The 288,358-nt window shown below is 42.0% G+C and overlaps 2 protein-coding genes and 2 long non-coding RNA genes across 11 annotated transcripts; 3 read left to right on the top strand and 1 right to left on the bottom strand.

The window, feature by feature from the left end:
• Positions 1-129,873: 129,873 nt before the first annotated feature.
• On the top strand, positions 129,874-191,715 carry LOC123626468. Of its 7 annotated transcripts, none has more exons than XR_006730863.1 (7): positions 129,874-130,191; positions 170,044-170,214; positions 173,023-173,840; positions 177,247-177,331; positions 181,829-182,042; positions 184,845-186,242; positions 191,569-191,715. It is a non-coding gene; the product is annotated as an uncharacterized LOC123626468 (long non-coding RNA). The 7 variants fall into 7 exon arrangements; XR_006730862.1 differs by lacking the exon at positions 191,569-191,715 and having other exon boundaries at positions 173,023-173,499; positions 173,658-173,840; positions 184,845-185,198; XR_006730864.1 differs by lacking the exon at positions 191,569-191,715 and having other exon boundaries at positions 173,023-173,499; positions 173,637-173,840; positions 184,845-185,198.
• On the top strand, positions 132,478-134,194 carry CLDN23 (claudin 23). The gene has a single exon (XM_045535416.1). The coding sequence runs from the start codon at positions 132,504-132,506 to the stop codon at positions 133,389-133,391; it is 888 nt and encodes a 295-aa protein (XP_045391372.1). The 5' UTR covers positions 132,478-132,503; the 3' UTR covers positions 133,392-134,194.
• Positions 166,714-247,600, bottom strand: MFHAS1 (multifunctional ROCO family signaling regulator 1). 2 transcript variants are annotated; one of them, XR_006730861.1, is made up of 4 exons: positions 244,522-247,600; positions 177,301-177,427; positions 172,399-172,509; positions 166,714-169,280 (listed from the first exon to the last, which is right to left on the bottom strand). XR_006730861.1 is itself a non-coding variant. In XM_045535415.1 (3 exons), exons 1-3 carry the CDS (start codon positions 247,517-247,519, stop codon positions 169,247-169,249), a joined length of 3,159 nt encoding a protein of 1,052 aa, XP_045391371.1. In that variant the 5' UTR covers positions 247,520-247,600; the 3' UTR covers positions 166,714-169,246. The 2 variants fall into 2 exon arrangements, 1 of the variants encoding a protein (XP_045391371.1); XM_045535415.1 differs by lacking the exon at positions 172,399-172,509.
• Positions 247,601-250,422: 2,822 nt separating this feature from the next.
• LOC123626469 lies at positions 250,423-253,080 on the top strand. Its single transcript, XR_006730869.1, has 2 exons — positions 250,423-250,511; positions 253,024-253,080. It is a non-coding gene; the product is annotated as an uncharacterized LOC123626469 (long non-coding RNA).
• The last annotated feature ends 35,278 nt before the right edge of the window (positions 253,081-288,358 follow it).

Raw genomic sequence — 288,358 nt, 5'->3', positions numbered from 1 at the left:
CTTAGGTCCTGAGGTCCCTAGCTTGTCTGCCTTGCTCTTTCCACATTTCATACAAGGCTCTGCCTCTGTGGAGTTTACATGATAGTGTGGGAGATGGACATTAAACCACTTAATCACACAAGCAATGATTCTGATGTGGTTTAGAAGACAAAGGTCAGCTCACCCCCATGAATTACCATCATTGCTACCATGAAAAGGCATCCACTAAGTGCCTCATTGAACATCAGACTATAGAACAAACCCCTACCAAATGTCTGACTCTACTAAACTTATTTAAGAAACAACTTTGGTCTTGGTCATTTTCAAAAAGGCTGTGGCAAAGGTGACTGTTTTATTTACACATCTAAATATAATAGAATGTCAATGAAAGAAGTTGCTACCCATGGTTCCCAATGAAACTGTGTGTAGCTACTTAGTATTAACCACTAAGAGCAAGCAGATGATTTACACTCCCACTCCCTCTACCCACACAAATGCCAAAAATGCCTGGTCTTCTTTCAGTCTTCCCCATTTCTGAAAATAGCATCTCCATCCACCCAGTCATTCAAGTTCCAAATCCAAAAGTTTTCCTCTCCTTTCCTCGCCACCCCCACTACCTCCATCCAGGTCAGCAGAAGGACTTGTCAACTCTACTCCCCAAATAGCCTGGATCTGATCCCTTCTCATCATCTCTCTGCTGCAGCCCTGGCCAGGACCACCCAAGAGCCCCCAGATGGTCTGTCTGTGCCCACTCCTGCCCCACGTCATTCTCCCATGGCAGCAGTGTGCTCTTTTCTGGTCTGAATCTAGGTCATGTCCCTTCCCTGTTGTATTCCTTCCTGGTGCTTTCCCAGCCCACTGAGGATGGAAGTCAAGCATCCTACCCTGGACTTCAAAGTCTGCCTTGAACTGACAGCTGCCTCTCTCTTGTTCCACCTCCATCTGGAGCCATGGTCCCTTTACCCAGCATCCTCCAGGCACAGCCACCATCTTCCTGGTTTTCAAACACCACCATGCTTGCTCCTCCTTGAGGCTTTTGTACTGCCTGGTCTGTCTGCCTAGAATGTTCTTCCTGCTCATCTTTGGTGGCTGGCTCCTTTTTGATTTTAGATCTTGGCTTAAATGTTACCTCCTCTGGGAGATTTTTTGACCATCTAATTTACGGTAACCTCTCAGTTACTGTATTAAGTCACCTTTACCAAAATTCTCAGTGTAACATATATCATTATCTGTTCTTTTTCTTGTTTATTTGTTTACACTTTATCTCTATTTTGCCTAGTAAAATATAAACTCCATGAAAGAGAAGAGAGGTGTTCTTTGTCTTGTTTACTGTCTGCAGCAGTTGCTTAATAAATGTTTATGGAATGAATGAATGGGGTGGGCATGGGCCCTTTTCTCATTACCCTTGAGAAATGAGTCCTAGATGAAGGATAGACTCAACTGGCCATGGAAATACATAAGAATAAGTAATAGGAAACATTTACCACAAGCAAATGTTCTGAGACAATACACTATCTTAGGAGAAAATGAAAGCTCTTTGTTTAGCCCTCTGAACAGGGTACATGCCTTTTAAAAAAACCTTTTTTATTATGGAAAATGCTAAGTACACACAAAAGTAGAGAGAATAATAAATAAAATCCCCTGTACCCATCATTTAATCTCAAGTCCTCAATCGATGGCCAATCTTGTTTTATATTTCTATTCTCTCCTGTCCTCAATATCTATTTTGAAGCTATCAATCCCAGACACCACGTCAGTTCATCCGTATATTAGAAACCTGCTTTTGCTGAAATTGTTTTTCTTATTCAATATTTATAAAGACTTTTTATTGAAGAGGTTAAAACATGAATTTGAACTAACCTGCTTAGATTAAAACCCTGACTTTGCCATTTACTAGTTATAAGGCCTTGGGCAAGTTACTTACACTTTGTGCCTCCATTTTCTCACCCATAAAATGGGCATAATTAATAGTGCCTGTCTTGTGGGGCAGCTGTGAGGATTAGGTAGGTTAATAGATGTTCAGTATCTGAGATAATCCTTAAGCCATAGTAAGTACTTACAAGTATTATTATTATTTTCAGAGGCAGTGGAATGGAAATTTGATCTTTCAAAGTCTCTTCCAATTCTACAAACTGAATAAAATTAGAATTTAAATTTTATTGAGGCTGAATTAAATTCAAAGTTGAATGAAAATGATGCCACCTTTTGTTCCTCTCCTTAGTATGTACAATGGAAAACAGAGTGACAGGATTTTGATTGTTGAACTTTGGGCCATGCTGTGACTACACTTTACAGGCTTGAGAATGCCACTTAATCCCTCTGCCCCCTGGCTGAGATGGGAAGAGGTCTGTTGTCCTTCTCCTTCCTGCAAGCTTCTGAGCAGGGCTGGGTCTAGGGGTCTGGCTGAGAAGGGTGGGTCCCGCAGAGCTGGCACCCCCTTCCCCAGGCTCTAACTGAATTCCTGGCTTCCTCCTTCTACCCCCATGTTCCTCGTGGAAATGTGCTCTCAGAAAAAGGCTAGAGAAACTCACTCACATGAAGGTGAGTTACTAGGGTTGCTTAACACACACAGTGACATCACTAGCATCATTTGTGTTTTAACCATTTTATGCCTTCCTGTTGTGAAGTCTCAGTCACTAACAGGCCAAATAAGTCTTCTGAGCATCTCCCAAATCCAATACTTGTGGAGCTGCCTGTGTAGACGCCCGCCCCCACTGTGAAAACTACTGTGGCAAATAACCCAAATGAGCACTGTGGAGGGAGCCCTCCTCTCCAATAGGGTCTGTGCTCCTTCTAGGAATATGAGACAGCACCTTGTACACCAACAGCCATGCATACAGGCACAAGGCGACCACTCTGAGAAAGAGGAAGGGACTCAGAGGGGTGCGACCTAAGGAACATTCTGCAGGCAGGTCCTTGGTCACATTTGCAAGTATTTGAAAATACCAGAGAGATTTTAGATAGAATTGTTCAAATCACGGGCACAGCCAGATTCCCCGTGGTTGGAATGGTCAAATAATGGTGGTACAGAGGCTACGCAGGACGTTTAAAAATAAATGGAAGCAAAAATTGAAGTGTGTGTTGTGGAAGTAGAAACTGCAGAAGGAAGTGTTTTCTCTTCCCCGGTTTTTACCTCCTGGCCACGAAGAGGCCCACAGCACAGAAGCTGAGCACAGACAATGGTCCAGATCAGGAGAGGGTGATTAACAGGAAACATTTCCTGAGGATCTGCCAGGGTTCCCTGAACAGAAAGGTAGCAGGCTGATTCCTCAAAATGGCCCGTCTGCCATCATGAAATCTAGTACCAAGCATCAAAATCAGCCAAACTGAAACGCTGAGCTTAGTCAGATCACGGTTCATGTCTTCAGCAGCGATGTTAACAAGCCCCTCTCTTAACAGGTCCACACTCTTCAGGCATTTTGAGGTTTAATAACAAGAACAATATTAATAATAATATCTAATGTTTAATGAGCACTTAATTGTGCCAGGTACTTTTTAAGGACTTCATTATTAATAATAATATAAATTAATATTTATGTTGTATTGCTAATAATCTAAGTTGATATTAGCAAATCAATATAAGTTAATATGTGCCAGGCAATGATTGGTTTCCTGTGTATTATTAATAATTCATTTAGTAATAACCTTAAAAGTTAGGTACTAATGGACAAGCTTTAATATGTCCATTTTATAGATGACAAGACCGAGGCAGAGGGGTTAAGTGACCTGCTCCAGGTCACAGAGCTACTAAGTCACAGAGCTAGTAGGCATTGAACCCAGACACATTGGAGTCTGCTTTGCTAATGACTAGAAGGCACAGTCTTCTAGAAAACACAAGGCCTCTGTAGCTGGCACCAAGCCCTACCCACACTGATGCTGTTGTGTGTACAGTACTGTTCTGCGTGCTAAAAGATGGGGCACTGAGCAGGGAAGGTAAGGATAAGACATCAGTCCTCCTCTCAAAACACGAACAATGTCATGGAATACCTGAGAGAACACTGAAGTCACACCCCTCGCCAGTGCATCAGTCAATGTCAAAAAACAAAGCTTGGACCAAAAGTTCCCATCTTTGGGGGTCCCAAGACTCCCAAAGAGCACTAAACGTTAATAAGGAGGCTTTGACTCTCTAGCCAAAGCAACCATCGTCCCTTGACTGAATAAATAATTTCTCATACATATATGTATTGTACTTTTCACATGTATGCCGAAGATGAGATTGTGAAAATAAATATTCCTTTGAAATGGTTACTGAATTCAGGTGAGGATGGCAATAATTTATTTTTTCAATTCACAGACATTGGAAGCATATCACGAAGTTATATGTACAATTTTTGTCACTGGAACAAAAGTTGGGAGCTATTGGCTTCATCATCGAGCACTTCATGGTGTACAGGAAAAGTGGGAAGTCACTGTGGGTTAAAGTGGTTAAGAAGGACTCATGGAAGAGGTGGAAATTGAGCTGTGGTTTGTTATCCTATCAGTTAGCTGTTACTGTTTCATGAACCCGCCCCCCTCAGAACTCAGGTGTGTGACATGATACACACATTTTTGCTCAATACTCTGGGTCTGTTGATCTGAGCTGGGCTCAGTGGGGCTCACATATGTGTCTGTGGCCAGTGGTGGCAGTCTAGGTGGTTTTGGGTGACATTTGTTGGGCTCCCTTTCAAACCCTGGGGCTTGGCTGGGTCCCGTGGGCTGACTTGGCTCTACATTGTTGTCCCAATCTCCAGCAGTCCGGTGGGGAATGTTCTCATGGTGTCATGGGGAGGATAGAGGAGTAAGAGACACAGTGCAAGAGCTTAAGGCCCATTGTCGATTCCTCTTCATTCAATTGGCCGAAACAACTCACCAGACCAGATCAAATGCAAGGTGCAGAATGGTCCCATCTCATGATGTGAGTAGCTGCAAAGTCATGTGGCAAAGAATATGGATATAGTGAGCAATCAGAGCTATTTTTGTAATCTGTCTGCTACAGGTAATTCACTCAATCACTCAGGATATATAGGCACCTACGGTCGCAGCGGAAGTAGAGTGTTTTCTCGGTTGTATTTCTCCAACAGCAATATGTTGGGCTATGTGGCATGGGTGAAAAAAAGAGACTAAACTCCTCCAACCAGAAGATCTTCTGGGCTACAGTGAGACCTCTTCAGGTGTCTTAGAACAGAAAGAAATGCCATGTGAGCATTCTCAGAACTTTGGGCTCAATCCTAAAGAGGCCTTGGCCACGGGAAGGAAAAGGGGGAATGGGACCCACAGTCGTGCCATGCATGTGCCACGTCTTTGCCAGCCATGCTTAGAACATCTTAACCATTCAAAATACTGTCTTCTGCTGACTCCTAAGGAAGGAGTAGCTATTGCCATGGGAAGCAAAATTCCATGGTGGCAAGAGCACGAGGTCCACTCTGGTTCTAAGATTAGAACAGGACCAACAGAACAAAGATTTTTGTGTGTGCATTGCGGTCATCATTTGAAACACTCCCGTACAGTGATCATATTGTTCAAAGCAAATTTCATTACCCACAGGCCCAGCCATGGCTTGCTTTTTTAGAACTCTCTTTGTTGCAGATTTGCTGAGTTATTCAGACTGTTAAAAAGCTGAGTGCATGTAAGAGCCCTAAATCAAGTCATCTGTCTAGAATATTTCCTTTGAGGAAAGTTCCTTTTTTCATTCTTTCTCTCCACCTCTCTTTCCCCCCACCCCCACCCTTCTTTAATGAAAAGACTTCAAAGGGTAAATTGCTTTACTTTTCCTCTAATGGTATCCTGGAAAGAAGAGGCAGCCTTTTGAAATACCCATCTTCCTGTGAATGCCAGGAAAAAAAAAATGTGCACAGTTGTTATCGGCTCCTGCCATCAAAATTCTTTAATTTAAAAAAGTATTCAGCTGTCTGAGTTAGGTTGCAGACTCTAGGGTTGTGTATCTTGTAGGTGGTATTTCTTGGTGATGTAAAAGAGCATTTAAGAAAGGATATGCCACTCGGGATGGAAAAAGTATAGACGATGGAGAGTAGCAGAGGCACTGGGTTTGGAGGAGAGGAGAGGGTGTTTGCACATATAGGTGGTGGGTAGGATGCCAGGCGGAAGGAGTTGCCCACAGAAGCAGCAATCCAGTGAATTCCATCTTTGGAAGGTCAAGAAGCCACTGCTGCTGCTTGCCATAGATTCTGCTACACGTGCCTAAGAGTAGACATGCCTTTAGGTTTTCCCAACCAAGAGACCGACCTCTAGAAAAATATTAATCCCTTCCACTCAAACCATCAACCCAACATTTCCCCCAACCTCGTGCTTTACAAAGAGATCATATTGCCCTACAAGACACGGTTTCTCTCTTTCCACACTATTGATATTTTGGATTGGATAACTTTTTGTTGAGGGGCGCTGTACTGTGTATCGTATGCTATTTATCAACCACCCCTGGCCTCTTCCAAACATCAGTTAGTACCACCTCTCTCCCTGCTGTGACAATCAAAAATGTCTCCAGACATTGTCACATGTCCTCCGGGGGGACAAAACCACCCCCAGTTGAGAACCCCTACTTTAACGCATTGCACCCCAAATTGCTGAGAAAAACACGAATGGCTGAAAAAACCAGATGGGCAGGTAGAAAACGTGGCTGTGATTTTTGTAACCACCCAAGGAATGAAAATCACCTCCAATTTTCTAACCTGAAACAGATAATTCGTTAAATTCAAATGCAAAAATGATAACAAGGACAAAATGGCTACAGAAATTCTAGCATTTTTATAGTTATTTTCAATAGTAAATTAATAATGCTACACAGCTGATGTCTAAAATATGTTAGAAATTATAAATACAGATGACTTCTTTTCCTCAGGATATGTTTTGTAAATATACGCCCAGCAAATAAAATGGCGTCCCAAATTTATCCATGTCCAGACCTAAAATAGTTATGTAAAATACATACATATTTGTGATATTTGTGCCTACGTATATACTGGGAATATATTTAATAACTAGTGAGGGCGATTTATATTTGAGCACTATTCATTTGTTTGCTCTAATCAATGAGTTTTGACATGATACATTTATGAATAATAAAAAGACAACACAATGAATAACTATCTTTTTATTCCAGAGAAGACATTTTTGAAGAATCAAATAAATGTTCTTTTGTAAAAATACGCATGTTTTTTCACTCACATCTTGCATTTCCTGACATCTCTGATAAACCCAGAGAAATAAAGTACTAGACTGTTGGGAAATCCCTGTCACTTTGTTAGAAATCTCAGAATAAAAAGCCTCTGGTAAACTGGAAATATGACAGGTAATTTCAACAGCCACTGTTAACTACGCATATTTCATTAACACAAGAAGCTGAACTGCGAATCCAAAAGACTGTGACTGAATTAATCAGCCTGGCTTCCTTTTATGATGAGAGCCCCTTTAGGGCATGCTAATAATGGACCTCCTTGTTCTACTTCAGATAGGAAATGTCAGAGCAACAGCTATGATAAGACCTAGGATGTAAAATGACCTTCGCCTTTGCAAGTTTGGCAGCGCCGCCTCTCTTCGCTCTGTGTTTGAATCTGATGACTCCACTTAAGTACTTAATGCAATACATGGTCAGCGTGAGCCTTGCATCTTGCCTTCATCCCCCCCTGGGGGGCGGGTCTCTGTTCCCCATCCTACCCCCACCACCCACCTCTCTACCCAAGAGACTGGGGACAAAGTGATAAATTCACTCCCCCAAAAGTAAACAATGCTTTAAAAATCTTTCTTTTGGAGAACAAATTTAGAATGCAATGCCAATGAAAGCTCAGTCAGGTATTTGAATGGCATCTTACTGTCTGCACTGAATCACGGGGAATTCTGTAGTTTAGGATTGGTAAATGCATACAGGGTGAGCCAATCGCAGAACACAAGACAGGACAATCCTCCTGCCCCGCGGTGTGAAATTGAAAGAAAAACACCTGCAGTTGCACAGGGACAGGAGCAGCCCTGACTCCAGGTGCAACATAGACAACAGGAGGGACCAGAAATGGCCTCACCCCAGAAGGACCCTAGAAATGTTGACCGAGTAAATGGATGAGTATATTGCAGGAAATACCCCTGGATCCTGTTTTAGAATAAAGTTATTACAAGAAAAATTGAGCTAACAAATTAAACATTCATATTACAAAAAATCCACCGTATGCTTCTTTTACAAATGTCCCCCTAGGACATTTAAAATGCGATGGATTAAACATGGAAGGTTATAACCAAAGCAGTGCAAGAAATTTAGGGTATGTTCTTGCTTTGCATCTCTTTCACATTTTTTTTTCTCTGAAACAAATACATGGGACTTGTTTAAAGGAAAAATAATAGAAGTTATTTTAAAAAGCAGTTGAATTTACAAAAGTGGCATTTCCGCAGACTTTTTCTGAATTAACTTTCTATTCACAGGGTCTTCCAGCTGATGCCAATTCTCCCGTGGCCACAGGCTGTGCGCTTGTCATGTCTGACTCTGCACCTTCACGTGGGGGAAGAAAGCCGAGGTCCAAAGAAGGTGAGTGACCCACGGGCACAGTCAGTGTGACTGGCATGGGTGGAGTTAGAACCTAGTGAAAGTGACAATGAGGCTAAATGCAAAGGGAAGCTGGGCAGTGTCTTAGCTTGGGCTGCTGTAATAATGCGCTATAGACTAGGTGGCTTGCAAACAATAGAAATTTATTTCTTACAGTTTTGGAGGCTAGAAGGTTCCGATCAGGGTGCCAGCATGCTCAGGCTCTGGTGCGGGCTGTTTTCTCCAGGCAGACTGCCCCACTTCTCGTCGTCGTATTCTCACATGGTGGAAAAGAACCTGAGAGAGCTCTCTGGGGTCCCTTTCAGAAGGTAATTTGATTATAAGGTAACGAGGGTTCACCCTCATGACCTAATTACCTCCCAAAGGCCCCAAGTCCTAACACGATCACACTGGGGGTTAGAATTTCAACATATGAATTTAAGGGAGACACAAACATTCAGTCCATTGCAGACAGTTTCTGCCAAACGAAGTTATTGGATTCTAGAAGGTCTCGATTGTTCTCTGATAAATGATGCCACTCCTTTGGTCTCTTTGGATGTCTGGATATAGGTATAACCACTGATCGCATGTGTGACACCAAATGGTAAATGACAGTACTATTGCCATTGCATTCATTAGCATGCGCTTGACTTGAATACCTGAAACCATTATAATTAAGTTTTTCCTTGGGAAAAATTCCAATAGTGTGTTCAGTTTTGTGTATAGTGCATGCCAAGGCCGAGTGTGCAGCCGCATTATGTAGTACAAATCAATTTACCAACACTTTCAGCAGCAGTTTTCATGGGGAAGAAAGCAATTAAGATTTAGAGCGGGTGCTGCTTTGAGTATTAATTGTAAACCCTGTGGAACGCGTTGAAATGTGCAGCATAATTCTGGGAAACATCTTACTTGGAATTGGAAAATGTTTCCTTGTTTTTTTTTAAAGAGACAGGCTGAAGCAAATTCGAAGTGTAAATATTTTAAGGTGTGCAATAAAAAAGTGAGGCTTTCTGAAACTTAGGTTATGAAAGGAATCGATGCTATTAAACGATTCTACCAGTGAATCAGGAGGTTGTGAGCTATTTTGATCCAGCAAATTAAAAAATTTGATATGCGTCATAAACTAAAATACAAGCAGCCCAAATATAGAGAGAAAAGTTCTGCTGGCCCCGGTAGGTGTGGCTCTGGGTGTTCCCAGTTCGAGGGGGTGCCTAGGAAGCAACAGAATGAGAGGTTGGGATGCCACAAAATGCTCATGGAACTACTTCTCCTTAGTCCAATCCAGGAGTGGATGTGGGCACTCCGGCCTCAGAGGCAGGTCGCGGCCAGGGTGAGTTGGAATGCCTGTGCCCACAATACCAGTTATTGACTGGCACACATCTGGATGGCACATCCTGCCTCTGCCCTACATCCTGGGACAAGCCATGTTAAAAAGGTATAGCATTTACAAATAGGCAAGAGTGAATCTCAAATGTGAGCCCACAATCAAAAGTATGTAACATTGTAGGTAAACAAACAACCTGTGAGAGACACCCAAACTTAGAAACAAAAGAACTGAAATAAAAGAAAACAGAGCTAACAAAGGAATGAAATGGAAGCATTAAAAGAAGTGTTATTCTGAATAATATCTTCAGAGGGAATAGAAGATCACACAACCTTGAAGCAAAAACAGGTTGTATGACTAATAGAAGACTTGAAAATAAAAATCACAATTATTGAAATAACAATTTCAACAGATGAACTATTAATAGCAGAACAGACAAAGCTTAAATGCAATGTGGGGGAGAATAGAGCTAAGAAATTCTCTGAGCAGACAGTTCAAAAAGATAAAAAGAAGGAAAATGGGAAAGGGAATGAAAGGTCTTCAAGATCATCTCCCAACATTGTAACTTCCATCTTAAGGAAGAGAACAGAAAGTAGAGAAGGAAGAAAATCTTAAAAACAGTAGAAGAATATTTCCCTGAGCAGAACTATGCCGCTAATTGGATAGATTTCATTTCTACTCTCAGAAATTAAATATATCAGCAGTTACAATAAAATAAATGGATTATACTCATTTGTTAAATACTCTCAGATTGGGTAAAAAAAAAACAAAAGCAATAAGATAAGTCAACTACATGCTGCTTACAAGAGATGCAATTATGACACAGGTGGAGAAAGATTTGCAAAACAGATGCTAATAAAAACCTCAAATGTGACATTAATATCAGATGAAATAGAATTCAAGGCAAAATGAAAAAGCATTAAAAGAAATAGAGTATGTTTCATATTGTGAAGAGGTGCAATTATCTAGGAAATTATAACATGAACCCTCATGTAACCAACAAATTGCCTGAGTTACATAAGGCAAGAACTGGCACAAATACAAAGAAAAATAAACAAATTTACAATCCTAAAGGGATTTTTAAGTATTTTTCACTAAAATGGATAGACATATACATTGGATCCAACTGATAAAATGAATAAACTTGATCTAATACACATATATTACAGGTTACAAAGTATTTATGCAAAAACAAAAGTATATGTGTGTAGATATAAAAATATACACATTTTTTAAACATACATGGAACATTTCTAAAACTGTCCCTGTATTAACAAGAAGAAAATTTTCATTTATGCAATTCCCCATCAAGGAAAATTCAGACTCAAATGGAAAAATCTGTAAGATTTACAGAAAGGCATATGATGACAACTGAATAAACGGAGATTCTGAGTTCCTGAACAAGAAGTTCCATCGTCTTCCCCACTTTTTTAACCTCTGTGCTTGTTGTCTTGCTAAACCAGCTGCCTGTGGATGAGGAAGCTGCCTCCTCACTGCAAGGGATGGTCCTTAGCCCAGATGACTGGGGACCAGGGGACCTTGTCTTTCCTGAGGGCCCTACTGAGGACTGGTGTGGTGGGTTCTTCCAAAAATGTTATATCTCTTCTGCATCAAGCTGCTTCATTCTCCCCCAGGATGCAAAAACCCTTATTTCCATTTTTATTTCTTTTTCCAAGGCAGCTCTTATGTGACAAAATCCCCATTCTTGAATTTTCTGCTTTTCAACAATTGCATGTGCATATTGGGGAAAGAGGATATTTCAGAAGCTGCTTCCAGGGACAAAATAATTCTCCATTCTGCTCCCAATCACTCTTCCTCCCCTTGGGCTATTTCTGATCACCCATGAATAGTAGAGCTGGGAAGGGGCTGAGAACCCTGAGTCACCATGGGGAGCTCTATTTGAAGCTGTCATTGCAACTTCGTGCCTCAAAGTCACTCTCTGTCAACAGCTGTGGGGGACAGTCAGTGGGAGGGACACCCAAACCTGATCTTAGCACCCAATGACCATTGGTAAGAAGGAGGTCACCTGGCATTGGAGTCCGTGATTAAAGTAGCCACAGTCTGTTTGCATTTATATAAGAATCCCTCAGAAACCCCTGTACAAGCTGCGATTATACTTTGCAGAGACTCTAATTCAAGAGGAAAAAAGTTTGTAATAGTTACCATGCGCCTGCCATTTTTCCCTCTTTTTTTGTCTCTACTAGTGGATCTTCTCTTTCTGCACAGTTTTCAGTTACTGTTCTTCCTTATCTGTCTGTCTACTTTCTTCCTGATGCCCTTAAACCTCCTGCCAGCCCCAGATCCACACTGCCCTTCCTGGTTTTGGTTTGCTTGTTTTAATTCCTTTTTGTATTTTACCACCCTCCTCTCTCTCTTTTTTCAATTTCCCTGCATCATGAGCAAGGCAATTCACAGTTTCTTCAGTCGGGCCATTAAAGATATTGTCTTTGGATCATTGCTCCTCCTTTCCTCCTAGCTCACCCCAGTCTCCAGCCCCCAGCTCAGCATTTTCCCGGACAAAAGAGCCAGTGCAGGGACAGGGCTGAGAGGAGGCTCAGATGCAGAAAACTCAAATACCCACAGGGTCCAGGCAGGTGATCTGCGTAAGTGAATGGACCAGATGGCAAATTGGCAAGCGTGTGCCCAGCTAAAGGGAGCAGCTGCTACTCAGCTCCCCCGATTGGTGCCAGGTGGGAGAGGAGCCGCGGAGCTGCCAGAGCTCTCAGTTTTTAAGTAGAAGTCAGAAATATCTTTGTTATCAGGAACGTCTCAGGCTGCCCAAACGCTGCACAGTTCTTCAGCTAGACTTGGAAACCTGCAGGAGGTAATTACTGGCTGTAGCTCAAACTCTTAGCTTGCAGAAGATTGCCGTCTCCCACCTGGGGAACAGGGCCCAAACAAAGGGGAGAGCAGATGGAAGCCCAGTGAGAGCCTCGCTCCCTCCCTTTTCTCCCTGAGGACAGACTCAATTGAACAGCTGATATTGATCATTCAGTTATGATATGTCAGGCCCTGTGTTAAGCGCTTTCCACCAGTTATTGCCCCAAATCCTCGAGATAATTGTGAAGGTAGGACTGCCGGCTTTGGCAAATCAAAACACAGGATGCTCAGTTAACATTTGGATTTTTGCTTGGGATGTACTTATGTGTTTTATCTGGTGACCCTGCATGAGACTGCTGGACTGTCACAACTTCATTTGCAAAAGAGGTTGGTCATTTGCAAGTTGCTCAGAGTCATCCAGCTAGAAAACAGTGGTCAGGATTCAGGATTCAAACCCAGATCGGATTTGATTCCTAAACCCACACTTAACTTCCACACTAATGGTTTGCAAACTTTGCTCCATTGATTTTGTGGGCCCAGGAATTAGAAAGTTATCCCAACATTACGGTTTTTTAAAAATATCGTGTTTTTATTCTGATGATAATCTCAAATGCTTGCTTGCTTACTATTTACACAGATTAAAAGTTGAATTCTGATTTAAAAAACCAATTATGTGAAAACATTTATGAGACATTTTGGGAAATTTGAACACAGACTAGATATTTAATCATGTTGAAAAATGTGATAATGGAATTGTGATTGATTTTTCTGTTAAAAATAGTCCTTATCTTTTAGAGATACGTGTTGAAATGTTTATGAACAAAATGATTGATGTCTGGGATTTGTGTCATAAAAAAAACAGTAGGTATATAAATGAAGGGTAAGAACAAGATTGACCGTGAGTTGATTATTGTCAAAGCTGGGTAATGGTGTGCATGTGAGCTGCTTTTATCACTTGTATCTCTTTGCTTTTGTATGTATTTGAAAGTTTCCATAATACAAAGTAAACCAATTACATCCCTTATACAATGACAATTTGCAACTAAGAGATATTTGCATTGTTTCTTAAGTCAGCATTTATCAAACCAAGGTCCTATATGCTTGGGATTCTTGAGAATTGTATTTTCTTTGGAAGAAGTATATATAATTTTCAAACTTGAGAAATGCCAAATACTATAATATTTTATTGTGAAATATATACAAATGTAAACAAAATACTCCTAGCATTTTCGGGATATTAAAGATCTATTTCTTTGAGTGATTTCAAAGAAATAGAGGATATAGGCTTTTTTTTTTTTTTTTTTAAGACATTTTGCTTCTATAGGTAGGTGGCATAACCCCAGAGGAGGTTATTTCTGCAGAACTTCCTAAGAACACGTCCTTCTCCTTGGCAGGAGCAGCAAGTGTTGTCACTGGCTGCCTTCCATGTGCATGTCTTTGTCTGCTCTTCAGCTCAAAAATCTTTCTTGGGAATGTTCTAGATTTTGGCATTTTGGTCAGAGCACTTTGTGTTCAGCAGCAGCATCGGGGAACTTGTTAGAAATGCAGCATCTCAGGCCTGCTCCAGGGCTACCAAATTGGGATTAGACATTTTTACAGGACCCCCGGGCGGATTCACGCACATATTACAATTTAAGAAGCACTGCTGTGGACAATAGCTAGTCCTGTTCTAGCAGAAAAGCCTCTCTCTAAATCTTGCAGGGAAGGCCACATTTGTCCTCCTAAACTTCCAGCTAAAAGACCAAACCGTCTGCCTCCATGACCCAGTAAACCTCACCTCTGCTAGAGTCAGGCTCACAGTAGCTGCTCCAATGGCTCCATCATCTTCTCACCCAGCTTGCTTCTCTCTGAGTGTCAACACACACCTGCTAACCCTGGACCCCCCAGACCCAGCAAAGAGCAGGGTGGAAGGTGGCTAACCTCTGCTCTCAGACCATGATGGTGGCAGTAGTGTAACAAGGATGTCCTTGTGTCATAGGGCCCCAGCTCTTGCCCGCTATTCCTTTTCACTTGATTTAAATTCCAAGAGGCTCATTTATTCCATGCCTCTCTGCTGTTTGGTTTGGAGCTTCTGAGCATGGCTGTTTGTGCTTCATTCCCTGTCCTTCCGCCTTCCTGAATTGCTGCAGAGCGAATGTCTGGGGCCTTGGCCTGCTTATAAATCCAACCATGGCAGAGAAGCTGGTGGTGGCAGAGTGGTCAGGCTGACCTGACTGTGCTGAGATCCCTTCTGGAAATTTGCTAATCTCATGACCTTGAAGCCTTTCCAGACAGTCCCCAGCCAGCGTCCTCCTCCAAGCTCCTACTCCTTGCCACCCAAAGCTGCTGTTGTACTTAGCATTTACAATCCCTTGTGTCAAAAAAAAAGAAAAGAAAAGGCAAATTAAAGCCATAGGATGACACATAGTATCTGGCAAATGCCCAACTTCCTTTCCCTAGTCACCTGAGATCACTTTTTCCTCTCCTATCTGGTATTTTATATCACTGTACTTGCAGAATCATTCTCTGCTTATACCATGAAATGCTTTTCTTCCTAACAATCCTACTAGGCTTCTAAATTCGTTCAAATATTTAAGGGACCATGCTTTTTCCCCCCCTAGATATTTTAAAGTACTTAAACAGGTACGAAATTATTTCCCCAGTCTCTCTGGTAGGATCCTGCACGTGTCGTGGATGTGGCAATGACAGTGAACTCAGCACAGGTTCAGTGAATCTACTGGGTAGAGCTCGGGGTTGTATCTTGCACATGACACATCTACGGTTGTCTCAACATGGCTGTGTACTTAGGTGGCATAACCTCAGCATGGTAACCAGTCCCTCACCCGTGAAACGCACGCAGGGCACAGCGCAAAATGAAAATGTGAGGTCCCTTGTTCAAAAATGATTAGGAACTTCAAGGCAACAACAGCAGAACAGTAAACCAAACGTGAGGCCCTTCTGAGCTCAGAGCCCCGTGTGACTGCCCAAGTCACATGTTCTTGAAGCTGGCGCTGCTCTGTGGGTCCCTAAGACGTGGGGGAGAGAGTGTGGGTACACAAGATTCTGGCAACCACACAACCTAAGATTTTACAGTGAGAATGATCCTCATGTGTCCAACCTCCTGTTTGAGAGAGGTCATTAATATATGCAGATTTTTAATTTTTAATTATTATGGATGTTTAATTGTACATTTTTAGGGGTACATGTGATATTTGTACCCCTAAAAACATACAAATGTGTATTAATCAAATCAGGCTAATCAGGGTATCTGCCACCTCAAACATTTATCATTTCTTTGTGTTAGGAACATTCCAATTCTACTTCATTTATCTATTTTTAAAATACAATAAATGATTGTTAACTGTAGTCACCCTAGTGTGTTACTGGATAATAGATGTTATTCCTTTTATCTAAACCACATTTTTGTACCCGTTAACCATCCCCACTTTATCCTCCACTCCCTGATACTCTTCCCAGCCTCTGGTGAATATCATTCTACTCTCTTATCTCCATGAGTTCATTTTTTTGTTTGTTTTTTAAGCTCCCACATATTAGTTGAGAACATGTGATATTTGTCTTTCTGTGTCTGGCTTCTTTCACTTAATGTTCTCCATGTTATCTTCTCACTTTAGCAAACTTCTCTGAGGCTCAGAGAGGTGCAATTCTCAGTGTCTCAAGAGAAGTCAGTGACATTAGGGCACTAGACCCATGCTTGCACCGGGGCAAAATGCTTCTTAAGGAAAGAACAGTCAGTATTCTTTCTCTCTGCTGCTTATGCATGCGAGAGAAGTTGGAGAAGAAAAGCAAAGTCAGTTCATCCTGAAGCTGCCAGAATATTCTCTGCTGGGGCTGTCTAGGTAAGTGAACAACACCTGGGCACTGCATACTGGTTTGCTGTCAGGAGGAATTCCCTAGGTGTCAGTCAAATTGTAAGAATTTGCTTCCAGTGAAATCGGTGGCAGCTTTTGCCCAGGCCCACTGCCCCTCCTTCCTCCATGGCATTGATCTTCTCTGACCCCCACCAAGAAATCAAAAGGAGACTGAGCCCTTTCCAGACTAATTTGAAAGCCCTTGAAAGATTCAAGAAAGTCCTTTGTAGTGGGCCTCAGGCATCTGCAGGTTGGTGGCAGACGCATCTGTGGTGCAAGAAGTCTTCCAGCACCCCCAATGCCACTATGGAGGCGGCCGCCCATTGCTCATGTTCTATGTATACCCTGGCTGCAGAAGGAAGCCCAGTCTGTCTCTGGAAGACTTGCCTGGGACTCATGGACATGCCCAGGGTCGGCTGAGTAAGACCAGCAGGTATGAACAAAACAAGTCAGTAAACATCACTAGGGAAGACTGGACTGGCTCTTGACTAGGGGCTGCTGAGCAAGGTAGGCCACTCCTTCCTCTTCAGGAACAACATAAAACTCCCAAAGGTAAGGCAGTGACCTGCACAGTTGCTGTGACTCTGCGCAGATGTGTGTTTTTGTCTGGGGACTGCAGGATTCTTACGGGTGTCAGGCAGGATGGGAGTGTGCTATGGCTTTGGTTTAATTTAATGGAGACACAAGAGCATTAAGCTTTGGGCGTGTGGGTATGTGTTTAAAGTTACTGTCACACCCAAAAGTGAGTGCCAGGAAGGAAACTTCACATTTTCCATGCCCTGCAGCTTCTTTGCCTTCAGATCATCCCCGACTCACTGCCTGTGCACTTGCCAAGGAAAGCCAGCACCTACGGGTTGTTGGTGCTCGGCAGAAGCCGGCCTGAAACAGATGTTAGGTGAATGGATGAACGAATGAATGAATGAACAAACGAACAAATTAATTAATGAATTCACTGCTGCTGGGCTTGGCCCACCACCAGATGGAAACAGATGAAGGTATAGTCTGTCAGGAGCAAGTTAAATTGCTCTAGTGCGATACCGTATTGACTACGAGGAAACTCAACTCTTCTACAAGTGCTAACTAGATTGTCCTACCATTTCTGCATGGTAATAAACTTATGTGGCCTATTGTTGAGGGTATACATTTAAAAAGAAGAATGCTTTAATTAAGGTATTTATTTTATTATTAATGATATGATGTATAAAATGCCTTGGGATTCACTAAGATGAAAGGGAGCAATATAAATGTGAGCTATTATTATGCTGCTTATAATTACAGCCTGTGTAAACAACAGTTCGTTATAAGCACCCACCGTACAAAGTGCCCCATCACGCCGCTCTAACAAAAGGCAATTGTTGGAAGGGTCAACAAAGCCATACGATGCCATTTTAATAGGATCTGGGTTAGCTCACCGTTTATAGGAACATTTTGGTGTAAGTCAAGTACCTCAAATTCCATTGGCCAAGCCTTGAACATACATTGTATTTTAACAAGTTCCCAGGAATACATTTATTATACCTCCTGAGGCAGGGAGTACCCACAGCATAAGAATGTTCTCCATCTTGCTTGCTGGTAGCCTGGAGTTATTTCAAAGCTGGGGACAGGATTGGAGGGGGGAAGGGTGATAGGCCCGTTTCATTTCTTCTGGGTCCATGGACCAAGTCCTGCATTGACTCAACATGCATTTTCTTCTTCTTTTTTTTTTTTTTGAGACAGAGTCTTGTCCCGGCTAGAGTGCAGTGACATCAGCCTAGCTCACAGCAACCTCAAACTCCTGAGCTCAAGTGATCCTCCTGCCTCAACCTTCCTAGGAGCTGGGACTATAGGCACACGCCACCATACCCGGCTCAATTTTTCTATTTTTAGTTGCCCAGCTAACTATTTTTTTCTATTTTTAGTAGAAACGGGGTCTCACTCTTGCTCAGGCTGGTCTCAAACTCCTGAGCTCAAGAGATCCTTCTGCCTCGGCCTCCCAGAGTGCTAGGATTACAGGCCTGAGCCACCGCGCCTGGCCTTCAACATGCATTTTCAATGAGGCTGATATGTCCCCCAAAGGGGCAAAAATTGGTGGGGGGGGAGGGGTGAGGCAGGAAAAAACCTCACCTTTTTTATATAAAAAGCATAAATACACATATAGTACATTAAGAATAGCACTTGATGTTTTTGAGGTATTTAAATTCTGTTGGGGAGGCCGATTAGGGGAAAAAAATGTCTAAAAAGGCTGGTTAGGTGATGATGATAAAAAAAGGTTGAGAAACTGCTCTTGCTCTCCAAGAAGCAGTTTAACCAACAGTCATTAATCGTGTCGTTTCTCCAGTCTGTGGGAGGCAAGATTCAGGGCAACTGTGGAACGCTGGCAAGAGATATATCCTCCTAAGTAAGCCATCGTCTCGCCATTTAATGGAAATCCCACATTCCACTGTGATGGATTTTCTCTTGTGGCCTAAATTTCTAATCCCTACCAAGATGCAAATATCTCTGGGTAAGGTAGTACTTTCAATTATATCTTGGTATCAGGATCTATCAGTTCCTCTTCTGACATCACATTTCATGGGGGCAGGAGAGAACATGAGGATATTAAATACCCCGAGGGAAGGAGGGCATGATTGAGGGAGGAATGGACAAAAAGGAAAGGTTGAAAATATGAATGGCCAGTTACAGAGCTCAGTCTACAAATTCAATGTTCAAAAAATATGTTTACTTTCTAGAACTCTAATATTTTTTACGATTTCATTCTGTTAAGGTGTCAGGAAAACACACACACACACCCACCCACCCACCCAATTCAGGATTCCTTCCCTTTCCTGGAATTGGGCGTGAGTTCCGTGGCCCTTGTGCTAAGGCAGGGGAGACAGTGGGACGTGCCATGGCAGGTCTTCAGTCTTAGGTACATGTAGGTCAATACTGAGTCATCCCACCATGTCCTTATTCCACCTCCATGCTGGAAACTCAGTGATACTCCCTACCCCCATCTCTCTAGGGATACCGCATTCTCGTGGTCTTGTCACCTCTCTAATTGTCTACCCAGGACAGGGCACAGATCTTCTCCTCTTCCCACGATTACCCCAACCCTATCTAGATTTCTAAATCCCCACTCTCACTCAACACCTGCTGGGTTTGATGGGGGCAGAGACAAGGGGTACCTGCATCCTCATCACTTCTGCGCCAACATCCCTCTTCCTTGGAGCCCAAGGAGTGGCTGGCGAGTTGCCAGGCTGAGAATTCTTCCCAATACATTGCTTATCCACAGCTGTCCTTTCTGTCTGCTTGGAGGCCTTGGCTATTGGGATTTGAAAGCCCTGAATCGATCCCCCTTCCTCTGCTTTCTGCTGGGTCACGGCTTCCTGAAGCCATGCTGTGTGAGGCAGTGCTCTGCGTGTGTGTGCAGAATGACCAAGCTGGACAGGACAGGCCACAGGAAAGAAGGGAATACTGAGAGGGCAAAAAGCCAGTTTATATTTCAAAATATCCTTCATTTTTTTTTAAAAAAAGGCACCATTTCACAATTTGAAGGTTGACCCGCTACCTGGCACTGGTTTTGTTAACTTGCATTCTAGACCATATTCAGAGGAATTGCCTTATATTTTCATCATACAAGTGTATTCTTCGTAATGCAAACCTAGAGAAAGCTGTCTCTCCTTTTTATTTAAATGCACTAGTACTAGAATGGACATAAGGGAGACTGTCATATATTTCAACAGGGATCTTAATAGAATTGTGAGTTCAGCTCTCGAGTGAGAGTTGGCATCAAAAAATAACACATGTAACTAACACACAACAATTTTAAGTGTCTAGGATTATTTGGATGCAAAATGAATGCTATTGAATTATTTTCAGGTGCAGTGTGGACAAGCATACTTAAGATGTTGCTTTAAAGTCAAAGTAGGTTGAAAAAATTACAAAATCTTCCTGGTGGTGTGAGAATGATCAACAAAGCATGTTGATCATTCTGCTACTAACGAAGCTACTAAGGGAATAGAAGCAGCAGAGGCTGTAAATACAGTAGACACAAAACCAAAGTTTGCAAGAACATAAGGAAAACTATCTGGCTTGGTGTTACTGTGCATGCAGGAGCATTTGCCATGGCTAAGTATGTTGTAATCGCGGAATAAATGTGATGTTCACAATTCACTTGGTAAAATTTCTTCCTCAAAGTCATACTGCAGGTATGACGGAAAAAATTAGCCTATTCTTGTGTTTCCTACAATCTGCATTTGCAATCCACACGTGTTCCTTACTTAGGAGGATCTCAAGGCATTTTCCAACATGCCACCTCATTCCTCCATCTAGAGACATTGATGAGGACCAGAGGGACCAAGAGATGGTGACAGTGAATGTTGTATCTCAAGAGATGTCAATATTCAGGTACAGTGAGGTTACATTTCTCTTCTGCGGTCACATGATGAATCAGAGCAAAACTTTTTTGGTAAATATGCCTTTTCTTCTCACTCCTGAATCCCACAATCCTTATAAAGTGTACAGGTTTTCTGATTCTTTATTGTCATCTTAGAGCTATCTGGTTACCAAACAAGGGAGGGAAAAAACCTATTTACCTGACAACCAAATGATTTTCACAGTTTAGTTTACAAAATATTTTGCCAAGCTCACTGCTCTTCATCACTAAGATGCAATGACAGTGCAGTGCTTGGAAATGTTGGCAAAAACAAGTGTGTCATCCCCACTTACAAAGAAAACAAAGACACCCGAGAATCCTCACCAAGTTTTAACATGTGGAAACAGCGATGTGCTGAACCAGATTCTTGGAGGCTGAATGGAGGGGAAGAAAGCAATGGCACAGTTCATTTCAATTTGACAAACCAGCGCTGGGAACTTAGATAAGGACTTAGCTTCATAAATGCTACAAATCCGTTTTCCTGAAAGTCCTGGCAGTGATTCAAAGCCAACTCATGAAACAGACAGGAGGCCTGTTTCTGACCAAAGTCTGTGACAGCAGAGGCGCTTTCTCTGAGCAATGTGAACAATCAGCATCTTCTTTCTGGGTGGTAACAGAGTTCTCCCACTGGACCCACTGTGATTAAAATAATTTCTAGTCGCTAGGAGCTAGCTACTAGTGGGTATAATAATAACAGCCAACATTATTGAGTGCTTATTATATGCTAAGTATTGTTCTAGGCATTTTATATGATGTGATCTCTGTTATTTGCAATAACCCTATTTGCAAATAATAGAGATTTTCTTCTTTCACTTTTCCTATTACCTTCTTCATGTCCAGTGGCTGATTCTTGTTACTGGCCCCATTTTACAGATGAGTTAAATGAGGCCCAGAGAGATTAAGTACATTTTGTCCAAGGTTCTATGGCTAATAAATAGCTGGATCTGACTCTAGACCCATGATCTTAATCACTACACCATATTGCAATGATCACAATAGCAAACGTTATTCTCCTATATGTATATTTGTAAGATAACATAACTACGTATGAAAAGTAAAGTTACTAGTGGACTATCTAGGGATTATTACTCTCCCCTAGATGCTAGACTGAATGTGACATGCTATTACCTAAGAAACAAAAAGTCAACTTGTGGCATGTTTTTAGAACATATTTAAGTATATCTTTGCATCATCATTGAAAAAAATCAGTGTTAAAATTGGACGTGGAGAAAAAATAACAAAACACTTGCAAAACTTTTGTTTGGAGGACATAATGCCATTGAAGTAAATTTTTCAAAAGGTTAAAAAAAATAACTCTTATACAATTATAAAATGAGCATCTGCCAAAGATTGTATTCAACTCATTTACTAGTGAGAAAACTGTAAGATGTTAAAACTGGCCCAAAGAGAATTTAGAAAGCTACATAAGCAATTTAATAAATTCCTGGGTTAAACATAAAGCTGGTTAATGTCCAATTTACTTTAAACTGTAAACTTTGGGGTTATCTGTTCTACCAGAGAGAAATTATTAATATTTGCATATCTACTGAACAAAAATTTACAAGTTGATCTCTCTCTCTCTCTCTACGAAGATGTAAAATGGGGCAATAAATAAAAAGTCAAGCCTAACAGTGCACTGAAAAAAAAAATCTGCCCACTATTTACTTTTGTCTATTTTTAAGTTCAGATAATTTTTCTGACAATCCTTGCTCAAGTAGGGAAATAGAGCCTGTGTCTAGCCAGGTCTAAATAGACAAAAAGCCAAAACAAAACAAAAACATCCTGAAAGCAGTCAGGAAGTATGTTTTGAAAATCTTTAATTAAATAAAAATTCTGTTTTCTAATGATAAAAAAAGGAATAAGCCATTGGACATGAAGAGGGTAGTAAGAAAAGTGAAGAGAAAGAAAATCTCAGTTTTCCATTTTGCTTTAGCATAAAACTATAAAGGATAGTGGGACTCATTTTATAGGCAAAATGATCAAATTAAAAAATGGGGGGGAGTCACATTCCAAGAAGTCAGTATGCTTCTAGCCCCCTTTGCTCTTCTGTTAAGTGTCTCGGCTACCCCTCAAATGTCATTCTATCCCCCGATCAAAATAAGTCTCTGTTTCTACTCAAAGAACATGAAATTAAATAGGTTAATTTCCCCAGAGTGGTGTAATCTGATAATATTCCAAATCTCTGTTTTCCTTGACCTAATTATCACTTTTGTTTGTATTACAGGTTAGGAAGAAACTTGAGCCTTTTCAGTAACTAATTAAATATTTTTTTTATTCTAAGGGCTTAACCAGACAGTCTCCTGAGGTTGATACTTTACTTGTGCTGAACTTTTCCGAACATTCCAGGAGAGTTTTGAGGTTGGACTCTTAAGATGCCAGCTGCTTATTCCTGCCCTCATAACTATAGATTTGCTACATTGTCCTGGGGGTTTTGTTGAAATTGATAGGCAAATACAGTAGTGTTCTCTTTTTTCTCCCAAGTGAATGAAATGCCAGCTCTTCCCTCCTAACAATATAAAATAAGAACATCCTACTGTGGAAAACCACAATTGTATTAAACTCTCATTTGAATAAGTTTAATTGTATACTTTTTTAGCCTATTCTGGAATAATTGGACATCATATCATCTTTGTTGTGTGTTATAAGCATCTCTCCCTCTCCCAATTCTGAGATCTGGAAGTTCAGCTTGGAAAAGAAGAATGATTTGTCAACTGAACTGCCTTTATATTTTTCTTTTTTCTTTTTTTTTTTAAATTTATTTTATTTATCTAGAGACAGGGTCTTGCTTTGTTGACCTGGCTGGAGTGCAGTGGCCTGATCATAGCTCACTGTAGCCTCGAACTCCTGAACTCAAGCGATCCTCCTGCCTCAGTCTTTGGAGTAGCTGGAATTACAGGCAAAAATGCAAGTGTTTGATTGCCCATGCTCTGTACTGTATCTCTCAGGAATTTAATCCTGATTGCAGATGGGCACATTAATTACAAACCCTACCATCTGGCACGTTTGATAAGATCTGGGACTGAAACTGGAGCGCAAGCTCATGGAGAGCCTCCAATGCTAAGGGCAAGAGTGGCTACATTTTTCCTGGACGTTGTACTGTATGGTGAGAGTAATACTGCGGCATTAGCAGAGGATCTTGATTTTTGGTGCGGATGTATTCTTAATGTGGGGGTGAGAGGAAACTCCCCTTTCCCCCAAAAGTTTGCTGAAAGATCAACTCACAATTAAGGCAGATTAATAAAACAAAGACGTTTATTCACTGTGCATACAGGGAGAATCACGGAGTGATAACTCAATATCCCAATAGGGTCCACATGTTTTTATACCTGTCTTTTAGAGGGAAGGGGAAGATGAGGAGTACAGGTAATTCCGTTTAGGGGTGATAAATGGTTGCTAGGGAGGATGAATAGATGGGGAAAATAGATTGACTTGTAAATTAACCTGAGAGACAGCTATTATATTTAAAATGATTTGGGCCAGGTCTGGTTGCATTCTTGATATTCTTTCCTGCAATATATTGAGATAACAGGGAGGGGAAGGGAAGTCAATTGTTCTTTTGATGGGTCAGTCCTGTTTATACAGATGAGGGAAAGCCCCTTCCAAGGCCCTGTTAATCTCTCAGGGCAAAATAGTCTTTATACCAAGGAGTCATATTTTGGGGTGAAATTTCCTGAGCTCCTTTACTAACCTAGGGCATGTTCGGAGTTGTTAACATTATGCAATGACATTAGCTACTTCAAGGTGTTGCTGATATTATTACTATGATTAATATTGATAATAATAAGCATGATTTACTGAGTAATTTACTATGTGCCACTTCGGTGAGGAAGATATCCTTAATCGCACTGTACATATGAAGAAACTGAGGCACAGAGAAATTAAGCACGTTTCCTAAACTTCACAGGGCGAGTAAGTATCAGAGCAGAACTTTAATTCAAATTATTTGGACTCACCACCCTGGTTTTCTTTTTCTATTCTTATGTTTCTCAACTGGTAGGGAGGGATAAACCTACTGTTACAGGGAGCTTCCTCCCTTTCCCTAGTTTAAGGACAAGCTGACGTGTTAGCTGGCATCTGACCCAACAAGGGAGAAGCAGCAACAATGAGTTTTGAGGATTCCTGTGGCTAATCCAGTGATTCTCAAAGGCACCTGACTGCTAGCTTTCCATATTGAATACCTGAGATAAGCCAATTTCTTATACTAGAGCAAAAGAATACGAATCCACTGGGTGAGATCCTACACAAAAGATTGATCCACTTTGGTCTCCACTGTTAGTGTTAGATGTTCAAAGGCTTCTTCTCCTTCCCCGGGCAACATTTCTCCTGGTCCAGGATTCTCAGTCAAACTTAAGTAAACCCTGATCAAAGGGGTGAATTTCAGAAAATTCAAACTAAGTATTTACCATAGAAGCCTTGAGGCATTTAATCAAGACAAAGGCATTTAAAATTGGGGGGGGGGGGGTGTGCCTCTCTTAAATGAGGAATTAAGTATTTTCTTAGGTGGAGTTTAAGGAACAATTAGCAAAATGCCAAGAGTTAATGAGGAATTAAAAATAATCTTTTCCACAGCGCCCCACGTTTCTGAGAATTAGGTTTGTTCAAAAGCAGGGGAATCTGTTTTCTGCGGACTGCACGAGAGCCCAAAGCCAGCACTCAGGAGATACTTGGCTTTGGAAAGGCAAGCAACATGCTCAGAGAAAACCAGGATTGGATACAAAAATACATTTTTATTTAGCAGTCAGAACAGAGGGTGTGGGAACATGGAAGAAAGTAAGGAGGAAGACAGCAAGGTCCTGTAACAAAAGTCTTAAGGGAGACAGAATTTAAGGTGTGTGTGGCAAGAGAGAGAGAAAGCATGTGTCGGGCACCATGTTAGGTGCTGGGGGATGAGAGAGTTATAGGAGTCAACAATGACGCCCAGGTTTCCGACATGGCAAAGGACTTGCATTAAGATGCCGTCCATTGAGGTTGGGCAGTCTTGAGAAACAGTTTCCAAAGGCAGCTCTAGTTAAGAAAAATGTGAGGGTGATTTTCAGCTCCTCTTTCAAAGAGGGGAAATTCTCAAAATTTGGGCAGCTACCAGCCTGAGCTACCAGCCGGTGCAGAAAGCAGAGAGAGGAGCTTGGGAGGCAGGAATGGGTCTTAGCACCTTGTCTGGGCCCTGACAGCTTCTTGTGTTGAAACCGAAAAATAAAATTTTCTAAACCAGAAGCTCTTAATGGCAAAATGGCGATCTTTGATGAATATTGCCTGTCAGTGCCCACAGCAGAGGGTAGGCTAAGCATGATTTCAGCTGCAAAAACGAGACAACCAAGGCACCAGAAGTCAAATGGTCATGGCAGTTGATGGCAGACTCCGGTAGGAGTTTGTGGCTAGAAAGTTTGCTTCTCATCTCACAGAAACATCCTTTCAGACAACTTTGTACTGGCAACTGTCCAACTTTGGCAGGATTCCAAAAGGCAGGCTACCAAGGTCAGGTGTACTTGCATTACTAAGAGCTTCTACATAGCAGTGAGATAGAAGATAGCCAAAAATTCATCAACAGATTGAAACTTTAAAAATCGGATGCAATTCTTGGCTGTATTCCTTACTCGTGATTAATAAACATCCCTCTGGCCTTCTCTCTCCCTCACTCTTCCATAACTTCTCACTCTTCTCCATCACTCCTTCTATCCCTGTGTTCATGCCTCTGCATTTTGCAGAACAAATGCTCATTTACTTCCACGGTGAATGAGCAGACATGTTAAAATATTCCCAAGGCAGCTATTTGCTTCATTCAATCAGATATAAAATGTCTGGAATCCAGATTAACATCGCAGCTATGGAAAAGAATTTCGGGGAATCCTGACCCAGGTTTTAAAATCGAACGCATCGAGCATTCTTTTGGACTATGAAGATGGAAATGATCCTATTCCCCAGGGATCAACGAGAATCCAGAATGTCCTCACAAAATCATTAAGCTTCCTCTAAGGCGCCCTCACAATTATGCACACGATGCCATCACGTTGGGATCTTGGTGGGTTTCCTGAATGGAGGCTGAAGAGCATGAATATCATGCATCAGCCTTTCCTGGAAGCCTTTTGCTTTTTTTTTCCTATGAATGCGCAGCTGCAAAGATACAGCACATGTCCCACTTCCTCAGCACTAAAGTATAATTTTGAAACAAAGGACAGGAAGATAGAAGGTTGAGCTCTCACCCCTGGGGGACTTTCAGGAAAAGGTCCTTGGCACCAACCTTGATTCCAGCAGGAACTGGAACGTTCCATTCTACATCACTGGCAAGTCTAGCTCAGTGTGCAAAGCTGTTGGAGGGCGGAGCAAGCAGGTCAAAGGTCATGTCCAGAAGGTGAGCTGGGGCAGGTAGGAGACCGGGTTAGGTTGGGACAGAGACCAGAGGACAGTAGGTTATCCCAATCAGACGGCAGGCTGAGACTGGTAGGACCAGGTGGGAGACAAGTTACCAAGCTGATCTCAGAGACCATCACTGAGGATTCCAGGGAGCAGGTGCTTCTATAGTTTGGGCTCCTCTGTGAGTGTTTTTGTTTTTGTTTTTTAATTTAATTGTCTTCGGCTCACTCTTAGTGGAGTCAACCTCTCTTAAAGATCCAGGGCTGCTGTAGTCTCCAGAAAGATCTCTCTGAGTGACCTTGATGCTGTGTATTTGGGTCTAAGGAAGAAAAAGAAGAAAGGAAATCAACTCTTGCAAATTGCCTGCTACATTTCAAGTTTGTCATAAATCCTTATCTCAGAAAAATGGAAAATAAGTATAATTATCACTTCAACACATGACGACACAGAATATTGGAGAGGTTACACAGCCAAAAAATCAACAGCAGCTAGTAAGAAAAAAATCCAGAATTGAAAAATAGCAATTTATTTGGAAAAAAATCACACTCTTTCTTCCCTACCATGTTCTACATACTCTGGAACAGCAATTTTCAAACATTTTGGTCTCAGGACCCCTTTACATTCTTAAAAATTATTGAGGACTCAAAAAAGCTTTCATTTATGTGGGGTTATATTTATCAATATTTGCCATATTAGAAATCAAAACAGAATTTAAAAAATTTTTTCTTTAGAAAATATATTTTATAAAATGTTTATGTTAACAATGAAAAATTAGTGAGGAGAGTGGCATTGTACACTTTTGCAAGTCTTTTTAATGTCTGGTGTAAGGGAAGACAATGAGATTTTCTTATCCACTTCTGCATACAATCTGTTGGGATGTTTAAGTATTCAAAGAAAATCTGGCCTCACATAAATATGTAATTAGAAAAAGAAGGAGTGCTTAAATAGCTTTTTCAGATGATTTGGGGTATTTCTCTTTGAAGAATGTCACCATGTGGAATCGAATCTCAAACCATATCAATGAAGATTCTATGCTTTGTTACATTAAAATTGCTTTAAAAAAATCTTTTAAATTCTTTTCAAAAGTGTCCCTTGTACTTTGAATGGATCTTTTTACCCACATACAATTCTGTAACATTACACATTGGTCATCTGAAAATATTATTCATTGACTTACGCCTATGGTAGCATTCCTGATGGTAGCACATTTGATTTTCTGCTACCTAAAAGTCACAATGTTAATAGCATCTCTGATCTCTTCAGAAAAATATTTTAAGAATTGGAAATATGCAGACATTGTTAAGCTTAAGATGGTAGATACGAGTTTTCCAAGATTCAACTTTCTGCTTAAAAGGTCAAATGTTATCACTGGCAACCAATATTGTCAGTTTTTCTTGTAGTGACAAGTTCATTTCTTTCATTTTTGAGAATGTGTCTGCCAGCTACCCAAATCTAATAAGCATAGGTTGCATGTCAGTCATTTTTTTCAAGTAAAAAGTGGAGTTCCACAAAAAAACTGCCAGTGCAGCTCACAACTCAATTGTACGAGTGCTTTCCCTTAAGACAACCATCACACAGGTACGCGGCAGACACGCTTTGTGCTTCCCATCGTGCCGCACGGAATATTAAAACTACATACACTACAAGGTCAAGATCTTTACAATTCATCATTTTTATGGCTTTACCAAAGACATGCTTAGGTAGAACTGGGATTTCATTTCATTTTTACTGAGAATCTGTGGCTGTAAAGAGAATAACTCCCAGAACACGTTGTTGTCACTGTTTTGATTCATACCAAGGCTTTTGCTCTATGAATACAAATATTAAAACAGTAAAAAGGCAAATAAGACCTTAGGAATATGATAAAAATAGCTTTGACTTCGTGGACCCACTGAAATGGTCTTGAAGACCCCTGGGTCTATGGGGGTGGGTTCTATGAACTACTCTTTGAGAACCACTATTCTGGAAGGACTGGGTGACCTCTCAGAGCATGTCGAAGTTATTTCCCTTTTTTCTGTGTCTAGAATCCGACATGCCCCGGTCATTCACATGTAGGCTAGAGGCTGCTGTTGTAACTGTTAGGACTCAGGGTGCAAGCTACAGAAGTCCCATCAGGCTTGGTGCTAAAACACTTCCTTTTTCCAAATTAGATCCTGTTCTCTTCTCATGAAACTTACATTTGCATACGAAGAGACAGACAATGAACAAAATAAATAAGTAAATTATCTGGTATATCAGAAAGTGATTAAGTACAGTGGAGAAAAAGAAAACTGGGAAAGAGACCAGGGTGGGGAAGTAGTTTCCTATGTCCAACAGAATGATCCCAGAAGCCTCCCTGAGGCCTCAATTTAACCTTGACCACTTGATGAGGCGAATATTATTCCCATTTTAGAGATGAGGCAGTTGAGGTGCAGCTGGGTGAAGGGCTTCGGTCGGTGTCTCACAGCTGCTAAATGGCAGATCCGGGATTCGGACTGGAAAGCCCAGCTCTCTGCACTGCACATTGTTCTCCCAGGACTGTATCAGGGCTCAGACGTGAATTTCTAATTAAGTGTCAGCAACATTTCTAATTTGTTGCCACAACTTTAAAGTTCTAAGTCTATTTAGGGAGAAACAGATGACAATTTTCCAAATCAAAAAATCAGAGCCAGGAAAAAGGCCCCAATAACCTAAGAAGACATCAAAATGCAGGGTTCAAGAAAAATCCTTTTTTTTTTCCTTTTGACTGCTTTGCTTTTGAGTGGATTTCCTTTTAGACACTGGATTTCTTCTCTTCATTCATTCTGTAAGTGTTTAATCAGCATTTTCTTTGTGTCATGCACTGTGGTAGGTGCTGTAGTGGCTCTCAGTTTAAGAGGGGAGGGAGAGAGGAAAGAGAGAACATTCCAAAGGCAGGGAGAACCTCACAAACCTTAACTAGCAGCATCAGAAGGTGAGTTTCATTTGGCTAGGGGTTATTCACAAATACACGCACACACACAGACACACACACACATAGAGCTGATTCCGATGTCTGTGACCTAGGAACTCCTGCACCTATGTGACATGAAAATTTTAAAAGGACAAAAATGGCTCCCAGCTCCGCATCACCCAAATTCCCCCACCCCGGACAGCTGTGACGATGGGAACCTTGTAAAATGGAAACACGGTAGACGATCAGCCTATTTCATTCTAACAGCCATGTGAGGGGGACATTATTTATATCTCACAGACGAGGGGATTGAGGCTTGCAGAGCCTATTTGCCCTATTTCTGTTCCACTGCTTCGGGCCCAAGCAACCACGCCAATGGAACCGTCTCCCGTAAGGAGGATGTGCCTTGTCCCAGTCCTGTTCCCAGGACATCCTGTGTGCCTGCATCCTCCCACGCCCTCTTCCCTTTCTGCCTTCCTTCTGATTCAGCATCGATCCTGTGCTTCCCGGCTGTGTCTCACGCTCCCCCAAACATTCGATCACCTCTTACAAGTGACCACAGATTTGGTTCCTCTGGTGGAACCCTCTGTACGCACTCTCAGCCTTGAATTTTTAGGGGTTCAATCTGCTTCTGGTTACCTGGGGCAAACCTTTCTTCACCCAGCCACCACCCTTGGGTCCCCCGAAGTCAGCCTCCTTTTTCAGGGCTCTGATTTCCTGTCATTCTGAGGGTTGCGCAAGTGCATGGTTGACTCTGAGAGTGAGTCCTCCTTAAAATGTGCAGACGACACCACACTGTCCCATATCATCCTAGTCCTGGCCCTGTAGAAATGGGATGCTTAACGTCAAGAATTCCCAGATCTTTTTTTTTTTCCCTTTGAGAACTAATTTTGTCTGCAATTACTCACCCACTAGAGTACTCATGAATATAACATTTCCAGAAAGTTTAAAATCACCACAACCTTCTCTGAATCATAAACCGGTTTCTCATGCATTCATAGCTCATCCTTGGATTCCTTTCTCCTAGTCCATTTTCCTTCTCCAGTAACCAAATTTTCGTGAGTTTCAATGAATCAAGGAGAAGAAGCCATTGATTTATTCATTAAGTTATTCAGTTATCAGCACCTCCTTCATGCCAGGGTTTTTGACTGCTTCTGTTTTCTGATGGTCCGTCAATAACGGAACAAGTAGGATTCATAAAGTGTGATGACAAAAACAGCTTTATTACGTTTCTTTTTCTCTGTTCTTAAAACGGACTCTTTACTTACCGCTGGGTCCTTGCCTTGACCCTGATGCACACTTGGGCTGTTCAAAGAATTTTCTGATCACTCTTAAATAAAAGAGTATCCTAGAATCAATTTGAATAAGATTCAAACGTTAGAGTGTTTAGTCCAATATATTATTTAATACTTAAATCTTTATTTCAAAGAAATAAAAGTCTCCCTCTGTCCCCTGGTTGCAGATTAGCTAGCTGCCAACTCACTCTTTCAGAGTTCGGAGCAAAAGGAGAAAGTTGATGGGGGAAGGAGTTCCCACTTGACAGTCAGTGTGAAGCTTCACACCATTGGCCTTGGACATTCTCGACATGGACTCTTCATGCATTGCTGGTGCTTTCTTCAGCAACTCTCTTGATCTGGAAAGGGCTTCTCTTTTGGGTGGCTACTCTGGGTCCCCCTCAGCTTCTACTCCAGCCAGCCCAGCTCATCCATCAGCCCCTTTCTGTTGCAGACTCTTCACCCTGAGGGGTTGGTCCCATGATACGTTATCCCTTCCCCTATTGTTGGAGGGTTGGGGTGGATGTTTTCAAGGTTTTGACAATCCAAAGAATGGTGACCTGTCTATGAGGAGAACTATTTTGTTATGTTGTAAAACAGCTCTTCAGACTTTAAGTGCAGTGTTCTCTTCTATACAATGGCATGGATTCTCACTTGAAGTGTTTTGTTTTGTTTTGGGAGATGGGATCTTGCTCTGTGCCCGGGCATGAGAGCAGTGGCATCATCATAGCTCACCGCAACCTCAAACTCCTGGGCTCAAGCGATCCTCTTGGCTCAGCTTCCTGAGTAGCTAAGACTACAGGCATGCGCCACCATGCCCGGCTAATTTTTCTATTTTTTATAGAGTCGGGGTCTCACTCTTGCTCAAGCTGGTCTCGAATTCCTGAGCTCAAGCAATCCTTCCACCTCAGCTTCCCAGACTTCTAGGATTACAGGTGTGAGCTACCATGCCCAGCAATTTTAAGCTATTTTACTATGAACATAAGTCTATGAATTTATTCCTCCAACTCACAGTTGCATTTTTAACTATATAATCAAGGGCTTTGGTCCCATTAAAGATATTTCAGGCATCAGTACGTTGGGATTGTTCCTCCTAAAGCTCTTAAAATCAGAGTCACAGAGACGTGGGAATCACCTGGTTCACAAATTATACTTTACAGGTGGTAGTTGTTTACAAGTCAACCTGGCAGGCTAATTCCTTTAGAATTAGATGTGGCTCAATTGTTGTGTTAGACAACAGAGAAAAACACCATGTTTAAATGTGTGAAACCTCTGCCCTAAGGAAGAAGTTGGTAAGTTAAGACAAAAACACTGGTGCAAGACTCTGTGTGGATGTACAAAAGATGAAGGGGTGGATGGGTTGGCTCAGCACGGGCTCAGGTCCTCAGAGGGTCCTCCAGCCAGTGAGTGCCCCTCATCTCGAGGCCCTCAGCCCTGCAGTTATTGTTCTCAGTTTTGCAATCGTAAGCATTTTCTGCTTCTTGCAGGTTTGCTTCGTGTTGGTGGTGGCGGTGGGGATTTAGCACGTATTCCTCTCACCAAACTTTTATTGAGCAAAGTATTTATGGAATAGATGATAAGTCAGTATGAATAGGAGGCTGCTTGCCAACAACAGCACTGATCTGGTTGAAGAGACAGATAAGGAAACCACCAACTCTAACACGAGGCAGACTTACACATGTATCCAATAAAAGTGGAAGTTATGGCTCAGAGGAGACAGTGATAAATTTGACCGGAGAATCAAGAAAGGATCCCAAAGGAGTTGACAAGAAAACTTTTCTTTGAAATATGAGTGATATTTCTAGAGGTAAAGAAGTGAAGGAAAGCATTTCCGTTTGAAGAAAATACCATGAGTGAAGGCAAAAAAATATAATAGTATATTTGAGGGAAAGTAGATTATGAGTTCAAGCAGGGATATAGTTTGGTGTAGAGCCATGTTGCCTAATGCAATGGCCCTGTATGGCCCTTGGGCAGCTGAAATGTGCTGTGAGTACAAAATATACACTGGAATTTGAAGACTTAGTATGAAAAAAGAAATGTCATATATTTCATTAGTAATGTTTATGTTGATTAAATGTTGAAATGATACTTTGGATATACTGAGTTAAATAAAACATACTATTAAAATTAATTTTACCTGTTCCTTTTTACTCTTCTAATGTGACTACTAGAAAATTTACTATTACCTATGTGACTCACATTATATTTCTATTAGTGTTTGTCTAGAAATTAGAATACTATGAATTTTAAGGCAAGTTATTTGAACATTCTCCTATAAGCAGTGGGAACCTTGAGTATTTTTGAGCAAGGTACATGTGATATGTCTCCAAATCAGTAAGATGGTGATTTCCATTTTTTCTATATTTTGATCCCCAATAAGCATTTAATGCTTGCTTAACAAATGTCTTTGCTGAATATATAAATGTTATCCAAGTGATTGCTGGCCAAAATTATCCTGCAAAATTCTTTATTACAAAGTTTAATGTATATTCATTTAAGAAAACTCAGATATGCAAAAAGAAGAAAATAAAACTCATCCAGCATCTACCAACCCAGATAGCTACTATAAATATTTTGTTATGAACTCTTTGGGTATAGGATCACTATGAAATATTGTTCTCAAACAATATTCCTCACAGAATTCATAGTGTTATGCACACTTTCTCATGGAAATAAATTTTGTCCCACACATGATTTTTAATGTATCCATTTTTATAGTATTTCATTATATGGAGGTAGCCATGTATTTAAGTAATCCCTACCGTTGGACATTTGTTGCTAATTTTCACTACATTAAGTTTCCTCAGTTCTTTATTTCCATTTGTTAAAGTCAAGAGAAAAATAACAAATGTAAGAGATGATTACATTTCTCTAAAGACAACTAACAAAACAGGTGCATAGAAATGACCAGTTCCCTTAAGATCCAAGGCTAAATATGGCAATTAAGCAGCTTTTAAGTGTTCTCAGTAGGCACAGCAACCAAAGTGATTCCCGTTAATGGAACACTGTGTGTGTGTGTGTGTGTGTGTGATATATTGCAGGTCGTACAAATAAGCATAAGACAACTTTCCCTGGTTGAGTTACTTCTCCACTCTTGTTGCTGTTTGAAAGACTCATAAACTTTTATAAAAGTTAGAATTACAGTACAAAGAACTTTTTTCCTCAATCATTTGAAAATTGCTGCTTAGTGCTAATCATTGCCAAATACTTTAGTGTCTATTCCTGCAAAGACATTCTCCTGGGTAACTAAAATAAAGCATAGTCATCAAATTCAGGAAATTAACCTTGATATATAACTACCGTCTAATCCTCTGCCTCTACCCATTTCTCCAATTGTTCTAATAATAGCCTTTATAGTAAAATAATCCAGTTTAGAATCACACAATGCATGCAGTTGTCATATTTCTTTAGTTTCCTTTAGTTCTTAACAGTTCCTCTGTCTTTCGTTGATTTTCATGACCTTGACGCTTTGAAGATTACAGGCCAGTTACTTTGTAGCATCTTCTCCAATTTTGGTTTGTCTGACATCTCTTCCTGATTGGATTCAAGTTAGATGTCTTTGGCAGGAACATCACAAAGGAGATGTAGTATCTTTCTTGTTTCATTCTATCAGTTGGCTCATGATTTCAAGTTGTCCCACTAATGATGACATTCACTCTGATCACTTGGCTAAGAAGGTATCCACCCGGCTTCTCTACTCTAGAGTTACTTCTTCTACTTTGTAATTAATAAGTAATTGGGGGAATCTCTTTGAAACTATGTAAATACTCTGTTCCTCCTCAAACTATCAATGTATTCATTCATTGATTGCTATCAGTATGAACTCACTGCTACTTTATTCAGTTTGTTACAACCTGTTATATCATTATTTATTTTGATGCTCAAATTGTCTCTGATGTGGCTGGTGGGCGTCTATTCAAGCTAGCTTCTGTGTTCTTTTAATGCCTCCATCATGGTTTGAGCATTGCCTTGCTTTATGGCACAATAAGATGCTTCAGACTCACTTTGTCCTTTCCCTGCCCTAGCCCTAGAATCGGCTGTGTTCACGGAAGGTGTTTAGTGGAAGGTATCTAGAAGTCAAGATCTGGGCACTAGGGGTGCTCACTGCTCTTGGGCTTCCACGATCCCAGCTCCTCTCAGTGAACAGAGCTAGAAAATATACACATATACATACAATCGCCCCATGTTGATTTCTATACCTATCTTATGTGTTGAAAACTGAGTTCCTCCTGATATTTCTAATTACAGTGTAACACCACAGGGTTCTTTTTCTTCTTCTTCTTTTCTGTTTTTGTCATGCCCTTCTTTGGCAGTTGAGAAAACTGGCTCCCCTTGTGCTTAATATCACATGCATGGTCAGTCTCTCTGTTTCCCATCACTGCTGCCAAATCCCCTCCCATGCAGACAGCTTCCTCACCCTGCTTGGGTTCTGACACCCTACATCAGGTTCCCTTTGCCCTTGGGGACACCCTTCCCATCCTGATTATTCTCTGACTTCTGACACTGGGTCAGACACCTCCTCACCTAATGTCCTTCCTCTCCCTACTTGGTTTCCACCACCACACCAGGTTTCCCCTCTCTCTGTTTGAGACTTGACACCCCACTCTGGGCTACTATGTCCCCCTTTTCTCTCCTCATATGGACACCTTCCCAATGACTTTAAGACTGAATCGTTCAAGAACAGAAGGAAAGGGGAAGGGAAAGAGGAAAATCTCCAATTATATTTAATATTTTTAAAAAACCCCTGTTCTTTCTGACCCCAATGGAAATTTACTATCCAACTCAAGGTATGAAGAAAAAAAATATCCCTTCTCAATTGACAGACATAACAATAATAGTCCTTAAAGCTGTCCCTTGAGACTCTGTACCTCTTATTTATCTCTGTTGTTCCTGATATACTGTATAATTTGTTAAATGAAGGGCAGGGAACATGTTTAATCCCCATGTGCCAATAACAGCAAAGGAGAGGAAAGGTTCAATCTAAACGGCCTGAAAGAAAGGATAACAAGGCAAATACACCCCAGCCTCGAGGACAGTAGGTCTTGATATTTTCATTTGACTATTGAGCAGTCACAAAGGAAAACTCACTGCTTAGAATCTTTGCAATTTGGTTAAATTGGAAAAAAAAAAGAAGCCTCTTTGCAGGCTTTCAATGATTCCCAGAGCTTTTCTAAAAGGCCTTTTCCATCTCAGATTGTGCGGGTCACAGACTTCGGCACTGCCTTCTCTGTTGGAAGGCTGCACCAGCCAGAATGTGCCTCCAGAATCTCTTTGATTAGAGTTGATAGCTGCAATATCTCACAGGCACTGGCTGGTCGGAGAAGACACTCTTGCATATGTCAGAGTAATTAGAGATCCCTCAAAGCACTACCAATGCGATGTGTCATCGGCATCAAGGGGTGCAAGCTCAACCACTTCCCCATGAGTGCCCAGCCCAGGCATTCGTCCTCACTGCTGAATTCGGAGGAGATATCCTGCAGCAGGCAGCCCCAGACCTCCCCACTCTGACCAGGTCAATGTCTTCAATACACGGCCTTTTAAAACTGAGCTTGGTCAAGTTCGGGCATCAATGGATACCATTATGGGAATCTAAAAATAACCAAGCAGAGGAAGCTTCAAAGATTTCCTGGAAGGTAGAAGGGACTAGAGGTTACAGAGGGCAGTGGGATGACTTCTAAGAGCCTCATGGAATACAGCAGGAATTCTGAAATTGCCAGGAATGTCATTGAGTCCTATACCATGCTGTCTTGAATGGACATAATGTAAATGAGCATAAAAGGTCTTCAGTGTTCAGAACAGAAGTGGGTGGGAGGAGGCTGCCCTGGTGGTATCTGCTCTCCCCTGAGGGTTTGAAGTAGGCACACTCCAGGTTCTAATTCCTCAGTGGCCAATTTCACCAAGAAACAGCCTGCCTGGTGCCTCACATGTAATAAATACAGGATGTCAGATTTGGCATGCAATTCCACCTGCCTATTGGGGTTTTCCTTTCATCCTGTTATGTCAGATTCAACATGTCTAAACCACACCCATAGATTTTCCTCACAAACACTGCATGAATTCTTGGTTTTTCTTCTGGCTATGCTAGTCATGCAGGCTTGAAACTGTGCAGCTCACATTATATTCTACCTCTTCCATTGTATCCTCTTTCCTGCCAACGCCTCTCAGTCACCAAGTCCAGAAGACTTCTTTACAGCATCTTTACCAACAATCCCTTAATTTTCTACTGCTTGGTTCTTCGTTCAGACACTAATTGTCTCACACTGGACTGATCTAATTTAGCCTCATTTTTTTTAGTGAAATATCCTTTAGTTGATGCATAAACACTTTATTAGAGAAATTCTATATATTGGTAATATAAGCCATCAGTCATTATGGGTTAATTCTTTAATAATTAGAACCAATCATTCATGTAAAACTCTTTTCTTCATTGTATTTTGAAGGGTTATGTGCAGTCATACTCTATTGATGGAATGACAATTCATACAAATTTTAAGAAAATCTTAAGACACACATGAATGTCAAGTTTTTCCACTTGGTGGCTTTCTTCATCATCTAGGCCAGTCTGCGTGGATGTATAAACCATAAAAAGAGAGATTTCCAGTGGTTACTGTGTTTTCACATGATCTTCACTCCTGCCCCTATATATGTGCCCACAGTCAAAAGGTTGCTGCTGTCCATTGTAGCCAAATGACCATAGTCTTGCTTGGGGTCTGCTAATATTTATCATAAATTATATAAAGTCCTGATTGTACAATAGCATCTTCCCCTGGAGAATCTGTTTTGGCTTTGCAAGCTTTGTAGCAGATTTGGAAGAATATGGAGAGAGTGGATTGTTGGAGGCAAAGCAGGCTACCCTAAAAACACAAGGAAAAAAATAGAAACTGCTTCTTCCTGGTTGTCACATAATGCTGAGCACTTATTACTGTTAAGAGATATTTAGGAATAGAATGATAAGATGTGGTGATGGAATTGATTGGATGACATACAGTAGAAATTATTTTTAAAAATGTTTTTAACATGAAAAATAATGGTGAATCATCATAATAATAGAAATGAATTTGTTTGGCAATCAGTCACCCATCCAGGCTGATGGAATGAAAAATCTCAGTCTCTCTAGCTCTGCCGCTCCAAGTACCTTTAGAAACATAATGGATTCACCTTCCCATTTGAAGATTAGGCATGAACATATGTGCCACCAGATATTTTTGCAAAATTCTTTGTGACTCCCCTTGCGAAAAGTTCTAGTAAGATAAAAGAAATTAAACATTCTAGAGTACACGAACAGAATATTTAAACTACTAAAAAATTAGTCATTGACACATCTTTAAAGTACTCCTCAGTGCATTTATAAACAAAAATTATAATAAGCATTGTGACAATAGTCAATTAAAGAAATTTACCCTTTTAAAAAATTTTTTATGGAAGGTTACAGATAGTGTGTAACATATATAATAAATTTTATATAACTACTTTTTTTAAAAGCTGTCTGTACATGTTAGCTAAATGTTTTTGAAGCTTAACTGGTTGTTATATTAAGCCCTAAAAAACAAAAATTGCTTTGACCTTTTAGTTTATTGTTTTGGATTTAGTTATCACAGTGAGCTTTAAGGGTATGATTTTCTATTATCAAATACCTCCTCATTCCAGCCTAATAATGAAAAGTCACAATCCTTAGTTCCAATAGCAAATAGTATAAATATGACTATAATTTCATAGAAAGAGTGAACAGCAAGGTCAGATTTTAAAAGCCACATGGAGATTAGATTGGCACAAATGAAAGTAATGGATGCATTATATTCAACTGAATAAAGTCAAATTATGTATATAGCGTATTCGTATCAATGGATACTTTAGGGAAGCTATTCTCTTAGGTAGGAATTAGCTGTGGATGACTGAGTTTGCAAAGTACCAGCAAGGTGACTAAATAAACAATAGAGTAAGACGTTCCACTTAACCCAGATCATAAGTGAAATCAGTTGCAGGCTGTTCATGTCTGCGATGTGGAAGGCACGAATTGCATTTCTCTGTCGGTAAATGCACTGATAAAGAGAAGAGGTGCATGATGGATACCACTAAGCCTTCACTTTAAAATTATCCTACAGAAAGAGACAGAGAAAGAGACAGAGACTGAAACTGACTAATGCTGTGCCCTTTGTAGCCTCAAGGCACCCAAATGACCAGGGCTGCCTCAGAGCTTCCCCCTACGGGTGACAAAAGAGACCAGTTACCTCCTGGGGCTCTAATTCCAGCAGGCAGCAGGGTACATGCAGAGAGAGAACCATTGCCTGGACCTGTGGGAGATAAAATGGAAGTCTTGTTAAAGAGACCCCTGAGTCAACCTTCCGGAAGCCCACGGTATGGAGGTGGGATGGGAGATGGAATTGACTGGGTGATGTGAACTTCTGGGTCATGGACGTGCACATCCGACTTTCTGACTTGTGGACCTCTCACCCCAGGGCGGGAGTCAATCAGCCTTCAGTGAAATAACAAATGCAGGGCAGACCTAGGTGTCAGGGAAAAGCAGGACCTGCCAAATCCTCATCCCAAAGGACACAAAGACACAAGGTGGAGGTTTATTCACGTCCAGGCTTGCTCAAGGCTGACTTCCATTCTGATTAGACAGTATCCTGGCGAAAGGCCATTCTGATTGGATGAGGCTCATGTAGCAACGGTAATTCTTTTCAATCTTACCTCTGCTCAAATTCTCCAGCAGTCCATGGACCCCAAGGAGCCTGGGAAGTTCACGAGAAACAGCTGTGATTATGAGAGAAGGTGAGAGGGAGAGAGAAAAGGAGGGAAGGAGAGAACTATACATTTTGGATCCAAAGATGCAAACAAAATAGCCATCTTTTTTCTGGGTAGAAAATTAGGTGTTTTCCTCAAGCTAGATCCAGAAGCCAGAAGGGAAAGATCTGCAAGAACACATTGTTCCTGGGCCTTCCAAAGCTCCAAGCCTGTGCGCCCCCCTCCCCCCTCACCTGTAAAGCACTTTCCTTAGTTCAAATCCTTTCCTCCACATCCTAATTTGCTTTCTGCTACTATTTACAGTTTTAAAATGTGTACAACTCTCGAAGGTAGGGAGGAACCATATTGAATTCTTTGTTGCCTCCATTATGCCTGGCATGTTGCATAAGATTTTGTTGGACTGATCAATTCATACCGATCAATTAATACAAATAGACATGATCTTGCTCAGTAGATTCAGTGCTCTCTACTCTAAACTAAGCAAGACTCCAGATTAACATGAGACCTTTATTGAGAGAAGAAACTATATCCTTCAATCCATTCTTTTATTCCCTACTTTTTCCTGAAAGGAGAAGACTCTGCCGGCTCCAGTTGTGTGTGGGTGTGTGGCGTGTGGTCCTGGGGGTTTGGCCGCAGCTCCCACTGTGGGCACAGCCAGGGGGGTGACAGTGTGGCTGCTTAGTCAGTTTCCTGCAGAATGACTCTTGTTTCCAGGCAGAGAAGTGGGTGGATGAACATTCTTTGCTTAAACATCTCCAGGGAAAGAAAAAGGGCTGATAATCTTCAGTGAGCTATTTCAGTTCTCTTTTACAGAGGAAGTTCTTTTCTATGTTCAGTCAAAATCCTTCTGCCACAAATTAAGCCAAATGTCCCTAGTTCTCTTCTCTCCAGAGATGAATCGGAAGCAGACACCATCGTGCCTTTTGTTACTGGTTATTGGTAAAAATATATGGGATGTCTCGATTGTTTATTTAATGATATTTTATTAAAATGAATACATTGCTAGGAATCCCATTGGACGTCTACAGGACTTACAGGAGAAGAGAGCTGACATCTCGCTGCGAAAATGTTTTGAATTCAAAGGAGGAAAAGGGAGATGTCAGGGGAGAACGTTCTTTGTACAAGGTCTTGGGTGTTCTGTTTTGTGTTGTTTGGGTAGGTCGTGTGGGAGATCGGACGGATTTGTTCAGCTGGTTTGGGTGTCAGAGGTGGGCGTGTGAGGGGGGTTAGGTGAGATTTCTTTGTGATGAAGGACAAGGAACCTCAAAACTTTCTCTTCCTTACCTGCCTGTATTGGAAAATGCACCCAGTCAAACTCTGTCATCAAGACAGACACTTCCACAGACAGGAACCATATGAAATATTTACCCAAGAGTGTCTGCTGTGTGGAATCTGTGGAAACCGGACCACCCTTCCTATGGGTCAGCTGCCAACGTCCTAAAATAGCTGTGTGGGCCAGAGGCTTTTCCTTATGATATTTTGCCTTTGCACGTGGCACAGAACTGCGAGAGGGAATGGGGGAATTGTTTTATTACCGTGATGCATGCCTGTGGCCTCTCCCACCCCTAATTTATCACTGTCATTTTACTTCCTCTCACACCCTCTCACCTGTTTCAAAACAAGGAAAGAGGACAGAGGAAGGGGCTTCCGGGACAGGCCTTGTGCTATCAGTAGCTCCAAGCTTCCTGGGGCCTCTCCAAACACCTCTTCCAAATGCTGACTGATATCGAAAATTCCATCTCCCTCCTCCCAGATTCAGATCTCCGCTCTGGATCTGTTTCATTCATTTTTCTCCATCTTTATGCAATGAATTTCATTTCCTCCATCCCTCCCTTCATACATGCACAAAAGTTTACCTGCATTTTAGAATTATAATAAAAATGTATACCACATCAGTAAGGATGCCTCAAGAATGTGAGAACTAGTTGAGAATTTAGAGATAACCAAATCCAACCCTCTTCTCGAGTGAGAGATCAGAGGGGTAAAATGACCTGCCCCAAATCAGATGAGTAATTCGAGAAGGAATCAAAACTAGAAATTAGTACAAATGTTCTATGTAGGACTTTCTATAGGACATGGCACTTTCGGTCCATGCCCAATAAAAATAACTATGATGTGACTTTGAAGCAAGGTATTCAAATTAAAACTCTCTAATAATTAAGAAGGATGAGGAAGACAAGAGTTGCTGGAGGCTCAGGTACACTCGGAAATGTTCAATCTGTTGAAATCCAAAGGAATATTAATTAAGGGAGCTTGATTCTGGGGCAAGAGCGCAGAGATAGCTGTTGGAATAGTCGAGACAAACTTCTGACCTTTCCGTCTGTCAGGTTTTACTGCCATGATTTAAACATTACGGAGCTTGTGTGAGACGTTCACTGCATCGCTCTTTGTTATAAATTACACTCAGAATGTTCTACAGTATTACAAAAAGAAAAAAGGAATGTGGCCAATAGGACATACAGAGTCTTTTGGGGGCCTGGGCTTTGTTAACAATTGATAAAAATCCACTTTCCCCCAAATTATATATATCCCTGCCAGTATGCCTCGTGGCCCCCTGCCCACTCCTGCACACTCTGTGTTCAGTGGAATATGGATCAGAGACAGAGAGTGGTCAGGTTCAAGTACAGCATGCGGAGGACCAGGTACAGAGGGCTCTTAGAGTTTTCATAAAACTACATATGATTTTGCAGACATGCCAGATGATAGAGGAGATTCCTGGTGGTAGATCCTTATATCTTTAGAATTTGAATGAGAGTGTTCATGGCTAACAACATGAAAATTAAATTATTCCAGTAATAGAAAAAGAGCACATCCAACAAGGAGAGTCAATGGATCCCTCTGACCCTGGTGCTATACCAGGAAATACAAGAAGGTGAATTATGCTGGGCTTCTTTCACTTTTGAAATGGTCCAGAAATCCTTGAACTTAAAAATCACTGTATAAAAATGTTCAGCCAATTTAATTTTATCAGTGATCATGCTAATTCACAGAATGCCTTGCTTTTTGGAGATGGTTCCAGCTTACTCAAGTATTGTTAATGTGAAGGAACCAATTTGAGTTAAATCACCCTACTCTGGTCTTCATGGATAATTGAAATTCACCTTTTTTTTTTCAACTTTCTTTTATGAGGTGCCCAGGAAGTACCATCAAGGAATTAATTTATCTTACGACCAATCCTATATTGTCCCATTGCTTCAAATCAGTAATTCTGACTGATGGTAATTTTCATCTTCTTAAACCGTATTACCCACCTTTTGGCAGGGACATAATGGCATAAGGAAGATATCATTTTAGGAGCTGAGGTATACGGGTTCAAATCTCAGCCCTGAAATTTACTAGGGACCTCTGTCAAATAACTTCACCTCTAAGTTTTGTTCTTTCATCTCTAAATGAAAACATTGAAGTAGACACGCTATAAAGTTTCTTCTAGTCCTAATGGTCATGGTCATTGTGTCTCAGATAGTTTAAAAAAAAAAAAAGGCAGGAGAAGGGAACAGGAGGGCTGAGATGGGCCACATTATAAATATTTAATTCCGGCATAGTTGGCAGTCAGTAGCACCAGCGAAATCAAACCGTGCCTTGCCTGCTGGAATCATTTTAAACTGGAGAGAGATCATTCATTTCCTTGCCAGGATGAGATCTTATTTCATATCAAATATTACCATTCCTTTAAAAGCCCAGTTTGAATGAGTCATAAGGCAAGAATCCCAAGGTGTAATCAGGATTGGATCACAAGTCAATTACAGAGCGAATCACTATATCTAACTTCTTCTAAGATCATCTTCTACCATTAACCAGGAATTCTTATCTCTTTTATTTTTCCTTTTTAGACCATCATTTTACTAGGTTTGAAAATAAAGATGAACAAACCTGCAATTGCACACTGTAGTAGGAGACACAATTTAGCTAGGGGCATTTTTTTCTAATCATGTAGTGCTCCAGTAAATTGTGCTCATGCATATGTATATATAAATGCTCAGTTATTTTACACTGAGAAATCTGTACCTAGCCATTTCCCTGGTGAATGTCTCATGAAATCAATTTTTCACATTAGCTGTATTTCTGGCAATCTAACCCAAAATAGAAGGCTCCTTTGCAGAATATGAAAGCAGAGCTTAGGGCCGATGGTATCTAATAGGATGTCAGAATCGCATCATTCTGGGGAAGCCCGAGAGAGAACTTGTCTTTGGCGTTCACGAAGAGAGAACACAGCACATTTCTGTCAATGGCCCTGAGGCCTTTGTATGATGGAGCCCATGAGGCTCCAATTGAGAGGTTGTAACAATTAAAACAAGAAGCAGAATGTGGCTCGCTTGATACTGCTGACTAAACTCCCTTGGATGGGCTCTGAGTCAGGCCTGGCAAAGTTAATTGTGCTTGACAGCAGGTTATGCACAGTGAGACTCCAGTGCATTTGCTGTGAAAGTTCTCAGCAAACCATTCCTCCACCGTTAGCAATCATTATGCTCTGTAGGGCAGCATGATGTAACAGTGCATATCTGTTGCACAAATCCAGCCAACATTATCGAGTACTTGTTTTGTATCAGGCAATGTGTAGGCCCTGAGAGTACTGAGTTAATCATACGTAATTCTCATCCCTCAAGGGCACTTTGTTCGATCTGGAGTCCAAGGAAACCTTCCTTGGCAACTGATGCCTTCAGTGAACTTCAAAGGAGAGAAAAGAGTTAGGCCTCTGGATCCACAGGGAAACCAAGGCAGGGGCAGAGCCCGGGAAAGAAAGCTTGATCTTTGCAGGAAAAGGCAAGCAGGTTGGTGTGAGCAAAGCATGGGTTGGCAGACTTTTCCCGAACAGGGCCAGAGAGGAGATATTCCAGGCTCTGTGGCCCTATCGTACTCGACTCTGCTGCTATAAGGTGAAAGCAGCCGTATATAATTGGGTGTGGCAGTGTTCCAAGAAAAGTTTATTTTCAAACCAGTCAGCTGGTGACATTGGGCCCATGGGCCATCGTTTACCGGCCCCTGGAGAAGAGCATCATTCGCACACAGAGCGGAACGAGCAAGGCCACTGGGAAAGGCGACAGCCTTTGGTGGCAGAACTCCTTTGCCAGCCCAAGCAGCCTGGCTTTGTGAGAAGTGACAGACAGCTAAGGCCTGAGCTGCCCCCATGAAGCGAAAGGCCAGATGGTCTTAATGCCTCGTGTTAAAACTTAGAAAGGAAAACCGGCCCCAACCAAAGGCAGTGGCACTTTCATCTCTTCTCACAGAATGCAGAGCTCCTCTGAGGCCTAAACAAGTGGCCATGCAGGAGGTTCCCTGCTGAGCCAGGCTCTTCCTGGCATGTGCCTGTGAAGTATCCACTTATCTCTTTCCAGTTCTTTCCACAGGCCTCTGGTGATAAGGCCGCTCTGGGACTTTTCATGGGGTTTGTTCAAGAGCAAAGGAGGGGAACCGACAGGGACTCTAGAAAGCACCAGGGATCTTCTCAACAGAGTGCATGTGTTTTCTTCACCCACGTGGAGATCTGGGAAATAGCACGCATTTATGCAAATGTGTTTGCCATTTCATTATCATTTCCTATATCCTTTATGTCCAGACTCTCCCTCTAATCAAATTTGTTATAAACCCATTCGAGAATAATTTGGCCTGTTCTTCTCATTGTGCGACAATTTGGCTGGCTCCCTGCCACACAGCCAAGACGTACCCTTAAGTGAAATAGTATCTGTGCTCCTTGAGCAATTCCAGGCGCAAGAGGGCACCTAGGATTCCTAAGAGGAGCAAAGCTGGGTGAGTCCAGACTGGGTGAGGAAAAAATGAATGAGTTCTTCTGGCAACTAGATTCTCTTTCTACAATAAAGGCTCTTGCAGCCAGTGAACCTGGGCTTTGGAAAGCTGATAGGGCTAAGGTAGGTTTCAAATCTAGTGGGGTACAGTGGCCTTTTCAGTGTATATGTCTGCTTTTATAAGTTAAAAGAGTTATTAAGTTTATCAGTAGTATCATAAAGATTGAGATGATACCTAAAAGGTTATTGGCATGCCATTTCTACAGTATTGCTAGAAGGCAGGGCTGAATCATATCCTCCCAGGGATGGAAGAAACCTCAAAGGTTATCTAGGCTAAGCGTTTGCCTGGCAGTGACTAGAGCTACGCCCAAGCTGGGGGGTGTGCGATGATTGGAAACGTTCAGCGGTGCTATGGAGTCAGTGCCAACTACTCTGGGGTTTGAAAACCAGAAACAAAGCTGAGTAAAGCCACCAAGTAAAACAGACCCTTGTGAGCACTGAAGAAGATAGTAGTTTTCAGCACATGGTGCTTGTAAGTATCTCTGACTATACCACAGCTTGAGTCAACTGGTCAGCCAGATAATCAGCTTGAACTCTCTATGCGGTTTCCCAGCTATCGCCTACGAAATATTAGCTATCACAGTGACATGATTCCAAGGTGAATTTTATCTTCAGGAAAATCCCAAGTCTTCAACTGGACCTAAACTACTGTAGATAGATAGTAAAGAAATAATCGGGAAAGAAGACCCCAAAATATGTGGGTATCTATAAAAAAAACAAGGGCTCTCCAAAAGACTGGAAAAGTGTTGCTTAGAATGAAGAACTGGCTTCACAGAATATGACCTTGAACCTGGAATTTATACTGTGGCCACTGAAAGGTGGACATTTCCCCAAATATACAAAGGGGACGCTCCCAGCTAGGTACCCAAAGTAAAAGCTTCCCCTGCTGTCAAGAAAATTCTGAACCTTGTAAATTATAAACAGATAAATGGTCTATGCATGAATATAATCATATTCAACAATTATGAAATAAAAATGATAGCTAGGATTGAATTATAAGTTTTAACAAAACCCCACGTATCAGCTGTAGGTTGAAAGTCTCTGTTCCTATTTATTAAATCTTTAAAGTATTAATCAGCTGTTGAATTCAGTGTGACTATTAGTTATGGAACTATTTAGTCACCCAAATAAAAACACTTAACAGCCAACTCCAAATGTGAAGTCACTTGTTAATGTACTTTTTAAAAGATCTTATCAGGTGTGGTTGGTCAAAGAGGATAGATGGATGTTAAAATTGTAAAAGAGCCACAGAAAAACTCAACACTGCTAAACTACAGGGGTGTTCTGTAGTTTTATCTGAAGGGTCTTGGAATACGGATCTGAAAAGGATTCTTAGCACATTCTTAGCATGATGTGCTTTGTCACGTTCTTGAGAGTGAGCGGCCACAGTCCAGGGAGATTTACAGCTTGACTCAGTGGCTATAGGGGGTATTGTGAACCCCAGCATGGTCCTTTCTGGAAACTCAAGATTTGGGTATTCTCACTTTGTCATGCTAATTTTAGAGGTAAATAAAAAATACTGGAAATTAATATACGTTATTTAAGATATGGGCAAACAAGGTTGTAGGAAAAAAGACTTCAAAATATAAATATAGCATGACTCCAATTGCCTAAGATATTTAGCTTAGTTCATGCTCAGTGGTAGGATTAAAGATGACTTTTATTTTCTTTTTCATGCTTTTCTACATTCAACAAATATTACTTTAATAGTTAGAAAAATATTTTCTGATATTCTATTCTCAAAGCATGTAAAAGAAAATAAAGGTGATAAGCAGAAAAAGTGTTTAAGCTTGCTAGTAATTAAAAAGTAAAAATTAAAACACTTTTATACCATTAGATGGGCTGAAATAAACTTACTAAATCCATTTATTGGCAAGGCTGCCTAGGAACTGACATCTCAGACATTGCTGTTAACATTTTAAATTGATAGTATACTTTTGGGGAAGAATGTACAATAAGTAAAAATGTTTTTCACATTTGACTAAGTAATTATAATGATAGTAATTTATCCTAAGAAAATAATTCAAAAAAAGAAAAACAAACCATAGGCACAAAATTTTTATTATTTTTAAGAGTAAAAAAAAAATTATGGAAAAAAACAAAATATAAAATAAATTGGTTGAGTAACTTGTGATATGTAACAACAGAATTTTCAGCAGCTGTTAAAATATGAATACCATATGAAAACAGGAAAATTATTTATAGTAATACTGTTTTCAAAAAAGGAAAATGTATGTATACTATGATTACAATGTATAATAATATGTATAATATGGCTAAAGACTAGAAGGAAATCATGGAGAAATTCAAATAATTGTGTTTGAGTCATGAGGTTATAAATGAAAATTTCAAAATAAAAAGTTTAAGATTTTATTTTTAATGGAAATTTCTTTTAATAAAGTATTTTAGCACGTAGTATTCTCTTCAGCAACATGAAATTATTCTATGTAGAGTAGATTGTATGTTTCTTGAGCTATAAACAGCATTGTCACCTCTTCATTTGTGTCTTCAATCAGATAGGTTAGCATTGTGTACCCTGTTAGCTTCTGCATTCTACAATAGAGAAAAAAAAAATCACAGTTTTATGCAATTCAGTCTCTCTAGAATAAAACGTTTCTTTTTAGTTTCTTCCTGAAGTACAAAAAAATCTTTTAGGGAACTATGGTAATCAAAACAGTGTGGTGCTGGCATAAGGACAGACTTATAGATCAATAGAATAGAATTGAGAGTCTAGAAATAAAACCATACATCTGTAGTCAATTGATTTTTGACAAAGGTGCCAAGACCATTCAATGGAGAAAGAATAGTCTTTTCAACAAATGGTGCTGAGACAACTAGATAGCCACAAGCAATGGTATGAAGTTGGACCCCTAACTCACACAGTATACAAAAATGAACCCAAAATGAATCAAACACCTAAGTGTAAGAGTCAAGACTATAAAACTCTTAGAAGAAAACACAGGAGTAAATCTTTATGACCTGATTAGGCAGTGGTTTCTTAGATATGACACCAAAACCATAAATGCAAAAGATACAATAGATAAATTGGACTTTATCAAAATTAAAAACTTTTGTACTTCAAAGGACATAAAGAACATAAAAAGATAACCCACCAAATAATAGAAAACATTTGTAAATTGTATATCTGATAAGGGACTTGTATCTAGAATGTATAGGTTGAGCATCCCTAATTCAAAAATCCAACATGCTCCAAAATCCAAAACATTTTGAGCACTGTCATGAGACAGTGACACCTTTGCTTTCTGGTGGTTCAATTTGTACACATTTTGTTTCATGCACAAAGTTATTAAAAACATTGTATAAAATTACCTTCAGGCTAAGTGTGTAAGGTATATATAAAACATAAATGAATTTTGTGTTTAGACTTGGATCCCATCTTCAAAATATCTCATTATGTAAATGCAAATATTCCAAAATCTGCAAAGAAAAAAGTACAAAATCTGAAACACTTTTTTCCAAGCATTTCAAATAAGGGATATGTCAACCCGTTTACAGAACTATTACGACTCAACAACAAAAAGACAAATAACCAAATTTTAAAATAAGTGAAGAATTTGAATAGTAACTTCTCCAAAGAGAATACACAACTGGCCCATAAACACAAGAAAAAAGTACTCAGCACCACTAGTCTAGGGAAATGCAAATAGAACTACAGTGAGACACCACTTCATTTCCACTAGGATGGCTACAAGAATAATAATAATAATGATAAAAAGGAAAATAACAAGTGTTGATGAGGATGTGTAGAAATTGAATCCCTCATCCATTGTTAATGGAAATGTAAAATGGTGCAGCCACTGTGGAAAAATCTGATAGTTCCTCAAAAAGTTAAACATGAAGTTACAGTTAAGACCCAGGACTTTCATTCCTGAGAATATACCCAAGAGAAACGATAACATATGTTCACATAAAAACTTGTACACAAATGTTCATAGCACCATCACTCAAAATAGCCAAAAAGTCAAAGCAACCCAAATGATCATCAGTGCATGAATGGTTAAACAAAATGTGGTATATCCATACAATGGAATAGTTTTCAGCCACAAAAAGGAACACATATCATGTACACGTATTATGTATCACTACGTGTATCATGATATAATACTGACACATAATACAATATGGATGAACCTTGAAAATGTTACACTCATTTGAAGAAACCACTCAGAAAATCCACATATATGAAATTTTCGGAATAGTCAAATCCACAAAGACAGAAAGCAGATTAATGATTGCCAGGAGACTGGAGAAGGGGAAATGAGGACTGACTGCTTTAGGGGTAAAAAATATCTTTTCAAGGTGATAAAAATGTTCTGGAATTAGATAGTGGTGATGGTCACACAATATTGTGAATATACTAAAAATCATAGAATTGTACACTTTAAAATGGTTAAAATGGTGAATTTTGTTATGTGATTTTAATCTCAATTTTTTTTAAAAAAAGCTTTGTAAGTACATGAACACTGCAAGATGTGCATTCTTTTTTAGTCATAAAGAATTGATAAGTCTCAAAACTACAGAATTTCCATCTTTGAGTACTGTATTTGAAGGTTATTTTATTTCATCTCACTGTTTTCCCTCCAGATACTTCTAAACCTGCTGTGCTCCTAACTAGGGAAGCAGGAAAGGAGATCTTCCTCCTGCCCTGGTGGCCACAGATGGCGCATGCTTAGGCTCAAATGATGTCATTCTCCCACCCAGAACTTGGAATCTTTGGAGCATGCGACAAAGACAGGGTCAGTTTGTAAATTATTGCCAGAAGTTGTAGCCACGTCAAGAGGCAGGCAGGGTCAGCAGGCTGTGCTGAGAAGGAAGTTATTTATATGTCAAGAGAGAGAACACAACCCGCTCACCAAGGAGCTTGAATAAAATGTATTTAGAGCTCACAACAAGCTGGGGAGTCCTAGGAGGGAAAGGCTTACACTGGAAGGCAACCAAGGCAGTGTAGGCTGGCTTTGGGCTTTTTCTGTGCTTAGGGGGTGGAGTTGGTTGCAGCCAGCACATGGGCTAGAGGCTGCATTATCTGAGATTCCCAGTCACCAACAGGGGCATAAAACACCCATGGTTGTCCAGATGTGGGGTGAGCAAGCAAGAGGGGTGGAAATCTAAAAGCTGGTAATGGTCAAACATCAAAAATGGAGTCAGTTGCTTTATTATACACCCTTGGGTCATCCTGGTTCTTATTCATGGAGCTGATTCTGTGAGATCTCCAAGAATCTGCCAATGGAGTCCTTTCGTATTGTTACCCAGACTTGATTTCTGTTGTTTGCAATCAAAATCTTGACCAGTGGATACCAGTAGAGGCAGGATTTTTTTTTTTTTATTTCAGGATATTATGGGGGTACAAACATTTTGGTTACATGTAGTGCCTTTGCCTTGCCCAAGCCAGGGCTACAAGCGTGCCCTTCCCCCATACAGTGCGCTCCTTGGAGGCAAGACTTTTTAAAAAAAACAGTTACATGCCATTAAGCACAGAAAAACTGTGAGCATGATTCCGAAACAATAAAATAGTTTGTGCAGATTTTTCACAAATGTATATTCTTTCTTTCTGCAGTAGGGATTATAGCAAGTCTCAGAGGTCACAAATGTTTGAAGAGATCTTAAGAGATCATTTACTTTGATCCTGGGCACAAAATTCATTCAGACACCTAGCAGTCTAGAGCCGGAAGAGACCCAAAAGATTATCAGAAACAAAACAAAACAAGAACACCTTCATTTGCTGATGAGGAAACTGCTGCCAGGAACAAAGCGCTTTTCCCAGTCATATTAGGAGTTACTGGAGGATGGGAGAGCAGGCATTCAAACTTGTAGTCAAGGGACCCTTTTATCTTAGCTGGCAGCTTCTTGGAATTCAGTTCAGAAGGCTTTCTTATGCGTTGGTGCTAGGAAGAATAGACTGTCTTCATAATACATGAAGGCTTTCTGCTGTATCAACGCCACAGGGCTCTGAGGCTGCCTGGCTCATTCATTGGAGACACTGGCTCACCAACGTATTGACGAAGCCAAGGTCACAGTCTTGAGTCAGGAATGAGCAGTCGGTTTGGCTCAGGATCCACAGTAGAGTGTGGAGATGTTGGCCAGCCACGCTGGAAAAATGGGACTCTGCTGAGGGCTGGAGGGGCCTGGGTCGGAGCATGTGAGCATCTCAGGGCGCTCAGAACACAGGGCAGAAGCTCCCCGTGGGGCTGCAGTGTGGACAGTGGCATCAGCTTTACATAGACGGTCTGTAACATTAGACTCCTTGCTTTGGAAAACCAAGTGCATTTGACACAAAACAGTGCAGAACTCCATGTGCCAAACAAAACAGGCTTGCCGCTTGGGAACCTCCTTTCTCTTAGGGTAAATACCAGGTATGTCTTCACTTGAGGACTTTCCTATTCCCCTCCGCTCTTTATGCCTGACCAAGCCTGGCCTTTAAAGGGAGCAGTGGGGACAGCCCGGGAGTAGTCCGCTGCCATGGCCCTCGAGTTGCAGCACCCACTCGCCAACCTCTTCTTGGTGGGTTACGGTTGCAGAACCCCAAGAGCAGCAAATGAATGCACACAACAGACAGCAAATTCAGAGCAGTGAGCGGTGCCCCTCTGGGCTGAAGGAATTAGGAATTAGTTGGAAAAAGAAGAACTGACCCTTGAAGAATGAGGGGGGTGGATTTTTACGGGAGGAGTGTGGAGCGGCAGAGATATCCCAGTGTTGGAGGAACCATTTGTAAACAGAGGCACAGGGAGATTAGATGTTCCGGTTCTCCAACACCTTTTCAGCCTCTCTGTTGCCAGGTGCTGCTCTCTTGGCCCTTTGCTGACAGAGAGTCAGACATGTCCCTTGCTACCTGTGGCTCCTCTCTCCTTCCTCTGCCTTCCTGTCCTCTCCCTTTCTTTCTCAATGTCACCCATGTAGGGACAAACAAATCTCTGCCTAGGCCCCTGGAGTTTCCCCATCCAACTTAAGCCATTTCCCAGGTATTTTTCCGAACAAAGATACAGTTGATTCTTGTTATTCATGGTACTTACGTTTTATAAAATCATGGCAAACCCTGAATGAGTGAGTCCCAGACCCTTGTTCCCAGGGGAAATAAAGGATTAGGTTCCTGCAAATCTTTTGGTCATGACATTTTTGTCGACTGGTGGATGCATAACCTGTTTCTGTGTGTTTCTGTTTAAAGACACCTTATTTAATATTAATACATATTGTTGACTCATTAGCATTTAACTCATGGCCAGTAACCTGTACCTGAATGAAGTTTCTCTAACACGTGTTTTCTCTGTACGGCCCATCACCGCCTTCTTGCACTTAGCAACGCTAGACAGCACTTTAGCAATATTCTGGAGGCCATATTAAGCAGCAAAATTACCAAAAAACAACATAAAAGTACAAAAAATAGGCACTAAGTAGATGACATAAAGCACACCTGTTTACCATATGAAAGCTGAAGCAAAAAGGTGGAGTGTTGCCTTGTTCAACCTCAGCTGGGAGCATGAGCATCAGGTGACTTAATTTTTTCATGGATGTCTGCAATGATCACAAAAGCACAAGTACTGATTTGAGGGTTGCAGATAAGTTTTAGCAAGTAGGGGAATTCACAAATATGGAATTAACAAATAATTAGGATCAACTGTATGTCCTTTTTATAAGAAGCATAATGGTGTCAAATGTGAACAGTTTTTCCATTTTGTCACATGTCTATTGGCTTTTGCATATGATTTTATGTCAAAAACTGGCTCTGCTGGTTGAAGGGGACTTGACAACCATGGCTTTAGGAAACCTGACCCATGGCTCATTGAAGTTTCGATTATCAGTCTTGTATAACAGGGAACCTGTGAAATGTGTCAACCAGCTAGAGTGTTTTATCTACAAGATGGAAGGTTTGCCCACATCAACAGAACAGAGAGAAGAGTCCAGAAGTGGGAATGGGGCATCTAATCGGCATCTTAAGCATGTAACTTTCCCCTTCGTTAAGCCTCAGACACATTCCTCAGACCTGTCAGAATTTCCAGGAATATCCTGCAGATTATCGCAAACCTTGGGAACGTCCTGTTGTTTCAATTAAAAGACAAAAACTACTATTAGTACAATGAACTCAGGGGCTCATGTTGAAAATCGGTGCCAGTTTCTCCCGCAAACTTTCCCCCGAGGCTCTGGGATCAGCGCTGGGTGAAATGCAGTAAACTTAGGCTGATGATAGGTTTACTGCAAGAGATTTTATGTTTTTGGAGATTCACCAAGATCCCCAGGTATGCCGCCACTAACTGTTTTCACAGCTCCTCTCGGTTTGCTTTCAGCCCTTAGGCATAATTGAAGGATTGATGGGTGGATGTGTGTGTGTGTGTGTGTGTGTGTGTGTGTGTGTGTGTGTTATTTTCATTGTTGTTATTTGAACAATGTTTACAAGCCTCAGCCTTTTGTAGCCAAGATCATGGTTCTTGGCTGTGGAAACCTGAGACTGGCAGGTCCTCCAGCAGCCGACCACGGGCATGCGCGGCAGTCCTAGTGACAGATGGCATTTCCATCACTTGGCTTGCACCCTCCTCCTCTGCCACTGCTGGTCTGACAGTAATGAGTTCCATTCGCTCTGTTTTACGTTAGGGTAAAAGGCAACAGTGACCCGCCAAGTTTGCAGAGTCAGTGAGAGCAGCCTCCAGGTCAAGGTCAGATAAAACAGATAATTGTGGCAGTTCATCAGAGTATAGTTTTGTTAATTTAAGAAGTATTTGATAATTTTTTTTAGTCCATTAAGAAAAGTTACCCAAAATTTACAAATCAAGTATAGGGGAGGCAAAATATTACCTCTGCCTTCTTTTTTTTTTTTTTTTTTTTGGTCTGAGCCTGAGAATTAAATTGACATTGATCAACAAGAGAAGAACAAATTTATCTAACACATTGACTGCCATGCTAGAAAAAAATTTTTTTTCCATGGGGCCATGGTGTTTTATTATGAAAATAGGATAAAAACTTCAAAAACTAAACAATCTTTTCTAATCTAATGAAAACTTTATTTTTTATTGTTTTCTGTGCATGAGTTATATGCACCTTGAAAAATAGTTTGCACGGCTCCCAAGGTGAAGAGTCATGTGAGTTATATATGCTTCACAAGGCCCCAGGGCTCAAAACGAGCTTGAGTTAAATATAACTCACATGGCAGTTAATGTGTTAGGACAAATTTTATGTGGCATGGGAGTCTACATAAGGAAATGAAGACCCAAAACATAGAAAGAGTTGAACACTTACACACCGAATTAGGCAAAGAGTAGTAAATTATAAAACTGTGACAAGGTCAAGAGGCTTGGGCTAGGAGAGTTAATTGGGTGGAGAAGAATCTAGGAAGATAAGGGTGAGTCTAACAAGGTTTGTTTGTACAGATTTCCCCTGGCCTCAACTTCCCATGCCTTTTCTTTTCTTTCTTTCTTTCTTTTTTTTTTTTTTTTTGTGACAGAGTCTTGCTCTGTCTCTCCAGGCTAGAGTGCAGTGGCATCATCGTAGCTCACAGCAATCTCAAACTCCTGGGCCCAAGCATTCCTCTTGCCTCAGCTTCCCAAGTAGGTGGGACTACAGGTGTGCACCACCACACCTGGCTAATTTTTCTGTTTGTAGTAGAGATGGGGTCTCGCTCTTGCTCAGGCTTGTCTCGAACTCCTGAGCCCACGTGATCCTCCCACCTCAGCCTCCCAGAGTGCTAGGATTACAGGTGTGAGCCACTGCGCCCGGCCAACTTCCCATCCTTGATGACAAGAATGATACTTTCCTTCTGGCATAGAGAGGGCATCTTTCACGTGGGAATTTCATCTCCTGATTTTAAGAAACAGAAGGTCAGAGTGATCTTCTTGCACCTGTTGTTTTTCGAGTGGCTTTAACTCAAAACAGTCAATATGCCAGAGCGGCACACTTTGGGGTGGCACATTAACTCCCTCAAAAGCAAAGTAAGTCAAGAACATATTCTCTTAATGTCATATTGAAACATTGTGTAACAGGGTCACTCAAAGACCATTTCTTTATTCGGGGCGGTGGTGTTTAAACTTTGCTTCACATTGGGAACACCTGGGGATGTTCAACAACAGCTTCCTGGCTCCCACCCCCAGGTATCCTGATTTAATGGTACAGGATGATGTGATAGGTTAAATAATGACCTCACAAAGATGTCTGTGGCCTAATCCTCAGAACCTGTGAATGTGTTACCTTACAGGGTAAGAGACTTGGCAGACATGATTAAGTTAAGGACCTGGAGTTGGGGAGATGAGCCTGTAAAATCCAGGTGTGCCCAATGTAATCACAGTGGTTCCTATAACAGGGAGGCAGGAGGCTCGGGGTCAGAGAAAGTTTAAGGATGGAAGCAGATGGCAGAGAGAAAAGAGAAGCTACTACACTTGCTGGCTTTGAGGGTGACGAGGGGGCCACAAATCAAGGAATGCAGGCAGCCTCTAGAAGGTGGAAAGGCGAGGATTCTCTCCGAAAGCCTCCAGAAGGAACACAACCCTTTGGACTCATTTTGACTTCTGACCTCCAGAACTGTACGAGAATAAGGCTGGATTTCTTTAAGTCATGACATTTGTGGTAGTTTGTTATGGCAGCAATAAGAAATTAATACAGGTAGAATCTAGGGAGTCAGGATTTTTTTAAATCTCTCCAAGTGGTTTTAATGTGCAGCACAGTTTGAGAACCCACTGATCTAAGGAAATGGGCTTGTGTTTGGTTTTATCTTAAAGTTTCATCAGAGCCAGACACTGCTGTGAGGTGATCTGGTGCTGTGTAGCTTTCGATTTGGTAGAGAGGATAACCTCAAGTTCAAGATTTTATTGCCTTGTAGGACATTAAAAGTTTTGCATCTAATCTAGGCATCTCATTCTGGCATTCTTTCCCCCCACCTACAAAAGACCTATAAATATCTAGTTCCTTGAAAATGCTTTTGGAACCAGTTTTACTATCGTACTAGTTCCCTCAATGATTTGAATAAATTTTTGACGTGTGTTCATTCTATATTTATGAGTCATGTTTTTAACTCTTTGAAAATTCTTTGACATGTTCAGTAAGTATTTGGAAGGAGGCAAAAAGATGACATTAGAATAGCAGTGTTTCCCCCTTGGAAGAGACTAGAGTAAGGCTGAGGAACTTCTGAAGTTAGGGAGATAAGGCCAGATTGGTCACTATCACTGAGGCCACATAGATTGCTGTGGGGGTAAACCTATCTTCTGCGGCCACCTTCCTAGCTCTCAGGCTCTGCTGTCAGGCAGGGCTGGCTTAAAATCCCCAGCATGCTGTTTAATAGCTGTATGATGCTGAGACTATCCTCTTAAAGCCTTAATTTCTTCACCTGGAAAACTCTGACATATGTCATAGCATCGGGAGACGTAGTCAGTGAGGGCTGCCACCTAAAGCATTTAGCCCAGTGCCTGGCATCTAGCTAGCCGTGCTCCATTTAAACATTACCCAGACAATTGAGCAGAATTGCTTTCTCACTTTTTTTTTTTTTTTTTTTACCGCTGGCAGTGACAACGATACTGCTGACAGTTGCAGGGACAGATAGATTGCATTAAATGGCTGCAAGAGTAAATCTGTTTCCCAGAAGATCTAACTTTGGGCTGGGTAGAAATTTCAAGCCAGGGGACAGCCTGACTCAGTTTCCTGTGCACCCAGGCAGGCTACAGGGCTTCGGAGCTCATGGGCTATATTTCCCTGCTGGGGATAAGATGCCATTGTTGACCTGCCTTCCCTTTGGCATTTCTGCCATTCTGGTATTTTCCTCTCCCTGATATGCTGCACCTGGCTTTGAGTTACATGCTGTGGCAGGGACTGCATGGGCTTTGCAACTCTTCCCGTGATTAGCTCTCAACAAGCCTGAAAAGGTGTGCACTTTTTGCAGACAACAAGACCGCAGCGAAACATGCAGTCAGCAGCAGAGACTACAAGTGACCTGTTTCTTGGCCTTGAGTGACTGTATGTCCAAACACATAAATAGACCCGAGTCTTCATCAAGGCTGAAGATAATACACGTTGTCTCTCAGCTGCCTCTAGAAAACTCTCCCCTAGGCTGCTGGGGTCGAGATAACCTTACATAGAACTGGAAGGAAATCAGACCCAGCGAAGTCAAATGGTTAAGAATCTGGAGAGATTGATTTCAGGGATTAAATACCTACTCTGTCAATCGATCCAGCCGTGGGTCGAGATAGGTAGGAACGATAACCATGCAAGGAATGTTGACAAGATAAAGTGCCAGATAGGTAAGGCCTCATTTAGGGTCACCCAGAGGTTATGCGGAAAATAAGTGAAGCAAGACTACATCCATCACTGGACTAGGAGGAAACAAAAGTGCAACACCACCGAACATGAAGGAAAGCACTAGCCCTTCATTTGGGCAAATTATGTAGATGGAGCAGGTATTTTCATTACAAATATGAAAAGTTCATTAATTCCGTTGATCAGTTGTTCAACAAACATTTACTGACGTTCCACAAATGCCAGGCATTGTGCTAAGTATAAACAATGTGTACACCCAGCCCCAAGGAATGCATATTCTCTGCAAGTAACATAATAAATGCTACCGTGGAGACACACGTAGCATGGTGATGCTGTAGGAATGAGTATGAGATGAGGGGTATTTTAAAGTTCTGATTATTTTATGTAATGTCACATCTACTTCTATGTGGTTAGGTAGTCCCACTTCAGACATCTAGAAATAAGCTCTTTTCTTTATTCCAATATAAGGGACTCCGACAAATGTACGGTAGTTCACCTGCTACCCAATTCATTGATGTGGAACTGAGTATTTATTTGCCACAGACAAAATGGCACCTAAGGAGAATTTTCTCTGCTTCTCCTGAAGGTCCCTCACGCCTGTCCAGGCCTTGACTAGGAAACTCAGGCCTTGGATGAATCTGGCCTGTCCCACAGCTGCCATGAGCTCTGGGAAGCTGAGATGTGATCAGACTCATCAGCTATAGCCTCGTCCTTATCACTGGAGAGAGGTATGTAGGCCCAGGCCCCGCCAAGGGAGCAACTCCTTGGCTATGACAGGTTTATAAGAAAAGACTGGAATATGGATTCAGAAATTAGAATCCATCTGTTGAAACTCAATTCATACCTAAGAGTATGAAATACATGCTTGATAATCTATATTTAATATAGCTATTTGATACATATGGTCACATGGTCTTTAAAAATTTAATTCTATACTTCAGATATAGTCTCAAATTATCCTTTTTAATGGAAAATCTTAATTAGAAAACCATGGAAAGGTATCATTGAACCAGAAACTCCTGAACCTAAGTATACCTGACTCCACCTGAGTATATCGGAGTACTCCTGAGTTTACTTTAGTATATCTGAGTCAACCTGTGCTCAGGCACAGACAGATAAACTGCCTCCCAGCTAAGGAGGAAGATGAGGTTGACAGACCTAGCATGTCAGATAGGTGGCTGCATCAGCACTAGCCTTTCCATCAACTGCAAAGGAAGGCTGAAGCAGGCTGGACTGTAAAATGGGTATCAGATGCAAACAGAATGCTGACACAAACTCAGGAATTTTTACTAAATTGCATCTCACCCCCATAATAGAGACGGAGGCAACCCTGAGCCCCAGACCTTCTCGGGGGTGGGAAGGTGATGTAGGTGTGCAGGAAGAGGAAGGGGGAGATACCAAAGCCTTTAACACGTGACTCTTCTGCATTACAAATACAGCTTCTGAATCCAGATTTCACTGCAAGGGAAGGGGTAGACAGTGGGAGGGGAGCTAGTTTGCATTTATTTCCTCCCACTTGCCCCCCAAGAATTGCTTCTGGAACGTGTTGTATGGTCTAATGAGCCATGTTAGGTTTTCCATGTGGCATCAAATATAATTTGTCTCTTTGCTACTGATGCACTGGCATGTTCTAAATTCAGCCCCCACCCTTTATATTTATATTTTTAGGACTTATAGTTTCAGCTGCTTTAGTGGTGATAAAATATGAACTGCATTTATAACTATGAGGCATCAATTGCATTCTCAAACTCTTAGGTCCCTGTGCTTGGGAACAGAACTCAACTTGGGGACACAGTCTTTTGGGTAAGGTCTAGGTTAGCCACCTTTCTCCCGTCCTGTATAAGTTGCACAATCTGTTAAAAAACCTCTTCCTCTAGTCTCTGCCTCAGTTCTCCAAATGTTAAAGTTGTTCACTTCACTTATTCTCAGCAGAACATCATAAAAATTAAGCAAAACAAAAATAGAACATCTTGAATGTGAAATCATTTAGTTGCCTAGTAAGAAATTTCCTGACTACAAAGATAGCAAAATGCTACTGCTTTTCCCTATAACTTCTCATGTCATGTCCATTTCCCTTTTTAAAAATTGTTTAAAAATAAATAGATATGATAGGTGTAGGGGCAAATCTAGCAGTGTAAAACATCAAACAGTGTATTTCACACAGTTACTGAGGGGCAATAATGTAGGAACGGTTTAGCTGTGTGGTCCTGGCTCAGGATGCGTCAGTAAGTTGTAGTTAAGCTGTGCTCTGGGGCTGCAGTCTTTGAAGACTTAACTGGGCCTTGGGGATCCACTTCCACACTCGCTCACATAGCTGCTGGCAGGAGGTTTCAGTTCCTTCCTCCGTGGGACGCTGAGGGACTGTGCAATATGGCTTCCTCCAGAGTGAGTATCTACGTGAGAAAGAGAACCGGCAAGATAGAGGTCAAAGTATTTATAACCTAATCTTGGACACTACATCCTATCACTCTTCTACATTCTACTGGTCACACAGACCAACCCTGTGACGGTGTTATATTTTTATAATACTCTACAGAATACTACCTATTTTTTTCCCCTAAGAATGTCATCCTCCCATTTTATAGCCCAATCTTTTCACACGCCAAAGATCCATTATCTGTCTTGGTGAGTACCATGAAGGCAGGAATACTTAACTCTTAAAAAATATAAAGGCTTCTGGGCTGGGTGCGGTGGCTCACACCTGTAATCCTAGCACTCTAGGAGGCCAACTTGGGAGGATTGCTTGAGCTCAGGAGTTCAAAACCAGCCTAAGCAACAGCAAGACCTCATCTCTACTAAAAATAGAAAAATTAGCTATGATGACACTACTGCACTCTACCCAGGAGGACAGAGCAAGACTCTGTCTCAAAATGTGTATGTATATATATATATATATATACACATATATATACACATATATATATATATATATGTTGGGGTTTTTTAGGACATTTTCTCTATATATTAATATTTATATACCCAAACATCTAGATCTTAATATATCTGAAATTAATTTGGGTATACAGTGGTAGATAACAATGCATTGAACCACCATTTCAAACAAATGGACAGCCAAATTTTTTAACACTACATATTGAATAGTTCATACTTGACCACTTATCAGAAAAGAAATCTCTAACATATACTAAATTTCCATGGCTCTGCTTCTATAGTCTATTCAGTTATGTATCCATGCAGGTATAAAGCTATTTTAATTACTGTAGTATTAAAGTAAATTTATATAATGCAATTCAGTGGCTGAAACCTAAGGCAACATTAGGTTGTATTAATAGGAGAATCATGTTCAGAGAGTGACAAATTATGATCACAGGATCTTTGATCAGAGCACATCTGGAGTGCCAGACTCAAGAATGGCTACCACCTTTGGGCGGGAGCATTCTCAAACCAGAATGTAGTCGGAAAACAGCTGGATTCTGAACTCCACGAGGGAAACAGGGAGGGACAGTTGGTCTTGAGAAGAGACAACCTGGGGATTGCTGGTGGTTGTCGTCAAGTTTAAAGAGGGGTTGGACAAAAGTCTGTTGTCTGGAAGGGAAAAAATGGCGGGGGGTGGGAGTTAAATGTATCCCTCAGCTCTATGTTGAGAATTTTCTAGAAAAAAAGAGAACATCCTCAAAATAAAAGGGGTTGATTTGTGAGGTAAGGGATACCTGTATCGAAAATATTTTAAAAGAAGTTGTAGGCTGTGAAAAGGTTTTATGTTTGGATAGGAAGTTGAAATTGGTGCTTCAGGGTCTTTTCCCTTTCCCTAAATGTGCTTTCCCTTCCTGGAAACCTTTCGGCTCACAGTGCTTCTACCCTCTTCCCTGTGATTATGGAACTTCTAGCCCATACCCAACATCTACTGTCTTGCCACATTTCTCCAGCTGTGTTTTTTTCTCTTAAGTTGTTACTTAAATTTCTGCTCTTATAACCACACCAGACCAATCTGGTTCAACTTTTAGGTAACAAAGTTGTGAATTGTTTTTCAGTTGCTATGAACCCCCAGGTTAAAGGTCACATAACCTGAGCATGCCCAAATGAGCCAAGCCTGCAACCAGGGGTGGAACCTAAGTGCTCCTAGGAGGAGTGAGGAGTAGGGAACTGAATTAAGGAGCGGACACAGCATGGCAGGATCCAGGATCCAATCAGATCAAGCCCTGGTATCGCCCCATGGCAGGATCCCATCAGAGTATGCTTCCTGGCATCACTCCATGGCAAGATCCTATCAGATCAAGCCTCATTATCCTCTGACTATAAATCCTGCCCCCAACCCAAGCTCTGGGAGACAGATTTGAGTCTGACTCCTGTCTCCTTGTTTTGGCTGCAACCCAGTGCTTCGGTGTGGCTTTCCGTTGCTTGCAGACAAATGAACCTGGTTATATCGTCTCCCTTGAGTGCAGTGACTATTCCTTAAAAGTCTTTTTTGTTTTTCTTTCACAGCACCTAGCCTAGTTCCTTGCATTTAAAGGTAGCTTAGTATTTACTTACTTTTTTGTTCAGCGATGTGCTGACTAATATGCTAATTATTCTAACTCCAGTCACCAAAAATTCACAATGCCCTTTTTCAGGGTTCTGTTTCAGAAATACCCACCCTCTTATGTAACTGCTTCTGCATCTTTCATCCTCATTCATTTCGCCCTCTCCTTTTCCTTCTTCATTATTTTTAAAAGGAAAGAATAATCTTTTGCTGAAATTAAACCCCTTTTCTTTGGTGTGGTCAGAATTATAGACAGGAGGGAAACAGATGGCTGAGTTTTCAGGAGACAATTCCAGGCTGCTGAGGCTTAACAAAGCTAATAAAAGGTAATTTACCAAAGACTTAGAAAGTCACGGGGCATTTGAGATTGTTTAAAGCCCCAGACCCACTAGTCTTGCCAATACCCCCCACTGGCTCCCTCGGCATCCCTCCAGCCTTCAGAAGAACGTGACGTTGCCAAGCTGCCAACGACCAACCACTCAGAGGCTGTGGCTCTCCCAAGCACATGTGCAAGGCTGCTCTGGCCCACAGGCCGGGGCGCCATTGTCTTTCAGCAAATGGGGTTGGCTCCGTTCAGCTGCCCAGGGCAGACTCTGTGCACCTGGCTGCAATCCCAGGACCCCTGTCGGGAGAGCTAAACAAACAGTGTAATGTAGCATCAGGGTCTTTATTTCACCATGGGGGAAATGCCTTGTTTGGGTTCTCATTTCATTTTTTTCCCTCCAGAAAGGCTCAGTTTGATGCTTCCTACAGCTGCTCTGTTCTGTTAGCATGTGTGTCCAAAAGCCCTTTTTGGACAAATATGCTGATCTTCTTTGAATCAAAAGCTTACAAAATGGCCCTATCTGCTTGTCTCAGACTTTGTCCACAAGGGTGACCTGGGCCTACATGGGCCACGATGACATGTCCCTTGGCTGCTCCTTTAGGCTATCTTCACCCCCATACTAACCCTACACAGGGCAGTCAGCAAGAGAAAATGCTGCTTGTGCTTTTGTTGTCTTAGGTTTAGGAGAGAAATAGTATAAAATGTACAGGATTCATCACAGACCAGCCAAGGAGGCAAGCGGGACCTCTGGAGCCCAGGTTGGCTGTGGCAATGCAGAGAGAACCTGAAATGAGACAGAGAGAAAGTCATTAGCCACATGAAGCACTGACTTCATCTGACCGCTCTTGGTCTTCAGTGATAAAAGGTAATGTTGTATCCTGAGATGCCACTGGAAGACCTGTGAACTGGGGAGGGATTTTGCTTAATTTAGATTAATACAGACCCAGCCTCTGAGCTTTCAAACTGGAGCAGCTAATATATATGGAATTTTTATTACAGTTGACCCTGGAATAATGCGGGGGTTAGAAGCACCAACTCCCCATGCAGTTGAAACTTTTGACTCTGCAAAACTTAACAACCAATAGCCTACTGTTGACCAGAAGCCTTAGTGATAACACGAAGAGTGGATTAACACATATTCTGTATGTTATATGTATTATATATTGTATTTTTACAATAAAGTAAGCTAGAGAAAAGAAAATGTTAAGAAGATCATAGGGAAGATCATAAGGAAACATATATTTACTGTACATTAAGTAGAAGTGGATCATCCTAAAGCTCTTCATGTGGAGTAGGCTGAGGAGGAGGAAGAGGAAGAGTTGGTCTTGCTGTCTTAGGGGCAGCAGAGACAGAAGGAAATCTATGTATAAGTGGACTCTCACAGTTTAAACCTTAGTTGTTCAAGGGTCAAGTATACTTTATGTGCCTGGTAATGTGCTAAGTACTTGCAGGGGAAGGGAGAAAGGAGCTTATGTTCAGTTACAAAAAATACAGACACATTTCCACGTGATGCAGTGATTGTTACATGGACCAGGAATGGTGGGCATGCACAGGCAGTACTCACTCCACCTTTCAGAAAAGACGATATGTGAGGTTGGACTAGAAATTGAGAGCCCAACAACTGGGCAAATCAGCAATGAAAGGGGTTTGTGCTTAAGCCACGTAGGAAAACATGAAACAACACTGTCTGAGACCCAAAATCATGATCCAGCATGGCGTGGGCAGGTCCCCGTATAGAGCTTGGAATTGTTACAAGGTAGAGAAGTAGGAAATGACAATGGAGAGGTAGACAGGGCCACATCACAAAAGCCTCCCTGTAGTAAAAGAAGGAGATGTAGGTCAAGAGGAGCTGCGGAACGTTTCAAGCAAGAAGGGACAGGTCCACCTGCAGAAGGATTACTCTGGCAGGACACTGGAGGATGGATTTAAAGGAGGTGGTACTGAGCAGGAAAAAACCGTGGGGATCAGGGGAAACTGCCCCTTTCTCCCTAAAAGATCAACTCACAATTAAGGCAGATTAATAAGAGAAAGAGGTTTATTTACTATACATATGGGGAAAACCACAGAGTGATTACCCAATATCCCAATGAAGTCCAGAAATTTTTATACCCTCCTTTTACAGGGCAGAGGGAGATGAGGAATATAGGTAATTCTGTGTAGGGGCAATAAATGGTTGCTGGGGAGGATGAATGGATGGGGGAAACAGACTGACTTGTAAGTGATTCTCTTTACAAATTAAATTAACCTGAGAGACTGGTATTCTATTTAAAATATTTTGGCCACATCTGGTTGCATTCTTGATCTCCTTCCTGAAATATAGTGAGATAACAGGGAGGGGAAGGGAAGGCGATTGTTCTTTTTGATGGGTCCATCTGGTTTACGCAGGTAGAGGGAAAGCCCCTTCAAGGCCTGTTGATTTCTAAGGGCCCTTAATTCAAAACACTGTTTATACCAAGGAGTCATATTTTAGGGTGAAATTCCCTAAGTTCCTTCAAAACCATAGCCAAGTAAAACCCTTGGGTCACTGATCCCCTATCCCTGACTCCTATACTTCCCTCACACTGCAACCCAGTCTTTCTAGAAATTCCATTGCCTTTACTTTCAAAATATTTCCAGAGTCTGCCTTTTCTGACCACTTCCACTGCTACCACCCTGTTCCAGGCACCAGCATCTCTCAGCTGCATTATGGCTACAGCTTCCTACCTTGTGTCCCTGTTTCTCTCCTGGTTTTCCTAAGTCTGTTCACAATGCGGAAGCCAAAGTGATCATCTTAAAGCACATATCATATACCATCATTCCTCTGCTCAAAACCCACAATTGACTCCTCTTGCTGTTTATGGACACACCAGCCATATTCTCATTTTAAGGTCTTTTCCCTCTGTCTGGGATGTTTCCCCCAGGTAAGCACATGGCTTTCCTCCTTCAAGTCTTTGATCAAATGTCATCTTCTCAAAGAGGCTTACTGCAATCATCCTATTTAAAATGGCAAACTACAGCCTCTCAACCCCAATCCCAGCATCAGTGCCTATTTCTTTTTTTCTATAGTTATTATTTTAAAATTTACTGTACAACTTATTCTGTCTTCTCCCTCCCTAACTAGAATGTAAGCTCTTTGAGGGCAAGGAATCTTTCCTATTTTGCTTGCTAATTATATCCCAGGTTCCTAGAACAATAGTGCCCAGCATATAATATATTCTTAACAAATATTTGTTGAATCAATAAGTAGCAATAATTCAAATGAGAGATGATAAGAGAGTGAACCAAGGTGGTGATGTGGGGAAGAGGAGGAGAAAGATTTTGGATATACTCATAGGACTTCCCGATTGATTGCAAGTGCTGGGTGAGAGAAAGGGAATGATCTGGAATGAATATAAGGCTTGGATGGTTAACTGAGACAGAGGAGGACTTGATAGGGAGGGAAGGGAAGATCATGATAAGCTCTATTCAGGACATACTCAGATGGAGTTGGTTGTGGAATACTCAAGTGAAGAGTTAGAATTCGATCTTAAAGCTCACTGGAGAGAGAAGAACAGATGCAATACAAATCATTCGCAAATTGACTTGCAAAGAATCTAATGGCAACTACCTTAAGGAACCAGAGATCAGTAGCCAAGAAGAAATGTACATTATGCTATATACATACTGAGGAGAGAGAAGTTCCAGGTATACTTCAGAGGGGCTGGCTAAAATTTTGTCTAGAATTTCAAATTTCATTCTTCAAGGGCAGTTTTTCCTATGAGATGTAAGTTATAACATCCTAAGATGAAACAAAGATTTTCAAAAGCTAAAGTTAAAACATTCTTGGGATAATTACATTTCGTTCAGCTGAAAAGGACTAAACATTCATATAAAAATAAACTCAATTGCATTGCTTATCTCAGATAATTATCTAAATGTTGGTGAAAGGGCAAAGTATGATTTTTTTTTCCCTCTAGATTAAACACAACTTTCCCCCTGGGAATTGCATAGAATTTTTAAAAGGCATCATGTGAAGGCAAGTAATATTATCTCCCTGTACAAAGGGGTCAGTTCACAAAAAGGTTAAGGTAATTCCCAAGGATTGCACATAGAGTCAAAGGGCAACTCCTGGAACAAATCTTCAAAATCTTGGATCCCAGGCCAGGGTCCCACAAATCGAGGTCATCCTTCTGGTCACCAAAGCTTAGGCAGATTTATGAGATAAGCAGAAGAAAAGCAGTAATGTTAGACTCTTGGTTTGAACACTAATAATTCGCCCTTTTCTATGATGTTTAAAAACTCATCTCCTTTAATTTCTGCCTTTTTTAAAAGCATGGATGCTTCAGAGCCTAAATCCACTCTTCCGTAGGCATCTTTTGGTCATGGATGTCACTGGCCCACAAAGATGGGGGCAGGGGGCAGAGGAACTTCCTTCTTTCTCTGTGATGGGGAAAAGGCTCCTGATTTGAAGCAATGGGATCAAGAACCTGGAATTCTGGGCAAGCCTCTGCCCTGAGGATCCCAATGAGGTGGGAATATTGTCCCTCTAGTCCCTGGTTTCTCACACTGCAGAACCAGGGAGCTGGACTCTATCCTTGGAGGCTGTTTCTTGCTCCACAGATCTAGAACTTAAGTGGGTAAGTACATTTGAATGCTAGCATCAAAATGTCACCAATTCCATTCAAATCAACCAAAATGAATAATATCTGAGCTATTTTGTTCACCAGAATTCTGGGGGCCCCGTTGGACAGACTGACCACATGCAGTTGCTCCTCAACTAGAGGAACAGTATAAGTTGGGGAGCAGGATGTTGGGGTCATGGCAGAGTCGGCATGCAGTGGGGAAGTTGTTGATCTGGAAAATGGGCTTTGGGAGGTGTTGGCAAAAGGTTTGTGAGAACATTGTGTGGGACATGATGGAGTTCTACTCTATGACACCTCAAATCTTCAGTTAAGCACAAAACACAGAGAAGGATTGTATTGCTTGCAGAAAATAGAGAAAGGGCAGGTATCTATGTTCAGCTTTATGTCCAAATGTGACTTAAGGTGGCACACTGAAGAATCTAAGGGATCAGAAATAGAAACAGAGGAAAACAAAAAGAAGATGTAGAATTTATGGGGAAGACTCTGAATGTTCCAACCTAGAATAAGAACTAGAGGTTAGCTTTACCTAAATTAATGAGTGGCAAAGTGGCCCTGAATAATATATTATCATATTTTGGTAACATTAAAAAAATATTTTAGGCCAAAAGCCAGAATTGTTTGCTCAAAATATTAATATGAATATTATACCCAAGAAACTCTGAGTCCTCATTGAAAAATAAAATTAAGCAAAATAATTAGTATCAGTGACTGCAACTTTGTTCAAATCCAGTACAGAAACAATGATACATACAACTTAATATAAAACATTTGTTGAAATCAAACTCATGAAGCCATCACAAATGTTTATGTATAGCTACATTTATTGACAGGGAAGTACTACACAAGGTAATGTTTTTTTACAAAAAAGAAAAACAAAACAAAAACCCAGATGGCAAAGCAATGAGGGTGAATCTATTTTTAAAATAGATGTGCATGTATATTTGCTTAGGGAAAGTATCTAGAAGGCTCTACATGATATGTGGATAATATGTGTCTATTTCTGGTAGGATTTCAAATTTTATTTTTAAAATGTTTACCAATATAGTTTAGCTTTTTTGCTATGTTTGTGTTCAGTTTAAAAAAGTTGGTTACAACCTGAAACCAGAGATGTAGAAACGCAGTTGAAGGTAATTCCTTCTTTGTTGGCTTATTCCCAAGGAGGCAGGGGAAACCTTATCTCAGAAACAAGTTGTCCCAGCACTACTGTCATTACAAACCAGACTTGATTCCTGAAGCCAAAAGACCACATCCTGCAGCATTTGTCTGGAAAGAGTGGGGAGAGGTGGCCTCTTGGGCTCCGAGTTTTCTCTTTCTGCTCTGTGTCCTAGGACTGCAGTTCCTGCCAAGGACTAAGTAAAGGTCCATGCTCCTCACAGTCTACAGTGAGCATCTTGGTTTAAGTGCCCCCTACCTCAGAATCCAGTCTTCACAAGGAAAGGAGAAGAAACGAGCAGAGAGGGAAAACTGGATGAAGACTATGAATAATAAGCACATGTCCTTCAAGGCCTCTGAAAACATAAAAAATAATCCGATGAGCCTTTCTCATCAAATTTAGGGTACCCTCATATCCAAACAAAATGTCTAGTATGCAGTCAAACAGGGCAGAGTTGGGCTTCAAAGATGTTGGAAGGCCATGGTTTATCAAAACAAAACAACCAAATGTGCTGTCAGGTCATCTCTGGACTGCAAGTGGGCCAGAAGTTGTCTTGGATGGAAGTTCCATATGGCTCTCACATCAAGCAGAGCTAATCCATTTGGAATAGTCAAGGGCATGTATCAGCAATCAATCAGTGAATATTTATTGAGCATATTGGACGAGGACTGGCTCTCTTGTTTAAAACAGTAATGAAACACTTCATGGTTTCATCAGAGAAGAGTTCCAGAAGGAAATCTCCCAGTAATAAGAGCAAGATGGAGAAGCAGCCTCAACTTTCCCCTACCCCTCTGGCCTATAGAAACTTACTTGTCCCTTAAGAATTTCAATTTCTGCTACTATCATCAAACCCAACTCTTCTCCCTTTAAATTCCCAGTTCCACCTTAGACAAAATGGTTCTTAGTGACATCTAGACAGTCTGACATTTGTAAGAACAATATTATCAAATATTAAGACACAGTAAAAATATTTTATAGAAAGTCTCCCAGAGATAAAATGGTGGTGACTCCAAAGTCGGTTTTTGAGGCCATGGTAACTTTGCTGTTAGCTGCCACCAGGCATCTAGCTCATTCTGCTTCCCAGACAATTTCCGAGACCTGCAGTTCTCTTCCAGTGTCTATATTTTATTTCCTAGGGAAATACAGCATCTGTCTAACTGAGGGCCATGACAAGTGTATGATAGTTTGGAGAGGATTAAAGAATATCAGTCCTGTCTCCTGGCCTTTCCTTTCATTTTAAATGTTTCATATAAACTGAAGACAGTACTCCATTATTTGGGGGGAAAAAAAGGAGTTGACACATTTAAAATTACTGGTCCTAGCCAAACTGTAATCACTAATCCTAACCTTATGTAGTATAAATACAGTTTTTAAATTGTGGGAATTACATTGAAGTCAATAAATACTCATTAAATGACTACTATATGCTAAATACTGTATAAAATGTAGAAAGGCTTATGGAGATAAGTAAAGCATGGCTTTGTCCTTCAAGGGGTTTATAATCCAATAATGGAAATAAGATGAGGATAGGCGTTATTAAAAGATGGAAAGTAAGTCCATAAGATTTTTTTTCCCTTGAAGTGCCAAGGCAGCTTAGAGGCGGAAGAGAACACAGCCAATTGGAACTGAAGGGAGGACTTCTTCAAGGAATTAGTGTTGGGATGAGCATTGAAGGACGAAGTGGACAGAGATGAAAGGCACTCCAAAAAGAAGGAATATTATTAGACAAGGTCTAGAGTGGAACAAGTGAGACAGGAGTCAGACTACTGAGCGGGAGGATCGCTTGAGGCCAGGAGTTCAAGACCAGCCTGGGTGAGAGAGCAAGACCCCCATCTCTAAAAAAAGAGGTGAAAAAAAAGAAAAACAGTCAAATGAGTGGAGCAAACTGAGGAAGATCTCTTAAAAGGAACAGTTCTGAGACAGCAGATCCCTGCGCTTTTCTCTTTGTCATCCCATGCGGTGTTCAAATACCAGTAGCTTCCTAGTTTATAGGGAGGGAAGCCAGAATGAGTACTTGCGTTTGGTAGCTTCCAAATTTTCTTTCCATCTGTGAACAAATTTTGAGGCTCTCAGGAGATTTAATTCTCTCTGTTCAGCTCCAAGGATCCTCTAATTAATGAAAAAGCTGAAATTCAGCCTAGAGATTAGGTAATCAAAGCACGTTAAAGAACTCATTGATTCAGAATCTCTTGCAAAAACAAATCCACTGGGCGGAAATCTAACTTTGCAAACAGAGTTCTTAAAGCAGGAGTCCAAGCAGAGAAAAGGGCGGTGTGCGGATGCTTCAGATTATACACAAGCTCTCTTTCTAAAGTCTCTGAATCAGAAAATTAGCCCCAGTGCCAATAGTACTGGAAAAAAAACTGTCTTAGCTTCTCTGGCTACCAGTGACAAGCAGAGACCAGTTGGTCAGGCATTCAGGGACCTCTTGTCTTTGCAATTACAACAGAGAAAATAGTTTCCAGGGCAGACCCAAGTCAGGGCAGGCCTATGTCATGAGTATCTTCTGCTTCAGGTCTGTTGTTTGATCACTATCCGCATTCTTTGGACTTGGGGATCTGCAAAGGAGGCTATTTTCTGCTCCATGACCAGCCAATCTTTTCATTACTTTGCCATAAGAAGTGCAGACTCCTTTGTCACCTTGCCAACCTGTGCTGAAAGCCTCCAGACTTAAGTCTCAGTTTCTCTGGGACTGCCTAGGTTTAGGTCTCAATCCTGCATTTTTTTTTTTTTTTTGAGGAAGTTAAAAGTTACAACCCAGGCACAGTGTTGCACACCTGTAGTCCCAGATACTTAGGAGGCTGGAGGATTGCTTGAGCCCAGGAGTTCAAGGCCAGCCTGGGCAATATAGCAAGACCCTATCTCTAAAAAAATGTTACATGTAGTAAAAATTATAGTTCTTAAGTGTACAATTCAATAGGTTTTGACAACTGTATCCATCCATATAAGCAACAACCCAATCAAAATATAGACCATTTCTAAGACCTCTGAAGGTTTCCTCCTACCGTTATCCAAACTCCCCCAGACTCAAAAACACACACGGGCAACCATATGTTGCTTTCGACCACCTTGGATTACTTCTTCCCGATCTTCAACTTCATATAAATGAAATCATATTTTGGGTTTGGCTTACTTTACCTAACATAATGATTTGAGAGTCTTCCATACTGTTGTATGTTTATTCCTTCTTATTGCTGAGCATATTTCATTGTGGATGGACACGTGGGTCATTTCCAATTTGGGGAAATTGTGTAAAAGCTGCTATAAACATTCCTGTACAATTTATTTGTAGGCATATCTTTCATTTCTCATGCATATATAACTAAGAGTAAAATCACTGGATCACAGGGTAGATGTAGATTCAACTTTAAAATAAAAAAGCTGCTAATGAGTTTTCCAAAGTGGGCATCTCATTTTATACACTTACCAGCAATATATGAGAGTTATAGTTGCTTCACATCCTGGCTAATATTTGCTGTTATCAGTCTTCTTAATTTCAGCCATTCTAGTCTTGGTAAAGTGGCATCTCACTGTAGTTTTAATTTGCATGTCTCTAGTGATTAATGATGTTAAGTATCTTTTTATGTGCTTATTGGTCATTCACACATCTTCTTTTGTAAAATATGTGTTCAATCTTTTGACTTTTTTATTGGATTTTTTGTCTTTATTGTGGATATAGAGAAGTCCATTATGTATTCTTGACACTAGTGCCTTATGAGATGTTAATGTATTAAAAATATTGTCTCCCAATCTGTGACTTGAGTTTTCATTTTCTTCCTATTGCCTTTCCAGAGACAGAAGATCTTTTTTGAATTTTTGTTTTGAAGTGTAGACTCACAGAAGTTGCAAAGATAGTACAGAAAGATCCCCTGTACCCTGCCCACAGTTCCTCCCGATGGTTGCATCTATAGTACAATATCAAAACCAGAAAATTGACTCTGCTACAGTGTTTGTACATAGTTCTATTTTATCCCAACTGTAGATTTCTGTAACCACCATCACAGTCCAGATACAGAACTAGGTCACCTCCACAAAGATCCCCTCACAATGTCCTTTAGGGTCACATCGGCCACGATCACCATCCCTAACCCTTGGCAGCCACTCATTGTTCTCCATCTTTATAAATCCTCATTTCGAAAATGCTATGCAAGTCAAATCAGACAGTCTATGACCTTTTGAAATTGAATTTTTTCATTCATCATAATGCTCTTGAAATCCATCCAAGTTGTTGCATGCATCAACAGTTCATCCAGAGTATACCATCTGTGGTACAGATACACTACAGTTTATTTAACCTACTGAAGGACCTTTTGGTTATTTCTGGTTTGGGGCCATACAAATAAAGCTGTGATCAACATCCATATATAGGTTTTTGTGTGGATGTAAGTTTTCATTTCTCCTGGATAAATGCCCAGAATGCAATTGCTAGGTTGTATTGTAAGCATGTGTTTAGTTTCTAAAGAGACAGCCAAGTCGATTTCCAAAGTGACTATGCCATTTTAAATTCCCATTGTAAACAATGTCTGAAAAATCCAGTTTCTTCATGTCTTCTCCAGCATTTAGAATTGTCACTATTTTTTCTTTCAGCTGTTCTAATAGAGGTACAGTGACCTGATACATCTAGTGGCTAGGGATCTTAAACATCTATTCCTGTGCTTGTCATTGGTATATAATCTTCACCTCTTCAGTGAAAAGACTCTTTATATCTTTTCTCTGTTTTCTAATTGGTTATGTTTTACTGTTGAGAGAGTTCCTTTTATATTCTAAATATCAGTCCTTTATGAAATAGTTTGTCCCAGTCTGTAGCTTGTATTTTCATCTTCTTAACAGGGTCTTTTACAGCGTCAATATTTTTAACCATGATAAATCTCAATTTATCAATTGTTTCTTTTATGGATCTTGCTTTTTGTGTCATATCTGAGAACTTGTCACCAGTCTTAAGTCCTAATGATTTTCTACTGTGTTTTCTTTTTAAAATTTTACAATTTATGTTCTACATTTAAATCTGTGACCCTATTTTGAGTTAATTTGTATATAAGATGTGACAGTTACATAATGGGAAATTAGTGTTTCATAGGTACACAGTTTCAGTGTGGGAACATGAAAAAGTTCTGGAGATGAATGGTGGTGATGATTGCACAAGAATGTGGATGTACTTAATGCCACAGAACTGTATGCTTAAAAATAGTTTAAATACTAAATATTATATTATATATATTTAACCACAATAAAAAAATCAGCTGACCCAAAAGTGTGGGTATATTTATGGATTTCTATTATGTTCCATTTTTCTATTTGTATTTATGCCAATAACACTCTTGATTACTACATAGAACAAGTATTTGTATAAAATAAATAACACCTGACTTATAGTATGTATTAAACTTAGGTAATATGAATCTTTTAATATGATTTTTTCATGATCTTTTATCTTTTTAGATCTTTTGAGTCTCCACATGCATTTAAAAATCAACTTGTCAATTTCTACCCAAAAAAGCTTAATGGGATTTTGACTAAACTTGCGGTGAATCTTTGATCAGCTTGGGAAGAATTGGCATCTTGACAATAGTGAGTCTTTCAAACCATAAATATCATATATTTCTGCATTTATTAGGCCTAGTTTAATTTTTCTCAGCAATGTTTTGGTTTTCAGTGTAGTGATATAGCTTTTGTTAAATTCTTAAATTTTTTTTGTTTTGATGCTATTATAAATGGAATTGTTTTTAAGTTATTTTCCAGTTGTTTGCTGTTATTTGTATTTAGAAATACAAATGATTTTTGTATATTCATCTTGTATCCCTCTACTTTTACTAAATTCACTAACTAGTTGTTTTGTTTATTTCTTGGGGTTTTATACATAAATAATTATATTTAATTATAATTGTATTATTTTTTCTTTCTAATTTTTATGACTTTTTCTTTTCTGGCTTCATTGCATTAGCTAAGATCTCTATCAACATTGACTAGAAGTGGTGATAGTAGACATCCTTGTCTTTTATCTTAGGGTGAGAGTATTCAATATGTCACCATTAAGTATGATGTTATCAGCATACTTTCTTTAATATATCCTTTATAAGACTGAGGGAAACCAAACATCAAAGCCAGGAAAAGAGAGCAGAGCACACAAAAATAATATAATGCATCAGGGTACAGGATGCTATAGCCAGGAGCCAAGTGGAGTGCGGGTGAAAGTCTGAGGTTTAAAGGAGAACCAAATTCAGGTCTTGCATTCAAGTCTTAGCTATTCCATATAAAATGGAATTGAGGGACAATGCCACGTGAAAACCCAGAACCAGAAGCATGGACAGAAGGATGAACTCAAGGCAACAGTTCTGACTGGGGAATGACCTTATATACTTTTTAATTGACTGTTTCCCTCAGCAGGTCACACACACACACACACACACACACACACACGCACGCACGCACACACAGAACCTGAAATCACTCAGTTTGCATTGAGATGGAGAATACTTGGGCTGAAACTTAAGCACGATTTTACCACAATATAAATTTTACAATCTTGTGACAATGTCTAGTTATGAATCTTTGGAGGTCCCTGAAAATGGTCTGTGAACACTCTTTGTACACTAAAGCTGGGAGTAGAATACTAGTCCCAAAGCAGCCAATATCATGCCTCCTACATATTCTTCTGGGATTCTTTTGACTCTGGTTCTTCAAGCAGCACGCCTGAGTCTCATGTGCGCAGGGAATTGTTCCTGCAGTGTTTGCAGACTCCTTGTAAACTGATAGCACTCAAACAGCATGACAAACCAGTCTCGTGACTTAGGCGTCTTCAGATCCAGAGCCCATGGACCTGTCTCTCTTCCTGGGGCCCGAAGAGGCTGACGGGGTGAATACCAGACCTGCCCCTGTCCTCTGGGCAGAAGCTGATGGTTTCCCAGACTCCTGGCCAGACACAGGGTCTTTAGAACAGAGCTAGGAATGTTTCCTGGAGTTTAATGCAGCCCAGAGGTCATGGGAGTGGGGTTGTGCAATGATTAATGACAGGGAATGCTCAGTCGGGATTATCTTTAATTTATACTTAGGTGTTGGCAAGTTCTTGTAGACAATTATTTCTCCAGGACATCTCGTATTCTCTCTGAACTACATGACTATGACTGTTAGATGTGTATTTGGGTTCCCAAACCTTCCTGAATAGTGAATGGAAGACACAGGACTGCCTGCACCTGTCTCCTATTGTTCCTCTGGTCACCTCTATGATATTTCCTAAAATGGTGACACTTTCCTCTATTTATAGAACTGCTTGGCTAGTTGCATACTGTCAAAAAAAAAAAAAAGGAAAAGAAAACAGAACAAAGGGGGAAAATGACTGTTCTCATGTTCTTCATGGTCTTGCCTTATTTGTGTTCCAAAGTCCACGAAATAAGATGTGTTCTGGTTCTCAGTTACTTTATCCTAAATCCTAATCCTATTCTTTGACAATTTCTGACTCAGCTCAAAATATATATAATAATGCCAATCCCTTATATTTAAATTTGAATATCAAATCTGAATCTTTGAGATTTGCTTTTTAGAGGAAATGAAGTTTCAAGTGATTTCCTAAAGAAACTGAAATTTTAACTACTTAAATAAATAAGCAGCAAACAAAGAAAAAGTGCGACATGATCGTGGGGGTGGAGGGGAATCACCGATGTATTCATATGGCCGTAGTGGGCTGAAATCCTGACATCTCTATGACAATATCTGACGAACATTTGTTTCCACTGTCTTAAATTGTTTCAGGTGAGAGTCCAAGTTTAGTGCTCACTCATGTGGTTTGGTCCTGATTTATCATGTTTTGGTAAGAACCAGACTCTTCCGCATTCGTGCAGGTCAGTTGGATATGTGATCTACAGCTTTCTTGCACACTGTGGCCGGACAATGTCTACAGCAAGAATGTGGTCACGGTACATCCTCTCTCTTAGCTGCACAAGCTCATGCCATCACTTTACTTTCTTAATATAATGAAGGTAATTTGGTGTTAAACTATAATTGATTTAACTGTTTCCTTCTCTTTTGTCAACTAGTCTATGAGTTGAGGAAAAAAATCCATCTCTAGAAATCTAAATCAAATGCATCTCACCAGCTTCTCAGAAGTTATATTTGATCCAAAGCCCCGCCACACACTACCATATCCTGGGGAAAATAAGACCAGCTGTGTAGCAATCAGTCTTTTAAAATGATTGTGGCTGTTTTATACTTGAGAAGCGTTCATTGTCAATAGTCTTAATAGACAGTGGTCTTAACTATGAAATATGACCCATTATTATTGAAACTGGGACGTCTAGATAAATTTTAATAACCATTTCTTTTAGAAGTCCTATTGCTATGAAAAAGTAGACATTACCCAGTTTAGAAAAGAGAAAGGAGTCGTTTGTCTTCAGAAACTGGCAATATTATGCAGGTAATCTGGGTACACAGAAAAACTGACACTTGGGAAACAAAGAACTGTTTTTGTTTATTTGTTTTTACCTGTGGCCTTATAAAACATATTTGGGTGATTTAATTAACCTCTCTGAGCCTCATTTATTCAGTTGTAAAATGAAAAAATAATTGAACCTAACTCACTGGTTTATTGCGAAGATTAAAGAAAAGGATGCATGTGCTAGGCACAGAGTAAGCACTCAATAAATATTAGCTGTTAGGTTTTTTAATGAGGACAGGACAGTTATAGCCTCTTACCTGTCACATTCAGTGTGACTCAAGTCATACCGTCTCACTTGAAGTTGTGGGTCACAGGCTTTTATTCCAGAACTGCACGAAAATCCCATAATTCTAAAGTCAAAGAGTGAATGAGTTCTCAAGAGACTTTGACCCTATTAGAATGATTCAGGGCGAGCTTTCTATTGAGTAAACAACACCTGGTAAAGAAAACCAGACATAAGTTAAACAGTGACACATCACAGTTAAACCTTGGTTGATACTCAACTCTAGGACATACATACATATATATATACACATATGTATTTTATAAATCAGTTTGCCTTAATCCATTTTGCCTTTAATCAATATCTACATATAATTTAGAGTTTTCTCTTCTGCCCTGCCCTCTTTGGAATTGATGGTGTGTCTTAGAATACATTATGAATTGATGACATAGTGTAAAGTAAAATGCAGTGTGGCCATATGTTATTTCTAAATTCCTTTGCAAGTTTTCTAACTTCTTTAAAAATAAAAATTTATTTTATAAGAATTCAGCCTGATCACAGCTCTGGGCTCTGCTCCTGCCAAACCCTTCATGCTGGGGTCCAAGAAGAGTGGGAATGTTTTCCTACGTGTAAGGACAAAGCAAGATTCTCCCAGTTTCAGATATTTACCACTCCCTTCCTTTGGCGTTAGCAACTTTCTGCTTCAGGTGATGTTAATACATGTGAGTAAGAAATATGTTACCAATATAAGCATATTGGCAAATATTAGATATATACATTTTATAAAGTATATCAACTCTATATATCAAACAGTAATATGACTTATATCACTAATATTATAGTACAGTTGGCCCTGCATATTTGTCCTTTCTGCATCCTTGGATTCAACCAACCACAGATTGAAAATATTCCCCCAAAAATGAATGGTTTGCATCTGTACTGAAGATGTACAAACTTTTTTTCTTGTCATTATTCCCTAAATAATATGGTATAACAACCATTTGCATAGTATTTACATTGTGCCAGGTATTATAAGTGATCTAGGGGTGATTTAAAGTACATAGGAGGGCAATATGCAATTACTACACCATTTTAGGGACTTGAGCATTCATGGATTTTGGTATGGGAGGGTCAAAACCAATCCCCCATGGATACAAGGGACAACAGTAATCTCATATATTAATTTTTTGTAATACCACCATTAGTAAGTTTTACATCAGAATCCAGACATTACAGGATAAATACATATCAGAATTAAAGAATGTTGAATGGGATCATATAAATTTATATAGATCCTCTCTCATTGATCAATTAAATGAGGTTTGGCTTAGATTTTTGCCTAATTTGAATTCATTTAATTTTGAAAGTATAAGAAGTTAAAATTATCGTTCAATGATAAAATAAGAAAGATTATGATATTTTAGAATATTGTTTTTATTCTCAACTATCTCCTCTATGGTGGCAGAATAAGTAGCTAATTTTACAAGTAATGCAAGACCCTGTTAGTACAGGAAGGAGACAGCCTTCCTATTCTACTTGGCTTAAAATTTTCACCTTTGGAAGCTGTGCTCTGGGTGAGGATGATAAAAGTACAGATGTATAAAAATGCTTAGCTAGAAAAATGAGATAAGGGTGAGAAATAACAAAAGAAAAAGTGCATGTGGTCAATTTACATATGAAAAATGTAACATTATTAATAATCAAAGCGATGCAATGCAAATTATAATTTAAAAGTAGCATTTTTGCCTTTCAAACACAGATGCAAAAAAAAAAATATTTTCCCCTTGATGTGAGCATGGTAAAATAAACATTCTCACACACTTCCAGCCCCTTTGCACTAAAAACTTTACAAATATATATTAATATTAAAAGCCTTAAAAATCTTTAAGGTCTCTGACCTGACAAATCCATTTCTAGAAATATACACTAAGAGAAAGAAAAGATACATGTTAATATTTAGGTTTAAAGATAATCACTACAGTATTATTTACAAGAATGAAAATTAGAGGCCTAACATGTGTTCCACAATAGAAGAATAAACCAATTACAGACTATGAAATATTTTACAGTAATTAAAAATCATGTTTTCAAATATGTAACAACATGGAAAAATGTTAATGATAAAGTGAAAAACTGACATGCTGTGTAAAAAAAGGAGAGATGCCAAACTGCATATCCACTCTATTTCCAATTTACTAAACAAATATATATAGAGAAGGCTGCCTGGGAGACCAACGTTGTGGCCATATTTTTTAGGGACATAGGACATTTTGGTCAGATCTAGGTTTAAAAGTCAAAGAAAGCCCCAGGGCACATTTCAGCAGGACATAATTGTCCTCCCCAAGGGATGTTTTCTCAAGAGTTTAGGTTTAATAACAATAGCAACAACAACTTCTTATTCATGTGAAGCACTTTACAGTTTACAAAATTTTTTAGGCATATTTTCTCTTTGGATCCTCAAAACAGTCCTTTAAGGTTGGCTGCATAGTATCATGTCCATTTTGCAGATGAGAAAATAAAGGCTCAGGGAGCTGCCCAGCTGGTGAGTGACAGAATCCTTAGCTTTGACCATGACCCTCCACATTTTTTCATAGTGGCCACTTTCTCTGGAGATGTGATTCATAAATACCTTCAGTCGATTTTGGACTACACTTCTAACTCTTATGTATACATAGATAAGAAAGACTGAGAAAATACATTGTTTGCTTTTAGTCTACCCTATGTGCTCTAAAATTGCCTCATGTCAGTATCAATGGGTATGTAATAGTTATTTAATTATATCGCATATAGTTAGATGTAAGGTAGGGTGTTAGCCTAAGCAGATCAAACACCACCAGCAGTGAATGCTTGCAGCGAACAGCAGTGAATGCCTTTCCACGGAAAGGTAAGATGGGGCATGAAAAGTACCATCTAAGGGGACTTTCTTGGGGTGCTGGGGAGAATTTCTAGGAGAGCATTGAGAATCGAGATTCATTATGATATTCCAGCTAAATACTAACAGGATATCCACAAAATCCAGACTCTGCCTTTGTAGGAAGCCCAGAGCATGTATTTCCCCACCCTTGGTTATTCTGTTGCACCCTGTGGCTGCCCAGGTCAGGCTTCTCAGATAAATCACTTGAGGATCTTGTTAAAATGCAGACTCTGATTCCTAGGTCTGGGGCTGAGATTATGCATTTCTAACAAACTCCCAGATGATGCCGACGCTACTGGTCTAGACCGAACTTTCAGTGGCAAGGATCTAAATAACCCGCACCCAGGGAGCTGGGCCAGCTCTTTCCACTTAATTCTGTCAGTTTGGTTTCTTTTCTATAAGTCAGCGACAACTCTCACCCCTTTGTTTCTCTATTAGCAGTTGTTGTATGTTATGTGACTTTCCTTTATAATAACTCTTGATCTTGGCTCTATATTATAATCACCTAGAATGCTTTGTAAAAATTTAATTCCCAGGTTATACGCCAGTAAAAGTAAATGAGAATCTCTAGCAGTAAAGATTAGAATCCCAGATATCCAGGTTATTCTAATACGGGGCCAAAGTGAAGAACCACTCATTAGGGGCATGTAGAAAGCAGAGACCCCCATAAGTCTCGCTCCAGTCTATGCTGCTAACATTGTTTTTAAATCTGAGCCCTTCTTTGGCTTTTAATGTGAACCTGGAAGTCGGCTGGAAATAACTCCCTCAGAAGCTAGTTTGCAAAGATAAGTCACCCCTTCTGAAGACCGAGAAAAGAAGTTCCCTACAAGAAGACACCACGGGACACAAAGACACACAAAGAAGACACAATTCCTCCTTGAATTTCTCCGATTTGGAATTACATCATAAATGCATATAAGATTTTACCTTTCATTTCTCTATCTTGGGAACCAATTCTTTGAATTATTTTTGAAGAAATGATTTTTTTTTTTCCTTCAAGAAGATGCAAACACTTTAAGACAAAAATCCAAGTAACCATCCGGGTAATCAAATAATCACAAGCCTTCTAGGTACCCAGGGAGCTGATAGGATCCTCTCTGAGACAGGAGTTCAAATAGATGAACCAATAACAAGAGAAAATCCTTTTTTTCTATGAAGTTGGCTCATTTAAGCAAACCAAAACATCTGAAACCATGTTATTTTAAAGCAGAATTGAGATGAGGAAGAGTTTAAAAATATATAAAACATGATATTCACCACAGTTTTCTATCCATCTATTCAAATATCTAATGATTCCCTGATTATTATGTGATATTCACAAGAAAGAAAACTCCTTTTCTATAATACAAGCCACCCCATGTATGGTTTAAATGCCAGTCATTTGTTTAAAACTTTTTATTCTTATGAGCCTTCCAAACTTTTCATAATAACCTCATGATATAGTTGGCTTGTATTTTGTCTCCACTCAACAGGAACAAAAAACAAGACCCTGGTAGGGAAACACCACCACACCCAGGTTGAAGAAAACAGCCTCGTCCCTCAGGAAATTGGAGGAGAGTTCAAAGTTCTGAGCTGAGTAATGAAATTCACTTGATACCTGAAAACTGAGTTTTCAGAAAGCCTCCAGAGTATGTTCATCCTTTTATCCACCCATTCATTCAACAAATACTTGTTGAGGGCCTATGACGTTCCAGGCACTGTTCCTAGGTACAAAATACAGAAGTCATGGCCCTTGGCCTCAAGAGTTTAGATGCCAATGTAAGGCCAAATGTGGTTCAGAGATGAGGAACTCAGGTGAGGATATCAGACATACGGATATTGAATCCCAGCTCTGCCAGTTTCTTTCACTGTGCAATCTTGGATTATTCGTAGCCTCAGTTTTCACATGTGTAAAGCCCAGATAATAGAGTACCTATGTCAGAAGGTTGCTGTGTGAGCGAAACGAAATCTTCCAGCCACCTAGCCCAGCACCGGTCAGATACTAAGCAAGCCAGGAATGTGAGGCCCGTGTGCGGTTCAGTGGTCGCACACGGGGAGAGGAGTGATTAATGTGGCTGGGGACAGAGGCACCACTGTTTCAGGGCTTTATGAATATAAATAATAGTGTGTTGAAATCAGCTAGCCAAGTACAGAGTGGGGAACGTTGCAAGTAGCTCTGTAGCCACAGAGCGTTCAACTTAGGAAAGACAGAGGTAGCCAATTATCACCAGGGCTCTAATCAAAGATCATCTCGATTAGTCTCAGAGTGCACAATAAGATTTGGTTCATTCTAACTCTCTTTTTGAATGTTTAAATCCTGATAGTTTGTATTTCCTTTCCATGCATGTCCTCGGTTAGAAAACAGACATCATAATAAGGGTCCCATCACAGTGTTGTTATTGTCAAATAAGATATGTGAAACTCTAAACACAAAAGCATTGTACAAAATATGCAGATGCATTAATTACACCAGGCAAGACGAAGTACTGTCTCCAAGAAGCATGCCAGGCAATCCTGGTGATGACAGCCATAAAAGCTTTTTTTCTAGAGTCATCCAGCTGACCTCTGCTCTTCCCTGGTCCCAACTACCCACCCCACTCCAATCAGAGTTTAAAAAATCATAGAATTCCCACTTGGGGAGCTTGGTCACAGCTGATGAAGGGCAGCCCTAAGAATAATAAGAAAATTGAGTAGGAAAGGATGAGTCAAAAAAAACTCCTAAGCCAGAAGTTAGGAAGGGCTTAGGAAGCAAGTCTCTTCCTCCTTTGGAGGGAAAGAGAAAGCCTGAAAGGAATGAGTGGCATCTCCACCTGCTTCCCAGAGGACAGGTCAAAGATTAGAATATAAAAAATACACTTGCCTGAAAATAGGAAGATGGTAAACACTGAGCCAGAATCACTGTGACCTGGGGCTGATGGGAACCCAATCGAAGAACAGACAACATTAAACCAATAGCTACAAAAGTTAGTGCCAGGATTGTTACTAGAGATAGCAATCTGGCTTCCTGCAAGTGTGACTTACAGCAGGCTGGCCTCGGGGCTGGTTATTGCAGATAAGGGGACTGGTTCCCTGGGCGGGTTGCTGCAGGCTGCGGGTCAGTGTTCTGGTTTTCTGTGTTGCCGGGCCACTGTCTATATATTCAGTCTCTCAATTTCAGCCCTAAAGGCCACAGACGGCCAGTTGCACCTTAGTGGCTGCAAGTTTGGATAAGAAACAAGCCACCCTCTTCCCAGCAGAGCCAGTGAGGACCCAATGGGTCTGTGTAGATCTGGGAACGCCCTTCCTCAGCCAGTACACTGACTATAACCTGGAAAGATGACCTTTCGGAAAGGTAGGCGTCGCAGGGTTGGCGACGTTGTTTACAGAAACTCTGCAGAGGACAAGCCTGCCTGTAGGTGTCCCTCCACTGCCACCAGCCATCCCCTTGAGCTGCCTGCTGGCCTCATTTAGCTAGAAGGAATGGCTCTGATGTTGGTCATTTCTGCTTTATTTCAAGTTGAGATACTATTCACTAATTATTATTATATAATTATTTTTAAAAATTACGGAACAGGTGGTTTTAGCCAGTTTTAAGGTTAAGGGTCCTTGGCAGAGTTCCTGAAGTCACAATGCCCAAGCTGCTATCAGACTTTTAGCTGGTGTGTTTGGTTGGTCCTTATGAAATTACCAATATTCAGTAGTTTTTGTCCTATAATATACAATAGTAGTTACATAGGGTTCAACCAAAAAAATGAAGTAGAATCATGAATTTTACTCCTAAGAACCAATTGGATAACTTAGAAAATGCTTTTTTAAAAATCATGAGGCCGATTTCAAATTTTCATTTTTATTTAGAATATGTGCACACACCCAAATATGCACACACATACAAATGGTGACAGGTCTCTGCTATTATTCTTTTAAAATATGGAGAGAGAAACTTTGAAAGCATGTCCCCCTGCTAATTCAGCAGAGGGGCTTAGCCATTCTAGGGGACTCAAAGTGATGCATTTGAATTCTCCTTGAAGATGGAGTGATAATGAGCAAAATTAAATTGAATCTCCTCTACAGAGAGTTGGCAGAGGGAAGGCAGAGGGAGGTGAGAAACCGTGTAAAGAAGTACATCCACCAATATTAGATAAACCACAAGTAGTTACACGTTTCTCCTTGGCTGTCAATTAAGGGATGGCCATCACAACTCCCTTGTGTTGAAAAGTATATCTGTCATTGATTTTCTAATGTACTGGTTGAAATCTTCTCAGCCCCCCATCAATTTAAAGCCCCTTGTAATTCCACTTCCTGCAGGAGAGATTCTGATTGTATTTTCTGTGCCAAAGTCTTGTCCTAAAATACTGTTTCATAGTAAATCAGAAGGGAGGCTGCAGAAATTGCTATCCCAAGGAATGTGTAAGGTTCCTGGAAGAATTTTTCTTTAATTAATGCGTTAGATACCGTATCCCTCTGATGGAGGCCATTTAGTCATTTTTCTTTCCTACTGGAATGAAAACCTTTCATCTGTGGGACAAGTTCAAGGCCAAGGAGTGTTGTCAATGAAGTTATTGAAACCCAAACTCTGAGCTATCTACCAGGTTGCACCTCATTTTTGAAGTTAAAGATAAAAGGCTCCATTAGCATAAGTGTGAAGTTTTGCTTCTTCTTGACTCAGATTATCTTAGATATCACACTCAGCATATGCTACTTCTTTACCCTCCTGGAACTTAATTAAAAACAGACTTAAGATCTATCTTACATTGCTAATTTTTCTTCTTTCCCTTATATTATAAATCCAGTAAGAGAAGAAAACATATGCTAGACCCCAAAGCCCCTATTTCGATGCTGGCCATAAATATATGTCTATTGAGTAGTAAGTGGTCCTTCATCTACACAACAAAGACCCCACACAATTCCAATAACCCAGTAGAGGCCACAATTAGCACCGTTGCTAAAAGTTATTAATCTGAATCCTGGACTCAAGAGCTCAGGCATTAAAGCGTGATATTTATTTCCTAACAATGGGGGATGTGAGGAGGCCGGTGGAAAGAAAGTTATGCTATGTAGGGGTCTTAACCAAGGTTCTATGATTTTCAAATGCAAGAGCGAAGTGACAGCAGATAAGTAACTCAGATAGTCCCCCGTGTTCTCCCTCGGAAAGGAACCCTGAAGTTCTGGCTCTTTGGCGTCTGTCCCACTCACTGCCTGCTGTGTGCTACAAAACAGACTGTGCTTGGGTCCCTTGGCGAGGTATCTTCTTGTGCCTTCTCTAATCATATGACTACAAGGTTTCTGTACACCAAAGAAATATAAAACCAAAGATATCACAGGAAACATCAGGAAAAAACCTCACCCTCAGCTTCACCCCAAGGGCCAAACATTCAATTTCAGAGTTTGGCAGTAAGAAAAAAGGACACATGAAGAACAACAAAACAAACCCCCAAAAGCCTACTGATTCTTTGTCCCCTTTTATTCTTTCTTTGTTTGAAATGAAAACTTTACCTCAGACATCAGAAACACATAAAATCCCCTGAAAACGTATAAAACGCTCCTCGTTTTGCTTCCAGCATTGCGTCTCCTTCCACTGTCCGTGGCTGTGTTTGCCAGATAACCCATTACGTGGGTAAAAAACTCCAAACCCTGACAAATAAATCATTCTGAAAGCTGGGGCTTCCCAAGGGTAACATCAGAGATTATCAGTCAGGCAGAAATGTTAACATCCATTTTCCCATCATTGTGAGGCCCTTTGTTAATGCATTTTTTTTTTCTTTGCAGAAAAGGCACAATGCCCTGCATTATGGGAACATTTTATGCAAATAGCAGTTAGGCTGTGTGAAACTGTTCTGTATCAGTCCCTGCAGCCCAAAGATTTCCATCCCAGTGCAAAGCCACCTCACATGGCCCTTGGGACATTAAAAGATCAACTCCTCATATCTCCACTCCCAAGTGAAAATGATCTGGCTTTGGGTAGACTGAGCTCTCAGTGGTGGCCTGGGTAAGAGGAGGCTCTATTCAACAGCAGGAGAGGGACTCTTTCTTGCCTCAGTTCCTGAGGCTGAAAAAGGGATCAGCTCCTGGGTCAATCTAACCCTAGGTATCATAGGATTTCAGAGCTGGAAGCACCATCTCATTTTATCTACTTGCTTTAATAGGGACACTGAAGCCTGGAAAGGTGATGGAACTTGCCTAAGGTCAGAGAGACCATTCAGAGTAAATCAGGACCAGAATATAAATTCACTGACCCACATACTACCTATATTCATTCATTCTTTTATTCATTTCCTTAATAAGTGGTAATATTAAGGTTGGAGCACTGTGCAGGGTTCTGGAGAAATAAAAATGAATAAGATACAATCTATGCCCTCAGGAGGCACTAACAATTCAGAAGGAGAGGCAGAATTAAAAAGAAAGATACAATGGCAAAAGATTCAACTACTTCAATGCCTATCATCACAGAACTTGTTAAATCAATTGTGATACATTTGTATTGTGGAATAGCAGGCAGTTGCTAAAACAATTCTAGGCTGATCTGCATGTACTGATTGATGGGGAAAGATCTGGAAGTTATAATGCCAAGTGAAAAAATGCAAAGTCTATATGGTAGATATTAATCCAACTATATCAATAATCACTTTGAACATCAGTGGTCCAAATGCACCAATTAAAAGACAGATTATCAGAGTGGATAAAAATCAATACTCAACTATATGTTGTCTATAAGAAACTCACTTCAAATATAAAAATACATATACGTATATTAAAAGTAAATGGCCGAGGCAGGAAGATTGCTTGGGCTCAGGAGTTCAAGGCCAGCCTGAGCAAGAGCAAGACCCCATAGCTACAAAAAATAGAAAAATTAGCCAGGCATGGTGGTGCATGCCTATAGTCCTAGCTACTTGGGAGGCTGAGGCAGGAGGATCACTGGAGCCCAGGAGTTTGAGGTTACAGTGAGCTGTGATGATGGGACTGAACTCTACCCAGGGCAACAAAGCAAGGCTCATTCTCAAAAAAAAAAAAAGAAGGAAATGGATGGAGAAAGATATATACTATGCTAATAGTTAACATTAACCAAAATAAGGCAGTAGTAGCTATATTAATTTCTGACAGAGCAGACTTCAAAGCAAAGGAAAGTTATCTGGGACAAAAGGGGCCTTACATGATGATAAAGGGGGCAATTCTCCAAGAAGATAGAACAATCCTTTATGTGGCTAACAACAAAGCATCAAAATACAGGGGACAAAAACTGATAGAACGTTAATTGACTAAGGGGCCCAAAGAAAAAACAATTAAAAAAATCTGATAGAACTTCAAGGAGAAATAGATGAATCTGCTATCATAGTTGGAGATTTCAACACTCCTTTATCAGAAATGGAAAGATCCAGCAGGCAGAAAATCAGTGAGGACACAGTTGAACTCAAAAACATCATCAATCAATTTGATGCAATTGACATCTATAGACTAGTTCATCCAACAACAGCAGAATACACGTTCTTCTCAAGCTCACATGGAACATTCACCAAGATAGAACACATTCTGGCCCATAAAACACCTCAACAAATTTAAAAGCATAAAAATAATACAATGTCCACTCTGGGAGCACGATGGAATTAAACTAGAAATCAGTAACAGAAAAATAATTGAAAAAATCACAAAATACTTGCAGTTTAAACACCACGTTTCTAAATAATGTGGCTCAAAGAAAAAAAAATCTCAAAAGAAATTTAAAAATATTTTGAACTAAGTGAAAAATCCAACTTATCCAAATTTGTGGGATGCACTAAAAGTAGTGGTTAGAGAGAAATTTACAGCACTGAATGCATAAGCAGAAAATAAGAAAGATCTAAAAATCAATTGTCTAACCCACTTTTCTTTTTACTCTGTTAATAATTTTAGTTGGCCTTATCTATTCCCAGGGAATCAATTACCTGGTACAGATTGCTAATATACCAGCGTAGTTGCTCCCTGAGCAAGAGACCCATATATTGACATATCCAAGTCATTCCTAGTTCTGATGATCTATCAGGGTTTCAGCTGATGCTATGGTCTGAAAGTTTGTGTCCCCCTAGAATTCATATTTTAAAACCTAATCCCCAAGGTAATGGCATCAGGAGATGGGCCTTTTGGAGGTGACTAGGTCATGAGGGCTCTGGAATTAGTGCCCTCATGAAAGAGGCCCAAAGGAGCTTGTTTGCCCCTTCCACCACACGGAGACGCAACAAGAAGACAGTCCTGGCTGAGCATGGTAGCTCACGCCTGTAATCCTAGCACTCTGGGAGGCCGAGGTGGGAGGATCGCTTGAGCTCAGGAGTTTGAGACCAGCCTGAGCAAGAACGAGAAGAATTATATATATTTATTATATATATATAATTATGTATCAAGAATTCATATATAATTATATATCAAGAATTATATATCATAATTTGAAATGAACTCTCTCTTTCATACACATAAATATGGTCCAACATTAATGCAGTTCTTTCCTCCCACACTGGTGATGAATTTATGATGAGGGCTCTATTATTACTCTCTTAGTGGGTCTTTCTTGTAAAATGAATGGCACATACTAGGAAGTCAATATGGAGAAGTTTCTACCTACATGTTTCTTCCTTCCCAGGGTCTACCTCATTGCTCTCTCCTTACACACACAAATTTAACAGAGGATGGAATAGTCTGGTTATGAAATAGAGCACAATTAACTGTGTTACATGGGGATTGAGATCATGATCTCATGTGTATAACACTTGTAACCAGTCAGTGAAGGCATGATAAATCTTTGCATTTATAAAACTTAGCTAAACACTTAGCCTTTATGAACGTGCATTGAGAAAGGGCTCCAAGAGCCAGACAGGTAAATATTCTAACTCTTTCATCACAGCCACAGTTCTGAGCTTGATACTCAGTTGCCAGTTTGTAAGGAAAATCTTCAAATATCACTGAAGTCACCTAAATTTCCTAAATGTGTACTGTATCCTATATCAGAGAGACGAGAGACAGAGAACAAATGTAATTGAATTGAAACATGCCTGCCATGTCTGCCTCTACTGCCTGGGAAGTTTGTGTCTCTTTTGGCCAAAATTACCTTCAGAAAGTATTAGTTCCCTGTAGTCAGCTTAAAGGGCTCCTGGAATGTCACGGCTTAAACGTGAATCAATTCCCTGGCTAATTCCCTTCAAAATAGGACAATACGAGATTATATTACACTGCTTGCTCCAGCCTGGAGTTCCTCCTGTCTAAAAATAAAAAAATTTTTAAAAAGTATATTTAACATGAAAGAAATCCTAAGCCTTTAAAGAAACCTTGCTTTTACTTGTCATATGAAACCCCTGTGTGTGTACAGTCTGCTATATTTGTCCTCACTTTGTCATGGTGTTAGGTGCCTTAGGCATACCAAAGAGACATCTTGCTTAAATTACCAAGGTTCTGTGCTTTTAGGAGACACTGGATTAGCAACAAGGCGCCTCCACCAGACGCTTCCTGCTCTCTCTAAGCGTGGTCAAAACCTCCAGACAAACTGGCAACTCCAAATGAATTTCAAGTATTTGACAGACTGAGTTGGATTGTACATCACCTGCTCGCTAGCTGTTTTGCCATTTAAACCTTAATATCGAGGTATACATTGTTTTTACTGTTTTTTCTACATTCTCTATATAGTAACATTCTCTACATGTTTCTACATTTTTTTCCGTGTTTCTATCTCTCTATTCAGTTAATTTGTACCTAATTTAGGAAAGCAAGTTGGTAAATGCATCAACAGTCTTAAAATGTTCATTGCTTTCCTCCCTGGAAATCTATATCTGGGAATCTTTCCTAAACAAAGCATTCTAACATCCAAAACATTATTGCAGCATTTTAGTATTTATGATCCACCAAAATGATCAACTACAGGATACTTAGTTTTAAAAAAGCATGATTATATTTACAAAGAGTTTTGAATGATATTGGCAAATGTTTGTTATTACATTAACTGAACAATTGGATACAAAATTATATTCTCTATTTAATCACAGTATACACAGCCCTGAATAAACGGATGTATCACAACTATGTTAAAAAGAAAAAGAATCTTGCACAGAAAACAAGATTTATATATTGATATGGTTATCGCCTGATGGTAAATCCAGGCACGGTTTTGTTTATTCTAAAATTATTATCATTAATATTAACATTTTCATAACAAGGAAAATAAAATTAGTTTATTGGGGAAAAGAAATACGTTCAGGAGCATATTCTAGAGAGTTTAACATACAAGAGAAATTCTGCTACATATTTAGACTTTCATTGTTTGATAACTTCTTAAAAATATGGTCTAGAAGGCTAAACTTCTTGACCTAAAGTTGTATTTCAGATACTAGTTGAGAAACTTCATGCATTGCAACAATATACTTCACAACTTAGTTATGAAATTGTGTGTCACCATAATCATAGCTACTCTTTGTTGAGTACCTAATTTATATCAGGTACCAAGATAAATGTTATACCATTTTATTTTATTTAAAATTTTATTCATTCATTTAATACGTGTTTTGAGGGGTTTTTGTTTGTTTGTTTTTAGAGACAGGGTCTTGCCCTGTCTCCCAGGCTGGAGTGCAGTAGCATCATCATAGCTCACTGCAACCTCAAACTCCTGGGCTCCAGCGATCCTCCTGCCTCAGCCTCCCAAGTAGCTGGGACTACAGGTGCATGCCACAATGCCCAGCTAATTTTTCTATTGTTTGTAGAGACGGGGTCTTGCTCTTGCTCCAGCTGGTCTTGAACTCCTGGCCTCAAGCAATCCTCCCACCTCCGCCTCCCCAAATGCTAGAATTATAGGCATGAACCACCACGTACCCAGCCTTGTTGAATACATTTTTTAAGTACCTGCTAAATACAAGATACTGCTTTAAAGCACAGGAATATAAAAATGAGTCACAAGGAGACTTTGCCATGAAGGAAACTATAAGGTAAGGAGAGTTGACCTTAATCAAAGGAGGACAGAGATGTTTTGTGTGCTGGCAGTCATATGAGAGCATAAAAGAAGGATGATCACATCCAGGTCAGGGGTGAAGGTCACGGGAAGGGCTAATGACTGAGCTGAAACCGTAGGATTAAAGCAAAGGCCAGCAGGCTGGCGGGAGGGAAGGCATGTGTGGGACCCAGGCCAAGGCTATGAGTAAGGCCTGGCTCTGGTTCCTCTTCCAGAAACCACTGGTCAGGAAATGGGTTTCCCCAGCTTCCCAAAGCCTCCTGATGCAGACACTCGAGACCTTTTCCATTTTTGGATATATATATATTTGAGTATTTTAATGTGCCTATTTTACCAACAGTATGCTTTTTTACAATCTTTGCTTCTGTTCTAGTAATCTTCTAAATGTCAATGTGTATTCTTCTTCTTATTATTTTTTTTTTTTTGAGACAGTCTCACTCTGTTGGCCAGGCTAGAGTGCCGTGGCATCAGCTTAGCTCACAGCAACCTCAAACTCCTGGGCTCAAGCAATCCTACTGCCTCAGCCTCCTGAGTAGCTGGGACTACAGGCATGTGCCACCATGCCCAGCTAATTTTTTCTATATATATTTTTAGCTGTCCATATAATGTCTTTCTATTTTTAGTAGAGACGAGGTCTCGCTCTTGCTCAGGCTGGTCTTGAACTCCTGAGCTCAAACAATCCTCCCGCCTCGGCCTCCCAGAGTGCTAGGATTACAGGTGTGAGCCACCACACCCAGCCCAATGTGTATTCTTAAATGGTTAAAAACATTTGATTTTTTTTAAGAATAAAAATATTCCAGAGATACCTGCTTCCATAATGATAGAAACCTTGACTTCTGGTCTTGCTGCCAGATCCCTATTAGATTTTAAACAAACCGGATTCCTTAAATTAAGGGGCTCAGTGAGAAAGCCAACAGCAGTTTGCAGATTCCATCAAAACCATAGAGGAAAATGGACAGCTGTAACTTCTAGAGACCTAAAGTTATACTGACTAGGAGATATCTCTAGCACTGATCATAGAGTCAAGCTTCTCTGTTAATGATGATAATAACACTTCCTAGCAGTTTTGGAGAACCATCTGTATGCCAGGCACTCTTCAAAGTTCTTCCCACAGCTCACTCCATTCACCATGATGCCGAAACTGCAAGGCAGAAAAATCTTCTCGTCCTCATTTTGCCAAAGCCTAATTGTGAAAACTCCATTGATGTTAACTATTTTCATTAGCCATTTGATACCTCCAGTAAACAAAATCAGACATCCCATAATGGGTGAAGTAATTCCTCAGAAGTGATTTAGTTGTGAGTCAGCTCAGATCTGTTTAAATATTTGAATTCCCTCCAAGTTATCAGAATCTACTAACTCTTACTTAAGCACCTTGACATAGCAAATATAATATATCTTAGGCTAGGGACAAACTGACTGCATCTTTATATATTTGTGAAATTAAACATTCTTCCTCTAAATTTCCTATAATAAAAATATTCTGACAATAATCCTTACAGGGACATGGTCTTAAGGAAGTCACATGAACATAAATAACTAAGTGACAGAGGAAAGGGTAGGGCATTTCAGAGAGGTTCCCATCACTGCTGTGATTTTACCTGGGGACAGCGAGTTACTAACTCCAGGCTGTTTTCAGGAATCTCCAAGTACACTGAGTTCAGGGATCTCCTTTTTCCTATTAACTTGACTATAATGGTTTCCAGGATTAATAAACAAACTGAGTGTTTGGCACAGGAAGCAGCTATCATATTATAAATTATAATACCAACAACTTCGTCATCCAAATATATAATGGTATCCAAGTCAAGTATTTCTATGGAATGGTTTTTAATAGTCCTAGCAGAATGGAAATTTTAAGGAATTAAAATCCCTTTGCCCTTGGGGGATTACAAACTGTTGAGACCTCCTCCAGTTTTTCCCACAGGCGGATGAAAAAATGACACAGCTCTAAGCGTGTTTAAGTCTCATCCAGGGACGTTCACATTCTTCAACAGACAGATGGGAAATTGAGACGCGGGGTTATAGAGATCAGAGTGCTATGAAATGAATAACCGACCAACTTTGCTTCCTTCTTAATTCTTTTCACAAAATATTATAGTAAATACTAAAGAAGAATCCAAATCAGTTGCTTCCAGTTGACCCTTACACTAATCTTATGAGGTGGGTACTATTGTCATTTCCATTGTGTAGATGAGACCACTGAGCCACAGACATATTAATTTACATGTCGAAAGTGGCATGATCTTCTTCAAAATCTGCGCTCTTGACCCTTCTGCCATTCTGAATATTAAAGAGTAACAAATATGTAATGTGATTAAAATAAATACCATCATAAACAGCTTATATAACCAAAAGACTTCTCAGCTTCTGCATACTTACTGCTTAATTAAGCAGTATTAACTAAAAGAATGTTCTAATAAAATCAAAAAGTCATACAATCTTCTGATGTTCCTAAAAAGGAACCTTAATTATGGTGAAACTACTTATAACGTGTTAAACTGCCCAGAGGAAGAAGCGAAGGGTAGAAGTGACTGACATTTTCCCTGGACAGCCAAGGTCATCTGACCAAACTAAACCATCCAAGCTACCAGTCAAGATGCCGGACAGGCTATTCCTGGCTCCTCTATTATAAAATGCAATTTTGGCAACAACTTTTGACAGAATATCAGTTGAAATATATAAATAGAAAGACATGGATTGTCACAAAGAGGACAGCCCTGAACTCAAATATTTCCTATTTATGTCGAAAGTAACTAAAAATGTGATTACTCCGGAAATGTTTGCATCATGGAGTTTTAATTTCTCTGCATAATTCCCTTTGTGAAGAAGTAAATAGCAAGGGACAAAACCTGGTGTAGGAATCAGGAAGCTGTCCCAGGGAGGTGCCATTTAAGTTTCCCACCTTAAAGGAGGACAAGGAGTGGGGGAGGGACAGATAGGGAAAGGTAACCCTGGAAGAGGGAACAGCATGCACAAAAGGCTGAAGGCAAGAGTGCACAGGAGGTTAAAACCTGCAAGAGTTTAGTGTAACTGGAGGTTAGTGCTTAAGAAAGGGCACAATGTGGAAAAATGTATCCCTAGGGTGACAGGAAGCTACTGAAGGGTTTCAGTAAATGTTAAATGTATCCGCTATTTCCCAGGCTTGGTTTAAGAATTCATGAAATCATGTTTGTTTTAAAGTATATTTGCAGCCCTTAAAAATGAGTACTAAGGAAATATACCAAAGTGTTTATATCTCTTCTCCCAGATGGCAAATGCCAAACACTATCCATAAGTCTTTACGAAAAAAACTTCAGGAATTCCTTTTAATTGTGAAGGGGCTCCCAGACCTTTCGTCATGGCTAATCCCATGAAGCCCAAGCCATAGATCAAAAAGCTACATGCTTGAAATGACACATAGCCACATATTTATAAACAACTTCGGTGGACTCATTTTTCCAAACATGCGTTTGCACACAATTCCCTATAAAGTGAAAAAAACCATCACCTACTTGTAAATTAATTCTTCTGACATAGTCCCAGTGTACCCAGGTTACTACTAGGAGCTCACAAAACATCTTCAGCTATTGACTTCAGAGACACACAACAAATAATGAACAACAGCCAGCATCCACGGGACCACTGTAACCAAGTAAAGCTATAGCAGTTACTAAGAGCTTGAGTGAAGTGTGGAAAAATACACTGTTGGAAAAAAATAATAAAACCTAATTTCCAGGCCCAATGGTTCATGATGTAACATGCCTAAATAATCACTACCTTGCCAAAAAGTGCACACAATGGATACCAATGACTCTTCATTTCTCCTTATCCTTTTCTAGCCTAAGGACAATGATGAATGATATGACCACCTTACCTCTCTCTGGAATGTATAATCTCTACACCTATCCATCCATTCAACAAATTTTATTGAGCTTCTGCTCTGTTCTGGGTACCTGAAAAAAAATTAATAAGACCTAGTTCCTGCCTTTGAATTGCTCATAGTGAGATGGGAGAGGGAGGCAGGTAGAAAAAAAAATGCAATTTAGAGTCAGGGCTAACAGAGACCTTGGAATATACAAGGCATTATTTGCAACTATGAGATATATGTTGTCCCCAGAACCAGGGTCACAATAAAAAATAAACAGGAATTCCCAGCTGCAAGTTCTTACTGAACAATCCCCTTTACCCAGGACAACAGTTAATCTTTAATAGGAAAAACAGGAAGCATCCTATTCAAAATCCTGGTTGAAGGATGCAGGCTGAATATTCATTAAGGTGGGGGTGGAGGGGGAAGGGAACAGGAGTGAGAAAATATCAGGAAGCCAGGAACACCCATGGCATGAGAATTTCTCAAATTGTTGAGATGTGTTTTCCTAGACAGCTTCCATGGAGGAGGGAGGTTGAAACTTTCCTATTGTTAGACTAAATATGACAATGATAACTTGTTTAGATAATAAAGCATTCTTTAGTTTCTGGTGATTGTCAGTTTATAGACTCTATATACATTGTAACACGAAGGCATAGGAAAGTAAAAGCATCATTTGCTTTCTGTACTGTCACCTGAAGTGAGACAAAGGGAACACAGGCTGCATGAAACTGTAATTATGATGTAGTACAGCAGCAGGGGAGCAAACAAAGAATATGCTTTGTTCTTGTTCTTTTTGTTGCTGTTGTTATTAAACCACTGCTTTCCACTGATAAATGCCATCGCTGGGCTTGGCTGAACGGTTGCTGGACAGGTAAGCCTGGAGGCAGACTGCCAAAGAGGGGATCATATATATACAGTAGTGCTATAAACACAGGACAACAGGATAGCTCTAGAGGAACGAAGGTCTGTCTTTTTCTCTCTGTTTTCCTGAAAGAGGAATTACACTGCGCATTGGCAGTATAATTAACAGTGAGATGTCTTGCTGCATTAAGACATTATCACTGAATGCAGCTCCTCAAAGGGACAGTTGGGACATTTTGAGGGTGACCTTAAAAGAGGGTTTTATTATAAGAACAGAAAACTACTTGCTGGCAATATTTAAATAGAAGTTAAATGCATTTGGCTGTGCTGCATAAAGGAAATCGATGTTCACTATTAGCTAAATTTGAGGTTTTCCCAGCCCTTGAGAATTTATGAGGTCCAACAACCCAATTCTTTCAGAGTGAGTCATGGCCCTCTCACTTTCCTTCCGTTCCTCCCCCCCCCACTCCACCTCCAGCCTGCATCCTCCTAGCTCTCAAATACGCACCCCATTGTGTTCGGGTTCTTTCTCTCACATCTTCCTGGGAGGATGGGATGTGGGGCAGTGGCCACAGCAGTGTGACTCTCAGGTTCCACTCTGACATCAGTCACTTCTTCAGAGTCTTTATGGTGTACAGAGAATGCCCAGCTCCAGTAAGGGGGCGTACCTATGAGGCAAAAGACACTGCATACTCTAGTGTCACCTGCCCCTCCTTCCCCCACCCAAAACTGGTGGAGACTTAGGGGGAAAAAGGAGTCCTGGAAAGGCTGCTTGCTGGAGGGAGAGGCATGGCGGGGTGTTCAGGAAGGTGTAGAAAATGGGAAGAGGGGATTGCTGATTTGATTTGATCTGATGAATGCAAGTCTCAAGGTTTATTGTTTGCAGCTATTTCAAGGTACCCCAGTGTAAGGTTTTTTGGATTGGCCGGCACCAGAGAAAGAAAGACGAGCAGAGTTGAAAGGGATAAGAGGCTTTATTGGGGCGCTCCTGGGTGAGGGTAACTGGTCCCAAGAGAAGGGGCCCTGGCGAGATTTTAGGGTCCCGGGAGAGAGAGAGAGAAAGAGACCTAAAAAGTCATATCGCCCAGAAATCTGAGTGGGTTTATATATGTTTTTAGGGCTGGGGGTAGGGGTTTCTTTGACAGGCAGATTTATGGTGGGCAGAGCAAGGAATTGTCCCTTGCAGTTTTAGGGCTGGTATTGAGAAATCGGAGGGACCAGTGGTGTGTGTGGACTCCAGGAACCGAGACTCTTATCAGAGTAACCATTCGGGTGTGGTCGTCCTTAACTTAGCTGGGCCTTGCAGGCATTGTCCTTGGCAGGTCTTGTGGGCTTCTTCTTTTCCCATTAGGGAGGGGAGGGGTGCCTGCCACCAGCCTTACACCCAGCTCCTTGCCCCTCTACCATTCTTGTGAGACCCCATCCACACACTTTCAAAGGAAGGGGGCCTTAACCTTTGGGAGGGAGAATGGATACAGGTCACAGACCCCTACAGCCACGGGTTCTCTCTCCAGAAAATGAGCATACATTCCACACTTTTACAAAAAAATATAGTTTTGGCCCCCGCTGAATCCTTTCATAATCCTCTCCTTCGAGGCAGAAATCCACAAACATGCCACACCCACCATCGCACCACCCCCATACCACATGCAACACACAGCACCCCACACACCATACACATGCTGCACCACACACCACAAATACCCCACATGCCATCCATACCAAATACATATACATCACACATGACACACACCTGCATTCATGTGAGCCAGGGAAGTACAAGAGTTACCCTGAATCCCAAAGCTGAGATTTTGGAGCCCTCTCTGTTTGACACTAAGACTGTTCTCCAAAACACTTCTGCCTGCTAGGATTTGGAAGAGAGTCAAGGATTAATAATTCTAGTTCTAAGAAAAGACATTCAGAAAATAGCTGTATATTCATAGGCACACACAGGGTGTGTACAAAGGTGTGCGTTGGTGTTTTTCTTGTACACTTTGAGGAAAACAAGTATGTAGCATTAGGGAATGCTTAAATAACATATTTTTTTACTCATACAACGAAATATGAAGCAGCTGATTTTTTTTAAAAACCATGATTCTGCAGATTTTGCAATATCTTTGGAAAACAGTTATGAGAAAAAGGATATAAAAGGATATAAAACTAATGATAAAATTCTCCAAAAGGTTATCCTTTAATTTTGGTACTATGAGTGTTTTAAATTCCTTCTTTAAATTCTTCCGTATTTTCTAAGTTTTCTGTAATGAATACACACTACATTTATAATCAGAAAAAGTAACAATAACAGAAGCATAAGGAAGAACCCATGTCTCTTTCTTTCCTTCCTACCCTCCCATCCCTACCCTAGTCCTCCCGTGCTGGGATTTCCTGACTGCTTTTTCCTGTGCCCACTTAAAAGTAAGCAGTGCTGGATCTGATGCTCAGCCCAGGTCAAACGTGCTTTTCTTCAATAAGAGAGGATGCTCTGGCTAAATTTCCACCCTCTTTTGTCTTCTATTGCCCTGCCCACTCCTAACTCCAACACAGAGAACCTTGACAAATGCTGCAAGCAGCAAACTGGTCTTTGATGGCACCATGATCCTCTAAGGTTCAGGTTGTCTTACCCAGAGTTAAATTCCAACAGAGAGAGAAAGACAGAGACAGAAACAGAGAGACAGCGAAAGATGGGTTGAGCTGGCATTCAGCCTTCCCGCATGGAATCCATCCAAGTCAGGCAGCCATGAACGAGGAATACAGACCCCTTCCCACATGTTTGGAGCCCTGGCCCTGAGCCCTGGGTTGCGCACTGCATTTATCCTCTTTGTGGGCTGAACAGATGAAATTGCTTTAGCTGAAGGAAGTGGCACGAATTTACTTATTAGATTCGCAGGATGCATCCATCACGCCGACCTCTGGATCAACTCGAATCATGAGACAAGCACACACTTGAGCAGACAGCATGGCACAGATGTGTTCGTGCACCCAGACCCGCAGGGTGGCAGCGTGGCCCCATGCAAGTGCACACGGAGGTGCTAGGCAGCTCCCCCTTCCTAGATGCATGGTTGGTGGTTTGGCAACTTACAGGAGAGCACACAGTTAGAGAGAGGAAAAGCTGGTTATTAGGACTCTAATGTCCTTCTTCCCATTTCTTCCCACCCCTGTAAGACTGAGATCTTAGCAGCCCTCCGGCTCTGGCCAAGTGCACAGTCGAGACTTATTTATTCAAATACACCGTTCCTATGGCAATTCTTTTTATTCTTCTTTCCCTTAGCCTCCTCGCCAAACCTGGCACCCCTCCCTGCCCCTCCTCCCACAGACAATAAACCATTTAACAAAGAACATGGCTTTGTTCCATCTCGCACCTCTTCTAATATGTCTTCGGTTGAAATGCCACAGGGCCTGTCTCCAATGAATATTAATATCAATCTCCCCTTTCAGACCTCAGAAGTCAGCCTCCCCTCCCGCCCCACGCTTTCCTCTTCCCCTTTCTCACACCCCCACAATGGTTTCTTTCCTCCCTGTCTACCTCCTTTCCCAGACGGAGGCAACGTGTTAACGTGTCCCCACCTGAGACAAAGAAAGGAGCCTTTGTTATACCTGCGAGAGCCCAAATATTATCATCATTTAATTACTGCCATCCTCCCAAGCCAACTTCTTGGCAGCAGGCTCCTCTCGTTAAATGGGCTTTTAAGTTTTCTCAGGGAGGCTGCATCAGAGATAATCTGTGAATGGAGGCTAATTTGGGGTGTTGCCACTGGTGTAAAGAGGTGACTTCAAGGTAATTGAACCTCAAAAGACAAACTAGGGGAAAGGTTATGTGTTTCCTTCAGGCACAGATCATCTTTTGGAAATAGCTACTACTCTCAGGTTCAGGGTCTTGGGTACAAACCAGTGGACCACATCATTATTAACTGGTCTTTTTCTGTTTTGTTTTGTTTTTTGAACACAAGTAGAGCTGGCTCACATGTGTGATGCCTTTGGTTGCCAGGAATTGTTCTCTTGGTTGTGTGCTCAGGTGAAAACATAACTTGCCTTCAGTCTACTAGAATGTGCCTCAGCCAGGAGTGCCTGTTTGGCCCTGAAAGCTGTCAGAACCTTTTTAAGTTTTGAAGTGTTGCTCGATCTATAGAAAAGAGCGAACAAAGTACCCCAAACCTGAAGTGACAGTATTCCTGGCCAAAGTGGCCGGTCCCCAACTCTGCAGAAATCCTGATTTGCTACACTTGTGAGTGCATCTTACACTAGCTGGATACTTCTAACTTTACCTGGTCCTATCATAGCCTTCCCATTTCCTTATGATGTTCTCACGGGAAGTGTCTGATTGTGGATTTCTGTAGTACTCCCAGTTCATTTTTGAGTTCTGCAGTTGTGCTCATTTTTGGCCACTGAGATTGGGAAAAAAAAAAACTTACCGATTTACCATTCCTGATATTGCAGGACAGGAGAGAGTTAACAACTGCATGTTCAGCTCTTCTCCCTCCATTCTAATCTTGACCTAAAAAGTTAAGGGTAATTGTATCTTCTAAGTTCCAACGTCAGAAATCACTTGTAGAGCATCAGTTGGTTCCAAACTCTAGAATAGCTAATGAAACCACAGCAACAGCCAAGAAATCTTAAGGCAGGGCCAGAGGAAAGTGGTCTAATTTGAACTTGGGGTGAACTCTGCAGACAGAAGTTAATGACAATGTGGCCAAAAAAGCAGGGGGAAGAGGAAGAAAGGGAGCACACATCACCACAATGACAAAACTTTATCTTTTAAAAAGATAAATCATCTATTATCCCACTATTTTTATCTCTTTAAAAGACATGCACTGAAATCATTTGTCCCATGCATTTTTCCATTATCGGCTCCAAAGTGACCATTATTTGTGAGTATCTGTGTTAAATGTGCTAAAGGTGCTGGCTTTGTAGGCAGTGTTCCTTTGGAATCTGTGTTTAGTTGGGAGTGTGGAGGGTCTAGAGTAGAAAGGGAGAGAAAAATATGAAGAATCAAGAAAGAATATTTAGGGGTGTTTGGGACATTACCAGAAATAGACTCCAATGAGACCCTGCTGAGAAAGATGAAATGGGAGCTTGAGGCTGTCTTCTTAGAGAATTGTCCCACTCAAGTGTCCTTAATGTTTAATTCATTTTACTTGTGGGTAATATTTCTATCTTGACATTATCCTCTTTGCTCTGGAATTGAAAACACCATATGGAGCCTTCAGCCCTGGTGGTGGGACTGTTCACGTCATGCCTCGTGAGCAAGCATGTACATACACGTGCCACTTCTTCTTTGAATATTAGAGGCTTATTCAGTCTAGAAAAACCAGAGTCAAGGTGCTAGACAGTCAAGTTCAAAAGCTTGTTGAACAAGACTTCTGAGTAAAATCTGAGAACCGAACATACCTACTTACTGTTATTCCTTCGTAAAACTCCGCAGAACAGCAATGACATTTTTAAAGACATAAATGCGAAGGACAAAGTGAGAGAGAGGGGAGACAATAGTGACAAACTTTGGGAAGCTGGAAAGCAAATAAACATAACGACGTCAGGAGAATCCTAACTTCCTTTGCAGAACCCTCCAGAAGCTCAGGATGCGGTCACACCAGGTACTTCTAAAAGTGGAGGCAAAGATGAAGCAAAAGACAGAAAATAGGTTGTTAGCTTATTGAAAAACTCCTCCCATGGTCTCCCCAAATCCAAGAACAAAGGAAATTCTCCTGCCACGCTGGGAAAAGACTAGAGGTTTATTCTTTAGAGAGAGGGTAAAACCGAAGGTCTCTGGAAGGGAGACTCCAGGTCCACTGAATGTCGGAAAAGGGGGCGTGTACAAATACACAGCTTCTCTAGGCTTCTTCTCCCAAACAGCTCTCAAAATACTGGGAGTCAAGACAACACCTTGGCTTAAAAGTTTATTCTCTGTGTAACATGATCGGCTCAAGAGAGGGAGAGAAAAAGTAAAGATACCAACACTAAGGATCTGTCCCAAGAAAATGGTGCAGCGAGATCACCCTACACACCACAGGTAGAGACCCACTCCTGGCACAGAGCTCTAACAACCAGCTTTTTAGCACCTCATACGTAAATAAGAACAGAAAGCCAAAGATACCAGACGTTTGAGGAAAGCACACAAAATAAAATACAAAAACTTAGACCAGTCTTTAGAAGTAACTTGGAGGAAATAAAGACTATAACAGCAGGGTAAGAAAAACAGCGTTTAATTAATATAAATATTCTCAGAGAGACAATATATTGAATTCATAAAACAAAAATAGGATAACATACACAATGGAAATTTGGGATACATAAATTGTACTTTATTCATATGACAGAATTTCAGAAAGCAACGAGAGGGAATAATTATTGCTGTGTGTTGTGTTGAATCTTACGAACATGAGTAAAAGACACAAAAGAGGATATATCCTATGATTCCACCTATATAATGTTCCCAAAAAGGCTAAAGTGTAAGAAGTCAGCACGGTGTTTACTCTCTGTAAGGAAAGTGTAGAGAAACTGTGACAGGTTTCCAATAAGAAAATAGAAATAAAACAGGTTTTATGCAAAGAATGAAGAATCAGAATGGCTCAACAACAACTAGAACTAGAAGATAATGGAGTGAAGCCTTCAAATTTCTAAGGAAAGTGATTTCTGTATCCAGCCAAATTATCAACTGTGAAGGTGCCCTTTTCTCAGGAAACACATTATAAAACATGAAATAAACATAAGAAAAGGATGAAGTAAAAATAAATATAAATGAGAGCTGTATGGTTTTCTTCCCTCACCCCAGTAGATTTTTTATGCACTTCCCATGTGCACCCCACCGGGCACCTACAATATAAGCCGTAACTTCCTTGTATCAGTTGATCAGATAAGCCAAGAGTCATCAGGCCTTAAGGACATGAGCCACAGTAAAGGTCAATGTTGACAACTGGAAATGAAGGTCACACATGGGTATAAGCCAACCTCCACTGCGGTGGGTCTTGCTGGGCACCCCAAGGAGGGTCCTGGGGTGTTCAGGCCAGCGTGAGGTCCCGGAGCCTTGGAAGGCCTGGAGCTGGGGACCAGAGGATTATATACTGCTGGAAAAAGCAAGTGCCTTCAAGATCATCTTGGTTATATCTCTCATTTTACCAATAAGAATAATTTACACTTCAGAATCTATCCTATGTCTACTTCTATATCCGTTTAACATATCTGCATTTATGGAAGCCAAATAAATGCATGAGACATAAATATAAGATCTTGTATGTGTTTAATTTCCTGTCCTAATTGTCTTCCTCTGCCCACGCACACTGCCAACTCTCTTATTTGCTGCCATTCAGGATATATGGTTTCTCCTCCTCGATGCCTCTACGTGACCTATGAGAGCTCTGAGCCAGAACTGGGAAATTTCTTCGGAAAACATTCTCTGCAATATTTTTAAAGAGCTTCACAGAGTCCTTGTTATCTAATAGATGGGCCAAAACATGTTATCTCATAGATGGGCCAGGCATGTTTTCCTTTCCATTTTAGTCAAAGGAAAATACAGATGAAAAGCCTTTTTATAAGTACTTACGCCTTATTAGGAAAGTTTTTAAGTAAATAGCTTTAGTCACAAATGTTAGGGGCGATCTGCCTAAAACAGAGGTATATTTAAGTGACTAACTTTAATCATTTCTAACTGACAAATTGAGTTCATTGGCCATAATTGCTTGCAACAGTAGGCACTAAACACAGAGATTAGCATAATTGTGATTATAACTCCTATTAGCATTTATAATGTAATTACAGCCAAGTAATTGTGCTGTGTTGGAAAGATTCTACTAAAATTTCTCTCATGAAGACACAGAAAGTACATGCCCTTCCGACAGCAGGTAGCGTTGGGAGAGTAGAGTGTGGGTTGACTCTGCGGTGAGGCCTTTAACCTCTCCTCATTTCTCTTTCACATCAGCGTGATACTTTGTGATTTTTCAGCATACATGGCAAAGATACCCTGCTGAAAGAATTTTGCTTCCGTTTAAGATGGAGTCAGGTTTTCACTAAAGACAGGGACAGATTCTGCCTCCTGCCTGAAACAAACATGCACACCCCCAAAATAGCAAGAAATATGAAACAGCAGTTTGCAAGCCATTGGGTATCAGGCAATGGAAGTCGGCGATCTCTGAGAGATGGGAAACAAGTGAGCTGAGCCCTACTCTTGCTCCAGCTTTCTGCCTTGAGAGAGTTTGCAGACTGTGGCACAGAAAGGGGGAACCCAGGCAGAGGCTGGGGGACGCCCCGGGGTGAGAAGATGGAGATGAGAGTCCAGGGATACCAGGGGAGCTGGAGTTTACAGAACAGAATACCAGAGAAGAGAGAGCTGCACAGAGACAGAATCCTGGAGATTTGGAGGAGGTTCTTCCAAATATTCAGCAAAGTATTGGTCATTAAACACACGTGAAGATACTACTCAATGCTGGAGAGAAAAAAAAAAGTCTGGAAGGATCAGATGAAAGCACCCGGTATTCACAAAGAGCCAAGAATATAGCCTGTTCCCTCCCTGCAGCCAGCTTGGGAAAAAAACCCAAAATTTTTTGGACACCAGTCAGCCTGGAAAAAAATCAAAAATTTTGGATACTGGGCAGGATACTCATGGAGGTCGTGTCTCAGTGGTGGGAAATAATTAGCCCCAGACCAAATATTGCTCCAGATCCACCCCACAAATCATAAAATGTAGACATGAAGGGTTCAAACTATGTCTAAGTATCTTAATTGCATTCCAGGGAAAACTCAAGAATGGCTATAGGAAAATGAAATATGTAGCATCAGAAGAGGGCAGTAACTACTATGGCTGGCATCCGGGAAGGATTACCAGACACTCAAAGTATAAGCAAAATATAACCCATCATGGGGAGAATAATCAGTTAATCAAAACTGACTCAGAACTGACACAGATGTTAGAATTAGTAGGCAAGGACTGAGTGTATTAATAGTTATTATAACTGTATTACAGATATTCAAAAAATTAAATAAAAATGATTTGAGAAACACACTCAAATTGAACTATGGATGAAAAACTACAATATCTGAAATAAAAAATAAACCAATGGCATTAATAGTAGATTAGACATTGCATAAAAATAGATTTGTAAACTTGAAGACATGGAGTAGAAACTAGCCAAAATAAAACACAAAGGGAAAAAAAATCAAATATTTAAAGAGTATCATTGTGAGATAACTTTAAGTGGCCTAATATATGTGCCGTGGAGTTGCCAACGGAGAGGAGAGGTAACAGAATAAATATTTGAAGAAATAATGGTTGAAAATATTTCAATATTATTAATAATTGAAACTATAAACCTACAGATCCTAGAACCTCAACAAACCCCCCAGCAAAAGAAGCATGAAGAAAACTGCAGCAAGGCATATCATAATCAAATTGCTAAAGAAACCAATAATACACACAAAATGTTACAAAAACCAGAGGAAAAAGATAAAATGCTAAATAAAGAGAAACAAGGATAAAGATGAGAGCAGATTTTTAACAGGAAACAATGTAAGCAAGAATACATCTTTAAAATACCCAAAGACAAAAACTATAAAGCTAAAATTTTACAACAAGCAAGAATATCTCTCAAAAACAAAGGTGAAATAAAGATACTTTCAAACATACAAAAACAGAATTCACCAGCAAACTCACACTGTAAGAAATTTTAGAGTCTTTTGGAAGAGGAAACTAATACCAGGAGGAAATATGGGTCTACACAAATGAATAAAGAACACCCCAGATTGTAAATACATGTGATTTTTTTCTTATTAAATCTGTTTACAGGATAATTGACTATTTAAGCAAAAATAATAACATATTTGGGGTTTATATAATATATATAAGTAAAATATATGACAATGATAGCATAACTGGGAGGAAGGAAGGAAAATGGAATATTATATTGCAAGGTTCTTATACTATGCATAAAGTGGTAGATTATTACTTAAAAGAAGATAGTGATATATATATAATATAGTGTATTTATATATACAATATAGTGTATTTATATATAAATATATATAATATAGTGTATGCTATATACTATACACTATATATACTATATTCTACCACTAACATAACACAAAGATTTATAGCTAATATACCAATAATAAAGAATAATTAAAATCATTTTAAAAGCCAGTTAATTCAAAAGATGGTCAAAAACATTTGGGAAAAGTGAATTAAAAAACAGAAGGGACATCTAGAAAACACAGAGCAAGGTGACAGACTTAAAACTATATCAATAATCACATTAAATATAAATGATCTAAGCACTTGATTAATATGCAGAGATTATCAGATTGGATAAAAAAATCAAGACCCATATGAATACTATCTATAAGAAATGCTCTTTAAATATTAAAACACAGGTCAAAAGTAAAAGAAGAAAAATAATACATCATGCTAATACTAATCAAAAGGAAATCAGCGTGGCAATACTAATAACTGAGTGGCAAATAATAACAGAGCTTCAAATCACGTGAAGCAAAAACTGACAGAGCTATGAAAAGAACTAAATAAATATAAAATTATAGTCAGCAATTTCAATAATTATCTCTCAGTGAGTAATAGAAGTAAAAAAAATCAGCAAGCTTACCAAAGACTTGAAAGTCACTATTAATTAACCTAACATAATTGACATTTATAAAGTACTCCACCTAACAACAGCACAATACACATTCTTTTCAAGTGCACATAGAGCATTTACCAAGATAGATAATATTCTGGGATAGAAAACAAGTTACAACAAATTTAAAAGTATGTTCTCTGGCAAGAGTGGAATTAAATTAAAAATCAATTATGAAAATATCTCTAAAAAATCCCAAATGTTTGGACAATGGAACCTAAATAATACACTTGTAAATACTGAATAAGGAAGAAATCGAAAGAGAAATTAAATAGTATTTTCAGCTGATTGCAAATGAACACATCAAAATTTGAAGGATGCTGTTAAAGCAGTACTTAGGGAAAATTTATAGTACTAAATGCCTAGACAAGAAAGAAAGAAGAAAATTCTTAAATCAATTCCCTCATTATCCACCTGAAGAAACTAGAAAAAGGAAGTCCAAATTAAATCCAAAGTTCCAAGAGTGTTGGAGCTTGCTCATTTATAATAGCTGCTTTAAAGTCCTTACAGAAAATTCTAATATCTATGTTGTCTAATCACCAGTGTTTGTTGATTGCCTTGTCCCATGTGAGTAGAGGTTTTTGTAATTTTTTATATGACAAGGAATTTTGGTTTGTATCCTGAATATTTTGAGTATTATGCTATAGACTGGGTCTTCTTTATATGCACTGGTTTTATGGTACCTATAATTCTGTTGCTCTTCCCTGATCTCCTGCTGATGTTTATTTTGCAGAGTTCACAAATAGCTGTCCTTGTATTCTGCCCAGGCTTTATAGTTGAGTTTAGTGGGAGGTAAACAGAGGAATGTATCAATTTGATATGGCAGGCAGAATTCTAAAATGGGTCACAAGATTCTCAGTCTTTAAATGCACTTTATAATCCCCTCCCCTTGAATGTGGGCAGGATTTGTGAATATGATGGAATGTCATTCCTATAATTATGTTACTTTATATGGCAGAAGAGATCTTATAGATGTAATTAAGGTCCCTAATCAGTTTACTTTGAAGTAATCAAAAAAAGTTCATCCTAGATGGACCGGATCTAATCAGATGAGCCCTTAAAAGAAGTCAGAAAAATTCTTTTATCTATCTATCTATCTATCTTTAGCCCTATACTTTGAGGACAATAGAAGTCAGAAAAATTCAAAGCCAGATAGACTTTCTGGTCAGCCTTGAAGATGCAGCTTTTGTGAAGTTCTACAGCTCCAAGGAAATGGATTCTGCCAATGGCCACATGAGCTTGGAAGAAGCCCCTGAGCCTCAAATGAGACTCCACCCACCCTGCACGCCCTCATTGCAGTGTTGTAAGAACCAGAGCGGAAGAGCCAGCTGAGCCCTGCTGGGACTTCTGACTTACAGACACTATGGCTCAATGAACGGTGTTGCATTAAGCTTCTACCTTTGTAGCAATTTGCTACACTGCAAAAGCTGCTATATCCTATCTGGAATCATGTTTAGAAAAAGGAAATCTAGGTATTCTAGATTTGACTTCATGACTGAGCAATATGACTTCACGTCTGAGCAAACATTATCCTGAAAATGCTGATTATTACTCAATATCTTTTCTAACAAAGCCCTTTGTTGGTTTTCCTTTCTCTGAATTCCCAATGTAGTATTAAGGAAATATCTCAAAGTTTCAAATCTGCTCAGCATCAATTTTCCAGCAATATTGACTCTGGCAACTTATCTCTGTGCGGTTATAAGCTGCTTCATTAGTTCTATTTCCTTTGCCCCTCTTGGTTCATCAAGCTCTGAATTTTATGGAAGAAAAATTAATCTTGCTATATTATTGCATTAATTATTGACACATGAACCACTCAACAAGGACAAATAGCACACCTGGTATAACCAGTATACTAGAATTAGTAACCATCTGCAGCTACCCATCAGATAGGCCAGGTGAAAGTCACCATGAACTGACAGATTGTTTTTCCAAAAATACGACTTCTTATGAGATATGTAAGGTGTCATAACCAGCTAATCCACATGTAGGGACATAGGACACATTGAGATAAAGCAGCATATCTCTTAAGATGCTCCTTAAGGGAAAAAAATCTGTAATCAAATTGTTTGGGAAATACTAAATACAAATGAGCCCTCCTTAGGATTCACGGCACTTAATAAAGATAACACAGGCTTGTGAAGTAAAGTGTTTAAGTTGGTTTATCCCAGAATTTCCCAAACTTGTTTGCTATGTATTCTGTCCAGGTTTTGTAGTTGAGTGCAACTGGGAGATAAAGGAAGGTGTGTATTTACTTCATCCGGTAGCCAGAGTTATTTTGGGGGCACACCTATGAAAATCTTTGGAAACACAAATGTTTCTTTGTGGAAAATATTTGGGGCACTGGGGAGCTAGTGATTTAAATTCTTTGCTTGTTTATTTAGCCTGTCCCCTGTTTCTGATGATATTTCACTCTAGGTCAAAGGTTGATAATGTCAAGGGCTGAGGAAAATTCCTAGCATAACGAATGGATATTGCCACCCCAACCTCACCCCCAGCTGACACGAAACACTAATGCAGTTCACAGCCCCTTCAGATAAAATGCACCCTCAGTAACTGAAGAATTTCAGGTATTGCTGATCGGTTGTGGCTTATCTCAAAGCATTCACTACATTTTCTATGCACCTCTCTTGTGCTAGGCTTAGTGCATTACTAACAAGCGTTGCTGCAGGGCACTCACTTTGCAAGCTCTGGGAAGGTGTGGCCATGCCAAGGAAGTATCCAGGAGGCATTAGAACTCATGGGCTCCTGAGGAAGAAGACAGGTAGCTAGCCAGGCTGTAGGGCGACAGGCAGCCCCAGTACAGACAGCCTCGAACAAGGTCATGGGGTAGGAGCTGCCACCTCACCTCTTAGGCAGGGCTCTAGATGGGGTAGAGCACTGGTCCCCAACCTTGGGGACTGGTACCGGTCTGTGGCCTGGGGATTGGGGACCACAGGTGTAGAGAACTCACCCCTCAAAACGCAAAGCCAATGTGCAGCAGACATTAGGTTTAATCAGCCCCGAAAAAAAATTTCTTTAAGTTGAGAGCAAGTCAAGAAGTAGGAAAGGGGGAAATACATGAAACTGAAAAAATAAATTACTTTCCATTTTGCATTGATTCTAAGACGCGCATTTTTTTTTTCACCTTTTAACAGCTCTGAACTATCTGGAACTGGAAGAGATCAAAAGCATCTTTCAATCGCTGTCCTCCAGGCACCCACGTGACCCAGTTGTCATTGCCGCATGTGCAAACGTGTTCACAGCTGTGGCTGTTGTCGTCACTTCAACGGGATTATGTGCATTGTTGGCGCTCCATGTGCCGGGTTTAACTGCCGTGTAAAATGTCTTCAGAAAGATTACAGTATGATTCAGCATTGAAAGGAAAACGTACAGTGCATTCAGACAGGCACGGAGACAGGGCAGCGGAGCGTACATTTGTTATTTGTGACTTCATTACAGGAGGAGTAATTGGAACTCCATATTTTCCTGCAAAACAAACCAAGTGCTTTACAGCTCTGCTACTCAAAGTGTGGTCCACGGACCAGCAGCAGCACCTAGGAGACTGGTAGAAATGCAGAATCCCAGGCTCTCCCCCAAACCCACTGAATCAGGATCTGCATTTTAGCAAAATCCCTGTTTGATGTGTGGGCACACGAAGCTTTGCAAGCACTGCTTTAAATAACATAAAGTGAGGCTACATGATGCCGAATTAGGGAGATATCTGAAGAGGACGCTCATCAGAAGCCAAGCAGTGCAGCTGGAGACGGGGGACCATCAAGTCCTTCCAGATCCATGAATGAAATTCCAATGCAATGAGAGGCCCGTGTGACCGATTCACTCATCAGGTAGGTCTGTCATTAACACACTGTGTCAGTCTCACTGACAGCGTTTTTTCCTCTCTTTGTGGTACGTAAATGAAGGATGGGACTTAAAATAAGGGGCATTTGAGATTCTATTAAATGTGGCAAGTGATATTTCTCCGGGGCACTGTAAGAGATTAAAATAAAGTCATCTCTGTCGGTGAGGAGGAGCTGGGAGGCAGCAGAACAGGGACAATGTCGCTGCAGTCTAAGTGGGAGAGCCAAGGACACTAAGAACATTTATGAGCCACTCAAGGCCTGGCTTGGGGGTGGGGGGGGACTCGCAGGGCCTGAGTTCCAGTGCTGTAGCCAGCTGTGAGCCACGCTGCCTGCACACTGCCGTAGCTCCGACTGATGATGATGATGATGATGATACTCAATGCCTTATTCATTTCACATAATTTTTATGTCCATCATTTTGAATTTCCTTCTTTAATAACTCATCCTGTGTTTTAGCCCTTTATCTGAAATCTGCAAAAAAAACCTAGAAAGAAGCAGCAGAAATTGAAATCTGCAGTTTGGAGGATGCTGTCATTTCCCCTGTAGCGTTGAGGAAAATGTGCCCCGAATTATCCTGTTGGTAAATAGTGGAATTGAGATTAAACTCCCAGGATCCTCACTAGACTTTGAAGGTTCTAAGTAGAAAAGCAGGTATCGTTGGCATCTTATGTCAGAAAAAAACGAGCTCAAGAGACTCAGAAAAAAAGCTCAAGAGACTTTCAGAGTTGTGACGATCGGCCAGTTATCCCGGCGTCTAATCCACTGTTCTCACTTCTACTCCCAACTCCTTGGGGAAAACCTGCACAGCCATCCATGCTTTGAAGGGCTTTCTGGTATGGCTTTCAAATAAACGGTTCCATGATGATGTTAACTTCCCTTTATTAAAGAGCATACATATTATTTGAAATACTGAGGGTAGTGCGCCGGGAGATGGAACTCTCACCTGTCCCTTCAAGAAGACCTAATGCAAGGAGTGTAGTTGGTGGACAGTCTCCACCTAGTGCACCTTTGGTCCACTGCAGCCTTCACACCAAAGCCACCTCACCCCTGGTCTGATCCCAGCGGACAACTGAGCAGGGCAGCGGTACTAGAGCCAGGCTCTTCCAGCCCAGTGAGGGAGTCCTCTGATGGTCAGTCTTTGCTCTGACGCTCTGCAAAGCCTGGCCTAGACTTTCTCAGACACGCAGACTGAGGGGCCTGCTCCCCACCCTCCTTCCTCCTCTCCTTTCACAGGACTCACACCTGCATTACCGTCTGAAGGTCTTCTCCACCTATTCCTGCCTCCTCCCTCCCCCTGTATCCTTCATGCATTTTTCCTCCAGAAAATCTCTTGCACCTATAATTCCATCTTGCATCTGCTTCTGAAAGGACTTGTATTAACATACTGCATCCCTAAGGGGAAACTTCATAAATGAATCTGACCTTCCTATCTGTGTCCACACTTCACTTTTTCATTCTTGTCATTTTTTTTCGCTTATTTATTTAGAAATATATTTTCTCTCTACGTACTTTCTTTGAAACTGCTGGTAGGCAGTGTTAAACTGGATTAAGTTTGGCCTACAGGTTTTTCCGTACATAGTGAACTGCAACCTAATTTGATGTGTACACAAACTGCAACCCATTCTTGTAACAATTAGCTGAGTCTCAGCCAATCACAGGCTGCCAGCTGTTCCAGCTGTGTTCAAATAAGGCAAATGCCTGGCTGTAACCAATCCAGCTGTTTCTGTACCTCACTTCTGTTTTCTGTACTATTAATACTTCACTTTCCTTCTTCTGTCCATAAATGTTATCCGACCATGTGGCAACTTTAGTGTCACTCTGAACCTGTTCTGCCTCTGGGGGCAGCCTGATTCATGACTCACTCTTTACTCAGTTAAACTCTGCTCAATATAATTTGTCTAAAGTTTTTTTCGTTTAACAGCAGTCATATAAAATCCTATGGAAAATAAACGTTGAGAAGGATAATTTTTTAAAAAGATATAAAGTGGGGAAAAAAGGCTGCAATTCCAGAATCCAATGTTCTTCTAGCATTCTTTAAAAAATTAAGTATTTAATTTTGAGACAATTATAGATTCACATGTAGGTGTAAGAAATAACACGGAGAGATCTTGCCCAACTCTTGCCCAGTTTCCCCCGGTGGTACCATCTTGCAAGCCCGTGGCACAATATCACACACAGGATGTTGACACCGATGCAGTCAAGACACAGACCAGATCCATCCCCACAAGGACCCCTCAGCTGCCCCCTTACAGCCACGCCTACTGCCCACCTGGCCCCGTCCCCTGCTTAATCCCTGGCAACCACTGATCTGTTCCCAGTGCTATAAGTTTTGTCATTTCAAGAATGTTGTATAAATAGAATCATAAAGTATGTAACTTTGGGGGGTTGGTTTTTTTTTTCACTCAGCACAATTCCATGGAGATTCGCTCATGTAGCTGTGGGTATCAATATTTCTATTCCTTTCTATACCATGGAATACTATTGGGAAGTAGTATTCCATGGTATAAATGTATTGCCATTTGTTTAATCATTCACACATTGAAGACATCGGGAGCGGCTTCATTGCCCCTGGGTAATGGCAAAAGTCCTGACTTTTCACTGGGCCTCCTCTGATAGCCCATCCTAGTGGGAAAGTAGAGGGACATCTTGTTTCTTCCAGTGGGGGGTAGAAGTCCAGGTCCCCCGTGTGGCCGCTACTGGCACTGCAGGGGGGTTCCTTGCCTGCTGGAAAGATGGTCCCAGTTTCCTACTTGGACTGGTGGAAAGTTAAGATGCTTTATTCCAGCTTCGTGGGGATGGAAGTCCAGATTCCCCACTCAGCCCTTGCTGGCATGGGTGGAGAGTGTGCCACAGCGTTTTGTGTGGTGTTTGCCTGGAATTGTTATTTTCTACAAGTTTTCTGTCTTCCTAGGCTGTCCCTCTCCTCATCCTTTGGCTAGAAAGAGCAGGGTGTTGTTTCCCAGACCCGGGGTTTCTGGCTGGTCTGCCTTCTTCTCTTCACCTTCCAGAGTTTTACTACGTTTGTCTCACATGCAATGCCCAGGGTGTCCTGTTCTTGAGACACGGAGATTATCCTAGATTATCTGGGTGTGTCCTAAATGCCATCGCTTGTGTCCTTACAAGAAAGACAGAGGGAGATTCAACACACAGAAGAGGAGGAGGCAATGTGACCAAGACGCAGGGACTGGAGTGATGCAGACACAAGCCAAAGAATGCCAGCGGGCACCAGTGGCTGGAAGAAGCAATGAACAGATTCTCCCCTGCAGCCTCGAGAAAGAACAGCCCTGCCGGATGTCAGACTTCCAGCCTCCAGAACTGGGAGAGAATACATTTCTGTTGTTTTAAGTCACTGAGTTTGTGGCAAACTACAGGAAACTAATAAACCCTCCTTTCAACTCCGGTGGAGCCAGACACCTTCATTAAACTCCCTGACCCCAGGCAAGATGCAAATCCGAGGGAACAAATTTCTACTCAATTCTCCTGCTTCCAAGAGACATGACAGAGTGTCTGAGGGATGAGCTGGATCTCATGTCACTGCAACAAAGTGAATGTCCCAAGATGCCACAAAAAAACAAAAACAAAAACCCTTCCTCTCAGATGCACCAGGAAACTTCCTGCAAACCAAGACGTGTTCCTTTTATGTACCTTGTTCTACTCCAAAATGACCAATTCTATGTGTGCAGAGGCTACCAATCAGGTTTTTAATATAGGTTGGACTGGTGTCAGCTCAGCAATGAGGGGAGACATTCAAGGTTATCTCTTACCAAAAAATTATTTCTTAATACTTGCACTTCTCGAGCGCCGTCGTTAACTGTAAAAACAAAGTTAACACGCTTTATCACCCTTCACCCTGGGAGGTAGGGACAGTAAGTATTGTTCTCGGTTTTGCAGATCAGTAAGCTGTGGCTCAGCAGCAGAAGTGGCAGAGCCTCTTGAAGATGTGCTCTGGTATTTGGGCAGCAGTCTCAAGGGATTTCTCCAAAATGACGCTGCCTCTCTGAAGGAAGCCCAAGAAGACTCTGATGTAGGCGTTTCTTGCAAACCGCTATCAATTTGCTTTATCCTCCTCTCCCACGCTCCTGCCCAACTTAGTGACAAAAGACCGCATCTTGTACAGTGCATTTTACTGCCTGAGCTTTGCTGACACCTGCAGACCAGTGGGAGGATAGCACCGAGCGAACACGTTTGCGTTAAAAAGGCCTTGAAGCTGCAGGCGGAAGTTCAACATCCCCCTCCCTGAAGAAGGCAGTGAAGACAAAGGCACGGGCGCTTGCAAGGGCTCAGGGGGACCCGAGCAGTCCCGCAGGCCCAAGCCAGGACGCCCCATTGCACTAAACCCCCTATTGCACGAGGTGGGGTCCCACGTGAGGCCAGAGACGTTCTGTGTTCTGGGCAGCGTGTAATCGGTGATTAATTTCTAACAATGCACGTGCAAAACTACCTTCGCCATTCACTAGGTAACCCTGAGCAACTCCTTGCTGCGTTGGTTAGGAGTCATCCTAACTAAATTCTTATTGGTGCAAGTTATGTTTAGATTAATAATAATAATAAACATAAACACACACACAAAAAAACAAAATCTCTTTTACTGATGATAACAATGGGGGCTAAAGTCGACCACGAGGTCCGGGCTCTTAAAAGAAGGAAGTACCACCTCTGTCCGTTAGGTGGCGCCAAAAGCTCAGGGGTGAAGCACGGCGCGGGTCGGCCGCCCTAGGCGGGGGCTGCCAGCATTTTCCAAGCTTTCCGTCTGTTGGAATCGGTGGGGCGCTCAATCCATCCACCCCGTTCATATGTCCCCCACATTAGCCATCCTTTTATTCATACCTTACTCTGCCACCAGGACCACCGCACTGTGTGTAGATGAGACCTGGCCGCCGTGGTATGTTCCAGCTCTCTCCAATCTCAGTCCTAAAAGGGGCAAAGCTCGGTATCCAAATGCCAAACTGTCCACCCCACAGATGCTAACTCTCCCTCTACCCTGCTGACAAAAAGGAGAGAAACTAATGTCCACTGAGGATCTACTTGAAGTCCTAACTCCCAGTACCTTAGAGTGTGACCTAAGGGAACAGTGTCCTTGCCGAGGTAACTAGCCAAGTTGAGGTGAAGCCATAATGGAGAACGGTGGCCCCTAATCCAATATGACTGGTGTCTTGAGGGAAATTTGGAGACAGACACACAGGGAAAAGCCCGTGTCACATGAGGGCTGAGATGGCAATGATGTTGCTGCAAACCAAGGAATTCCTGAAGCTACTTTGGTTTGGGGCAAGGAAGAATCCTGCCCTAGAGACTTCAGAGGAAGCGTGGCCCTGCTGACACCTTGATCTCAGACTTCTGGCCCCTAGAACTGGGACGGATAAATTTCTGTTGTTCTAAGCTGCCTGGTTTATGTTACTCTGTGACAGCAGCCCTAGGAAACTGTGATAAGTGTTAACTGAAAAATAAACTCCGAATGCTACGTTACACGACAGCAATGCAAGGATTAAAAGGCAAACAAAAGTCCTAAGCTTCACCATATCCTTGTTATTTCTTACTCTAGACTGATGTTGATGATATATTTATTTCCCGCTTTCTTAACTGATCTTCTGAATCCATTCAGATGGGAAAATGGACTTTGGACATCATGGGGTATCCTGTTTGTTCCAAACTCCGGAAACCAAAAGGACTCAACCAACAGTCCACATAGCCTTGGTTCTAACAGGAAATAAAACTTCAGCTCAACTCTGAGCCATACAACGGATCTGATGTGCCTGTAAAGTTGGCTTTTAGAAAATCGGTTTCCATTATAGCAATAAAAGTGCTGAATGAGAAACACAAGTCATGATCCCAGCGATTTGGACTCACTGACGGCTGAGAAATAACAAGACAGTATTAGGCAGAATTCCATTCCATTCTTGGTCATACGAACTTGGGCAACTATTTAACCTGAGTCTTAGTTTCACCATTTGTGAAAAGTTGACAACCCCAAATCCACAGATTAATTTAAGTGTAAGGAGAGTTTGGACCAAGGACCCAAAGCTGAGAAAAAGAAGTGCCAAGTACCCCAGATTCTGTCGGGCTGTTGGATGTTTCTGCGATTTGCAGAGTTATCCCCAAACCCGTTTCCCACCATTACCCTCTGAGCCCATTTCTCACCTTAGGATCTAAAAGAGAAGAGTAAAGGTTTGCTGGAGAGGCTGGTGAGGGTGTCCTCGGAGAGGGTTGCTGGGGTGCTCTGCAGTCCCCCAAGGAGTAGGAAAGCAGGGAGAGAGATGCGTCCACCCAACGCCCCTGCTTCAGACCAACTGAGAGAGAGAAAGAGACCGGGAAATATTGGAAGCCCTGCGGGGCAGAGAGGATGCACGGCCATGGTCTCACTCCTGCCTCTTTCATAAAAGGCTAAAAGCCAGGGGCTGTGGCTGAGCTTCCCTGAGGACAGAGGGAGGGGACGAGAAGGCCACAGCAGCAGCCAGAGGCACCGAATCAAAGGCATCACAGCAGAGAGGATTCCCGGGGGCCAGAGGATCACCCCAGGAAGGGAACCAACCTTGATCTGTGCCAAGGAAAGAAAGAGACTCCACCTGGGAAGGCGGCCTGGGGTGGAGGGGGAGGTGGCAGCGGCAGTCAGACCTATAGGGGTCAGGGTGGGTAGAGGTCAGAAGCGGCCAAGCTCTGGAATTGTAACCGGTTGTGCCCAGCGGTGGTTTCGGACACCCCGACAAGAGGGCCCAGGAGACTGAGTGAGTGTTCAGCATCTGCCACACTTGAGAGGGCAGATCAGAGCTGTCCCCGTCAGAGACAGCCCTTCCAGCCCCTCACCTTGTCTCCCCTCTTCCCATGAATGCCCCAGGAGCACGGGAAGTTGGGGGAAAGGACCCGTGAAGCCAGATGAGGGGACAGAAAGGAAGTTAACCAGGGCCTGGCCACACCGCAGGCTTCCTGGCCCGAGACAGGCTGCACCTACCAGAGGAAACGCTGTGAATTAAATGCACGTTGACATTTTACTATTGGACTTCAGTGGACGTTTTAACATCTGGAAGCGGCAAGCAGAGCTATGGACTCAGTCTGAAACTCATCCAAGGGCAGAGAGAAACAATTCCATAGACAAGTACAGGAAGAATCAGGTTGGTTTCTACTCTCTTCCTTCAGAGCCCAGCTCATATGCCGGGCCTGGGAGGAGGCAGGAGAGGGGGCTGCCCTCTCTAGAGGGAATTTTAGCATTTTCTGCCCAACTCTCCTTAGGGGATCTTTGTTCTTTCTCATATGTCGCCTGGGGGTGAGTGATGGGTCATGGTGGCCAAACTCGTTCTGCAGAGATGATCTGGCACCTTCTGTACTCAAGCTTCTGCCAAATACAAGGAGAGCACAGGAAAAGTCACATTTCACATCCTGTTACCAAAGAATAGAACGCATGGATGGGCGTTAAGTATTTCATACAATGCCTGGCACCCAGTAGGCACCTGGGAAATGGTATATGAAAGGTATAGAATCTCAGTCTTAGCGAAGGCAGGATGGTAGCTAAAATTCACTCAAATCTTTAACAGTACCTATAATCTGAAATTCCACTCTCTGAATAATAAAGTTGTCTTTAAGAAGGTGGTTTTTCATTATGGGAATAAAAATGCTGAATAGTAAACTCCAGGCCCAGCACAGTCCCGGGAGGGCCCGTGGGACACAGGGGCACTGCCTTTTGCAACATTCAACGCACAAAAGGCTCCTACCGTGGGTTCCTGTCCAAATGGCTCATTTGTGTGACAGGATCTTAACTCACGTAGAAACAGTTGTCAGGTCCCTGTGGCAGCCCAGCAGGAGTTTGGAAAGTTCAACAGTGTAGACAAAGCTTTGAACCTGCCCAAGTACGAAGTGTACCAAGTGGTGATTAGGTACCTAACCAGGGACGGGTAACTTGACTCAGCTGAATTTCATTAAAATGATGCTGAAAAACATGACTGCAACATTCTAAGAAATAGCTGCAGATCCATGTCATTATGTAGAAGCTCAAACCTTCATAATCTACTTCTTTAGTATGAACTCATTAGACAAAGGATGTTTTCTGGCCATAAAACATCCATTGATCGTAGATTCCATTATTATTATCCATTTCAATGAGCATGTGTTTTCTGGGATGAAATATTCTATGTGAGGCCTTTTTTTGTTTGTTTTAAATCTGATAGAGGGTTCTTTCTCTTTGTAAGTAGCAATTTGGTTGCTGAGAAGAGTCAAACTGCCTGTGAGTCACCATGAACTTTCGGAGTAACACAGAACTAGTTTGGAAATCAAAACTGACATAATTATCTTGTGACAACGTCAGAGCTGGGTAATGACGAGGAGGAGTCCCCCGTTGAGCTGAGAAATCTTTTGTAACAATTTAGATTATAATTCACCCAGCAAGTATTCATCGAGGCCTAGAATGTGCACGCAGATCAGTGTTGTAATCAACTCTGAGTCTTGGCTTTCACCATTCACCCACTCACTAGGCTTAAGAACGACACTCCCAATTTCTCACATTACTTCTGCTCTTCTCTTCTGCAATACCAATGTATCTAATGCCCAAGTCTAACATCTGTCACCTGAAACATTCTAATTAGCCTCCTAACCAGTGCCTTGTTCTCCATGTCTTTCCACTCTGCTACAGAATGATGGCTCAAAACCAAACCACAGTGTGGCATGACCTTGCTTCAAAACCACTCACGCTTCTCCTGCTGCAGAATGAAGACCACACCCGCCAGCCTAACATGTGAGTTCTTTCCAAACCTGCCTTAGCAATGTCACAATGACGATGATGATGAGATCACACACATGCACATTTATACAAACACACACTTGATAACCCTCAAAAATACTGCTTGTTTTTGCTGCCACTGTTTCCTCTGCGGGGATCCCTTTCCTCCTGTATCTGCCTGGTGAAGTCCCATCTTCCAAGCCCCAGCTCCTCAGCTCCTTCCTATGCAGGGACAGGGCTCACCTCACTGTGCTAGAGTTGGCTGTGGCTCGTCCTCAGGACCCCGTGCAACACCTGGCAGAATTAATGTGTCTGTCTAGGATGGGGGGGTGGGAGGGAGTGTTATGCTACTCAAGAAAATCAAAGAAACAAAAGGACATATTTTTAAAATAACAAAAATGGAAGCAAACTTAATCAATTAAAAAAATTGCCAAAATGACAAGAATGAAGCATGTTACAAAATAAGGAGACAAGACGATTTCTGGTCCTTTTTTCTTTTCTTTTCTTCTTCTTCTTTTTTTTTTTTTTTTGCTTCCTTTTTTTTTTTTTGAGACATGGTCTCATTTGTTCTTTTGCCCAGGCTAACGTGCAGTGCAGTGGTGTCATCACAGTTCACTGCAAGCTCAAACTCCTGGGCTCAAGCGATCCTCCTGCCTCAGCCTCCCGAGTAGCTGAGACTACAGGCACGTACCACCACGCCTGGCTAATTTTAAACTTTTTTGTAGAGACAAGGTCTTGCTATGTTGCCCAGGCTAGTCATGAACTCCTGGCCTCAAGCAATCCTCCTGCCTCAGCCTCCCAAAGTGCTAGGATTACAGGTGTGAGCCACCACACCTGGCTCCTTTTTTATTTTCAAGTGGCTTGGCATGACATTGAATTTCACTTTAAGCACTGGAACAGCACAGTTAAGCCTTAAAAAAAGAGAGAGAGAGAGAGAGACAGTTAAGCCTTAAAAAAAGAGAGGGAGAGAGCTGTTTATTTCCAAATTCACTAGGAACAAGTAATGTGTCAGGTGTTTAGAAAAGAACCTGACTTCCTTAATGTTGTCAGCAGCACAACCCCTGAATGAGGACTTGGCTACTAAAATAAAAACAATGTTTGATACATTTTTTTTTCTATTTATCTACAGGGATAAAAAGATTAGCTAGATGATGGATTGGAATTTTAAAACTCCCAGAAAACACATTCCCTAGCTATACGTGTAGACAAGGAAGCACACATGACTCCGGGCCAAACTCTAATACGTGACATTCAGAGATACCACAAGGAAGCTAAAGAGCTTATTTCAATGACAAAGGGGACCTGGTTGAATCTTGTAGTGTTTTCCTTTTCCATCTTCTGCCGGGAAGGAAATACACCCGTTCATTTCAGAAGTGCAGATCATGGGCAAACGTCATGTGGGAAATTATGGATATCACGTGTGAACACATAATTTAGTTTATGATCACTAAAATTAATCAGCAGTGAAACTTATTTTACATTAAGGAGAGAACAGCAAAATGGACACAAGGTATAAATTCTGAACACTAAATATTGCAGGAGGTTGTAACCTTTTCACTTTATAGATCCTAGCTGGAACCTCTTACAAAAAGGATGGTGAAGGGGTTAGCTAAAATTAAGATTTTGGAGGAAAAGCAATCCCCAGTAGATTTGAAGAAGAAGGTCCACCAAGGGCAGAGGTCAAATCAAATAAAATCCATCTATCACGTGGCCCGAGAGTTCACCAGGCCCCACCCCTTTTCCCAGGCTCCCTTTACACTTAGATATTTCTGGGCCTTTGCTCCCTCCATCTCTGTCTGAAATGTCCTCTCCCAACCTCCTCTGACTCACAAAACCTTACTAATCCTTTATGACGCTGAGCAAATGTCACTTCAGTTGACCCTCTCACCTTAACCGTGGGTTCCCAGAAACAGCACTCTGCACATACCTTTATTTATTTATTTTATTTTGTTTTGTTTTTTTGAATTCGTGTATCCTGGCAACACATACCTTTATTACAGTGTTTGTCTCTCGGTCTCGTGACTGTTTACTTATGTGACTGTCTCTCCCGCGGAACGGAGCCAGTTTCATCTTTCTGAGCACCCAGCTCAGTGAGCATGCTTGGTGAAAGAAGGAATAAATTAATGCGTAACAGAGACAGAATTTCTGGCATCAAGTCTGCCCGTGTCACCCCTAGTCCCAGTTTCCAATATGCCTTTGTTACAAGGAAATGCCATTGATTGCTAAAATTACAACTCTAGGAATCTAACGCAGTTTTCTTCTGTATCGGTCAATTATCGCTGCATAACAAGCCACCCACAAAATGAATGATTGACTATTTTATTATTTCTATATAGTTGGATAGGGGTTCCTCTGCTGTTCTTGTCTGGGCTCATTCACGTGACTGTATTCAGCTGGCTGGGATGGAAGGATGAAGATGGACTCATCACAGCAGGGGCCTCGGTGCTCGCTGGCAGCGGGGTGCCTGGTCCTCTTCCAAGCATCCATTCGTCCTCCATACACTGGACGAGCTTCCTCACTTGGACAAGCTCCAATGCACAAGCCTCCGCTACATCATATATGTTGCTGTCCTACTGACTAAGGCAAGTCACATAGCCAAGCCTGGTCGACAAGGGGGAAATTAGACTCCCCCTCTTGCTGAGCAAAGCAGCAAAGAATTTACAGTCATGTTTAATCTACCACAACTTCATGGACATCCTATTAAGTTAATTTTCTTGTTGCCGCTATTGTAAATAGGATCTTTTTCTATTTTACCTCTTCCTGCCAATATTTTTATCCTGAAATTTAGATTCTTAACTAATTTCATTGGTTAGCCTTTCTAGGTCAATGCTTAAGAAATAGTTCTGAACTTGCTGGGAATGCTTCTGCTATTTCATCACTTATAACATTGGCCATTGGTTTAAGTAGACATTCTTTTCCACGGAGGGCAAGATCTCTCTATTTTATTTCACTAGAGTTGTTGTTGCTGTTTTTGTTTATTTGTTTTAATTAGTAATTCATGTTGCATGTCAACAAGAAAGAATCTTTTGGTGTGATTATTTGTTTTCCTTTGATTTATTAATATGATGGGTTATAGGAATAGATTTTCTAATATTGAGCATTCACTGTGTTTCTCATACAAAGCCTCCCTCCCCCACCTCCTACCTGTAGCTGCCGGGAGGTGACTATTCCTCAGACTGTCAATGAATCCCGGTTGTCCACTCCCACTTCTGCCTGTTCCCCAGCTGTTAGCACCTAGATCTGTGCTGTCCAACACAATGGCAACGAGCCACAGGACGATACTTAGCACTCGCAATGCTGTGAGTCTGAAATGAGGCATGCCATAAATATAAAATACATATAGACTTTGAAGGCTTAGTACTAGAAAAGAATGTAGAACCTCTCATTCGTAATGTTTATATCGTGTATGTGTTGAAATAATACTATTTAAGAAATATTGAGTTAAAATATAGTATTAAAATTAAGCTTGCATGTTTCTTTTTACCTTTTTTTTAATGTTGCTACTAGGAAACTTTAAATTATATTACATGATTACATATATCTCTATGGGACATCACTGATCTAGATGAATTCTACTCTTTGGTGGTAGATATTTCTGGGATAGTTTGATATTCCGATTCAAAGACAATTGAACATACTTGTGATATATACAGTCATTGTAATGGTCTCTTTTGTTCTCAACTTTCTCTATCTATGTCCTGGATAATCTACCTCCTCTAGATTTGGCCATGTGACTTAGCAAATGCAAGCGGAGGATGGAACAGTACTTGTGCATTAGGAATGCCCTCTCTTGCTGCTGGAACCCTGAACCACCAAGCAAAGCGGTCAGGCTTGTCTCTCAGAGCGTGAGAGACCGTCAGGAAAGACGCCATACTGTCTCCTTACAGATTCCTTCCAGCCACGCCCAGCTCCCAGCGACGCGGCCAGCTGACCTCAGCCCCCTGACAAAGCCCAGGTAAGACCAGCAGAAGCATCACGCAGCCAAGCCACAGAATCAAAAGAAATAATAAACAGTTGTTTTGTCACACAATTTTGATTTAACTTTTATACAGCAAAGGCCAACAGATTTAGTACTCCATGACTTTAAGATAGAAATCATCCTATGTCTATAAAGAGGATTACTCATACTCAATTTAATTAGTAAAACCCATTGCCAAATTCTCTCGTCTCTTGTGATTGGATTTTAAACTAGCCAAACCTGTCACCTGTGTGTCATTTCTTACCAATGTCCTCTCCCTTACTTTCAGCTGCCTTAATTATGCTGTTCAAACTTCACATACCATGTAGGTTTCTCTCAAGAAACTTCCTCCTCTCCTAACCAGTTATAGATAAGCATTCTTTCCTCCATGAGGTCGGTTTTATTGCCTGTACAATAAGTAACTTTTCACAGGTAATGTTGCAAATGAGTGGCACAGCAGGACTCTGAATCTTAGGTCATTTCTCCTCCCAAGAGTCTTCCAGCTGAATAATCCCCTAAATCCAGCCAGCCTCCTCCACATCTTCCAATTAATTAAATCTAGTGTTTAGAACAGAGTTAGCAGCCAAGCAACATCATTACTAGAATTCATTGTTCATGAATTACACTCTGATAAAATCAATTGTCCAAGAGATTTTAAACATATTGAAATCAAAACACAAATGACATGTGGCTGGGGTCTGATAATATTAATAGCATAGGGTATCAACTGGCCATCCTTCTAAATTCCTTAAAGAGAGACTCCAATTCGTAAGTGTTCACTTTCTTTTATTTTCTGTTTTCCCCATTCTACTCACTGTACTTTGTATATTCCTTTAACAGCTTCATTTTATTAGTCCAGTGTGGAATTTTACATTCCAATTGTCCAATCATATGTAAATATTTTGCCAGTCATGGTGGTGTGCACCTGGAGTCCCAGCTGCTAAAGAAGCTGAGGCAGGAGGATTCCTTGAGCACAGGAGATCAAGGCCAGCCTGGGCAATATAGCAAGACCCTGTCTCAAAAAAAAAAAGCAGTAAGTAAATAAAATAAATAAAAAATTCTACTTTGAGAAATGTTCAATTACATTTTCAGCGACTGAGAAAAAATATTTTAAAGTAACTGTAGACTTCTGTATCAAAATTGGCCAGAATCAACTTCTAAGATTTTTATATAACCTCTTCTGCAAAACTAACTCAATTTTAAAAGTATCTGGGTTTTCAGCACTTGAATTTGACTTAGAGAATAAATAACTCAGTCTAAATACAAACAGAGCAAGAGCTAAGGATTCAGGTTATCGTTCATGCTCCATGCTCTCTATTGGTTTGTAGACTGGATGTACTTGTTTTCATGCTGCATTGAATGTTGGTCTTTTATCCTATATCTATCCCATAGCTACAGAAAGCTAGATACACCTAAATATTGCCTTTTCAAGTCACTAACCACATCATCAATATGAACACACTACTCTCAACTACACTCTTGGACTTGTAGGTTCCCACTTTTGTTATAAATTTTAGAAATACTAGATGGAAAGTATAAGGATGTTTAAACTCAGTATCATTCAAATATAGATTAATCCAGGTTTGTTAATATTAATAAAAATACCATTTTATATATTACATATTTTATAAAGATTATCTCATTCATTTTTATCGCACTACTATCGAGTAGAAACTGCTCCATTTTACACTTGAAGAAAAAAGATTCTGAGAGTTGGTGCTAATTTTTACCTTCATTTCATCAGTCTGAATGTGATTTTTTTTCCTCTCTGCACTTTGATATTCACATCAGGAAAATAAGATGGTTAGAGCTTATGTTATCTAACATCCTTCCAGCTCCAGCGTTGCTTTATTTGGACATACCATGGTAGGCTTACCTATTTTCCTATTGTTGGGCATTTGGGTTTTTCCAGATTTTTCTATCACATAAGAAGGTCAGGAACCAAAGTCTACCTGTCCAGTTGTTAACATTATGTGTTGTTATTGATCCAAAGGAACCCAAAACCTGATAAAATGCCTAAGTGATGGCATCAAGCTTCACAAACAACTGACAAGTTTTGCAAGTTTAACAGGTTCCACTTTTAATTGTATCTACAATACGGAGGTGGAGAAGAAGGCTGAACTGATGAGAAAATGATCTTTCTCAAAAACTTATGCCTAGAAATATCTCTATTTTAGGACACTCATTTTATATCTACTAGACTTTAAACAATTCCTACACTGATTATAAAGTGAGCAACATACACTTCTGTCTACATCTATATGATGTACTTTTGAAAGCAGTATGACAACGTCAATGACGTGTAACTCCTCTACTTCTCATATTGCAGTTGTTTCAGTGAAATTTACCCCATTTTTGTCTCGGTGAAACAGCTGAGAAGAGCAGCAAGACAGGATAAAGAACTTTCCAGCACAGTTAGTTCTACACTGTTTTCAACACTTGGCAATGAGTGGCAGGGAATGAATACCCCCAGCCACTCACAGATATGACCCCTTATTACTACTGAGAGAGGGGAGATTATCATGTCCTGAAAATAAGGAGGGAGAAACTTATTTTTATATTTCCTTTTCATTCCCAAGTCTGAAGGATCCATTAGTCAAAACTGCTTGTGAAATTTATTAGCTTTTACTTCTTCCGAAATAATTAAATCCTCTGGGATGGAGCAGTAGTTCTCCTTAAAGCCATCATAACTTTATTTGATATCTTTAGGCTAAAATTTTCCCTTTAATCTCATTGAAGCTTCCTAATTAAAGTTTATGAACCAGCAACATACAGTTTAGCCTGTGTTCCAGGGTTCAATGCATTTCTCGCTCGTATTCAGAATTCTCAGAGCTAACACTGTAAACATAACATTAAGTCATTCATAGAATTGTCTTATCTGCTTAGCAACCACAGGAAAGGGTGCTCGGAGTTCCAGGAAGAAAGAGAGAAAATATGTTTCTTAATATTTTTCAGTATGCTGTGCTCACCAGGACTGTGACCATGGAAAAGACCTTCTGAGAAAAGAAATAGTGTAAAGAAAAGAAATCAGGGTGTTCGATTATTCTGCTTACCAGTCTATATACCATGTGCCAAATATATTCTTGAAGTTCAAGATCAATGCTAACTCTGAATTTTGATCATCATGACTACGTATTCCATTTACTTCCTCGGAGCAAATACCTAGAAGGTTAGTTGAAAAATCAAAGGAAAGGCACCTATTTAAGGCTTTTCAAAACAAATGGCAACATCACCTCTGAAATAAATGTACTGTTTACTTTACCTCTGGTAGTAGATATTTCCCTCCAACTCTGGCCAGAATTGAGTCACATTTTTTCCCCCTACACTCTTCCAATTTAAGAAAAATGGTTTTTCTTTGTTCTTTCTTGCATTTATGTAAATAAAAGGATCCTTTAATGTGTCACCTTTGAACATACTTATTAGATGTTTGTTTTTTCTACGATTGTGCATATTCTTTGTCCATTTTTCATTAATACTAAGTTTCTTATTGATTTGACAAAGATATGAAACATTAACCTCTTTTCTACCATTTAAACTAAAAAAGATTTGTCTTCATTTTTTCAAGGCATTTTGAAATGAAAATGTTTTAAGCTTTTATGTAGTTAAATCTTAAGCTTTCATGTAGTTAAATCTGTCAAATTTTCTCTATAAATTGCTGTCTTTGATGTGTTACTTAGAAAACTTTCCCACATCCGATAGATTTATCTCCACCTCTGCTTCCTTCTAATTCTTTTAGTATTTGTTTTTATATGTAACTATGTAGCCTTGACTTTGTTTTTACATATTTTGGATGTACAGACTTATGTTTTTTCCTTCTCCCAAAGCTAACCAATTGCCTCAACACTATTGAATTGTCATGCCTTTTGATTAGAAATCCCACGTTTATCATATTATAAATTTGTACATCCAGGACCTACTTTTTGGCTTCAGCTGACTCTGTTGATCAACTTTTTGTTGATCTACCTTTGTATTCTAGAGCCAATATCACACTGTTTAAATTATTATAGCTTTATATTACATTTAACAGCTAGAGAGTACAGGCCCTTTTACAATTGCTCTATTCAAAAGTTTCTTGACTTATTTCATTCATTTTTCCTGATGAACTTTGAAATCACCTATGCAATCCCAGTCTGACTTTTTGTTGGAATCGAACTGAATCTATATGTTAATTTGGAAAGCATTGGTATCATTATAGTACTTAGTTTTTCCATTCAGGACTTTGTCCAATGGTTGACCATACAGGTTTTTTGTTTTTTTTTCTTTTAGACAGTCTCATTCTGTCACCCCAGCTAGAGTGTAGTGATGTCAGCCTAGCTCACAGCAACCTCAAACTCCTGGGCTCAAATGATCCTCCTGCCTCAGCCTTTGGAGTAGCTGGGACTACAGGCATGTGCCACCATGCCCCACTAATTTTTCTATTTTTTGTAGAGACGGGGTCTCACTCTTGCTCAGGCTGGTCTCTCGTGTGGCCCGCCCATTATTTTATTTACCACTTCTGTCTGTGCCTCTTTCTCGTACTGTGCACTTGCCTCAGTCACAGTTTTGACAGGCCCATGAGCTAACCCTAGCAAAAATGAGTAAAAAAAATATGTTGCTGGAGAGCGTCTTTGGAAAGGAGGAAAGACCCAATGATCAGACAGCAGAAGACTCTAAGACTGCCCCCACAATGAAAGCTGCATTTAAAAGAAAATACCAAGAGTCCTACTTAAATTACAGTTTCATTGCAACAGGTGATTCACATTCTCCAAGCCTGCTTGTGATGACCGGCTCTCCGAGGAAGCCATGAAACCTTCAAAGCAGCTTTGCCACATGGAGACCAACCTCCCCACATTAAAAGACAAGCTTTTGGAGTTTTTCAAAAGGAAAAAACGTGAACACGAAGAACAGAAGCAATTATTGAAGGCCACCACTTCATCAAATGTGTCTGCACTGTCAACATCATTCTTAGTGGCCAACAGCATTGCTGAAGCTAAGAAGCCCTTTACTGCTGGTGAAGACTTGATCCTGCCTGCTGCTAAGGACATTTGCTGTGAACTTTTTGGAGAGGCTGCAGTTCAAAAGGTGGCGCGTGATCCTCTTTCAGCTATCACCGTAACTAGATAAATTGATGAAATAGCAGAGGACATTGAGGCACAATTGTTAGAGAGGATTAATGAGTCACTGTGGTACAAAATCCAGGTTGACAAGTCTACCAATGTTAACAAGGCAACAATGCTTGTTTTTGTGCAATATGTTTTTCAGGAGGATGTGCATAAGGATAAGTTATGTGCACTTCTGTTGCCAAATAACACCGCAGCTGCAGAACTATTCGAGTCTTTGAATGATCACATATCAGGAAAACTGAATTGGTCATTTTGTGTCGGTTTATGCACGAACGCAATGGCTGCCGTGACTGGACGGCTTTCTGGTACCACTATTCGGGTCGAGGAGGTCGCTTCTCAATGTGAGTCTATGTACTGGGTCATCCATAGAGAAATGCTGGCTAGCTGAAAAATGTCACCTGAACTAAACAACATTTTGCAGGATGTAAATAAAATTATCAACCACACTAAAGTACATGCCTTAACTCATGTCTGTTCGGGCAGCTCTGTAAGGAGATAGACACGTCTTCTCCTACACACGGAAGTGAGATGGCTTTCTAAAGGTAGATCACTGGCCAGAGTTTCTGAGTTACAAAAGCTGCTCCAGAGATTTCTTTTAGAAAAAGTCACCACTGGCAGCACATTTCAGTGACACAGAATGGGTCACAAAACTTGCTTACTTGTGTGACATATTCAACCTGCTCAACAAACTCAATGTGTCACTTCAGGGGGGAATGACAACTGTGTTCAAGTTGGCAGATAAAGTGGCTGCATTCAAGGCCAAACCGGAATTATGGGGGGCAGCGAGTGAACATTGGGATTTTTGACATGTTTCAAACATTAGCAGAGATTTTGAAAGAGACTGAGCCAGGGCCTTCTTTTTCCCAGCTGGTGCATGATCACCTATCTTAGCTTTCAAAAGAGTTTGAGCATTACTCCCCACCCACAAATGACCCCCGAACTGGGAAGGAATGGGTCCGTGAGCCATTTGTGAATAACCCAGGTGAATCTACTTTGTCCACGCTAGAAGAGGATCAGCTGCTTGAGATTGCAAATGATGGTGGCCTTAAAAGTATATTTGAAACAACTTCAAATCTCCATGTGTTCTGGATTAAAGTCAAGGCAGCAGAATATCCTAAGATTTCCACAAAAGCACTGAAAAGCCTGCTTCCATTTCCAACATCCTATCTTTGTGAAGCAGTGTTTTCTGCAGTGACAACAACCAAAATGAGATTATAAGTAGACTGGACGTAAGCAACACACTTCAGGTGTCACTGTCTCCCATTACCCCCAGATGGGACTGTTAGGTAGTTAGGACCTCTTGTTCTTCTCGGGACAAGGGTTCCCTGTTTTGGTGCTGTTTTGAGCAATTGCTCCACCTGGGAAGAAGGGTAAGGGCAAGTACTCCATTTTGGAGTTGCCCCACGCTTAATCTTATCCTGAGCAACCTGGGAAGGGAGGGAATGCTTTATCCATCTAGGAATTCCCCAGCCCAGGTAGAATAAGACTTAGAAAGTGATCTAAGTAACCTAAGGGTAATTAATATGCCATTAGCTTGAATCTGCATTGCGGTTCACCACCCCCCACCAGGTGGGCTTCATTAGAGGGAGCTCGTGTAGGCAGATGAAAGTTGAGGACACCTGTTGATCATTGGCTAACTCCCTACACTCCCGAGAGCCCGCCTCCAGACTGGGCTAATAAAACGAAACAATCTAAGAAGTCAGAAGAAGTGAGTGGGTCGGTCTCTCTCCACTCGTGGAGACAGACCCGTTTTATTCTACACTAAAGCGCTGCTCTTGTGAAACTGCTCCCTGCCTGAGGTCACTCCATCGTATTGGCCTGGCTGGTGACTTTTTTCCCCAAGAAAGGAGTCAGAGGACCAGGATAATAGTCTGGACCTGACACTTTGGTGTGTCTGGTCATTCTTTGGCCAAGAGCACACCAAGAACTGAGGGCAGACTCCCACCCTGGCGTCTTTTTGGTGCCAAAACCCAGGATTCGAACAGGACCGTCTAGTTGCAGGAAGATAAGCTCAGGGCTCCCACTGATTCTGCATAATGGTGAGTTATATAATTATTTCATTATATGTTACAATGTATTAATAATAGAAATAAACTGCACAATAAATGTAATGCTCTCGAATCATCCTGAAACCATAAAAGGAGATTCTGGAGATTGGATTGCACAACAAGAGGAATGAACCTAACACCACTGAGCTGTGGTGTTAAGTTCACTTAACGACAGTTAAGACTAATTTTTATGTGTATTTTACTACAATTTGAAAAAAATGTGTGCTATATTCTCCTTTCATGTTACCACGTAGGAATTTTACAAAACTACTTTCATTTACATAACAAATACTTACTGAGTGCCTACTATGTGCTAGGCACTATTTCAGGAGCTGAGATAGAGCCACAAACAAGACCAGCAACATCCCTCAGCTTTGCAACTTGCAACGCAGTGGGGGAAACAATATATTAATAAATATTATATAGTGATAAATTCTATAAAGAAAACAAATTACAATAATGTGATGCTGAGCTAACTGGGCTACTTTAAATTGGATGTCAGAAGTTATTCATTTAGTGTCTATAATTAGGCACACATGGCTAGAAAAATAGCTGTTTAATTGTTGGCTACCTGACACACTCTACATTGAAGGGGCTTTGTTCAATTTGGGCTGTTTCAATGGCATTTAAAAACAGATAACAGTTTAACTTCTTTCATAGTTTAATTTTTCTTCTATAACCCACTGAATTGGATTCACCTGAAAGAATGTCAATAGCCTTCGGGGCTTTATTCTTTGGAGAGAGTAAAATACAAAGACCTGGTAGAAGGACCATGAGACACTTTGTCACATTGAACTGACCTAGCAGACCCTCTTGACCTGCCAAAATTTGTCATGTGATTTCCCAAGATGAAGTTACTGCAGAAGGTTGCAACTTTGTGCTACGCAGGCTAACCGGGTTATTAGAATTGTCCTTTTAGAATTGGTTGCTGGGCACCTGCTATTTCAAAACCTGTAGCATAGTCAACTGGCATGACTGCAGGGCCACTCTTCAGAAAAGGAAGCTATTTTAAAGGACCTGGGGGATCAGTTTACACAGGCAGGTACTAAGCCCAGCAATAATTCTTTCCTGCCACGCTGTGATTCATGCTTTCTCACTGAGCCATAGGATGAACTCGGAAGCCCATGGCACGCAGAGATCAGCTCTGTAATCAGATGCTATACTTAGCACAATCACCTTTCTCTTATTGCCATAGAGAGTTGACCCCCACAGGCCTACATGTCTTTGTCGTAAATATGTGGAGTAATGCTGAGGAAAAACAAGCATTCGAACAAACAGGCTTGCTTACTGAGGTGCATGCAACGATCTGTTTTGGCCAGTCATCTGCTGTGGTTCCCAATCCCTAGGCTGCCAGTCTGGACCCGTGTGTGGCCTGTTAGGGACAGGGCTGCACAGCTCCGTCGCCCCCATCCCCCCGCCCGTCTGTGGACAAATTGTTTTCCATGAAAATTAGAAAGTGTGCGTGTGGGGGCGGGCGGGGGGGGGGGGGGTACGTGCACAGGCGGTGAGCAGTGGGCCAGTGGGGGAAGCTTCATCTGTATTCACAGCCGCACCCACGTCGCCTGAGCTCCGTCTCCCCTCCCCTGTCCCTGGAAAAATTGTCTTCCATGAAACCGGTCCCTGGTGCCAAAAAGGTTGGGGACCGCTGATCTACAGGATGATCCTGTGGGTACTCTGTGGAAGAACACAGGGCAGAAAGACGTGACATGGATCTGGTGAGTGGCCGTGGAGGGCCAGGCCATCCCGCGCGTCCCCAGTAGGGAGGGCTCGGGGCCGCCCACTCCGCTGCAAGTGGCTGCAAGTTACAGAGCAAAACTGGTGGCCATCGGGGACCTGCTGGGAGTGGAGGGAGAAGCTATATCCGCAGGGTCGACCGGCAGAGTCGGGAGAGGAACTTCGGGGAGATCCGCGGGGAAGCGAGGAAGCCGCGCAGCCACCCGCACGGGCGCGGCGTTCCGCGTGGCGCCGCCTCTTCCCTGCCCGGGGCGGGGCGACCTTTGCCCGGGCCGGGGCCGGGCTGCGGAGTGCGGTGTCCCTGCCGCTTCCTGAGCGCACTTCGCGTCGTCCCTCCCGTCCCTCCCGCCCGGCCGGGTTTGGCCGCCTCTGCGCGCCCGCGCCTGGGCCCGCGGTTTCGGTCAGACCCGCCCGCGGGCTGGTTTCGATTGGGGCCGGCGGGAGGGCGGAGCGGCGGGACGCCGGAGTAGGGACTGGGACCGGCGGGCGCGGGGGACAAAGAGCGCCGGGGGGACAGAGCGGGGCGCACTTCGGGGCCGGGGCGACAGCGGCGGCGGAGAGGGGCGGGGATGCGGACGCCGGTGGCGATAACGCTGGGCATGGTGCTGGCCCCGTGCGGGCTGCTGCTCAACCTGACGAGCACGCTGGCGCCCGGCTGGCGGCTGCTGAAGGGCTTCCTGGACCAGCCGGTGGACGTGGTGCTGTACCAGGGCCTGTGGGACGTGTGTCGCGAGCAGAGCAGCAGCGAGCGCCAGTGCGGCCAGACGGACGAGTGGGGCTACTTCGGGGCCCAGCCCGTGCTCGCGGCGCGGGGCCTCATGCCCACGTCGCTGGCCACCACGGCCCTGGGGCTGCTGCTGGCGACGCTGGGCGTGCGCTGCTGGCGGGACGAGCCCCACTTCGCGCTGGCCGGCTCCTCGGGCGTCGTGCTCTTCGCCGCCGGCCTCCTCAGCCTCATCCCGGTGTCCTGGTACAACCACTTCTTGCAGGACCGCACCGTCCTGCCCGCCCCGGCCAGCCCGGTCACGCTGCAGGTCAGCTACAGCCTGGTGCTGGGCTACCTGGGCAGCTGCCTGCTGCTGCTGGGCGGCTTCTCGCTGGCGCTCAGCTTCGCGCCCTGGTGCGAGGGGCGCTGTCGCCGTCGCCGCAAGGCGCCCCCGGCCGGCCCGCGCCGCGGCAGCATCAGCACCGTCTGCGTGGACTGGCCCGAGCCCGCGCTCACGCCCGCCATCAAGTACTACAGCGGGGGCCAGCACCGGCCGCCGCCCGCGCAGCAAGGAGCCGCCGGGGTCAAGGCCAAGGTGGGCTTCCCCATGCCGCGGCCGCCGCCCAAGGCCTACGCCAACCCCGCGGACGTGCTGGACGGGGAGCGGGAGCAGCCGGCCGACTCCCACGGCGCCTCCTCGCGCAGCACCCGGCCCTGCCGGAGCCCGCTGCCCTGCGACTCCGACCTGTAGACGGCGCCCCCGGGGCCCCGCGTCGGAGCGATGCGTGACAGAGGACTCGCCCCGCACAGACCCGCCTGGCTCGGAGCCGGGACCCCTGTGAGTAGTCTGGAGGGCGATCTTCCTCTCCTGTGGCGGGACTGGACTCCTTGGACAATTCGTTCAGGTTGGACTCGGTTTTCTTAGTAGAGTTTAGTTTTCCTCTCCAGGGGGATCGGGGTCCTCTTATGGAGCGACAAGCTTGTCATATTTCTTGCTGAAGAAGATAAAGGGTGGCATTTGCATCGTGTGGACCAGCGACAGTAACAACACAAAGTTGAAATCGCCAAGTAGAGGCTCAAAAACAACTGAACACCTTGAAATAACAGTATTCTAAGATACTGAGGAATCTGACATCGATATAATGATTGTATTTTTTTCAGCTGTTTTAACTCCTTCTCATGCAAACTCCAAGAGGCCAATATATTTCTTGCTATGTTTGAGGCTCTTAAAAGAAAGTTAAGAGCTATGCAAATACCAGCAGCTTTAGTGGCTTTTACGGAATGAAATAACCTGATTAACTCATATCTGCATTTCTTCATGCATAAATAGGATTTAGCTTTTTTCTCATTTTTGGTGTGAAAATTGAGGTCACTCAAGAGTTTCTCTTGCAGAAGCCAAAAGGGACATAGAGGGCCTAACGCTATACTATTCCATTCCTTGGATACCTCATCATGGACACAGAGGACTATAGACTTAATATTTTGTAGAAAATATGTATATATCTTTTATTTATAAATAAAATTTTGAAGCAACAGTTTGAATACACCCACAAAAGCTGTTTTGTCTTCAGTGCAACCTTTGGGAGTTTAAGCTTTCATTACTAACAGTTTCCTGGCTGCCAGACAGTGTCTGAAATCTAGCACCCCTATCTTGGCACCTCTTAGCATAAGATTACTAAAAGAAGCCAACGGGCTCCACTTAAATCTCTGATTGCATTGTTTTCAGGTTCATGCTGTTTTCTGGGCAAAGCCAAGTCTATTGTTGAAAAAACTAGAAGCACCAGTTTCCACTTGAGGTGAGACTAGAAGTCTTTTCCTTTTGTATAAATAGCAGTGGTGGCTTAAAATCACAGGAAGACAGCTATGTGTTCCATGGGGGAGACTGAACTCCCCAGCAGGGCTGGTTTAATTCCAAGTGGTTGATTTAAGGGTGCCTTTAAAATAAATGGAATCTCATCTTTAAAATCTGCTGTTCAAAGGTGGGAACATTCAGTTCAGTAAGCACTGGTCATAGTACGATGGAACTAACTAAACTGCACGTGCCGCTGCTTAGGGGTAGAGGGATGATACCAATTCACTTCTCTTGCTATTTTGTACTGGAATCACCTGTTTCTTTTTGAAGCCAGACTTTAATGTGCAGCCTCTTTACCACTGGAGTCTTTTTCAAATGCAGATTGTGGTTCAGTAGGTCTGGAGTGAGGCCCTGAAAACGATTTCCTAACTAGCTCCCAGAGATGCCAATTCTGAAGGTTCATGGACCACATTTGGAGTTGCAAAGCTTTAGCTGGACCTATGCCTCACTCAAATTTCAATTCCCACCTGGTGGCTCATATTCAGACTGTTGAGTGCTCATATTCAGAATAGATGAGTTTGGGAACTTGCTCTAGGGAACGGAGCCAGAATGGAGGAAAGGCTACAGGGCTCTTTTTAGCTAACACCTCGGAAAGCAGCAATTAGGAGGCTGAGGGGTGAGCACCCAGCAGACAACATGGCAGATGCTGGATTTCTGGCAGCCACTGAATCTCTGAATCTCCGCTGCATCATAATTCCAACTATTTCTTGGGAAGCACCAAGTTCTGTGTGTTTTCCTTTTTTTCCCCAATGATTCTCCACTGCCTTCTATGCAAAACCCTTCCTCTCTGAGGATTAAGATTTGGTTGCTGAGAGTTAAAACTCTATTTTTGCCCAATCAAGAGAAATAAAGCCAAAATTCCTCTTCAAAAATAAAAACTTCTCATTGCTACACAAACATTCGGGACAGCATGGAAAGAGACTTTGCATCAGGCTGGGATCCGTTTGGGCCTGAGGGTCATTCCCTGCCACAGCAGTGCAGGTTGATGGCTCATACCTCAGATGCCATCAAAACTTTTTTTTTTCTTGAAGACAGAGTCTCACTCTAGCATCCAGGCTGGAGCTCAGTGGTGTCATCATAGCTCACTGCAGCCTCAAACTCTAGGCTCAAGTGATCCTCCCACTTCAGCCTGCATAGTAGCTGGGGGCTACAGGGACATGCCACCATGCCCGGCTAATTTTTTTATTTTTTGTAGAAATGGGGTCTTGCTATGTTGCCCAGGCTGGTCTTGAACTCTTGGCCTCAAGCGGTCCTGCCACCTCAGCCTCCCAAAAGCACTGAGATTACAGGTATAAGCCACAACACCTGGTAAAAAACTCATTTTCAATCCTCCCGTCCACCAAACGAAGTATGTGTCCCCATTAAATGGATGAAATCTTTTCAGGATTACTCAAGGGATGCCAGGAGGACCCAGGGATGCGTGAAAGTAGAGCAGAAACTGCTTTCACGTGCTCCTGCCCCACCCATTCGCCATCTGGCCCCCATCCAGATGCACACCCTTGCTAAGGAGGGGTGGGGTCTGAGCACACACTTGGTTATGTCCTGCGTGGCCTCCCCTTCCGTGCGTAGATCATTCGTCCAGTAAGTTTTGGGGCACCTGACACTTTGCCGGTACGTTTGTGGGCAGCATGGAAAACAACACCATTGCAGGCCGTGCCTTTGTGGAACTTAAATACTCTCACCTGATAGTGTTCAAATAAAATAAAAAATAATAAGCCAGAATCAAGGGGAAAAGGTGATATTTTAGGAAAGGTGGTCAAGAAGGAGGTGGTACTTGAGCAGAGAACTGAAAGAAGGGAGAGGGAAGTATTTTAGGCAGAGGGAACAGCAAACTCCAAGTCCTTGCTACCGGCATGTTTTGCTTCTACTTCATTCTAGAACAGGGTGGTACAATTGAGAAAGGCTGAGTACATCTTGCTCCCCATGCTTTGTCAGGCTAACAGCTTCTTTAGGAGGGAATACAGTCTGGAACAAATCCGATCTGTTTTATAGACTGTTTCCAGAATCTAAAATGAGCGATTTGATGAGTGAATAGTGGATGGAGAACATTCCATTCTGCCCATGTATAGACAACCCCACAATATAGGAGGCAGGTGAGAAATTGGAAGCTCAGTGCCTCATCACAGCCCCAGGAGTGATGGAAAAGTTTCCCAACCAGGATCTCTCCCCCACTGACACCCACCCCACACCTCCAATCTTGCTAAAATGAGGGTCTTTCGTTCATCTCTTTAATGCCCCCGGTCTCTTCCTTACTTATTTAGCCATTCTTAAATTTCGTTCATGGTCTGTCCAAGGCCTGTGTTTTTACCCTCATTACTTTCTTCTGCACATGCACATTCTAACGTAATCCCATCCCCATCAGCTTAGAGGTGTCATATTTGAACACGTCATTTACATCTGGCTTAGTTCTTGAGGTCTTTGCTATTTTACTTCTAAATCGAAGGTAAAGGCCTAGATAGTTTCTATTTATCTTGCAGTCCTGGGACAGACACTAACACTTCCTCAGTGCCTATTAGGAATTTAGTAAAGTTACTTCTTACAGTCTTTTCTGTACCCAAGGGGTTCCTCTGTGTATACACCACCTTTCGTGCATATAGTGATGTGTAGCCGGAGGCCCCTGGCCCCAAAACCCAAGGGCGGAGTCACTACCAAGGGGAGGCAAATGAAGATGCAATCATTGCTTCGGATAAAACCTTGTCTGGAGTTCTCGCCCAATCTCCCCAACAACCTCCACCCACATTCCTCTGTCTCCTCCCTGCACACAATGCAATTACCCCTCCAGTGGTTCTCCACTAAGCAGGACCGAACAAATGAAAACAAGGCTTAATTTGTTCAAACAAAGGAAAATATAGACAAACTTAGCAGGCGGACAGTGGTGACTATGGGACTTGATTCTTCAGTGGGGACTTGTGGAGAAGTGTGACTCCGACTGTCGTCCAGCTGGCCCGCCCAGGCTATGCGGAGACTCCGACCGGGGAGCCCGGGAGGGCAGGTGCGTGCATTTCGCGGGTACCAGCACCTTTGCCATAACTTCATTACTATGACACGCGACGTGTGTGGGAGCATGACAACTGCCTACGCCCCCACATGGGATATAACACATCTTTTTCTTTCTCTGCTACCCCATAAAAACCCCACACTGCTTTCCCTCGGGGAGACGCTGCTTTGGAGAACATTCCAGGTGTTTTCACTTTCTGCTGCAAATGATCAGGATCTTGATCCTGCAGTTGGCAACCTTCCCAGGAAGAGGAAATGGCAGGTGTTTCTGGAACCCGAACAGGAAACGGGCCCTGCAGAGTAGAAGGGTGGGGCTGAGGGTGACATTTCAGCACAGAGCTGGTCTGAACACAAGCCCTGAAAGGCTGATGGGAAGTTTAAGGTTTAAAGGAGACGAAGGCAGCAACTTAAGCCTGTCCGGCAAAAGTGGTCATACTGTTGTACGTCACTCATACGTGGTTTTTGAGCCTGATTGTTTCATGTCTTTTTAATGTATTTTGTGGACAGGCAGAGACAGAGACTTGCCAAGAGCTAAATTGTCAGGGAGGCTGGCTCTTGGGACAGGAGAAACCTCAGATCCACTGTGTGCATTGGAGTTGAGGGTACTCTGAGGTTGACACGGTTTCTCGGGGACACAGCTGAGCCTCTGAGGCACCTTGATGATGTTTGCTCTGTCTCCCAGCCACAGAGACACAGCCCAGCCCCCAAAGGATATGTGGAGTCCCCAGTGGTCTCCAGGTCAAATTGATCTTGGGAATTTGTATACGTGATTGCAAAGCACAGTTTATTTTATGTACTGTACCCGCAGTAATAAGCCTAGGACTTCTCATGATGCTTGCCAACCTACACAAATTGATTCCTCAAGGAGCTAAGCATGAACAGTCTAGAAAAGATCCAGCAAGAAAATTCTTACAAGAAAAGATAGATTTATTATTATTTGGACTCGTGTTTTCAGACTCAGGTATTATGCTAAACAGTGCACAAGCATTGTCATGTTTTCATTCGTTGCTCAGTTGGCCTGACGTGGGTTCTGTTAATCCCATTTTTATTACTGGGGAAACAGGTTCCGATTAAGTGATTTGCCCAAGGTTGCTATTACTGCATTTTAGACCACGTCTTCCATCAGAGGGTCAGAACCCTTGATTCCCTGTGTGGGTGTGAATAAAGTAGCAATCTGAGAAGATAAGCAGAGAGGTTCACAGTCCGAGCATCTGCATGTTCCCCCAGCAGGCGAGAGCCAGCTGAGATTAATCCTGGCCCATACCCGTACTTGAGGGATATTGAAGAATTAGATGTTACTGAAAATAAGTCATGCATGGTGAGGAGTGATTACTCCAGCCCATGTTACCAGATCCATCCAGAAAGCCAGTGTAACCATCACAAACGGGCACCATGGAAATGCATTTCTGACCATCCTTACTGGGATGACACAGAGCATCTGACAGCTTTAATTTGTGTGTTTGTGTCGGCCACGTGATACTCACTGGGACACCAGCAAGTCTGTCCTTCTGGGTTTGGGAAGCAAACATAGCCACATCCCTCATTGTCTTTTGAGCAGCTGTTACTACTTGCAGATGCCTCCGACCCCCCAAAACATATTTAGATTAGGTTCCAGAAGGGTCTTCTGCAAACTTTTTTGCAAATACATTACCAGACTTACAGGACCCAGATGTTTTCCCCAAATTAGATAGCTCCTCAATGCAATTCCTTTTAGTCAACTAGGTCTGAGTGATTGGTGGTTCTTCCTCATGGGTAAGGATGGCTTGAGAAGCCTAGGAAATCCCGATGAGGGACCAGCTTAAGAAAAATTGAGGCTGGGTGTGGTGGCTCAAGCCTGTAATCCCAGCACTTTGGGAGGCTGAGGTGGGAGAATTGCTTGAGGCCAGGAGTTCAAGACCAGCCTGAGTAACATAGTGAGACCTAGTCTCTACAAAAAATTTAAAAATTAGCCAGGTGTGGTGACATACACTTGTAGTCCCAGCTACTTGGGAGGCTGAGGCAGGAGGATCTCTTGAATCCAGGAGTTTGAGGTTGCTGTGAGCTATGATTGGGCCACTGCACTCTAGACTAGGTGACAGAGCAAGACCCTGTCTCCAAAAAAAAAAAAAAAAAAAGGAAAGAAAAATTGAAGGGAGCTCTGACTCATTCAAAATCCCATTGTGAGCTCTCTTCTCCCCTCAAATTATACCCGGATAAACACTTGATTTGAATGTGATAAAATGGACACTCATAGATTCAATATTCGGACATGCTGTGTCTCTCATCTGTGTTAAGGTGTCTCTGGAGAGTCACTATGATTAGAGTAAATATACTCACAATTCACACCATGCACTTCACGGATGAGTCAGTGTACCTTGCACAGAAGACTGAGAAGAGGGGACAGGGACAGCCCTGGGCTCAGAACTGGGAGCAGCTCAATTCATCTGAGAGGCACTCCTGAGAAATGCATTCCTGCTCCTTCCCACAGGGCACAGAAGATGAATGTGATGTAGAGATGGTGGTAGAGAGGAAGAGGAGGGGTAGTTGAGGCTGCCCCTTCAACCTCTGGATCTAGAGCAAACAGTTGCTTCAGCAAGTCAGTCCAGTAGGTTCCAGCCATGGGGACGTGCCCCTGCTATCTCGCTCCTCCAGAAAACCATGTCATGGCTGAGTTATCTACGCTTTCCTACCTCGTAGGAAGAAACTGTGAAAGTGACCCAAAGCCTAGCTCCTTAGATTAGTGTATTTCATTAGCCCATTGTTACTGTTACTGAATTTGAGCAAGTTGTTTCCTCTTTTCCAGCCTACTAACTTTAACCTTAATTTTTTCACTATCTGATGCTTTATTCCAGTCTGGGAAATGAAAATAAAGCAAGTTTCTGAAGGCAGGAACTTGTTCTATCTGACTCCTGGCTATTGCATCCTATGGTTTAGGACAGGGGCCGGCAGAAGGTGGGCACTCATTTCTTGAGATGTATGAATGACACTGCTGAAAGTTATCAGATTAGTACTCTTCAGCAGCTAGGGCAGCAACCTAATGAATTTGTTAGTACAATAGTCAAAATTGGATTTGTTACCAAAAAATTAACTATTTATTGCCACACTTTATCACCTAAAAAATACGTCCGTATGCCTAATGCTTCTTAACCCTTAAAGTCAGGTTAAACCAAACAGTGAGTTAAAAAGTAACACAGTATAGACGAGGGAGATGGGAACACAGTATGGGATTAGGTACGTGGAAGAAATGATTCTGTCCCTATTTGTTTCTACTCGTCCTTGGAGAGCATTCCATTTTTAAAATGTCAGAGAGGACTGTACTCTTAAAAAAATATTTATGTCGTAAAAGACTAAGAAAGGCTGTGGAGAGTTCCAGATTAAAAGAAGCTAAAGGGAAGTAACAGTTCAATGTGATGCTCAACCCTGGACTGCAGCCTCCACGGGAGAGGAGTGGGAAATGCCATAAGAGGCCTCATGAGGTCACCGGACAAAACATGAATATGGACCATAGATTAGAGGACAGTATTTACATTAATATAAATTTATGAAACTGATTACTGTGGCTATGTAAGAGAATATCATCCTTCTTAGGAAGTCCACATAGAAGTAATTAGGGATGAGGGCCATGATCTATATGTAGCTTCCCCTCAAATGGTTCCAAAAACAATCACACATGTGTGTGTGCATGTGCACACATACGTGTTCATGGTGTGGAAAGCGAGAAAGCAAATGTATACAGCAAATGGGGTAACATGTTAATAATTTGTTAATCTGAGTAAAGAACATTGCTGATATTTTTGTGCTGTTTTTATTTTTCTACTTATAGAATGGTTTTCGAAAAATATATAAAAATTATCCATATAGGCCGGGCGCGGTGGCTCACGCCTGTAATCCTAGCTCTGGGAGGCCGAGGCGGGTGGATCGCTCGAGGTCAGGAGTTCGAGACCAGCCTGAGCAAGAGTGAGACCCCATCTCTACTAAAAATAGAAAGAAATGATCTGGCCAACTAAATATATATATACAAAAAAATTAGCCGGGCATGGTGGCGCATGCCTGTAGTCCCAGCTACTCGGGAGGCTGAGGCAGTAGGATCGCTTAAGCCCAGGAGTTTGAGGTTGCTGTGAGCTAGGCTGATGCCACGGCACTCACTCTAGCTGGGCAACAAAGTGAGACTCTGTCTCAAAAAAAAAAAAAAAAAAAATTATCCATACCTATTCTTGATTTTAGTAACAAAACATAGAGGTTAGGAATGAGAGATTGAGGGACAAATCAAAAGCCTTTCATTGTCGTCCTTGGTGCAAATGCAGTAGGGGTGAAGGTGACTCCATGGCGAATCAGAGTGACTATTTGATTTCAGTATATTCACAAAGGCTTCTACCTTTAAATATGAGTTAAAATATAGATGAATAGGGTAAAATTTGCATTGCTTGCAAGGAAGGAGGGCAGAGAGAAGAATTTTTAAAATTCATGTTCTGATTAACCTGGAAGAAATCTGAAAAAGAGGAAAATGTGAACAACAGTAGATACAATAAATAGCCAAGTATAAAGTAAAAAGGAAGATGTGAAATCAGTCCTACCAGGCACTGGAAGCAATATGCATGGGTTGAACTCCAGTATCGGATGACAAGGACTCTTGCATTGGAGGAACACGATCAAACTACATGCTCTCTGCAAGAGCCACACTTAAAAATTTTCACAGGAAATTTGAAACTTGAGGGATAGGTAGAGAATAAATCAGGCATGTGCCAATCAACTAATATTAAGTAAAATGAAATTCAAAACCAGTAACTTTGATATCAGCTACGGAAGAGCCATATGGGTTTACGAGTGGTGAGGAATCATTTGCTACCTTTCTATTTTCTTTGTACCCCTAGGAGGGAAGGCACTGTTTGCTTAGCAACCCAGTCAAATCCCCTTGTTCCAGCATAAATAACATTAATGACGGCTGTCCCAGACCACTGTCTGGAGGCTGTCTTTCATTGACTTAGCCTAATAATGTCCTTTTGTTGAGAAGGACATTCTGATTTATATATATATATATATATATATATATATAAACATGAATACATGATTTTTTGAAGTTTGTACTAATGATCTCACGTTATCTGCAATCACTCTGAAGAACAGATAGAATGACTTCAAATAGTGCGTTGAATCCACTAAAATTGTGGCTGCTTAAGGCTTCCAGGTCTTTTTTGTAAAGCTACTAAAAGCAAGTAAAGAGGACCCTCTATGGGACACCTGCAAGGAGGCTTTGGGGACTGGCTTCTCCATGCCTGAGTTTTTGCTGCCACCTACAGACTGAGTCTGGGCACAGCATGTTCCCTTAATGCCACTTTTCACACATGCCAAAAGGTCTCTTAAATATCGTCTATGTTGCATGTTGCACAATGAACCACAGTGAGTATCCAGCCTCCACGAACACGGTGTCCCCAGACAGGAGCTATAGGGACATATCTTCTACATGTCATGGAGTGTGGTGAAATGATGAAGTCACCAAAACTGCAAAGAATACACTCTATGATGATGTAAACCTTTCTTTTTGTTGCTATTTGTATTCCTTTCAAAGTTTAAGTTTTCCATTGCATTTAAATGATACAACTTTAAATGCATTAACTTGGTCGTATCTTATGTCACTGAGGGAATTTTCGGTGCAGTTTTTTTTTCTTTGCTTGGCTTCACCCTCTCTTGTCATCCACCCACATTCTTCCTTCCCACTTGTCAAGGTAACACATGTTGCAAGTACTGTATTTGGTGTATATGTGCATGCGCAGGCATATAAATGCATACACATTTGGGGAGGAAAGTCACCAAAAAAAATCTTCTTTATGTGTGTATGTATGCACTTTTTAAGGCTATTATTTATTCTCTCTTGCCACTTGGAATCCGTAGACTAAAAGCCAGGTACCATGGCATGTACCTGTGGTTACAGCTACTTGGGAAGCAGAGGTAGGTAGATCGCTTGAGCCTGGGAATTCGAGGCTGTAGTGCGCTCTGATCACACCTGTGAATAGCCACCGCACTCCAGCCTGGGCGACAGAGCGAGACCCTGTAGACTCAGTCACTAGGTGTCCAGAGCCCACTTGCCTTAAACCCTGCCTCATCACACCTGCTTGACAGAGCCTCTGGGTCAGATTATTCGCCTCTTAAAAATCTTCCAGATCAAAGATTTAATGCTGACCCGGACAGGTGAAAAAATATTTCTGTGCTTTGTCTTTGAGGGCAGGTCCAAGGATGTTTTCTTACGTCTAACTAATATATCCCCAGCTTCTAGTTAAACCGATTTTATGGAATAAATAAATGTTTATTGGATCCTCTGCTCCTAAAATCTTTAAAATTTAATTGAGGAAACAAAACCTACCCTAAAAGAGAAAGTGAAAATGATGATTCCAGGGGGATTTCAGTAGCGGCTAAGGGTACAAGCTCTGAAGTCTGATCAAGGACATTTAAACCCCAGCTGTACGCCGGAAGGCTGTGTGGCACTGGGTAAGCCAGTTAACCTCTCTGCGCCTTTTGTCTACATTATAGACTTCTTGTTGTAAGATTCGAGATAATATATGCAGAGCACTTAGCAAAAGCCAAGGCTCTGGTATAAATAATAGATTTTTTAAAAAATACTGCTGACCCAGTTTCCCATCTAAGAAGAGATGAGTTTCTTGGCTTGACAGAGAGAAGCAGAAGGAACGTGAACATTAAAATGTGGCTGAGTGAACCAGAGATGGGGCTCTGTGTGCACACCCCCGTCCTGGTGGAATGTGGTCAGTGGGATGACAGGACACTGGGATTAGCCTGAGGGTCTGCAAACAGGTGGCCTGTGCCTTATTTCCTGGGTGCCCCCCTGGGACTGCAGCAGGATCCAGTGTCCCCCTCCCCTAAATGGAGGAGATGACCCTATGGTGAAGTATAAACCGCAGCGTGGAGTCACCAAGCGGGCACCTGGGTCAGCTCCAGATCCACAGTGGCACAGGTGGGCATCAAGACAGGCACAGATACAGTTGGATGCCCACAGCCCAGGAGACCCCGAAGTGTGGAAAGAAGGAAGTAGGATTATCTTTAGGCTTCTCGGTAGAAAAGCAGGTGAACTTTGGACACCTTCCAGGCGCTGGTGGGCACAGAAACTCGGAGGCCAGTGGCAATGAGGATTCAGCAAGAGATGGCAGGGTGGACACGCGAGATCCAGACACTCCACCCCATGCCTTGACTGTGACCCCCCTTGGAACTTAGATGCAACCCGAGGAGAAAGGAGGGAGGTGTGAGAACTCCTGAATGAACTGGAGAAAACCTGAATTGGCTGAAATTACATTTCTCTCTTCCCTGGAATGTGAACCCCAAATAAAAGTTCAGGAATAAAAAATAATATATAAAGCTTATGTTTGAGACCTGAGAAATTAGTATGTCACACTAATAAAGCACTTAGCACGGTGCCCAGCACGTCGTAAATGCTTTGTAAACATTAGCAATTATTATTCATAAGCAGACAGGCTTCAACAACCAGTCAGTGAGGCAAGATAGAAAGTAGCAAATGGCAAAAGGTTTCGGAGCTTGGCAGCCATGGGAGCCGCACAACCCAGGCCTCCTGCTAGGGAGCAAGTTCATGGACAGCCCAGCTGCTCCTCCCCCTGGACCACCCCCACCAAACGGCCACGTTCTGCAGGATTGGGGCTCCCCTCCAGCCTGGCCAAATGCCTGCAGAGCTGCATGGCGAACCCCTCCTTCCGCCACTGTCCCGGGGGAGTGAGCTGCCTCTTGGTCTGAAGGCTCCTAGCCGGCTCCTGCCTCCTCTCCATCCTTCCCTGGCTTCCCCCAGGGAATCTCTTGCACCTCTAATCCCATCTTGGTGTCATCTTCTCAGAGAACCCAACTTCTCTAAGAGGCTTTACCCTACTAGTCACTGTGGGCGCGGAGGACACAGATGGGAGGATCAAAGGGACTTAGATGTGGCTGAGATCCAGGGTGTTCGTGGCCTCCAGAGCAGGTGTGGGCACGAGCTCTGGACTGTCTGCCTGAGGTGGAGTCAGATTTCAGACCCACTCAGAGAGGCCGGGCTCTATGTGGCAGGTGGTGGGAGAGCTGGTTGCTGGGCTTTTGTCAGAGCGATGCCAGGGAGGGAAGGAGATGACAGCAGTTCAGGAATTTGCTCTTGAAGCTTTATCTCTGTTGTGGAATGGAAAACCTTGTCTTCTGTCAAATGAATCCCAAGCTTTAGCAAGTATGTGAGGAAAAGTATCTCATGCCTAATATCATACCATAAAATTTAACCCTGATCCAAGAAACACAAAAGACCTAGTGCAATTGCTGCAGAGAAGCCCCTCTTAAAAAAATCATCTATGTTGTAAAAGAATACGTAAGATTTAACTGTGAGGAACAGTCCATTTATTTTACCACTCTGAACCTCAGTCTCCTTCTCTGTAAAATGAGGAAATGAGTCCAGAATATCCATTACAGCTTTAACTATATTGTTTTTTTTAATTTCAACATATTATGGGGGTACAAATGTTTAGGTTACGTATATTGCCCTTGCCCCCCTCCCCTAACTGTGGTTTTTAAGAGTTTGGGGAACTGGAAATTAAAATGAAATGTGGCATCATTTCAAACTTTAATTTCAGTAGCCACAAGATGCCAGGCTACTTTTATTTGCAGATGCTTGACATGATGTCACCGAAAAAGATTTCTAAACACATTTGTCTTTCTCATGACATGAGACTTTTAATATCATCAGTTATAAATAATCACTTGCTGACAGTTTACGCTGACAAGCGTTTGAGCAGTTGTCAGTCATATGTTCATTTTATCGATTTTTTTTCTTATATATCAGGACTGAAATAAAACTAACTGTTCTGAATAAAACTAACAGTTCTGAATAAAACTAACTTTAACTCTTTAAAAGCTTAATTTTTTTCTTTAGTCAACAGTGATGAGATGCTTCATTCACATAAACAAATAAGTGAAATGGAAGGTATATTGTTACTGCAATGTTATTTAACTCTTTGACTTTCTTTTGAATGAAATGCCAATGTGATCCATCATCAAAAGTGATTCCAATCATGTATCAGCCGACAAATCAGTTAGCTCTTCTTGCATTTTGCACCTGACTTGTGAAAACATTTGCTGACCCAGACACGAGAGTCCCTCTGAACACAATATTTAATAATGTTTTCTGGATCGTCAGCCTAGAGGTTTGAACACTCCAGGGCAATGAATAGACACCAGGTAGGAGTTGAGGGACGAAAATGCAGGGGCGGGGAGGGAAGACCCCTCCCTGGTGGCTCTATGCCTCCACTGCAGATGGATTTTGGAAAACAGTGCAAAAGGAAGTTAAGGTCCATAAATGAATGTCTTGAGAACCATCTGGCAAGAAACCTTTGTGAAGTTTCTGTGGAACCTCAGGGTTATACATGGCCTGGTTTGAAAGCTACTCATTCGGAACTCCAGGACTGCAGGTTCTGGCTAACAGTGCAGACTGCTGAAAGTAGCACGATTCGGGCAAGATGCCAAAGGGACTTGGAAACAAGCCACCTCTCTAGGTCGATGTTAAATGGGTTTCCCGGACTACCTGCATCAAATATTATCTGGGTGTTTGTTTAATATGAAGATTCCGAGGCCAGACCAACTAAACTGGAATCTTTAGGGAGAAAGGACCTAGGAAACTGTTTAACCAACCTACGTGTCTCTTAAGCACACTAAAGTTTAAGAAATACTCTCTCAGTGATCTAGGCTCTATTTTGTGGATGTAGCTGAACCCACAGAAGGGTACATACTTAGCTACATCTTTTGGTCGTAGCACTTTTATGAAGTTTTCATCTTATGTCCTAAAAATTTGTAAAAATCATAAACAGATCAATGCATGGCACTATTGTATCAGTTTATTAAAATGAAATAGCACATAGTGATATTTGTATCACTCAGTCTCCTACCACAAACCTGGCTAAGGAATTTATTTAGAAGGCAGTGCTTAAATAGTATTTTCCCTGCAGGTCTGGCACGAGACTCAGTTATACATTGTAATTAAAATTATGCCAACCCTGATTTTCCTTTTTGCCCTAATTGCCAGAAGCTCATAAGCTAATTTAATCACAGCAGGTATGTTGAACCTTATAATTTAAAAAGGTATATTCTCATTTTTATTGATACTTTTAATTTCATTTTTAAAATTTTATTATGTTTTTGTAATAAACTGTATTCAAATCTAAGTCTTTGACAAGTCTTTCTGCAAGTAACTTAGGTCAGAAGGTGCAGTCATTTACTTTTTATTACATTTATTATTTTTTCTTTTTGTTATGTCAAACTAACAAACAGCAAGAGTCTCTCTAAAAGAAAAGGGTATTTATTTGGGAGTAAGGCATTGCAATGGGAATATATGTACCATGGTAAACCGTGTGTGTATTCAGAGAAGTAAAGAGAACAAACGTTTTTAAAGGAAAAATGAGGATTATCTAACTGCTTTGAAATAATTGTCCTTGGCTACAAAGAGTGACACCAGTCTGAGGCTGGACAGGCAGTTGCTGGGCAGATGTCCACACAAAAGTATCTTTTGTGCAAGGTGTGGTTTTTCTAGTCTTTTGTAATAGTTTTTGTCATCAAGCATGCACGTGGGAGACCCTCTCTTCATAGCCTTCCCTGGCTCTGTATGTCCAGGTTTTTTTGTTTGTTTAACACTAGTGACTCCATTTTGATTCTGGCAACTTTCACAATTAGAATAAAATAGATTAATTATTAAAATTTTAGAGTGCTTGATAAAGTATAAAAAAGTCAATTCATAATCTTGCCAGAGATAGTCATGGTTAATATTTTATTGTGTTTCTTTTCTTCTTTTTATATGCATATAGTTTCTTTACAAAATTGGAACCATGCTATATGCTATGAATCCTGGTGTGTTTGCTTTTGAACTTAACATGATTATATCTATCAAAAGAAGTTTATTATGTCATTATTTATCTCATCTTTTGGAGGTACTAAAATTTATGTATCTTCACTGGTTGTTTCTAGTTATTTTCTGCTATACTGATACTGTGATAAGCATATTATATACACATTTTACACTCATCTGGGATTGTTTTTTGGATAAACTCCTAGGAGTAAAATTATAAGATCAGTAGGTAGGAAAATGTAAGGCTTCTATAAGGTTCTACCAAATCACATTTTAGAAACACTGTCTGAATCATTTTTAATTTCCAGTTCCCCAAACTCTACATCAATAAACCGCACCAATTCTTCTTCCCCAAATTCCTTCTTTTCATCCCTGATGTTCTAGTTCAAGTCCTGTTCTCTCTCACCTGGGCTATCCTTAGAATTTCTCTGCCCACAGGTCTGAGTCTCCAGACCAGCTCTTTTCTTCCTCTTCCTCCTTTTTAGTTGAGCTGATGTTTTAAAAAAAATTTTAAGAGACAGGGTCTTGCTATGTTGTCCAGGCGGATCTCAAACTCTTAGGCTCAAGCAGTCCTCCCACCTTGGCCTCCCAGAGTGCTGGGATTATAGGTGTGAGCCACCATGCCCAGCCAACTTTTTAATATTCACGTTTTCCCTTTGCTCATGCTACCTTTTCCTCCTTTTTAAAATAAGCAAACAGTTGTTCACTCGAATGGTTTTTCATTTCATGGGGCAGGGCTTTCCAGAACTGGCTAGTGTTGCCACCAGGATTCTTTATCTCTTGTTAAAAATGTCCATGTTCTTATCATATTATGTGAGAAGCTTAAATTGTCCTGTGTCCCTGGGCAGAAAACAAGCCCACATTGAGCACATGTGCCCAGCAAAGCTTGGACAGATAACTTCCTTCATCAAGAATCTGACCCTCTCACTCCTTTGCTTAAAAGCATTACAAGGCTTAACCTTTAATTACTAACTGGATGAAGTCCACATTTCTCGCCATGGTAATAAAGGCCATGTGTAATATCTGTCCCCAGCCTAGTTTCTAGTGCCATCTCTCATTACATCTGCCTCATGAACATTCTACGCTCCAGCCAAAATGCACAGTTGCTTCTGCTAAAAACTGTCTCTGATTTCATTATTTCTTCAATTTTCCTTATATTCTCATTGTGCCCAAATTCTGCATACACTTCAAGATCAGCTTAAATGCTCCTCCAAAGCCTGCCCCAGTCCTTCTGCTCAGAATCGATTGCTCTCATCATTGGCACCTACAGAATCCTGCTTTGTCTAAAGCTTCCAAATGTGTTCCTGAGCCTCTCCCACACCATGCCCAGCCCTTCAAGCGCAGGGACTGGATCTGTGTCTCATCCATCTTTGTACCGACTAGCACATAGTTGTGCTCCATAGATATTTGTTACAGTAATAATACTAAGTGGAAGATACAAAAATAAAGAAGGAGGGAAGAATGGTTGAGGAAACTCCTCCCCCAATATCGGGTCAGTGCTCGGTGGTATACACACATTAAAGAGGATATCAGTGATGTGGATTAGCACAACCAAAAGGTAACCTTCAAATCATTTCTGTCTCTTTCTCTCTTCCCCCCACTTCTGTATCACACAGATACATGTAATCTTAAAATTATGTTGTTAGGGAGGTTCTGTGGTAGAAAGGGAAACATTACAGGATAGAGGACAGGGATGTATCTTCAGATTTTGTAACTATGGGATATCAACATGGAATGCTTAAAGACCTATTTGCTGAGGATCCTGTAAGCCTCTTAGAAAACAGTGACAAGAACTTGGGGACATTTGTTAGGACACTGGATACTCTGGCATTTATCAACCAAGCCTGGAGCTGCTCTCCACTACGGGGGTGATCTCCGTGGAGGACAGAAAGTCTACTGATTTGTTACTCAAGTGCCCTTTGGCCCAATGCCCGGGAGTTTATCTTTAAAGACCTTAGTAGAGGGGATTGTAAACTAAAGAGTCCAAGTACCTACCGGAAGCTTAATTAGCAGCTGAATGTGCCAGTGGGTAAAGAATGTTCCCCCTGTCACCAAGAAGAACCCTGAAGCACGAATGCAAGACAGCAGCCGAGAATATAGCAATGGTCAGTTGCAACCACCGGGTGGCGCAGCGGGATGCAAGACTGGGCACTACGAGGCAAACGCATACTCCGGCTGTTCTCCCCAGAGGAAGTCTGGTAACCCCAGAAATGGGTCTGGAGGAGGACGCAGAGTCAGACACCATTGAGACACCTGCAACCCAAGACCTTACTTTCACCCTTGCCCCAATTTTACATGTAAAAGTACTTCTGGAAAATGAATGATCTTCTAGGATCAGCTTTTGAAAACAAATTGCTAAATATTCAAGAGCTAAAATAATAGAATTCTAAACTTATAAATTTGTACATTACTAAATTATATTTAAAATAAAAGCAATAAATGCTCCAAACTCATCATGTTCTAATTCTTTTACTGCATTTTACTATTGTCTGTGTTGAGGTTAGGTACATCTATTGTATCTGTATGATGCTATATATAATAGTGTGCTGCTACTGTACATCTCTTCCCAACTCCATGGTCAGTGACATCATGTTGGCAACTTGAAATTGGCTGTGGGGGAATATTGACACCATGGACATTGGCAAATGCTACAAATGAGCTCTTTGCAAGGTTGGTGGTTATTAAACATTTACCAAGCATTACTGGATGAGAAAGAGAGATCACTCATAAATTATGCTGGAAGAAAAGAGGGGAAAGTCTGGCATTACAATTTTCCTCTAATAATAATTCAGACACACCAAAAAGCAGTAGCTAAAAAGTTGGACTCTGTAGTCAGGATTTAGGATTTGAATCTGTGCTCTGACGTTTATTTGCTGTGTACCTTGGGCAATTGACTCTGTGGGTGTCTGTGCCTTCATCTATAAAAAAGATATAGTACCCCACTTAGTAAGGTTATTGTAAGGATTACATGAATTAATATGTATCAGTCACCTTAAATAGCTATATGTATTAGCTGTTATTTCCAAAAGGCAATAGAATTATTAATGCCACTAATGCAGAAGTCATGATGATACACACAGCAGGGACACACTTGAAAATTCTGAGAACCTAAAGCTATTTACCAATCTTGTTATATTTTTTACATTTAATTTCACATCATGATTCCCAAAAAGCATATCTTTTGACACAAGAGTATATCTTAAATTGAGTCAAACAGAGAGCTTGCTCAGAAATTGAGTTAATAGAAACTCCAAGTCTCATTCCTCTAAGAGGAGTTAAGATCTTTTCTCTTTGAATGGTGGGTAGCCTTTGAGAACAAATTGAGGGAATGCTCTCACGTAGTGATGAAAGGAACATAGAAGGATCTAGAACAATTAGACATGTTGTGACTCTCTGTCGTGCACTCTTTCTCTCTCTCTGAAACCGAGTAAATAATAGACTCGGCTTTGTGATGTGAAGAGCTTAATTAGGTCTGGATTTTGATTGATATGAAATTCAAGATGTCTGCTGACATAAAGCTGTGAATGCCTTTTCTGGAAGTTTTGGAGAAAACTGTAGTACGTCCTACCCTCTGAGATCCTGACCTGAAGCACTATCCTACCTGAGGCCTGAGGGATGCTCCGTTGACCCATCGTCACTTCCAACTGGCAGGAATTGGAACACTATGAAATCAACTGGCCAAAGAGACTGTAGAGAACCCATTCCATAATCCGCACTTTAAAGCCGACTGCAGCATTTTCTACTCAACGTCAGTCACTTACCTTTTTGACACATTTATTTTAATGGGCTAATCAAACTAGTATTTGTTGACTCTGTTATTTCTGCCCAACACTGTTAGAAGTGCTATTTAAAAATTTATTTTAAAAACAATAATCTAGGCCAGGTATGGTGGCTCATGTCTATAATCCCAGTACTTTGGCAGGCCAAGGCAGGAGGATCATTTGAGGCCAAAAGTTTGAGACCAGCCTGGGCAACACAGTGAGACCTCTTCTCTAAAAAAAATAAGAAAAACTGAGGTGGTGGTGCACGCCTATAGTCCTAGCTACTCTGGAGGCTGAGGCAAGAGGCTTGCTTAAGCTCAGGAGTTCAAGGCTATGGTGAGCTATGATGGAGCCACTGCACTCCAGCCTGGGTGACAGTTGAGATCTCATCTCTTAAAAACATAAAATAAATAAAAAATAAAAACAATAGCCTAAAAGGAGAAGAATACCTTTCCAAGGACTAAGAGGGCATATTTTATAAGTCCCTAATAAATAACTTTCTTTAAAAAAAAATCAAACAACACTTTTAACAATGCAGACACACTCCAAGTTTATCATTCTGGAACTCCTGGACCACCAGACAGTGACGGAGGTGCTTCCCCACCGAAGAGTATGCACATTGCCATTTTTAGAATTCCTTCTGGTACACGGTCTACTCAGCGCCTCAGGGGAAAAGCATGTGACATTCTCAGTCATTTTAGACTACAGCTGTCTTAGTGTCATGGTGCTACTCAGAACTATTTTGGCAGCACCATAGCTGCTGGAGAAGCCCAGATGGGTGTGTCCATGCATAGCTGAGTAGCGACAAGGACGAGACAACTGTCACCAATAAGGTGCCTGCCTCATAGTCAGACCAGGGCCATAGACCTTGCTAGTTGGTGCATTTTAAAACTTCAGTAAATGGATATTATACAAATAAATAATCATGGTTGAGCATGTGTAAAATATAAAATCATAAAGATTAATTTCAAATGTAATATTTTAATTGCTATACAATCGCACTGTGTAGATATAAACACTATTAACACTTTTGCTAAATTTCCTTGAGTCACATTTCTCTGTATAGCGGGGAGAAAGAGAGAGAGACCTTTTCTTTATTCTCATTGTCTCTACCATTTATTTTGAAATAATTTTAGGCTTACAGAAAAGTTGCAAAAATAGTGTAAGGAATTCCAATACATTTTTCACCCAGCTTCCTCAAATACTAACATTACACCATATTTGCTTCATTCTCTCTCTCTCTCTCTCTTGTTTTTTTTCTGAACCATTTGATGGTAAATTGCAAACCTGATGCCTCCTTTCCTGTCAATATCTCTGCGTGTCTTCCACATACCCAGATTATGTTTATCAAAATCAGAAAATTAACATTGATACTATAGTAGTATTTCATCTACAGAATTTGTTTAATTTCACCAATTTTCTCTCTGCTATTCTTTTAGCAAGAGAAAAACAAAAATCTGGCCCAGGATCCAATCCAAAATCACTTATGGCATTTATGCCCTTGGGATCTTTGAATCTGGGTGGTTCTTCAGCCTTTCTTGTCTGGCTTTGACATTTGTTGAAGAGTATAGGACAATTATTTTTATAAAGGAAGTTTGAGGTTCTTTGAGATTTCCTGATTAGACGCATGTTATGCATCTTGGGCAGGACTATGACAGAAGTGACAGTGACTTTTCTTAGTGCCTTCTACCAGGAGGTACATGCTGTGGTTCTGACACTCTGCTGATGACATCAAGCTTTGATAATTTGATGAAAGTGAGCCCCTACCAACATGTTCTACTGTAAAAGTTGCCATTTCATCCTCTAAAATGAAAAGCTACCTAGCAGGGAGTTACTAGATATTATCTTAAGTATCCTATTAATCTTTAAATTTTTACCTACTGTTTTTACCATCCCCTGATTCTTGCTAAAGCAATTATTCGGATGGTTACCAAAAGTTGATTTTCTAATTCCATCATTCATTTATTTGCATCCTACTATAAGGAAGCACTTTCCATTCCCTCCATTTATTTATTTATTCATTTACTTATATAAATATTGATACTCATGGATTCTAATTTTATTCTATGAGTGATAATCTGTTGTTCTCTTTGTTTATTTTGATGTTCAGATTGTCCCAGAGTCGGTCAGTGGGAACCACTGCAATCTGGCTCCTTTATCTTTTTGACATGTCCTTGTCATTCTTTTTTTTTTTTTTCTTTTTCTGTCTTTTTTTTTTTTTAATAGCAAATTTTTGTTTGTGTAAATTTATGGGGTACAAGCATAATTTTGTTACATGCTTAGATTGCATAGTGGTGAAGTCAGGGCTTTTAGTGTATGTATCACCCGAGTAATGTCCATTATACCCATGACATAATTTCTTATCATGCACGCCCCTCCCATCCCCTCAGCCTTCCAAGTCTCTATTGTCGATCATTCCACACTTTACATCCACGTGTACACATTATTTAGCTCCCATTTGTAAGTGAGAACGTGCAATTCTTTCTGTGTCTGACTTGTTTCACTTAAGATATTGGCCTCCAGTTCTATCCATGTTGCTGCCAAGACATGATTTCATTCTTTTTCATGGTTGAATAGTATTCCATTGTGTATATATACACCACATTTTCTTTATCCAATCTTCCACCGATGGACACTTATGTTGATTCCATTTCTTTGCTATTGTTAATAGTGCTGCAATAAACATACAAGTCCAGGTATCTTCTTGATATAATGATTTCTTTTCTTTTGGGTAAATACCCATAGTGGGATTGCTAGATTGAATGGTAGTTCTATTTTCAGTTCTTTGAGAAATCTCCACACTGTTTTCCATAGAGGATGTACTAATTTACATTCCCCCCAATAATGTATAAGTGCTCTCTTTTCCCTGCATCCCAGTCAACATTTGTTATTTTTTGTCTTTTTAGTAATAGCCCTTCTGACTGGTATAAGATGATATATCTCAGTGTGGTTTTAGTTTGCATTTCTCTGATGATTAGTGATGTTGAGCGATTTCTCATATCCTGTTGGCCATTTGTATGTCCTCATAATCCTTTGAGCAGTTCTTCACTTACTTGCACAGGGAAGTAAAGAATAGCATAGCATAGAATCGGCCAGTTCTCTAAGGAGCTCTTGTTCCTTTTAGTGGAGGGTGTATTTATAAATCAAATCTGGGGACTAAATGTGCTCATTGCTACTGGGACGGCATTGCTTTTAGACACTGTCAGCAAACAGAGCCAGGAATATGTCTGTCCTGAGGTGTACATGTTGATTTCTATATCTATATACTTAAAACTATGCATTTATACTGGTGCCTCCAATTCCAGTCCAACCCCATAAGGTGTATCCTAGTCTTTTTCCTTTGTATATTTATAATGGCATTCTCTGATACTAAAAAACCTGGATTCCATTATTTGTGCAATCCTAGGGAATATATAAGGCAGCTTCAGAATTGCTAACATAGACCACTGTGAAAAACAATCCTACTGACTACAATAATTGCTTAGTTTTTGTCGTTAGCCTAAGGATATGAAGTCAAATTCCTGTGTTCAAAAATAGTTAGTTCCCCACGCCCCCTTTATGATGGTTATTATTTATTTTAAATACCATTAGGATTGTTTGTTTCTGTTCATATTCTATTTGCAGTTTTTTCTCCATGTGCTCATTGATTCTATTAATTCTTTTATTTATTCTTTGAGTATGTAATATATTATTCTTTGAGTATATAACATATAAGGATGGTTCTAAAAGTCTCAACCATACAAAAAGCCTACTCATTACTCTATTTAAGTTAAAATTACAGAATGAGTATGCCTCTGGAAAGTTATCTGCTTTATGGGGCTTTTTAAAGAGTTATTTAAACTCACCCAGTTGACAAAATAGTGTTCACAGGTGCAGAAAATAAAGCTCTTGACAGTTCTGTTTGACTTTTCACTCTACGTACAGCTGAACTTCCACTCGGGAAATACTGTAAGCATCTATTTCATCTTCATCGAGAAAGTGTTTTACAAGTGGCCATACTATTGTAATAATATAGGAACACTTTGTACCATTTTATGATTACGCAGACTTGGGGTAAGTCATCGGTTACATTATGTACTCACAGAGTCACTAAATGGGGTCACTACATCCACAGCAAAGGGTCTAAACAACATGGTCAACTTTATGAGCATTTTCAGCCCTGTGGCTGCTGGTCCCTTTCTTCTCTCTCATCCTTGTACACACAAGCATTTGGAAGCGTCTCTGATGGTGCTAATTATGCTCAGATTACTAGTGAGGGCTCCTTCTTGAAGGGGTTGTAGTTTGATGACCTGTGTCTCAGTAGTGACGAGGTCATGTTCCCTGAGTGTCTAATGGCATTAGAACTGCTCTAATGCTTTGGGAGCCTTTTTATTGTGAGGCCAATTCTTAGCCACCTACAGCGTGGGGCTTATGTTTTTCAGAGGGTGTAGAACTCCTTCTGATTTCTTCAGAGCCTGGAGACAGTTTGGGGAGGAGGCAGGAGAAAAATGGCATTGGAATCGTGCTCCAGGGAGCAGCAGGGAAAGAGGTAATGGATGTCGCCAAGTCCTGAAAGAAGAGAGCTGCCTACTCACTAAGGCTCCTAGGATTCTAATGTGCTGGTTGCAAATTCCGCCTTGTGGGCACATCTTCCCTACCCGTGTCCCCACTGCATGGCTTTCCACACTCATACACCACCTGAGGCAGCACCAACATGCTGCACTTGTCCAGGGCACTTCCCACAAATGGGAAGGACTGGAAGTTGCTCTGGGAGAGCCAGCGAGTGAGTGGTGAGTGAATGGGAAGGACTAGGACATCACTGTGCACTACTATAGACTTTATAAACACCGTACACTAGGTTACACTAAATTTATTTTTTAAAAAGTAATAGTACTATGACATTATGACCGCCATGACATCACTGGGCAATGGGAACTGCTCAGGTCCTGTTATAATCTTGAGACCCTCATGGTATATGCAGTCCTTGTTCACTGACACATTCTTTGGAGACTGTGCCTGTGTTTTTAAGAGACCTATATATGATCTTTAACCTCCTAATCTGTGATTAGAGCCCCCAGCCCAGCCATTACGTATGTGATTTCTTCTCGTGTTGCATAACTTACGAGGCACACTCAGTGTTACCCCACAAGAGAAACTTCTAGTAAAAGCTCATATGCTGGACATGGCCCACAGGTCCAAGGCTGAAGTGTGCTCTCTGATCTTCCCTGGCACTACTTTGACTTCTTTAGAATGGGTTAAATTAGGGGAAAAACACTGGAACCTTCCTAGAAGTTGCTGCTTCCACATAAAGCCTCTTCCAAGAAAAAGTATGAAGTCATCCTGGCTTCCCCTAGGATAGAGCTGTGCCGGCATCTGTCTGTTCTCTCTCGCTCTTGATGTTGCTCACAGTTTCAGAGCCAAAGCGACATCCATGAATGTCCAATTTGCTGTGTTTCTTTCTGTTATCCTCACAATAATCACTGGAAAATAAATAGGCTATCGTCCCCACCCACGCCGTCTTGGGATTTTCTATTAAACCTGTGTATTTGGGCTGTGGCATTTGTAATTGTCACCAGCAGTGATTTCTGTGGCTTTGGTGTTTTTACTTTGAGTGTGTCTGTAGGGAGAGAGAAGGGGGGGCGGTGAGCCAGGAGACGAGGCAATCTCAAATAAGGAAGGGACAGGTGATTATCTAGGGCAGTGGTCCCCAACGTTTTTGGCACCAGGGACCAGCTTCATGGAAGACAATCCTTCCATGGACTGTGGAGGGGAGTAGTGGTCCAAGGGTGACCCAAGCACACTACACTCGTGCAGTCAAGCCTCTCTGCCAATGATAAGCTGCACTTGCAGCCACTCCCCTGTGCCAGCTCCACCGCCCCAGCTGCAACTCAGATCTTCGGGCATTAGATTCCCATAAGGAGGCGCAACCTAGATCCTTCCTATGTGCAGCTTACAGTAGGGTTCATGCTCGTATGAAAATCTAATGCGCGGATGATCTGACAGGAGGTGGAGCTTATGTGGTGATGCGAGCGATGGGGAGCAGCTATAAACACAGACGAAGCTTTGCTTGCTCGCCCACTGCTCACCTCCTGCCCTGCACCCTGGTCCCTAACAGGCCATCACCCAGTATCAATCTGCAGCCTGGGGTTGGGGGCCACAGATCTAGGGGGACACCCATTGGTTGGTCTTTTTTAAATGATTTTTATAATTTTAAGGTAAAGCTTATTGTGGGTAATTTGTGAAGCAGGGAAAAGCGTAAAGGAGGAGGAGGAAATCACCCATCCTCTGAAATCTAAAGCGATCCCTGTTAGCATTTTGTCTCGCATCTTTTTGACTGTGCACTTGTCTTCATGTGTTGAAAAAATATTGTATAGAAAACTTGCAACCTCTTTTTTTTACTTAAAATTACATAAAAATATTTGCATATTATTATAAAACATTCTTTAGAAGCATCATTTTAGTGACATTTTCCATCATATAGTTTACTGAATCATTTTCCTGTTGCTGCTTTAAATTTTTGTGGAAACGTGTTTATACATATGTCTTTGACTGTCTATTTATGATGTCAGCATAGATTTCTGAGAGGGGAGTTACTTGATGGAAGGATTTGGACACATTGATAACTTCTGATAGATTTTCCTAATTGCTTTCCAGAGTGGTCCAACTTGCACCACTGTGACCTCAGCATGTGAGAGCAAAAGAGGCAAACTTTATAAGGGACAGTGTTTGAAAATGTCCGTAGTGCTAGATGACACAAGATGTCAAAAATAACGTGGGGTTACTGACAATGGTCCCTGTTAGCATTTGCATTTTACAGTCTTTTTATTTTTTTTTTTTTAAGGAGATGGGGTCTCACTATGTTGTCCAGACTGGTCTCAAACTCCTGGGCTCAAGTGGGTCCTCCCACCTCAGCTTCCCAAGTAGCTGGTACTATAAGTGAGCACCACAGATCCTAATAATGCAAGGCACGTCTGTTTTGGGTTCTATCTGGGGAATTTGGCCTCAGAAATGCCTCACATTTTAGTCTTGTCAATCCGTGTTTCAAAAACATGGGTTCCAGGAACAGCATTACAGAGATGCCCCGGGGGGTAAACATTTCTGGTGAGGGCAGATTTACTGTTTTCCTTTAGCTGTGTTGAAGGTCCTTCTTACTTTTATGAAAGATCACCCCCACACAGACGATGTATCACTCATCCCACCTCTCAACTTATGAACTTGAACATTTAGTTCTTATCACTTGAGTTTAAAAGTAATACTGTGATAAAATGCTTGAAGGTCAGTGATTGCATGAATTAGCTTAGTAACTACCTAAGAGAGTGCGCTGCTGGGGAGATAGCAATCCTAGAAGCCATTCCCCTAATACCGTATAAGGGTAAAAGGAAACAGTGTCACATTCTCTGCCAAATTGCATTCCCCTGGGCCACTGTGAAAGATGCAGGGTTAGTCACAAGGAGAGCCAGGTCAGAACATGGGTATGAATCGGTGCAATTAGAAGAATGACCCTCATGTAGGTGGGTCGACTCAGTAATTTTGTAGCTGTGGGACAACAGTCTAATGAACTGGCACAGATTCAACTCACACTGTGGCAGGGATCTAAAGCAATCGTTGAGTATATACAGATGAGCAAGCTAAGGCCTAAAGATGTCCGGTGACGGACCCAAGATCCCATGGCTACTTACTGGCTATCTGGGTCCTTTGCCAGGTCTTCTGATCACAAGTTCACTGCTCTTTTCAATACACAGTAGCTGCACCTCTAGCCCACGTCTGTGGGGTCTTGGCAAAGTCCACGGGGCATGGCAGAAGAACTGGCTGAAAAAGAAGCCTAGACACGTGAGAAGACATTATTCTTTATGTTGCTACCACCTGTGTACAGTTAGTGGAATTTTCTGGTGGATCACAGATGACACCGAATTCACTTCTCTTCATATTCACCTCTCAGGAGGAAAGAAAACTCACTTATGAATTCACTTCCATAGCCCCTTACGTATAGCAAGCCCCCATGCATGAAGGGATAACTCCACAGCAAGATTCTTTTCCAAAGAGATGCAAACCAGTCTGCAGTGAAACATGTAACCAGGGAACTTTAATTTCCTGACCCAGCATTATTAAATGTCAGCCATGCCATCACATTAGCTTCTTTTCATGTCATTGTGTCAACACAATTGTGCCAGTTCAAAGCACTTAGAAGTATTTTATTATGCTTTCTTCCTACCTGTGCAATCCTGACCACACGCCAGGACTGAAAAATAACTGGCGTGTCCACGAGCTAGTGGTCATTTGGATTTGTAGGAAGGCAGCTAGACTGAAGCCTTTAATGATGTGTCACCATTTTATTTTACTTTAGGAGATTGGGTGATAAAGAAGGACTCATGATCATATTCTTGGACGTGGGGGCTGGGAATAAGTAATGAAGGTCAATGTCCTCCTCACTTTCTCCCTCCTTGGCTCCTCATGGGTTAAATTTAATTTTAACCGGTATGCATTGAATGAATCCTATGTGGGAGCTTCCATGATAGGAAGAGGAGAAATCAGACCCATTTTTGGTTCCCTAGGAGTTTACGTTCCTGAAGATGAGCGAGGGATATCAACAACTGTAACTCTGGGGCAGGAGGGCCTAGTGCCATTAGGGCCACAGAAGTGCTAGGTAGCACAGGAAAGAGGGGAATGAATTTTGTCTGAGAGTTACAAGTTACAAGCTACAAGGGGGAGGTAGCCTTTGAGCTGGGTCTGGAAATTAGGTAGTATTTTAACCGGTGTAAGGAATTCTATGAAGAGGAAATACTCTGAACAGTGTGAGTCAAAAGCACGTGGCCAGGCATGGGTAGGGGAGGGAGTAATTCAAGGTGAGGATCAAATGTCACAATCTCTGACCACAAGGAAATCAGCTCTACACAGGGGTCTTAGCTCGGGCTAAATCTTCATTGCCCCAAGCAGCACTCCGTATACAATGAGTGCCTGTCTTAGTCTGTTCAGGCTGCTTATATCAAAATACTTTAGACTCCTTGGTAATTTACAAACAACAGAAATTTATTTCTTACAGTTCTATATCTTGGGAGGGTCTAGGATCAAGGTGCCAGCGGATCTCAGTGTCTAATGAGGGCTCACAATCTGCTTCATACATGGTACTTTCTTGCCGTATTCTCACATGGAGGGAGGGGCACACAGGCTCCCTCAGGCCTCTTTTATAAGGGCACTAATCTCACTCAAGAGGGCTCCACCCTCATGACCTAATCACCTCCTAAAGGCCTCCCCACTTAATACTATTGCATTGAAGATTAGGTTTCAACATACGAATTTGCTGCTGTGCACTGCTTTAGCTATACCCCATAAGTTGTGCTATGTTGTGTTTTCCTTTGTATTTATCTCAAAAGTATTTTTGAATTTCCCTTGCAATTTCTTCTTTGACTCGGTTACTTAGGAGTGTGTGGTTTAATCTTTACCATCTTGTATTTTTCCTTACTCCAATGTAGCTTTGTTCTACTGGCCTCCTTTGTGCTCTTGTCAAATATATTACATTTCTATATGTCATGAGACTAACAATACAGTGAGATACATATTGTTTTGTGCAATTACTTTTTAAAGAATCAGTCAAGAAGAAAAATGAAGATGTATATAATTATGCAGTTTGTATCATTAGTGACATAATTTCCTTTACTGGGACTCTTTGATGTGCCTGCTCAGACGTTTTTTCCCCTTGTTCTTGACTTTTGACCCAGCTACCTAGGGGTTGCCCCTGGTTCTTCATAAGTCACTTATTAGTCAAAGGTTGTGCTTAAGCCCCTTAGATAAATTTTTACACTTTACTGTTGGATATGTGTGTAGCTCAGAGGTTGAGGAATTTACTTTTTTTGGTGGGGGGAAGGGGGGTTCTGCATTCAGCCAGGGACTAGAAGCTTGGAATTCCCTCTCTGGTCACTCTTGAGGGGGCTCAGCCTCGAACATGCACAGTCTTCCAGACTGCCAGGAATGAGTATGATTTTACTTTTAAGCCTGGCTTCCTGAGGTTCCCCGGGGTTGGAGCAGCTTGCTTTCCAGTGGTGTTTGCTCAGGGGTTGTGGTTAATCCCTCTGTGCCGCAGAGGTTTCTGCCTCGTGTGTGGCTGGGGGAAAGCTTTCAGGTCTGCCCCCCATCATGCCCCGACTGGCCTCGAGTGGGCGCAGCTTAGCCCACGTGCGTGGCCTTCCCAACCCCCGGAATTGACTGGGATCCCAGAAGCGTTCTTGGCTCTTGCCCTGGTTCTATTGAACATCTGGCTGCTCTGCTGTTTCACTTGTTGGAGCTACCAACCTCCTCCCTTGTGCTCCACTGAGATTTCCATCGCTTTGGAGAGCTCCTTAGTCATGCAGTTCTTCAGGCTCTGTTGCAAATGAAGTCAGTCCCCTTAGGCAGAGCTGCGGGGCGCTTTACCCTGATGGCATGCCTTTTCCCTGGACAAAGCCCTGTGCCCCTGCACTGGAACGGGGAGGGCAGGAACTCTCTTCTGGGAATGACATCCCTGCTCTAGCAGTGGACACTGAGGGGGGGAGGACAAGGTGGCAACCCCTGGTCTTCTTGGCTCGTCTCTCCTGGCCTGGAATCTCTGCCCTGTGAGAGAGCTGGCCAGCGGCAATTGGGCCTCGTGCTCTTGGCCTGCTGTAGAGCTTCGGTTCTTCATGTGGAAGGGGAGGCCCCAGTCCTGTTAGCCACTCTTGTCTGGATGGAGATTCGGCAACAAGGAGTGGGGGAGGTTGAGAAAAGTCAGCAGCTTGTCCCCTCCAAACTGTGGCCTCAGACAGGGCATCTCCCTCCTCTTGGCCACATCTGCCTAGAGTACAGGGCCAGGATAGAGCACGTGGAACCCACAGAGGAGCGGGGAAGGGAGGCGTGGGCTCAGATGCCCCACACTGTGGCTGTTCTTACCAACACTTAGTACGTTGTCTCGAATGAATGCTCTTCCATCTGCTGTATGCCCTTAGGACAATTTCTAGAGACTTTAAATGATTGTTTGTATTTTGTTTTTTAAATAATTTTCCCTAGTCCAATTGCAATGTTGCTGGGGAGAATTTCCACTGAGTTCCTTCCTCTGTTTTCCTGGAAGTCCTGCTCATCTGTCACCCTGGCATGCTTTCTGGAGTAGGAAAGAGTGAACGTGTCTCTAGTCTGCAGAGCATTACATAAACCCCGACACACACCGGGCATGTGGCCTGTGCCCTGTGCCCAGCCTAATTTCATGCCATGATTTCTCGAGTACTGAGTAGAAAATAAACCCAGGCAATTTGTTCTGTTCTTTGTGTACCAAAATCGGTTAGTAAGATTTTGTTTTTCTTTCTAATGAGGGAAACATGTGAGTTCACTTTTTCAGTCTGGCTTCAGTTAAACATTCAGACAAAAAGTATTATACCTACAAAGATCTCCTAAAAGAAATTGAAGTTTTCACAAATCAATGTTTGCCAAATTTCAAATAAATTTATATGAAAAGGCTGGAGTGAAACAACATTGAAGAAACCATAACTTGCTTTCAATTTCAAATTTAAGGAATATTTTATGGTATAATAATAAAACTGGTGGAATGTCTATAAAAGCTTTAAGGGTCCAGCTGGACACAATGGAGCATGTCTGCAGTCCCAGCTACTTGCGAGGCTTAAGGCAGGAGGATCACTTGAGGCCAGGAGTTCGAGGCCCGCCTGGGTAACATAGTGAGACTGTATCTTAAAATAAATAAGTAAATAAATGAAAGCTTTTGGGGCCCTTCAGACTTAGGCAAATCATCTGGTCTCTCCCATGTGTTGCATTAAACCAGTGGATCACTTTAGACCAGTGGTCCCAGACTATTCTATTACCCAGATATTCATATATCATTTTCATAAATTTTACCATATCATCACAATTTTTTCTGTATCTGTGCTTATTCACTTAATGTTTCTAATACTTTTAAGTATTTCTTTCTAAATCTTTTAAGTATTTATTTCTAAATGCCTTCATTTATAAAGCAAATGTTTTATCACTCTTGGAAATAGCCAAATTAGTACATATAATGAAAGCAAAAATTGTTAAAAATTCTAGCTAGATACTGCTAAAGGCTCTGAACTTGAGTCCTACGTTCCCTGTAAAAAAAGAACAAACAAAATATGCAAGAGAACAGTTGCATTTGATTAAGCACTTTAGTGGTATCTCATTTCGCATTCGTAACAGCTGTATGGGCGAGATTGTTCCCCCTGTTTTACACACAAGGAAACTGAGGCACAAGTAGAGTAGATGGCAGAGCCAGGATTCAAATGGAGGCGGTGTGCGGTCAGCACTCTGAGTCATGCTGCCCTCCTGCCTCCTACATCATGTAAAAGAGAGTGATCTTTGTGATTTAGTGCCACCTCTCCCTCCCCTACCACTGCCTCGGGTGCCCTGGCAGTACACGGCCATGCTCTGGAATCACTGGGGAGGATGTCCCCAGAGACAACTCTTGGGCAAGGCTCCCTTCCGCGCTCAGATACACAGGGAAATCCTGCACATTCCACTCCTCTTTTGGAGGCCCACACTTTGTATTGGCAGAGTCCTGTAGCAAAATTCTATTTTTTTTAGAGACGGGGTCTGACTCTGCCACCCAGGCTAGAGTGCAGTGGCATCATTGTAGCTCACTGCAGTCTCAAACTCCTGGGCTCAAGTGACCCTCCTGCTTCAACCTCCTGAGTAGCTGGGACTACAGGTGCACGCCAGCATGCCTGGCTAATTTTTATTATTTTTTGTAGAGACTGGGAGGTTTTGTTATGTTGTCCAGGCTGGTCTCAAACTCTTGGCTTCAAGTGATCCCCCCGCCTCGGCCTCCTAGAGTGCTGGGCTTACAGCCGTGAGCCACTGCGCCCAGCTGGCTCTTTTAAGCCTTATTTAATGCAGCATTTCTTACTGGATCTTAGAATCCTTTTAAAGAGGAGCAAGTCTTAGTATCTCAAGAGGCAGGAATGTCCCACAGCGCAGTTTGAAAAACACTAAATGCATCTCAGTGTTTAAAATAAAACTAATTTCATTGAAAAATATAAAGATGAAGAAGGCATTTCTTCATTCAAAGAGGTTACAAATATTCAAGTTAGGGTTTCTGTTACCAGGGTAAATTTTCTCATGTTGTCAAGCCCAGAAAACGTCACGAGGTCATCTGCTTTCTAAAACCCCTTCCATTCCCTCCACACCCACGTCCTGCTCGAGCAATAGCAGCAAGCGTCACCAGGTGCTGGCCTTCCTCACTGCCGGGTCTACCGGGGGACAGAGGTGTAGTCACAGGCACAGGAAACCCTGGGCATTTGCATTCGGCACAGAAGCTGCCACCATGTGTCGGGCACCCTGTGTCCCAAGTTCAGTAAACCTGGGACCTATTTCAGGAAGCTTCCAACTAGGCAGGGGAAGTCGCCTTGGGAAGGAAGGGTGCATGTGATAATGACAGCACTTCTACTTGTCCCCACTGACACCTGCTTCTCTGTGCGACCTGCTCAGCAAGTTGAAAGAACTCAGAGCTCTTGATAATGAAAAATGAGGCCCAAATTGGTGCCATGTGCTCACTGTGCCCCCTTCACCAGGAGGGGAAGGTAGTGGCACCGAGGGGGGGGGTGCTTGGGGGTGGCCTGGACGCAGCTGCAGAGCGAGCCACTCCCCGTGGCCTGCACCCCTTGTTCCACTACTCTTGGAAATTCTGACCTCCTCATGGTTTCTGCTTTTCTTTTGCCAGAAGCATGTTTAAAGGAGTTCAGGGCAGCCCCGCCGGTGGCTCCACCTGCCTCAGTGGGAGCCGTGCAGTGAGGCCCTCCCGGTGTGAGGCAGTCCCTTCCCTGTGTCCCTCGGTCCTCAGGGCAGGGCTCTGTGCTCCTGATCCTTCCCCCAGAGGCTGCTGCTGCTGCCACACTCTTTTCCTCTCCTTATCTTCTCATGTGCCTTTAAAAAAAAAAAAAGCAGGATGAATAGAGCTGCTTTTCTGTTTGTTTTGGGGACAGAGTCTCACTCTGTCGCCCAGGCTAGAGTACAGTGGCGTTGTCATAGCTCACAGCAACCTCAAACTCCTGGGCTCAAGCGATCCTCCTGCCTCAGCCTCCTGAGTAGCTGGGACTATAAGTGCACACCATCACACCCGGATAATTTTTCTGTTTTTTTGTAGAGATGGGGGTCTTGCTCTTGCTCTTGCTCAGGCCAGTCTCAAACTCCTGGCCTCAAGTGATCCTTCCACCTTGGTCTCCCAAAGTGCTGGAATTACAGGTGTGAGGAACAGAGCTGCCGACAGGTACCTCAGGGGTCTGCTTTATGAGCCTGCAAATAGGGCGTTCTGGGGCAATATTTACAAGGTGGTGGTGAGGACTTCTGCTAAGAGCCCCTGAAAGATCAGGGGACAGGGACTTCCACCCATCCTAAATTCATAAGCTTTGATTTAGATCAGGTCATTTCTTCAGTGATCCACTATATTCCTAAGAGACAGAGCTGGTATTCAGAGTTGCACCCCCAGCCTGAAACCAGAGGCAGAGTTTGACAACAGGGACGCTTCAATCACCACACAAAAGACAATGACATCACCTCCCACCCATAGCTTGCACAACATCCACTTAGGAACTAAAAAATATAAGTTAGTCTTCAACTGATAAAATGGGAACAAACCCAGAAATAATTAAACTCTGGGGATTAGAACTGTGTTACCACTTCTTTGTATTTTTACTGAATTTTATTTTATTCTTTTAAATTTCTGCCCGGTTACGACAATGAAATGAGAAACCACAATTACAATTCACAACCCATGGCCTGAAAAACAACACACACCCCGTCAAGAATTACACCAAACCCTTTCCTTTTTATTCATTCAAAAGTGAGTCGAATGCACAAGTGTCAAATATGAGCACTGTCTTTTTTTTTTTTTTCTTAGAAGGGGAAAAACATTTATTCTGGCAACACTTTTACAATTCCAGGAAGTGGTTTTGATACCACAAAGTTGCAGGAATAGAAACCATAACAAACTTTGGAGAGGGCATTTGGTTGAGAGGCAAGGGACTTCTTGGGTGGAAAAAAATTTCTCTTGTGCTTAAGTGAATTTGCCTGTCAGTCTTCGCTGGCCACTGAGTCTTCCCAGGTGTTGAAAGAGAAAACGGAATTTCCTGCATAGATGGCTGAAAATTCCTGTAGAGCACAATGTTTTCTGTATCTCCAACCCTCCTCCCACCCTGAAGTAAGTTCTCGAAGCTTCTCTGGAGCTGCGTTTGGTCACATGATTCTCTGTTATGTGGACCCTTTTGCTAAAACACCTGTGACAGCAAAGTTTCTTCTGCTTCTCTAGGGTTCAGATGGACTGCACAAAACATCACTTGTCAAATCATATTAGATATTAAGAATGTGGGCATTTATGCTCATGGTAACAGCAAACACTGTGCACGGTGTGTCACCCAAAAGAACATTTTTTTTTTTCATTTAATATGGTCCCTTGGGGAGTTCACCCAAAGTCACACACTGAAGAGTCCTTTTCTCAAGACTGGTTAAAGTTGGTTAAAATTTGACAGTTTAGAAATTGCCTGGAGCCAATTTAGAAACTCTTAGTGCCCAACAATTCAGTGGTCCAAAAAGCAATGAAATGTTACCATTTGGTTTTGCATACACATGACACATGCATGTACACACTCTCGCACACGCGCACAGCCGAGAACTGTGACAAAGGGATTAACCAGATGAATCTTGTGACTGTTTCTAAAGAAAATGAAAGCTCAGACTTGAGGTGTCCTATTCAAGCACTCAAAAATGCAAACACAGTCTGATCCCACTCGATTTCATGATCCTAAGAAAGCCTACCTGTGTAACTGGGGGTTCGGGGTCAGTGAAGTTAACTCTGGGGGCTCGAAATACTCCGCAGAAATTGATTTGTTATTTATTTAAAAAAAATGTTGAGGCTTTGTATACTGTGTCCTTCCAAGAGTCAACACGTAAGAGTAACACCAGCTGACTCACTTTTCTTGTCTGACACTGGAGAGAATCAGTTGGTTTTACACATTTTCAATCAACACTCGGAGGAGGCAGATGTAACTGGAGTCCTTTACATTCTTCAGGGAATGTGTTACTATTGCAGCATACGCTGTTTGGCCCCAGTGAGGAGTAGAAAAGAAAGCCATTTGTTTAGGTTGCTGTAAGTTTTACCTCTTGGAGATTTTAAAACAAGGGTTTATACTAGTTCTGGGCAGTAGACTGTCCAATCAGAGGCTCAGGACTTATAAATTAACCGATGTGGGATTATTCTCTCTAATTAGGAAGCCCGCCAGAGGTGGAGGGCTTGCAACGTGCTCTGCTGAATTTCACAGACTGTTCTAGAAAAGGAAGGTACTTATTAGAGTTGTTTGCTTGATTCAGAACTGACTCCTGATTATCTTGAGCTATTAAAAGACAGGTTTTTTATGGACTCTCTGTCCCCGATGGCCCCCAAGAGCGTCTCCCCCTCTGGCTGACACTAATGATATATGGGGAAGGAAAGGGACTATCCCCCCACTATGCCCGATTTATAAGCAGGGACCTTTACTGAAAAGGAAGGGGACACTGTCTGAAATGTACACTTTTACTGGCAATTTCTTTGAACCAACACTTAATCCATAGTTTTGTTTTTTTAATCTGAGGAGGATTAAAGAAAAAAAAAAGGCTTATGCTAAAATAAGAAATCAGCCCCATCTTGGCACAGTTCTCATGCAGAATATTGCACCCAGTGTTAACTAACGCTAAAAGCTTCAAACTGTATAAATTTAAATGTATTTTGCATATTATAAAAATAAAGATAAACATATACATATTTTACACGAGTTACGGAACAGCAATGAACGTCAGTCGATCCCTCTTTCACATTGAACAGAACTGAAATGGGTGCTGTACATACTACCACCTGCCCTGCAACTATGGCTTATATGTGCACGGAAAACAAAATCCCTGAGAAGCCATTCGACTTTTTTGTTTGTTTCTTTTCTTCAAGTAGCGCTCTCCTTGGAGGATCACAGTTCTGAGGTTCAGGTTGTAAAACATTTGCTCCATGGCTCTCGCCCATCCTCCCCGCCGCCCGCTCCCCACCTCTGAAAGCGCCCTGAGTGCTTTGTCACTCAAGGTCACGGAACACCCTGGCGAGGGTGAAGGGGTCGCCGGGTACAAAGGATAATCCAGGGCAGTTCGGATGCTCTCTTTTCTCCACGGGAATTCCACAGCCATCAAAGTCACTGGTTTCTGTGCTTTTCACCAACATTCTTCCTATACAGGGGGACGAGAAGAAAGCACAGAAATGACAAAAAGTGCTAGACGACAATATCCTCAAAACGATGCTACAAAGCACTTTCTGCACAGATTTTCATTTCTACTTCTAGAACTCCTTGTAAATGGCAGGCAACTCACGTCCCCACAAAGGAAAGAGTGTTTTTAGTAGTAAATTTGCCAAACATTTGTGTTAATGTTAGTGCTGTCCAGCTCACTTTAGCCCTAAACTAGGAACTGCACTAATTGGCTCTCACCACTTACTCCACTGTAATCTTCCAGTTTACCAGATCTCTAATTAACAACCCACAACTCTAAACACAGAGTTGCTTCCTTCCAATAAACACAGTCACACATAGACACACACTAAATGACTCCCCCAGGAGTAGGAACATAGACTAAAACATGAGATGTCTGTCTGTCTGGACCATGAAACATGATCTGTCTTAAAATGTTCTAAGTGAGGTTGCCAACACAAATCTGGAGTTTGAGGAAGATAAAATGAAAAAAACTGTTGCATTCTCAGTGAATTAAACCAAGTGGCATGCAATTCAGACAAAATGGTTAGTGGGAAAAAATGACAAATATTGCGATCTCTTATTTTAGCTTTCTTACAATGACATGTGACGGAATGTTTTTAAAAGTGTTTTTGGCAACATTTGATGAAACACTCAAAGACAATGAAAGGGTAGGGGAAACGGGTTATTATTATGATCTGTTACAATTCCTCAACCCCATCTCTCCTAATGCTGCTTGTTTTCAGGGACACTGATAAGTCAATATCCACCTAAGACATCTCTCCAGCCTCATACAGGAACCAGCTGGGGGCTTGATTCAAGCATGAGGATAAACGATATCACCAAAAATAAGCCCCTCCCAGTGACCAACCACAGGCATTATTTCATTAATCTTCAACTCCTAAAAATCCCGCCAGGTAAGCTCCACACTTACTCTGTATTTTACTAAGAAGGAAACTAAGGTTCTAAGAGTTGGAAGAACTTCCCTGAGGGTATATGCTGGTGAGTGGCAGAGCCCGGCCTTTAACCAGGGTTGTCTGACTCCAAACTTGCTCAACAGCTAAAAGAGAAGTTGGCTATTCAAGGCCCTAGGGATAGTTCCACATTTCTATGGAACTCGGCAATGAGCACTTTTTGGAGGCCTATTAACATAGTAAACTCTCGGAAGAGAAGGTTTTGCAAACTGCCTCAAATTGAAGTCATAACATAGTAAATCTAAGTGAGGAGAAGATGGCAGTGTAAAAACACACATCTCAACAAAGCAGTTAACTTGGGTGGTGCGAGTTTCGGATTCACGTGGGAGATGTGCTATGTAAACATTTTTCATTGCCTCTAAAGAACCTTTGGAAATGCAGAGTGTCTGGCTGGCTGCTCCCCTGGGCCAAACTTTAGACCGAGAAACACAAGAATACCTAATCAAAGGCACAGGGAAGGGGAATATTCCACAGTCCCACACAGATAACCTACATCTGGTCTCTCAGGGAAAAGAGCCCTCAAACTGTCACCTTCGCTGTCTCACTTCTCCATCTCAATAAACTCATCCTTCAAAGATCCTTCCTGGGACTTTTCCTGAGTCTTCCTGGTAGAGTTCTTTCTTTTCTGTGCTTCCAGGACTTTGTTCATACACCTCTCCATGGCAGGTACCATATTTTAATTACCAGTAGACACAAGGTCATCTGGTTATTTCTTGGATTCTCATTCTCCCTAAGCAGGCTCTTAGATTACTGAGGGCAAATGCTCAACAAAGATCTGCTGAATGAATGAGGAATAAGATGTCATGAAAAGACCACAGGTAGAAAGCAGCCAAGGTACCGTGAGACCACTGCCCTCATGGAGGTGTGCACAAAGTAGGAGGGAGAGGTGACGGAGTGACTCACTGGAGTTAGAGGCGACTTCCCAGAGGAGCTGGCAGGTAGCCCTGGCCTCAGGGTCCAACGGGCCATCACTGGGTAGGAGGGAAGGGTGGCAGCCAGCAGAGCACTGAGTGCCAGCCACGGGAACACCATGGGGGGACCTCCCACAGTAGGGGAGTCTGGAGTGTGGGTCAGTGGGGGCCTAGAGGGAATCTTGGGGCTGAAGAGAAAGTTACAAAGTCAAACTCACTCATGTCAGGGCACACTGATAAGATGGGCTAACAGGTGTTGGTGAATGAATGTACTGGGGGAAGAAAGCAGAGGAAGGCATTGAGGGCTGGTCACCACCCAAGACAGGAAGACAATAAACCCACATGTACACCCGAGAAACCTATAGGCCATCCAGCGGTGCTGCCAGGTAGGACGGTGGAAAGAGGTCTGGACCTGAAGGGCAGGGCCAGCCTGTGGGGCTCAGACCCAGAATCATCGCAGGGTAGAGAACCTGCCCGAAGACCATCAAAGAAATCAGGACTCAAGGTACGTACTAGAACTTAGGCTGATATTGAAGCCATAACACTTTGGGGCTTTGGTGATCCCAGAGGGACTGTCCCTCCCTGAGTTAAGGAATTCCTAGAGACAGTAAAGAAAGAATAAACAACTCCTCTGAGGATGCACTTTTCAAATACAGTCCAACTAGTCCTCAACCCATGCCCCAACCACCCCCTCCATCCGGCTTTCTTACCCCAGGCCACTATCCACCTGCCCTGATGGGGCTAGGTACCGGACAACCCCTCGGTGCTCTAGTGCCACTGCAATGGTCCAAGCTAGCCAGTCCTAGGCCTGCATATCCTGCCTTTCCGTTCTTTCCCAGGGAAACCCCAATAAGCCCCTCCCTCTGCTTGTGAGGATGCCCCAGTGCTGACTACATTGTCCCAGATGGTGTGGATCCAGCTGATATGATATTCCTGCATAACAGTACATTTTTAGAAAAATGATTTCCTTTTTCCAACAAGGATCTAAGATTGCTGGTATATGTACACGATCATAGTAAATTAAGCAAAAGAGTCAAGCAGTTTTCTTATTCCCAACTGCAACTTGATTCTAGGTAAGTAAAAGATTGGCCATCTTAAGATGTCCTGCTCTGTAGCATCCCTTCGTCCCCACACCCGCTTCTTACCCCTAAACTCTCCAAGGGCTCAGGGGGGCCTTACCTAGTTAAGAAATTCTCTCTGCTTCACAGAGACTTACCCTTAAAAATTGGTGCTCCTAAAGTCACAGTTTGGGTACAGTAAAAATGATGGCATAGGGAAAAGATGCACTATCTTTTCCACTTAATTTTCCAAGAAAGTATGAAGATACCTAAGCAGAGAGGGGAAAAATTCCAGTATCAATGTGGCTGATGGGAGACTACAGAAAGAAACACAATGTCTTCCAGGCTACAGCAGTAGCAGGGCGATGTGCTGCCTCATTCTGCATAGAAGAAAACAAATCGATGCAAATCAATGTGATACACCCCACAGGCGGCCTCCCTTAGCCTCTTCTTAGAAAACACCAGCCCCTCCCCACCCTCCACATTCTAGAATTCTGTGGACAGTGAAACAGTCTCCATTGTGATGAAGCCAAATTCATCCTACTCCATTGCTTTTTAAAGAAATCATTAGCAAGTCCATACTAATTAATCTGTGTGAAGTTAGATGTCGGGATCCTGCTTGAATAGGAACTTTATGGAGGCAATAATCTACGATTCAAAAGGGAATTTTGAAATGTGGTATCTCAGCCTTGCCTTCCATTATTAAGAGTACTTACTGGAAAAGGAGAAAGCTTAGCCCAACAATTTTCAAACCAGCCCATTTTTTGCTAATCCTGTAACAGGTGACCTGCCAAGATCAGAATTAACATCTTCAGTCTCTGAGAACACCCACTGCTCCCCAGAAGATGGGGCACACACAGACACGGGACCACCACCAGAGAACCTGTCCAGTGTCAAGAAATAAAAATGATACATCCCCATTTCCTGTAAGTTCAAGGGTTAGTCCATTAAGAAACCACGTGGAAGAATGGGGGTTGCATTCCAGATCCTCAAGGTAAGTTAACCTGTGGAATTCTACCTTTTACATAAAAATCGGTAGGTAAATTGGGTTATCCGGCAGTTTATCACAGAGTCGTGCAGTTTCACTGGTGGTGGAGGAGGTTTTTCTAAACCTGTTTTCAAAGGGAAGGAAAAAGGGAAACATTCGACTGGGCACCTAAAAATGAAATGTAACTGCCAAGCTGCCCTATGTCCAAAGGAGCTCACAGCCCCTGGGAGTTGGAATATTGTGTCTCAACGTGAAGAACAAATGGACAAAGGTAGGAAGTCACAAATACAATTTATAAAAGATTATCTCTTCTATTTGCTCCCTATTTTTGCCCCCTTTAAGACTCAACTATCTTGGGGTGAATTAGGCTGCCATGAAAGTTCTGAAGGGGACCCTCCCCCAAAACAGCCCCACCTCTTCACCACCCAGGAAACGGGGCCTGGCAGTTGGGGTAAAGTCCACTCGTGGCCTTTAGACTGAACTGTGCCTGGGATAACACCTGTTTGGAACACCTTCTTTAAAACTCCGAAATCTGCTTCATACCAACACACCAGCCAGCAAAACCATTCCTCAAAGTCGTGCTGAAAAGACTTCCTGACTGCATGGAACCAGGTATTGTGTTAGACCCAAGTGACTGCCAATAGGCCCAGGGTTTCTTTGGGGGTGAAGAAAATGTTCTAAAATTAGATTGTGGTGATGGTTGTACAACTCTATAATTAATCACTGAATGGGTGAGTTTTATGGTATGGAAATTATATATCAAAGCTTTAAAAAAACATATCTCACACAATCCATATCCTCAAGGAAGGTCACAGAGCAACCCCAGGCAAAATAGCTAAAGTGATTAGTAACCACATCACACGAAGATGTCCTTGAAAATCCAAAGTATGGCAATTATCCACATTTCTATCTGATAATCGGCAAAGAGGAAGCCATTTAGCTCCTGTTTCTCCCTGGAAGACGAGGTGCAGGAGCAGAGGAATTTCATTCAGTTCCTGTAGCCTCTTCCCCATGGAAGGACCTCAACCACTGAGACAAGTTATAAAAGAGTAAACTGCATGGATTTTTTTGGTCTGGTTTTTTTGGGGGTAGGGACGGGTTTCACTATGGTGTTCAGGCTAGTCTCAAACTCCTGGGCTCAAGAGATCCTCCTACCTCAGTCTCCTAAAGTTCTTTTTTTAAAATTACTACCTATTCCTGTCCTCCCCATGCAGGAATAAAACACCTAGAAATTCTTTAACATGAGAAATAGAAAAGCTTAGATTAAAACCAACTAACAATCATCCACGTTTTTTTCTTTATAAACCGCATTGCAGCACTGTTATTTGTATACACAAAGGCAGGCAGCTAAATGACAAGTCTCTGATTTGACTTATCAATGAAGGGCTCCGGATGTCTTTTTAAAAACCACCATGAGCGCTAGATCAGTGCGTTAAGAGTAGGGTGATTATTCTGGCATGCTGGGACTGTTCAGGCAAAATGATAATAAATAGCCTTCTTGCCACTCCTGATCCTGTCCTGATCTGAACAGGGGAACGGACTTCTCTGCAGCTAACAGCAAGGCAGCGCGCACAGTTCCGCCCTGGTGCTGCTGACGGATTATCGACTGGACAGCGGTCCTAAGGCCTTGCTGGCCAGGGAGCCCACCCCTAGGGGCATGGAAGGCAGCTGAGCGACCAGAAAGCCCAGCAGACACACATTAGAATCATCTGGGGGGCTTTTTTAAAACACTCATGCCTGGTCCCTCCCCCAAGCAAGGAATTCTGCCATACATGCCTGTACAGTGACCTACTTAGGTTAACTTGCCTCAAGTTGCAGAGCCAGTGCAATAGCCTCAGTCTCCCAACTTCTAGTGCCTGCGGGGACCCCAAGTCTCAGGCTCAGCTCTATTGACTTAACGATTACCTCTTTTGACAGCTCTCCTCACCAATCCACCCAAACCTCCTGCATCCAATACATTGTCAGTCAGACCCTCCACTAGGCTAGGCTATGTTTGTTTTGTGTTCGAGGATACAAGCTGTGGATGCTTCAGGGGGCTGGGAGGTGGGCATGAAATCAGCCAGCACAAGCACAGGCTTCGAATCTAGGAGTACCTTTTTTACACAAGGGGTCGCACAAGAGATCATTTTCTCCTTGCTTCCATGCTAAACAATGGTAATTTCCAAGAAAAGTCTTGCCAGGAAGCTGAAACTTTCCTATCTAGAGAATATTCCTTCATTTAGAGTTGAAAATTATATTGTAAAGTTGTCTATCATCCATTTGATGAGAACTTTTTTGACAAATTTCAAAATAAAACGATCCAGATAGCTGAATCAAAAGTGGATCGATCCTTAAGAGTGCTCCCTGCCTCCAGCATCTGGAAGTCCATGGCTGTGTGCCTCTGGTTACCCCAGACTTTATTTGGGGTCAGTAAGCAGTCAGAGAGGCTCATACCATTTTTTTCGGGTTGGCATAAATGTGGTCTTTCTGCAGCAGTGCACAAGAAGCCTGTTAGATGACGTTGATGAAGCTGGCTTGGTCCCACTGGAGTTTCTGGCACAAATGGATATTATAACCCCCCCCCCCCATGGCACGTGGCTACAGCAAAACGATAGATGAACGTCTCTCTTGGCTCTGGAAAATCTACACCGACGCAAAATGTATTCAATGATTGGTTCCCTCTGTCCCATACCCTGCCCATTTTATAATATCCCCTTATCCACCCTTAGCCTAGGTGGATCTGAAAGAAAGGGACCAACGGGCACGATTTCAAAGAAATTCAAAAAATGGTAAACTGTCTGTTATTTGATATGTTCGAGACAGAGGATATGCTGGTTAATACAGAGTTACTATGCAATCCTCCTTTAATATTTAAGACTTCCCAGTGTCTCTGGGTCACATTAGTGATAAGTTAGACTATGTGCATGTCAGATAAAACAGCACTCTGAATATGAGCGCCTCAGATAAGAGTTTCCCTCGGGTGCTCAGTGCTACCTTCCAGCAAAGATGGCTTAGGGACGTTCTGTCTTAATGGGTCTCCCTCCCGGGTTGGAGAAAAGGGGGATTCGCACTTCTGCAGCTGCTAAGGAACCAAAATGGCACTGGAGGCCCTCGCTCGGCGGAGAACCCCCCCAAAGGCAGGGAAGCTGCTGCTTCAGGGATGAGCCAGTTCTCTGGAATGTAGCCAGACAGCAAGTGTCCCGGGATGACAAGGACATGTCACAATTTTCACATGCAAACTTTCCGACCTCCCTATTAAAAGCTTAGATTCATACATAATTTTCTCATTACAAAAAATTCTATGTGGACAGCTAGGAAGAAACATTAGAGTTTTCTGCCTGCATAGGAATACTTGGCTGCCTAAGTCAGGTTGCTGACATCACCCAGATAGTGAGATCTGACCCAAGAAGGTCTGTGGCTGCTACTTTTCAAGATTTGAGGAATACAGGCATTTCGTCTCAGTTTAAAAGTGACCTCTCTGGTTCTTAATAGAGAAGAAAAGGAAAGAACCATGCACACAAAACCCAAACAAACAGGATGAGTTTTATCTAGAATGCTAAGCTAACATTCTATCCAAAAGTTAGTTTAACATTCTCTGTCTTTAAGTCCATTTGGGGAGAAGGTGGTAGAAACTACACAGTCCTTGATTTTCAGGGACTGACTGAAGAATCAGAGCCCTGCATTAAAAAATAATCTATTACCAATTTTTTGCAGGCTTTTCTTATTCAGTGAGCCCTCAACTGTTCTTGGAAGTGAGGGCCCACTTAATTTTGCAATGACAGTTAACTGTACCCACAAATATACTAAAAACCAATGAACTGTACACACTTTAAATGAGTGAACTGTGGGGTATAGGAATGATACCTCAATAAAGCTGTTAAGAAATGTCCTGACTTTATCACAAAAAAAGAGGAACTAAAAGTTCCCATGTTGCAGCATAAGCCACGGTGTTGCCATCACCCAGAAAAATTATGTCTGCTCTGGGGGACTGTACAAGGTTTGTGCAGATGCAGTTTAACTTGGCTGTTTGTCATCACAGCTATGGAGCCAGGAGTGACAGCGAGGCACAGGCCATGGAAATTGCAGAACTCACTTGGAACAGGGGCTGATCACAGTTGGCGTAGGTGGGTAAACCAAGGCAACATTCACTCGCTCGCTGCCGTTCTTGGGGCAAATGATCTCTGCCACTCCTTCTGGTCTGGGCTGACTCAGCAACTCCCCTGCAGGAGAGAGAGAGAGACTGCATTAAGGCAACGTGCCCTAAAAATGGGATCACTTTGCAGAGAAACGCTGGGCTTAGGGATAGGGAGGGAGACGGGCAGGAGCAAGGAAGCGACAGTGTAGACACTGGAGTCAGAGAACAAATCAAGGTGCAAACCTCTGCTCCACCGCCTGCCCACATTCTCATCTGCATCAGAGAACGAGAACATTCTAATGGTCATGGCAGGACGGCCTGCGCCAGACAAAGGCAGCAGCTGCCGGCTGTTCTGCTCACCTTCCCGTTCACAGACGGACTCAAGGTCTTTATCTGTGCAGCACCAAGTGAGTCAGGGTTCCCCAGAGCCCCAGGAAGCAAGGGCTGCCAAGGAGGTGTCCATAATTAGGATTCAGGGCAGATGGGATTCAGGCAGCCCACGGCAGCCTTTCAACAAAGCCCTGCATAAATGAGCTGGAAACGCAGCAGACTGAAGGTGTTAACGTAGTAGACAGCCTGAGACCTGCCCAGCCGCCTCCTGGCAGCAGGATTGCCCAGATAGGTAAGTGTGCAGAGTTGGAGTCACCAACACAATGCTATCTTGTGAGTAATGGGGTCTAGTAAAAACAGATAATTAACTTAATGGATTACCCTAACACCTAGAGGAAATCTGTTACTCTGCACCCTGGATATAATCTCTCTCTGACTGGATCGTTAAGTCCCTAAGAGCAGTAATGACTTCCCTTCCTTAATTTCCTCCGCCCGCCTCCCCTCACCCAGGACACCCTGCCCTTCCCTCTGAGAGTCCCCAGTGAACAGCTTCTGGCTGAGGAGGGCACACGTCATGGCTTAAACCGCCCTACTTAAACCTAGAAAGTAAATAAACCAAACCCAGGACACAAGACGTTTGCCACTTGAAGACACTACTGAAATGAAAACTTCAGCTGTACGGTAGCCATCCCGTCTAGGGCTGACTTGCAATTCTAGAGACATCAAAGTACAGCCGTCCCTCTTAATCCCCAGGGGACACGTTCCAAGACCCCAGAGGCTGCCTTGAAACGGCAGATGGTACCAAACTCTGCATTGACTATGTTTTTTCCTATACATAGATACCTATGGAAAAGTTTATTATTAGGCACAATAAGAGACGATGATAACTAATAAAATAGAACAATGACATCAAAATGCTGTAATACAAGTTACATGAATGTGATCTTTCTCTTGCTCTCTCAAAATATCGTATGTACTGTACTCACCTATTTTCGGACCACAGTCGACTGCGGGTAATTGAAACCCTGGGAAGCAAAACCTCCTTTGCCTCAAAATACCGTATGGCCAAGCCCACACTGATGGAGCCCACTATGCCCCTGTGCTAGCAGGGAACCAAGCTTTAAATGTACATCCCATTTGATCTTCACGATGTCCCTAGGAGGGTTTATCTTTATTTTGCAATCGAGGAAGCTAATGCTGAGGGAAGTTATGCAATAAATCCAGCAGGTTCAGTACATCTTTCCTAGAGGACCAATCTAAAAACAAATTTTTTCATAATGAGCTAAGCACGGACATATTTATACTTTCACGAAAGACACTCATTTCCTGATTTGGACATTTTTTATGTAGCATTGCACAGTATGACCTGAATATAATTTGAGTTCTGTAACCGAACTGTTGTGAACACCAAGCTACTGCAAAAGTTAAATTGGCATCATTAGCTTGCACCATGGATACACAAGTGTCAGAATTATACTCTGACACCAGCTAGGAAAAGATAAAAATGTAAAATATGAAAATGTAAGTTAAAAACGTAAACGTGAAATGCTATCAACGAAACAGAATGAACCCAAGTGACAGCATGTTAAACCTAGACTGAAATCCGGAAGTCATCGAGTCAAAACATCAATTTATAGCTCGGAAGCTCTCTGGGTTCAACATTTGCTCCAAGTCCAATAGAGAATTTCAGTCTGGAACCCAGCCAAGCCCCCACGTAGGACTGGAATGAGCAAGTGCTCTGAACACGCCCAGTCATCCTGGACCGCCCTCACCTGGCTCCTCACCTAATATTTTCAATTTCTACTTTCTGTCCTAAAATCATCCCCAAGGCTTGAACATAGACTGAGCTTCTCTAGTTTTTCCTGAAAACGCTCTCCTAGTTAGAATCTCACACTGGCCTCAGCTCCATCTGCTTTTCAGCTGCCTGGAGACCCAGGGTAATGACTGCAGATGCCAAGCCCCATCCCCAGCACCCATCCCTGGCATCAGCCTGGCCCAGCTGGCTTCTTGGCTGAATATGGTGTAGCTTTTGGTGATCAGAAGATCAGGTTGCCTGATCCGAATGTGAAGTACTTGCAGCAGACGGTTAAGCCTTGGTCACACCCAATTTCTATTACACTAGCAGCTTTACTGCCCACCCCCACCCCCGACTCAGTGTCATACTAAGGTGGGTGACTGGTTGTTTGGGTCCTGTCCTAGCAGCACTCCCAGTTATGGAAAGAGAGCACGAAGGTGGGGAGGCATCGAGAAGTTTCACACACGAAAAATACATCTGATGCTAATGAATGAGTGACAAGTAGAACACTTCACAATTTCCAACACATCCGCGTACGCCAACAACCAACTGCAAGATGCCAGTATTCTTAGGACGTAAGAAATGTGCCTAGATTAAGCATGTAAGAAAAGCAGCCTTTTCCTCCCAAACCTATCTTAACACAAATATGAAGATATTTATTACGTGCGTTAGCTGGCAAAATAGCAAAAGCTAACCATCCTCGAGTTTAACAAACTTGACCTTCAAAATAAACCGCATTCTCCCACGGAGAACTAACTATGGAGGTGTGAGTGAGGACAGAAGAAGATGCGGGGGCCCGAGAGTTTAGCACATGGCCTCTGTTACGGGGGATTCTCAGTGTCTACAGAGGAACACAGATGTGCAAAGAAACATAATTCTGCATCTTCCCCGAGGAAATTTCTAAGAGATGCGGAGGGAGTCACGAGAAAGAGAGGTTAATACTGAATCACAGGATTGGGAAGGACTGCAAAGAGTGGGGAACACTGAGCCCAAAGATCCAGTAACATTCATTATCAGAATGGAGAATAGTATGTGCACTGTACCACCATGCTGTAATAGTGAAAAACATGTCACGCTGAAAACCAAACCGAAGTTGCCACAGCAAGAAAAAAAGATGATCACCGTAGCAACTAACACTTAGTAAGCACTTACTGTGTGCTTCATGCTGTATAGTTGTCTTACTTAGTCATCACGACAACACTGTGTTGGAGGACAATTATTATCCTCATTACATGGAAAGGGAAACTGAGGCACAGAGGGGATAAGTAACTTGCCAGTGGTCACAGGGAGAAGCAGCAAGGATGGGATTTGAACCCAAGACCATCTGACTCAACGGTGAGAAGGATACCATGATGATTAATTTAGATAATACTAAACACTATCTGGCAACTAGTAAGTTCTTGACACAATTATTACACTCATGGGAAGATTTCATAAAAGCTTACTCCTTCCCCATGTATAAAGAATTCATATAAGCACATGATCAGTACCCAGATTCCCTGCAGTACAGCAATACACCAAGATTAGACCACGAACGATCACATGCAAAACACCATCCCACCAAACATTTGAAAAATTCAAAATGAAAATTGTTGATCTTATTACACATTTGTCTACTAGCAAAAGTAAATTAAGAAGATAAATCCCAAAGTTGGTGGAAAATGGAAAAAAAAAGAGTTAAACAGAGCATGTTAGCAACATACTAAGAAAACAATGTACATTTGACCTGGTATATTTCTATTTTCAGAAAATTGCTTAAAGGAAGCAGGCCTTTCTTGCTGTCGAAATTATACAGTGATTGCTCACAGCAGCACTATTTATAATGCCATGAAAACCTGGTAGCTACTTCAAATGTCCAACAAGGGGGAAATGGCTAAAATCTATCACACGGTACCAAGGTGGAATGTTCTTTGGTCATTAAATATTACGAAACTGACATTTTTATGTGGAAATATACATTTTAAAGTACATTCTAATTAGAAACACAAACTAACCAGGAGCATAGATGAATTTAGAGTGAGTCATTCAAGATTAATTGGTCCTGAGGTTATTTATTTATTTATTTTTAAAGAGATGGGTTCTCACTCTGTCACCCAGGCTGGAGTGCAGTGGCGCCATCATAGCTCACTGCAGCCTTGAACTCCTAGGCTCAAGTGATCCTCCTGCCTCAGCCTCCTGAGTAGCTGGGACTACAGGTGTGCGCCATCACACTTATTTTTATGTTGAGTCAATAATAAAAGAGACTAAAGTATGCTTCTATGGAAGGGGGACGGCAACTTTAAACGCCGATGCGGTCTCCTGTATTTGGAGATTTTCTATTCATGTGCAGTTTGGTTTATAATACAATTGGTCTTTTTGAAGGTGCAGAAGTTTGGCCCATTGAATAGAACACTGCATTTCCTACGACTGTCTTAGACCACTACCCAGTCTCCTTGTACCCACTAAAGTCATGAAAAAACCACGTTTAATAAGATCTCTGCCATTAGAACGCTAGCAAACTCTTACCAACTGTTTTTCCCCCTGCGGAAGAACAGAACACCAAGTTTCATCAGGATTTTTTTCTAATCAACAAAAGGTAAGTGAAATGAGCTCATCTTTTTCTGCTAATCATCAGAATTCTCAAATATTGGGCACATTATGCAAAATGCTAAAAATTCATACTGATGACTCCAACTACAATATTTGAATCCTAAAAATTTTTTTTCCAATGCAAACAAAAGCCACTTCATCCAGGATAAAGACCCAAGTTATAAACATCCCTCAAGACAGCAAAGGTGATCTAGAAATTAAAACTTTAAAATAAACAATCTATATAGGTTCTATTAAATTACAAATTATCTAGATGCCTTCAAGGTCTCTTTTCGCTCTAATACGCTAGAATTCATAGCCCTCCAGCCCCCAAAGTCTACTGCTGGCTTTTAATTAGGTGTGAATCTGGATGTAGCCGCATGGAGATACACAATTTCACAAGCCTCCGCAGGGCAAAGGCAGCATCATCCGAAATCAATGCACAGGAAGGTTCCCCTGTTTGCAGGTCCACTGAGTTATCAGAGACAGTAAGGACTGGAGAATTACATGGTCACTTTTATGTGGAAGAGGAAAGCCAGACAGAGATAAAAGGGCACCTTGCCTCAAAGCAAGATCAAGCCCAGGAGGCATATACACAGGAGAAGCAAACACTGAACATTAAAATGCTCAATTTAAAAATGTGCTACTGCGCATATTTAAAACCATTAGAAAAGAGGCAGGGTGTGGTAGCTCCAGCTACTTGGGAGGCTGAGGCAGGAGGATCACTTGAGCCCAAGAGATGGAGGCTGCAGTGAGCTATGATCACACCACTGTACTCTAGCCTGGGCGACAGAGTGAGACCCTGTCTCAAAAAAAGAAAAAAAAAACCCCAGGCATTAGAAAAGTGGCATGCCTGCTAGTTCCAACATAGCCAACTGTTTGCAAACTTCCAGATGCCTTTTCCCTTTTGGGGGAGGGTCCCCCAACCTGCACCTCTCAACAGCACAGGACCAGGCTGGGCAGCTCCTGGAGCACCCGCCGCTCAGAGTCACTACATAAACCAGGTCAGACTTTCTGACAGGCTCGATTAATATGAGAAAATCTATTTTATGAAGTGACTTTGGTCTCAGCTCTTTGATTATAAATTATAGCTTTTTTAGAAGAGGAAGTGGCGTGCAGGAAAGAACATACAAGTCTGCAAAGAACAGGAACAGATCAAGGCCTTCTCTCCAAGCCAAGGAGGAGGTGCCACCGGACACAAATAAAAAATTATGCATAATTATGAAAATACACCCTTCCTAAGTGGTAATAAGTTGTCTTCAAATGTCATTTTACAAACAGCCAAGAGGAATAAATGCAAGTCATTAAATGTCACTTAAAGGTACTTTCTATCATTTAAACTCAAAGGTGCAACTGCAAAGTAAATTTAAAATGAAAATCAATAAAAAATTATGTAGTTTTAGAATTGTTTTTGGAAGTTTACTAGAACTTTTGAGAAAACAGGAGCTGACGGTAACCTGGAGCCAGGCGTTCGTTTATTGGTTAAAAAATCTGGGTATAAATTAGATGAGACACTCTCTGGGGAGCTGCCCGTGGGAGTTGCTGCGGAGCTCGTCAGGGCATTTGTAGATTCAGCAGGAATCTTCCCTGCGGAGCCACCGGTCCATCAGCTGGGGTGCCACAGATATTTCCCTGGCACTTGGCCGCATATACTCTTGGGGAGTTTTGGGATTCAAAGAATGGTCCCCAAAACCACAGGGATGCCACATTCTTCTTGTGAACAGGGTTTGCATCTGGCTCAGTTACAGTCAGACCTCTGTATCGGCGGGTTCTGTATCTGTGGAGTCAACCAACTGCAGATTGAAAATATTTTTTTTAAAAAATCACGTCTGAGTAAGTACAAACTTTTTTCCTTGTCATTATTCCCCAAACAATACAGTATAACAAGTATTTACATAGCATTTACATTGTATTAGTTATACATAATCTAAAGATAATTTAAAGTATACAGGAGGGTAGGTGTAGGTTACATGCAAATACTATCCCATTTTATATCAGGGATTTGAGCATCCATGGATTTTGTTGTCTTGGAACCAATCCCTCGAGGATACCAAGGGATAACTGACGATAGATCCTCATGAAAATTAGTCAAACTGATAGAACCACTTGTTAATTGGATATATTCTAATGTATGAATTCCAACAGTGGCTACAAAACCGTATACCATCAAAAATTGTGAACCTCTTCTAGAACTGTGTTTTCATTTTCACCATATATCCCTGCATGTCTTCAAAATGTAGGAATCCACTGAGTTCTAGGCCATTTCACAATGTAGAGAAATTTCTATCTCCAGCCATTGGTGAATGTGTCAAGTCCAGCTTCAATTCTGAATGCTGAGACTGCTTTAAAACAACAACAACAAACAAACAAACAAAAAACCAAAAAAACAACACTCAGGAATGCCCTTGTATGCTGTGAAGATTTGGAGACAACTTGGAAAGTCTTATCAGTAAGACAGTACAGTCTACAGGGCAAAGAAAATCAGGCTGATTTGGGTTCTCAGAGATTGCCTTAAATGAAGGTGCAACTCAGTACCCATCTTTAGTGACTGCTGCAAGGCTAGTCGTCAGATAGCACCTAACAAACTAAACTTCAACACTTCACTTCTACTTCTTCCTAACATCCTCCAAACTGGTGACAGTGATGACAGTTATAGGCAGAAGGAAAATCACAATCTTGATTACTCCTGTGATGGACACAATGATCTTAACCTGTGAAGTTCTCAGATGCTCCCGATGAATACTACAAGCGAGGCCACCCCAGGCCCAAATGCTAAACCTGACACCTTCCGTTCTCCCCTTCCTGGCAGGTGCTCCAGCTGCAGCCAACAAGCTCCGCCTGCCCTTTGTTAGCCCAGCTCCTGACAGAAGATGATCATCCTAACGGTAGCATTTGCTTGCTAATTACATTAAGCCTTTGCTTTCTGGATTGAGGGACGTATGCTAAACTGAGAAGAGCTGCATTTGGTCCACGGGCCCCTGATGGATGGAGCGTGGCTCAGGTCTCTGCTAGATCAGAGTTGTGGCCTCAGATCACCGTGCCTCCTCCTAAGTGTTTGGCAAAACTTCAACCAAGGAAAAAACTGCTAATGAAGTTTCTTTTCAAATCTCTGCCTGAGTTTAGTGTTTTTCCCCATATTACAAGCTGATATGTCCCCTTTTAATGCTCTTTTTGTTTTTTTTTGGTGTTCTTTTTATTCCACACACATCGATCCTCTTTGGCATTCTTCTTGCACCTTCCTGAGGCTATTTGAGTCCTTTTCCTCCTGCATTCCCTGCAGTAGGACAGCCCATCTCCCTCTTCCGCAGTCTGCCCTTCCTCCTTCCTGCATGTTCACCTGCTGAAGCTCGGGGGTCTCAGATTTTCCAGAGGCCCCGAGGGAGGTTCCTTCCCCAAGCATCCAGTATATGCTGGGATGAGAGGCCAGGTAGAAACGTTGGGAGGATTCCACCTGGCAGTGTGAGGCTCTCCCAGGCACAAAATAAACATCCCAGGCTAGCAAGTGAACCTGGCTCACGTGGCATTTATTAACATGTAGGAGAAACTGCTCCAGGGAGGATGCAGGAAGCTGAGTTACCGACTAGGAAGGGCTTTGCTCTTGGTTCTAAAAGAGCAAACAGCAGCGAAGTAAAAGACTGTTTTATATCAGTGTTCTTTAAAACTTGCTGTTCTCATTATCTTCGTCAGCCCTGAGTTAGCCCTGATGCTACACACAAACTGCAATAACACGTGAACGACAGATCTTGTCTTTAGATTCTATAAGAAATTTCTCTGCAGAGTCTAAAAATGGGGCCACCTCATATCTTAGAAAAGTAGAACCACAGGGCACCACTTGTGGCTTAAATGAGGTGACATACAATGTTGGGGGGCAGAAGACGATCCCCCAGTATAAAGCACGTGGGCATGCTGGGTGCTTTTCAAAAGTGAAAGACCTCGATTTGGCTGACCTAAATCCAAATCCACCCAAGAAAGGAAATAAGGCTTAGAATCAAGGTCCCTCTATAACCTTATCTTGTTTCTTCCCCACCCCTGAGCGCAGGAAGGGACTATTCTCTGGAATTTCCTTATCTGACCAACTAAGCTTCTTAACCAAAAGTAACACAACTGCAAAAAAAGATGACTGAGGAACGCAACCACACCTGGACAGACTTTTCCACAAGATAATGCCTGCCTCTCGCGCTCATTCTGATTCCAAAGAGAATCATTTGTAAGTTAATTTCTGTCTCCCTGGTCTATTCATTCTCCCTAATAATCATTTACTGCCCCTCAAAAGCACTGTCTACATTCCCCATCTCCTCCCTCCCCTGTGACAAAGGGTAACATGAGCATGCATGTTAATAATTTTGTATGCCTTGTCTCTTATTAATCTGCCTTTTGTCAGTTGGTTTTCAGTGACCCTTCCGAGGGCAAAGGGGAGATTTTCCCTTCTCCCCTACAACAAAAAGTATTCGCCTCTATGGCATGTGAACTTAAAAAGCTCACTATCCACAAGAAGTGGTAAGGGCTGATGTAAAAAATGTTGAGACAAATGCATGCAAGTGAATTAATAGCGGGGAACACTGTGAGAAGCTAAAGCTCCCTAAGCTGATGCTCCAGAGGACAGCTGAGGCCTTCTGCAACACTATTCCTCTCAGTGACAATTAAAGATAGTAAAGGGAACGAATTATCCAGCTACCTACCTATCTACCTATCCATATGTCTAGTAGTCTTCCCTTATCCTTGGGCTTTGCTTTCTGAGGCTTCAGTTAGTTACCCACAGTCAACCTGGGTCCAAAAATATTAAATGGAACATTCCAGAAATAAACAATTCATCAGTTTTAAATGGTGCGCCATTCTGTGCAGTGTGATGAACTCTTGCACCACCCGACTCCATCCAGTGTCTCCATACTGTAGTCACCACCTGCCCCTTTGTCACTCAGTAGCCATCTTGGTTATCAGATGGACCGGACTGTCGTGGTCTCCTGGTGCTTGTATTCAAGTCACTCTTGCTTTACTTCATAATGGCCCCACCACACAAGAGTGGTGATGTGGGCAATTAGGATGTGCCAAAGAGAAGCCATACAGTGCTTCCTTTAAGTGAAAAGGTGAAAGTGCTTGACTTAATAAAGAAAATAAAAAAAAAATTTGTACGCAGAGCTTGCTAAGATCTATGGTAAGAACAAATCTTCTATCCCTGAAATTACGAAAAAAGAAATTCATGTTAGTTTTGCTGTCACGCCTCAAACTGCAAAAGGTATGGTCCCGGTATGTGTAAGTGCTTGGTTAAGATGAAAAAGGCATTCAGTTTGTGGTTGAAAGATGAGAACAGAAACAGAAAAATGTTCTGATTGATGGCAACCAGGTGCAATAGCATCCGTGGTTTCAGGCATCCACGGGGGGTCCTGGAACGTAACCCCCAAGGGTAAGGGGCACACTGTACAGTGATACAGGTACACAGTGAGACACACACACCCTGGAGGGGTGTTCTGGAGGTAACTGATCGGCTGCTGGCTAAGGCCCCTGCTTCTCCATCATGGCGCCACATCTAAGTATGTCCTCAGGAAAATGTGCATGAGGACTGACCACCACATCACTGACCCTTAAAAAGGTCTGATGTCGTCTGAACTAAGTCTAAGCTGACTCAGAGCAGAGAGACGGCCTGGGTGAGCCCCCTCCCTCCACCACGCCTCCCCTTGGACACGTGCGCCTGCCACTTGGCTCCGTTCGCATTGCTAAGGGTTTTATATAAATACAAATCCACCCAAGAAAGGAAAACTATTTCCCCTTTTCCTGCTCTGGATAAAGTTCCAGCAGACTTGGCTGAGGATTAGACAAGCTTCACAGATCAAAGCGTGTTGGGGAGAGGTGCGGGGCGGGAAGGAACAGAGCCCAAACCCAACTTGGCTCTCCCCTCTCTGGAAACGCAAGGCAGGATTACAAAAAGCCCACGCTGCTGGACTGAAGTGCTTTCAAAAGGTTACTCTTTATTTTGATAGCCTGTCACCTACTTCTTACTGGAAAACGGTTCCAGGCCCAGAGAACTTACTGCAGACACCATAAAAGCGTTCAGACTACCACATTCTCCCTCCGACACGAGTTTTCCTTTTGACAGGAAATAAGAGGAGCTTTTATGACCTGAAGTCTGAAACACTGGCCCAAGGGCCGTATCAAAATCTACCCGATTCTGAAATACTAAGTCTTTAAGAATGATCAGAAACCATATACAGGCCATCCTTGAACAACCCGGGTTGAACTGTGTGGGTCTGCTTACATGAGGGTTTTCTTCCGCCTCTGCCACCCCTGGACATCAAGGCCAACCCCTCCTCTTCCTCAGCCTACTCCACGCGAAGACCACAGGCTGGAGGTGACCCCACCACTGCAATGATCCGCTTCCACTTACTGAACAGGAAATATATTTTCTCTTCCTATTTTCTTTTTTTAATTTGTTAATTTTTTTTTGAGACAGAGTTTTGCTCTGTTGCCCGGGCTAGAGTGCCGTGGCGTCAGTCTAGCTCACAGCAACCTCAAACTCCCGGGCTCAAGCGATCCTCCTGCCTCAGCCTCCCGAGTAGCTGGGACTACAGGCATGCGCCACCATGCCTGGCTAATTTTTCCTATATATTTTTAGCTGTCCAGATCATTTCTTTCTATTTTTAGTAGAGACGGGGTCTCGCTCTTGCTCAGGCTGGTCTTGAACTCCTGACCTCGAGCGATCCTCCCGCCTCGGCCTCCCAGAGTGCTAGGATTACAGGCGTGAGCCACCGCGCCCGGCCTTTCCTTACTATTTTCTTAATAGCATTTATTTTCTCTAGCTTACTTTATGGCAAGAATACAGTATATAAAATAACACATATAACATACAGAATATGTGCTAATTGGCTGTTTGTGCTGTTGCTAAGGCTTCTGGTCCACAGTAGCTATTAGTAAAGTTTTGAGGAGTCAAAAGTTATATGCAGATACTGCAACTACAAGGGAGTCAGTACCTCTAACCCTGAGTTGTTCAACTATATTTGCTTCTTGTCTCCTAATAAGGAAGACGACAAGAATTCCTGCAAATTCCTTTTTCTCTGAGGAAGGAGGGGGAGTGAAAGTTTGGGATTTGGGAGACAAGAGAAAACCCACAGACTTGGAGTGGGACCCGCAGAGCCTCAAGGCCAGAAGGAACCTTGAGATGGGTTGACTTCCTTCTTCTTCACATGAGCAATATCTCCCACGAGCATAAACCAGCACTGCGGGGAGGGGTTCCAACAGGGAGGTTCTCCCAGCGTGAGCTGTTCTTCATCTACTCCCCCTACCCAAGTGTCATGCACACAAGATCCAGCCTGGACCTTAAGCCATTTTCAACCAACAGCATCTACGATGACCAGAAAAGCATTAAATTGTACGAACTATCAAAACCCAGCACTCCTTAGCTGCTTGCACCCCTTAGAAGTTGTAATTGTAAACTAGAATGAATTCTTTATATTTCAAGTGTAGCGCCACCGCGAGCAGGTGCAGCAGACATCCAGACTGAAGCCTGGGCACAAAGACGAGAACATAGTCATAAAAGCGTTCAAGCAAGAAGGCAGGCAGGCATCGCCAAGTGGGAGCAGCTTCGTCAGCGGGAAGGGCTGTGCCATGGGGAGCCACTCCTCGCAGGCAGCTCAGTCCACGCGGAAGCCACCACTAACTCCCTGGGAACCCTAACCGGGTCACTTGCCTGGCTGTGGCCTCCGGTTACCTCCAGTCCTGAGCTCTTCCCTGAACTTCAGCCTGGGACACGACAGCCTGGTAACACGGCCACTGGGATACTGATATGGCCCAAATCACACTCCTGAGTCCCACCCGGTCCCAGATTCCCTGGGTCACTCCCTCCCCCGGCTTCCCTGTATCGGTGACCATGGTCTCCATTCTTCCAGTTACTTGGGACCACAACATGGAGTCCTTTTCCACTCCTTTTCTTCTCTCACCACCCACGGTGGAGACACCAGCCCCTCCCCTTCTCACCTTCATACACATCCAGCCTCTGCCCTGTGCACTCGGGCCAGGCCTGCACCATCACCTCTGCACACCACGGGGGGCTTCTCCCTGTGCCCCCTGCGTGCACACCCAGGCCAGGGTTCTCTCATGACACAGGAGTCTCCAGCGCTTGGTCACTCAGAACAAAAGGCCACGTCCTCCCCAGCGTCTTCAGGCCCTGTGGGATCTGCTCCCGGCCACGGCTCAGAAGGCAACACCTGCCCTCTCTCCTCCTCCGTCTCCCCCGTTCTGCTCTAGCCTCACGGCCCCCACGCCAAGCACCCCCAGCTCAAGACCTGTCCTTACCACCTGGCTCCCCGCCCCACCCCACCTCATTGAGGTCCCTGCTCAAATGTCACCACCTCAAAACCCCCTTCCCTGCCACCCTGTATAGAGAAGAGCACCCCTGCTTCCTGGTCACTCTGTAAGCCATGGCCAGCGATATTTTTCTTCAGAGGACTAAAGTCCACTTGAAACAGATCAGCTGACTGTGCGTCTCCTCCATGGGGCTGGAAGCTCCACAGGAGGGGATCTCCCTTGCTCGCTGTTGGATTCCAAGATCGGAACAGTGCCAGGCACACAGCAGGTGCTCGATGTATGCTCAATAGCCCAATTAATCCAGGGCTGAATCTCCAAGTCAAGGGCATAACAGGGCAGTCTCTCGGGTGCCTATTTCCAAATCCAACACTGGGGTGTGGCACAGAGTCAGGCTGTGAGGACCAAAGTCTACATCTTATTCTTCCAACCGGTACACAAGTGCCCAGCCAGGGGAAGTTTCCAGACTTCCCTAGGCAGTCAGCCTCCTCAGCAGGGAGAAGGGGAAAAAAAAAAAAAAAAAAGGAAGTGCTCCAAGAAGTCACCCTGCCTGGCTGTTTTACTGCATTCCTGCATCTTTTTAAACTAAAGAGAAAACCACAACAAACTCAGGATACATTTGGGGAGATTCTAATGCCAACCGCTTAAAATATTTTCTAAATTTTGAGGATTACGTGGCTCAGGGACTGTTTATGGGAAGCCTGTAAGTGTAGCACAAAACGTACTCTTCTGAATTACAGTTGAAAATGGGTTACTTTGAGACAGGGTGGGCAGAGATACAACAAATTATTTAGTGCTCTGGGTGTGGGGCAGGAGGAGACTGCAGCTGAACAAAACCTTAGCATCTCCCCTTCTTTTCCCAGTCTCAGAGTTCCCTTGCTCCTGAGCTGAGCACGGTGGTGCCGGGTCCTGGGGCAGGAGCACCCACATCCCTGGAGGCCTCTCCCCCTGCAGCTCTCTCCTCTCAGACCTCTGTCTCTGTCTACCCGCCCTGCGCCCTGCACCCTGGAAACTCTCCAGGCAGTAAGCTGGTGCAATTTCAGGACTCACCTCATTCACTTCCCATAGCTCAAGGTCGCTGTTCTTTGTTACCTGATGCTCAGGGTGTTGGAAATTATTTTGCTATTTTTCCCCCTAGGTAAGAGAGTAAGTACGTCCCATCCCGTTATGTTACTCTTGGCTGGCAGTGGAAGTGTGGCTATAGGTGTGTTTTGGGTTTTGCTTTGATTTTTTCCCTATAGGTTTTGAAGTGCTGTTGATCCTGTGAATGAAATACAGTCCTATACCCCATAATGACGTTTTGGTCAATGACGGACCACATCGACAATGGGGGTCTCATAAGATAATAGAGCTGAACAATTTCTGCCACGTAGTGATGTCATAGCCATCGGAATGTCACAGCACGGTACGTTATTCACATGTTTGTGGCGATGCTGTAGACAAACCTACTGCACTGCCAGTTGCACAAAAGTCTAGCACATACAATTATGCAGTGTGTAATACTTGGTGATAATAAATGTTACGGGTTTGTGTGTTTACTGTACTTTTTATCATTAGAGTGTGCTCTACCTATAAAGAAAAAAAGTTTACTGGAAAACAGCCTCAGGCAGTTCCTTCAGGAAGTATTCCAGAAGAAGACATTGTTATCACAGGAGACGACAGCTCCATGCCTGTTACTGTCCCCTTCCAGTGGGACAAGATGTGGGGGTGGAAGACAGTGATATTGATGATCCTGACCCTGTGTTGGCCTGAACTGTGGGTGTTTGTGTCTTAGTGTGGAACAGAAAAATTGACAAAGAATTTAAATAGAATAAAGCTCATAGAATAAGGATATAACGAAAGTAAATATTTTTGTACAGCTGTACGACATGTTTGTTTTAAGCTAAGTGTTACTATAAAGGTCAAAAAGTCTAAAAACTTAAAAAGTTTATACAGTAAAAAAAGTTATAGTAAGCTACGGTTGATTTATTATTGAAGGAAAATATTTTTTATGAATTCGGTGTAGCCTAAATGTACAGTGTTTATAAAGTCTTCAGTAGTGCACAATAATGTCCTAGGCCTTCCCATTCGGTCACCACTCACTGACTCACCTAGAACAATTTCCAGACCTGCAAGCTCCATTCATCATATGTGCCCTATACAGGTGTACCTTTTATCTTTTATATTGTATTTTTACTGTGCCTTTTCTATGTTTAGATACATGTAGACACACAAATACAACTGTAGCTATGTTACAGTTGCCTACAGTATTCAGTACAGTAACATGCTGTACAAGTTTGCAGAACAGGAGCAATAGCTACACCACACAGCCTAGGTGGGTAGTAGGCTCTGCTATCGTGTAAGTACAACACACTTTCTGATGATCATCAACGACGAAATTGCCTAAGGACTCACTTCTCAGAACACATCCCTGTCACTAAGTGATGCGTGACTGTGGTTTCTTTTGAAATAGTAAGCCTGTCACCAAAGTCAAAAACAAGCTCTTCCAAAGACACCGAATGAAAAGACAAGTCATGGACTGGGAAAAAATATTTGCAAAGCATATATTTGATAAAAGACTCTTATCCTGCATATATAAACAGCTCTCAAAACTTAAGAAAATAAACAATTAAAAAAACTGACACCAAAGAAGGTATATCCAATGATAAATAAGCTCATGAAAAGATGCTCAACATAATTCATCATTAGGGAAACACAAATTAAAACCATAATGAGCTACTACTTGATACGTATTAGAACTTCTAAAATGAAAAAGGCTGAGCATGTCAAGTGTTAGTGACGACGTGGAACTCTCGCATGCTGCTTGTGGCATTTCTTGAAAATTTGAAACATACACCTTATTATGTTATCCAGCTATTCCACTCCTAGATATTTACCCAAGAGAAAAGATGTACACATGAATGTTTGTAGCAGCTTCATTTAAAGTAGCCAAAAACTACAAATTGCCTCATTTGATGCCATCCAAATGTCTATTAAAAGGTTGGTGGATAAACAAACTGTGGCATAGTCATACAACAGAATACCACTCAGCCATAAAAAGGAATGAACCATGGGTCTATATGACAACGCTGATGAACCTGAAAATACCTATGCTGAGTAAAGGAAGACATACCAAAAGACAGTGCATACTGTATAATTCCATTACATAAAACTCTAGAAAACTCAAACTGATCTACAGTGACAGAAAGATCAGTGGTTGCCTGGGGTGGGGGTGGAAGCCAGAAAGGGACAGGAGTGAGCAAGGAGCCACCTCTGAGGGCAATGGATATGTTCATCATCCTGACTGTGGGGAAGATTTTAGGGGTGTATGTTAAAAACAAACAAAACCTAAAGCAAAAACCTAAATGATCACTAGGAAAGGCATGACCACCGCCCCCAAAGAAAATAAAAATGCTTGACAGATTCTGGGAAGGTCAAATTTCATTGACCATATTCCACGAGTTTTATGCTAAAGAATCAAAATCATGCTGAAGATCTTGTAAACCCACAGAAAGGCAGAAATTCCTTATAAGTATGTATCTTTTTGTTGAGATTCTTTTCTCAGCTTATATTTATGATAATTTCACTTGTGCCTCACTGTAATGTTGGTGAAAGAAAAAAGTATATTCTTTTACAACATGAAATTTCAAGCTGAAGCTATACTCAATCATGTAGAAAGTTCTAACAGTAATAATAGTAATACTAAATATTATCTAGTATCTAATAATTGGCAGTTGATCCTACCTACCAATGGCTATTAAATTAGGAGGTCAGGGTATTTAAAGAAAATTGATGGTTATAATTAAAGGTAATAATATGGAAACATACCTAATGACTACAGTTGAAGCATAAACACGTAAGAGCTGACATTCAAGGAAGGTAAGTCAAGATAAACATACCCCTACCCACCTCTAATCAACTAGAGACATATAAGCTTAGCTTTCTCCTCCTCATTTTCATCCTCAGGAAATGACTCCTGACTGTTACAAGGTTAAGAGAACTACAACTTAGAAATGAGATGTTCACCTTTCCTTTGCTTTTTTTTTTTTTTTTAAGTGACACATAAGCATTAGTTCATCCAACATTATGCCACCAAACTTCAAGGAAAGACAAGGCTGAGGGTAATTAGAGATCAGGACACCAGCTCCTTTCAGGATTAAAGCACATAGTCATCTAGTGGCAGATTTGGAAAATTAGCTCAAAAGAGCACCATCTTCTCTCCACCTAGACTGGAAATTATACCACTTTCGATAAAAGGAACAGAAAAATGAATAACTACCATAATAATCGCTATCATCTAAGAGAAAATTTACCCTGGCTTTTAGGAAAGGAAAAAGAGCACTTTATTTCTGGAGCTGAGAAATTACATCACATTACATCCAAGCTCTTTGTAAAGTGAAGCCCATCTGCACCAGAGATGATTAGTTTAATAAAAGCCATCTCAAGTAAAAAAGTATACAGGCAGTCACCAACCTACAGACACTTGACTTTCAAAAATAAAAAATGGCCTCATTCCTGTAGCAGTGCTCTCTCTGACGCTGGTTAACAAGTCCCCCTAAGCAGGCCACCTGTTGCCCTGCATCCTCGGCCACCTGCCAGGCTCCAGTGCAGCTGCCGCGTCCCTGCACTCTCGTTCCACTCCACAGACGTGGGAGCACGTCCACACTCCAGCCATGTGGTCCTTCCACCGCCCTCCCGCCTGGGGCAGGTTCCAACTCTGAGGGCTTCCAAGACTCAGGGAGGGGACAAACTCCAGGGCAAACTCCAGCCAGCTGCCCAGTCAGTGAAAGGTGGGCTCTGGCCAAGTGCCGACTGTGATTCCAGGCCAAAGCCACCGAGTGCTTTGAACAAACTCAAATCACATTTGACGAAGAAAAAAATAGCATGAATGACAGAGAGAAGCTCTCAAGCAAGTCCTGGCAGGGCCTCTGGTTTCTCTGTCTGTTTCTACCCCTCCTCCTTTAAAAGCCAACAGAAATGGGAGAGCACCTGAGTCCACCGGGGAAGGGGAAGGCATCTGGGCCCCCCAGGGTCCGCAGGCCCACAGGCCACTCCAGGCACGTCCTGGCGTGCGAGAGGAGCTGCTGCCAGAGGGAAAGGGAATGAGCCGCCTGCCGGGATTAGCGGCTTCTGTGCAAAGCTTAGGGGATGCCGCCAAGGCCCCCGTGGCAGGAGGTCAAAGAATCTTAATAAGGAGGAGGGGAGTGGAAACAGGTCACTTACTGCTAAGCCCATTTCCACCCTGCATTTCATGGTTCTTAGATTTCATCGTGGCAGATTTTACAGAGGGCAAGTAAGTACTTACAACCTCGGCTGGGCAAGGAGGAGAGTGCAGAAATGGTCACCTCCCTCCCAAATATGCTCACAATTCTTACGTCTATACAGAGTCTTCACTGATGTCCAAGGTTACGCAAATCCAAGTCAATCATCACTGATTAATCCAAATTTGATTTATGCCAGAGCTTCACATTTTCTTAAAATGGGAGGGGAGGGCATGTCAAATCTCACAAACCAGCCAGCAACGTTTAAAGCTTCCTTTGCTCTTTCTATAAAGACTTGACCTGTGTCAAAGAAATCCTCCACCCTGAGGCATGTACGTATGTTAGCAGATCCTACGCAGGTTCTCCACTGCGGTTTTAATAAAATCCGATCGATATCAAACCTAGACAGACAGATGCCTAAATGGTAACTTTCAAACCATGTGCAAAAGACAGTTGGGTTTACTCAGCATCAGGGCATCCTGCCTTCTCCATCCAGCATTGGGTCCCTGGGCAATGGCTTTGCTGGCCCCAGGCTGGAGTGCCCAGGTCTCTATGTGCAATGTGACTGCATGCCCAATAGGGCTGTGGGGAGGACTGTGCAAGATCGTGTATGCAAGCGTGTGGCACGAGGCCCCATGAGCCTGGCTGCTCACCTGGCCATGGGCGGCCTGGTGAGAAGAGCTGAAGAAGGCGGATCAGAGGGCTCCCTGGGGGATCTGGAATTGGTGTGACAGACAGAATTAGCCTGAAGCAGAGAGAGGCAGGAGCAGCCTTGGGACCATGTGCCAGCGGCAGAGGAAGCAGGTCTGAGAGGAGAGGAAAATGGAGCAAGTCCCCAGGGAGAGACAGGGACGGCACCGCGACGTGACCACACCTGAGCAGAGGGACAGGTGGAGGGACAGACGGTGGGACAGGGCTGAGATGGGGACAGTGGATGAAGTCAAGGGATGGAGATGGGAAAGGAGGACTGACAAGGAGAATGACAGGACAGGAGACCGTGGGGGTGACAGCAGAGACACAGACCCGTCTTGGAGTCCAGTCCACACAAAGACGGTCCGGACTTTGTCTCCCGTCCTTGGATTCTGGGTGTCACTCTCTTCTTGCCATAATTCTGCGTTTCCCCTTAAATTAGCTCCGTGCTCTGACTAGAACACAGTAATTCCTAAATGGCTTTTAGTTAGCGTATCCGATTTCTTTCATTAGCTGTAAGTTATTATTTGCAAGTTATTATATGCCTCTAATGAATTATTATAACAACTTCTGAAACCTTGGCTTTATGACGAGCAGCGTTTTTCTCTGTCTCCAGAGAAACTTGTCACAAGGGCCTGGCGGGCAATGCTGCCAGGCCAGAAGGGACGAGGACGCGGGCATTGAGCCCTGGGTTCCGACTCTGTCCCCGCGCCAGCTCCCTGCAAGCACCCGACACACTGGGAGTCCCGTGGGCCTCAACCCGTCCGAGGTAGAAGGAAGAGACTGAACTGGTGCATCTGCAGGGTCTGTGCTAGCTTTAAATAGTCTGTTCCAGTTTAAATACTGTGAAAATGTATTTTCCATTTAATTTTCTAGGCTTCTCAAGTTAAACTCCTCACAAATTTAGCATGAAGTAGAACAGTCCCCTAAATAGGGCACATAAACATGTCCTTGGCTCTCCCCAGCCACCCTCCTACCACTTCCCTAACTCTCCACCCTCGTTGCTTCGACACAAGGAAAAATCCACAGGACACCAAGAACAGCATCATCTGCGAGATTTCAACAGCCCCACGGTGGCTGTGCCCAGTCTCAGCCGTAGCACAGGGGACGGACAGGGCTGGAAACAGACACGATCTCTCCACTCAGAGATGCGCCGTCTCCGTGGACTTCAAAGAACTCAGCCAGGTCGTGCATAATGTATGAGCTGAGTGCTCGCACGCAAGGCCTGTTACTCTGTTCTCTATCACGGCGAACTTCCCTACAGGGAAGAAAACGAGGTAAAAATCACATAAAAAGAGCTGAGATTTAATTTTGCACATAAATAAAAGTGCTTTTCATTCCTCACTTAGCAAAACAGTACCCTCTAGGAGGCCCAGACAGACCTAAATATCTGCCTCTGGGCACAGCTATCTGCTCTGACACCTGACCAGGGAGGCCCTCTCGGCTCCCATGAGAGGAAACCAGTAAACAGAGGGCAAACCCAGACATAAGGCCCCCCTCTGAGAGCTCAGTGGGGAGCAGGATGCCGGGGGGCAACCTCTCCGGGCCTTCAGTCATCTGAGCATCTCTGGTTCCCCCTGCGTGCACAGGGTGTCCTGGAGTCACTACCCGCCCTCCAGCACAGGACAATTGGCCCTCATTTATCCCCAGGAAAGATCTGGTCTCCCTCAAACTAGAACACTGTAGGCCACCTTAGAGTCCCCAGGCTCAGACGCAGGCCCGGGGTGAGGGGTTCAAGGGCACAGGCACTTTCTGACATAGACACACGTCTTTCTGCTCATCACAAGTAGGATATGGTTCTTGCCCATATTTATTACAAGGTGACTCTCGTAACACGGGATCCTGCTCTCTAATCTCACCAGCTGACAAGGTAAAGATCATCTCTAAAAGCTAACACTGTTTGTGGTCCAGACGGAGTCAGCAGTCAGAAGCCAGGCGAGGAGTTGAGAGGGAGGGAGGTATTCATCCATTCTGAAGTTCAAGGAGAGAAAACGGGCCGGAGAACAGGTGAGCAAGCTGGAAGCAAGGCCCCGGGGAACCCGAGGAGGAGATGTGCACAGCATCGCAGCCCTGGACAAAGGCCTCGCTGGCCTCACGGTAACAGAGGTTTGCTTCTCCAGCCAGATGTGCTTTTCCAGCCAGATGTGCTTCTCCACCTCCCACCCACGCTCAGTATTTTCAGGTCCCCAGGCTAGACTCTGGGGACCCGCTTTCACAGGAGAAGGGGACAGACAGTAGCCAAGTCAAGTGCGATCTCGCGCCATCCCAGAGATTCTGCAGGATGCACAGCTACCCTCACAACAGTTTAAAGGGCTAGAAGACCGTACGTCAGCTTGCTTGCTGGGGCTGTCGTTATAAAGTACCACGGACTGGGTGGGGCTTAAAGAACAGAAATTTATCTTCTCACAATTCTGGAGAATGGAAGTTCAAGATCGAGGTGCCAATAGGGTTGTTTTCTTCCGAGGCCAGAGATGACCACCTTCCCCCTGCACTTGTCTGGGTACAAATTTCTCTTCTTATAAGTACACCAGTCTTGGTGAACCTAATGACCTGATGAACCTTAATTACCTCTTTAAAGACCCTATCTCCAAACACAGTCACATTCTGGGGCACTGGGGATGAAGACTTCAACATATGCACTTCGAGGGGACACCATTCAGCCCCTAACAAAGACTAAATAAGAACCTGTTCAAAGTGTTAGGTTTCTTTTCTTGCTAGAGGAGCCCAAGATATTATCTAATCTAACCTCTCATTTGACCCTTGAGGCTACGGCCCACAGGGCTCAAGTGACCCGGTTCTGAGTAACTGGCTGGACAGCTGGACCTAAGGGGTTCTCAGAATGGATCGATGTCAACTTCCTTCCTTTAAAGTTAACATATTCATTGTTTCAAAAAAAAATTTCAGCGGATAACCAGTTATCCATTTCTTAGGCACCTTCCAGAAATACTGCTGCAAACACAAATGTGTGAGAGTGTTTGTGGCAGACACTTGTCGCTGCCTACCCGATATCCCTCCTCCTTTTCTGGATTTACAGAACCCTGGATTGGGTGTCAGGGAAGAACATGTGCCTAATCACATTTTTTGCCAGTTAGGAGTGGGGAACCTGCAGCCTTGGGGCCTTCTAGATCCTTGAGTACGGCCTTTTGACTGAATCCAAATTTTACAGAACAAATCCTCTTAGTAAAGGGATTTGTTCTGTGAAGTTTAGACTCAGTCAAGGGGACACAGTAGGGGATCTGAAGGGCCACATGTAGCCTTGAGGCGACAGGTTCCCCACCCCTAATTGGTTGGGGATTTCTGGATATGTTTTGCCTTTTGTGATAACAAGAGCCACTTTGTCTTCCTACTTTTTTCTTTACATCTTTTTCCTGCCTTGAAATGTAGATGTGACGCCTGGTAGAGCGCAGCCATCTTGCTGCCACGAGGACAGAAGCCCACAAAATCAGGGCTGCAGAGCACAAAGACAGCAACTAAGGCAGGGATGAGACCCTGTCCCAACCCTGCACTGCTGATATATGCACACTTTGCATTGCACAAGGTAAATACACTTGCTTTTTTTTTATTTATAACTAATATCTACCTTACTACTGATGTACATCTTTAAAATTTAACACATATGATATCATACTATATATTCTAATTTGCTTTTTCATTTAATATCTTGAATATTTCCTAATCAGGACATAGAGAATTGTACATTTTTAACACTACATAGTATTTTTCTGTATGCCTACAGATGGCCATATAGGCTGTCATTTTTTGCTATTAATATTATGAATACTGTTATAACCAATATCTGGGTAGCTAATTTTGTGTACTCGCTGAAAAACATTCACAGGTCACTAGTGGAATTACTGAGTCTAAGGATACGGACCTTAAAAATTCCAACAGATACTACAGAAATGCTCTTTAACAACACTCATCAATTATATTTGTGTAAATGTTTCCTCATCCTCTCACCAACAAGTGGATATTATCCAACTTTATCACAGTCAATCTCATAGGTGAAAAAATGAGATCTCATTGTTTTCATCTGAATTTTTAAACAAAGCATTCTTATATGCTTACTTCTAGTAATAAACATTGGTTCGACTATTCCATTTTTCATCTTTTTCTTATTGATTTCTAAGACTTCTTTCCATACGAAAAGCATTAGCCCTTGGACATACAGGCAGTAAATATTTTTCCCAACATATTATTTGTCATTTATGGGATTCTGGCCAAACAGAATTTTTAAGTTTTCACATGAAATGTCTCTTTTTGGAAAGTTAAGTCTTTTTCCTTGATAGCTTCCAGTGTTTCGTGACACACTTAGGGGGAAAAAAGTAAGTCTTCTGTCTCCACTCCAAGATATATTTAAAATTTACTTGGTTGCTTCTAATAATCTTTATGATTTCATTATTTAAGTCTAAATCTTTGAGACAGCTGTAATTTATTTTTATCTAAGGAACGAAGACTCCAGCTTTTTTTTTCCTAACAGCCATTCAGCTGTCCCAAACACCATTTACTGATGAGTTTATTTCCCCTGCTGATTGGAAGTGTCACCATTTTCCTATCTGGGGACACAGCATGAAGCCACCTGCATCTCACAGGACTCTGATTTAGGTCCTGTAGTCATGCATATTTTAGTTAATGACGCTGATGAAAATATACAAGGGAGCTCATAAATCATCCATTTGGCTTGTAACCAAGAAAATGAATTAACAGGATGAAACCAGAGATTTAAAAATAAAAACCTCGAAAGGCTGGAGCGACAGGAAATGTGTAACAAGATAATGTCTAGTCAGATATAGTTAGAGCTTACGTTTAGATGCAGTAAAGTCACAAACATCAAATACAGAATGAGAAATAACATGGAAACCTAGCACACACGCCTCAAGTCCTCTTTGGAACGCTGTCAGCAGCTCTGATGCACGGCTGTCCAAAGGTGACGTCCTCTCAGCCTGCCTTAAAAGATGCAGGTCACGCTGGGCGCGGTGGCTCAGGCTTGTAATCCTAGCACTCTGGGAGGCTGAGGCAGGAGGATCACTTGAGGTCAGGAGTTCGAGACCACCATGAGCTAGGTGAAAGTTACATACTTGGACCTTGCGCAACGAGCCCTGCACACTCCTCTAGCCCCCTGATGCTTCAACATCAGCAAATCAAATTTCTAGTGTCTCTAACACCTGTCATCTTTCATGGCCTCTATGAAGCTCTTCCCTGGGTTTGGAATACCCTCCTCCTTGGCACTCTCCCAGACCCCCCCTCCTAACCCCATGTCTAGCAGATTCCAATTCAACCTGTGCAGCTAGCTGCAGCTGCAACCCAACACCCTCCTCTCCCTGCTGCCTCACCCCCCTAGACATCATCTTCAGTGCATTTATCACACTGTGCTCCAGTTCATTCGTGGCCATTTCCACTTCTATATTAGGCTGTGAGTTCTTTGAAAACTGGGACTCTGTTGTATTGTCAGTGGGCACATGGGCAGTACCAATGGATGACTGCAAGTTAAACTAGAAGGTATAGGAAACTATATTTCAGATAAATATGAAAAAGAAACTTGATTGTAAGCTACTGGTTCTGTTAAAAGAAAAAAATAAAAAGAAACTTGAGCGGAACTATCCACAAATGGAATAGACTGTCTTTAACGAGGTCACCTTCAGAGGTGTGCAGAGGCCAGATGGCCTGCTGGGAAGGCCACAGAGAAGATTTTCCACTGTTCAGTTGGAACAGTCCTTCTCAACCTTTAATGTGCACACCTGTGCACACCTGGTTGAGTAGGTCTGGGCCGTGGCCTGGGAATCTGCATTTATAACATGTTCCCAGGTGATGTCAAAGCTGCTGGTCCAGGGACCACACCTTGAAGTGCAGGGGACTAGATGAGCTCTAATCTCCCTCCAAACCTGACATCTGTCCATGGACACGAACATGAGAGGTGGCCCCACACCTCCAGCCGGGGGAGTCACTGACTATAAGCAGCAGCAAACATTACTTAAGAGTTATGTGTCCGAAAACACCAAGCAAAAAGGCCCAAGGAAGGAATGACTGTAAGAACTCCTAAAATAAACTAAAGAGTCTGGTTCTACGTCAGGATTTTCTTGAAGCATTTCGACTGAAAAAGTACTAAGTTATTTTAAGTGGCAGCCACTGTTTTCATTAAGCTATTTGGTTTGCAGTATTATTTTTGCTTGGCTATTTTAAAACCTGAATCAGGGCATAGTGTACAAGTGAAAGAGAAAATCATTTCTGATCCATCTAAAATTACAGGTTATTAAATTTAAATAGGATATTAGCAGGGGCAATTCTAGAGTCCTCTGGACCAATCCTCTCATTTCACAGGCAAGGAAACAGAGGCCCAAGGTCATCAAAGCTGGCCCTGAACCAAGAAATCCTTCCCTATATTCTCAGTGTACTCTGCCTGCCTTTAAAGTCTGCTCAGGCTGCTATAACAAAATACTACAGCCTGGGTGGCTTAAGCAACAGAAATGTATTTTCCCACAGTCTGGAAGCTGGGAAGTCCAAGAGCAGGGTGCTGGCGCAGTCAGTTTCTGGTGAGGCTCCTTCCTGTCTTGTGGACTGGGGCCTTCTTGCTGTGTCCTTGTTTGGAGAGAGAGACCTTAATTACCTTCTTATAGACCCTATCTTCAATACAGTCACACTGGGGGTTAGGGCTGCAACATGAATTGGGGAAGGAACACAATGCAGGCCAAAGCACTGTCCAAATTTGGAAAGAAATACGCTTAGATTTATTTCTCGGAAGGAGAATAATGCATTCAAGAAAACAGTCTAATCAAAGAAACCCAACTTAAAAATACATCTTCTCCATAACTACCTGGTTTCAAAATTTATCAGAAAGCTACAAAAATCAAGGCAATGTGACTAGACATAGAGATGAATGGGACAGAACAGAGTTTAGAAACAGACACACACATAAATGGTCAATTGATTTTTGACAAAAGAGCTTAGGCAATTCAAGAGGGAAAGAATAGATTTTTCAACAAATGGTGCTAAAATAACTGGATATTTGTATGGGGAAAAAAAGAAACTTCAACTCTTACTTCAGGGCATGCACAAAAAATAAATAACTTAAAATGGATCCTAAGCCTACATGCAAAAGCTAAAATTATAAAACTTCTAGGTGAAGATCTTCTTAACTTTGAGATAGGAAAAATAAAAGTACTAACAACAACAAAAAAAAAAAAACCCTAATAAATTGAAATGTTAAACTCTTGCTCTTCAAAAGACACTGTTAAGAAAATGAAAAGGCAAACCACCAGCTAGAACATGTCTGTAATACATATGTCTGGCAAAAGGCTTGTTTCTAGAATATATTTTTAAAAAAACCTCTTACAACTCAATAATAAGAAGGCAATTAAAAATGGGCAACATACACATATACACAAACACACACAAAAGGCCAATAAATACATGCAAAACTGTTCATTATTAGCCATCAGAGAAATGCAAATAGAAGCCTTACTAAGATATATAACATATTTACTAGAATGAGCTATCATTAAAAAGACTGGCAATACTAAGTATTGATGAACATGTGCAGGAACTAGAATTTTCCTGTATTGTTGGAAGGAGTGCAATGGTGCAATTGTGCTGGAAAAGTTTGGCAGTTTCTTATAAAGCTAGGCATGTGCTTACCATATGACTCAACCATCCTAGAGAAATGATACTACATGCTTACACAAAGATTTACACATGAATGTTCATAGTGGCTTTATTTATATTGTCAAAAAAATAGAAACAACCCAAATGTCCTTCATTAAATGAATGACCATACTGTGGTATTTCCTAAAGTAGACTACCACTCAGCAATAAAAACGAACAAACAACAGGCACATACCGCATAATAACGTTTTATATGACAGTGGTCCCAGAAGATTGCAGTACAACTGAAAAACTATTACTTAGTGACATTGGAGCCATCATAATGCAATTACTTTATTTTTAAATAAATTTAGTGTAGCCTAAGTATTCAGTGTTTATGAATCTACAGCAGTGCACAGGAAGTTCCAGGCCTTCACATTCACTCACCACTCACTGACTCACCCACATCAACTTCCAACCCTGCACGCTCCATTCATGGGAAGTGTCCTATACAGGTGTACCATTTTTTGATCTTTTACAACTGTATTTTTACTGAACCTTTTCTGTTTAGATATGTTTAGATACACAAACAACACTGTGTTACAACTGTCTACGCTACTCAGTACAGTGACATGCTGTCCAGGTTTGTAGCCTGGGAGCACTGGGCTAGACCATACAGCCTAGGTGTGTAGTAGGGGACGCCATCTCGGCTTGCGTAGGTGCACTCTAAGAAGTTCACATAACGACAAAATCGCCGAACGATCTGTTTCTCGGAACTTAGCCCTGTCATTAGGCAACACATAACTGTATTAATTCACGTAACATGAATAAGTCTCAAAAACATTATGCTGCATAAAGGAAGCCAGACCTGTAGTTCACAAACTGTGCCCTAAATCACCCCACAGCACCACGGTGAACTCACACGTGTGCCATTGGACATTTTAAATTTTTGAGGGAAACAGCAACAACTGCAGCACACCCGGCAAACTACTTTTACCAAGTTCTCTGGCTCTAATGGAAGGGTTAAGTATTCCTTTCAACTTACTGCACTGTGGAAAAACTACTGATTCTCTAAGGGTGCTGCGGACCAAGGAAGTTTGGTAACCCCTGAGCCAGACACAAAAGAATACATACTATATGATCCAACTTATAAGAAATTCTGCAACAGGCAAATCTCATCTACAGCGACAGAAAGCAGGTTAGTGGTTGTCTGGGGTTGGGGGTACATTTGGGATGACGGAAATGTTCCCTATTTGGATGGTGATGGTGGGTGCATGTCAAAACTCATTAAATTTGTCATACGCTTAAAATAGGTGCATTTTCACTGTATGTCAATTATATCTTAATAAAGTTTATTTTAAAATAAAATACTCCAAGGAAGTTAAAAACACATCCTCTCTCTCATATGCCTGGAGCATCTTACTAAGATGGTGAGCACCTCAGAACAGAACTCCATGATGCCTTTGCAGTGACAAGTGTCACAGCTCACACACAGGAAACATTTGGTCATTAACGCCCTCATTTTTCCTCACAACGAAGATGTTTCCACAAGGAAATGAAAAGCCTGAAACTGAATTCCAAATGTGCTATATAATGATCTTTTTATGAGAACAAATTTTATTTCAGCAACTTAATTTTCAGCATTTATAAATATTTATAAAGCATTTCTCTCTCGCTCCCTCAGGATTCTAGCCACTGCAAAAGGTTTCGCATTAAAATTTTAAAAGATCCTTCACCCGCTAAGAGTATTTGAGACCTAAAAATACCATGTGGAAGGGTCAACATTCAGATCCAGTTCTCATGTGTTGAGATTAGACTTTTCGTGGCCCTCTGCGATTATTTAGAACAAAGGTCAGCAAAAGACAGCCCACTGCCTGCTCTTGTAAATAAAGTTTTATTGGAACATAGCCATGGCCAGTCATTTACATATATTAGCTATGGCTGCTTTCCAAGATGGTGCAACTCAGCTTCCCAACCTTACTACAACAGCACAGGTGGGTAACGGCCAAAGCCTCTATGGCCTGCAAAGATGAAAATTATTTATTATCTATCCTTTTACAGAAAAAGTTTGAACTCTGATCTACAGTGTATTGACCTAAAAACAACATAGTGAACCAGAGAAGACAGACAGGAAAGAAGAGGAGAAAACCGACCACCTCAAATGAAGTATTTCTTTTTAAATACAACTCAACAACTGCATGCAGGCTGTGATGCCTGAGGGAAGTTTGTTATTTCAAATGTAAATTCTGGCAACTCTGTTGCTTCTGACAAAATGTATACCTTGAGTAGCCTCCTGTTCTGGGTTGTGTCCCACTCAAAAAATCTACTTCTGTGAGATGTAATTATCAAATGACTTCAGCTTCTTAGGAAAGTACCCAGCTTTCTTTTTGAAACACTTCTGGGTGTCTCAAGCCATCTATCCATGAACTCAAGGTCAGGAGAAAACAAATGCGGTGGAGATGACTTTCTTTTGTCCCTCTTCTCTTTACACAGGCCTGAAAACTCTAATTCCTTTTCCCATCTGAATTTCATCATTTTTCTGTAAGTTAACCAACTTCTCTTCTTTCCCCTACAGTAATAGCCATCTTGCTGTTTATTTAAAATGACTCTCTACAAGCATATAAGTCTCATTCTATCTGTATAATGTCATGACCAAAACATAGTTTCACATACAAAAAAATGTGAAGCATTTTTGTACAAGCTGAACTGGATTGGAGAGAGCAAAGGAGGAAATTATGACTTTGGCAAAACAAAATAGCTCAGCTCAGTGTCTACAAACATATGAACTGTTATAAATATGTAATCCAGCAACTAGATGTTCATATCACTGCAGTTCTTAAATGATGATACAAATGTTCTACTGAGTTGGGCAGGCTCTTTACATATTCTTAGAGCAGAAGAACAAAAAAGTTATCTGGCTAGGATTTCAAGTCAAAAGACTTTAAAAAGCAATGCACCAAAGGACTTCGATAGACATTTCTCCAAAGAAGAACATCCAGTAAGTCTACAGAGATGCTCAACATCACTAATCATTAGGGAAATACAAATTAAACCCACAATGAGAAACCACCTCATACCCATTAGGATGGCTACTATCAAAAATACAAAATAATAATTCTTGGCAAGGATGTAGAGAAACTGGAACCCTTGTGCACTGTTGGTGGGAATGTAAAATGGTACAGCCACTATGGAAAACAGCATGGTAGCTGCTTAAAAAATTAAAAATAGAATTACCATATGACCCATCCACTCCTAGGTGTTTATCCAGGAGAAATATTTAATAACATTTGTCCAACACATAAGACTTACACATGAATGTTCATAACTTTAGTTATAATAACCTCACCCTGGAAACAACTTACCTATCAGCAGGTGAATGGATAAACAAACTGTGGTATATTCAGCAATTTTTAAAAGGGGTAAACTACTAATGCATGCAACAGCCCTCAGGTGAATCTCAAAAACATTACACTAAGTGAAAAGGCCAGACAAAAGACTATCAGTTAGGATTCATATGACGCTCTAGAAAAGGCGAATCTAATCTACAGTGACAAAAAGCACATCAGTGGTTGCCCGAGGCTGGAATGAAAGAGGCCAGGCTGGGGAGAGGAAGAAAGGAACTTTAAGGATCATAGTGGTGGTTTTAGTATATAAATTTGTCACAACTTGTCCAACAGTATGTTTAAAATGGTACTTTTTATTTTATGTAAATTATATATCAATAAAAAAATTTAATTATCCTGCTGGGCTTTGAAATCAAAAGATAAAAAGCAGCAAAGCAGGAAGCCTGTCCTCCTTCCCCCAAACCCCCATACCTTCTAATAAACCTCATGCAAAAGTCCATGCAATATCTTCAACTTTCTCTTTTCCCTTCCTAAGTACCAGTCACTTTCACCTCGTAGAGGATTTTCTCTTTCCCTGATCTAACACAATACGAACTAAGCAAAGGGATGTATCATTTTATGACACACATAGGATCTGTTTGCTGCTTAACTCTGCCCATGTGAAAGACACACTTTAATTCAATTACAATTTGCTACTTAAAAAGACAAATGCTATTAAGAAACGAGAATAATATTGGCAAACTAGAGCACTAAAATGTATGAGATCAATAAACGCATTTCCTGCAGGAACTATCTATTCTGGATATCACTTAGTATTAACAATTTCTCCTTTCAAGAAAATTAAACCGGGGAAAAGAGAAAATCAAAAGAAACAAGGATTGTTAAGTTTAAAAGGCTTAATGGAAAACCTGAGAAAGAGAAAAATAAAGTTGTTTCTTTTCAAGTCTCATCCAACATAAATAAAGACATCATTATTCATCTTCTTGTGAAGACAATGTGCTATGTAAAAGCCCTGTCAAATGTAAAGTGCTGTATATTTGAAAACTATCATCATCAAAGAGCCAGACTGTCTCTTTAACATGGTATCACAGAAAGAACCCTGGGCTAGAAATCAGATATCCTAGTTCTGGTCCCAGATCTACAGATTATGAACTGAGTGACTTTGGGCCAGTAACCACTTGCCTTATACTTGCATTTTCTTATGTCTACCAACCCGTGCCCTCCTCATCTCACAAGCCTGCTCTGCAGATCTGATAACTGCCTATGAATAAACTATTAAAATCACCAAGCTTCTCTCAATTAAAGGCAATATTATTTATTCCTATTAGTTTGGCTCAAACAACTTAACACACAACTGATTGCATATATCACTGGAACACCATCATTATATCCTTGTAACATAAGCCCAAGGAGTAACAGTCTCCTGGTTGAATCCAATTGTTCCTAAGAAATAAAGAACATCTCGTTCCATTTAGTATTAAAGAAGATCCAGTACCTACAATATCTGGACTGATTTGTCTCAGATGAGTATTTCTAGGGTTTTGATATCAACTCAAAATAAACACAATAATTAAAGGAAAAAGAAAAAAAAAACTGATGCAGACCCACTAGTGTCTGGATGCATTCTCTTAGTTCTACTGTGTGTGTGTATACATATGTGTATGTATTTGTACAATGTTTTTGAGGGATCGTTACCCATCAAAAGAAATATACAATCCCCCCATTATCAGACTCCAGGGATGCAACACAGGGTTCATTACCATCTGCAACATCATTTTCAGATCTCACAGACTGGACAGCTGTGATACTGCTGGTCACACATGGACCCAGTGATGACACCATCACCGGACATGTTATGCAAGAGAGCAAAGTGTCATTCAGTTGTTATAAAGGCACAATCTTTTTAAATGCATGATCATTTCTTATCCATTCCTTTAGGGACAATTGCATTGGTTGGATGCTACTGGTATTTAAAAAATCCCTGTCCTCCACCAAATCCTATACCTCACAACACCGGCACTATAATTCTGTCTGCCTGGAAACCTCATTTAGTGATTTTGCCTTGCCTTGTGTGATAAGTGTGTTCTTAAAAAGATGGTGTGAAAGGTAACACTTTTAAAAGTCCTAAAGGAATTTTCTGTTTCTAAATATCTCATTAAAAATCCTTTTGTAAAATGATCCACTTCTTCTACAAAAGTATATTTTCATATTGGATTTGTTTTAAGCAAGGCACAAAAACTTTGATATCATATGTAAAGCTAGATATTAAAAAGCTCCATTGAATGTGATATTTTAAATACCTTTATTTAACCCTAAATAACTAAAACACAATGAAATATAGGACAATGTATTACAAAGCCAAGTGCCCTAATAAATGTCATCAAGCTAAATATGCAACATCTTCCTAAGGGTACATGCTAAAAATACTGATGGGAGATACTTCTTGTTTTTTTGTTTTGTTTTGTTTGGGGGGGGGGGGAGAACCCACCACACACAAAACACTAACTTCCCTCTAGCAAGCCCACCTAATGCAAGTGGCCTTGTGAGCTAGCAATGACCTTGTCAGATAGTTGAGGACCCTTATTTTAGAAATGGTAATGCCAGGGCCCAGGGGGGTTGAACTAGCTCACTACAGGCTGCAGAGAGACTGAGTAGGAAGAAGCAGCAGCCCCCCTGCTTCCATGAAGCCTCTCTGACCCCATTAATACCACACACCCCTGTATTTTCTTTGTGTTGAACAGGACAAAAGACTTCATCTGTCTGCTCTCATCCCGGAATAAACAGCCCCCTTATGTTGCCACATAATTTCAGGGAAATACGCCATCCTATTTTGGCAACCCTACGTGAGATTTTCTGCATTTAAAGAACGAGGGATGTAGTGTTCTCTATCAGTACTAGAAATAAAAACGCTTCCTCCGTCTCAGCGAGGCATGCGGTTAAAAATAATCAGGGCCTGCTTCTCTGTCGGGAAAGAATGAAACGAAGCGCCAAGCAACGTGGGAGCTCGAGTGCCAACAGGCTTTGCTTTTTTAATAACCTGATCTAAGTCTTCGGGCTCCCTGCTGTAGGTTTCAAAGGGAAGCTCTGAAAGGAGAGGCACAACACCCCCACCTATCCTTTTTTGAGTGTAATGTTACACATCTGATTTTGGATACGAGCACTCCCTCGGTACACAGTAAATCGCAGCTTCCAAGTGACTTGAGAGGCGCGTGCACATCCTACTAGAAAGCCCCTCCTTACGGCCTTGCTACAAGCCACACCAGTATCACCTGGGAGCCGGCTAGGCCTGCAGACCCTCACCCCTTCCCCAGCCTCTGGAATCAGGAGCATCCATTTGAACAAGGTGCCCACGTGATCAGTGAGCACATTAAAGGTCAAGAAGCACTGCCTTCATCCTGGTACCCACGTGCACCATCTCAAGGAATCCCAGGACACTGCTTCATGTTTCCTCCCAGCCCAAACTCCAGGACAGATGCTCCGTGGCATCCACGATCTCTGTTTTCTCACTTGTGCTTTGGCAGTTGATTTACAAATTAGCATGGTTTTAATCAATAGGAAAACAAGACAGTAGGTATCTGGTTTGCATGTAAGAATGCAAGAGAAAGCCAGTGGGGAGGGTGTCTGAGAGAGAAAAAGAAAAAAGCAAAAGGTGGATGGATGGGCCCAGCCAGGGTAGAAGGGGCGGGGCAGGGGCTGCTCATTTCTGCCCCAAACTTCACCGTGTGCCTGCTCCTCACAAACACTAGCAAATTCACCTACATCTTATAGGCTGAAAGCGAAGGACAGGCATTTCACTTAAATTTAACTTTTACATTAAGGTCCAAAACCGAAAAGGTAAAAATTGACAAATTACCTCTGTTTTATTATTATCCAAAGCAGAATTACCTGCCTAAAGAGGACAATATACAGTAAGTGTTCGTGGGATCCATTTGATATAATGAAACATCTTCCCTTCTCTGGGGCTCTAACTACATGGATGTCGTGCTGCAAGACATGGAGACACAGATTCGAATCATTTGGAAAGGTGTGACAGGTGGGGAGGAAAAACTCTGAAGTCAGGAAGCCCAGACTGCAGCATCAGCCCCTCTAATAGGAAAACCATGGGCAGCTTCTTAAGCTCAGTTTTGTCATCCAAAGAAATCAGCCTGGGTTAGTCTCCAAAGATCCTTCCATATGAGCCCTAAAAACTACATGATTCTAAGTCAAATATTCATTGTCCCAATATTACTATGTCTCTTAAAAATGGGAAAAATGACCTACAGATGTTCTCACCAGATGCAGACTTCAAATGTGTCATTTGCTTGTTTTAGGAAATAAGAGTACAGCCTTCCTCCAAATATGATGCTATTCACGCTTAACTGGTTTTCGATATAACAATACAAATATGCCTAGGCATACACAGCATGCCTGTCATTGTTTAAAATTAGCGTGACTCTTATACCAGCTTCTTAACTGAAAAGATGTAAAAAGTACACCATTGATGTCCTATTATTCTGCAGAGGCAGGGCTGGCTTCTGTTCACCTTCTCTGTTATTTGCATGTTGGATCACTGGCCATTTTCCTTCCCCCAACTCGATTTTCAACTCCTGGAGAACAGGGGCACTACCTGGCACTGCCACGTCACAACAGTGCCTGGCACCGAGGGTTGCTCCATGGCCACTGGCCAAATGAGCAAACTTTAAGTTCTCATACTGGCCACTTAGGTTGTCGCTGTATTTTAATAAGAAGGCCCACATACCATCCGCATAATAAAGCAACTCTTGCATGAAGATACAAACAGCAGCGATAAAAGAAGAAAGGAAAAACAAAACTCATTTAGTTGCAATGAGAGAAAAACCATGGGGACCTATGATACGAACTAACCTGTAACTTCCCTCAGCATTTTGAATACACGTATTTCCCCCTTAAGGTTAGGGATAGAGATTTAAACTGGCCTGCTTTTCATTCATAGGCAAAGAAAATAAAATCAAGTGGATTTTGTTTTTTACATTCTGCTTCAACTGCCATTCTTTCTCCGATTTGCTCAGCTGAACCCAAACATGGAGTTGTCTAGGTTAGTTTTGTATCAAAGTCTGAAACAGCCCCATAAAAACTTAAAAACTTTTAAAAAGCTACTTTCACAGTGAACACCAACATTGGCAATGTGACAACTGATCTATCTATGCAGCAACAGAAAATCATATTGCGTTGTAATAATATTAGCACCGTCACACGGCACAGCAAGTAGCACAGTCCAAACCTAGGTGCACACTGGTTACTGCCAGACCCAGGAACAAAGGATCGTAAATGACATCTGTGAGGCTGCCTAGAAACAGGTTCTCAATTAGACACCTGCAGTTTAATTAAATTGCCTCTAACAAGACCCTCCTGCTGGGGCCCACACCACACTCCCGGAGATGCCTTCTCTTAAAGGGCTTTTTCTGAATTTTTCTTTCTTTGACTTAATGTTCCCCTATCTAAAGCTTAGTGTTGCCCTGAGATTTATTAACCAAAGCACACTTATCCCTATAGAAAAGTGTTGAGAAGACTGAATGAGATGACAACAGCTTTTCATAACTACCATAATAAAACACTAAACAAATCCCACACCCAACTTTTAACTTTCCCCTCACAACTGGCTCTTCTCCCTATAGTCCCAGTTCAGCACATGGCAACTCCATTATTCTGGTTGCTTAGGCCAAAAACCTTTATGCCTTTCTTTACTTCTTTCTCTCATAACCCAGAACCAAACCATCAACAACCCCTTTAGCTCTGTCTTCCAAACAGATCTAGAATATGACCACTTCTCACCAGCTCCACACCACTACGCGTTTCCTGCCTGGAGTACTGTAAAAGCCTCCTACCCCACCCCTCTGCCTTCACCCTTGCCTAGTCACCACACACACCCTTGGGGGCTTTTAAAATATTTCATTTAAAATTTTCTCATCTCGAAGTCCCTATGCCTTACAGAACACCTGTCTTATACTGGCACCTCTCTGATCTCATTTATCATGATCAGGTATACCCTGCCCAGATCTTGCAATTTCCATTCTCATAACTTGTCCTAAGAAAACAGTTCTGGGTGCACACAAAGATTCAAATGTAATGATTTTCAATGCAATTATAATGAGAAATGTGTATAGAAAGGAACATAAATAGCCAAAAATTTAGGAATGGTTAAATTAAGGCACAGCCTTGAAATAGAATACAGGTTGCGATTACAAATAATATTTCAAAAGAATAATGATGGTGTTTAAAACCTTTCCTGATATGTAGTATAAAAGAGTCAGAAATAAAGCAAAACATACAGTAAGATCTTGATCTTGTAAGTGTATGCATGCATTTACTGAAAAGATTTAAGAACAGAATGTGATATATATACACAATGGAATACTATTCAGCCATAAAGAAGAATGAAAACGCTGTCGTTTCTGGCAACATGAATGAGGCTGGAGGACGTTATGTTAAGTGAAATGGTCAAGAACAGAAAGACAAATACCACATTTCTCACTCATATATGGGGGCTAAAAAAAATGTGAACTCATAGAAGTAAAGAATAGAGGTTATTAGAAGCTGGGAAGGAGAGGAAAGGAGGGGAGGTGGAGAAAGATTGGTTAATGAATACATAGTTGTAGCTAGATAGGAGGAATGAGTTCTTGTCTTCTGTAGCACCGCAGGGTGAATATGGTTAACAACAATTACATTGCACATTTCCAAAAAGCTGGAAGAGAGGATTGTGAATGTTCACAACACAAACCAATGATAAATGTTCAAGATGACAGATGTGCTAACCACCCTGATTTGATCATTACACACTGTATACACATATCAAAATATCGCTCTGTATCTCATAAATATGTACAATTATTACGTGTCAACTAAAAATAAAAGAAAAAGCCCTGCCAAAAAACAAAGGACAGAATACTGCAATATAGTAATGGTGGTTATCTCTGGATGATGAGATTACAAGTGACCTCTATTTTTTACTTTCTACTTTTATGCATTAAACTTTTTAAATAATTATTAAAATAATAAATGCTATTTTAAAAAATAGGGCTCTCTCTGGCCCATAAACGGAAGCTCAAGGGACAACCACATGAGCTCAGAGACAGCTCACTGCCCCGATCATTGTCCCGTTAGTACACACCTCCAGGAAAACAAGCATCAAAGACCAGGAGTCTCTGGAAGGGACAACCATAGGGTTTCAGCTTTTGTTTCCAATAGACTAGTTAGAAATGTCTTGAGAAACAAAGATTTTCAGAAGTAGATAGGATTTACTTAAATTGTAGAAAGAAAATATGAGGTAGTATAGGAATTCATTATTGGTAAGACAGCTGGTGTCTATATACTAACAGATAAAAACCATCTAGGCTTAGAATTGTCATCTACCTCATGAAGACACTTCATCACATATGTATTAAAATAAACCAATTTTGCAGTAAATTCCCTGCATCTTGCAGACCTTCAGAAAACATGTATGGACTAAAATCCCACCTTATCATAAATGGTAAAAGGAAGACTTCTATTCCCAGCCACTTTAAACAGCAGGTGTCTAAAGTCCAATCACTCAAGGACGGCACCCTCTGCTTAGTCAAACCAATGCCTGGTACAGCCCACATAGCTGAATAACCTCAATTTCCTACCACATTTATGCATTTAAAAGATCTGCAGATATTGAAAGAGGAAGTATATTTGGTATGACACAAACAGGTACTATTAAAAGGCGTACACAAACATCCCTCCTTATTTGGGGATATTTTTCCCAGTCCTACGATAAGAGGTGAGAAAAGACAAAGCACAACCTAGATGCTGGGTCATAATTGTAACCAGACCACTGAGAAACTCACTTGGGGACTACTGTGTTCCATATGCCCGCCCAGCGTCGCACTAGCTAATCCTTGCATCTCTGTGCTCCGAGGGTGTCCCACCTGACACCAAAGGGTTTGCAGCCGCCACTCATGTCCTGCAGTACTCTGCTCTTTAATCATGTCTGCGACATTTATCATAATAGCACTCCTCCTGGTCTTCAAAGAGAGGATTATGACCCCAATTTACACACCGCTGAAGCCGTGTTAGCCATTTGAGGGAGTGACTCAAATCTCCATTTTATAAAGAGCCAGTCAAGCTTAAAAATGAAAAAAAAAAAAAAAAAAGAAAAAACCAGCTATCCAATTTCATTTCTTTCTCCATTCCAAGCCAAGGAATAAAACTGAAAGCCAGTAATATAAAAAGACACAAGTATACAGCAAATGGAACTCCCAGGGAACTACAAAAACCCTCATGATACCACCTGAAACTGAAATATTAAAATATTTCATGCAATGAAGACAAGCCCTCTGGCTAATAACAGAGCTGGGCAGTTATTTTTAAACAATAAATGAAATATTCAACAGAGAACGGACAAAGCTTTTGGTCCCTACATTAAGACTTGTTTTTTTTCCTAAGCAAACAAACAAAAAACATACACTGCTATAGCGAGCCACCAGCTACAGGCTACCTACCACGAATGAATTAAATAGACACAGAACTGCATGGCAAAGTCGACATCCACACACAGAACTGGTTTGGGAAAAACGTGGTTAAGTCAAATTATCACTGTTTTCCTTAAGGTAGGAGGGGGGTTGACTTTTGAATTCCAGCCACCATTATACTCACTTTCCTCTGAAATGACTGTGCTTGAATTTACCACTTCCCTCCAACATCAGGGTAAAACGTACCCACACAGAAGAACAGCACTTTGCAACAATTAACTCTGAAAGTTAGCAATTCACTGACGTTTCTTCCTTCATCAACCCCAACTCACCTATGTACGTGTGTGTGTGCACATACGTGTGCGTGTATTCTCCATCAGTGAGAAGAATGTGGGGTTATTACAAAGATATTTACCCAGTCCCACATTTATACCTTCACAGTTCACTTCCTAATCAGTCCAAGCCTGGCACCAAGAGCCTCCCCTGGGCCGAAAATGCATCAATGTGTCTCCTTGTCAAGAGATGAGCCGCCTAAGTGGCTGCTTTATTGTAGTCAAGGGAAACCACGCTTTTGTATAAACAAACCATTCCTTTGTCTAAACCGCAAACAGGTAAAGGTAGATAAGCTTTACTTTCTAGCAAGGGCAGAGTTATCTCCTTGTCCTTTTCTCTCAAAGGGAGCTAAATCCTGAGAGACAGTTTATGGCTCCGAGGCCTAATTGCCTGGTGTGACCCAGAGAAAATTCCACTTTGAGAAAAGGTACCTGGGAGAAACTTCCAGGAAAGCAAAGGAATTAAATGAAACCTACAGAGAGAGTTTGAAATCTTTACCTTGAGCAGCACGGATCGATAATACCATGCCTGTTCTAATAAAGATAATTTTATATCAGTGGCCTATTCATGATTAGGTTTGAGGCTACCAAAACCAAAAATCCGAGTGTAAACCTTTAAATCCAGAGGCAAATGCCAGCTAAACTAGTTAGCATTTATAAACTATTAGCTCGCAGCTATATTGTAAATTATTAACTCAGCTCTACCCCTTGGTAAGTGTTAACAGTCACTTAAAGTTCTCCTCCGTTAATTAAAATGCAAATGGCTGCACGAGTGTGAGTGACAACAGGTGCTAATAATCTCCCACTTTTTATAAAATATTTCACAGCAATAGCAACTGATACCTGACCTGAAAATACTTCCCACGTTGGAGAGGCAGACTGCAGTGCTAGTATTTTCCTAACAGTGTATTTCTAAATGATAGCAGAATTTTTCAATGGGAAGAGATGCTGGAGACCATTTAATCCAGCTCCTCATTTTGCAGATTAGGAGACAGGTGCAGGGAGTTGAAATGACTGTAGTTGAAACTACAGGGTTTATTAGTAGAAATGAAATCAGAACCACAAGAACTACCAGGCCAGCACCGCTACACACCAGCCTGTCTAACCCTCCAACACTCACGTCATCTCAACAGAATTCTTCTCTTTCCCCATGTTCAACCAGAAGGTTCCACAGTCACCCCAACAGTTCTATCAATGGCTTCACAACCTTATGAACTAATCACCTACAGCTGCCCACTTTTTCCTTAGCCTGAACCTCCTCGACTCCACAAAGCAAAAAGCCTTACCTGAGGTTATGTATGCAAGTTTCCCTCAAGGGCTTAGGAGAAAATACCAGGGCTAGATGAATTTTACATAAGACAGAAAACAAACTCCGTTTCCCCTTTTTGTTAAGCTTTGGTCATTTGCAGCATGCCCAATTCCACTGGAAAGAATCTGCACTTATTTGTCCTATGGTTTATTTAGTCTTGGGTGTCTTATTCATGGGAACTAGATTTTCTTGTCTGATCCCAAATATCTATTGCTACTTAGCATTCCTCCAGCGCTGAATATGTGTCGTTTCTGTCATTTAATGAGTCCCCTGCGGGCAAGTGAGTAGGACACTGGCCCTTGCACAAACACACAAGGAACAGTCAGCAAACAGCCGCCTCAAACACATGAAGAAGTTCAGGAGAATACTCTTCAAAAGGAGGTCTGGGTATCACAAAAACAGCCTCTTCAAACTCTACCTGTGGAGTTGCTATCATAAACAAGACTCACTTGCTGGGCAGTTTGACTAAATTCATCATAAATATGATGTTTATGTAGTTCCATAAAATGGAGTCCTCGTGTGTTGACCACCAGGGAATGAAGTTTAAGGTTCCTATCTACTGTTGCAAAACAGAACCGGAAACAAAACTCTATTCTTTTGTATTACACCCCTGCCTCTTGCTTTATTTTTCTCTTTCCATTCACCAAGTAACACTTTAACCGAAGAATGCCCTTAAAATAAAAACAAATACAGGAAGTTAATCCGACCGAAACACTGGCAGTAATATTAAACTGAGGTAAACGGAAAAATAGGAAGTTTTGGTGCCTCCCAGAAAACAAAAGTTTTCTGGCATGTGAGATTCTGAAAATGATCATCATGTTCTCCATTGTCTCAGTGACAGAGGGGACATATTTTCTCTGCACAAAGTTGAAGCTGAAGTGTAAATCCCAGGTCACCTCGTGGATCCCTAATGAGGACTGGGCACTCCCTCAGGGACAGTACAAGGGGAGTCACACCCATACCAGATAAAAAATTGAGGGGCAAAAAGGTCATTAGCATGACTGCTGAAAACACACCACAAGAGGTTTAATACCTAACTAGCATCTGCTGGTTTTTTCAATGGTTCCAAAACCAATGGAAGCATCTTGTTTCTTTGCAAATAATGTGTGCCCAGGACACAGCTGCCCTTCAGTAAGGGTGACAGCCTGACCTCCATGGCCACTTGCCACTGAGCCTTTTAGTAACCATACATTGATTTGGTTCTGCAGTCCAGGGAAAAAGCTTTCTATTTTTGCTCTCCTTAACAGGGTACAGCCAACGGAGCCCACCCCACTGTGTGAAGCTCAAGTTTGGCTGACACCAGAACAAAGACTGGCACACAGTTTCTTAGATTAGGCTACCATTGTTTTTAGCCCCAAGGAGTGAAATTTACATTCTGGGAGAGGGCGTGAGTCCTCAGTTCCAAATACTTAAGGTCAGACCCGTTTACATTTCCAGGAAAACATTTATACCCAGACATATTTCAGAGTTTTATTAATACTTTGTGGCTGGGAAGATGGCCTAAAAAACCCAGTAGAACCCAGAGGAGGCAGGAGGTCCTAATTCCAACCTCAGCGGCAGCAACTGCCTGTCTCTGCTCTCTGGGCTCTGACTTTATCCCGGCCTGCTCCACTTTCTCCTGCTACAAAAACGAGGCTGTCACCACCTACTCAGGCTTATTTAGGTACACTGTGTACATGTATACCCTGACCCACACATACACACCCCACAAAAAAACAGAGGCTTAAAATACCTTACGTTGCCACAGTTGGCTCTGAAGCTACCTCTTCTAGTTCGACAGGTGACAAACTCCTGTCCTGCTGGCCTCTTCCACTTTTCAGGAATAAAGGCGAGGGCTGGAGAGCTGCATTGAGAGCGCCAGGAACAGCAGAGAAGGCAGAGGGAACCGGTACCCGACTCCTACCCTCAGCTCCGCAATCCCAGACAACTATCTGATTAGGGAACAAGATGTCTGCTCGTTCTTAACAACAACAAAAAAACCCTGGATTATCAGCACCTGGAACGTAGAAGGCAAGGAGCACGAGTAAGCCCATTAATTCAGGTCCTAGCTACCTATTTCTGTTGCCAAGGTTATCTAGTTGTTGAAGGTGAAATGGTCCATCTTCACTATGTGTGAAGGAGAGTAATTTCTCCTATTTGCAGCTCCCATCCTGCATTTGATAGAAGAAACCAAGTCCGTGAACACCTTGATTTGTCTTAGTTGTGTTCACATTACAAAATTATACTTAGGTCAGATGAAAACAATTATTTCTAAAGTCATGGGCATTGTATAGGGTTGCCCAATTTAGGAAATAAAAATGCAAGATGACCAATTAAATCTGCATATTTCATGGGACATATTTGTACTAAAAATTATTCGTTGCTTACCTGAAATTCAAGTGTAACAATATACGTATGCATGGGACACATCTACTGAAAGGATGGCCTTGTTTATAAACTGGCTAACAGACAAACTATCAAACAGAAAGTAAGAGAAATAAACTCACAGCACAACTGCCCCCTCCTTGTTTGGTTTGATTAAGCACCTGGGACTTAACTCTTGCCTTTAAGACTAACTCACTATCTCTAAGAGTTGGTTTTCACAGCTTATAGAGCCCTAAATGGACAGCAGGGGTTTGAGCTCTCTGCCTCAGTTCCTGCCAGAACCACATTTTCTAAGGACTCCGATAAGCTGCCTCACCAAAAAGAAAGGAAGGAAGGAAAGACCCCGCCAGCTGTTATCAGTCTGCAGCAAAGGAAAAAACAAAACAAAACCCATTTTTACCCTTGGAAAGCCTGAGCAGCTTTTCCTCAGCTGTCGGCACTTTCCCCCACCTTCTTGCAGCGTCCTGCCACTTCCCTTCTTGCTCTCTCTTTCTTGAGAAAAATAAACTTTTTACTACTTTCTATCCTAATCTTTGTGTGAGAAATCTTTCTCCACCCACCAGGCGGTGAGCTCCTAGTGAGTTCCCCACCCTAACACCTATCATTAACACTTTGCTATTTATCTGAAATCCACATTTAAGTGGGCACCCTGTATTGCATTGGGCAATCTTAACACTGCACTAGGACCTGGGAAAACAAATATGAATCCGACCCCTAGAAGCTCATCTGGTGAAAGGACTAGATCTGAATGAGAACAATACAGGTTACAGTGGAGGATCAGAAGTTCGTACCAAGTGCTTTCAGAAGCGCAGGGGAAGAAGCAATTAAATCCTAATTGAGATGCACACCAATGTCTCTATTATTCACAGTGAAAATAAACGCTATAGAACTTACTCAATAATTCTATTAATATGTATCCTACAGATCCTTTAATCCTAATGCATGAACTTGCTTAAGCGTTCTAAATGTTCTTCCTTGACTGGACGTCACCCACCACTCTCACCCTTCAGGAGCAAAATCCACAGCATGAGAAGTAAACCTGGGCGAGGCAGAAGTTTCTGAAACCTCCAGGAGTTGCACTGATGACAGCTGCATGTATACAGTGGGTGCTCTGCGAGGGGTTAGCTGGATAAGGAAACAGAAGCTTGCTAATGCCACACCCCCTTCACACGTGAGCCCAGGAACCGAGCGATTGTGAAGAACTGTAAATTGTGAAGAATCATGTGCACCTGAAGCAAGTTACTGCCAAGGTTATCTGAAGAGAGTTAGAAAACACTGGCCATAAAACAGATTCAAAAAGACAGATGAGAAAACACGCTGAGTTATTTACAATGCTATCCAATCTGTATCACTTGTGGGCTTTGAGAGCTGGTAGGGTCTGAAAGTCTACCTGTTTGAGAACTGCAATTTGGAAAACAGTCTTCCTCATTTCTGCTGAGACGAGGGAGTCTCCACAAACTCTTCACATGCACAGCTCTGAAAGTGAGATTTTGGGCCCATATTTGGAAAACTGACTCTCTAGCTCTTTTTACGCCTGCAGCCAAGGGAACTGGTTAGATGGGGTCAAGCCAGGACAGCACTGGAGAGACCTATTGGTGTCTTTTCACGGCACTGGGGCAGGTATGACCTGCACAGCCTGGAACACAAACAGCTCTTGCCTGGAAGACACACCTGAAGTTGCTTCACTTCCCCTTGATTTCAAGATCACAGTAAGAAAGTAGGAGGAGGAAGAGAAGAAAGGGAGCGAGGAAGGTACAGGTGTGCCTACTTCCTGCTGGAATTCCCTTGGAGCACAGAAAAGAGGGCCTGATCACTGCCAAGTGCATCAGGTGAGGCTCTGGGATCCGCTGGTGGGAAACCCAGAATATATTTTATATTAAAGGCAATAATTCATACTTCAAATTGGCTAATTAGCTTAATATAACTTTACCTACAAGGTCTCATGCTTTGGTATTAAAAATATTAACACTTTAAAAAATAAAATTGCCCAGGCATGGTGACATGCACCTGTATTCCCAGCTGCTAGGGAGGCTGAGGCAGGAGGATCACTTCAGCCCAGGAGTTCGAGGCTGCAGTGAGGTATGATCATGCCCGTGCACTCCAGCCTGGGTGACAGAGCAAGACCCCATCTCATTCATCCATTCACCCATCCATAAACAAATAAATAAAATTGGCCTTTTATTCCTCACCTATATTCATCTTTGCAATTCCACCATGAGCATCACCATAGCCCTCAGCAGACCTTACATGACATTTGATAATTTGAGTCAATGAATGGTGTCCACAAAGTTTCAACCCCACGAACAATCTTCCCTATCGTGGACACTCATTAGTTTATTACTGCACACAGGAAACTCTGCAGCCTCACGGTTTTGTTTATACAGCCAACATGATTCTGTAGGTGATAAAGAGAAATAAGTATACTGAGTTCTCCTCTTTCAAGGCCCAACATTTAAACTTACTCAAAACCACTTTTACATCAGGAAACAAAACAAAACAAAACCACTATTTCATAATAGATCCAAAAAAAGTCAGCCCGTTTATAATTTTGTTTTGGAAGCAGTGCAGAAGAAAACATCTTGGAAAGCACTGCCAAATTCTAAAAAGAATCTTAGAAAGCCAAAAACAAATTCAGCCCATTAAACAAAGTGAAAAAAAAAAAAAAACAATTCATTTCAAGGCAGTAAAGATTTAAACAGAAAATTCAGGAAAGATCAAGAAATTCCAGGTGTGGCTCTGTTGTTTAACTATTAAACAGACAAGCCAGACTTCCAATGGTTAACACAGAACAAGTGTGCTTCTAATTTAAGGGGCCTTTTCAGATCTCTGACTCTATAATGAGACATCTTCCAGGCAAAAAGTTGCCAACTTTTTCTTCTCTGAAACAAAGTTGTGAATTTTCTGGACTTACGTACTTTTCCCCCTTCTTATTTAACCATAAGTGGTCTAGTCCCCTCAACCACATTGAATAATATATATTAGTATAAAAATAAAAACATACATGTTTATATATACACACACACATAGGTCATATGTATTTAAAATTTTTAAAAATAAGTGTAGACAACTGCCTGCTAGGTGAAATGAATTTAAAGTTGCCATCCCCCTTCCATAGAAGCATACTTTAGTCTCTTTTATTATTAATTCAACATAAAAATAACTAAGTAAGTCAAGCATGATGGCGTGCACCTGTAGGCCCAGCTACTCTGGAGGCTAAGGCAGGAAGATGGCTTGAGCCCAGGAATTCAAGGCTGTAGTGAGCTATGAGTGCCACTGTACTCCAGCCTGGGCAACAGAGTGAGACCCTGTTTCTACCAAAAATAGAAAAACTAGCCAGGCGTCATAGTGAGCGCCTTAGGCCCAGCTACTCGGGAGGCTGAGGCAGGAGAGGATCGCTTGAGCCCAGGAGGTTGCAGTGAGCTATGATGACACCACTGCATTCTACCCAGGGTAACAGAGTGAGACTTTTTTTTACTAAGAAAAGTGTATTACTTTCCTAGGGCTGCCATGACAAAGTACCACAAATGGTGGCTTAACAGAAATTTACTGTCTCACAGCTCTAGAGGCTGAAGTCTAAGATGAAGATGTCGGCAGGGCTGGCTCCTTCTGGGGCTCTGAGGGAGAATCTGTTCCAGGACTCTCCCCTGGCTTCTGGCAGTTTCCTGGAGATCTTGGGGGTTCCTTGGCTTATAGATGAATCACCCCATTCTCTGCCTTCATCGTCACATGGTAATCTTCCTCCATGTGTGTCTCTGAGTCTACAATTCCCCAGCTTACAGGGACACCAATCAAACAGGATTAAAGCCCACCCTAATGACCTCATTTTAACTCACCTGTGTAATGTGAGTGTCTCTAAATCAGGTCACATTCTGAGGGACTGGGGGTTAGGACTCTAACATATCTTTTTTGGGGGTAGGGACAAAATTCAACCTGTAACAGACAAGAAGGCTTGTCTTAGTTGTGTCTCTTACGTCAGACCGTACGTCTCCTAAGGGCAGATACCAATTTTTAAAGAATCCTGAGGGCCTAAGAAGATAGGGAGATCTTGTAGACAAAGTGTCTGTTTGACAGCCTTGGTTGGAGCTGATGTGAAATGTGGTACAAAACACAGTTTTGTTAAATTTCACATCAACGTATGATTTCACTAGAAAGAATCTCAAAGCAGAGGAAATGGTTTGGGAATTAGACTTTTTGGCATTTAGCTTTTCCAATGAGTGTGAGGAATGATGTAAGTTTGTTTTTTTTTTTTTCCCTGAGAAAAGGGTGAGGAGAGGAGAAAAAAATGAAAAAAAAAAAAAAAAAAAAAAAAAGACATATTATCCTTCCTTCTCTCCTGCCTAGAAAAGGGATTCTGAACATATAAATTTTTTTAATTTCATAAGCTAATGATGTTCCTAAGTTTGGGGTGATGTGAAATATAAATTAAGTACAATTTGTACCCCAAAACGCTTCTTAAGAGTGCATCTTTATGATTAGGGAAGGGAGTCAGTATAAAAGGACAGACAGCAGGATGAAGTTTTTCTGGGATAACAGGTAGTTACCTAAGTCTACATGAGTTAAAATTCATAGAACAGTACACCGAAAGTTATTTGTACTATATAATCATTTGTAAAATAATATTTTTAAAAAATATTAGTTCTCATTTAGTGTGTCTTCAAACTGTGCAGGGCTCCCTTATACTCGGATTTTTTTCCCCCTCTGCCGCCTCCGAGACAGCAAGATCAACCCCTCCTTTTCCTAGTATCTTCTCTTTCCTAGCTTACTATATTCTAAGAATATAGCGTATACTATTAATACATGTAACATAAAAAATATGTATTACTCAACCATTTATCAGTATGGCTTCTGGTCAACAGGAGGCTATTAGTAGTTAAGTTTTGGGAAGTCGAGAGTTATACCCAGATTTTCAACTGTGTGAGGGTTCAGCACCCCTAACGCCTGCATTGTTCCAGGTTCAACTTGTTTTTCAATAATTTTAAGTGACATCTGGTATTAATCCCATTTTTTCAGACAAGGAAAGTGGCAGCTCACACAGACAAAATAACTTGCCCAGGCGGAAGATCTGGGATTTGAAATCACATTTGGCCGGCTCCAAAACCTGTGTGCTTTCCCCTTGTCCCACGATGCCACAAGAAACCTACTGACGTAATTAAAGTGGGAATGCCTGCTCCCTCTCAGAGCTGCAAATCCTTCACAACTCAACAAGCACCGTCCACCCCAAGCCACGAGATGGTCCTGTCCCCAACTTCTCCTCCTCTTTGCTCCTCCCTCACATGTGACTAGACACAATGTCTTCACATCAAAAGTCACATAAAAATAATTTTAATGCTCCTTGGACCAAATTCGCATCATAAATATCTGTATGTTGACCTCAATGGGTTTCATACAAGTCAAAATGCAGAAGCCTACAGATGACTGTTTCGGTGAGATCACTTTTCACATTTCTTTCTCCTAAAATACTCAAACGTGTATTTATATCATCTTACAGTACCACAATGAGCACAAAATTAGCTACTCCCTTCCTCTAATTGGTACCAGCTACCTCCCAGATGGTTCGGAAATGTATTTTCTCATGTAAACTGAGTTTTCCCAGTCGCAACCCAGGATAAAAGCCCTTGGACTTGGGGTTACTTGGCAGATATTTCACCTTTATATTCACCTACAGGCTCTAGGGAGAAAAGGAGAGCTAGGGAGGGAGGAAGGGAGGGGCGAGGACTGAGATAAGATGACATCATAAAGTTATATAACGTGGTGCTGAAACTGTCTCATCCGAAAGATGAGATTTCTTTTAGTTTTATATGTGAATCACATACTCGATACTAAAAAGGGTATCTCGTTTCCAACAAATCAATTCGGAATCCACTAGGTTAAAAAAAAATACAAATAAAAAAGTTTCACCCTCAAGATGTAGCTCCACTTAGTTTTAGAAATAAAACTCACAAGACAAAAATTAGAAACTCTTGAAAATGACATTTAAAAAAGGGTAGGTATAGGAGAGGGGAGGAGGGAGACCAGGAATTACCCCAACTCAGATGGAATCCAACCCCCACCAGGGACACTGCCCAGGAAAGCCCTGGGGAAGCACATGACACATGACATTACTCTCTGGAAAACTTCCCTTTGTTTTAGAAAGTGGCTGTTAAGTACAATTTGACATCACTCAACTGTCAAATCCTAGACTACTCAAGGTGAGCTGCCTATAACCTCTCTGAAATGTCTAGAAATTATCACCTAAATGGAGTTGCCACTATCAAACCAACCTGCCACTTAGTCCAACTACTTTCTGTTCCCAGATCCGACATGCGGTACCTTAGCAGAATTTAAATTTCATCGTCCAAAGAGGTCCGAGGCCTGGTTTATATAAAACAATTGGTGTTCTAGTATTTTACTCAGGAAGGCAGAAAAACGAGGGCAGTGATTATTCCTTTATAGAATAACTGTCCTCCCCACCACGCCTTGGACAGCCGGCTTGGTCTGCTCTTCTGACAATGCAGCCACAGGAAAAGCACCAAACCCCGCCACGCTCAAAAGGAGGTGGTGACAAAGCGGCTTCTAGTTTCCCTGGGACTTGGCTGAGCAGTTTTTGGAAATCTTTACTCCTGGCAAAGTGGTTTTATTATTCTCTTTCTCTGCGCAGGAGAATAGAGAAAAGGCAAGCCGGGGAACCCAGGAGCGCTGCTCTTTGCTACTGGGCCGATACCATCTGGGTGCCACCCATGCAGTAAGTGCTGTCACTCTAACCAATCTCAGAAGACAAAATTCAGGCATTGAAATGGGGACCTAGAAGAGAGCTCTGTGACTACCTAGTAAATCACTCTCAGACCTGGTTAAAAATATCTGTGACGCTAAATGGCGTTGAGTCTTCTCCAGCCTTCTACACATTCTTGGTTTGTCTGTTTGTTTTTTTAGAGGTAGGGTCTCGCTCTGACACCTGGGCTGGAGTGCAGTGGTGCAATCATAGCTCACTGCAGCCTTGAACTCCTGGACTCAAGTGATCCTCCTACCTCAGCCTCCTGAGTAGCTGGGACTACAGGCATGCACCACCACACCTACTAATATTTTTATTTTTTTGTAGAAGTGGGGTCTTGCTATGTTGCCCAGGTTGGTCTCCAACTCCTGGCCTCAAGCAATCCTCCCGCCATGGCATCCCAAAGTGCTGGGGTTATAGATGTGAGCTACCACACCCAGGCTCCTACACATGCTTATAAGCAATGACTGCCTCTCTTATTTTCTGTGGAAGACAGAACTGCATGAGTGGGATGGAAAACGTTCATGTGACTACTTGGATCTCTCTCATCTTGTGAACTACTCTAATAAGCAATTGCCTTGAGGAATCCTAAAATAAAATCATGCATGAATTCACGAATCAAGAAAGCACAGTTTGCTTGTGTAATTCACCTTTGTTAGAGAACAGAGAGACACATCTGATGCACAACTTTTAAGGTATAATCCCATCATTTACAAATACCTAACTATAAATTTCGAAGGAGACACTGGGGAGAAAAGAGAGAGAGATGGGTATGATCTATTTTTAGCTTATAGTTCAGCTACATATATTAGTATTTACAATATTTCCTATATTACTAAGATGCATTAGTATAATAGAGAAGGAAAGCAAGCCAGGTCTTCAGATTACAGGAAACAAGATAATAGAATAGATGGATTGAGCTCCAAGTCTGTGCTAGCAGAGAATGCAATTAAACAAGGCTATGGTTTTATTAAAATCACAATGGTTATTAGTATATATAAACCCACTAAATTCTTCACCCTATAAACTTTCTGTTACATTTTTGTAGCAAAAGTTAAAAATACACTCTCACACTCTTGTAATCATGCTTTTAACTGTTTCTAAGATAGCAAACATAAAACATTCCTAAGATACCATAAAAGGAGGTAGATACGTACCTGCCTAGAGGTGTCACATAGAAAAAAATTTTTTAAATAATATTACTCTACTATTAATCCAACCTCAGGATTTTAAAATCAATGTAAGTTACTATTTCATGATCACGAGCTCATAGTAATCCAAAAATTATTAATTACTGCACTTTTTTAGTAACAACTTAAAAACTCAGGGATTCGATGAAAAGACCATTTGTTTAATTCTGCCCTTCAGTCATACCATGTCTTTCCCACCACTGATGAATGGAGCTCGAGTTTCTCCATGGCCCACTCAAATGGAAGGATTCTCTTTCTCCTCTGAACTCTCATGGCACTTTGTCTAGATTTACTTTTTACCATGTATTATAGCTGTATACAAGCCTGTCCCCCTTTCTGGACCAAGCTTCCTGAGCACAGGCTCTGAGGGTGACTCCTGCTGAATCTCCCATGGTGCCTGTCCCTTGCTGCAAGGTGTCTGTAAATTCTTAGTGAATTTACAGGATTAAATGAGTAGATATCTATCTACATGGTAACTCTAGATGTTATCCCATTTCTCCGTATTGCATGAACACTGTATTGCACCTTTTAGTTAATAATATAGGCAAACTAAGTTAAACAATTATTTTGCAATGATTTGTTAAAAATCCACTATGAGCTAAAAACCACAATTAATCACACAGAAGGAAAGCCCAACACTTTAACTGTAAATTGATTACCTAGAGGCACTCTGATGACTACGCTGGAACCAGTCCTTGGTAGACAGACATGCACTTCCAAACAGAGGCGGCCACGAGGCCTCGGACTCACCTCAGCTCGGAGCTACTCCCAACTCCTTGGATCACCCCCGCAGGTGACAGATCACCTTATGGGAGATGAGGCAGCTCATCAACCCAACAATGAAACACATGGGAAGGGCCCTTGCTAATTAATTAGTGATGTGCCAGGCGTGACATCTGTGTCTGGGAGGGTCCTCCCTCACAAAGTAGGTGGTCGCCTTCACTACAGAAAGCAGTTACAAATGACTAAAATAAGCAATGTGACAACTGGCTTCCAATTAACAGTCATCACTGCTTCCATGTGTGAAATATGAAGAGTACCTCTGCTATCTCAGCAAGATTCTAAAGGACTCTTGCTGGGAGAGGGAGGAAAGGGAGAGAAAAAGGAGACAAACATTCTTGGCTGCATTTCATATATATATATATATATATATATATGTATATATATGAAATGAAAAAAAAAAAAAAAAATATATATATATATATTTTTTTTTAAGAAGCAGTGTCTTGGCCGGGCATGGTTGCTCATGCCTGTATTCCTAGCACTCTGAGAGGCCACGGTGGGAAGACCACTTGAGCTCAGGAGTTCAAGACCAGCCTGAGCAAGAGACCCTGTCTCTACTAAAAATAGAGAAATTAGCTGGGCATCGAGGTACGTGCCTGTAGCCCCAGCTACTCGGGAGACTGAGGCGGGAGGATCACTTGAGCCCAGAAGTTAGAGGTTGCAGTGAGCTACCACAATGCCACTGCACTCTACCTGGGGTGACAGAGCAATATTTGATTTAAAAAAGGGGACACGGGATCTTGCTCTGTTGCCCAGGCTAGAGTACAGTGGCACAATCATAGCTCACTGCAAGCTCAAACTCCTGGGCTCAAGCGATCCTCCTGCCTCAGCCTCCTGAGTAGCTGGGACTACAAGCGTGTGCCACCATGCCCAGCTAATTTTTCTATTTTTTGTAGAGATGGGGTCTTGCTATGTTGCCCAGGTTGGTCTCGAACTCCTGGCCTCAAGCAATCCTCCTGCCTCAGCCTCCCAAAGTGCTGGGATTACAGGTGTGAGCCACTGTGTCTGGCCTCATTTCGTATTTTTTAATCCTCTCTAATTTCATCCATAGCCTAGAGAAAAATTAGCGAGAGAAGAGATCATGAGCATGTTCCTAATCATTTATTTCATGTTCTTATGATTAGGTTTAAAAGTAGCTAAGAGCTGATATGCTTTTACACAGTGTATAGGTCTTTATGGGGGCCTACCACCTGGAAGAATTCAAAGAAGGTGCAAAGAGGAAGAAGAAATCAGCAAGAACAGAGCTGCTCTGCATGTGCATCAAACCAAGAGGGCTGCGTGCTCTATGCTCTGTTGTGAGCCCAGCATGCAGCTGTTACTGCCACAGGGCCTTCTCCTCCCACCCTCCCCAAATTTGATAATGAAAAAACAAAGCACAAACAAAAGCGATGCACAGAATAGGACAGCAAAACCCGATCATCCGGCACCAAACACATCTTTTTAATGCATTTGCTCTGACCTCTTCTTCTACAGGCACCACTCCTGAAAATAAGCTAGAACAAAAGACGATTCGTTATGCACAGCCAGAAAGAACTCCAGGGCCCACTGCATACATAATTCATGATGCAAAGCAAGACACAATCAGCATCATTTATCCTTTCAATATTTTAACGTCCTGAAAGGTTACTTGATATTTATAAAGTCTCTTATTTTCTATGTGACCATTCCAAATTTAAGAAAGGGGGAACTTTATTGTTCTGCAAATGGTATTACTTACAAACATAAGACTATAAATCTTCTAGAATTCACTAGGTATCCATCATAGGAGGGGGGCTGCACGACCCCAATAAACCAATTAAGTCAGTAGCTTACATATATCAGTCCTATTGAAATTTATCTCATCAAATCACTTCGCCTTTTGGTTTTTAAAATAAATGCCGCAGTCTTCTTCCCACCGTGGTTAAAATTTATCCTGAACCATACACTCAAAGAGTCACACTTTCTGTGTAATAAGTGAGGAAACTGAGGCCTGCAGAGGTTCAAAATTTCATAGCCAGGAGGAGAGAGGCCCAGGACTCTGCCTCATTGACACCTGGACTCTGCTTCCTTGTCCCCAAGTATCTTCCTGGGATCTAAATCATCTATTACTGTCTGAATGAATTACCTCCACGTGGCCCCCTGACTCCACTCTTACTCCACCGAAATCCATCCTCCCTACTGCTGCCCTGAGTATGCTTACAAAATGGAAATTGGGCATTTTTCCCATTTGACTCTTCAATATTTCCCTTTCACCTCTGAAAAAAAAAATCAGGATTTATTTTAGCTTTATACCAAGCTGCCAAAAGCTCTCTTCTGGCAAATAAATAAATAAATAAATAAACAAACAGGTAAATAAAATAAAAAATAAATTTTGGCTGGTCTATAAATAAGCTAAAAAACACTTAGAAGGGACATGCGTTGATAAGTGAATAGCTGGGCTCCCAGCCCACCATGCTTTGGTGGTCCTGGTGTTCCACAGAAAGTCCCCAAGCATCACCCACCCACCTGGCTCAAGATGGATTCCCTCCTGCAGGCCCCTCCTGGCCCTGAAGATCTTTTTCTCTTGGAATTTATTATGCAGCACAGCAAGTCTCTGCTGACCGCCGCTCTGCTTCCCGAGACTGCAGCTTCCTGGGATCAGGGCCTTGCTCCCCTCCAGTGTCCCCTACTCTGCCCCGTGCAGGTCCCCAGCTAATGTCTCCCACCCAGTACTGCAGAGTTAAAAACCACCACGTGCATTTCACACACACTATTCCACTTTTCATGCAAATAACTGCCCATGATTGACGGGTGATGAGCTATTATTTTCCTGAGAGACAGCACAGGGTGGTAGCAAAGACCATCGGCCCCAGGGGACAACCTGGGCTCTGCTGCTTGCTGTGTGCCCCTGGCCAGGTGACTCAGCTCTCCTGTGCCTCAGTGTCCCTCATCTGTAAACGGGGATAATGGCAATCAGACTACTTACTATATGGTAAAAACTACTCTGTGGACTTAAAATCCATTTATTTGTTCAGTTCATTTAATCCTCACAACATCTAAGGCAACGGTGATCGCAAGTGCAAATGCTTATGAATTATTTCTCCTCATTTACAGATGAAGAAACCGAGGCTCAGGGAGGTTAAGTGGCTTCCCAGAGGTCCAGTCCTCCCTAATCCTCTGCCTTTGATTTCCTCCGAAGACAAAGGATGGAAGGCCTCTTTCTCTGAAGATGGTCTGACATAAAGCCAGAAGGCTGCAAGGCAATATTCATCTCTAGCTACTGCTAAAGGGAGACTTGTTCTATGTCACCCTCCACAGGAAACAATACAGACTCCTTGGGATCTGCCCAATTACAGCAATGAGCTAAATCAGAGGAGGGAGGTGGAGGAGGAGGAAGCAGAAAGTTATTCATACTCTGAGTAACACATACCCAGATTCCAAGCATGACAACATGCTCTGTGTAACATGTGCTTCTACATCCTTAGAAGGCCAGAGAGCATGCGTTTGTGCACGGAGGTGAACAAAGCCACCGATACACCACCAGATTCTTCAAAAGCAAATATTTGTCTACAAGCGAAGAATCAGGATTCTTTTCTAACAAAGAACAATGTACACCATTCTAATTCCAGCCTCTTCCTCCTGGTTTACAATGGGCGACACTCTTGATGGAAACCCCCCTGCAAACAAACATCTCTGGAATCACAAATGGCACAATAATTTGGAGGATTTATGAAGTGTAAAAGGGATGGCAGCAGGCATATTCCAACCTTGCAGCTTCCTTCATGTGGAACACCTGGGGCAGGGATGCAGCAGTTTGTCTCTTCCTGGAAATAGTCACCTGGTTGGTTTGTTCGTTTGTTTTCAAGCTAAGCAAAAGAATTCCAGCAGCAATGGTAATCAGCAAGATGCAATCGTCCCTGCTATGTGGGTAAGCTTTTAATGCCACATCATGCTATGCAGACAAGGGTCGGATGCATCAGCGGTGTTCAAGAAGTGTCTGGGAGAGGTTAACACACTGCTGATAAACTGGCTGTAGTAAAGCCGGGCCCAACAACCCCAAAGGCAAATTCCTGAAGGGACTAAACAGAAAACGGGTGGATTTTCCTTTTCCTTTTACCAAGAAAGAAAAAAAAAAAAAAAATGGGAGCAATGTAGTAACCTGGGAAAAGCAGACAGCATGCACATATGTGTTTTTCTAGGGGAGGAGGGAAAGGCATACATAGTCGCAGAGGCTTAAGAAATGAAATAAATTCAAAAGAACACCTGCTCCGTGCCAGGGAGGCAGCAAAACATGGTGGAAGAGTGAGAGGGAGGCGACCAGGGTGGTGCCACACACGAGCCATTTGGGGGTGAGCAGTGGCAGGGAAGGGGACAGATGCACCCCACAGGGGCTTTGCATCCCAGTTTCAGTTACTGTACCTTGGGCGCAAAACAGCCCAGCTCCCAGCAGATCAGTGAGCCATTTTTGGCATCACAGTGTTCTGGAAAATTCACATTTCTATTTTTGGTTCTTTCCCATGCAATTCACCAGCAATAATCCTCCTGAATCAAAGGCACCTCAGCTATGCCATGAGTCAAGAGATTCTCAGCAAATATATTTCTCAATAACATGTTCAGAGAAAATCTGACCTGCTCTTTTTCTCCATACCGTCTGGATTGATTTCGGCATTTAGTTATGAGATGAAGGATTTTTAAAGACCAAATGCTTCAATGAACGCTGTGGGGGAAAAAAAAAAAAAAAAAAAAAAACCTCCCAGAACCTGCTTGGTGACTTTGTTAGCTTCAAACAAAATATGCCATTAAGTATGTTTTGAACACAAAAAAAGCAACTATAACAGGATTTAATTGTTACTGCTTTTATAGGTCAAACACATTTCAGTGCGCTGGGTTTGACCCATCCTTTATTCATTCCACACATAGAAAAGCAAACAGTGTGGGTTATCCCTTAAATTGTAAACCCCCACTTGGTATGAGGACAAAACATCCAAGGAACATTTCCTGTGCATAACACGCCAAGCTTAGGTCTAGAAAATACGACGGTGTGGAACTCCAGAGGCTAGTTATAGCATAGAAATAAAAACTGCCACACTGGCACGCGTAGATTTTTGTTTAAATGACAGGTGGGATGAAAAGGCAGAAACAATGCTTTGTGTCAATGAGATACAGTTCATTATCAATTATTTTTCATTGATTTCTTACACGGACACAGCATTATTCTTGCTGCCACAGTCTTATTTTAATCAGTGGTGTATTTACTTGTAAACATGTACGACTTGTAATTATTGCTATGTCTAAACATTGCATCATGAGGTAATGGATGAATTAAGCTGTGAAATGCATAATTATGCCAAAAACAATGGTATTCCAACATGCATCACAAAAGCTAATTTAAAAAATTACCCTTGTATTAAATAAAAAAAGTTAAGCCTTCATAATTCCCCAGCCCTCTTTTATGTCCCACCATTTTGATTTAGAGATTTGTCTTTTTCTAATTGCATCTCAAGAGTGTTCTGTGCACAATGAGGGATTATTAACCCTGAAGGAAATAATATTGGGTATTTCTTAAACCTCTAGAAGATGGAAAGCTTACTTAGCTTAAGATCTATAAAACAATCTGGAAACGATCAAAGATCTGTCAGTATAGGTGTGACTAAACAGTACATCCATTGGCAGAATATTATGACTGAGATATATATAGATACATATGCAATATATAGATATATACGCAATAGGTTTTTAACTTCTCATATGGAAGCATCTCCAAAATATATTTTTAAGTGATCAAACGCAAAGTGCAGCATAATGAGTATAACATGATCTTTCATGTTAAATTATATTCAAATACATGCTTTATTTTTCCTGGAAGAGTCATAAGCAACGTTTTAAAGAGGAGAAAAAAAGTCTGGGGAGGGGTCAGGAGAGAGGGGCTTTTGCTATTCAATTTACCATTCACATACAGATAATACTTTTTTATTGTCCATTAAAGTTACATGAGTGGAGAATCACTGTGTGATTTCCTCTGTTACCTCTGTATTCAGAAAAATAGTGGTATGGTTTTCTTTTCTAAGCTCTAGAATCTAGAAGAAATGACAAAGGAAGCCATCAGTATGTTGTACTGCATGGAATTTAAAACCTCAAAACATCAAAAGTTTTTTAAGCAATCTAAAAGGCAAACAAGCTAGGAAAAAAAATGCCTTAAGTATCATAGACAAAAGGTTATCTTTAATTTATGAAAAGTTTATATAAACTGACAAAGCACTGTGATTGGAAACGCTCCCCCAAAAAATAAAACCCCTCAAAGATGATGCCAAAAGACATTATCGGAGTATTCACAAAAGAAGCAACACAATTAGGCAACGTTCACACATGAAAACATTCATATTCACTAATTAAAATCTTGAATCATCAGTGAGATATTGCTTTCCATTAAACGTTAGTGCATTTTTAAGATAATATTCAACGTTGAGGAAGCATAGTGAAAAAGATCTTGCATTTGATGTAGAAGCAACTGTGCCACTCTTAGGGGAAGCACTGTAAACATGTGTTGAGATTTAATGACATTCTTTGCCTTTGACTCAGCGATTACACTTCAGGGATTATTGCCCAAATAAGAAAGAGCTTTTAAGAAGAAATATAGTCATCAGGGAATTACAACAAAAACTGGAAACAACTTAAAAGTACAAATGGTTAAATAAACAAAAGGAACTTAAGGTTAAATAAACACAGGTAAAATCATCTTGAGGCACTATTATGCAAGAATTTATAACAATTGTGTAGATACGAATCACATGAAACTATGTTCATGCTAGCATAGGTTTAAAAAATTAATATTTAATTTATACACGATTATAACTACATTTTTAAAAACCTAAGCTTCAGCGGGAAAAAAAAAAACTAACAGAAATAGAACAAAGTGTATAGAGTGATATCCACAATGAGCAATCTTTTTTTTCTTTTTATTCCTCTACCTTCCAATTTTGTATGTTCTAATAAGGGGGAAAAGGCATTTTTAAAAAGTGTAAAGTGTTTATGAATAGAGATCACATTATACTCCACCTCTTTTAAGGAAAAAGAGTTTTATCCACAAACTTATCAGATTTCCAAATATACTTTTAGTCTCTTTTACCTTCTGGAATAATGGCAGTAACAGCAGCAGGTAACTTCTTTTGGGCTCTTGCCAGATGTCAAGTATTGTTCTACACGTTTACATGTATTAACTCAATCCTCAGTACCACCCTACAAGACAAACTACTGTGACACCTAAAGTCACACAGCTAACAAGTAGCAGGGCAGGGATTAGAACCCAGCCGTCCACCTCCAGAGCGCTTGCAACTAACCACTATATTATAATGCTTCAATTCAAAAACACAACACAATCCCAAGTGATTCAAGTCAAACTATAAAGTCAACATAGACAAAATATAAAGTAAAAATTTGAAAATCTCTTGTACTTCCTAGGATTTCGATTAAAACGTTCATTGAGCGTATTTTGATAAATCAACCGGCAAAGGAAGATGCATTCGAATGAAGATATAATTGAAGATCCAAGAAAGCACTGTCAGTCATAGTGTGGTGAGATGTGTCCAAACACATGAAATGCATAAAATACGGTGTTCCAGGAGTGCAAAGTTAATAAAAACAGTATTTTCAATCGGTCTGTAGTGTCACCAAAAAAAAGCGTACAGTAAAGACAGTGAAACTTACACAGTCCCCAATAGAACGCTAACTGTGTTAGACCCAAGTTTGCCTTTATGGTGGGGTCTGTTATGGTAAGATTTAGAGCAAGGAAAATGGATGTTCTCGGACACATTCCTAGGGATTAGGGAGGCATGCGGCTCTCTGGCTGTTGGAATAACCAGTGCCCCTTTTCTCCTCTACTGTGACATAAAGTGACCAGTGGCACGCTAAAACACAGATCTGCAGAGCAGGTGTTCTGTCAGCCCAACAATAACTTGATTATGAGTCTGAGCAAATCGTGTGAAACTACCCTTCCGTTTTCCCAGCCATAAATCTCTTCCACGATCTCCACGGAGCCCCGCCTGGTGACAAAGCTAGGTGACAAAGCCTAGGACAACGCTTCCAAAAGTCCACCTGGTGGGCTGGTAGTGGTCACTGGCAAACCTCTACCAGTCCATGAATGTCACTTAAATGAAGAAGCCTCTTGCTTACTATAATTTCTAAATGGAAAATGCTTCCGTGCAAACATGCGCCCCCCGCCCCAGTCCTGCAAAACTCTCTGTACCCACCCCACCCCACCCCTTTAAATGCCATTCTGATTTGAAATTTTCCACCCCATTTCTTCAGGTGGTTCATTGGAAGTCATCCTCTGACACTAAGCTGCAGTGTGGCCTTTTCAGGAATCCTTCTCGGAGACCCCTGATGGCCGCTCTCCCCACTGTACCTCCACCTGACCGTGACCTCCACACGGACAGGTGCCATGCGTCACAGGACCCTGTCTGCCCAGCACTTAGTAATACTGGGGAGAGGAGGTGAGCTGCCATATGCTGGAAAGCAATGGGCAACCTAACAGAGAGGCAGGATAGGACAGTGGGTGGAAACAGAGGGCCAGACTGAAATCCCACGGCACTCTGACTAGGGAATTCACTTAAATTCCAAACCTCCATCTCTCCATCTGAAAATGAGGACAGTAACAATACCTACTTCATATGGTTGCTGCAGGAATTAAATGAGATCGCCCCTGAAAAGCACTTAGCACTGTCTCCAGAACATGACAAAATCTCAACATTGTCACCCATTCTCCTATTTTCCTCCAACCCTCTACTCTTTGAAAGACTGATGTGCTGATTAACACAATAACCTTTATGGCATGAAAAATAAGAATCTTATTAAAACAAGAATAAACTTGATAAGTCAAACAACAGCACCTAGGAGAAATACTTTTCTGATTTTATATTTTCTCTATTATTTTTTTAAATTCTTTCTTTTCAAAAAAAAAAAAAAGGCAAGAAAAGAAGGAGGAGGAGGAGGGAGGGAGACGACTTCTACTGGCCCCAAATTTACTGCTACTGTGACCCAGTACTAATACAATGTTAATAGCACAGTCTTCGTTTTGGGAACAAGGAGGATCTAAGAAAATTAACTCTTTAATTCTCTCAATATTTAACATGCTACTAATAGAAAAACATCAAAGCATCCTTCAACAAAGAACCCCATAAGTAGCAGTCATATATTGTTATTATGACGGCATCTGATTTAATTTGTGCTGTCTTCAGAGTCAGTGCTCATGTAGTCTTTGGTATTCAGACATGACTGATGACTTCAATCTCTCTCTAAATGACAGCAAGTCCATAAACAACAAGAAAGGGAAGGATTCCTAAAGAAGCAGCATTTCTTTTCCTCAAAAACGCTGACAAGTTTTAGAAGTTTTCAGAAATTTTCAAATACAATGCATTTTTTTTTTCCAGCATCCCTTAAGATCTCCCTGAGATTTCCTGCAAACAAATAATCCAAACTGCAAAGAATGACTCGGGCATTACTTTCCACCTACTTATTTATGCCAAACAAATTCAAAGCTGTAGCCAATTTTTCTCAATATAATCCTATTTTTTCCTGGAAAAATCAAATGCCAGGGTTTTTTATCCCCAGTAATTTTCAGATACACAAATGATTTTCTCCATATGTGGCCAGATTCCATACATACGAGAATCAACAATTACATAAACCACAATCCCAATGCAGTTCCCCATGGCCAAGGCCATGGTCTTTTATTTTATTCTCCTTAAACTCCCAGTTCAGTGCAAACTTCTGTATACAGCAGGTATTCAGCAGTGATCGAGGACAGAACCAAGCTGATAAACTTACAGTACACTTATCTAATTTGCTAATCACCTAACGTGTCACTCCACCCCACCTCCTTACCTTCATGAGGCCTTGTCAATCATTCTAGGAGCTCTGCTCAAAATTTATGTGCAAAAAGCCTCCGTGCAGAGACAGGAATTACATAGCACTTATCTGTGCACCTCTTCTACATGTCCTTTAGGGCACCCCATGTGTGTCAGCCCCTCATTAAATCACACACACCACACAACAGACCAGAAGGCCTGGATGTCCCACTTTCTGTCCTCTCATCAACACAGAGTAAGAGGATTCCCACAACCAGGCCAAAGATGTCCAATCAACAAGGCATCTCAAGCCCCAGCCCCAAAACTCCTACTCTTCTTAAGTCCTGCCTTGGAAGGAAAGTTGCCACAAAGAGCCTGAGAAAATGTTGTCAAGCATTTAGTACCCAAAATAAAAATAACTCAAAATTTTTCCTTCTTCCTCTCCACAAATAAGTCAGTCCTGCTGGCAGTGGTATCTGGGAGTTGCTATCCAGGCTCCACCACAGTGCAGGGTACACACGGAGTCACCTCTGCATTGCAGCCAACCACGCTTCCAGCAGAGCTTCTGGAAAGCAACAGCCCCTGGAAGGTGGCAAAACTGCAGGTACAAACCACTGAAACCATCTCCCTGCCTGGGGATCCCACCTCCACCATCAGACCTTCACGCCCCTCGCCATCTGGATTTTTCCCTCTCATAGAGGGAAAATTCTCGTGGGAAAATTATACAGGCTTCCTTCCCTTAAAGTACATACTTTAGATAAAGAACATCATAAACAACCAAAAAAACAAGGCACTTGCCAGGCATCAGTTAAGAAACATGAGAATGCATTTGAGTCCTTTTATTTTTTTAATTTTAGAGATGGGGTTTTGCCATGTTGCCCAGGCTGGTCTTGAACTCCTGGCCTCAAGCAATCTTCCTGCCTTAGCCTCCCAAAGTGCTGGGATTACAGGCGTGAGCCACTGTGGCCAGCCTTGAGTTCTTTTAAAGTAATCACTCCGCACTGAGCCCCTTCTACCTGCTCAGCCCTGGGTCAGGCCGTGCACAGAGTGCTGGACCATCACAGGAAACATCAGAACTCAGAGAGGAGAGGCTATACCTGTGCAGTGATACTGCCACTCCTTACATACGAGAGGGTCTTTATGGGTCGATGGTGACACATCATCACATGTGCCCTGGGGTTGTCTGAGATGCACGTCTGTCACTCTGGGTTTCGCAGGCTGCACAGGCTTGAGGAGCCACCAGGAGGAGGGGTCCGGCTTCACTTTTGCTAGAGCAGCCTTGGCGAGGGCTGGCCAAAATGGGGCTCCTGCTCCCTCCCCACTGAAGGTGGCCAGAGCCCCCGCCCCGCCCCAGGAAGGAAGACCTGACGACCACCCAGCAGCTGGTGTTGCAATTGGAAAATCCAAGCCAGGGAGAACTGAGACGTGGCTGGACCTACCCCAAGCCAACCATGCCTGGTGTGCTTTCCACAGAGTCTGGAAACACCAGTAGCTCTCCACCCCCGGGCACAGGGGCTCCAAGGCTGCCAGAGACAAGAGAGGGCAGGAGAGTCAGGCCTGTACCCGCCCCTGGTTTTCAAAAAACAAAAACCAAAAACAACAAAAGGCACCCTAATGGATGGATAGACAAGTGCTTTAACCAAAACAGGCTCCCATGGAGAGAAGCAAGTTAATGGATGGAGGGAGAAAATGACCAGAAACATCTAACACCAGCCTCTTCCCACCCATGCCCCTCCTGTTCAATGGAGGAGGAGCCCCTCACCTCTTCCCAGACACAGGGGGGCATAACTGCAGAATATGCCACAAACCATCTGCTAACAAACAAACACTACTTTCTCCAGGAAATGCTCAACCATCTGGGCAAAGACGGACTTGAGATTCCATTCTAGGGTTTAAAGAAGAGGCACCCGATACTTAAAATAATTTGAACACTCCAAAGGCCTTTCTGGCCTTTGAATTCGTTTCTGTACAGTATTCCTTTCTCCCACTGCATGATTAAGGTTTTGATTTTTATATAAAACAAAGTCCCGGAGAGTTCAAAGAGGACTGCTCATAAAAATAAAAGCCAAGGGGCATCAATATTAATAAAGCTGAACGAAAGAGATATTGAATAACCTTTGTGAAATTAGAAACAATGACTAATTCAACCCAAACAACTAGGTCATGCTCAGATTCCAGTGATGCTAAAACTTAGATATAATAAGGCAAGAATTTCGCTTTGCTTCAGTGGTTAAAATGAAGGACCCATTCAAGGGCAAGACCGGTAACAGAGGCACACCAGGGAAGCCGGAGGAACATTTGGGAGGGGGCAGCGGAGTTGGGAAGCAGAACAAAGCAATATTGTTATTACAGCACTACCTGGGAATTTGACAGAGTATGTTCATAACAGAGAAACAAAGATACTTTTCACAAAAGATCAAACTACCATTCAGCAAACATCTGAGAGACTCTTGCAGAGGCTGCAGGGCCTCAGGCATGTAGCAAGAAGAACATTTGCTCGGTGGAAGCCAAGTGAACAACGTAATCAAAGAACTATTATGACATACACAAACATGAACAGAACAAGTCAAAATATGCTGAGTGTTGTCCGAGAGGTATGCACTGTGTGCAGGAAACTGAAGAGGGACACAAGACATCTGGCAGGAGATACGGAAAGGCATCAAGTTACTGAGTGAATGATAGACACCATTGTTAAAGAAAACCATACAGCTAATTCTGTCTACTGATTTGGGTTGCTGTCTCATTATTCTTAAAGACAACCTTTAACAATTTGGAGAGTAGGACAGTCAGTGAAAACTCACATTCAAGGCAAGTTCAACTCACTAAGACATACTCTTCTGATTTAAAAATACAACATTCACTCACCTGCTTAAATGCAACATCAAAGCACTAGAATCTTGCTGCAGGCCTATGTTCTAGCTGCCACGTCTTAATATACCATACATCGTTCAGTCTCAGGAGTATTAACTTTTCAGTTTAGATGTCATATTGGTAGGACAAAACAAAAGCACAAATAAATATCCCACGAGAAGAAACTTGCTCTAGGACAAGAACACAGGACCAAGTAACAAGAAAGAAAAGAGGTAAGGAAGAGAATCCTGGCTATTAGATACAGGCATTAGGTCTGGAAAAAAAAAAAAAAGATACCTGCAGAAAGCAGGTAAAGGCTTTCACAATGACATTGAAGCTTCCTCGTAGGACACCTTGGAGTTTCAAAAGAATCTCCTGTCACTCAACCCATTCGCCGTAAATAAAACAAATAGGTAATCTCTCTAACAACGTGACTAGATCTTTATGACAAGAACTTTTAAAACTGGTAGGTGCATGCTGAGCATTTACCAAAACATTACATTTCTTGTGTAAACCAAAATAAGAAAAGAGGAATCCAACATTACTCTTCCTTTAGCCAACTGTATTAGTGCAGCTCAGCCCACAAAACCCAACAGGACAGGGTCAAAACATGCTTTTCACATAAAAACATTTAAAAAGACATTAGTGCAACTTCACCTTTCTTCTGTAAAAAATCAAAGGAGACAGTAATTTCCTATTTATTTTTAATGTCCCAAAGTAAAAAAAAAAAAAAAAAATTAAAAATCCAACATTTTCACCATTGTATACAAAGTTACTATAGTTTACAGGACAACTTGCTGCTTTAATAAAACATAAAACTAAGTAACCAATATTTTAACTGCTCCTCAAAAGCAAAAGACTTCTTCAAAATACAAAAGGCTACTAATAGATACAAACTTTTCTGCTGAATTAAAGTGTATTTTAATAATGTAGGGATGCAATCAACATATTTTTAACGTATGCCCTAAGTGAACACCCAACGTGATAATTCTGTTCCTACATCAGCTTCTAGCTTTTATTATTTTAGCTCTTACAAGCCTTTCACAATTGTGCAATTACTAACAAATAATGGTTATCAGAGAAAAATATAAAAAAGGAAAATATGTTTTCACCCTGTCTTCTTAATGCAATGAAAAATGTACTATAGTCATCTTTTCCCTCTACACTCTGCCCTTTGCTACTTTTGGAATAAAAAAATCCTACACAAATCAAAAGACTATAAATGAGAGAAATATTTATATTTACATTTATAAATATTTTATAATTATATCATAAAAACTGGTGCTTTATTCCTGTTCAATATATAAGATAATTTCACAATTTTTCAACCATGTATTTGTTTTCCACATTGAAAACAATAATCTCTGCCTTATAGCCCTGGTTGCAAAACCAGGTGTGCCTCATTTGAAAGGTAAATAGACTCATAAAAAAAACAAAAAACAAGAGAATGGGCTTGTTTCTACATCTCTGTACATTTGACTGTTAAAAATCAAAACTAAAAAGGTGAAATTAGAAAAAAGAAAAATCCAGGCTCACTGTTTGGTCCTCAAATTTGTGATAAGATCTTTACTTGTTCAATAACCTATGTCTTTCCCTTTGTTGTTAACACTTGTGTTATTAACGCTCCATATTCAGATTAAGAATTGGCTTCAGGTAACTCCTTCAATAAATTACACTGTAAATATATAACTCCCAACCACTTTATTCGATTTTGTAACACGATAAAGATGTATTTTCTTCCATGAATAAAATACAATGGGAAATATAAAACAAGCTGAAGATCCCACCAAGTCATGGACTGTGACAACATACCAGTTAATCATATCGAATAGATGGCTCACTTGACTGGAAACTGAATACGGTGGCTTTTTTCATGCTGAAGTATTAAACTCAGCCTAGATCTAGGGCAACAGAAAGATGTTACCTTTGGAAATGTTGGTATCCAATTCCTTCCTGATACTGTTACGAGCTGCATTCTTCTTGGCACTGTGACCAGGGCAAAGATCAGAGTGACATGCAGTCTTCCCTTTCACCTCCCCTCAATGTACCCCGGGGGTGGGGGACCCAGGTGAGAAACGTGGGATGATACTATTGTCTGGTTTGTGCTTAGGACACTCTGAACGTTGTTAACCAAGCCTGCTCCACAAAAATCAGTTGTTTAAAGAACTACAAAGGATGAGGACATGGACACATTCCCAACTAAAGAATGGTTTGTTACCAATTAACCAGGCTCAAAAAAGATCTCAGACAAGGAAAAGACAGAACTATGGAGACAGTAAAAAGATGAGCACTGATTGCCAGGGTGGGGGGTTGGGGGACAGGATGAACTGGCAGAGCACAGAGGATTTTTAGGGCAGTGACAACTACTCTGTATGGTACTATAATGGTGGACACATGTCATCACACATTTGTCCAAACCCATAGGCTGTACAACACAAAGAGTGAACTCTGTGTAAACTATGAACTTTGGGTGATAATGATGTGTCAGTGCAGGTTCATGGAGTGTAACAATTGTGCCACTCTGGTGGGAGGTGTGGATAATAGGGCAAACTATGCCTGTGTGGGGCAGCGGGTGTATGGAAAATCTCTGTGCCTTCTCTTCAGTTTTGCTATAAACCTAAAACTGCTCTAAAAATATAAAAGTCTTTAAAAAAAAAAAATCTCAGACAACTAATCCTGGAATTCTCCACTCCCCTATAATGGTTTAAAAAGAAAAAAAGTCTGTTGGCAAACACTCCCCAGAAGAGAAAATCTTGTCAGTTTCTTGTTCCTTTCATCTCTTACCAAGCAATGTCAGAAAGCACCATTCTCTTAACCCTTAACAAAAAACAAACCTTAAGATGTCTATAAAGCTCAAAATTGCCAGAAAAAACCCAAGGAAACTCCCTCAGAGATTGCAGTAATCTATCTTTCGTGCCCTAGAGTGTGCTGAGTAAAGCAGTAGTCCCAGGACTTAGTCATGCATTACAGTCTGAAATTTTTGTCTTCGTCCATCATTCGCCCCAATTGCAAAACATTTTCCTCTGGAATTTCTTAAGAAAAGTGAGCAGTAACTTTTACTTTATTATGACACTCTGAATTTAAGCAAAAGACTATGACACTAGACACTTAAAACGCAAACTCATCCCTTTGAAATGTCTAATACGAACTTTAACCAAGACTCTGCAAGAGGCCAACATCAGACACTACTCAGCTCTTGTTCAACCGCCTGAAATTTTCTTCCACGAAATCTGGGCTACATAGAAAAGAGGGGAAAGGAGACAGAAAACATTTTAACTGGAACAAACTTTGCAAATCTGAGTCTATTAGGAGAGGATGCCACTTGTGACCATATTTCATACGAATCAGGAACTTCCTGTCTTTTGCTTGTCTCCAAATCATCCTACATTTACTTTGAAAAGTTTTCCTAGAGAACCTCTGAGGTTAAAAAAATGTTCTGCCAAATGAGAAACAAGTATCTTCAAAACTGCATCTTAAAATACACCAAAGAAGAACCATGCCCCTCTCTCCACTTACCTGGGAAAGCGTGTGGATTGGGCGACCCTCTCTTAAGGCACTTAGAACAGAGAATGTGCACAGTGTAGTGCAGTCCAGGCCATTCCTGAAGCAGGACATTCAGTTCCTCCACCAAGGGGGTTATGGCTTGCCACGCGGTCCATATATTTGGTAATGAAGCATGGCTGGCAATGGACAGGGTGTCTGGCTGCAGGACCCCCTTGGCAGGTCTGTAACTCACCACCACAGGAACCTTCCCTCTGTAAGCAAAGATCTGAAATTTACCATCCGACCTGTGCACCACGTGGCTGTTGATCTGGACACTGTAGCGTGCAAACAACCCAGGCGGAAAGGTAAAGGGAAAGCTGTATTCGATCTGCAACTGCTCAGCCACAAAAGACTGTCCCGCCAGGTTGGTCCCGTTAATCCAGGCCTCTGCATGGGGCACCTCGTTCTGCACATAGCACGGGAATTTGTACCAGGCGGTGGACCCATTCAAAGGCTTGCCCTTGGGTTTATTGAGGCAGTAACAGAGTCCCATCTTTTCCAGCAGTTCCAGGAGCAGCTGCAAGTCCTGCTGGGCCTGGACATGAGGCTTAAGCAGCAACCGAATGACATGGGCTGGCAAGAGCCCATGCAGCAGAAAGCCCTCCACATAATGATGGAGCTGGGTGGCCCGGAGCAGGTCCTGACTAGGGGGGGACAGCGCCATGATGGCCGAGCTTTCCCCCTCTCCCTCGCCCTCTCCACTGGTCCCTAGGAGCAGCTTATGCAGCAGCAAGGAAGCATCCCTCTGGAAAAAGACATTGAGGATGTCGATGAGGCGGGTGAGGTTGTGGAAGACGTGCTCCTTGAGGGCCGGGCTGTCCTCAAAATAGAGCAGCTTGCCGCTCTCGTGCAGGTAGGAAAGGGCGCTTTGCAGTCGGTCCTCGGTCAGACCCGCCTGCAGGCCCAGGCGCGCGGAGTCCCACCAGCTCAACCAAAGTCGCTGTGCCTGAGGAGGCTGGAAATGCAGTTCTTCCAACACCTGCCAGGATCGAGGCAGTACGCGATGCAAGTTGGGGAAGATCTCTCGGTGCTCGGCTACCGAGAGCAGCTTGTCCCGTAGGCGCTGCAACTGGCGGGGGTCCCTGCAGCTAACAGGCAACACCGGGGAGAGGATCTGCAGCCGGTGGTTGAGCAGGTATTGAAAATGGGCCTTGCGCCGCCGAAGGTTCTTGTCGGAGACGCCGTAGTAGGCCGCGTGGGGGCTGGCCGAGCGCAGCTCAAAGTCCCGGGCCAGCGCCTCGTCCACCACCCGGGCCAGGCGGCTCAGCCCCTCGGCGTCGTGCTTCTCCTGCAGGGCGATCTGGCGGTGGATGTCCAGACACTTCTCCTCCAGCTCTCGCTCCCCGCACAGGTCTGCGTGCGTGCCCACGATGCACACCACGGTGTGGGGCACCCGCGCCCCCACCCGACGCAAGAAGGAGCCCACGGCGCTGGGAAAGCGGCGTGGCTCATAGGTGGCCAAGTTGACCACCAGCACATACAGGGCCCCTGGGGAGAGGAAGAAGGGCTGGATCACCTCGTAACTTTCGTCACCAGCTAAGTCGTACACGATGAAGCGCAGGCCCCGGGAGGCATCGGCTGTCCAGCTGGTCACCTCGATGCCTTTGCTCACGGGCGGAGGTGAAGGTGGGTAGCTCTTCTCCTTGTCCCCCGCGCCTTGGCTGCCCTCCACTCTGTCCTCAGTGAGGCAGTGGCGGAGCAAGGTCTTTCCTGCAGACTTGTGGCCCATCAGGAGCAGCTTGAGGCGGGGCTGCACGGCCGGCTGGGAGTGGGCCAGCTCCTTCTGGTAGGCTGCGATGTAGGGGATCCCCTTCATACAGACCTCGTAGGGGGGCTGGATCAGTGGGTTGTCCTTGATCTTCCACAGGCCCACCCGGGAGAGCTGGCCGAAGTTGTCGGGCAGCACGGCGATCTGGTTGCCTTGCAACACGAGCTCCTCCAGGCCGGTCAGCTCCACGATGGAGTCCGGCAGGTACCGGATGCGGTTGTTATCCAGCCACAGGGTGAGGAGCCGGCCCAGGCCCGCGATAAGGGATGGCACCGAGGTGAGCTGGTTGCGACTAAGGTAGAGCTCCTCCAGGCCAGCCAGGGGAAGCAGCGCGGCGGGGAACTCCTCAAAGAGGTTGGAGGAGAGGTTGAGCATTTTGAGCCGCTGCAGGCGGCTGAACTGGGCGGGCAGAGCCTGCAGCCCGTTGTTGTCGAGCATGAGGCTCTCCAAACTGGCCAGCTCGCAGAAGCCGGCGGGCAGCGTGCCAAGCTCGGCCCCGCTCAGCCAGAGGATCTTGAGGGCACGCAGGGCACTGATATCCTCAGGTAGGCCCCGCAGCCTGTTACTGGACACGTCCAGCTCCTCCAGGGCCGCCAGCTGCAGCAGCTGCCGGGGGAAGGCGGTGAGCTGGTTGTGGTCCACGTCGAGGGTGCGCAGGCGGGAGAGGCAGGACAGGGAGTCGGGCAGGTGCGCCAGCCGGTTGAAGCTGACGTCCAGCTCCTCCAGGTGGGCGAGGGCGCCCAGCTGGGCCGGCAGGGCGGGCAGCTGGTTGTGGCTGAGGTTGAGCTTGCGCAGCTCCCTCAGGGCACTCACCACCTCCGCGCCCAGGGCGGTCAGCCGGTTGTGGCTGACGTCCAGCTCGGTGAGGTGGTGGCCGAGCTCGGCCACCGCCGGGGGCAGCCGGGCGAAGCGGTTCCTGCGCAGGATCAGGACGCGCAGGCTGCCCAGCGCCGACCCCAGCCCGTCGGGCACCTCCTCCAGGCCGTTGTTCCCCAGGTTCAGCACCTCAATGTCCCCGATGTTGGCAGGCAGCACGAGCTGGGGGGCATCGGGGGACTCAAGTGGGTCGGCTCCGGCCCCGGGGCAGCCCCCGGCCGCGCTGAGGGTGAGCTGGCGCAGGTTGCTCCGCAGCTTCCTGGCGCGCAGGGCGGCGTCCCGCCACAGCCTCACCGTCTTCAGGTCGCCACTGTCCTTCCCTGCCATGGCGGGGCCCCGGGCCGACACCGTCGCACGGGCGCGGGAGCCCGCAGCTACATGCCGCCCTGCGCCCGGGCCGGCGCTCGGCTCCCGGGACCTCTCGCTCCCGCGCCTGCCCGCCCAGCAGCCCTCCGGCGGCCGCGGGTCCTAGCGCAGCCGGCGGCCGGGCGCCCGCAGCTGGGGGGCGGCGGCGGCGACGCGAGCAGCTCTGGGGGGCGCCGAGCGCGCGGCGCGGGGGGAGGCGGCGGCCGGCGCGGGGTGCAGCTCGCATGCTCCCTGCTCGCGGGCCATGGGCGCGCCGCGCCGCGGAGGATGCTGCTCCTCCTCCCGCTCCGCCCGCCTCGCCGCGCCTCGGAGCCCGACTCCGGCCCCGCTAGCCTCGCAGCCGCGGCCCCGCGGCTGGCAGCGTCATCGCCCCCGCGAGCTCCGGGAGGAGGGCGGCGCGGGGCCCGGCGGCGGGCATGCTGCGGGCGCAGGGCCGGGGCGCGGCCGCGGGGAGGGGGCGGCGGCGCCTCCTTGTCTCCGCTTCCCCGGGCTCGGGCGGGAGCGCGAGCGCCGCGTCCCCGGCGCTGGGAGGGCGCGATCGGGAAGCGGCAGCACCGCCCGCCCGAGCGGCCCCCACGTGACCGGCGGAGGCGCCGCGTGTTCCCGGCACCGCCCCGGGGGCGGGGGCTGCGGGAGGGCGCGGTGCGGGCCCGGGCGCCGGGCCGGGTGCGGGCAGCGGCGGGGACCGCGCGTGGCCAGCAGGCCGCCCTCGGCGCCCATCCGGGGATCCGCGGCTCTCCGGGATGGGTCGCCTGCGCCTGGCCCTTTGTCGGCCCCGAGTCCCCAAGGATTTTTTTCCTCCTTCCCTAACGTGCCTGATCGCTGGCTTCCCCCCCTCACCCTTTTTACCGACCTCTCTGCCTGCACCCACCCGTTATGGAACTGACAGAATTCGGGGCCCGGGTGTCATCGTAGGAGCTTAGGACGGGAGTGTGGTTGAACAAAGGAGAGCGGCAGGCAACCATTCATTCATTTGGTAAATATTCACGGAGGCCCTATTTTGTGCCAGACCGACCAGAACAGACGCTTTCAGCCCCCCTGGGGAAGGCTTTGGGCAGGCACCCCGCCAGCCTAACGAGGGTTTTGGGGTAGGGGCAACGCAGGGTGTTTTATCTGGGGTGTCCCATTTATCGTCACAACAACCGCATGAAACAAACACCACATGCCCGATAGCACAGTACCTGTTGCTCTGTGGATTCAAGAAAACGGCAGCTGTTTAGTCAAAATGCACAGCCCAGTGCTCAACTGTAAGGCTTATTTTTCCCCCGCTGTGAGTAAAAGTTTGTTTGAGCCCACACCTACACAAAGTCCTTAATCTCTTCCGAATTTAGGAAAGCCTGGAAACCTAACAAGACTCCGATGTCACCTCCATCATTGCTTCCAGGTTGGTTGAGAAGGAAGTAAATAGTTTTCAGGGACCCAGAACTGAATTTAATTGGTTCAAATTGCTCACAGTACCCCCGCCCATCCACCGTCCCTCCCAGAGATGGTCAGAATTTTACAAGAAATACTTAAAGTTATCTAGGTTGACCATAGGTGGAACTCGGCTCAAACATAAGCGGCTTCCCAATCATCCAGCAAGGTGAGAAGTAGAGCCAGGTGCGCTAACTCCCCACGTGGAGTTTATTCCCCTGACTGCATCACCCTCACTCACAGCTGTTCTCGAGCCAAAGCCCAAGTCCTCCACCCTTCAGCTCCTTCTAACACAAACCTGATCCTAGCCTGGCTAAGGAGACCAGAGAAGGCAGCAGCTCCCTCCTCCACCTTAGATGCTTAAGCTAAAGTCCAAAAGCGGTTTGATTTATATCTAAATAACATGCACGAAACGGTTCCCTTTTAGAAGCCGTCAGAAAATTATACTTCCATTTTAAATGTCTTTTGAAAACCATACTCTTCCTTTGTCAGGAGATAATCTGTAATTTGCTTTATCTGATTGAAAAAAGAACTAAGGGCTAGGGCCTCTCATCCCACACTGGAGTCCCAAAACCTGGTGGGAATGAGTTGGCTGGGTAGGAACAATTTTTTCTGCCACTATGTGCTAGTGCAGTCAAGGTGGTAGGAAGTCTTGTCCATGAGTTCTTTGAAAGTCACTGTGCTAAAAATCAGAAAGTCAAATCAGGAGAACTCAATGATGAAATAAAACTCCAGGAAAAGAAGTTGTGTTCAGTATGGCTCTTAAGCCCAGGCAAGAAAAACTCCTGCCTTTGGCACCCAATCTGGCCCTCTTCTTGCCATGCCTTGTGACTAAGTTTCTGAAAGGCCCCTTCCACCTTCTCGAACACACTTGGGGTAAAGGACCCTGAATTCTCAGTGCAAACAGCCTCAAGCCTTGCTGGAGAATATAGGGAAGTCTTTCATAGTTATTCAAACGGAGTTGCTGCTGTGGACATCCCTAGGCTTGGCGGGTGCACATGAAGCTCAACCTTATCTGTGTGCCCACACAGCTCCTGCGCTGGGTGGAAGCCAGGTTAGGCTGAGAAGGGGTGTGGGTGTGCCACAGTTGTTAGCATGATGAAACACATTTAAATATTTAGTCATGTGGCATATGGGCCTCCCTTTGTACCCTTGCCCCAGGCCCTGCAAAGGATAGGGGTGGCCCTGCAAGTGGTAAGGGTTTTCCTAAAATCAACCGATCAATTAATTAATCACAGTTTGGAGAAGAGGAACTCTAAATATTGGAAGTCTCCTTGCCTTTGAGATTTATTCAACATCATGGACCTAATCTGTAAACTTTCCAAGTCGGGCCTTTTAATTTATCTTGTCTTTCTTACTCTTACTTAGACTGTTTTCTCTTTAGCTGTTCCCTTATGATGGCAATAATATTCCATGGACACTTGCTGTCTCCCAGAGTCCAGACCCTCCGCGAGGGCACAGAGTCATTTACGGGAGTGGAAGAGTACGTGGGCTGGGTAGAGGGAAAGATCCGGGATGATCTGGATAAATGTCTTGGCATGTAAGTATCTACCGGGGACAGTCTGAACATGGGGGCAGAGGTTTGCTCTTACCCCTTGCTAAGACTAACAACAAGCCCCACATAAGTGTTCATCCCTGGTTTCTTTTGCTCTGTCTGTAACATTCTCAACTTCCCTCCATCCTGACAGATTTCTCTCTTGACCTTGCTAACCTAGCTACTGTCTCATTGCCTTACTTCCTTTCCCTGACAACTATCTTACAGAAGGGGTCTAAGGCTGGGCTGGTTCCCCCCCACCCGCCTCCACCATCCCTCCTTGGGCCCAGGAATCCTGTTTCCATCCCACCCTGCCATCAACCTTGACCTTCCATTGTTGGAAATGTTAAACAACTTCCTTTGGAAACTTTCTCTTTTCTTGGCCCGTAGGATGTTTGGTGTCACTTTAAGGTTTGCTTTTCAAAAAGAGCCCTATAAAGGCTAATCAATCCCTTCTAGGGATCAAGTTTGCAATTAGAATAAGTGCTACCAAATGAACCACTACAACTACATGGCAAACTGGCCAGGATTTGCCTAGATAGGGAGGGCTTCTTAAGAGAGCATTTAGTCATTATGCATTTTCTACTTACATTATTCTATTTCTATTAAAGATGCATAGTTTATAAAATCATGTGAGTATATTTTTCCACTGTATTTTAATTTCATCGATCACAACTTAATCAAGTCTTTATATTTAGGTGATCCAATGTCCCCACGTGCACATGACTGAGGGGTTTCCCAGGTGTCTATACTTAAAGCCACGGCAATCTTAGGAAACTAGCACAGTTAGTTAACCTACCTGGTCTTTAAAAGGAGCCCTTTACCTTGCTCTTTCTTTACCCTTGAGCACAACTTCCAGAAGACATGGCATTTTTACTTGCTTCAGGCTTTCAACATAGTTCTGATTTCATTTACTTAGCTGTTCCCTAACTTAGAAGATAGGACATTCATGGGCTGGAGGTTCTAACTAACTTTGGAGTGTGGAAACTACCTGTCTGGTCTTGCAAGAAAATTTGGCAATCTCTTAACCCTTCCATGCAAATGAGCCCCAGGGCTGGGTTACCAGTTGATGAGAAAATGAGCTTAGTTCTGTCCTTGAAGTCGGGGGTGCTGAGCAGTATGCTGCCTTCACCATGAAACAGGGCAAAGGGCTTCCCACATTTCTCCTGTCTCGTAGTTTTGGACCCAGCCAGGCTTTTGCTTTAAATAAACAATAACAACAACGCTTCTTCCTATCTGGCTAAAGGTAACTAAGAGTAAGTCTCACTTTCGTGATTTTAATTAGGCCACATCCTCCTTGGCTTGGCCTTGTAGGAGATAAAAGTCGAGGAAATCAAGGGAAAAACAGAAAGAGGAAGAGGAAGAGACATGCCTCTAAAAGGTGTTAGGGTGGTCCAAAGAAGGGGATTAGAAATAAAGCCTTAAAAATTGACATTGACCAGCTTTGCCAAAGAAAGTCTTGGAGGTCATGTCATCTGAACCTCGGATACTGCGTATCACTCACTGAGACATCTAAGAATAATCACCGGTCATGCTGACATGCATGAGAGCTTTTCTATGCACCCAACCCGGGCGCTGTACTTTGTGGTTCTCATGCAGTATTTCTTCTCATCTTCACAACAACCCTGAAGAGTAGGTTCCATTGTTATCCTCATTTTACAGATGGGGAAAAATGAAGGCAGAGCTATTGAGTAGCAAAATCCACTCAAGGCAGAATGCAAAACTCATGTAGCTAATCACGGTGCTAATTCTGGGGGCTGGGGGATGGGTGAGGAGGATGGAGGGGAATGGTTCTTAGTTTACTGGGAGCAGCTGTGTATTTTAAGTTGTACAGAAAAGGTACCAGCTGGAGGCAGGAGCTAACACCCAGTCTTCAGTAGAAATTGAATTGTACTCTTATGAAATTAAAGAATGTCATATGGGACAATCAAAAGCTCTGAACAAACAGTATCCCCAAACTACAAAAATTGGGCTTAACATCTGTTATTAAATGTCACTGCAGGAAACCAACAGAATTTCTGTGAGAGTTGTAGATCAGCTGTGTTTGATTTGTCAGTTTTAGACAGAAGGGGTTTAATATCGGTGTCCATAAAATCTATACTTCAATTAGAGGGCATTTCAGACTTTTTGTCTTAACAAGGGCATTAAAAGAAGATGGAAGAGTAATTTATCAGGCTGAAATTAGGTACAGAGAATCTGACATCTTTTGTTTGGGTTTAAAAAGATTTTAAACATACCTCACCCCTCTTTCCCAAATTTAATGAATCTGCCTTGGACTCACCATCTGATTTGAATGCAGGGCAGTTCATATCAGCAATGGCTAAGAAGCCTGGGAATTGTCACTTAACTATAACTAGGGAGCATGAAACATGTGTTCAAGACAATAACTCCTCCAGAGAGCAAAGGCAAAATTGTACCAATGAGTCTGTTGTTTTATCTTTCCCTTGCTCTACAGAAAACACATTTATCTTGGAATGGGCAACATGAAATTTAACATCGGATCTCTTTGTGTTTCCAGGTCAAGTGGGAACACATATGCTTCCTACTAAGGAAAATAAACTGCAATGTATTTTTAGCATCTGTTGAAAGTACTTTCAGCTGAAGATATTCTACAGGATCCAGGCCGTTTCACTGCAGGCCAAAGGATTTGCCGCAGTGCCACCTAGAATTCCAGAACTTTCCCTGGGGGTCTGTAAGTAGCAATATGCCCTCCCCTCTTCACCCACCCCCACCCCCTGCCATGCCCACCACTGTCAGTCCCAATCCTGGAGCAAACATCCTCTTTCTGAAAAGAAGAATTAGTCCAGTTAAGGGTAAATGGAAAACATCTGTGAAATGGCTCTGACAAATGACGCTAACTATAGCATACTTGGCACTTTGAAATGAAGTGTGTCCAGGAGGAGGGAACAGGGAGAATGGGTTACAAAGAGGATACTCTGCCCCCACCCCTACTCCCCCAAACCCAACACCCCCCCACCAACCTATTGCTCAAGGTGAGCCTTGGACAGGGAGCCATGTCATGCTGTGGGATGAGTCCAGCAGTATTTCTTCTCATCTTCACAACAACCCTGAAGAGTAGGTTCCATTGTTATCCCCATTTTACAGATGGGGAAAAATGAAGGCAGAGCTATTGAGTAGCAAAATCCACTCAAGGCAGAATGCAAAACTCATGTAGCTAATCACGGTGCTAATTCTGGGGGCTGGGGGATGAGTGAGGAGGATGGAGGGGAATGGTTCTTAGTTTACTGGGAGCAGCTGTGTATTTTAAGTTGTACAGAAAAGGTACCAGCTGGAGGCAGGAGCTAACACCCAGTTTTCAGTAGAAGTCCCTCTATGGTGGGACTTGTGAAAGATGCCTATTTGGTGGCTTTGTGAAAGGGAGAACGAGGCACCCCTCTCCACAGAACTAGGGTCAGTGAAGCCCCTGTGGTTTCTCAGCTTCCGCTCCCTCCAAGGGTGGCAGTGCAGGAGCTGTGCAGCCCTGGGAGTGGAATTGTGTTACTAATCTGATGTTTTAATGAGATTTGAGCACAGTGAGACAAATGGTTTAAGACCCTGCTTCTGTCCACACAGTTTTGAAAAATATTTTCCATTAAAAAAAAATAAATGTGCTTACCACCCAGCTTTTAAATAAATGATGCAGGGATATTGGGTCCTTCTTTTTGAACACTGTAGGTCTAAACTTTTTTAAAAGTCTACAACAATATAATAGGACATGTATTGTAAAGCATAGCATCAAAATTATATAGTCCTGAGAGAGGACTTTATAATTTTGATGATGATTATTATAAAACCATGTATTTATTAAAAGAATGAGAATTTCAAGTCACTTGCAGAAATCAAAAAAAAAATTAAAATGATTTTTTAAATTAAAAAAAAGGGAAATTAAAGTTACCATTTATGGATTCCCTGATATTTATAACTCTTGTAGCAAAAATGGTTTCTGTTTACTTTTTGTAAAACAAAACAAAGAAAACCTAATTCCCTATCTACTCCCAATGTTGTCCTATGAAATGCCTTGAAATAATGTATGTAACTATAAGGGAATATGGTGTGTAATAATAGAAGCATCATAGTGGGTCAGAACTTCATTATTGAGCCAACAAATATTTATGTAAGGCCCCAGCTAAGGTGCCTGAACATGAGATAACTTGAGAAAACTTCTATCTTTGTTCTCTTCATCAAGGTGTAAAAATAAAGCATTTGTCTACTATTGATTAAGACAGTCTTCAAAAGCGGTGGTCCTCTGATAAGTTAAAAAGATAACGTCTATTTCAAAATTCTCAGAGCAGATTTGATGGAAGTCTAGATAAAGTAGCTAGCAGACACCTCAGTTTGGGTCCTTTGTTCCCTGTCTACAGTGGCTATTCAGGTATTAAAGGACAATTTGAGGAAGCCCTTCCCTTCCTCTGTAAGGTGATATTGTTTCATCCGTCTTGGCGGTTCTTGAATATCATTGTATTAATGTTTAATTTACATTTTCAAAGCTGTCCTTAGAACATTAAGTTTATGTATTAGGGATTTGGGTTTTGTTCCAGTCTGGAATATTAAATTTATTATTTTTTTTTAGTTTGACTTGTGTTGGTAAAATTTTTTAGCAAGTTTAACATGATGTATAAATTAAATGAAAATATGCTCCAAGATTAACTGGAAAAATTGTAGAAGCCGTATCCTAGTAGTTTAGGTTCCATACTACATTGGACATAATCACACACCTCTACTGTTTGTCATTATTGTGTCAGAGGCTATGTCTCTGCAGAGAAACTGAATTTAACTGGAACCAAACCCTCAGGTTTTCTCTTAAATTGTAGTGTTCACTTTTTTGCAGATGATATTCTTAAAATGGATAGTTTTAGTTTAATTTTTAGTCTCCTTGTACATAACATTAACTCTGATAGAAGATTATAGGACATGTTTTTTAAAACACAATTGGGCCAGGTGCAGTCCAAGTAGTCCAAGCTACTCAGGAGGCTGAAGCAGGAGGATCAGTTGAGCCCAGGAATTCAAGTCCAGCCTAGGGCAGCATAGCGAGACCCTGTCTCTAACAATGAACAAAAAACAAAAAAACTCACAGTTGGTGTGATGCACTGCTTGTTGGTGTCTGTGTAAATTCACAGTGGTCTCTAACTGTCCCCTGTGCACCCCAGTGGTGGGCTCTCAGGAGCCATTGTCCTGAATGACCCCACACTCCTGCTTTCAAATAATGAGACCTGAGGTAGATAGGCACTTAACTGAAATATGGCCATGGTCCCTCTCCTAGAAATTTGGATTTGGGATTGACAGAAGGAAAGTCAGTCTTTCTGTGGGTCTAGTAAATCTATAGCCATGAACACCTATCTCCAGAATACTGAGGGGACCTGGGAGCAGAGGTAAGCCATTCTATTAAGAAGGAAAATCAGAAAGCCAGACCACCAAAAAAGAAAAAGGCAGATGTGAAATGATAGCAGATATGAAAGACTGGCCTTATTTCTTGGGTTTCCAACAACATTTTGATTTCTTGACCAACAACATTTTGATTTCTTGACTGTTATTCTTGACTCCTAGCTCAATTTCCTGCCCTAAAGACTTATAATAAATCCCTTGCTTTTGCTAGTGCCCTTGAATTGGTTTCTCTTCTTTGAAGATGAAAGAATCTTAACATAGAAATTTTTATCTGGAAATGAGTTTGCAAGTTTACAGTCCATCAAAGAGAGTGGTTATGTCAAAGCAGTTGGGGTGAGAAGTGGATAGTCCCTCAACCAAAGAGTGTGTTAGAGTGTGCACCATTCTTGCAGACTTTCAAGGAAGTGCAGTAAGAGCAAGAAAGAGAGAGACTTCAGGCCAAGGTTGCCTCCTCGAAAGAAGACAGAGCAAAATAGAGTAAGCATACAGTTACATACCAGAAGCATTTCTGATCACATCCAGTCTTCTAAGATTGCTCAAAGTCAGTCTAAACTGCACCTAAAGGATGCTAATTATGTATCTTGCTTAGTAGCAACCAGATTCTTTGTTGTAACCATTTTTAAAACTAAAATTGGACTGTTTATTGAAAAAATGTACAATCTTGGCAATTAGAATTGGAGTATCTGATAGAAACCAGGGGAATTGATGACTTCGAGTTCAAAACTTCAACTTTAACTCCCAAAACCCTGAACTTATGCCCTCCCTATTCCACTCATTCATCCCATCAGATAAACACAATGAAGCCTGCCCCTTGTAAGGCAATTCAGCTCAAACCAAGTTGGGGTCACAGGTGACATTTCATGATATCTTAGAGGAAAAAAGTGCCATGATAAGCTAAAGAAAATGATAGAGAAAATATTTTTAATGTGAATGACATAGGGCTTATATTCAAAACATATAAAGAGTTCCTACAAATCAATTTGCAAAAGGTGAATAGCAAAATACAAAAATAGGGAAAGAAAACAGTTTACATTAGAAGAAATGCAAATAGCTGATAAATATATATAAAAAGAGTTTAACCTCAAGAGTAATCAAAGTAATGGAAACTAAAATAGGACACTATATTTAGCCTATCAAATAGGCATCAATTTTTAAACATCTAATATTAATTGAAAAATAGGGAAAAGCAACATTTTCAGGTATTGCAGCTAGAACTGCAAATTGGTACAACTTTATGTAGAACATTTAATAATATACAGCAAAAATCTAAAAAAAGTACTACTCTTGGAAATTGTTCTAAAGAAATAGAGATGCACCCACAGATGCACATACAAGGATATTCAGTGGGGAAAATTGAAAACACCCTGGATTTCCAACAGTAGAGTAATGGTTAAATAAATCTTGGCATAGATATATAATAGACTCCATATAGCCATTAAAAATTGTTTTCCAAGAAAATTTAATAACTTTAAAAAATACCTATGCTGTAATATTTTTTGAAAATATCAAGATACAGTTTGTCATATAAGGCATGATCCTACTTTGATATATAAAACAGATATATACATACTTATATGTGTTTGTATATGTGTCTGTGTGTGTGTGTAAATGTATATTCATAAAAGAAAGCTTAAAGATATATGCATCAAATTCTCAGTAGTTATTACTTCTGCTTGCTGGAATTACAGCAATTTTATTATCTTCCTTTTTTATTTTCCAAATTTTCTATAATAGGTACTATATCATCAGAATAAATCATATCTCAAAAGAAATTCATGCAAAAATATACATATATTTTGTTCGAGCAATCAAAAATGTACTTGTTACATTTAATGCCGTATTCTGTATTTCAATTTATAATTGAGAGAAAATATATTCACAAGGAAATCCCCCTCCTTCCTGGAATATCACTCTGTGTTTCCTTATTGGCCTTAACATAACCCATATCCAACATGTGCAACTTCTCCAAGTTAATTGCATGAGACTCATAAAATTGGGGATTTTTAAATACATTTCAACAATGCCAGGAATCTGGTTGCTTAGTATTACAGTGCAAAACATTTCCAGAACTCTCACTTCTAGCTGAAAAAAAAAAATATTTGAAGCAGATGAAATTCTGAAAATGCTGCTTTTGCTTAACTTTAATCCTGCTAAAGAGACTCTTCCACCCCAGCCCCCTCTTTTAGACACCATATTTCTCTATCCTCCCTCTTCCTGTTGTGCAGAGCTGATCACTGGAGAAGTAGGCAAATGTATATAGAGGTCATGATTAGCAGTAGGAAAGGAGACCAAGAGCCCCAGAGAGAATTCACTATGAGAAAGAAGAGTCTGGGCTAGTGACCCATGTCACACTCCGGTTTGCCTTCATCTGGCATCTGAATGGAGGACGATGCTTAATGTCTTCTCCAAGTTAATACAAACAGGCTACCAGAAACCCCACGTGTGAGAATTTGAGGTATTCTCAGAGATTGGGTGGGGAGATACATCTGGACCAATGGGGACTCTCACGTTGATCACCTAAGTTAGGTGAACTCTGTTTAGAAGTTTCACAACCGAGTGATAATAGAAATCACCTTGCAATTAGAGTGGACTCCCTACCCTACCTCACTCTGTGGCCATGGGCAAATTGCATCGCCACCATGAGTCTCACTTTTATCAATCATGAAAGGAAGGGGTTGAATTACATCAGATTCTTAATTTAGAGTTTGACATTGAGCATCAAAAGGTCCATGAACAGGTGATATTATAAGTAAAATGGTGTGTATTTTTCTAGAGAGAACATCAATAGCTTTCATCAAGTTCTCAATTCATGAACCCAAGAGAGATCATGTTCCACTGAATTATGTAACCTGTAAATTCCATCCAACAGTAAAATACCATGATTCCCCATTTGTGCAAATTTTGGATAGCACTTTTACTTGATTAGAGAACTTTATTTTATACCATATTTAGATTTACTTAGACTTCAAATGGATGAGGCCAAACTCCAGTGTGAAACGGAAATTGTATTTTCTCTCTCATTTATAAGGGGTTTGAATATGCATGCATTCACAAGAGCTACAAAATACAGAAAATATATTAAAATAGTTAAACATCTGTTCTATTGCATGTCAGTGGAGGAAATTTTACAATTGTTTCAAATTAGACACAATTTACTAGTTTTGTTGATCTAATTAATAATGTTAAGGATGATTATACACAGTATTATCACTATCAGATCCTGATGCCAACCTGAGTATAATGTTTTTAAAAGGTTGATTGGAAAGAAGTGGGGAAAAGTCATAGAACTGTAATTCCAAGGCCCCCAACTCCATTAATATGTATATAATATAACCATAATGAATTCAGAATCTTCAGATTTTTCATTCCCTGCTAGATTTCAATAATGCAAAATATCTATTCGAATCAGTCTCTCTGACATTTACATATGCTTTCAAGAGGCCACATTAGGAGACCACAACCATAGAGGAGATGAGACTGGAGGAGATGAGACTGGACCAGAAGAGCAGACCAGACCGGAAGAGGAAAGGAGTGCTAAGTTCTTAATATGCAATACCTCATTCAGACCTCATGAACCATCCTGTAAGATAGGTATTGTTTTTTTCCTTGTTTACAGATAAGGAACTAAGGCTTAGAGAAGTCATATAATCTGCCCAAGGTAACACCTTAACTCATGAAACTGAGAATCAAAACCAGGCCTGACTCCAGAGTCTCTGCTCTTAGCCATTGTGCAAATCAGATACCTTCTTTCTGCCTATATGGTTGTTCCCACAGCTTCCTGCAAAGGTGTCCTCGGGCTGGCCCTGGGGCTGAGCCACAGCTGCCGTCCTGGTGATTTCCAACCCCAGATTTTATTTTTACTGTGGATGGGGGGAGGGGCACAGTCCTGGGCTGGAGGGCAGAAATTGAGCTTCTTGTGCTGTTCCTCTCTGAACACAATAGGGTGAACTCTAAGCAGGCATGTCTTGCACTAGGCCTCACTTGCCCCATCGGTAACATGGGAAGAATAATCCTAGTCCTGGTGCCTGCCAAAATTACTCTCTTTTGAGATCATATATGGAAGGAATCTGCATAAAGGATTAGCATTTATTAGACTATGCATAGATCTAGCCCTCAACCAAAGTTCCAGACTTTATTCCCAAAAGTTCCCAGCAAACTTGGAAAACTTCCAAAGGATCCTCACCTCCCTGCCTTTGTTCATGCCTTTCCACAGATCTGAAAGGCCTCCTCATCTTCACCTACCATAATCCTACCTACCCAAAAGGCCAAGTTCATAGGCTTCCTCCTAGAAGGTGTCTGTGCACAGCTGTCCTTGAAGTGATTCATTTCTCCTACCTAATCTTTGGCTGTAAGCACTTAAGACAGGCATCACTCCTAGCCTTACCATATAATTACTGATGTGTAGGACATCTCCTCTGTGGAGGGCATGTGTTGGGTTTTGCTTACCTAATATCTTCTCCCCCTTTTAGTAACACCAACTTGATTTTCCTCTGGTGAACAACTTTCCCTCACTTTTAATCCATAAGATTTGGATGGGGTCAACCCCATTTCCAAATCCAGAGGTTGGCATGTGACATAGGCCTATTCAGAGATCAGTGAAGGGCAGATGACTCAATTAAAAGCACTGAGAATTACTCCTAGGACTTTTGCTAAGACCATTGGCATAAAAGGCTCTATGTTTGCTGCAATTGGATGTAAACACGGAGCTGGGAGGGGCTTTCACATGGAAAAAAAATTCTTGAGGATGAAGCCACCCAAGAGCAGGTTATAGAAAGAGACCTAATCTGGAGAATAACATTGTTGGGAACCCTTGGATCTTAGATTCAGCTATTCCTGAAACTATTAATAGAAATAACCTGTCTAGGACAAATAAATTCTGTCCCCTGCCCACATTCTTTTTTATTTTTTTTTCCTTTTAAGCTAGTTTGTGTTGGGTTTCTATAATGTAGAATTGAAACATAGGAACACATCCTCAGTTTGTTTATGAACTTTAAGGGGCCAAAGGCCTAATCTTTTTAACTTTACATTGTGAATGAACTGAATGCCACGGAACTCTACATTTAAAAATGGTTAAAATGGTAAACTTTATGTTGTGTGTATTTTACAACTTTTAAAACACTGATTTTTTTTTTAAAAAGGACTTATGAGAGAATGAAGGAAATTTGAATGCTGACTAGATGTGCAATGATATAAAGGAAGTATTGTTCATCTTGTTTCTTTTTAAAGACTCTTAGCGGTACATAATGAAATATTTACAGAAGAAATGATGCTGCCATTTGCTTCAGAATCATCTAGTGAAAAGTAACAAGGGGTGGGGAGGGGAGTATAGACACAATAGTGTTGACCATGAGTCAATTAAACATAAAAAGAGAGAAGAAAAAAGAGCAAGAATATAACCACATATTACTGTTAATCTTACATAAATGAAACCAAAATAGATTATTTTTAACCAAAATGTGTTGCCTATTATAATTTATAGTTTCCTTACCCAAACTGAGAATAAAATTATGTATATGTTCTCTAAACTGTATGCATCTTGAGAACAAAAATTTATTTAAGCTAGAAAGTAATGGGCACTGATAAATCTTTGATGAAGAAAAAAAAGCCCAGGATTTCGTTTTTGGAATTCCTATGCTTACATGTAAACCGTCATCATATAGTCTATGTATGTTACTGTGACCCCTACGACACATGGATTGATATTAATTGAAAACCAATCCCCTCACTCACTCCACCCCAGTTGCCATGCTTTTGTATTATTCCTTGAAGACCCTAGTACATTCTACTCATGGTTTCCTCTATTTGGAAATCTTGCTCCTAAGATATTTGAATGAAACTCCTTCCCCTACTTTTTCCTGTAACCTTTCCTAGAGGCTGTTTCTAACCACCCCAACTCAATTAGATCCCACTCCTACCTGTTTACTGCTTTACCCCTCTCCTCCCACCTCCTCCTCCCAGCACTTTTCACTACCTGGTATATGTTTGTTTGTTTATTGTTTGTTTCCCCCACAAGACTATAACTTCAAGAGGAAGGGAATTTGACCGTTTTGTTTACCACTGACTTTTAACCTAGGTCTTGGCACATGGTAAATCACAAGTGAATATTTGTTGAATCTATGAATAGGCAAAGTGTTGAAAAGGAACATACTGTAATAACTTCTAGCTAGAACAATGAACTTCATTCCTAGCATAGCACAAAGGGTTAACAGAAGCAGAATTCTTCCTTTAGAAGCTAAAATTTGTCAAGAAAATTTGACTCTACAGAATTCAAAGGAATGCTCATGGAATTTAACCGCATGTACTTTTCATCTTCAAAGTGCAATGTGAATAATTACGTTACGACATGACACAGATGTTAATACTCCATTTTATGGGTGGAAAAACTAAAGCACAAACTAAATCCCTAAAGATCAATGAGTGAGTCAATGTCAAAGCTAGATTAAGAGGAGAATTTTGGATATTTAGTCTCGAGCAACTGACTCCCCAAAGTCATTTAGGTATATCTTGTGCTTGTTACAACTCATTTAAAAGCATTTACTATTCCCAAACTTAAAAGACTCTCAGGTGAGAAATTGGTTTGTTGTGACAGCAGGTGACTCAGTTACTGTAAATGCTCATTGAGGAATTCGTTCCTCAATCTGGATCCAGTAAATCACAAAGTGTCTCTAGTTCTTTGTTCTACAAAGCAGCCTTCATACTGCCACCAGAATGTCTGTCCCAATCCCAATTTGACCATGCCACTCCCTGAATGCATGTGTGTAAAACATAGCATGAAGGAATCACAGAAGCAGAATTCTTCCTTTAGAACCTAAAATCTGTCAAGAAAATGTGACTCCCTAGAATTCAAAGGAATAAGATGCTGAATGAGAGCCCAGTAAATAGTCTAGGACTATGGGTAACTCTGTCCAAGACAGTGTTATGTTTGTCTGTATGGAATATGTTGAATTTGCATGTAAAGTCCGGGTATTCTAATAGATTAATTTGCTGCTGCAGGGTCAAAATTTGCATTTGCTTCCTGTCATGTAGAAACTTTAGCAAAATAAATAGGATCATAAAATTAACATTTTATTGTTCTTCAAAGATCTGTATTCACTTTACTCCTCTCACTGTATTAAATTACCTTGTTACCTATATAACGGAAAAAAAGTAAGTCAACTTGACTGAATACAATTTTTTATAAAAGTAAGTTGTTGTCTTAGCAGAAATATATGCTCTGTAAGTAATTTACCAATTAGTAGTTTCATTAATGCCCATCCCTCATTTCATTTTAAAATAAATTGTCACTCCAAATGGATTGCAAACATGGGAGAAACCTTTTGTGCAGTGTCTGTAATAGATTTACTCAATGTCTAAATTTACTTTTGATTCTTCAAATGTTACTAGAAATGATAATGACCCCAAAATTCAGTTGTCCTGGGAGGATCACACAATCTCCTTTTTCATCAGGAATTCCCTTTTTATGTGGGGACAGTGGTTCTCAACTTTAGCAGCATTTTGGAATCACCTGGAAACTTTACAAATAGTGATCTCGTGTTTCCACCCCCAAAGATTCAGGTTTATTTGATCTAGGGTGTGGCCTGGGCATTGTGATTTTTAAAAGAAGCTTCTACAGTGCAACCAAGGTGGAGACCTTTGTAGAAGAGGCTCCGTCCATGGATCCCCCAACACAGGACCTGAGAATGGAGTCCAAGAAAGATGAAAAGCCAGAGGACCCTAGATCTGATAGTTTCTAGATCTCTCTGTAATTCTAGATATTTTAAACACTTCCAGTATTGTCATGAGTAATATCTTACAGTATTCTTCACCCTAAAGTTATTTCTCAGAGGAATCTAGTTTTCAGAATCTAAGATTTAAGGTAAATTGGGTTAAAATGAAAAGGATGTCAAGGTAATCAAAATGTTGGTATGACCCATAAGCCATACAGGTTATTTGTATGATATAAACTACCTCAAAAATAACTCTTAGTAATACCCAAAACACATGCAAAATATGTCTACTTTTATGTTAGAGATGTTGTGCCTTCCTCACCATTCTCCCTTGTCAGAAAATTAATTTAGATTTTCATGCTTGAAAGATCTACCTGTGATGCCCACAGCTTAAAGTAAAACAGAACCCTGTTGGAACACAGTAACTATTACATTTAACAACTCGGGTCTCTCATATGAAGAGCCACACTGGTACAAAGTTCCTGTTTGTTTTCCAGCAAGCTCTCACACCTGATTCGTATTTGGTTTGCTTGCTTAATTTCGAATAGTAACAAAGGTGACATAGAAAAATAGATGCAAATGAGGAATAGATTACTGAAAAAGAAATGCTTTTTACATAATCAGCAAGAAAAAGAACATAAACTCAGTTCTCTAAGAGTTAGGACTAGAAACCTGATGCTCTCGGTAGCTCATCCTTTGGGTGTTCTGGGTGCTTCCAGAACCCTGTTCTCCTGAATCCCTCCCTCCCTTCATTGGCTGTGGGTCTTGTGTTCTTGTCACTTGATTACTTAAACTCTTTTAAATAAGAGTTGTTTTCTCCTGCTTTGTTCCGAGCTGTTGGGCTTGCATTTAGTGTGGGTTCTCTGAGGCAACAAGGCTGGTATCAGCACCCCTATTTAAACACTCCCTTAATAATTCCTCCTGTTTAGTCTGGCTCATTGGGTGTTGCCCATCAAAACAGTTTGGCTTTTGTAATCACAATCAGAGGGAGGCTGTGTGACTAATCAGTCAGTCCACTGCATCCCTGTTACCTTCTGTGAAGTGAGTCAGTTTCAACTTGGCCATTGTACTCGTGTATGACTCCCTACTCTCTGATGTTCAAGTCTATATTTGTTCCAGACTCCAGTTTTTTTTTTAATGTTTTCTTTCTAAAATCATATTCTATATTTCCTCTCCAAAGTGGAACTAGTTCCACAACAAGTTGGGAAAATTCTAATAATTCTAACCCACTATACAGGATTCCCAAGACAAGAAAGTCATTTGTTCTCTAAGTCTGGGGAATTGTACCAATAATATACAGCTCAAAATACACATATTGAATGTTTACAATGTGCCAGGTACTTTTCATCTATCATTCTTTTAAAAATAACCAGTTTAGGCACTGTGGCTCATGCCCATAATCCTAGCACTTTGGGAGGCTGAGGCAGGAGTTTGAGACAACCTTGGGCAACAAAGCAAGACCCTGTCTCTACAAAAAAGAAAAAAGTTAGCCAGATATGATGGCACATGGCTGTAGTCCCAGCTACTTGGGAGGCTGAGGCAGGAGGTTCCCTTGAGCCCAGGAGTTTGAGGTTGCAGTGAGCTATGATGACGCCACTGCACTCTAGCCTGGGCAACAGAGCTAGAGATCCTGTCTCAGAAAACATAAATAAATAAATAACCAGTTTATTTTAGAGCAGTTTTAGATTTATAGAAAAATTAGGAAGACAGGACAGAGAGTTCCTATAAATCCCACGTCTAGTTTCTCCTATTATTAACATCTTACATGAGCATGAAACATCTGTTACAATTAATGTAATGATATAACATACCAATATTGATATATTATGATTAACACCCATATGTTACTCATATTGCCTTAGTTTTTACCTACTGTCCTTTTTCTGTTCCAGGATCCCATCCCAGATACAATGTGACATTTAGTCAGCACATCACCTTAAGCTCCACTTGACTATGACAGATTCTCAAACTTTCTTTCTTTTGATAAACCTGAGAGTTTTGAGGAGTACTGGTGTGTAGCAATTCCCTCACTGGGATTGGTCTAATGTGTTCCTCCTTAGACTAGGGTTAAGTGGTCCCAGGAGGAAGACCGGAGGTAGAATGCCATTTCCATCATATCATGCCAAGGGTACATACTATCAACGTGACTTATCACTGTTGATATTACCCTTGATCCCCTGGCTGAGGTAGTGTTTGTCTGGTTTCTCCACTGTAAAGTTACCCTCCCCGCTTTCTGTTGTGCGTTCTTCGGAAGGAAGTCACTATGCATCGCCCACACTTAACGAGTAGGGAGTTAGGGCCCACCTCCTTGAGGCAGAATACTTAAATTATTTGAAGTTCTTATTTATTTAGTTACTTGCTTACATCAATATGGACTCAGGGATTTTTTTATACTATGAGTTATAATCTAATACTTATTTTCTTGCTCAAATTTTTCCAGCTTTCGCTACTGGGAGCTCTTTCAGTTGGCCCCTGTGTCCCTTCATTGTGTGTGTGTGTGTGTGTGTGTGTGTGTGTGTGTGTGTGTGTGTGTGTGTGTGTGAATACTACCTTAATTTCTGGCTCTATAGGATGCTTGGGGCTCATCTTGTATATTTCCTGCCCAGTCCTAGAATCATCCATTTCTCCAACAAGCCCTGGTTCTTTTTATTGCAGAATAGTATTAGAAACCAAGATCTGGGTGCTAGGTATGGTTGTTGCTACTGGGATGTCTTTGCTTCTCAGCTGAAAGGAAATACATGTGCATATACTAACATATGTATTTACACATATTCAGAAATATTTCTGTGCATAATCACTTATATTTATATTAAGCTAAATATGCATTGGTAGGGATGTCTCCAACTCTGATCCATTATTGCATGTCATGCCAGCCTCTTTCCCTTGCTCCAACAGTTAGAAATCTGGCTCCCACCATTGTCCATTTCCTTGGTTGTGCGGTTCCAACATAAATGTACAGCAGTATCAGAATCATTGTTAACCCACTGGAGGCAACTTTATCAACTAGGGTAGGTTTCCAGACAGTCTGGAAGACGTCATTCTGGATGGCCATCAGCCTGGTAGCATTCAACAATTATGTTACCAAGGAAGAAGGAGAGATCAGAGAAGATAGTTAGTGGTCTCTATATGAAATGCATTGAAGTAGCAGGTCCCGGAAGAGAAAAATGCCGTGGTTTTATTTTTAATTTTAGCTGAATTTCTATGAAAGCCCAGTTTTTTCTTCTTGAGACTGCAATCTTTTTGACACATTGCTCATTTCCTTCCTTTGCCACCGTGCCACCTCCAGCTTTTCTCAGCCTCCACACCCACCAGCCTTCACTAACAGAAATAAGGGGAGAAAGCTTAGTGAGTTAATTATACACTGTGAGGTGAGAGGGACTAACAGGGTAATCAGGTGGTAATGAATGGGTAGGTGGGTGGATGGATGGGTGGGTAGGTGGGTGGGTGGGTGGATGGAAGACATATCAGCAAGTAGGTGCTGGCTAATTCAAGATATTAATACAACCAGGGGAAAGAAACATGGATGACGGGGTTGGCTTTACAGTTGACCATGAATGAGGCTTCATCCACATCTTTGACTAGTTGGTGCCCCTTCATTGATCGATGATCAAATCAATTGTCCACGTGCTGTTTTCATCCAGTGACAGTTGGCAGTTCTAAAAACAAACCCATGCCCACTCTCCAAATCAGACCTGACATGTGGAAAGTGTTATGCCAATATATGGGAAGGAACAAGTAACCCTACACAGGAAAATCTCGTTTTCCCTAACATACAAGAAGATTGAGAGTTTAAGATTCTTTTTTTGGAATCAGGGTCTCACTCTGTCACCCGGGTTAGAGTGCAGTGGCTTCATCATAGGTCACTGCAACCTCAAACTCCTGGATTCAAATGACCCTCCTGCCTCAGCCTCCCAGGTAGCTGGGCCTACACATGTGCACCACCATGCCCGACTAATATTTTCTATTTTTAGTAAAGATGGGGTCTCAGTCTTGTTCAAGCTGGTCTCAAACTTCTTAGCTCAAGTGATCCTCCCGCCTTGGCCTCCCAAAGTGCTAGGATTATAGGTGTAAGCCACCGTGCCCAGCTGAGTTTAAGATTCTTAAATGAAGAAAATGGCATGGTGAATGGAAAAGGGGCTTTGAAGACCTACCCATTCCTCTAGATTTGAATCTTAGCTCTGCCACTTAACAGCTGCCATGTAACCCTGGGCGAATTATTGGCTATTATATTTATTAAATTGATATTAAAATATTAACTTATTAAATATAATTAAAATAATATTTAAATGATATCTTCTATTAATATTTAAAACTATATATGACAAAACTCATAGAATTTGATAGCACAAAGAGTGAACCTGAATGTATGCACATTTATAAGTCATTTAGGAAGTCAAGAGATGCCAGGATGGAATTGCAGAATGCAGTAAAACAATCTGACAATGTTATGAAAGTATGAAACAACTTCACCAAAGGGGTAGAGGGAAAAGGTGTTCACCTAAGTAACTTTGGAAATGAGTGGAATCTGTCAGACTAAAGGCAAAAGAAACTGTCCATAAACACTGTGCTCAAGTTGGAAGTGGAGTTAGAAACTTCCAGTTGTAAGCATCTGTAAAGGGAGGACTTACCTCTTTTCCTACTCCTCACCTCTCCTGTCCTACTGGGTAGAAGGAGGACATGATGCTTGGGGTGTAGCACCCATCTTGGACCATGTGGGGTGGAAGACAAGAGTTGAGGACAATGGAACCAGAAGATGGAAGAAGCCTATCTTCTTCTCTCGACTGTGGAGCCACCGTACCAGCTGAATTTACATAGAACAAAAAGGAAACTTCTATCTTGTTTAACCCAAGCTTATTTTGAATTTTGTATCATTCACAGATGAATCTAATCCTAACTAATATAGATTTTACTTATTTTTTCCCCTGCCTTTTATCTCTCCATCAACTCCTGCATCCCTCCAAAAATGGGGCCATGTAACTGTTCAGGATATAACTCTCCTTGTGAGACATTCTGAGGTATTCTTAAACACACAATTCCAGTCAATGAAAGGGGTGCAGGAAGTGGACTCTTGCTCACCAAAAAGATGATGCCCTTGCATGGAATAATAATGGATTATGAGTAGCATAATGTATATTAACTCATCATCCTCAGAAAAGAGTTTTTAAAATGAACCAAACAACAGTCTAAATTTAGCTTTTATTTCTTTTATGTAAAAACTACACATTTAGTGAATTTGGGGAGAAATGCCAAGAAGTATAACCTATAAAAGTGTGAAGCAATTATGAGTTGCTTTGGTTTGGGAGGTGGTTTAAAACAATGAAAATATTAAGAAAATAGTTATTTATGAATGGTATGTTGTTTTCTTTTTAAGTATTTCCATAAATAGGCACTATTATCTCTCTCTCTCCCCCTCCACCCTTCCTGGACTTTTGAAGTTACACTGGATTTAGGAATTGAGATTTCTACTCATAGAAAGAGCAGAAGAGGAAGATTGTGGTTCATGTTGCTAGGTGTCCATTTCAAATGGTTACCTAGCAACGGTTCCAGGCTGTGGTTAGGAGGAGCAGTGCCAGCAGCTCACAGTTAAGATGCTGGCTTGAGCTACATACTTGCTCTACTAAACATCTTATTTGTACGGTTTTCAAATAGGAATCTCCTTTTGAGGTTATGTGGGCTCATGCTCAACGGACCATCTGTTTTATTTGTCTTAGCTCCCTGTCCCCCAACAAGGTGAATTTGCTTGCTGTGTTTATTTAAAACACACTGCAGTTGTGAAAAAATAATCTGATAGTGTTTGGAGCCAAAACAAAATGTCTCTCAAAGTTCCTAGATGCCAAGCGATAGAAACTATGTAAACTCATAGATTAAAAAAAAAAAGAAAGTCCACTTTTAAGTAAGAAAATGAACAGTTTACTTAAACCCACTGAGTAAGTTGAAAGAGTTTAAGTTGGTGTTAAATAAAATAATTTTTGCTACAGTTAAGTGTCATTCTAACTAACCCAGCCTCCTAAGTTTTCATCTGTTCATGTTCAATTCCAGGAAATTAAGGCAAATATCTACGAAGGTGAAACACAGGATATATTGCAGTGCTTGTGGTACTTGATATTTACATCTTGTCGTTAAGCTACATCTTCACTTCCTTTGTGTTAAACTTCTCTCCTTGTTTATACCCATTTTCTGTCTATATTTCAAAACTGTTCCAGATATTTCATCCGTGTAATTTCTTTGTAAAGACTTGGAGCTCTAACCTCTTAAAAGGAAAGCCAGACTTGATACGGTTTAAATAGACATTACATGTGCTGAATGTGTTAGAATTGAGATTTCTAATAAAAATCAAATTTATGGGCACTCAAACAGATATTTGTACAGCCAAGTTCATAGAAGTGTTATGCACAATAGCCAAAAGGTGGAAACGACCCAACTGATCATGGGTAGATGACTAGATAAATAAAATGTGGTATATACACACTATGCAATATCATTCAGCCCTAAAAACAAATGAAATTTGGACACATGCTTCAACACAGATGAATCTTAAAGATACTATGCTAGCAAAATAAGCCAGGCACAAAAGGACAAATGGTGTATGAATCCACTTATGCAAGGTCCCTAGAGTAGTCAAATTCATAGAGACGGAAAGTAGAAATGGTGTTTGCCGGGGGCTAGAGGGAGGCGGCAGTGGGGAGTGAGTTTTTAAATGGGCACAGAGTTTCAGTTTGGGAAGATGAAAAAGTTCACGAGATGGATGGCGGTAATGGCTGCAAACCAATGTAAATGTACTTAATGCCAATCAACTGGGCTCCTAAAAGGGGTTAAAATGGTCAATTTCGTGTTCTACATCTTTTACCCCAATAAAAAAATCAAATGGATTTATTTGGTCCGTACAAATGTTAACAATGCTTTGATTTTTCCTTGTGTTTTGGTGTTTTGTCACATACCTAATGGGAGATCATTACAAGGAGAGAAAAATCAGCTGTTGGGAGTGTATAATGTGCGCCCATGTACAGAAGAATAAAACCATGATATCTAAAGAGCAGATCTTGCCTGATTCTTGCTGAGAATTCTGATATCACTTGAGCCACAATTTAATTTTTTTAAAAAGTGAAAGAATGACTCCTTTGAAGGGAAAAGGAACTGGCAATTGATATGTATTCTAACAAATATCCATCTCAGTGTTTCTTGTAGTCTTTTTCCTTCTACAGCCAGACATTTCTTAAGTTCGTCTATCCTGAAGGATTAAAGGAAATGTATTTAACAGTGAGCTAGACTTGAAATTACATTCTGCTATTGTTTCCCCTAAGCAGAACTTTCATAAACCATACATGGCTTTTGTAACTGACCCTGTTCAACAGAGCGATTATAACACTAGATTTGTTTTGTTCCTCTGTAGTAAACAGTTACATCGAGACACTGCCATGTTTTATAGTGCTATGGGTTAATCATGATCGACCCCTAAATAAAAATGAAATTAGACTTTTAGGCTATTCTCAATCACAAATTTGTAATGTATAATTTGTATGAAGAAGACTCATTTCCTTTAAAAGCATGATTTTTTTATCTTTTCATATACATTTTCCTTCATTTTTTTCTTATTGCAAAAGCAAAGTATACCAATTAAAGAAAAATCAGACAATGCATGTAGGTCTAATAAATTCTAGGGGCACATATAGTCCAGTGGCCACATATAATTCTATCAAAGAGGCATGGTAAGGTAGCATCTCTGCCTCTAACAGTGCTGGGCTGGTTATGTCCCTCTGCTGCACCTCCCTTTTTCCAGATCCATCCCCCAACCTTCTCTGCGTGGCTCCATCCTCTTACAGCTGACCCTTGTATACCACAGCACCCAGCTGTCCCTTCTGGTTGGGTTCAACCAAAGGACTGGCAGCCTCACATCTCTGGCATCCCAAAGGAGTAGTGACTTCCCAGAAAGAATTCAGTTCCTCCAAAAGCAGATCTTGAAACAAGGATTTGAATGCAAATAGTTTATTTGGGAGGTGATCTCGAAAAATGGTGGTACGGAAGGGAGGAAGTGAAACAGAGAAGAGAAGAGACCAAACAAAAGGGTGTGTTACCAAGCAAGTTACCCTTATGTGCACCTAGTCTCTGGGGAAATCTCAGAGATGGTGAAGACCGTGCTCCTGGTGGCTGTCCTGCTTGCCGTGGGGAAGTTGGGGCAGTTATCACTATCTTCCATCTGTCACTGACTGAGGCCTTTCCCGGGATGGTGAACAGGAAAATGGGAGGACTGAGGGCTCCAGAAGGGGCACTTCGTGTTGGATCACGAAGACAAGAGAAGAGGAGGGAAAGGTCGAGAGAGTCAAAGACTACAAGACAATGCGGCAAGTACTGAACGGTGCCCACTGACTTCTCAAAAGGAGCTGCTGGAAGGACAGTTTCGGGGCAGGAGTTGAAGCCGGAATGCTTCAGAGAAATAAGTGGAGATAATGTGTGTGGACGATTCTTTACAAAGCTTGATTCTGAAAGAGAGGAGAGAAAGAGGGCTGTAGCCAAAACGCTGTGGGCTTAGAGTAATGTTTTTCAAACTGGAGTTCTTGAAAGTATTCTCAGTCCTTAAGGCCTTTTTAAAGACAGACAGACAGACAAGACACACACATACACACACACACACACACACACACTTTCTCCTCTGGATGGCCACTTATAACTGAATATTGCTTCCAGATTTCAGTTCCTCTATTTTTATTTGTGTTTACAATCAAGTTGCAGCCAGGCAGTAATCCTTTAAAGATCACTTTTAGACAGAAGTTGTTCATGCTGTCATGGAAAAGGTGTGACCTAGATGAGAGTGAACCTCGGTTTCTGTGTTGACAGGAGAAACACGACCCTGCGGTTTGCTTCTGTTGTTCCAGCTTCAGAGATGTTTGAATGAGCTTTCGAAATGGAGAATGCTTTTGTTCTAGAAAAGACATCGAGGCTCAAAGGGAACAAAGAGAAACAGAGGGAGCCAAATATTGGTGAGGATAGATTTGGCACATTAAAACAGTCACACAAGCAGAAAGCCTTATCCCATACACCTATCAAATCACTCTGGCTACTACACAGCCCCTGTCCTGAAAGCATCTCTGGATACTTGCAACCATGAAGGACTCATGGCCTTGAATTTTCAGAGGGGAATTTCTTTAGTGGGTGTACTAGTGAATGCCCCCAGCAAGACTGAGTGGGGATGGGCTCCCTGGTGGCCATAGCAATGTTGGAAGTGGAGACATAGTGGGCAGGCCCGATGAAAAAGGTCACTTGTTGTTTGGCCACTCCTGAGAATCTTTCTCTCTGCATGGGAATGCAGACCCTAAATATGATTTGTTGTGTCTGCAAAAAGCGAAGAGAACCTATGTCATAGGAAATCTCAAGATTTTGATGTTTAGTAAGAAAGCTGAAGAACATAGCACCAATGATTAGAATAAGTAATCTTAGAAGTACTCGGGGTTTAAAGGAGCTTTAGAAAAAACACATAAGCATATACACATAGAAAAAAACACGTTGTTTTAAGGAAGCAACTATTTGCAACTTGTTATGGTATTTCCAATATTGATCTATGTACCTATGGTTTTAAATCAATGCGGTCAATGTGTTGAATATTTCATGAGTGACCCCAGACAAACCACTTCACCTCCACTAGTCCATTTTCTTACCAGCAAATGGAGATAATTGCTTTTATTTCACAGGGCTGTTGTGAAGAGGAAGTGAGATAATGTAATATAAAAAACAATTTGTAAACTCTAAAGCACACAATTATGAGGCATAAGATTCACATGGGATTTCTTCCTATATCTTTCCGATGTTTCAGTTTTAATGGTTGCATATTATTCTAGCTGAATTGCTATCATAGTTTATTTAATCACTGTCTAATTGTTACTCATTCTTGCTTTTTGCTGTCATAAAAAAAGTTGATTATAAACATCTCTGCATGATTAGCATTTTCCCCTTTGGAAATGTTTCTTTAGGATTAATTTCTGGAAGTGGAATAAATGGATCCAAATAGTAGTTGAGACACTCTTCTTTAGATGATGTACATCTTCTTAGTACAAACAAACAAAAAAGCCATTTATGATGAACAGCAATTCAGATGAATTGAGAAACCAGAACTAATCCTGGTGGTGTTAGCAAGTCAGCTTATATAAAACCATATCATCATAATTTCCAAAGGTCAAATAGTTAGATTTTCTCTGATCATAGAAGAATGTCTCCTGAGAGTCTGAAATCCTCTTTTTGGATGTGGCAGGAGAAGAGTATGAAATGCAAAGACTCTAACTTGGTAGGCTTCTGTTTCAGTTTTAGCATCCTCGGTTTATAAGACACCTGGTTTTTAGAGGTAAATTTCTTTCCCTCTGAGGCTTAAGGCTCCTTGGTTTCAGTTAATTTAGATTCAGAAAAAAGGAATTTTAGTAAAGGATGGTTTGCTACATGGATTATAGGCTAAAATCAGAGAGGTGAATTTTGTGCAGTAGGTATATAAAATATGAAATGTATTCCTCGTGATCTGGTTCCAATTTGGGGAAAGATTATCTTGATGTCTGTAAAGTGTATGCAGATTTCTAGACTCCTGGACTGTAAGGGCACTTAACATCCACCATCTAACACAATTTTTGGAGGTTTCACTGCTCAGATTGGCAAGAATTTTCTGCCTTTTTAGATGAAAATTTTGCTTTCCTCTGGGCCATATCTTTAGAGATCGTTACAGGAATCAAAGAAGAAATATCTATCCAAACGAATATGATTCAGTAGAAACTTTCCCTATAAGATGAGTCAGAGGAATTTTACCCAAATTGCTCATCAAGGGACTGCCCAGGTCAATGATTAAATGATTAGTTCTACTTTTCTCCTTTTGGTTTTTTAGGTACTTCTCCTTTAAATGGCTTGATGGGAAGTTAAGAGGAGATAGAAGGGGAAAGACCTGCCTAAAAGTAAAATTTGATTTTGGGGTTCCTTTTTGGCACTAACTAGTTGTATGATCAGATCCAACTTATTACTCTGTGATTATATGTAGAGCAAAGACCTTTCTCCACAATACAAGTGATCTTCTGCGGGCCAAAAAGAAAACTCTTTCACAAATGTTTCACAATTGTTGTTGCAGTGTGTGTGTGTGTGTGTGTGTGTGTGCGCGCGCGTGTGTGTTGAAGGGGTGGATGGGAGGAGATGCCTACTCTCTGCATATCAACAGTTAAACAAGTTGGGAAAAAACCAAAACAAAACACTGTGCTCTCCTGTGTTTGGGCAAACAGGAATCAGGCCACGCTGACCTCATGGTCTGATGGAGACTGCTGGAAAACCTGAAAAGTCCGTCCAGGGCTGCTGAGACAGCATCTTTGGCAGAGCTAAAAGGAAGCTGAGAGGAACGGTGCAGCCAATTCATGCCCCAAAATGGGTGAGCACAGTGCTTGGCAAGGGTGCGGCATGTATGAAGTGCTGAATTAACACCCCTTATTGTCATTTTTAGCACTTTCATAAATAGCCAGTAGAGTTATCCAGGGAAGGGGTAAAAAAAAAAAAACCTCTTAACTTACCCAACATTAATTCAGATACATTAATACTTTTAAAAACTAAACTGTAACACTTCTACTTGTGAAGGCATTACTATTCTTCAGATTGAAATTCTGGCAGTTGTTTGTTTATATCTTCCTTTGATATGGCCCTGGCATCACTGTTGAATCTCAGATCTCAGACTGGAGGCTCAGCTCCTGCAGGGTGTGTTATGAGAGCTAAGTGACAGCAAATCCCGGAGTCTTCCTTCTTCCTTCCCCTGCAGTGGGCTCCCTTCGGGTCCTCACAGTCCCAGGCCTGGGGTGCTGCCTGGCCATCTACGTGGCCTCTGGCTTACCCAGTCTGCTCACCTCTGCTAATTCTTCTTTACGATGACACTTCCACGTATCCCCCTCAAACCTCTCTGGTGTTTCAACCTCCTGCTGGTTTAGTTCTAAAGCCTCCAACGTCTTCATGCGGCCTTTAGCTCCATGGAAAACCACGGAGCTTTCAAGTGCCTTTCCCTGCCCCTTTGCTTAGAAGATTCTTGACCCTGACTGTTGGCTTAGTCCATTCTTACACCCACCATCCTACAAGTCTCAGCTAAAATGTCTCTTCCAGATATTTTATTACTTCCTCCTATGAGCTAGCTACCTGAGTACTCAAGACAATTACAGTTGACCCTTGAACAACATACATGTGCGTTAGGGGTGCTGACCCCTGGTGCAGTCCAAAATCTGCATATAACTTTTAACTCCCCCAAAACGTAACTATTAATAGCCTCCTGTTGACTGGAAGCCTTACTGATAACATAAACAGTGGATTAATACATATTTTGTTTGTTACATGTATTACATACTGTATTCTTACAATAAAGTGAGCTAGAGAAAAGAGAATGTTATTAAGGAAATCGTAAGGAGGAGAAAATATATTCACTATTCATTAAGTGGAAGTGGATCATCATAAAGGTCTTCATCCTCATCGTCCTCACTTAGAGTAGGCTGAGGAGGAGGAGGGAGAGGAAGGGTTGGTATTGCTGTGTCAGGGGTGGCAGAGGCAGGTAGAAGGGGAGGCAGGTTAGGAAGGTACACTTGGAATAACTTTTGTTGGAAAAGTTCGCTTATAAGTGGACCCATGCATGTAGTTCCAACCCGTGTTGTTCAAGGGGCAACTGTATATATCCACAGGAGACGATGATATTCTGGGAGCCAAGCATTTTATTTTGATTTTTATATTTCAAGCTTTAAGCATAGAGTCTGGCAAATCGATGCTCAATAAGTGCTGAAGAAATATATAGCCCTGTGTTCTAATAATCTCATCTTCAATTCCTATTTAGAAAAAGGTAAGGGGAGGGGTTAAATAAAAAAGTTTTTAAGCTGACATGTGGGAATCTATATTAAACCATGTTCACACTTCAATCTGCTTTATGAAAACTCATCTCGAAACAAAGAAAAATGGAACCAGATGGTCTAGGGTCCCCTTTGGGTTCACAGATCTTATCTGAGAGGGAAAGTCCCTCAACACCCCACCCCCAACACACATACCCGTGAATTTCTCTTACACTTTCTAGCAATTGTGGACTCAAGTTACTCTTTTTAAAACTTCATTATTTGTTAGGAAGACTAAGCCTTATTTACCCCTTAATGCAAATTATTCTAAATAGAAATCCTCCTATGAGAGCCCCTCGCTGGGGACAGTGAGCTCTCAGAAGTGTCCTTTGAATGCAGGGCTCTTTCCTGGCATCTGGACCACAGATCTAATGCTATTTAGTGCTCTTGGGCTGTGATCCACTGTTGGCCCAAGTTCCTGGCCCATGGAAAGCCAGTCTTTGTGCATCCTTGCCAGCCAGGGCTAGTTTCAAATCCTGGCACTGTCACCACTGTCTATGACTCTGGAAAAGTTAGCTATCTTAGCAGAGCCTCTGTTTTTGCCCCATAAAATGGTGATAATAGTAAATATTTCACAGGTTGTTGGCCAATGAGATGAGAAGGCTAAGATCCTGTCATATAGCAGGTGTGTGTAAAGAGTACCCAGCATGTCTTTGGGTGACTCAGGAGCTCTGAGACCTGCCAGGAGTAGGTTTGGATTGGTTGGTTATCGGGTATTTCGGTACACTATAGATGGGATGGGGGGTGGTTTGGTCACAGCACAGGCTGCCTTGGGGGTACCTGGTCAGGTGTGGCACACTGTGGAGCCCTGAGGTTGATCTGCTGGGGGATCCATGTTCCAGGAGCCCCAGGACCACCATAAACCCACAGCCTGCTGAAGGGGGCATGGGCTGATTAGATGCTGACGTCTACCCCCTCTTCCATTTGAAGGTCTTTTCCATTTCTAGTGCGCTGAACTGGCCAAGGCCACTGCACTCTATAGAGCACTGAACACACAGAAACTTTGAACTTCAAACAAGAAATAAAATGCCAGAGTTAGTTCACATCTGTAAATGATCCATCTCACCTTTGGAAACAAAGCCCTGGGAGGATTGTTTGTCAAAGTGGAGAATTCAGAGCACCTACCTCCCAGCCCCTCCTCAGATGCATTGAGTCAGGATCTCTAAAATGGGGATGGAGAATCGTCACAAAGTCAAGCTCCCTAGGTCATCCTTGATGCACCTTAATGCCTCGCTACTTCAAGTGTGGTCCCTGGAACAATAGCACTGGCATTGCTTGGGCACTTATAAGAAATGCCGAATCTCAGGCCCTGGCCCAAACGTACTGAATGTGCATTTTTTAAAAATTCTAGTAAAATACACATAACAAATATTTACTGTCTTAACTATTTTTAAGTGTCTGGTTCGGTAATAAGTGCACTCACATCATGTGTAACCTATTCTAGAACTCTTTTCATCTTGCAAAACTGAAACTCTATATCCATTAAACATCTCCCCATTCCCTCTCCCCACTCCAGCCTCTGGCAACCACCCAGAATCTGCATTTTAACAGAATCCCCAGGTCATTCTTATGCCTATTAAAGTTTGAGAAGCGGCGCCCTAAGTATAAAGACCATAGATAATAAAATCAGGAGTCATGAGTGGATTTAGCTCCTCAATCAGGCCATTTTGTTAGGGCAAAGTAAGGGAAACCAGGCAGCAGAACAATGGCAGATCCTCCTAGACAATTCTGATGTGTGCTCAAGTTTGAGAACCAACTACAGCAGTGATCTGCAACCCTGTCTCCATATTAGAATCCCTTGGGAACTTTAAAAACCTATTCATGTCTGAGACCCCTTCAAAGCCAAGTAACTCTAATCTCCAGAGGCAGGGCCCAGGCATCAACATTTGTAAAGAATCTCCCAGGAATTCTAATAACCCTGCCAGGTTTCAGAACCACCAATCTGGAGGGACGAAGGAGGTTGGTAGGATGAAGTGGATTCTGCAACAGTGTGTGGGTATCAGAGGGAAATGGTGGTGCGAGGGAAGGCCTCAGCCCTGCTGCTTAGCTACCCTGGTATGAGTGATTGCTCTGGGAAGTTTAAACAAACCAACCAACAAAGCTGTGTTTGCAAAATGAAATAGCTATCTTATTTGATGCGCTAATGCTTTAGATGCAAACAAATCACTACCACCACCCACTGCCTGTCCTTATTTGCTATCACAGCCCTCTGTTTATTTTCTTAATCGCATTTACCGAAATCAGCGATTGAGTTATTGCCTGCCTCCTTCACTAAAATAACAGCCAGCTATGTCTGTGTAAGACCCAGCTTTGTAGGTCTTGCTCACCTCTTCCTTGCACAGAAGCCCTTGATAAATATTTGAGGGAATGAGAACAAACGTAGTACTCAGCGAACCAGTCAACCGTGCTATGTCACGGAATCACTTCCCACCTTGTGGCCCCAAATCAACTGAGCATAATACAGAATGGAGGAAAGAGATTGCTAAACCGTCAGGATTGAAAGAAATCATGGTGGACGGGTTGTATGCTAAAGCCCACGTGGAGAAGTCAAGGTCAGCGGCGGCTGAGCATTCTCCGGGGGTAGAGGACAGTGTTGGGAAGCAGTTCAGACTGATTCGTTGGCTAAAATTAGAATTCTTAAATGAGGGAGTGATGGGGACTTTGAGCTAGTGAAATCTGAATATAAATGTGACCTCATCCAGAACCTCCCAGCTGGTGAGTCCTGGATTACGATGCATTTAAACAACTCTTCATGTAGAATTCTGTAGTGGGAAGAGCACAGATTCTGGAAGAGTTTCATGCAAATTCTGCTCCTTCTACTAACTGGCTGTTCAACGATGGGAAAATTACATGAGCTTCAGCTTCCTCCTCTGAAGATGGGATAACAGTATTTATCTCATATAATATGCAAAGCGCCTCGGGAAAGCGCCTGACACATGACAGCATTGGATAAATATTAACTCTCCTATCCACAATCGGATTGCCTTACCTATTCTTTTTCAAATCTTTTCTTCCTTGAGTTCCAGTTTAGCTCTTACTTCATCACTAGAATCAAATGCAGTCACTTATAGCGCTTACTGTCTGTGATATTTGATTGGCAAGAAAAAAAGAAAAAAAAATCACATACTGCCTTGTGGATTTTCTTCTATCATTATATTGAGAGCATTACATTAAAAGCTCAAGAATTTATTTCACTTATTTCCCAGCACATTTTTTGGGACAGGAACTTGACCTTCTGCTTCTTTCTCTTCTATGAAGGGAAATCATACACATGTCATTGTGCTTTATCTCTCCCATCCCGTCATGGCTGGGAACTCAGTTTTAAGGTGTTTCTGGGGTCCCTTTGGCCAAGAGGGGTCTATTCAGTTAGCAGGCGGCTTAGGGTTTTATTTTTAATTCACAGTGTTGTGGATTTTACTAGCTATTTTTATTTGTCTTAAGTTTTGAATAGGTTCTAGGCACATTTGTTGTGCTAGAGAATTTTTTCTCAACAGTAAGAAATAAAGTCTTTGTCCTAGAAACAAATATACATCACTTTTTTGTCTTTGCTTTTTATTGGAAAATGAGCAGGGAGGGTGGGGGGAGAGAGAGAGAGAGAGAGAGAAAAGGCTAAGGTAATGTAGCTTACAGGAAATGAAGTGGAAGATCATGATATTGGTCAACAGGAAAACTAGGAAAAATAGAAATTGGAAGAAAATAAAGATAGAGGTTGTCCTACAGGTTGGTTGGGATATAGGAGTAATAACAATATCTACTATTTGAAGAATAGATTTCTGTTTACAAAGCCCACACATTGTCTCACTCAGAGATACAATGCAGGAAACACAGCGTGGGTTGCCAGGGGCTATGGGTGAGGGAAGAGATGACTATCAGGGAATAGCAGGAGAAAGATTTATTGGATAATAGAAAAGTATAAAGTCTCCATGTTCCAGCTGCCCATGATAAATAAGGTTGGCCATAATGTTTGTCATGTATATAAAGATCAGAGAATGATTCAGGTTTTTTAGCCTAACATGTATACTGTTTGGGAGACCCTCTTTATAAAAAATGTAAAATTAAATTCAGGATCTTGGAAGAGACCTATGCAAGTGGGAGCCTCTGAACCTTAAACTTCATTAGTTCCACCATAAATCCATCCACCTCTTGTCCTCATTTATACTTTAAAGACAATCAAAACAGTGATCATAGCAGACACACTGTTCTGTAAACTCTTTTCTCTTCAGCTACATATCTTGGGTACGTTTCCCTGTCAATACAGAGGATTCCAGCTCATCTTTTAAAAAGAATTCTATGGTTACTCCAATATTCATTATGTACCTATTGAATAATATTTAAATTGTTGCTACAATCTGATCCTCTCACTGGAGAGATGCTTTATACAACAGAGTCTGGAAATGTGATAAGCCCTAAATAAATGTTTGCTGAGTTGGTGCGTTGTTACCAGCTAGGTAATTTCCAGGTTTGGCAGGGTTAAAAGATAATGATCTCCACTTGCAGCTCCCCTGGCCTGGAGAGTTGAGAGGAGGGAACAAAGCGCCACCCTGCCACTATTCTGTTCCTCCAGCCTGTCCCTCTTCTGTTTGTCCCTCCTCCCTACCATGTCCCCGCTGTCATTGCCCAGCCTGGCTGCTAGAGGAGGGTGGGAAATGTCACTGAACAGGTTTGGCCAGAAAACAACATGGTGTTTGTGGAATATGCTCTTGATTTCAGAGCACTTTTTAACTTTACAGGGAAAGTTTCCTGGACATCCTCCCCGCAGATCAATGACAGCAAAGTCCCAAACATAAAACGGGAGTGACAGTGACCATTGAGGAGTCTGGAGTGCGTTTAGCTAGTGTGAACCTGAAAATCAAAGAGTATTAAAAATGAATAAAAATCTCTCAAATTCAAGGAGCATGAGACTCTGGAGATAAAATTCTCTTATATTCGTGTGTGACGGAAGGGACTATGTATGGAGAGATAAGTCTACTTTAGCTGGGCCAAAAGACATCATCTCTTCATTCGAGATGAGAGATGTTCTCTAGCAATAACGAGCAGAGGAAACAATAGTCTCAAAATCCATCATCCGGGAATAATGAATACAGTTGTGGTGTTTTTAATGAGAAAATGTGCATGCTCGTTTCCTAGAATAAATCTCTACATCATTCATGGAATATGGTGGAATATTAAGCCTATCAACTTCTCGTTTCCAGCCTCTGTGGCCTTCCAGTCTTCTAGACTGGGCCCACCCTTCTCCATGGATTTAGTCACATTCCCAGGCTCAGGAGAATCAAAGGGACCCAGGCCAGGTGCTCAGCACAGAGGCCAGGCTTACTGCTGTTCCTTTCTACTTTCTCAGCTGTGACAGGAGCTTGCCACGAGTGGGGCTCTTGCCTCATTCACACTGCCCAAGTGACTGTTAATGGAGTTCAGGACACACCGTGCCAAAATATTTTAAGTGGAAAGAATTTGAGGAAACAGCAGAAGCAGATGGTCACTCTCATCTTCCCCCACGCTTCTTCCCTGAAGCAGGTTATAAAACCCAGAAAGGATTTTTCTGACCTTCCCCTGAAGCAGGTCATAAGACCCTCATTCAAGAGATGCCCTCCCTACACCCAGAGGAAAGGAATATCTTTATCTCCAAAGACACAGGGACACAGAGAAGAATCTGAACAAACAGACCTGGCTGAGTTCCCCCAGTTTATAACCATTAGATCCTACCCCTTTGTCCAATTATACTTTTTGGTGACCGTCCATTTCTTCGTCAAACCTAGCATAAAAAATACACAGGTTTACCCATTTCTTCAGGTCTTCATTTCTTTATGAAGGCTCCCATGTCATGTAATACTTCTATTAAATTTGCATGCTTTTCTCTTGTTAATCTATTTTTGGTATAGAGGCCTCAGCCATGGACCTAAGATGGGAAGGAGAGATACTCCTCTTCCCCTGCTCTGCCAAGCACAAGTAACCAGGTCACAGGTCTCTCCCATAGGGTTCTCGAGACCTTTGAGCTATCTCAGCACTTCTTTTTGATATACAGGTTTTTCTGGAACTAGGACCCACCGTGGGCATTATTAGTTGCCCATCTGTCCTCTGCTTCCATTTCCTAACACATTTACCTCTGTCTCAGGCATTTTAGGGAAAGCTGACCCCATCCCCAGCTCAAGAGATGGGCACACAGCTCAACCACATTTCTCAGCCTCCCTTGAAGTTAATGGGATGTGGGCCAAATGGATGTCCTGCCATTCGAGCCTGACCCCGTCATGAGGGAGCTTCCATTTTCTTTTCCTATCTGCTAGCTGAATGAAGATTCTGAGGATTTTGTTTTTGCTTTTTTTTTGAGACAGAGTCTCGCTCTGTCACCTGAGCTAGGGTGCCATGGTATCAGCCTAGCTCACAGCAACCTCAAACTCCTGGGCTCAAGCGATCCTCCTGCCTCAGCCTCCCGAGTAGCTGGGACTACAGGCATGCCCCGCCATACCGGGCTAAGTTTTCTATTTTTAGTAGAGACGGGGTCTCACTCTGGCTGGGGCTGGTCTGGAACTCCTGAGCTCAAGCGATCCTCCCGCCTCGGCTTCCCAGAGTGCTAGGATTACAGGCGTGAGCCACCACGCCTGGCCGATTCTCAGGATTAAGGGAGACAGAATTGCAACGGGAAGGGCCTGAGTAACCAGTTGGAGGACAGCTTCCCAGGACTGTTGCTTGACCAGGAACACAGGACTGAACGGCTACATGGAGAAATACAGGTATATTGTGTTAATATAAAATATGAAGTTATCGGTTACAATGTCAACCTTCCCTGATTAATTCACTTCCTTACCTCTGAACTTTTCTTTTTATGATCCCATAAATCCTTTTTATTATTTAATCATGTTTGGGTTGGGTTTTTCTCTTACGACTCAGAACAGGATGAGAACTGGTACAGATCCCACCCTGCACCCCTACCCCACCTCCGTCATTACACTGTGGCTTTTTGGTTGTGCTGTTGATGTTTATTTGATTCAGTTCATTTTCTGGCATTCGATGTCAACCTGCCTAGGGCCAGTGGAGCTTGTTTGGTTAATGGCTTAACTAGCAATTGCGGTTAGGTGCTTTGCCTACTTTTTTCATTCACGTAAATAATACATTTTCTTTCCACTGCAAATTTCTTTCCATTTAGGGATTGAGTATAATCACCATTGTATCTATGCTGCTCTTAGTTAATTACTTAATGCTTCCTAATTATTTACTAAAGAATCTAGCAGCCAAATAGTTTAAGTAATAGCACAGGGTAAGAAAAACACGTACATTTGGACAGGAGCACCTCATCCTTACTTTTATGGGGGATATATTTCTCTATGACTGGGTCAAGACATTCACATTCCCTGTTACCGTAACTTTAATAGGGACCGAGAGACCTGGGAGGCAAATGACAACAGTCAATGGGACAATAAAAAGGGTTGGGTTTATCCTTTGCAGAGTGTTGTCTATTTAGAGCAAGCAGCCTCTTGTTTTCAGGGTCACACCCTTGTCACAGTCATATTCACAAGCAAACCAAAGTAGAGGAAGTGTCAAAATTACTCATGAGCAAGTTCTTTTCCTTTTGCACCAACCTTTCTCATAACAGTTCCCCTGCCCTGCCTAAGGAAGCTTCCACCTGCTCCATCAGCCCACATACGTGAAACCAACGTCAGGGCCAACTCTTTTTACCCTACTAATCCTGACTCCTATCTTTCCTGCCTTGGTTGCACTGAGCTTTGGAAATCTAAAAATGATTAAGACAAAGTCTCCTTCCTCAAGAACTTGCATATTCATCAAGGAGACAAACATGTGCACATTTAATTTTAATAAAATGTGGAAATTGCTATGATAGAGTTATACATGAGGTGCTACAAAAACCTTTATAATATGAAGCTTCTAAAGGTTTTTTGAGGTGAAATGATGCCTAAACTGAACGACAAAAAGCTGAACACTATTTGAACATAAAGCATGAAGCAGGAAATGCTGGGATCTGATGGGTGGAGGGATATATACAGGCCCCATGGTGGAAGTCATGGGAGGTCAGGGCTTAGAGGGGGCATCCAAGCACAGCTTTGAATTATTTATTTCCATTGGAATTGAAGTTCCTTGAGTGTAGGAAGCTGATCTGCCTTGCTTTCTAATACATCCTCAATACCTACACTGGTGCCTGACATGTACGTGGTGCTAAGTAAGTATTTGTGAAACTGACTGAAAGCTTGCAAATTATACCATCAGATATATATCTCTTATAAATCATTTTGGCAGCTGTGTGGAGGCTGGGGGGGATCCGTCATGAGGCTAATGCAATAGTCCGGGTAATGAATTGAATGAGACCCCAATATGGCAATGACAGTAGTGTAAGGAAAAGGGGACTTAGGTGAGATGTGTTTACAAAGTGACACTAGCAGGAATTAGTAACTGGATATGGGAGATAAAGGAGAGAGAAGGATGACTCTTAGTGCTAAAGAACACTATTAGCCGGGTGTGGCGGCACGTACCTGTAGTCCCAGCTACTCGGGAGGCTGAGGCAGGAAGATTGCTTGAGATCAAGAGTTCAAGGTTACAGTGAGCTATGATTGTGCCACTGCACTCCAGCCTGGGTGACAGAGAGGGTGGAGATAAGACAGAAGCATACATGGTTAGGGATTTGATTTGAACAAAATACTTCTTCCACTGCCCTTTCCATTTTCTGCCCTTAACTCTCAGGGATTCCCTAGACAGGTAATGTTCAAGTCACATTCATTCAAGTCATGTTTATGTAACTTTGAAATTATATCATTTATGAACATTATAATTTAGCATATACTTATACGTTCTTTTTATAGTTTCCTGTTTTCTGCAAACATTTTCAAGTTTGCCATTTATTGATTTAAACCTGGTAGGCAAAGTGGGTTTGTAACCTGAGTCTGAGAATTCTGATTCCTGAAGTCTGTGCTGCCTTGTTGTACTATCTGCTGTTTCTGCTGGTCCTCTCACGCTGCCTTGCTTTCTCATGAGCTTGATTGTCTTTCACTGTATGTTTGCCTTTGCCCTTGAAAATCACTCGTGAGGATTTCCTGAAGCCTAGGATGAATATGCCTTTTCCTGGGAGTCACTGCATTGACTGCTTTCTGATGCTTTCTGCTACTTGGGAGGGACCTCAAACCAAATCTAAGGCTTGAAGTTCTCTGGCTCCCTCAGACCGTATGTACCCAGAAGGCAAATACATGGGAGAACTGGTCTGTGGCCATTATTTGTAAGGGATTATCTTTTCCTTTCTTTTTTTCCTCCTGTTTTGCTCAGCTCTGAGGTGTATTTTCTACTAATTGTCTGTTGTGGTTGTGAGGCAGAAGAATATGTTTAGTTCTGCTTAACTCTTATGCTGAGGATGTTGCACTTTGTGGTTAAGGGCTGTAGGGACAGTCTTCTAGATCTGACCCCTGTGCTGGACTTCTGTCCCCTTCACCGCCCCTCCCCCGCAGGGCTAACAACCACTCCCAATTCCCTCAGGGAGCTTTGATCTCCCTCCTTCCATATATTATTCTGAAAACAGGCTTTATCCAAAAAGTGGCCAGAGAGTTTTTACTTGTCAACTTTTTTCAGCTTTTCATTTTTTAAAAGTAATCCAAATAACCCAGCCCTCCATTTCTGGAAACAAGAAGTCTTCTGCTAGAAATATTTAACTTTGTAACTAACAAAAGGTAGGAAAAAAACTCAAGAATTGTTTGCTTTGGGAATATGACAATAAAAATGCAGATGAGTGGCTGCTTGATTTTATTAAAGAATAAAATGTGTGTTATTAACAGTCAACAACATTTAATGATCTCAATTTGTATGATTATCTGTAACACTGTATGAAATTCCAACTAGGGGTGCCTCTCTAACTCAATACCTGATACCCATAACTGGGGACACAGATGGTGACATCTATTGGTATCTAATCATATGACCTTAGGCTTTTATTTTCTCAAGTCTGAAATGAGAAGGTCATATCCGTTCAAAAAGTAATATGGCTTCTTTCAAAGCTAATAATCTGGGCTAATCACATTTCAGCTCTTTCCCTGGGGAATGGAGGGGAAAAACAGGTTTATCCAGTTACTACCTTTTTTTCCTCTCCTCAGTCCAAAAAAATAAAAAAATTTTTAAAAAAAATTTGAGGCAGCATACAAACCTAAGTGGATATAACGACATAGGAAAACATATTGTGATTTTAAAATCAGAGGAAAAGAGATGAACACCTACAAACTTATTCTGTAATGTCCTACAGTTGGGTCGCAACACCTATGCAAAACTTTCTGGTGACCCAAGCAGAAAAGAAAACTTGATTAAGTTTCTAAACTCGTATTGTTCATAAAATAATAGCAAACCAAAGCAAAGCTTTTCTAGAACCTTGTTCTCAGAAAACCTTTTCCCATGGGTTTTGTATTAGTTTTCTAGGGCTGCCATAACAAGTGACCACAAACGAGATGGCTTAGAGCAGCAGAAATGTATTCTCTCACAGCTCAGGAGGACAGAAGTCTGGAATCAAGGTGTTGCCAGGGCTGATTCCTTCTGGGGTCACTGAGGGAGAATGTGTCCCCTGTCTGCCTCCTATCTTCTGGTGGCTCCTGGCAATCCTTGGCATTCCTTAGCTTGCACTTGCATCACTCCAAACTCTGCCTGTCATTGTGTGACCGTCATCTCTGTGTGTCTGTGTCTCTGCATACAAATTTCACGGTCCTTTCTCACTTAAAGACACCAGCCATTGGATCTAGGGCCCACCCTAATCCAGTATAACCTTATCTAAACTTGATTATATCTGCAAGACCCTATTTCCAAATAAGGTCACATTTATGTGTACCAAGGGTTAGATCTTGAACATACGTTTTTCAGGGACACAATTCAATCCCCAGCAGGTCTTTGCAAAAGAAACCCTGAGGGAGGTAGAGGAAGCATTTATAGGATACCTGGTCTAGCTGCTCTGCTCCCAGAGCGCCCACCCCTCCTGTGCTCCACTCCTCTGAACCCATCACCCTGAAAGCTGACTCCCTGCTTGCCTGCATGTCCAGCATATTCTGACAGATTGTTCTGGACTGCCCAGAGGGGTATTAATAAATAACAATAACTGGATCAATGAGTTATTTGTACAAACATAGAAAAAATGCTGTCAGCACTTACTGCGACACAAAGCTCCCTGGAACAACACCAGATAGAATCATGGCCAGGTCATCTTGGCTGAGTCTAAGCAAGGTTTGGGGATGAGGATCTAGCTATCTTTAGCCTTACTCTGAATTTCTATTTGAATAAACTTCCATGTTTGCTTCTTTGTTTTGGCTAAAGTGGGTCATTGGGCAGAGTTTTCTGTGCAGAAGCCCAGAGAAGAAATTCAGACAATGGAGAGGCTGGTTTAATACAGTTCTCTTCCCTGTTCTTGGGCCAGTTTTGAGTCCCTGGGGTTAAATGAGTGCTGCGGTTTGAATGTGCCCTTCAATTTCATATGTTGGGAACCTAATCCCTAAATTCGTATGGTGATTGGAGGTAGGGCCTTTGGAAAGTAATTAGAATTAAATAAGGTCATCAGGGTGGGGACCCCATGATGGGACTGGTGGCTTTATAAGAAGAGAAGAGAGACCTGAGCAGGCACACTCTTGCCCCCTCACTATGTGATGCCTTTTCCATGTCATGATGCAGCAAGAAGGTGCTCACCAGATGCTAGTGCCATGCTCTTGGACTTTCCAGCCTGCAGAACTGTGAGCTAAATAAACTTCTACTGTTTATAAATTACCCAAGTCTGTGGTACTCTATTATAGCAACCAAAAACAGACTAGGACAATGAGTCAGAGACAGAAGCTGTCCTAGGAGTAAATTGGGGAGCCTCAAGACACAAGCATGATGCCTGGGGGCCCAGGTTGGGGCATAGAGCAGTGGGGAGAGGGAAGCTTTCTCCATTTCACCATGGAAC

Source organism: Lemur catta, chromosome 22 (assembly GCF_020740605.2).
Source record: "Lemur catta isolate mLemCat1 chromosome 22, mLemCat1.pri, whole genome shotgun sequence".
NCBI classification, from domain to species: Eukaryota; Metazoa; Chordata; class Mammalia; order Primates; family Lemuridae; genus Lemur; species Lemur catta.
This window is presented reverse-complemented; position numbering and strand designations above follow the sequence as displayed.

Excerpts from the sequence above, each read along its gene's own strand:
- CLDN23 (XM_045535416.1), top strand. The coding sequence starts at position 132,504 with ATGCGGACGCCGGTGGCGATAACGCTGGGCATGGTGCTGGCCCCGTGC.
- MFHAS1 (XM_045535415.1), bottom strand. The coding sequence starts at position 247,519 with ATGGCAGGGAAGGACAGTGGCGACCTGAAGACGGTGAGGCTGTGGCGG. Across the intron at positions 177,428-244,521 it reads CAATCCACACGCTTTCCCAG|GGGAGTTGCTGAGTCAGCCC; the intron begins GTAAGTGGAGAG and ends TCTCTCCTGCAG. Across the intron at positions 169,281-177,300 it reads GTGATCAGCCCCTGTTCCAA|GAAGAATGTTGGTGAAAAGC; the intron begins GTGAGTTCTGCA and ends CCCCCTGTATAG.